We start from the raw sequence: 270,962 nt of genomic DNA, 5'->3' as shown, positions 1-270,962 counted from the left end.
ATCCCACACTCTGTAGTAAAAAGTTATAAAAATCCCCCAAAAAAATTCCCATCATGTCCACAAGGCCAACAAGGAGAGGCAGACGCTCACAGGCCACTAAAAGAGGGCAAGCAGCCTCTGTGTCCACAATTAAAAGCAGTGGTTCACAGACATGCATCCTCTGCATGTGGGGCATGCTTATCCTTTTTTTTCACTGCTGGCCATGTTATTGAGCCACAACATGGAGAAGAGTTGGTGGAGTGGATAACTCCTAATCCTCTGTCACCCAGGCTCATACTAGTTTGCCTTCCCCCACAGCTGATAAAGCATCTTATTCTGCAGGCTCCTTGTCCACAGCTACTCCTTCTGTAGTCCCACCATCATGCATGGAGGAGTCACCTAAATGATTTGATCATAGTATAAAAAAATTCTGCTGGAGGATGCGCAGCAATTTGAATGTTCCGATGTTGGTTCCCAAGTTAAGAAAGGGAGTAACGTGAACCTAGAGAGAGGTGATGCCAATGACAGACAAGAAACTAGCAGTCATGTTCCCCAGCTGCAGCATACTGCCAAGTTTGCTCCAGTGCTGAGGAGGGAGGTCACTGACTGTACTTGGGTGCCTGAGAGAACAGAGGAGGAAAGTGAGGAGGATGATGCACAACTCCAAAGAGGCAGGATGTCTTCCAGGGGCCGGCCTAAAGGTAGCCACCCTATTGCGTCACACCGCAGACCTCCACAGGTGCAGGGTGCTGCTGACTTCCCACTGCCTTCCAAAAGTTCACTGGTGTGGGTTTTTTCCAACACATGTGCAGCAGACCACATTTTTGCTGTTTGTAATCTCCATCTGAAGCAGATTAAGCATGGCCAGAACACCAGCTGCTTGACAAGACATATGACGACCTGCCATGCAGTCCGTTGGCAGCAGCCTCTGAAAGACCTACATCATAAAAAATGCAGAATTCTCTTTGCTGCTCATCTTGGATCTCTATCCCTACTAGACATCAAGTCTTCACAAAAACCTCCACTGAGAGGAATAATGGTATAGAAATGGGCGCCACAAGTACTTGCACCCAATCTGCTAGCAGTACACCACCTGTTGATTTCACCAGGCCAATTTTGCTACCCCGGTTGCTGAACCGTAAAAAAATACTCTCCTAGCCATCCACATGCTCAGCTTCTAAATGCTAGCTTTGACAAATTGCTAGCACTACTGCCGTCTTTTCATCGGGTAGACTCCCCCCTTTCATGAGTTTGTGGAATGTGCTGTACCACAGTGGTAGGTTCCAAAAAGAAGTTTATTTTCACATAAGGCCATTCCAGCTCTGTACCATCATGTGGAAGGGACTGTTTGGCCTTGTTGGACAGGGTTCACATTACTGCTGACTCGTGGTCCAGCAGGCATGGTCAGGGATGTTGCATTTCCTTCACGGCGCATTTTGGCAACTCTGCTGGCACCTGGATGCAGGTCAGGGCAGGGTTCAGTGCTGGTGCTTGTTCCATCCCCATGCCTGGTGGTTCTGCCGCATATGTCTGATCTACCCCCTCCTCTTTTTCTGCCTCTATGGCATCTTCTGCTGAATTGTCCTCTGAGCCATCAGTCAGTGTTCAATAAGCATTAAAGGTGCTACCCAAGCAGGCTAAAAGATGCCATGTGGTGCTTCAGTTGGCCTGTTTAGGGGACAGGAGCCACATCGGGGCAGAGATTCTGTCAGCTCTGCAGGGGTAGGCTCAGAGGTGGTTGATGCCACAGCAGCTTGAGCCAGGAATGGCTGTATGTGACAATGGCACCAACCGTCCCTCCGCCCTCTGACAGGAACACTTGACACATGTTCCATGCTTGGCTCATATCCTGAATTTGGTGGTGCAGCATTTCTTGAACAGGTACCCAGGCTTACAAGATCTTCTGAGGCAGGCCAGAAAAGTCTGTGGCCATTTCTGGCGGTCATACATGCCTACCAGGTGGAACTCAACATTGGCAATGTTGCAGCGGCTGCACATGCAACAGGGCCATCAATGAGTATTTGTGTGAGTATGGCACAAGGAGCTTGGCTTATTTTCGCTATGCCAGTGGCTGTTGATAAAGGATGCATGCACTGTTCTGTCACCATTTAAGGAGGCCACAAGGATGGTGAGCCGCGAATGCATGCATTATTGACACTATCACTCTTGTCTTCCTGCAAGAGCACATGCTTCATGGAATCATGGACAGGGCACTTGAGGCAGAAAAGCGGGAGGAAAAGGAGGACTTCCTTTTCTCCCAAGGCCCCTTTTATGCACATACCATTCCTGCGGGGGGCCGCCAAACACACAGGAGGAAGAGGATTGAGTCAGCATGGATGTAGAGGATAACATACAGCTGTCTTCAAGGGATGGATTTCAGTCCCCAGAAGATGTACGAGACTGGCAAGAGGTAGTTCGTTACAATGTCATCCTTAGTGACCCAGAGGACTCGGAATCTCATGCCTCCTCAAACTTATGCTGCATGGGCTCCCTGATTCTGCAAAGCTTGCGAAAGGATCCGAGGATTTGTGGTGTCAATGAGAGTGATCGTTACTGGCTGGCAACCCTTCTTGGTTCACGTTACAAAGGTAAAGTTGTCAAGCTCATCCTGCCTTTGTAGAGGGGGCCGAGGAAGAAAAATCTTCAGGACGCCTTGAAGAAAAATTTGTGTAACACCTTTCCAGACACTGAGAGGTTACCATTTCCTGGAAATGTGTTTCTGAGGCTTTGTTCCGTCAGAAGAAGAGCAGTAGAGAAGACGACCAGCTAAACAATTCTTTAGTCCTAAACGCCCAGGGCTGTTCATTTTAAGCAACCATAGGCAGTGTCTGCATCATACGGTGCAGGATTATCCATGGACAAGAGCAGACTTGGAGAACTTTCCAACTGAGCATCCACTGAGTTGCTGGGTCTTGAGGATGGACCACTGGCCAGAACTTTCTCAATATGCAATCAAGCTACTGGCTTGTCCTGCATCAAGCCTGCTTTCTGAATGGACAATCAGTGCTGCTGGAGGTTTTGTGACAGATAAAAGAGTGTGTCTGTCCACAGACTTCGCGGACCAGCTGACATTTATTAAAATGAATCAGTCCCGGATAAACAGCAGCTACCAAGCACCTGATGCTGATATAACTGATTGAATTTGCTAGGGATCTGGGATCCCTTGAAGACTGCCTATGCTGCCTATCTTATTCCTGGATCTTGATTATGCTAGCTTTCAACAAATTTTACAGTTACGGTGTTAAGGCACCACCAACACTCAAGGCCCAATTTTCTGCACCTGTTTGCATGTCATTTCATTTTTTTTCGAATTTTTAACAGCAGGGCCTATTCCTTTGCCCATCAAGAATAACTGTGAGGGGTTACAGTGTTCAGGCACCACCAACACCTAAGGCCCAATTTTTTTGCCCCTGTTTGAGAGGTCCATGTAATTTAAATTTTTATTCCATTTTTTTCACATTTTTAACAGCAGGGCACATTCCGGCACCCAGCAAGAGTAACTGTGAGGGTTTACAGTGTTCAGGCACCACCAACACCCAAGGCTCAATTTTTCTGCACCTGTTTGACAGGTACACGTAATTATTATTATTTTTTTTAATTTTTAACAGCAGGGCCCATTCCTGCACCTAACAAAAATAACTGTGAGGGTTTACAGTGTTCAGACACCACTAACACCCAAGGCATAATTTTTCTGCACCTGTTTTTCTTTACCTGAGTACCTAACTGCAGCCCATCAGTGTACCTAAGTACCTATCTGTAGCCCATCAGAGTACCTGTGTACCTATCTGTAGCCCATCAGAGTACCTGAGTACTCAACGTCAACATCAAATGCCAGTGTGGCAGAGAAGAAAAAGAAAATCATTAAATTCATGTAAGTTCTGTTAACATTTTTTTTTTTTTTTTTTAGTATGCTGCGGGAGGTGCTGCACCTCTCGCAGCATACTGCTCAGATCTGTGAATCAAGGTTCTCTGTCACAACTTTAGCATTTGAGCCCAAATTGATTTTCTTTTGACTTCTGGTTTCCTTTGTTCTGGGGATCATTGTGTGCGTCCAGCTCTCCTGTAGGCCCCTTCCTCAGCTCCTGGGATGAACATTTTGAACAGCCACCAGTTCTCATGTTCACATGGTCTAGACTTATTTGACATACATTGGTGCACTCACCCCTGATAATGTGGTGGGAACCTACGAAATGTGCGTCAAGCTAATTTTGATGTACCATTTCCCTTTTAGATGGTTTTATTTTCATCCACTCCCAAGCTACGCGCCATGTGGCTTTTCAAGCGATTATTTACTATGGACTATTGTCTGATACCTCAATATGTCATCTTCAAGTTGCTATGATTGTTATTATGAATATCTGGTCAATAATATGTGATTATTATGCCTATTTACCATGTATGTACTCATATTGTCATGTCATGTTTTTTTAAGGATTAAAACATGTCTTGTTACATTGTCTCCTCTTTTAGCCATGCTACATCTACCTCATTTAAAGTCCCATGCTCAGAAGCAAGGATGAGCCAGAAGCTAGGGTTCGTAATGGAGAATTAACATTCGTGACATGCCAAATTATGAAATCTAGAAATGCAGCGCACATTCTCTTCATCTTTAATGGGATAATAATGAAGCTGTTTTGCTGGTGATACTGATGGAGTTCTGCCAAATGTATTTACAAGGGCTTTATTTTTCTAGTGATATCAAGAATAATATTATTATGATTGTTTTGCTTTTTGTTTTTTTTGTTTTTGAGCAAGTTCACATGTCGTTTTTAAGATCAAAGATACAACTATGTTGGTGTCCCTTGTCAATTTTACATTGTATTTTTTTAAATGTAACTGCCTACTCCCAAACTGCCATTTGAAGTAAAACACATAGCCAAGTATTATTCTACACAATTTTTTTATTGTGTATTAAAAAAGAAAACAAATAATATTATCTGCCAATAGAACTTAACCAAAAAGTGCATTCTATGCATCCAAAAATATAGAAAATATACCAAATCAAATCATTATTCAACCAAAAAATAAAATAAAAGCCTCATGTATGTGTCCTGCTTCTTAATATAGGGGGTCAACAATGTCAAGAGTTGGTGAAAGCAGGGGTCCGTCATCTGGAGATAATTCCAAAAACCATTTGGATTATTCTCCTGGAGCTTCCGCAGCAAAGGCATAACTGGTCACAATTAATAAGGCAACCAATTTTTGGTCCAAGAAATCCTCCTCCTCCTGTTCCTGGATTGGATTTGGGTCAAAGCAATAACTCCAAGGCCAATAATAATTAACCCGTTATCCCCTTTGATTCCGCAACATGGCTGGTTGACGAACGGCCTTTCAGAAACAAACTGAAAAGCGCAAACTGAAAAGCGCAAAATGAAAACCTCGAAATGAAAAGCGCAAATCAACACTCACCAAACTTCTACTTACACTAAATTAGCAGAAGGAGCCCAAAGGGTGGCGCATGACAATTTATGTTACTCTTTGTAGTCTTAAGGTACGTCACTACGTTCATTTTTGTTGGCTGACAATTCCTTGCCGTTTGTATGCAAGACAAGTTCCTGGCCAATGTCCTTCAGACAAAAGTCTGACGTTTTGTCTGCGGAAAATGCAATCGCGTGTATGGGGCTTTCGTTTATTGCAATGCTGTTATAGCAGAAATTCAAAGTTTTTTGTTTTTAGTTATGGATAGCGTGGAGAGGGAGTGTTGTTGGTGCCCCCGTTATGGAGATTCACCTTTTCTATTTGTCCTGTTTACCGTTATCATTGAAACTTGAAAGTAAAAGAAAATCCCACATTTTGGGTTGTCCCTAGAAGAGTAATAGAGGGAAAATCTTGCAATGAGGACACAAGTTCTGGTGATGTGGGGGGCCCCAAGGAATTTCCTTAATTTGCAGGGATTTTCTCTCACTTCCTGTTCATCTATGGGACAGGAAGTGAAGTGAAATCTCCACAATCGGACACAGAAGGCAAAAAAAATCTGACAGGTGTTATAACTCTCCCATGCTCTATCTGGAATAAAAAAAAAGTTTGCCTATAGTTCTACTTTAAAGTGGTTGTAAACTCTCCCCCACAACTTTGTCCCATGTAAATCAGCATAAAAAACCTTAATGAACACTGCTGGTAGATATCTCCTTACTTGCTTAGTATTGTTGTAATCCTTTTTGTTCTTTAGAATGATGTCACTGAGCATGCCCATATCTTCCCTGATTTACAGCACACTCTGTGTGCTTGTCTATCTATTATCAGGACTTCCTACAGCACAACACTGAAATCCCACAAGACTGCATAATCACTCAGAGCTTCCTACTACACCCTGTGTGACCATATGACCTCACATGCAGTGTAAACCTGGGCATCGGACTGCATTACTATGGTCTTATCAGGTGAAGCTGATAAGACTGACATAGGCAAACACTAGATAATCGACACAAGTAAATACTATGAGATAAAATAAGTCAGCTATGAGTAGGGAAGCAGGGTTGCCATAGAAACATTGGATTGAGAAGGAGGTTTGGTTAACAGTACAGGAAGTAATGTAATACTTAAGATGGCACTGCCTTACCCCTGGAAACAAGTTTTTTAAAGTTTCTTCGCAACACCATTTATTTTTTCTAAAACTGTTTTTCTTTTATTACATATATTTACATATACAATGTATTAAGTGTATTTTAGTTGAGCAAAGTATTTTAACCACTTAACCACTGATAAACAGCCAATGTAATTGGCTGTTTACCACGTGATCGGCTGTCAAAATCCCAATTGATCACTGGAGACAAGATTCTCTGCGACGAGCTCTGTGCGCACCTCCGGAGGCACGCAGAGCGGGGATCGGGGAAGGCATGTGTGCCTTGGACACAGAGCTTCACCGATCAGGGTAAACAGACAATTTCATTGGCTGTTTACCACGTGACCGGCTGTGTTCAATCACAGTCGGTCACAAATGTAAACAAAGCAGCAGTTACTATCTGATTCCTGCTCTCTCCTCACACACCGATCTTGTGAGGAGAGAGCAGGGATCAGTAAGTGAGATTAGTGTCTTGTACTTTTTTACTGTGTATAACACAGCCCCCCCCCCAATAAAGAGCACCTGTCACACAGCCCAGCCAATCAGCCCATCTGTCAATCAACCCATCTATCAATCAGCCCATCTGTCACAGGCCCACCACCATCGGTACCAACACACAGGCTACCAGTATCGCCATCAGTACCACCACCAGTACCGCCAATAGTACCGCCATCAGACCCGCCATCTATACTGCCACACAGGCTGCTACTAGTGCCGCCATTGGTACCACCACCACCCTTCCCGGGGAGCTCCCATCATCCGATTCTGGTTCAGAATACGAGTCAGTGGTGGATAGTGGATTAGAGTCCGAGTCCGTGGAGGAAACTATCCCTCCCAAAAGAATGAGATCAGGACCAAGGTCAGGGGATCTGCCCACCACCAGCAGTGCCAGACCCCAGGAAGAGGAGCCCAGTACAAGTACTGGAAAAACACGCCCAACACGAAGAATACAGCCCCAGTCCTATCTTCCTGATGCCCTGGCAAACCCCTTATGGTTGCCTGCTAACTCAGGATCCGCTATCATCCCCCTTTAACCACACAGCCAGGTGTGCAGCACGACACTAAAATTTTTCTCAATTTGATTATTTTTCTTTATTTTTTCCACAAGATTTTCTGTAGAATATAGTGGATCAAACGAATCTGTACACATCCCAAATTATTGCTGCGAACCCCTATTCTTCCTGCGCCCGCATGTTCCAGTGGCAACGTGTCACACTGGATGAATTTAAATTGTTTTTGGGCCTTACTTTCAATATGGGGATTACAAAAAAGAACAAAGTCCTTGCATATTGGTCCACCAACCCCTTCCAACACATGCCCATATATTCCGCTGTCATGTCCAGGACAAGATACGAAATGATTATGCATTTTCTCCACTTCAATGACAATTCACAGTGCCCTCCCCGAGATCATCCCAACCATGACAAATTGTACAAGATACGCCCCCTAATCAATTCCTTTTCCCAGCAATTTAGAGAAGTTTTCATCCCAGACCAAAAAATTTGTGTGGATGAGTCCCTCATACATTTCACTGGCCGACTGCACTTCAAGCAGTATATACCAAACAAGAGCGCCAGGTATGGGCTGAAATTAAATAAGTTATGTGATCGAGCCAATGGATATGTCTTCACATTCCGGATCCACGAAGGCAAAGACACCGAGCTCCAGCCCGGTGATTGTCCCACATATATTGGAACCAGTGGGAAAATTGTCTGGGAACTGGCATACCCCCTGTTTGAAAAAGGATACCATTTATAAGTCGACAACTATTATACCAGCCTGCCCCTTTTTCGTCATCTTTACAGTACCCCGGCCTACGGTACCTTAAAAAAAAAAAAGTTGGGGATTCCTACAAAATTTGTTGACAAAAAAATTGCAAAATGGAGAATCGGCATTCATGAGGAACGAGGAGATGTTGGCCATGAAGTGGAGGGACAAGAAAGATGTCCACATCCTCTCTACCATCCACAATGACACTGTGATGGAGATCCAAAGAAGACGTGGCCCCATTGTAAAGCCCGAATGTGTCTACGACTACAATATGTATATGGGGGGGGGGGGGTTTAAACGATCAGATGCTACAGCCCTATTTATCAACCAGAAAGTCCCGTTATTAAAGTTAAAAGTTAAAAGTTGCGTTTTCCATCTGTTGGCCCTTTTTAATTTGTCTGTTACCAAAAAGCAACTCAAAATCACCTATCTCAAGTATATTGAAGATATCGTCACTGCCCTCATTTACCAACAAGGTCCGCCCCAGGAAGCATTCGCTCTGATAGTATGAGTCGACTTCACGAGCAACACTTTCCCTATTGCCTTCTCCCCCACAGAATTTGGAAGAAGATGTCAAAAGAAATGCTGTGTATGCAGCAGAGGAGGAGTAAGAAGAGATAACAGCTATTATTGTCCCCAATGCCCCACCCCCAACCTGGCCTGTGCATCGGAGATTGCTTCAAAAATTATCATCCATCCATCCAATATTATTTCCCCTTATTATTAACAGACTGACATTTCCCCATTTGCCTGCTACCCTGTTACTACCTTCCATGTTAATTAACTGACCCTGGCCTGTTTACCGACAATGTCTTTGCTTGCCGTTTTAAACCACGTTTCTGATTTCCACGTGAAAAAACCTCAGCCTGTTTACCGACGATGCCTCTGCCTGCCGCTTTAAGGCTGGGTTCACACTGAAGCGATGCGGGAACGCCACGAATCCGCGGCGGGTTCCCGCATTGCATGCCTCCCGCCGGCAGTTCACACTGCCCTATGCGGACTGCTGGGAGTGTCAGTGAAACCTTAATGACACCCCCAGATCAGTTCGCATATCGCAGTGCGATCTGAAAACTCGGACAGGAATCGGATCGCATGGTGTGAACACCCATGCGATCCGATTCTGCTGCGGACCAAAAAAAGGGTCCTGTGCGAGTTTGGAGCGGGTGCGATGCAAATTCAGCCATACTATCTGTATGGCTGAACTCGCATCGCACAGAGATCGGATGTGATTTGCACTGCAGTGGGGTGCGAATCACATCCGGGTCTCCCAGCCGCAGCGGTGTGAACCCAGCCTAAACCACGTTTCTGACTTCCACATGCACTGACCTTGGCCTGTTAATTGACTATGTTTTTGCCTGCCACATGGACTGATCTTTTGGCCATCTACTTTAGTGCACAGGGGTCTCACATATGTGACATATGTGACATATGTGACGGGCTTCAGAATAGCTTCAGAATAGCGTTCTGAGTAGAGAAAATAGGATTTTTTGTACTCACCATAAAATTTTCTCTGTAGTTCACCGACTGACACAGCTCCTGTCTTAGACCAGGTTGTTAAGTCACCTTCAGGAGAGGACTAGGCATAACATGTTAACATGTAATAATAAAACTAGAACTTTCTAGTTCTTTCTAGTTCTGCCCAAGTGGCGATCCCTTAGGTGGCAACCCCACAGCCTGCATTGCAACTTCAGTACGTCAACAAGCATTATAACGTAGAGAAAAATAGGAGGGGCGGGTGCTGTGTTAGTCGGTGAACTACAGAGAAAAGGATTTTACGGGGAGTACAAAAAATCCTATTTTCTCTTACGTTCACCGACTGACACAGCTCCTCTCTTAGACCATTGGGACGTCCCCAAGCAATGCCAAAACTAGGGGTGGGAAAACAGCATAAAACTTCACCCACAATGGCATGTGGGAACTAGTTTAAACTTTACCTACCAAAACCACAGTGTGTGGGAATAACCAAAACTTTTTTACCCACAAAAAAACAGGGTGCTCCTCAACTTTTACCAAAAAAAACAGGAAAAAAATTTTAAGTGCAATTGCAATTATAAAGCCACCTGCTAAGCTTTGCGGCCAAAACAGGCATCAGCCGATGCACTGACATCTACATTGTAGAATTTCGTAAAAGTCTGAACAGATGACCAAGTCGCCGCTTTACACACTTGAGCGCCAGACGCTTGATGTCGGAAGGCCCAAGACGTTCCAATTGCCCTTGTGGAGTGGGCTGTGACCAGAAAGGGGGGCACCTGCCCCTTCAAGGCATAGGCCTGTAATACAATCTGTCTGATCCACCTGGAAATGGTGGCCGACGAGACCGCCATGCCTTTTTTCAGACCAGCCACTGAAACAAACAGTCTGACTTCCGAAAGGGAGCCGTAGCAAATACACCCTCAGAGCCCGAACCACGTCCAAGACATGAAGGGCCACCTCCTTAGGATGTGTCGGCTTAGGACACAGAGATGGTAACACAATGTTTTCATTGATGTGGAACGCCGAAACCACCTTCGGCAGAAAAGAAGGTTGCAGACGCAACACCATCTTATCCTTGTGGATAACCAGATAAGGCGACTTGCAAGACAATGCCGCCAGTTACGGAACCCTCCTGGCCGAAGTAATGGCCACTAGAAAGACCACTTTCTGGGAAAGAGTCAACAGAGGGATCTCTCTGATATTTTCAAATGGCGGTTTTTGAAGCACCGATAACACCAGGTTCAGATCCCACGGGGGTAACGGTGGACGCACCGGAGGAACTACATGTCGGACCCCTTGAACAAAAGTGCTCACTGGAGAGTGAGACACCAGGGGTCACTGAAAAAAGACAGCCAAAGCTGATATTTGTCCTTTAATGGTGCTTAAAGACAATTTCTGGTCTACTCCTTGCTGAAGAAACAGCAGGATCCTGGATATAGAAAAGGAGCGCGGACGCCATCCTTTCTCCTCACACATGGAGATGTAGGCCTTCCAGGTACAATGATATATCTTCTGGGAAGAAGATTTCCGTGCTCTCAGCATAGTTGGGATCACTGAGTCTGAAAAACCCCAGTTCCTCAACACCTGGCTCTCAATAGCCATGCCATTAAAACCAGCGATGGTAAAGCAGGATGGAGGATCGGACCTTGAGACAGAAGGTCTTCTCATAACAGCAGTCGCCAGGGAGCGTCTGCCACCATGCGAACTAGGTCAGTGTACCAGGGACACTGGGGCCAATCTGGGGCAATCAGTATTATTGGAATCCCCTCGGCCTCCACTCTGTGGAGCAGACGTGGTAACAGTTGCAACGGAGGAAAGGCATAGATCAGCTGGTACTGATCCCACGGAGCCACCAGCACGTCTGACGCGTCTGCCCAAGGATCTCTTGTCTTGGACACGAATCTCGGCACCTTCCGATTGAGACAGGAGGCCAGAAGATCCACGTCTGGTGTGCCCCATCGCAGACAGAGTAGCCTGAACACCTCCGGATGCAACGCCCATTCTCCTGGGTCCGGCATCTGGCGACTTAGATAGTCCGCCTGCCAGTTCTCCACTCCCAGGATGTAAATGGCCGACAGGGCCGGTACATATCGCTCTGCCCACTGAAGGATGTGAGCGACCTCCCGTGCGACGGTCAAGCTTCTTGTTTCTCCTTGGTGATTGACGTATACCACCGCTGTGGCATTGTCTGACTGCATTCTGATCGGACGCCCTCGAAGTCTTATTGACAATGTGGAAAGGCATAGCCTAATCACTCTCAGCTCAAGCAGATTGATCGGCAACTTGGATTCCTCCACCAACCAGAGGCGCTGGGTTGACTGAACTCCCATCACTCCACCCAAGCCGGTTAGGCTGGCGTCTGTTGTGATCACTGTCCATTTCAGAGGTAGAAACGACTTCCCTGACCGATGTGCCAGGGACCTCAACCACCAGAGCAGGGAATCCCTGACTAACTGGCTCACCTGAATCTGCCGATCTAGGGGACAATGGAGATTTGCCCCATTTTGTCAAAATCTCCTTCTGCAGGACTCAGTGTGAAACTGGGCGTATGGTACTTCCTCGAAGGAGGCCACCATGAGTCCCAGGACTCGCATGCAGAAGTGCAGCGACGACCACCTGCGGTTGATAAGCAGTTTTACCGCGGCTCTGAGAGTCTGCAGCTTGTCTGAAGGGAGAAACACTCTCGCTTCCATGAATTCCAGCAGTAACCCTAGGTACTCCAAGCACTGAGTCGGTACAATCACTGACTTTTTCAACAGCCACCCAAATTCCTGCAGGGTCTGCATGGTGATCATCACATTCTCCTCTAACTCTGAGGCGGAAGATGTTCTCAGGAGGAGATCGTCTAGGTAACCCACGATCGCGATCCCGCGTTGCCACAGCAATGCCAAAACAGGAGCCAATACCTTGGTAAAGATTCGGGGGGCTGAAGCCAAACCAAAAGGGAGAGCCACAAACTGGTAGAAACAGCTGATGCCGAAGGCATATGGGCATGTGCAGGTACACATCCTGGATGTCCAAAGACGCCAGAGAGTCCCCTTGATGGAGTGCAGCAACTACTGAGAGAACTGATTCCATTCTGAACCTCTGTACTTTTACAAAGTAATTGAGGGCTTTTACATCCAAGATTGGATGTACCCCTTCCTTTTTGCGGACTACAAACAGGCTTGAGTAGAACCCCTGGAAACGTTCCGATTCCGGGAACAGGTACTATTGCCCCACGACTCAGCAGGACCCTTACCGCCCCCAATAGGGCCTCCCAGCGAGCCAGGAGTACGGGTATGCTGGAGGGGAAGAATCTGTTTTGAGGCCAAGAGAGAAACTCTATCTTGAAGCCTGAGCAACTCAGATCGCAGACCCAATGGTCGGACAGCCGAGAGGCCCATCGGGCTGCAAACTCCCAAAGGCAAGCCCCACCCATGTTGCGGGGGGGGGGGGCAAACATTCATGCGGTAGCACTTTTGCTTGCAGGCTTGTTAGGCTTGCGGTTCCAGGGCCACTTTGGTCCTTCAGAGGTCATCCTGTCATGCTGAGGACACTTCGCCGAAGCCCCGGGCAGACTAAAAAGCCGTTTCTGAGCGGAAAATGAGGGCCCTTGCCTACGGCGTGGCTCCTTAGCCTTCCTGGCCTGTGGGAGTAGTGTACTCTGGCATTTTTTATAATGTCATCCAATGAGGCTCCAAAGAGCCGGTCGCCAAGGAAGGGAAGATCCGTCAGGGCTTTCTTAGATGCCTGGGCAGCAGACCAGCATATTAGCCAAATCAGGCGCCTCAGCACCACTGCTGACACTGAAGCCCTGGACAACAAGCGGAGAGTGTCCAGGGCCACGTCACAAATGTACTTAAGGCCTTGCACTAATTGGTCTGCTAGTTCTAGTGCTAGCGTCTGCAACACAAGTGCAGATGTCAGTACTGGTCGCATAGTTGACCCCACAACCGTAAACAAGGAACAAGCCACTGCCTCGGCCTTCCTGTCCATGGGGTCCTTAAAGGCAGGAGTCCCCTCTACCAGGTTCGTGATTACTTTGCTTAACCTGGATACTGGGGGGTCCACGACTGGAGGAGCCGACCACTTTTTGAGAAGGCTCTCCTCAAAGGGGTAACACACCGCCATGTATTTGGGGACCGTTTGCGGTCGACCACATTCTTATTATATTAACTGATCAAAATAAGTCAGATATGGGAACCTTAGATACGGGACCTTAGGTGAACGGGCTGGCTTACCGGACTCAAAAGGGACCGCTACATCAGCAGAGGGATCTTCTGGCTCCTGAATTTTCAGGGTATCACGCACAGCTGTGATAAGTGTGCCAATGAGCATTTTGTCGCGCACGGACCCGGACTGGGACTCTTCCTCACTGTCCGATCGGTCCTGGTCAGCATCATCTGAAGCAACAGAGCAGGGGTCACCAGCCTCAGCAGGGCCCGAGTCTGCGTCAGAGCTCTCCCCGGGGGGGCAGGGGCCGTTTTTTACCACCTTTGCGCACATGCACCGCCTCCATCTTGGCAATGAACAAATTAAGGATCGCTGTCAAAGCATCCAGGGACACTGCACTGTCTGCAGGCGAACCGGTTGCAATTGCCTGGATTTCGGGGGAAGAAACACCAGTTTCTGAAGCCATGCTGTCAGCTCCCAGGTGCATAGGAGACCACACCGTGCTGTGCATAGCTGCTGTGAATTAGCGCTGAAACTGCCCAAAAATGTGTTCAGGCTTCAAGAAAATGGCCGCCGAGAGTCCAGTATAAAGGACATAATCACAGAGAAATTGGCCACAGAGCAAGCTGCTCCTTGGTCACACCAAAAATGTCCGCCGAGCACTGTATAACATGAGGGACAGTGAAAAACAAGCAGAGAAATGGCGGTGAAACAGAGCTGCAGCGATCAACAGACACAGCCTCCAGACACCTTCAGGGAGAGACCTACACACATCCAGGGCACAGCCAGCCAGCGCAGCCCCCCCCCCAGGTGAGAGCCCCCCAGAGAGCCCCTGTCTATGGCACACACACTGCTCAGCAGCCATGCAGCATCCTCCACAGGGAAGGGGGAGGGAAGATAGGGACAGGGAGAGAAGAGAGGGAGGTGAGGGACCCCCGAATCTACCTCACAGGGAATGCCCAGCTGCTCAGCCCCACCAAGGCAGGGAGAGCTGTACTTACCAGTCCTGCAGAGCTGGGAGACATTCCATCACAGACCCACTCTCTGATCAGTACAGGGTGGCTGCTGGCCTGGCACATTGTGACGCAGACATCAGTAGCTCGGTCATATGTGTGCCCCAGAGCAATTGCGCTCACCGACCGCCTCTGGAGCTGAGGCATGTCGTGGCCGATGCATCGTAGAGCTCTGGTCTGCACATGCTCGCTGGCCAGGCTGGGGAAACTACAAGGATAAGAGTATCCAGCCTGTCACCCAGCTGGCTGTTGATAGCAGTTCACAGGACCTTTAATCTTGCGCAAAAAGCAAAGCTTCTGCAGAAAAAAACATGGACCGATGGGCCTGCAGGGTTCCTAGGTCCTTCTCCTTCACTAGGCAGAAAAAAACTGAAGCTGCAATGCAGGCTGTGGGGTTGTTACCTAAGGGACCGCCCCTTGGGCGGAACTAGAAAGTTCTAGAGAACGGAACGAAAGTAACACAGCACCAAAGGATTAGAGAGTGCTGTTCACCCCTGATTGCGAGAAAGAAGAAATGGATATCCCCTATTGTGGGGTTTTTAAGGCAGCAATATGTCTATAATATAGTAAAAAACATGTATATGCTAGTAGGGATTAAGCTACTAAAAATGCAAAATATGGGGCGAATTTCTTTTTTCATAATATTTATTGAATAAAAAAGAGGATTAAATAACTGACATGATAGTCAAGAATTGAACTCCACTTGACAATAAAAGCATATTATGGATGCACACAAATAGACAAATTAAATTATGTCACATAAACACTGTACACCTGTATATACAATGAGGAGATTACCTGACGCGTTTCGACCCTCACAGGGGTCTTCTTCAGAGAATTTGTCTATTGTGGAAGAAAAAGACAACTATAAATAGATATATATAAAGAAGGAAGTTGTTCATCATAGTATATTAAGAACAACTTGCTGTAAGCAATATATACATCTATCATTATAGTGTTGTATAATTACCAATTAATGTGCATCACACGCCATAAAACTATAGTCCACAGTGGGGATCCTCATTGGAGAACATACGTAGCCCAAGATACTCCTCTCCCACCCTGCATAGATGCACCGGAGATCACAGAATTGGCCCTTGTCGCTGTAACCCAACCAGAGGAGGGAAGAGAGGGAAACGGAATACAAGGGTGTGTCTTACGAGAGATCACATGTATAAATCCACCTCCAGTGTAACACACGGAGGGGGATACGGGCATCGACAGCCAAAGGCTGGATGGGATGCACCTGCAGTGGGACAGGACGTAAAACAAACCAATTAGGCATTATCAGCTCCAAAAGTACTGGAGAGGGTCCCTTGCTAATAATAGGTAAGGGGACATAGAGAGACATGCCAGGGGAGTGTATGATGAGACTAAAGCTGATAGATAGTACATAAATAGGAAATGGACAGTGTGCTCAGTAGTCTATAAATCCACCACTATTTTGGTGAATGATGTAAAGGAAAAGGTGAAAAGCCATAAGTGGTGCCACTTAGTGAAAAAAAGTGATGTAATTTGATATGTCTTCTCCCTTCTTGCCTCTAGATTGACCTTTGTTGCTGTTGGTTTTATAGGGCGGATCCCTGTGGTATGGCTTCCCGGCCGGCCGGGCGAGGGCATGGGTCCGAGTGCGCGTGGCCCCCTCCACTAGGCTCCCAGGGTTTAAACGGGTAGGTACCACCCTCCTCCCTGGGATACGTCGCCCCGGCCGGCGGCATTCCAGAACAGCTCCAGACGCGGCATGCTAGTGCGCAAGTGCGGGTCTCGCGTGTGCGCGTGGCGTGCTGACGTCACGCTTGTGCGACGGAACTGTTGCCTTTCCGTCATTTCCGGATATGGCACTTCCGGAACACCAGGGAAGTCACATGCGGTCAGCCATTTGTGGCGACCATGCGGGCCAATTCGGCAGGCGGCGGACTGGGCGGGGCCCACCTGTGACGATTGAAACAGGACACAGCTGGGGTAGGTTGCCATACACTATATATATTTGGCTTTGTAGGAGGGTAATCCATCCCTCCCCATCTAGGAGACTATCACTCGCTGACACTTTATTGCATATTTGGGTAAGTTATCGCTTTGACCCTATAAGGCACTTTGGTCTCTTTGAGCAATATGATCACTATTGCTTTTATTTGTATTTTCACTCACAGACTAAGGTCCCTTGTACCTTATTGAGTCATATAAGGACGTGGGGCGAGTATACTCTGGACCTCTCAGGTTAGCACCAGATAGCCCCACCCCGGTTTGCACTATAGTCATCTTGGGCTATATTCAAAGAATTCTCCACTAGATGACACACATCTAGGTAAACATATATATATATTCCTTTTTTCCTATATGTCACATATATGTCATCCACATATGGATGTTCCCCTCCTTTCTATCACTTTTCTTCACTAAGTGGCACCACTTATGGCTTTTCACCTTTTCCTTTACATCATTTACCAAAATAGTGGTGGATTTATAGACTACTGAGCACACTGTCCATTTCCTATTTATGTACTATCTATCAGCTTTAGTCTCATCATACACTCCCCTGGCATGTCTCTCTATGTCCCCTTACCTATTATTAGCAAGGGACCCTCTCCAGTACTTTTGGAGCTGATAATGCCTAATTGGTTTGTTTTACGTCCTGTCCCACTGCAGGTGCGTCCCATCCAGCCTTTGGCTGTCGACGCTCGTATCCCCCTCCGTGTGTTACACTGGAGGTGGATTTATACATGTGATCTCTCGTAAGTCACACCCTTGGATTCCGTTTCCCTCTCTTCCCTCCTCTGGTTGGGTTACAGCAACAAGGGCCAATTCTGTGATCTCCGGTGCATCTATGCAGGGCGGGAGAGGAGTATCTTGGGCTACGTATGTTCTCCAATGAGGATCCCCACTGTGGACTATAGTTTTATGGCGTGTGATGCACATTAATTGGTAATTATACAACACTATAATGATAGATGTATATATTGCTTACAGCAAGTTGTTCTTAATATACTATGATGAACAACTTCCTTCTTTATATATATCTATTTATAGTTGTCTTTTTCTTCCACAATAGACAAATTCTCTGAAGAAGAACCCTGTGAGGGTCGAAATGCGTCAGTGTCATCTCCTCATTGTATATACAGGTGTACAGTGTTTATGTGACATAATTTAATTTGTCTATTTGTGTGCATCCATAATATGCTTTTATTGTCAAGTGGAGTTCAATTCTTGACTATCATGTCAGTTATTTAATCCTCTTTTTTATTCAATAAATATTATGAAAAAAGAAATTCGCCCCATATTTTGCGTTTTTAGTAGCTTAATCCCTACTAGCATATACATGTTTTTTACTATATTATAGACATATTGCTGCCTTAAAAACCCCACCATAGGGGATATCCATTTCTTCTTTCTAGAAAGTTCTAGTTTTATTATTACATGTTAACATGTTATGCCTAGTCCTCTCCTGAAGGTGGTGTAACAACCAATGGTCTAAGAGAGGAGCTGTGTCAGTCGGTCAACGTAAGAGAAAAACAGTTTTTCATTTTCCGTGCTCCCCAAACAGGGTCTGGTTGCCCGGAGGCTTCAAAGCGATTTAGGTGGGAGAAGCCTCTACCCCTGTCCCCCTGGCCCTAAGTGTCAGGAACGGTGTTATTGCTGGGATCGCCTGCTGGTGTCACTGTTGCTTTTGCCATCAAAGGTTGCAGTTCTGGTGGTCACCAGCGGGTGTCTCCCAGCAAACAGACATTCTAATAATCCAGCTGCACCTGAAGTGGTATGGTTTGGAAGTATATAAGCCCGCCCTTCACTGAGGCTCATTGCTTCAGAATTCTGTCATGGGAGGGATGCCTAACACAGGCATCCAGCACAGAATAAACAGATCAATGGGCTGCACTGAGGAATGAGGCTCGAAAGGTAAGTGAAAATATAAATATTTATTAAGGAAAAAGGCACACGTGCAAACCAAACAAACACAGCAAACCATAAACAAGCAAGAACACAAATAATACACAGCAAACCATAAACAAGCAAGAACACAAATAATACACAGCAAACCCCAAAACCCTAAACTAACTAACTAACTATATACATGGAAAGGGAACACATATATAACAAGGCAGGGATGAGAGACAAGGGGAACAGGAGGCCAGGTGGAGGAAGCGGAAGGGGAGCCAAGGCAGGGATCAGGGGACAAGTCACAGGTATAGGGAACAGAGTCCAGGACAGGAAGCAAATCAGGAACAGGTCTCAGGCAACAGGTCAGGCAGGGACAAGGCTAGCAGGAAGGATTCTGAAGCAATGAGCCTCAGTGAAGGGCGGGCTTATATACTTCCAAACCATACCACTTCAGGTGCAGCTGGATTATTAGAATGTCTGTTTGCTGGGAGACACCCGCTGGTGACCACCAGAACTGCAACCTTTGATGGCAAAAGCAACAGTGACACCAGCAGGCGATCCCAGCAACAACACCGTTCCTGACACTAAGCTTGATGGTCCTTCCTGCTGCCCGGACCAATACTTTGGCTGTGGTGACCATATTGCTGCCTGTATTGACCCATGACATTATGGACCATGTTTCTTCCTGCATGTTTCTTCCTGGCTGTGCTGACCATATATCTGCCTGCTGCCTCTACTGACTTTGAACAGTATTTCTGCCAGGACACCTCTACCTGCTACCTTGACCTGTGCTTTGGCTGTACTTTGGCTGTGCTCTGGCTGTGCTTACAGTATCTCTGCCTGTACGAACTATGGATAGTATTCCTGCCTGCTGCCTGGATGATTGCTTTTGCTGTCGCTGACCTCATTTCTGCCTGCTGCCTGGACCAATGCTCTACTCTGTGGACCACTGCACTTCTAAAACCACAGGTAATCTTTTGTTATTTGGTATGTACCTGCTATGTGTTAGAAATATGAAGGTCCTTCAAAAATTTGATTGTTAGTCAGAAAATCATATGTGTAATTAATGCTGCTAGAATGCCTGGAGGTGCTACTTGGATGTTGTGCTTCTGTATGTGGCCAGGCTGTGTAAAAGTCTCAAACATGTGGTATTGCCATACTCAGGAGGAGTAGCAGAATGTATTTTGGGGTGTCATTTTTGCTATGCACATGCTATGTGTTTGAAATATCTTATAAATGGACAACTTTGTGTAAAAAAAATGCATTTTCATTTTTTTTCCACATGTTCCAAAAACCTTCTGGAAAAAAATGAACCATTCAAAAGACTCATTATGCCTCATAGATTATACATTGGGGTGTGTGCTTTCCAAAATGGTGTCATTTTGTGGATAATTCCATTGTCCTAGTGCTCCAGGGCCTTCAAAATTGTAATAGGTGGTTGAGAAAGGATATGTGCAATTTATGCTTGTAGAACGCCTCAAAGTGCTACTTCAATGTTGGGTCTTTGTATGTGGCCAGGCTGTGTAAAAGTCTCACACACATGGTATTACCATACTCAGGAGAAGTCGAGGAATGCATTTTGGGGTGTAATTTTTTCTATGTACATGCTATGTGTTAGAAATATCTTATAAATGGACAACTTTGTGTAAAAAAAAGCATTTTTTTTCCACATTTTTCAAAACCTTCTGGAAAAAAATTAACCATTCAAAAGACTCATTATGCCTCACAGATTATACGCTGGGGTGTGTGCTTTCCAAAATGGGGACATTTTGTGGACAATTCCATTGTCCTGGGGCTCCAGGGCCTTCAAATTATAATAGGTGGTTGAGAAAGGATATGTGCAATTTATGCTTGTAGAATGCCTCAAAGTGCAGTGTTGGGCCTTTGTATGTGGCCAGGCTGTGTAAAAGTCTCACACATGTGGTATCACCATACTCAGGAGTAGAGGAATGCATTTTGGGGTGTCATTTTTGCTATGTACATGCTATGTGTTAGAAATATCTTATAAATGCACAACTTTGTGTAAAAAAAAAATCATTTTCATTTTTTTCCACATTTTCCAAAACCTTCTGGAAAAAAATGATCCGTTCAAAAGACTCTTTATGCCTCATAGATACATGAAGGACATGTCCAATTTATGCTTGTAGAACACCTGAAAGAGCTACTTCAATGTTGGGTCTTTGTATGTGGCCCGGCTGTGTAAAAGTGTCACACATGTGGTATCGTCATACTCAGGAGGAATAGAGGAATGTATTTTGGGGTGTAGTTGCAATTATGCATATGCTGTGTGAGAGAAATAACCTGTTAATATGACCAGTTTGTGTAAAAAAAATAAAATAAATACGTCATTTTCCCAAGAATTGTGGGAAAAAAGTTACAACTTGAAAAAACTCACCATGCCCCTTAGTAAATACCTTGGACTGTCTACTTTCCAAAAAGAGGTAATTTGGGGGGTATTTGTACTTTCCTGGCTTGTTAGTGTCTCAAGAAATGAGATAGGCCTTCAGTACATCAGATGTGATCAGATGTAATCAATTTTCAGTGATTGGCACAATAGTTTGTAGACTCTATAACTTTCACAAAAAACAAATAATATACACTAATCTGGGTTATTTTTACCAAAGATATGTAGCAGTATACATTTGGGCACAAATTTATGAAGAAAAATTACTTATTTGCAAGTAACTCGAACACTGGCTGATCGCCTGTTCGGCGAAGCCAGAACTCTGTGGATGTTCGCGCCAAATTTGTATGGCGCTCATGGCCCACAATGCACTGCACCATTGCAGTGCATTGCTGGCTCATGATTGGCCAAGCATGCACTGTGACCCCGCATGTTTGGCCAATCACAGCGCCGGCAGCGAGGAGAGCCATGATGGTCCCCAGGCAGGATGCCTGTGGCCAATTATAGCTCAGGCTGTGTAGTACACGCCCCACACTATATAAGGCCGCCAGCGCGGCGGCCTTGTGTAGTGTTCCGGCATCTGCAGGAGTTAGTGGGTGTTGTCTGTGTGCCTTCAGCGCAGTGTACACCTGTATCTACCCTTTATTGCTGTTGTCTAATTGAGCCATCTGCCATCTGCAGGAGTTAGTGGGTGTTGTCTGTGTGCCTTCAGAGCAGTATACACCTGTATCTGCCCTTTATTGTTGTTGTCTAATTGAGCCATCTGCCATCTGCAGGAGTTAGTGGGTGTTGTCTGTGTGCCTTCAGCGCAGTATACACCTGTATCTACCCTTTATTTCTATTGTCTAATTGAGCCATCTGCCATCTGAAGGAGTTAGTAGGTGTTGTCTGTGTGCCTTCAGCGCAGTATACATCTGTATCTACCTATATTGCTCTTCTCTAATTGAGCCATCTGCAGGAGTTAGTTGGTGTTGTGTGCCTCCAGCGCAGTATACACCTCTATCTACCTATATTGCTCTTCTCTAATTGAGCCATCTGCCATCTGCAGGAGTTAGTGGGTGTTGTGTGCCTCCAGCACAGCACAATATACACCTGTATCTACCCTTTATTGCTGGTGTTCTATAATAAAGGCATCTGCAGGAGTTAGTTGGTGTTGTGTGCCTCCAGCACAGCACAGTATACACCGGTACCTACCCTTTAATTTCTGGTGTTCTATAATAAAGGCATCTGCAGGAGTTAGTGGGTGTTGTGTGCCTCCAGCACAGCACAATATACACCTCTATCTACCCTTTATTGCTGGTGTTCTATAATAAAGGCATCTGCAGGAGTTAGTTGGTGTTGTGTGCCACCAGCAAAGCACAGTATACACCTGCATCTACCCTTTTTTGCTGGTGTTCTATAATAAAGGTATCTGCAGGAGTTAGTGGGTGTTGTGTGCCTCCAGCACAGCACAGTATACACCGGTATCTACCCTTTAATTGCTGGTGTTCTATAATAAAGGCATCTGCAGGAGTTAGTTGGTGTTGTGTGCCTCCAGCACAGCACAATATACACCTGTATCTACCCTTTATTGCTGGTGTTCTATAATAAAGGCATCTGCAGGAGTTAGTTGGTGTTGTGTGCCTCCAGCACAGCACAGTATACACCGGTACCTACCCTTTAATTTCTGGTGTTCTATAATAAAGGCATCTGCAGGAGTTAGTGGGTGTTGTATGCCTCCAGCACAGCACAATATACACCTCTATCTACCCTTTATTTCTGGTGTTCTATAATAAAGGCATCTGCAGGAGTTAGTTGGTGTTGTGTGCCACCAGCAAAGCACAGTATACACCTGTATCTACCCTTTATTGCTGGTGTTCTATAATAAAGGCATCTGCAGGAGTTAGTGGGTGTTGTGTGCCTCCAGCACAGCACAGTATACACCGGTATCTACCCTTTAATTGCTGGTGTTCTATAATAAAGGCATCTGCAGGAATTAGTGGATGTTGTGTGCCTCCAGCACAGCACAATATACACCTGTATCTACCCTTTATTGCTGGTGTTCTATAATAAAGGCATCTGCAGGAGTTAGTTGGTGTTGTGTGCCTCCAGCCCAGTATACACCTGTATCTACTCTTTATTGCTGGTGTTCTATCATACAGGCATCTACAGGAGTTAGTGGGTGTTGTGTGCCTCCAGCACATTATGCACTACCCAATTGCTGGTTTTCCCATCTCCCTGCAGGCCATTACCATGTCTGAAAGGCCAACAAGGAGAGGCAGACAGGCACGAGCCAATAAAAGAGGACAAGCAGGCTCTGTGTCTAGAGACAACAGTGCTGGTCGTGGATGCGGTGCATCGTCATCAGCACGTGGCCATGGGACACGCTTGTCCTTATTTTTGGCAGCTGGACGTGTTGAGCCGCATCATGCCGAAGACTTGGTGGAGTGGATGACCAAGCCCTCTTCATCCTCTCTCACCCAGGCTCAGGGTACTAGCAAAGCAGCTGCCAACGCATCCTCTTCCCTTGTCTCAATGTCATCATCAGTGACTCCTTCCCTAGACCCACCACGTCCTCCTGAGGAGTCCCCCGAACTCTTTGAGCAGAGTGTTGGGTACATGCTCCAGGAGGATGCCCAGTGTTTTGTAGGCTCTGATGATGATACTCAGCTAGAGAAAGGGAGTAGCGTGAGCGCAGAGAGAGGGGATGCTCAAGAAGGACAGCAATCTAGCAGTCATGTTCCACAAGCTGCAGAATACTGCCAGGTTTGCTCCAGTGATGAAGAGGTAGGGGATGATGAGGACACTGACTCCACGTGGGTGCCTGGTAGGAGAGGCAGGATGCCCTCCGGGGGCCAACTTAGGGGCAACACACTGACTGAATCACACCGCAGAGCTCCGCCTGTGCAGGGCGCTGCCTCTGCGCATTATTCTAAAAGTTCTTTGGTGTGGGCCTTTTTTGAGACGAGTGCATCAGATCGCACCGCTGCTATTTGCAACATATGTCTCAAGCGTATCTTGCGTGGCCAAAACATCAGCCACTTAGGCACCACATGCTTGACCAGACATATGTTGACCTGCCATGCAGCTCGTTGGCAAGCTTACCTCAAAGACCCACACCAAAGAACAAAGCAGACCTTTCCTTGCTCCTCATCAGCTGGGATCTCCAACCCCACTAGACCTTCAGCCCTCTCTAAAACCTGCGCTGAGAGGAATGAAGGTGTAGAATTAGGTGTGTCATAGCCAAGTGCTTGCGGGCACTCTGCTAGCAGTACACCCACGTCCGATTGTAGCAGGCAAATTTCCCTGCCCCAGCTGCTGGACCGTAGAAAGAAGTTCACTCCCAGCCATCCACATGCCCAGCGGTTGAATGCTAGCTTGGCTAAATTGCTAGCACTTCAACTGCTGCCTTTTCAGTTGGTAGACTCGGCCCCCTTCCGTGAGTTTGTGCAATGTGCGGTTCCTCAGTGGCAGGTCCCCAAACGCCACTTTTTCTCACGGAAGGCGATTCCGGCTTTCTACCGGCATGTGGAAGGCAAAGTCCTTGCCTCGCTGGACAGGGCGGTCAGTGGTAAGGTGCATATTACCGCTCACTCATGGTCCAGCAGGCATGGACAGGGACGTTACCTGTCTTTCACGGCCCATTGGGTCACTCTTCTGGCAGCTGGGAAGGATGCAGGACAAGGTGCAGTAGTGTTGGAGGTTGTTCTGCCACCACGCCTCCAAAATGCTACTACTGGTTGTGACACACCTCTCTCCTCCACCCCCTCCTCTTCTTCTTCCTCCATGGCCTCTTCCAGTGCTCTTTCCTCGAAACCAGTGGTGCTCCGTAGGCGTTCAAGGGGCTAAGCAAGTACGCAGGCAAAACGATGCCATGCCGTGCTTGCGCTGGTTTGTTTGGGGGACAGGAGCCACACTGGGGCAGATATTTTGTCAGCTCTGCAGGGGCAGGCTGAGAGGTGGTTGACGCCACGCCAGCTTAAGCCAGGATTGGTGGTTTGCAACAATGGCACCAACCTCCTCTCCACCCTCCGACAGGGACAACTGACCCATGTGCTCTGTGTGGCTCACATCCTTAACCTGGTGGTGCAGCAGTTCTTGGGCAGGTACCCAGGCCTACAGGATGTCCTGAAGCAGGCCAGGAAAGTCTGTATGCATTTCCGCCGATCATTTAATGCCTGTGCTCGGCTGGCTGAGCTGCAAAAGGAGTTGAACCTGCCCAAGAACCCCCTTATATATGACATGCCCACTAGGTGGAACTCAACGTTGGCCATGCTGCAGCAGCTGATCATGCAGCAGAGGGCCATCAATGAGTACCTGTGTGACTACGGCACCAGGACAGTGTCAGGGGAGCTCGGTTTTTTCTCACCACACCAGTGGGGCATGATCAGGGATGCATGCACTGTCCTGTCACCGTTTGAGGAGGCCACAAGGATGGTGAGCAGTGACAGTGCATGCATCAGCGACACTGTACCTCTTGTCCACCTGTTGGAGCATACGCTGCGTGGAATAATGGACAGGGCACTTGAGGCAGAACAGAGGCAGGAAGAGGAGGACTTCCTTGCCTCTCAAGGCCCCCTTTATCCAGACAGTGTTCAGCAGGAACCCATCCCACCCATCACATAGGAAGAGGAGGAGGATGATTGTGTCAGCATGGAGGTGGAGCCTGGCACTCAGCAGCAGCAGTCTTGTAGGGATGATTTACAGTCCCAAGAAACACGTGGACTTGTACGTGGCTGGGAGGAGGTAGCTGCGGATCATGTTGTCCTTAGTGACCCAGAGGATTCTGGACCGAATGCCTCAGCTAACCTATGCTGCATGGCCTCCCTGATCCTGAAAAGCCTGCAGAAGGATCCTCGTATTCTTCGGATCAAGGAGAGGGACCATTACTGGCTGGCCACTCTCCTTGATCCACGGTACAAGGGTAAGGTTTCCGACCTTATCTTGCCATCGCAGAGGGAGCAGAGGATGAGACATCTCCAGGAAGCCTTGCCAAAAGGTCTGTGCAACACGTTCCCAGAGACTGGGAGGTTCAAACTCCTGGTCCTGGACAACTTGCTGCTGAGGCATCGGTCAGCGGTGGAGAAGGCACCGTCTGACCGATGCGTTCAGACAATTTTTTAGTTTGCAGCCCCAAGGTATGATCGGTTCCAGCAACCATCGCCGGTGTCTGATTTACATTGTGCAGGAATACCTAGGGGCAAGGTCAGACTTGGATACCTTTCCCACCGAAAATCCCAATTTTTCAGTCCCTGTTTAACAGGGGCATGTAATTACAATTTTTGATGCAATGCTTTGTAGCAGGGCTCATTCCTACACTCCAGCTAGAGTATATGGGAGAGGTTGCAGTGTCGTGGCACCAGCACCAGTGCCTAAAGCCCAATTTTTCAGTCCCTGTTTAACAGGGGCGCGTATTTACAATTTTTGATGCAATGCTTTGCAGCAGGGCTCATTCCTGCACTCCAAATAGAGTATATGGGAGAGGTTGCAGTGTCGTGGCACCAGCACCAGTGCCTAAGGCCCAATTTTTCAGCCCCTGTTTAACAGGGGCGTGTAATTACAATTTTTGATGCAATGCTTTGCAGCAGGGCTCATTCCTGCACTCCAACTAGAGTGTATGGTAGAAGTTGCAGTGTATAGGCCCAATTTTTCAGCCCCTGTTTAACAGGGGCATGTAATACAATTTTTGATGCAATGCTTTGCAGCAGGGCTCATTCCTGCACTCCAACTAGAGTATCTGGGAGAGGTTGCAGTGTTGTGGCACCAGCAAGCAGTGCCTAAGGCCCAATTTGTCAGCCCCTGTTTAACAGGGTCATGTAATTACAATTCTTGATATAATATTTCACAGCAGGGCCAGTTCCTGTGCCCACCAAGAGTAACTGTGAGGACTTATAGCGTTGTGGCACCAGCAAGGGCATATAATTACAATCCTTGATATAATTGTTCACAGCAGGGTGCTCCAGCACCTACCAAGAGTCACTTTGAGGGCTTACAGTGTTGAGGCAAAACCAACACCTTGCAGAGCATATAGGGCAGGCCCCTACTTTCAAACATCCAACTTACAAATGTCTCCTACTTGCAAACGGAAGGATACAACAGGATGTGAGATGAAAAAAGACGGACGGCAAAAAAAATTATACAGGGGTGATAACCCTTCCCTATGTTTTCCAAAAAGCTTTAAAATAGATTTTTTGACTGGAGCTACACTTTTAAAAATGTACCAGTTCAAAATTACAAACAGATTCTACTTAACACAACAAACCTACACAGTGCCTGTCTTGTTTGCACCGCCTGTATACTCTTGTTCTGAGTATATAGGGCCTGGGGGCCCCACGCCTTTCCTTTTTTTAATATGGGTACGGGGTTCCGCTTAATATCCGTACAAGAACCAAAGGGGCTGGTAATGGGCAGGGAGGGCTACCTATGCCATTTTTCTCAATGATTTTCATCCATATTGCCGGAACCAGATATTACATTAAAACCGCAAGCAGTTTTAAATGACTTTTTTTCAGTTAAATGTCATTTTGTGCAGGGACTGTTCTAAACACGGGAAACACGTGGCACTTCACAGGCATACTATAGACACCCCCCAGGCACAATATTTAAAGGAATATTTCACTTTTTTTCACTTTAATCATCATTAAAATCCGTGCTCCCAAAAAAACGGCCGTGTTTAAAAAAAAATTTGCCGTTGACCCATGTCCCCTGGGGCAGAAGCCAGGTCCCCAAACCCTTTTTAGGACAATATCTTGCATATTAGCCATTAAAATTAGCACTTTTTATTTCAAATGGTCGAGTCCCATAGACTTCAATGTTCTAAAGTTCGCACAAATTTTCGGTCCGTTCGAAAGTTCTGGTGCAACCCGATCCGGGGAGTGTTCGGCTCATCCCTACATTCAAAGTGTTAGAGGGCTGAAAGCGTAAAATTGGTCTGGGTGGGAAGTATAAGTGCCTAGTATTGAAGTGGTTAAACATCTTTTAGTTTAATATTTATTTGCATTTGAGTTGCTGTTCTAACGCATGAACTTTGCGTGATATTTACTATAGATGGACTTGTACATGTGTATGTGAAATATTGGTGTAGGTGCTGAAAAGAAACTGATAGATGTACAGTACATAGCTGCATGAAAATATTTTTGTTCAAATGAAATATAATTTTATAATGTTATATGTAATAAAATATATATTTTTTGAAAAGATGAATGGTGTAACTTTCCAGTGTCCTTAAATATCCGAACATAATGAATAATAAGAGCTGTTTAGATACCGTATTTTACTACTTTGCCATGAGTAGCTAATGAGTAGCTTCTTTATTAAGTATTCTTTATTCAGATTTTTTACATCATTTACAAAAAAGAAAAACAATTCTTACAGCTTCATACAAACATTCTGAGGGCGGACATTTTCTTGTGACATTTCAATTACCTCCTTAATTACCTGTTCCCTTTACTTGAGCCTATCAGGCCCCCCCATCCCCCCTTATTCCTTATCCTATAGTATATTTTAAGAAATATGAAGTTCTCTAATTAAGGGTTTCCTACTTTATTCCTGTTGTGTACCTTATTTAGGATAGCCCATCTTTTCCATCCACGGTTTCCACATTTTTTATAATTCCTTATAGTTCCTTCTTTGTATATATACTACTTTTCCCCTCCAGACTGTTTCCATAACTGTATTAATCCATTCTTTTACTGTAGGGGATTTTCTTGCTTGCCACCCCTGTGCTATCATCTTTCTGGCCTGAAATAGGCATCTCATCACTGGTTTTATATTTCTTGATGTACCACTAATTCCCTCTCCCAGTCCTAAAATACAGTGCCTTGTGAAAGTATTCGGCCCCCTTGAACTTTTCAACCTTTTGCCACATTTCAGGCTTCAAACATAAAGATATACAATTTTTTGTGAAGAATCACCAACAAGTGGGACACAATTGTGAAGTGGAACAAAATCTATTGGATTTTTGAAACTTTTTTAACTAATAAAAAAATGAAAAGTGGGGGGGGCAAAATTATTCGGCCCCCTTGCGTTAATATTTTGTAGAGCCACCTTTTGCTGCGATTACAGATGCAAGTCACTTGGGGTATGTCTCTATCAGTTTTGCACATCGAGAGACTGAAATTCTTGCCCCTTCTTCCTTACAAAACAGCTCGAGCTCAGTGAGGTGGCTCTACAAAGTATTAACGCAAGGGGGCCGAATAATTTTGCACGCCCCACTTTTCATTTTTTTATTAGTTAAAAAAGTTTCAAAAATCCAATAGATTTTGTTCCACTTCACAATTGTGTCCCACTTGTTGGTGATTCTTCACAAAAAATTTAAATTTTATATCTTTATGTTTGAAGCCTGAAATGTGGCAAAAGGTTGAAAAGTTCAAGGGGACCAAATACTTTCGCAAGGCACTGTACATAATCTGGGGTCCATTTCCAACTTATCTTCATAAATTACATTTATAGTATCAAGTACCCCTGTCCAGTAACAAAATTATTTTGGGCACCTCCATACCGTATGTATTAAATCTCCTATATCCTGACATCTGGGGCAGTTGGCGTCCACTCTCCATCCAAACTGAAAGAGTCTCTTAGGAGTAAAATATGCTCTATGTATTAGCATTAAGGCTGACATCTTTTGTGCCAGGGATACCGATACCAAGTGCCCCCTCTCTAAAACCTTCTTCCATTGCTTTTTCCCCTACTTCCCATTTCCCCCTACTCTTAAGACTTTCCACACCTTCCATATTTCCACTATGTATATACGGATATAGTTCTGATATAAATCTTTTTTTCTGGTTCACTTTAAATATTTTTTGTAGAATGGTGCTGTTATTCCATTCCGGACCTTGTATAGCAAACTGTGCATTCAGGGCATGTCTAATTTGTAAGTATTTATAGAATGACTGGCTAGGGATTTCATATTCTACTCTCAGAGCTGCAAACGATTTTAATGTACTTCCCTCATAAATGTGGATCACTTTGTCTATTCCCTTTATTTCCCACACCTTAATTTTTCCCATGGGGGCCAACTCTTGGAGGTTATGATTATTCCACAGTGGGGTGAATTTTGTCATGCCGTTATGGCCGCTCAGCAGCTTCACAGATTTATAAACCTTTATAACTGATTTTACTGTGCTAATGTTTTCTTTACTCGAACCAACAACTTAAAACCCAGAAATTATGTAAATGGAGCATAAAATGTTGTAATAAATTACTAAATGCCTGATCCACAAAGCCGTGTTCAACATTAAACATGCAGTCAGACTAAGAAAAGTATAGGAATAATTAATTTATCTTACCATGTTTGCCAGTCTGGTGTGAATACAAGATTTTGGTAAACCATTCCTTTTCAAGAATTAGACAGGAGATCAAATGGTGTTACATGAGCTATGTTACTGGTAACTTTTTTGGCTATGATGAACAATAGGGTATGATAGAATAAAAGGTCATTTAATAATGGCTTTTCTGTTTCCACAGCGTCTTGCCAAAGTGCTGGTGATTGTCTTGGCTACCAGGCTGGGAGCTGCCTTCACTCCTCAAGTCCAGGCTGCCTGACAGAAATTCAACAACATTTTGGTGGCCACTCTGAGCCATAGATATTATGAAATCCACATTTCAAAACACAGAGACTTAAAGTGGGGTGCCCCTTAAAAAAATAAAAAATAAAAGTCAGCAGCTACAAATGCTGCAGCTGCTGACTTTTAATAATCGGACACTTACCTGTACCAGGGTCCAGTGATGCTCTGCTCCTCCCCCTCTCCGCTCGGCGGCGCCGGCATTCTTACTGTAAAGCCACGGCCGGGCACCCACTGCGCATGTGCGAGTGGCGCCGCGCGCCATGATACGCTGCGCAGTCATCTGGGACCTGTCACGTGTCCATGATGACTAAAATATAATAATGCAACAGGCATTTAGAGGTGAGTTAAAAACAAAAAAAATTCAAATTTTTTTTTGGAATTTTACTCATATTTTTTTTTGGGGGGGAAACACCACTTTAACATCATTATTGGCAGCAAATACTTCTGTGATTTGTTCATTTTCAGTAACGCTTTCAATTCATAAATCAAATGTTTTTTCTTTATATATTATTAATATTTTATTATCAACACATACCGTATCTACCAGAAGTCTGTGGAAATCATGGGTTATAAAAAAAAGTATACCATTTAATACAACACATCCCAAAAATATCTATAAGCTTGCTGAAGTTGTTATACATACAGGAATAGGCCAAAACACCTCCTAAACACTACACACTCTGGTAATATGAATTACGTTTCACAGACATGAACTTTGAACTAAACAATTTGTGTAACAAAGACAAAAAAATGCAAATCATTATGAATGTAGAAAAATATATTTATTATATTGCTACCTAGTACGTGATCCTTCCTATACTTTCAGGTCTGAGGCGCACATGCGTACCGCCATAGAGTTGCTCCCACTGAGATTATAGGGAGCTGATCTGTGGGTACCGTGGACTCGATGTCTGCAGGCATCCACTGATCATTAGGCAGAGAACCAGAACTGGATTAATATATAGATATAGAGGTGTGACGTGTGTACTCTCTGTATATACTATATATCCACTGTCCTATATATCTCCATATACTATATCCCCGTATATACCCAGATATAGAGGAGTGATGTGTATACTCTCTGTATATACTATATATCCACTGTCCCATATATCTCTATATACTATATCCACTGTATATACCCAGATATAGAGGTGTGATGTGTGTACTCTCTGTATATACTATATATCCACTGTTCTATATATCTCAATATACTATATCCCCCATACAAACCCAGATATAGAGGTGTGACATGTGATCTCTCTGTGAGGTTCTACAAAGTATTGACTCGGGGGGGGGGGGGGGTCGCTATACAAATGCCCCCGACACTTTTCACATATTTATTTGTATCATTTCCTTCCACTTCACAATTGTGTGCCAGTTTGTGTTGGTCTATCACATAAAATCCCAATAAAATACATTTACCTTTTTTGGTTGTAGGATGAAAAAATTTGGCAAATTTCAGGGGGTGTGAATACTTTTTCCAGGCACTGTAACCCCCCCCCCCCCTTGTTTCTTTAGAATGTGTGCCTTATTTCCCCCCAGACAATGGTATTATAGTGACATGAATTGCTGTCTTGCAAGGCCCTGAAATGAAAAACATTCCTCTGGTTTGGGCTGCTATGTGGGGTCTCTGTTGGTAATATTCCCCCTCACTTCCTGTCCTGGAGACAACATATATACTACAAGGACACAGACAGAAATAAAAATCTGGCTAGGGTTCCAGACTTCCCCTTCTCTACTTAAGAAAAGTATATTTCTTGCTGTTGGAGGGTTCCCCTCACTTCCTGTCTGGTAGAATGTTGTCAGCAGGACAGGAAGTGAGGGAAAATCTCACCTCCAATTGCCTGTGTTGGTACAGCCGCATCTGGTACCTAGGAGGGTTCCTCAGGCTTTTGGTTGAGTCTTCTTCTAGGAAAAAGCCAATTGTCTTGTTTGTCCAATTACATTGGCAGTTTGTTATTCAGAAGCCACTGAGAATCTTTCAAGAAATTGATGACGTAGTGGATTCTGGTGATGGCTTGAATTGAAGATTCTCTTCTTCATATTCAACAGCAAATCATCCTCTAATCCCTCCTTCTCATCACCTAGTTTAAATTTTCTTCCAACATTTTGGCCATCTTCAATCCCAAAAAAGCTGCACCCCTCCCATTTCAGTACAATCCGCCACTACTATAAAGATGGTAAGAGCTGGAAAAGTCAGCCCAGTTCACCATGAAGCCAAACCCCTCTTCCCTGCACCAGTTCCTCAGCCACTTGTTAAGTACCCTAAGCTCCTGTTGCCTCTCTGGTGTGGCTCCAGGTACTGACAGTATTTCTGAAAATATTGCCTTGGGGGACCTTTTCTTTAATATAGCCCCTAAGTCCCTGAAATCATTTTGTAGGGTGCTCCATCTTTCTTTGTCATTGGTACCGATATATACCATGACAGCTGGATCCTCTCCAGCACATCTAACAATCTGTCCATGCAATCTGCAATGTTCTGAACCCAAGTACCCGGTAAACAACATACTGTTTGGTGATAAGGGTCTTTGTGACAGATTGCCCTCTGTATCTTTCCAATAACTGAATCCCCTACTACTAGTATGTGCCTATCCTTTCTCGTAACCTTGCCCCCATCTTTGTCACATGCTGGTGGAGTCTCAGTGTGAATATCACATTCTGGTGGAGTCTCTGTGTGAACATCACATGCTGGTGAATTCCTTACCTAAATGTCACATTCTGGAGGAGTCTCATTGTGAACATCACATTCTGGAGGAGTCTCATTATGATGTCACATTCTGGAGGACACTCATTGTAATCTTGAAATTCTAGAGTAGTCTCATTGTGACCATCACATTCTGGAGGGGTCTCATTATGAACATCACATTCTGGAGGGGACTCATTGTGAACATCACATGCTGGAGTAGTCTCATTGTGAACGCCACATTCTGGAGAAGACTCATTGTGAATGTCACATTCTGGCAGATTCTCAGTAGTAACGGCCCAATCTGCCGGAGTCTTAGTGGGAAAGTTACATTCTGCCCAAGTCTCAACAGAACAGAATCGTTGCATGCTGGAGGAGTCTCGATGTGAATGACATGTGGTTGTTGTAACATTTTTTCCAACTTTTTGGTTATTTTCTTTCCCAACAGAGCTGCATCCTGCTCATATAAGTGCAGTCTATCCCTGCTGTAGAGCAAGTAACCAATTGAAAAGTCAGTCCAGGTCTCCATTAAGCCAAACCCCTCCTTCCTGCACAAGTTCTTCAGCCACTTGCTAAGCTCCCTAAGCTCTTGCTGCCTTCTTGGTGGGGCTCGAGGTACAGGCAGCATTTCTGTAAATGCTGCCTTGGAGGTCCTTTTCTTCAATATAGCCCCTAAGTCCCTGAAATCATTTTGTAGGGAGCTCCATTTTCTTCTAATGTTGTCGTTGGTTCCAATATGTAACATGACAGCTGGGTCCTCCCCAGGAAAATCCAACAATCCATCCATCCAATCTGCAATGTCCCTAACTCGTGCGACCTGGAAACAATATACCGTTCGTCGATTATGGTCATTCTGACAGATTTCCCTCTCTGTCCCTCGAATAACATAATGCCCTACCACCAGGATCTGCCTATCCTTTTCTTTAAGCTTTCCCTCATTTTCATGGGAGTAGATATTGCATGGCTGCCCTGGTATTTTGGTGGATTCTCAACATGAACGTCATATTGTGAAAAAGGGGGACAATTCAGTGCACATGTACAATATACACATAAAGTAGCTAATGTAACCAGTGTGATGCTTGAAAAAGCTGAAAAGTGAAACATATCCAGCAACAAGCATCACGCTGGTTACAGTAGCTACTTTATGTGTATATAGTACCTGTGCACCAAATTGTTTTTATGAAATGAGAACATCATTAATTATCCCCCCATTTATTTTAAAACTTTGGACTCCAATAAATATGTTTTATAACAAAATATATTTTTGTGTGTTTTGGCACCATTAAAGAAGATCCTGTTCATTTAAAGCCTGTTTTAGGCCTGTTATGTGTAAGAAATAGCTGGCTGATCCTACCAGTTTCTGCCCTCCCCCCTCTGCGCTGACTCCCATATATCAGGGCTGCCAAGTCCTGACACCGGAATCCTGACAGAGGTTTCTTACCACGTGATCATCGTGTGAACCAGGAAGTGCCAATCAGAGCCCAGCTCTGTACCTGTCAGTACATCATCAGTGCTGGCTATCAATGCCATCTGTTAGTGTCTATCAGTGCCATCTGTCAGTGCCCATCAGCAGCACCTGTTAGTGCCAATCCATGCTGCCTGTCAGTGCCCATCAGTGCCACTTGTAGGTGCCCATCAGTGCCACCTTTTAATTCCCATCAGTGCCGCCTATCAGTGCCGCCCATCAGTGCTGCATATCAGTGCTGCATATCAGGGCCCATCAATTCTACATATTAGTGTCCCCTCATCAGTGCCACCTTATCAGTGCGAACTCATCAGTGCTGCCTCATCAGTGCTGCTTCATCAGCGCCCGTCAGGGAAGGAGAAAACTATTTTATGACAGAACCTAAGAAAATAAAAACCCCAGAGGTGATCAAATACCACCAAAAGAAAGCTCTATTTGTGGGAACAAAATGATACAAATGTAGCTTGGGTACAGTGTTGTATGATCGCGCATTTGTCATTCAAAGTGCGACAGCACTGAAAATTTTCTTGGGCAGAAAGGGAGGGAAGTGCCTGGTATTGAAGTGGTTAATCTTCAACTGCAATAATGCTGCACATGTGATCCGTTATGACACCAGCCATTCAATGATTTGACAGTTTGGTTGAGACCACAACCAATGTGACAGTTAGCATTTGTATCTATCATTATCCATAATACTTTTCAATCTCGGTGTCTGTATCCAGGTGATGTCCATTGGCTTTACAGCCAGAACCAAAACATCCAACAATGGCTCTGAAACAGCCATGCACGAACACCTGGGTCATCTTAATTTTAGGGTGCTTTTTGGTTGGGCTATATGCAGGCTGGTCACTAATACCTCCTACCATAGCTGCCCTTCCTTTGCTGGGTTTCTCTTTGGTGCTTTTCAGAGAAAGAAGCTGATTACATTTAAATCGGTTCATTATTAAGAATAAAGAAACACGCTTTAACCACTTAAGCCCCAGACCAATTGTCAGCCTAAGGACCAGAGGTCTTTTTACAATTTCGCACTGCACTGCTTTAACTGGTAATTGCGCGGTCATGCAATGTTGTACCCAAACAAAATTTGCATCCTTTTCTTCCCACAAATAGAGCTTTCTTTTGATGGTATTTGATTGCCTCTGCAATTTTTATTTTTTACGATATAAAAGGAACTTTTTGTTATAAGAAAAATCGAATAAACTCAATTTTAGTCATACATTTAGGCCAAAATGTATTCAGCCACATGTCTTTAGTAAAAAAAATGTCAATAAGCGTATATTTATTGGTTTGCGCAAAAGTTATAGCATCTACAAACTAGAGTACAATTTCTGGAATTTACACAGCTTTTAACTTATGACTGCATCTCATTTCTTGAGGTGCTAAAATGGCAGGGCAGTACAAACCCCCCCCCAAATGACCCCATTTTGGAAAGTAGACACCCCAAGGAAATTGCTGAGGGGCATGTTGAACCCATTGAATATTTTTTTTTGTCCCAAGTGATTGAATAATGACAAAAAAATTAAAAAGTTTACAAAAAGTTGTCACTAAATGATATATTGCTCACACATGCCATAGTTATATGTGGAATTGCACCCCAAAATATATTCTGCTGCTTCTCCTGAATACGGGGATACCACATATGGGGGACTTTTTGAGAGTCTAGCCGCATACGGCACCCCGAAAACCAATCACTGCCTTCAGGATTTCTAAGGGTGCAAATTTTTGATTTCACTCCTCACTACCTATTACAGTTTCGAAGGCCATAAAATGCCAAAATAGCACAACCCCCCCCCCCCCAAATGACCCCATTTTGGAAAGTAGACACCCCAAGCTATTTACTGAGAGGCATGTTGAGTCCATGGAATATTTTATATTTTGCCACAAGTTGCGGGAATATTACAAACTTTTTTTTTTGCACAAAGTTGTCACTAAATGATATATTGCTCACACATGCTATGGGCATAAGTGAAATTACACCCCAAAATAAATTCTGCTGCTTCTCCTGAGTACGGGGATACCACATGTGAGGGACTTTTTGGGAGCCTAGCCGCGTACGGGACCCCGAAAACCAAGCACTGCCTTCAGGATTTAAATATAAAACGCTACAAAAAAACTGTTAGCGATCGCAGGGATCAGGCCTGACTCTGCGAACGCTGCAGTTATGTGTTTAGTGTTTTGTAAGTGACAGTGATCGATCAATACTGCACTTGGGTGGACTGGGCAGAGGGGCAGGTGCTAGCAGGTATCTGGGCTGATCCCGCTAACAATGCGTTTTTTGGAACCCTAAACTGCTGGGGATGCTAGTATAGATCTGATCAGATCAGATATTGATCTGTTCAGATTCTATACCACTACGGGAGGTGTATGCTTTGCACGTGGGTGTTAGCGGTACTGGCACTAACCTAGTGCAGATCCTATCTGACCTTAAAACCTAATTGATATCACCCGCCGGGTGATCAGGGGGTTAAACCTTTATTGGGTAATAAATGGTGGGTGCCCTGATGCTATAAAAAGCCAACTAACTAACCAGCGTCACCCGTAACACTTATACGGTGATCACTGGTGAAAGGGTTAACTAGGGGCAATCAGGGGGTTAAAACCTTTATTAGGTAGTATATGGGGGTCCCTGACGCTATATAAAAACCTGACGGGGAACCTAAATAACTAAATAACTAACTGGCTATCAAGTGTCACCAGTGACACTTATACGGTGATCACTGGGGAAAGGGTTAACTCTAGGGGCAATCAGGGGGTTATAATCTTTATTAGGTAGTATATGGGGGTACCTAACACTATAAAAACCTGGCGGTGAACCTAAAAAATATCTAGCTACTTAGCGGCACCAGTGACACTAATGCAGTGATCAGAAAAACGATTGCTTAGTGACACTGGCAAAAGGGGGTGAAAGGGTTACCTGGGGGCAATCAGGGGGGTAAAACCTTTATTAGGTAGTATATGGGGGTCCCTGACGCTATATAAAAACCTGACGGGGAACATAAATAACTAGATAACTAACCAGCGTCACCAGTGACACTTATACGGTGATCACTGGTGAAAGGGTTAACTCTAGGGGCAATCAGGGGGTTAAAACCTTTATTGGGTAGTATATGGGGGTACCTAATGCTATAAAAACCTGGTGGTGAACCTAAAAAATAACGAGCTACTTAGCGGCACCAGTGACACTAATGCAGTGATCAGAAAAACGATTGCTTAGTGACACTGGCAAAAGCGGGTGAAAGGGTTAACTCTAGGGGCAATCAGGGGTTAAACCCTTTATTAGGTAGTATAAGGGGGTCCCTGACACTATATAAAAACCTGACAGGGAACCTAAATAACTAACTGGCTAACCAGCGTCACCAGTGACACTTATACGTGATCGCTGGTGAAAGGGTTAACTCTAGGGGCAATCAGGGGTTAAAACCTTTATTAGGTAGTATAAGGGGGTCCCTGACGCTATATAAAAACCTGACAGGGAACCTAAATAACTAACTGGCTAACCAGCGTCACCAGTGACACTTATACGTGATCACTGGTGAAAGGGTTAACTCTAGGGGCAATCAGGGGGTGAAAACCTTTATTAGGTTATATATGGGGGTACCTAACGCTATAAAAACCTGGCGGTGAACCTAAAAAATAACTAGCTACCTAGCGGCACCAGTGACACTAATGCAGCGATCAGAAAAATGATCGCTTAGTGACACTGGCAAAAGGGGGTGAAAGGGTTAACTCTAGGGACAATGGGGGGGGGGGTAGGGGGCTACCCTGGACCTAACACTAACTGCCCTGACAGTTTTTACAGTTACAACTGACACTAAATGCAGTGATCAGTAAATAAATGATCACTGCAATCAGTGACACTGTGACTGGGGGGGGGAGTCGGGGGATAATTGGGGGGTGATAGTATGCCTATGTGTACCTACATGTCAGAGCAGTGTTGGTGCACTTACTATGTCTTCTCTCCTCGCAGTCCAGTCAAAAAGACCGCCCCGAGGAGAGTGACATCACTTCCTCTTGCCTGTGTTTACACTACACAGGCAGGGGAAGCTTCTCATTCGCCAGGAGCGATTGAGAGGGGATGGCCAGAAACCAACGACCATCCCCTCATCCCGGATCACTCCTGAAACTAAACGGACCGCTGCAGCCAGTGGGAGGGGGTCCGATCGGACCCCCCACCCGCTGGAAGGCAGGCACGTACAGGTACGTGCTTGTGCCTGTCCGTGCCATTTTTTACATGCGGCGGTCCTTAAGTGGTTAAATATATGGCAATGAAATTTAATCAAATGAAATCAAATCCAATAAAATTACAAGAAAAATCTCAGGAGAGATAAAAACCACGTCTTCACTGGTCAGTAATCTCTCAGCTTCTGCTGCCTGCCTTCCCTGCACCTATTTATATTGGCTCACCCGATGACATCACAGGCAGTCATTGGCTCAGCCAATGACATGACAGTGCATAATCATGCAACCTTTTTTTTTTTAACCTCATGATGACAAAGGCTCTTTTCACACGGATGATCCGTTCAGGTCCGCCTATCAGTTTTTTAGGCGGACCTGAACGGACACTCCATAGAGGTCTATGGAGGGGCGGAGGTCAGCGGGGTGACATGTCCGCTGACATCCGACCAGCTCCAATCCAAAAAAGTGTGATGGAGGAAACATCTATTTTTTGCATCCATCTGCGGATCGGATTGGGTGACGACGGACTCTACGGTCCGCTGTCATCCGATCCCCCATAGGGGAGAGTGGCACTCTGACAGGTCTGTCCCTGCACAGAGTGCAGAGACAGACCTGTCATCTGCCTGCTCAGCAGGGATCCCTAAAAAAAAAAACTGAAAATTTTTCTTAAAGGAGCCACGTCCCTATTCATGAGCTTTGTGAATTCAGCCTGTAGGATCAGTATACGGATCTAATAGGGATGCGGCTCCTGGAAGAACATGTTTTTCTTGAAGTGGCGGTTATTGTGAATGAGATTTAACCTTTACAGTCCCATGGCTGAAATAAGATGTGTGTTCCTGTGATAACATTGTGAATGGAGCCTTAATACTCCCCGCACAACAAATCTTTTCATTTCTTTTATTTTATCATTATTACACACCAATTATTTTTCCATTTTTAACCCTTTCACTGCCAAATCATAGTTTCCCCCATTTTAACCCTTTAACTCGCAAGTCAAATGTTTTTCCTTTCATTTATGAAACCATTTTCCCTCCCTCCTTTTGTTTTTATCCCTTTCACTGCCAAACTATTTTTATTTTTCATTTTCAACCCTCTTTATAAACTTTTTTTGCAAAACAAAGATTCTTTTTTACTTTTTTTAACCCTTTCAACGCCAAACCAAATCCTTTTCTTTTTTAACCTCCCCTCCCCATTTTTAACCCTTTCACCACCAAAAACAATAAGTTTTTCACATTTCTTGCCCATATGTTAAAATATAACTAAAGGAAAACCTGTTTATTGTTAGTGTTAGTGTTGGATGGAGTGGAGAGGGATTAGAATCCCTGTCAGGTTTTTATTTCTGTCTGTGCCCCCTTTAGGGAAATTCATTCTCTCTATTTATCGTTAATAACAAACGTGAAAGAAAATCGCTAATTTTGGGTGGTCACCAGAACAGGAATTAGAGGAGAAATCTTCCAATGGGGACACTAGCTCTGGTGACACCCAGGGTGAAGGGAAATCACCCCCCCCCCCCCATGGGGACACACCCTCTTACTCTATTGTAAATATAGATATAAATGTTTGTCTTCATTTGTATTTTATCTTTTATGTGGTATGGGGGGGGATGTTGGAGACTCAGTATAAAAGAGGGTGCAGCACATTACACATGGGGCTATGGGGGGGGGGGGGGGATGAGTGCTCAGATAGTCGTTTGAACCCTTTCACTGTTGGAGATTTTTGCTGATTTCTGCTCTCCCAGCATTCCATAGTTTGTGAAATGATGAAGGCCCGAGTCACACCTCTGACCTCTGACACACCTGGATGGCAAACACCCAACAAGCATAGCTCCCCCTTTATTGATTTCAGTGCATTGCCCTTTGCCCCACAAGCGTGACAAAGTAGCTCATGGTGCCTTCCATTTTGTTTTATTTCTCACGCATTTTGCCACATTTTTTGTATTGGGGTCTCACGTTTGGGGGGACATTTACAATAAATTACACTACAAGCGTGAGGCACATATTTTTGCATATTCAGGGATTGCGTGGAAATGTGCATTTCTGTGCGCATAACTGGAATGTGCAGATGTGACTGGAGACTGATATGGTGGAAATTTGTCCCCGCGGCATGCCGTGGTCCACCATATTTCCATTTTGTATCGGTGACTACCATACAAAAACTTTTTTTTAGAAGCGGGCAGACCTGTAAAGTGCGCATGTTTTCTTTGGATGGAAATGTTGGAGGAAACTTCTTTCTCTCCTTTACTGTATGAATAGCTGTGAATGTGAGCAGACAGGGAATGTCTATGGCTCTGATCAATGAATATTGGACCTTCCTAAGATGAGTCCTCGCAAACCACAAACCTTCCCAAAGCTGCAAAATACGGAAGGAAAATGGCTGAGATTGGGAGAGAGGGGCATGTTTTCTTAGAGGGGGCTCCCCACAAATTCTGTGTTATGTGGAGTATCACTGTTGCTATGGAGATAAAGGGTCTCAGAAGGCTGTACAAGCCCAGACCACTACTAACAAACCTGTCCAGGGGGATTGGAAGGAAACCTGCAGGTATCGGCAATGGATGAGAGGAGTCTGCAGAGCCAATCCAGCCAATCCAACAGGTAGGTCATGTGATAATAATCAGTCAGTACAGGAGACATTGCAAATGTGCGCTGTCATCTATTTCCATCCTGTATATTGTACAGTCACACCAGTCCCTGCCCCCAAGGAGCTTACAATCTAAGCTCCCTAAGCTTGCTAACTCACATTCATACACATACTGGGGCCAATGTACATCCCAGCATGTCTTTGTAGTGTGGGAGGAAACCCACACAGGCACAGGGAGAACATGCAAACTCCAGGCAGATGGCGCTGTGGTTGGGAATTGACGACCCCGGTGCTGCCAGGCAGAAGAGCTAACCACTTAATTCCTCTAACTTGCGGTGGGACGGCAGCTTCTTGTTGTATATTCTTGTACAATGTAACAGCTCCTCTGCTGCACTGCATGTGGATTAAGCTGGACACATAGGAACATCTTAGCCCTTGTACACACGGTCGGAGAATCTGCCGGAATGAGTCTTATCGGACCGTGTCGTCAGATAATCCGACTGTGTGTGGTATGCATCGGACTGATTCCGTCCGAATCTCCGTCCGACCCAATTTTCCAACATGTTGGAAATATTTCCCGACCAACTGGGCCGGACAGACCTAATCCGATCATGTGTAGAGCATTTTGATTGGACCAAGTGCCACGCATGCTCAGATCAAATTCCTACATCAAAGCTATTGGCTACTAGCCTGAATGTAGTCCCATCATAACGAAATTACGTCATCACGTTCTGAAAGATCAGATTTTTCGCCAACTTGGCCCGACCGTGTGTATGCAACAGTTTCGGACACAATCGGTCGGACTAAATCCGACGGGCAAAATCCGACGGATTTGGTTGGCAAAATCTCCGACCGTGTGCACGTGGGCTAAGTCTACCAAAGATAAGCAGTTACTCATGCTGATGGAGCTGGTGCCGGTCTGGGCACTGGAATGTGGAAGCATATAGATTGTGGGAGGAACTTCTAAAGGGGATTTATTAAAAAAAGCGCCTTGTATGATGGTCTTGTCATTTCCTTTTTGGGTGATTGGTGGAAATCTATTGAGGGGAGAATATATCTATTGGATGAGGAAACACTGATTTGGTGGTTTTTGGTGATAGAATAACGTGTGATTGGCTGAGAGGTCCTCAGGGTACTGGGGGGAGGGACATTAGCCCCACCACTGGTGGGGAGAACTTTTTGTATTGAATTTTAAGGATAAAAGCACGGGGGGTGGGATGACGTTTGATAAATACAATAACCCGGAATGTTGTAGATGAACATTTTCAAGGACTGTTTTTTTTTGGGGGGGGGGGGTTTCACGTTTTTCACAAATCTAGATATTGATTTCATGACGTAAGGCATGGTGTTGTATCCCGTGTTTTATCTTTATGTGTCTTTTACAAATGTGGATATTTAGGATTTATTGTATGGTGGTGAATGATATGGAAATGACACAACTAGATATTGTTGGTAATATAGATCAGCAGTTATTAATGAGGAGGATCAGCGACATTTTCTTTTACTTTTTTATTCATATATTTATGCCGTCTATTTTACAACTTTGCTATGACAACAGTGTCGTTTACCTTTCTAGCTGATATCTCATGCATAGGGCCCTAGGTTCTCTAGAACAAGTATACATACATGTTATATATATTTATATATCATCTAGGGGGACTAGAGGAGTACATATATATATATATATATATATATATATATATATATATATATATATATATATATATATGATATCAGTATATGAGGTGATATGAGAGAGGTGGCGATATCACACAGTGTATATATATATATATATATATATATATATATATATATATATATATATATATATTACAGTAAAGAACCCTTTACGTAGTTTAAGGTTAAACCTCCTTTCTTCTAATTTTAAAGAGTGCCCACGAGTCTTGTTAAACTCCCTTCCGTGAAAAAGTTTTATCCCCATTGTGGGGTCACCAGCACAGTATTTGCATATTGAAATTATATCCCCTCTCAAGCATCTGTGCTCCAGAGAGAATAAGATCAGTGCTTGCAACCTTAACTCATAACTAATATCCTCCAGATCCTTTATTAGCTTTGTTGTCCTTATTTGTACTCCATTCCAGTACATCCTTCCTGAGGATTGGTGCCCAGAACTGGACAGCATACTCTAGGTGCGGCCGGACCAGAGTCTTGTAGAGCGGGAGATTTATTGTTTTATCTCTGGAATTAATCCCCTTTTTAATACATGCCAATATTATGTTTGCTTTGTTAGCAGCAGCTTGGCATTGCATGCCATTGCTGAGCCTATCGTCTACTAGGTCCCCCAGGTCCTTTTCCATCCTAGATTCCCCCAGAGGTTCTCCCCCCAGTGTATAGATTGCATTCATATTTTTGCCACCCAAATGCATTATTTTAAATTTTTCTACATTGAACCTCATTTGCCATGTAGTTGCCCACCCCATTAATTTGTTCAGATTTTTTTTCAAGGTTTCCACATCCTGCGGAGAAGTTATTGCCCTGCTTAGATTAGTATCATCCACAAATACAGAGATTGAACTGTTTACCCCAGGTCGTTTATGAACAAATTAAACAGGATTGGTTCCAGCACAAAACCTGGGGGACCCCACTACCCACCCCGGACCATTCCGAGTACTCCCCATTTATCATCACCCTCTGAACTCGCCCTTGTAGCCAGTTTTCAATCCATGTACTCACCCTATGGTCCATGCCAATGGACCTTATTTTGTACAGTAAACTTTTACGGGGAACTATGTGAAATGCTTTTGAAAAATCCAGACACACCACATAAACACTGCAGTTTTTGTAACTGAAGCCCCCCGATTCCCTTGTGAAGACAGGAGAAGAATAAATTCAATACCTTTGCCATCTCCCCATCCTTTGTAACCAGATGTCCTTCCTCATTCTTTATGGGGCCACTGTGTTCTGTCCTCCCTTTTTTACTGTTTACATACTTAAAGAATTTCTTGGGATTTTTTTTTGCTCTCCTCCGCTATGTGTCTTTCATGTTCTATCTTAGCCGTCCTTATTCCACCCTTATACTTCTTGTTGCATTCTTTATAAAGCTTGAATGCTGATGATGATCCCTCAACCTTGTATTTTTTGAAGGCCTTCTTCTTTGCTTTTATATGCATTTTTACATTTGAGTTAAGCCATCCAGGACATTTGTTCATTTTTAAATGTATTACCCAATGGGATGCATTGGCTAATGCCCTTATTTAATATGCTCTTAAAGCAAATCCATCTCTCCTCCATGTTCTTTGTTCCTAAGATTTTATCCCAATTTATGTCTTCTAGCAAGGTTTGTAATTTAGGGAAGTTGGCTCTTTTGCAATTCAGTGTCTTTGTATTCTCATTATATTTCCTATTTGTGTGATTTATACTGAAGCCAATTGACCTATAATAGGAGATCTGTCTCCCTTCCTCCCTCAGGTTAGGAGGCCTAAGCATGCTCCCAGTATTATTTTCCACTTAGCTTCATCCATTTGGAGGTCTACCTATAAGGATTCCACCTCCTTCCTTGCTCCCTTAGTGATGTCTTCTCTCACATTCACTTGTACATAATTTTTGATATATAGGCATACCTCTCCCCCTTTTTTACCCTCTCTATCCTTGCGATAAAGGGTATACCCTTGAATGGTTGCCAGCCAATCATGAGAGCTGTTGAACCAGGTCTCTGAAATCCCCACAAAATCCAAATCCTCCTCGTACAACAGTATCTCTAGTTCACCCATCTTGTCCACCAGGCTCCTGGCATTGGTGAACATGCCACGTAGTTTAGACAGGTCGCATATTATCCTCTTATTGGGTGTTCCGAGATTGCAACTAGGGCTACTATACTTACCTTGGGTTTATGTGCTTTGGTCAACCTACCACTAATGCCAGCAATACTACCCTCTGGAATATGTTCGGTGCTGACTATCTCTACCTCTGGACCCTCCCCCCATTGCCTAGTTTAAAAACCCCTCTAACTTTTTTGCCATCTTCATTCCCAGCTGATCTGCTCCCTCCTCATTTAGGTGCAGTCCATCCCTTCTATAATTCTGGTTATCGACTGAGAAGTCGGCACAGTCCTCCAGGAACCCCAATCTCTCTTTACTATACCAGCTCTTCAGCCACTTGTTTACTTCCCTAATCTCCCTCTCCCTTTCTGGTGTGGCTCAATGTACCGGTAGTATTCCTGAGAATACTACTTTGGAGGTCCTTTTCCTCAATTTAGCTCCCAAGTCCCTAAAATAGTTTTTTAGGACACTCCATCTGCCTCTGACTTTGTCATTGGTGCCAACGGCACCATGACAGCTGGGTTTCCCCCAGCCCCTCCCAGTAATCTGTCCACCAGATCCGTGATGTGCTGAACCCGAGCGCCTGGTAGACAACATACAGTTCAGCGCTTTAGGTCTTTGTTACAGATTGGCCTCTCTATCCTTCTAAGAATTGAGTCCCCTACCACCAGAATCTGTCTTTCCTTTCCCTTCGCTTCCCCTCCATTCTCACTGGAGGAGTTATTTCCCTGGCAGCTAGGAGAGTCCCTCAGCTCCAGCAGTGCTGGTCCCTGACTGGTTTCACCAATGTCACTTAATGAAGCGTACTTCTTGGGATGCTCCAGCCCTGGATTGGCCTCCCTGGCACTTCCCCCTCTACCCTTCTTGACTGTCACCCATCTACTCATTCCTAGTGCCTGCACCTCTTTGTCTTTACTCGTCTTTGTGCTGGCTCCTGCCTGCACCCGTCAGGTACATTCCTGGCTCTCCTTTAGTATGGAGGGACTTCTTAGTGCTGACAGTTGCTTCCCCAGATTCAGAACCTGGGCTTCCAGGGAAACAATGTGCTTACATTTTGCCGCAAGATGTACGAGTCCACATACAGAACTTTAGTGGCTAAACCTAAAAGGAAACAGAAATTCGTCCCAACCCACACAGTCCTGACACTACCCAACCCTGTCTCCACACCTGCCACATTGGTTCAGCCTATGAAAATTGGACCTTCTGCTACTGTTCTGCCTGTCACTATCCCACCTGACGGTACTGTTTCTCTGCCCACAATCCAGTTTGGCTCTATGGACTCTTTGCCAGCTAATCAAATTGACCTCACTGTTTCTGTAACTGATACCCTGACTGGTTGTCTCGTTTCTGATGTCCTGCCTGATGGTTCCATTTCTGCTGCCCAGCTTGATGTGCCTCTGCCTGCTGCCCAGCTTAATGTGCCTCTGCCCCCTGTCCAGCTTAATCTGTCTCTGCCCGCTGTCCAGCTTAATGTGCCTCTGCTTACAGCCCAGCTTGATGTAACTCTGCCCGCTGCCCAGCTTGATGTAACTCTGCCCGCTGCCCAGCTTGATGTAACTCTGCCCACTGCTCAGCTTGATGTGCCTCTTCCCGCTGCCCAACGTGGTGACCCGGTGCTTGCCGCCCAGCCTGGTGACCCAGTGCTTGCTGCCCAGCCTGGTGACCCGGTGCTTGCTGCCCAGCCTGATGATCTAGTGCTTGCTGCCAAGGCTGATGACCCGGTGCTTGCTGCCCAGCCTGATAACCCGGTGTCCACTACCCAGCCTGCTGATCAGGTGCCCACTACCCAGCCTGCTGATCTAGTGCCCGTTACCCAGCCTGCTGATCCGGTGCCCACTACCCAGCCTGCTGATCCGGTGCCCACTACCCAGCCTGCTGATCCGGTGCCCACTACCCAGCCTGCTGATCCGGTGCCCGCTACCCAGCCTGCTGATCCGGTGCCTGCTACCCAGCCTGCTGATCTGGTGCCCATTACCCAGCCTGCTGATCCGGTGCGCGCTACCCAGCCTGCTGGTCCCGTGCTCGCTGCCCAGCCTGCTGGTCCGGTGCCATTTATCCAGCCTGCTGGTCCGGTGCCATTTATCCAGCCTGCTGGTCCGGTGCCCGTTATCCAGCCTGCTGGTCCGGTGCCATTTATCCAGCCTGCTGGTCCGGTGCCCACTACCCAGCCTGGTGATCTGGTGCCTGTTACCAAGCCAGTTGATGCGGTGCCTGCTAAATTGGTTCCTGATGTCCAGCATGCTCAATTGTGAAGCCAAAGCCGGGCACCCACATTTAGAATGCTGGTGCCTCGAACAGGAGGGGGAGAAGAGCGGGGCTTCAAACGCCCACATCACTGGACCATGGGACAGGTGAGTTTCTGATTATTAAAAGTCAGCACCTACAATTTTTGTAGCTGCTGACTTTTAAATGGGAGTAACTCCGCTTTAACTGTGAAGAGTGGCCAAATAATTATTGCTCTTACTCCGGTGTGCACTGCAATACTGTATGTGTAGTGAAAATTTTATGTTTGCATGTAAGCTACACTGAAAGGTTTGCTTACATATGTATGTGGGGGCTAATCCACATTTTTTTTTAGGGGGGGGGGGATTTAATGCTTTAGTGTGCCTTTAATGTTTTACCCCTTTTTATTGAATTTAACTTTATTGCTTTCACAATAAAAAAAAAAAAAAAAAAAAAACTGTTAACCACCCCCCATAACATATGTCAGTGGCAATAAGAGGTTTAAAACATTGGCCACTATAAATAATTTTTCCAACCACTGACACCAGTTCTAGATCTACAGGTTTGTATTTAGGTTTCCCTGACATGTTTGCTATCACACCAGCTCTATAACTGATTTTTGCACTTGCTGAACAGCAGTCTAAAGAAGCCTGGTTTCGACCATTGAACTCAATATTTCATTTTCCGAAGAAGCATTTCTCATTATGTTGTGTTTTCTTTTATTATACCACAGGATTCAGGGTTGGGGACTTTGTCCTCACACTTATACTTTCAGCACCAGCATGCCAACCCCCCGAAAAATGTTTGGAGCCACCTTTTTTTCATAGTAACATAAACCATACAAGTTCTCATAATAGATACAATCTTAGGATACAAAACTACTGTGTCTTACAGATGTTTGTGACATGAATATATTCTACTATATTCTATGCACAAAAAGGAGGAATTTAGTTTCAAGCTACTGTATACTGCCTCTCTCCTATGCTCTCTAACCCAAGAAACAGCTACGTGACAACTGTGCTTTTTTTTCTTTTTTTCTAGAGAAGACTGTGATAACAGCAAGAAAAAAAATGCTGCATCATGTCTTCTACACCCTTTTCCCTCTATACTTTCTAAATATTCTGATTACTGCAAACGCATTTACAGCTCCACATAAAGTAAAATAAAATAACCTGATAGTGAAAAACAGCTTTTTGATTGTCACCAAAACAATACTATCTTTCAATTAACCACTTAAGCCCCGGACCATTTGGCTGCCAAAAGACCAGAGCACTTTTTGAGATTCGGCACTGCGTCGCTTTAAATGACAATTGAGTGGTTGTGCAACGTGGTCTACCAAACAAAATTTACATCCTTTTTTTCCCACAAATAGAGCTTTCTTTTGGTGGTATTTGATCACCTCTGAGCTTTTTATTTTTTGCGCTATAAACAAAAGAAAGAGACAATTGTGAAAAACGCATTATTTTTTACTTTTTGCTATAATAAATATCCCCAAAAAATATATAAAAAAACGTTTTTTTTTCCCTCAGTTTAGGCCGATACATATTGTTCTACATATTTTAGGTAAAAAATTGCAATAAGCGATTATTGATTGGTTTGCACAAAAGTTATAGCATCTACAATATAGGTCACAATTTTGGGACCATTCATATTTATACAGCGATCAGTTCAATTAAAAATGCATTGATTACTGGGTAAATGTAACTGGCAGTGAAGGGGTTAACCACTAGGTGGCGCTGTAGAGGTTAAGTGTGTCCTAGGGAGTAATTCTAACTGTGGGGGGGCTATGTGTGACACGACACTGATCACCACTTCCAATTACAGGGAGCTGTGATCAGTGTCCTGTCACTAGGCAGAACAGGGAAATGCTTGTTTACATTATCATTTCCCCATTCTTCCTCTACGTGAGACGATCGCGGGTATCCCCACGGACATCGAGTCCGCGGGACCCATGATCACACTCACAAAGGTTGCAGTGGGTGCGCGTGCCCGCAAACCGCTTCTTAAAGGGTAACATACAGGTACGTTAATCTACCTGTAAGTGCCCTTCTGCCGGCGTATATCAGCGTGAGCCAGTCAGCAAGCGGTTAAGAAGCCAGTCCTATCAATGGTAAAATTAATAAAACCAAAAAAGTGTGCAAAACCAGGTGAAAACCACTCTGTGATTGAATATACCTGCACAACTGCTCTGTGTACATCAATAAAAATATATACAGTATTTTTTAATCACTGATTACACCAATATAAAGTACAATCAAAAGTTAACTCATACAGTTCATAAAGATTATGTCTAATATAAAGTCCACATCCAGTGTCCACAAATAGCCCTAAGAGCTGCTAACACATGGTATGAGATTGGTATGTTAAAATTAGGCATTCGGTGCTTTCAACTTTTCCCAATCACCATAAATGCCAACTTTTTACTGGAATTATACAGTATGATCTCTGCATAAAGGAAGCCAGTCCTAGTTACAACTGGTAAAGGTGAGATTTCCCATCGCTTTGGGTAGATTTGCACTTATTTGTGTGGAAGAGGAGGAGAGGGATAGCTGTTCCTCTTGCACTGCCTTTTAAAGCTAAATTATGATTATTATGCATTCAAAATATCAACATATATTTTAAAAAAGTATGTAAAAAAAAACTATTACCTGTAAACTATTGTTGGATGTTTGGGAATTTTTTTTTTAAGAATTTACAACAGAAAATGATTTAGGCTTATCAGATATGAAGAGCCGGGTGGAGTTAACATGACACAGCAGAAACCATACTGGGTGTAACTTGGCAAACTTGACTATAAATCAGGGTTAAAATTGTGAAAGAGCAGAAGAGTTAAACTTCTCATTTGAATCCTCAGCAACAGCTAAACCTCACCACCAAAATGGTTCACTGGACAGCCAATGAGAGAGCTGCTATCACCTCAACATGGGAAAAAGTCCACATTGAGAATGATGGCGCTGAAGCCCTGACCAGGTAAGCAAAATGTTTATCTTTTACTTTACTTTTACTTACTAATAAAACTGATGTAACATTAGGCTGTGATTATAAAATGTAGATATAGCTGTAAAATTTCTTTCATAAATTTTGCACCTATTAGGCCTCTTGCACACAGGACATTTTGCAAATTCTCCTAGAAACCTTTCCTCCTGGCAGCAGAATTTCATCAGAAAAAAATGCCTGACGTTTATGTGTGCTTACAGGCGTCAAGAGCTTGGGTGTTAATTAATTTAATTGTCCAGATAATCATTTATTTTGGCCACTGAAATACATTAACGCTCAAGCACTAAACACGCCTAGTGTTAGCGTGCTTTTTGACATCTTTACATGTGTTTACAAGCGTCAAGCATTTTTTCTGCCAAAATTCTGCTGCTCCTGGACGCATGGCAGTGGGGATTTTTCTCTGCCTCTAAATGCCTATGCCACTAAACGCACTAAATGTATGGACACTCATGGGGGGGGGGGGATTTACTAAAACTGGAGAATACAAAATCTGGCGCAGATGTGCATGGTAGCCAATCAGCTTCTAACTTCAACTTGTTCAATTAGGCTTTGACAATAAAACCAGGAAGCTGATTGGTTTCTATGCACAGTTGCACCACATTTTACACTCTCCAGTTTTAGTAAATCAACCCCTATAGGTTAAAAGTCAGGGAAATTTAGAGTTGGGGGGGGGAAGGGGAAGCCGAATGCCCCTAGAAGCAGCTAGCTGCCATCACCTCATCATGAGCAAAAGTCAGCATTGAGAATGATGGCGCTGAAGCCCTTACCAGGTAAGTAACATTAAGAATCAGTCTTTCGATTGCTGTAAAAAAAAAAAAAAATTAACTATACTCTTTAAACACAGCTGTAACATTTCTTCCATACATTTTGCATACACAAAGCTCCGATCTTTGTAACATATTGATGAACATGCCACTAATAAACCGATCATTTACCTACCATTTAGGCTATTTCTCGTGTACCCCTGGACCCAGAGGTATTTCAGCAGCTTTGGAAACTTGTCCAGTGTTGACGCCATCTTTAGTAATGCCAAAGTCCGCGCTCATGGCAAGAAGGTGCTCGGAGCTGTTGGCAACGCTATTCAGCATCTGGATGATGTGAAAGGAACTCTGGCTAATCTCAGCAAAGAGCATGCTGCTGACCTCCATGTGGATCCTGAGAACTTCAAGGTATGTTTATTGCAATGTTGTTATAGCAGAAATTACAGGTTTAATATTTTTCCTATTAAAAATACCTCAATTTAGGAGTAGAGACATTTATAGATCCAAAGTATAGAGTATCCACAGTCAAACAAACCAAATGATTTACTATATTCTGATCATTTTAAGCATACTGGAAAGTCACAAGACCGTTTTTTTCCCCTAAAACTGTTTAGTTGAGTAAAACATTAAAAAAAATGTCTTTATACACATCTTTAACTTTAATATTTATTTGCATGGGTGTTACATGTTCCAGCACATTTATTTCTATATCATTTCAACATACAGGATATATGTCTATGTAATGGTGATATTTACTATAGATTATTTTGTGTATGTGTATGTGAATTATTGGTATTGGTGCTGGAAAGAAACTCAAAGATGTAAATACGTGCATGAAAATGTTTTTACTCAAATGAAATATAATTTTATAATGTTATATGAAATAAAATAATTTTGTTTAGAAAAGATAAATGAGGTGACTTTCCAGTGTCCTTAAATATCCCAAAACAATTATCAAGAAGTAGCAAATTCATTTTTTTTTTACTTTAACCAACACATTAAAACCCAGAAATTATGTAAATAACTGTATAAAAATTGTAAAAAATTACTAAGTGTCTGACCAACAAAGTGGTGTTTATTATTAAACATGCAGTCAGACTAAGAAAAGTATAGGAATAATACATTTATCTTACTATGTTTCCCATTCTGTCATGAATAATAGATAATTGATTTTGGTAAACTGTTCCTTTTCAAGAGATCTGCACAAATGGTGTTAAGTAGGTTATGTTATTGGTAACTTATGGACTATGTTGAAAAATAGGGTATAATAGAATTACTAGAAGAACTTTAGTAATGGCTTTTTCTGTTTCCACAGCGTCTTACCCAAGTGCTGTTGATTGTCTTGGCAACCAGGCTGGGAGTTGCCTTCACCCCTCAAGTCGCGGCTGCCTGGCAGAAATTCAGCAACGTTTTGGTGGCCGCTCTGAGCCATGGATACCATTAAATCCTCAAAATACAGAGACTTAACGTCATTATTGCCAGCAAATGCTTCTGTGATTTGTTAATTTTCAATAAAACTTTAAATTGATAAATCAAATGTTTTTTTTCTTTATATAATATTAATATTTTATTATCAGCACATGCCATATCTTTTACCAAGAGTCTGTGGTAATCATTGGTTATAAAAAAACAAATAATTCATATTTATCATTAATATAATACAATATTTTAAAAATCCTGTGGAAAAGCTGTGGGATAACCTAAAGTACAACACATACAAAAAATATCTATAAGTTGAAATTGTTATACATAGAGGGTTAGGCCAAAACGCCCTCTAAGCACTACGCTGCTAGTATGTATTATGTTTCACAAACATGAACTTTGACTTTTTAAACTGTTTGTGTAACAAAGACAAAAATAAATAAATAATGGAAATCATTATGAGTGTGTAAAAATACATTTATTATAATGCTTTAGGCTTCATATACACTAGACTACACTGGCAGGTCCTAAACTTGAGTTTAGGAGTTGTCACATAGACTTTTAGAAAAGTTTAGGAGCTGCCGCCTTTACGTAAGCTTCAACCTCCCTCTCCTGAATGCGAAAAAATTGCATTCAGGATAGGAACATTTTGACCACCGGCCGATTTTGCCACTGTCGTGGTAAATGTGGGCCCGTGCACATGAAGCCTTAAAGTGCTACTCAAGCCTAAACATTTGATGCCTTAATGCGTTCTCTTTATGTAAGGGAAAAAATGTTCCAGTACCTTTATCGCCCCCTCACCCCCCATATACTTACCTGTGTCATTACTCATTCCAGCACTGTGCCCATCTGTAGCTCCCAACTCTCACAGGTTTTGTAGAGGCAGCGGGAGCTATTGTCTCCTGCTGCTGTCAGCCAAATACTGTGACAAGTGGGCATGAGGCAGCACTGTGCTGTCTGTGTCTACTGACATGGGCAACGCAGCTCAGGATCGAGGCCACAGGTGTGCCACCATAGAGGGTGGCTTCCTATGATGGGAAGTGGAGAAGAAGAGGAGCCAGGAGTGCTGTGGGGGACCCCAAAAGAGGAGGATCTGGGGCACTTTGAGCAATTTTTTTTTTGCACAGAGCAGCTTGGTATACCATGTTTGTTATTTTAAAAAGAAAAACAATTTAGACTTAACAAACACTTTAATGATCACATTATATTTCGGGAGATATCAGTATAGGGTATTCCTAAGGATACACACTCTTTTTGCACTATTATATCAGTAGTTAATCATGTAATATATAGTGTGTTTTTGTGGGGATATGATATAATATATTGCATGTATTCCTAAGCATATGATATGATCTACTATCTGTGTTAGAGAGAGTTTTTTTTTTATTTATATAATATACTGGTTAGTTAGAATATCATGTCATATGATTTAAATATAAGGCTTTCTTCATTCATGTGTGATACATTGGGGTGCTTTATTGCAAGCATGTTAACTAATGGTATTTTGCTTATTAAACCGAATGCTGTTAATATAGCTTATTATTATTTAGTGGTCTGCCGGCCAGAGGTATAACTACAGATCACGGGGCCGCATTGCAAAACTTTGATTGTAGTAGATGTCCTAAATGCAATAAGTCTATACTACTAAGACAGTAAGACAAAATAAATAAAGCAGAGGGGTCTGTGACTAGCAATCCTGATGACTCCTGTGCTTGACGATATCTGGTGTTCTAGATAGCAGACGTCACATTTTAACTCGCCTCAACGGCCTTCCTAATGGTCTCCCACTCCTTTGCTCCTTAGCAGCCTAAAGTCCTATTTGAGGGGAAAGTCTGTTACTTTTATTCAAACCAGAACTTACACACAGTGGTCTATTTGCTAGAAGAATAGAGAATATTTACTCAGCTTGTTAATGACAGTTAAGCTGCATTTACTTCAATTATCCAATCATGCCCCACACAAAATCATATTTTATAAAATCCCTGCCAGTAAGTGGGGAATCAAATTCACTCAAGCATCACTCAATTCACTAAGCTAAGTAATAATTCAGTTTATTTGGTAAACTATATTTATTATTTTACTTAATCAACCTTGTGGATGTGCAGTGAATCAGTAAACCACCATTATTGGTTGAACTAGATGGACTCGTCTTTTTTATTTAGACTAAATATGTAACTTTGTAACCATTATGATGCAACACAATGAATTAAAGCCCATCTCTGGGCAATTAAAAAATGATCCCTTGCATTGGGGCTGTGCAAGGGTTAATAGTTTGTTTTGTCTAAGAGGGAGAAGCAATGGGTTACATACCTGATCCTCTGCTCCCCAGCAGATGGCTCTCCCCCACGTTCTGGTGGTGAACTGTCCCTCAGTCCAATGCAGAGCTATAGACCTTGCTTTGGTCCTGATGATGTCAGAACTCTAAACCTCTGAACTGTAGGTGAGAAGAAGATGCGGGACGAGTCTAGCAACAGGGAGGAGTGGAGAATCAGGTAAGTAAATCATTTTGTTTTGTTCCCCTAGACCAAAATGAACAATTAACCCTTGCAGTGCAGGCACAGCCCCACTGCACAGTAAAATTTATAGTTGCCTGGAGGTTTTTACCATACCATTAAGGTAAAAAATGCCTCACTACCTATTCTCCCACCCCCATCCCCTAAACACATACCTGGCTCCCTCCACCTATCCAGCGATGTCCTGGTTACAGCACCACTCCTCCACTTTCAGCTCTCACGGGAGACACAGACAGCCTATGGATCTTGCTGTTGTCGGTTAAACTCCTATGAGGAGGGTGGGGGTGTGACTAACCGACACTGTGTGTGTCTATGGCTCAGGAATGCACCCGCACTGCACTTGCTGAGGGGGTACCCTGAAAAAGAAGGAGTGGACAGGGCTGGCAGGGAAGTTAAAAAGAGGATGTAAGGGACTACTATGTGCAATGCCATTTATAGTACATAAAACATGAATAGTTAAACCCGCAAGTGTTTTTTTTACCACTACTATTCCTTTATATTGGCTTTGGAAATATACAGATGCAGCAAATAGATTTAGAAATTTAGAAATGAGATGGATGATTTGGCTCTGAGAAATACTTTTTGAAAGATAAATAGTGCATTTAACAGAGCCTTGAAAAAGTATTCACACCCCTTGAAATTTTCTACATTTTGTCATGTTACAACCATAAGCGTGAATTAGTTTTATTAGGATTTTATGTGATAAACCAAAACAATGTGGCACATAATTGTGAAGTGGAAGGAAAATGATAAATGGTTTTTAAAATGTTTTACAAATAAATATCTAAAAAGTGTGGCGTGCATTTGTATTCATCCCCCTTTACTTTGATGCCCCTAACTAAAATCTAATGAAACCTAATGCCTTCAGAAGTCACATAAGTAGTAAATAGATTCCGTCTGTGTGTAATTTATTCTCAGTAAAAATACAGCTGTTCTGTGAAGTCTTCAGAGGTTTGTTAGAGAACCTTAGTGAACAAAAAGCATCTTGAAGGCCAGGGAACACACCAAACAGGTCAGGAATAAAGTTGTGGAGAAGTTTAAAGCAGAGTTAGGTTATAAAAAAAATCCCAACTTTGAACATCTTACGGTGCACTGTTCAATCCATCATTGGAAAATGAAAAGAGTATGGCCTAACTGCAAACCTACCAAGACATGTCCATCCACCTAAACTGACAGGTCAGGCAAGGAGAGCATTAATCAAAAAAGCAAGAGGCCCATGGTAACCCTGGAGGAGCTGCAGAGAACCACAGCTCAGGGGGAAGGATCTGTCCACAGGACAACTATTAGTCGTGTACTCCACAAATCTGGCCTTTATGGAGTGGCAAGAAGAAAGCCATTGATGAAAAAAAAGCCATAAGAAGTCCCATTTTCAGTTTATCAAGAAGCCATGTGGGGAACACAGCAAACAGTTTAATGTTTATCATATAGGATCATATAGGGACAATTATATGGTGTATGCAATTGCACTTCTTATATATATATTTATTTATTTATTTTTAATTTTTTTTATTATTTCATGTTTGCAATTTTGTTGTCACATTGGTATGCATTAACCACTTAAGCCCCGGACCAATTTGCAGCCAAAGGACTCTTTTTGCGATTCGGCACTGCATCGATTTAACTGAAAATTGCGTGGTCGTGCGATGTGGCTCCCAAAAAAAATTGCCGTCCTTTTTTTATCACAAATAGAGCTGTCTTTTGGTGGTATTTGATCACCTCTGCGGTTTTTATTTTTTGCGCTATAAACAAAAATAGAGCGTCAATTTTGAAAAAAATTCAATATTTTTTACTTTTTGCTGTATAAAATATCCCCAAAAAATATATAATTTTTTTTTTCCTCAGTTTAGGCCAATACGTCTTCTTCTACCTATTTTTGGTAAAAAAAAATCACAATTAGCGATTATTGATTGGTTTGCGCAAAAGTTATAGTGTTTACAAAATAGGGGATAGTTTTATAGCATTTTTATTTATATATATATTTTTACTAGTAATGGCGGCGATCAGCGATTTTTATTCTGACTGCGACATTATGGCGGACACATCGGACATTTTTGACACATTTTTGGGACCATTGTCATTTATACAGCAATCAGTGCTATTTAAATGCACTGATTCCTGTGTAAATGACACTGGCAGTGAAGGAGTTAACCACTAGGGGGCAGTGTAGGGGTTATGTATGACGTTATGTGTTTTTTTTATTGTAGGGGGGCGTGGCCTGGCATGTGACATGTCACTGATCGTCTTTCCCTATATCAGGGAACAGACGATCGGTGACAGCCACAGTACGAAGCACGGGGAGAGGTTTGTTTACACAGCCCTGGTCCCGCGGCCATGGTCACAGAGCTCAGGACCGGGCCAGGTACGTGCTTGTGCCCAGCCGTGCCATTCTGCTGACGTACATCGGTGTGAGGCGGTCCTTAAGTGGTTAAGCATTTTCGTTTTTTATTTTAATTTGTGCTATATGTATATGGTGGCACCACATAATGGTTAGGTTTATATATTTTATTCAATTTATTGAGTGTGGTTCTGCCACTATTTGCACTTTTTTTCCAGTTGTGTGTTTACATTTGTGTGCGCATTATTTGCTTGTCACAGATTGCATCTGCACTTTATACCAGCTGTGTGTTTATTATTTATGCACTTTATTACTCACCTGTGCATCTATAATTATAGATCAAGGCACAGATTATTAGGTATAGGACCTATCTAGTGCAGCATATGTTATTTTTATTTTATTATGCACGTATGTATGAGACGTGTTTAACGTTTGCAGCTTGATGGTGGCATATAGTTAGGAGGGAGCTTTTTAAGGCTTGCAGGATTCGTTTTTTTTTTTAGTTCAGTACACAGTGTTGGGTTGTGTGGAATATTAAACATACATAGTGTAGAGAACAGATGTTGTACACAGAATATGCAGACAGATCATAGTGAGTAGGGATGGGCCCAGGTGTTCCTTTTTCTGTGTCAGCATTGGTTTACTTTTATAATTTTATTTTTTTGGCGCAGCAGCACTAAGAATATTTAGGACATAATTGCTATCCCCCAGCCTTCTGTGTCGCAGGTGTTCTGCCCCATACACACGGTCAGACAACATAATCCATCAGATTTTTTTCAACGGATGTTGGCTCAAACTTGTCTTGCATACACACGGTCGCATAAAGTTGTCGTAATTTCCGATCGTCAAGAACGCAATGACGTACAACACATACAACGGGCCTGTAAAACGGTATTTCAGCACCACGTGCGGCACCCTTTGGGCTCCTTCTGCTGATCTCATGTTTATTGCGTGTTAGTAAAAGTTTGGTTAGAGACGATGGGCGCTTTTCAGACTTCAGATCATTACTACTCTTCAGTTTGTGCTTGTCAGTTTATATCTGCTTTTCAGCGCGTTTAGTCAGTTCGCATTTGTTTATCAGTGCGTGCCATTTATAGTACTGTATTTGATATTCAGTGCGTTCTTGTCCGCGCGTTGCTGATTTTCAGTTCGTTCTTTCAGGCCTTGCTGTTTTGAAGCCATGTTGCATGTATGTATTCGTCATAGAGTTTGTGCTGTGCAGGGGGCGTGGTGTTGGGCTTTTAGCCTTGACACAAGTCCAATCCATGAACAGGGTGAGGAGGAGTTCATGGAGCAAGAATTGGTTGCTCCAGCGTGACCAATTCTTGCACATGCCTTTGCTTCGTGAGATCCGGGAGAATAATCCTGATGATTTCAGGAATTATCTCAGGATGATGGACCCTGTTTTTCACCGTCTGTTGACGTTGCTGTCCCCTTCAGGCAGGATACCTGCATGCAGCAAGCCATCACTCTGGAGCAGAGGCTCGTTGCCACGTTGGGGTACTTGGTGACTGGGAGAAGCCTACAGGACCTCAAGCTCTCCATAGGCATCTCCCCCCAGGCTCTGGGGTTCATTATTCCAGAGACCTGTTCTTCAATTATTCAGGTCCTGCAGAAGGACTATATTAAGATAAGTTTTATCCTTTAACATCACATTCTATGTATTTAACATTTGCTAATGTCTTGGATTTCTTTCATCATTCCCTAATTACCATTGTCCCCTTTGTCCTCATGTATGCTGGAAGCTTTTAAAGTTCCTTTTTTGTCCTTCATGCATATTTGCCTTCACTAACCTCCCCAGGATGCTCTCCTGGGCCCATATACACCTATAGCCTAGTCACTTAGCAATGTATTTTGTCAGCTCCATAGTAGTGCTTTACCCTAAACACCCCCTAAAATGTGTATAAATGTTATGTGTGTCCTTAAATTCATGCAGAGTGCCAGAGGCTTTTTTTTTTTTTGGTGGCCAAAACTCATTTGGAACCCTCCCTCCCCCCAGCCGCTAAGTCAGCTGATACCAATCCTCTATCTGCTGACTTTGGCAACCCATACACACTATACCTACCTCTTCTGTGGTCAGATTTATGGATGAATTGATGAATTCACCAAAGCATGTAGTGCAAGGGCCTGCCTATATACTTTCAAATGGTACTGTTTGAAGTTTGTTTCTCATATTATTATCTTGATAGGTAATAGCAGAATGTAAAAATGTGCTTCCATTTGTTCAGTGTGTATTTTTTTTATTATGACACTTCTTACCTGTTCAGTGGGCTGCCAATAGTGTAAGTAAGGAGGGGCTGGCCAAAGTAACACACATTATTTATGCATTCAGCTCTCAATGAATTGGAGAGGGTTACCTGTCCAAAACATCCCCCCCCCCCATATTTTTGTAATGGCCCATCAGATGGGGTGAGGAATCTGATAAGTGGACCTTATACTTTTGGCTTTAAATACTAATTTCAATAAATTTATGTTATGTTTATGTAAACTTATGTTGGCCAAAAATGTTTGTGTCTAATCTGCTTGCAATGTTTATGTGCAAAATTACAATTTTTTTTTTCTTGTTTGACTCCACAGTTTCCTTCAACGCCACAGGAATGGCAGACCGTGGCCTCCCACTTTGCCACCCATTGGGGCTTTCCCAATTGTGGAGGTGGGAAACACGTCCACATCGTTACACCCCCCAACTCGGGGTCCTACTATTAAAATTAAAAGGGGTATAATAGTATAGTGATATTGACGGTGGTGTCAGCTACCTACGAGTTCCTCTATGTGGACGTGGGGAAAAATGACTGGATGTCGGATGGTGGAGTGATCACCCAGATGGGGTTCTACTGGCGTCTCCAGAAGGGCAGGTTGGGCTTGCCACCTCCAGAGGAGAATGTGGAAGGACTCCCCTTCATCTTCATCGCGGATGAAGCGTTTGCGCTGGGGGACAATCTTATGCGGCCATTCTCTATAAGCACCCTCATCCTGGACCAGAGGGTTTTTAATTACTGGCTGGCCAGAGCCAGAAGAGTGGTGGAGAACACTTTCGGGATAATAGCTAGTCGGTTCCGCCTATTTTTGACTCCAATCTACACGGCGGAATATAAACTGAACCATATAGTGCTTTCCTGCTGCATTCTGCACAATTTTCTCAGAAAAAACTCACCAAACTATGTGGCCTCAGTTGGTCCTGAGGCCGACTTTCTAGAACTTTCCAACCTGACTTGGTTGGAAGTTGGCCGTCCTGGCTTGCCCCCTCAAAGTGCCCGAGAGGTCACTTTACTTTTGCTAAAATTAATATAACTAGACATTTTTTATAAAACAGGCATGTTTTAAAGCATAGTGCCTCTGGCACTCTTTTTATAAAACAGGCATGTTTTAAAGCATAATAAAAGCATAATAAAACTCAGGAATTTACAAAGTTCAACTTTGAAAAGTGAAGACAATATCTGACATGAGTATGTCCAAACTGCGTTGATATTGCCTTCAGCAGATGGGATGAAGTCATCCCTGTAAAAGACAAATTTGGAAGATGCACATGAATTGTGATTCAAACGGGGAATTTTCCTCCTGATCCCATGCCTAGTGTCAACATGTGCTATCTCCCATCATGGGGGACCAATGTACGTGTTTTGGGGGGGCAACCTCTTCATCTCAGTCACTTTAGTAGCGAGGAAGGGGTTGCACCCACAAAATGCGTACATTGATCTCCCATAATGGGAGATAGCACATGTTGACACACTGTGTGCATCTTCCAAATTTGGCTTTTGAAAAAATTTAAAACGATGCAGGCTAGTTTTGTGTGTTTTAGATTCTTTCTAAAACATCAATAATGTTCTTAATTTTTTGTTGAACATCATTGATGTTTTTCTTGAGATTTTCTAAATTGCGATTGCACCCCATTATCTCCCCGATGAGAATCTGGGCACTTTCACTGGTAAAATGACATTCTTCTTCCACAACATCCACATCACCTAAAAATAAACAAAAAAACACACCATGTATTATAAAAATGCAGGCATACATCTATTACCTGAAGCTGTGGTCTCAGATTCTCACCTGTTGTGGTCCTCTCCTTCCTCCTCCTCCTCTGCTTCTGGTGTTGGTATTTCCCATTATTTGGGAGGTGTGGGGTCCCTGGTGTCCTGAGTCTTCTCTCCCCTATGAGAATGTAAAAAAGGAATACTTAGCACACCGATATTTGAGGACATTGAAACATTGCTTGGAAGTATTGTACAATTGTCTTTTTTGGCAGAGTTCAAAGCTGAAAACATTAATTTTTACACTTTCTAAAGCTGGAATACTTACCTGTTTTGTGCAAGTTTCACAAATGGAGACACCCCTACAGTATCCATTGGAGCACATGTGTGGGACACCCTACTAAAAAAGGGTGTTCTGGTGTCCCACACTAGTGCTCCTGAGTCCAGATGTGTAAACAGCTGCTGATTGTCCTCTCCTTTACACTGAATCAAGTTTGCATTTCATTCTAGTTACAATCCCATCTAGACAACAAACTTCTTTGACTATAAATAGGCCTGAACAAATGTAGTTTTTTCAATACTCTTTATTACAATTTTTTTTTCCTTACATATTAATTTACATGATTACATGTTATATCCTTATACAATTCTTCATATGATTCCAATTACATTTCCATTTTCTCCTCTCAATCATTCCATTCTCTCTCATACACCTATAGTCACTTTATACTACATTTTCAGGTATCCTGCATCCATTTTTGAACATGATCTATTCCACTTTGCCCATATGTTCTCATATCTCTGCACGTTTCCCCTTTGTTCATACATTATTCTTTCATAGGGTGAATCCTGATTTACTGCTCTCACCCATTGAGTTACTGTCGGTGGGTGTGGTTGAATTCATTTATCTATTATTTGTTTTCTTGCCAGGAATAATACCTCCTGCAAGAATATCCTATTGTGTCTGCTACCTCTCTCTTCCCTTAATACCCCCAGCAAGCGTGGCCATAATGGGTTTATTTAAAACTTTCCCTATTTTTCTGATCACCCGTTGGCAGTATCTTCCTATTTTACCACAATACCACATTACATGAAGTAAGTCTGCCCACCCACATCTAGTGTATTTTGGTTCAGGCATCCTCCCCATTTTATACAGCCTATTTGGAGCTAAATACGTCTGATGTATTATGTTTAGCTGAATTATCCTATAATTCATTGCTGTGTATACTTTCAGGTGAGAGGTGCAGACTTCATCCCATTTCTGAACGCTTATGTTTGGGATAGCTACCTGCCATTTATCCCATATTGTCAATGGTTCACCACCTATTTTTCTCTGTAGCAAATGTGAGTAGAGCTTATATGTTAATCCCTTTGGTCCCTGTGATCTCAAAATACCTATAAGGGGGCAGGTAAATATTTTTAATTCCTTTATTCTAAACTGTACCACCTGTCTAAGCTAAAGATATCTGTAAAACTGTTTACTCGGTAAGTTATATTGTTTACACAGGTTTTCATACGCTAATATTATATTTTTATCATACAGCTAACCGATAGTTGTTATCTTATTCTGTTTCCAGAATTTACTATCCTCAAATGTTTCCAAATGCTCAAATATTGGGTTATTCCACAAAGCAGTTTCTAATGGGATATCAGTAAAACCTGTCAGTTTTTTTGCTTCCTTCCAAACTGCCCTAGCCACCTTTAGAAGAGAAATTTTTGCTCCCACCCTTCTCAAATCCTTTATTTCTAGTCCTACCAAGAGGTCATCTACTTGCATCTTACTTAATAAATATTCCTCTATCCTTGTTTTTTTTTCCTGTCCTACCCAGGACATTAAATGCTTCAATTGCCCTGCCACATAATATAAATATAAATCCGGCAGAGCCAACCCTGCTTCTGGTTTAGGTCTTTGTAACTTATTAAGTTATAATTTGCATCTACCATATGCCCAGATAAACCTAGTCCTCTGTGAATTAAATTTTTTAAACATCTGTTTTGGTATTTTTACCGGGGAGTGTGCAAACACATATAGACACTTGGGCAGTACAATAGATTTAATCAGTTGAATTCTTCCTGCCATTGATATTGGTAATTTTATCCATATTCCCAATTTTCTCTTAACGTATTCTACCAAAGAGAGTATATTAGCTTTCATGTCTTCCTCAGGTTCCAAAGTAATATTTATTCCTAAATATTTAAACACTTCAACTATTTTTAATTGGGTCTGGGCTCTCCTTTCATTACCTGTACCTAGCAGCATCAGTGCGGATTTCTGCCAATTTATTTTAAGTCCTGAAAATATTCCATATATTTCTATTATTTTCATCGCTTCCATCAGGGAGGCATGCGCATCTCCCATATATAATATAATGGTGTCCGCATATAAACCTATATGTTCAGTTTTTTTCCCCACTTTAATCCCTTTGTACTTTTTTGATTGCCTAAATATATTTGCCAGTGCTTCAATTGCCAAGGCAAATAGTTGAGGTGACATTGGGCAACCCTGTCTTGTTCCCCTGTGTAATTTTATTGTGGGAGATAGTATTCCATTTATTAACAGATTTGAGCATGAATGTTTATAAATTATTCTTACCCATTTTCTAAATTCTTCCCCAAATCCATTTTGTTTCAGCACTGTCTGTAGGAACTCCCATTCTATGGAATCCAATGCCTTGGCCGTATCCAGCGATGCCAAGGCACTTTTTTCTGGAATAAACTCTCTCATCTAAATAAACTGTGGTCTTCTAATATTAATTGAAGTGGATTTGCCTGGCATGAATCCAGTTTGATCCTCCGCTACAATGGATAAGATTACTTTGTTAAGCCTTTTGGCAAGTATTTTTGCCAGTACTTTGTAGTCTATATTTAATAATGAAATTGGTCTATATGACACACAGTCAGTTCTATCTTTATCTGGTTTTGATATTAAAATAACTGTTGCCTCATACAAGGAAGGGGGCATTTCTCCCTGTAGAAATGTCTCTCTATACATTTTGGTCATAGCTGGTGCCATAATCTCCACATATCGCTGGTACATTTCCAGCGGTATACCATCTGGTCATGGAGATTTACCCTTTCCCATAGAGAAGATAGCCTCTCGTAATTCATCTTCCTCTATATCTCTCTCCATCCCCTCTTTTTGCTCCTCTGTTAATTTAAGGAAGTCTAGATCCTCCAGATATTCCTCTATCTCTTCTTCTGTGCAAGTCAATGTTGATGTGTACATATTGACGTAATATTTTTGAAAACTCTAAGTATCTCCTCTAATGTGTTTACAATCTCCCCTTTCTCATTTCTCACTTCTGAAATCGCCAAGGATGGGGTCTGTTGTTTTATCAAAAAGCTCAATATCTTATTAGATTGATGTCCTTGCAAAATGTTTTTTGTCTTTGCTGGAATTTCTTGTGTTTAGTATTAACTATTAATTGGTTCTTGTACTGGCGTGCTAATCCTGCCCATCTTATCTGATTTATATTTGAAGGATCAGTTATGAAGTTTCTGCCTGTGCACACAACTGTTCCAATTCCTCTTCTTCCTGTTTATTAGTATGTTTTATATATGATATTGTCGATCTTGTTACCCCTCTTAGGTATGACTTAAATGGGTCCCAAAGCACACCCTCCATTTTCCTATCTCCATGTGCTTCTAGAAACATTTCCAGCTGCTCCAGTATTCTATTGTTTGATCCAATCTAGGTTAACCATTGAGCTTGAATCCTATAACCCGGACGTCTTCCTTTCGGGCCTATTTTTAAATCAAAGGTCAATCCAGAGTAGTCAGACACTCCTCTAGGCATATAAGTAACAGATTGCACCATTGGTAGTATCTTCTCATTCCCCATCACCATGTCTATTCTAGACATGCACCCTCTCCCTGGTGCATGCCATGAATAAGACCGAACCTCTGGGTTTCTAATCCTCCATAGATCAACCCACCCAGCTTAATTTATACATTTTTCCAGTACCTTTGACCCTACTATTCCTTTTTTAACATTTCTCCCAATCCTATCCATCTTTGGATTTAAACACATATTAAAATTTCCCATACATACAACATGTGCCTCTGGATATTCTGACATAAATAACATTGCTTCCTTCAATACTCCCATTGTAGCAGGTGGAGGGTTATATATCCCCATAATTACAAATGGCAGTGAATGCATCAGGGTAATGACATATCTCTCATCTGGGTCTCTCTTTACCCTGATGCATTCCCACGTCACTGCCTGGTGCACCATAAGGGAGACCCCTCTTGAATATGTTGTATGGCATGAATGACTCGACCATTGTATCCAGGGCTTTTTTAAATAATCCAGTCTTCCGTTAGTCAAATGTGTTTCTTGCACTTTACTAATTTCTGTAAAAACCTGTGTTCGTTTTAATTGCCTCTCACATTCCATTAAAAAAAAAGTGTACTGATTACTCATATTTATTGTTTTTTTGTTTTAACCCTCTTTTCATCAGGAATCCTAAGTCTCATTCTTTCCCTTGTGGCCATTCTCCTTACTATATATCCCTCCCTCCTTCCCCATCCACTCATCCTTTCAGCTTCATTCATCCACACAAAATTTTTTAGGGCATTACTGACATATTGCATTTGGCCCTTATATAGGTAATTTGTTTCGATTTCAGCCTTTCTGCTCCTTACCCCCCCCCCCCTATTTTGTTAAGGAGACTGGAAGAACGGGAGGAAAAAGAAGAAGAAGAACGAAAAAAAAAAAATCTCCTTTCTCTCCCTTCCTTTTTTTTTCTTCCTTTCTCTATATTTCCTCTCTCCTCCCCCCTCCTCACATCACACAAAAAAAAAAAAAAAGAACTCTGTTTCTGTATATCTCTATGTATCTGGTAATTAATTAACTCACCCCCTATCCCCCTATCCTCCCCCCCCCAATCTCTTCCCTTCAATCTTGTGTTTAATTATGTAAATTTTTTGTATTTATCTTTAGTGTCTATCTCTCCTATTTTCCCTTCCCCCTATTCGCTTCTCGTGTAGTCTCAATCTCTTCTATAGTCAACTACTTCGTGCATTTCCTGTGCTCTAAAATTGACACCCTGCTGATGTTCTAAAAATAGGATTTTTTTGTACTCACCGTAAAATCCTTTTCTCTGTAATTCACTGACCGACACAGCTCCTCTCTTAGCCATTGGGTTGTTACGCTCACCTTTAGGAGAATACTAGGCATTACTTATGTAACACACAGAACTTTCCAGTTCCGCCCAGGGGGCGGTCCCTTAGGTAAAAACCCTCCAGCCTGCCATGCAGTCATCAGTACGCCAACAAGCCATATAACGTAAAGAGAAAAAGGAGGGGCAGCTGTGTCAGTCGGTGAATTATAGAGAAAAGGATTTTACGGTGAGTACAAAAAATCCTATTTTTTCTTATATTCACCAAACGACACAGTTCCTCTCTTAGCCATTGGGATGTCCCCAAGCAGTGCCAAACGAGGGGTGGGAAAAATAGCATAAAACTTCATCCACCATGGCAAGTGGTAACTAGTGAAACTTTACCCACTAAACCAGGGTACCCTCAACAGGAGTGACTACCCACAACCGCACCAAAAACTGCGGACTGTAATGCAACAGTGCATTAACTTAACGGTACTGTAAATACTGTATACGGGAAAGGGGTGGAAAGGAAGGAGAGAGAAATGCAGCAGGGGATTTTTCTACGGTACAGCTTATAGAAAAAACAAAAAATATATAAAAATTCGTAGAATTTTATTTCAAAATATATTAAAACATTTTCATAAATAACAGATACACTGATTGTACAGGAAATACATAGCTATTGGGTATAGGGGATCCTGAGAGTGTTTGTTGGTAAAATAATCGCACTTCTTCCCAACATGTTTCGCAATGTGCTTCTTCAGGGGAATGTGCAACTAACAATAACACAAAGAAAAAAGTTTATAATGATATACATTTAAAATATACATTTAGAAAAACACAGTATAATGCGTAAATGAATACAATACAAGAAATTTATGATACATAATTATCTCAATATGCTTGGTCCAAAAGGGGCAATGCTTACCCAAGTTAATAGATCTAAACAGCGCAACACAGGAGCCGATCAAAGGTGGAATAAGTAGTGGAAGCTATGGAATAGGATCAAATAGAAACCCCCCAAGCCCAATGGAGGGCACAGATGGAGGTAAGCAGGCGCTACAGAGGTAAAAACAAAATTAAAAATGAAATTTAAGATTGAAAAATTATAATATGATGAATAATGTTCAATCATGCTGGAATACTATTCGATAAAATCCCCTCAATTATATGAGGGAGTTGGGGCAAAAGGCCTCCATGCCGAATTATTAATTGTATTATAACGTGAAATAATTAATTAACAAAATAATTCATTTAGACAGATTTTAAATATAAATTATCAGTTAGAGTAAATATTGTGAGTATATGGCTGATATACTAAAAAGTGAATAGATAAATTATTTCATTTTATTTTACCTGCAAGAATGATAGAAGATTGAATGATTTATCCATATAATGATATTGATGCAATAAATGTGCAACGAATCACCATAAACAAATTAGCCAGTTCATTACACTGCTCTTTGTAAGCTAATGAGTGCAGCGCTTTGCTGCCCCTCAATGCTTGCTGAACCTAGAAGCAAGTAAAGGGGAAATAAATACAAGTATAGGAATAGAGACTGGATATAAATTACTACTAAATTGAAAATAAATGTATCGGTGCATACCAGAGCGCAGAGATCCAATGTCACAACGATGCCTGTATCGTGCCTGCAGTGTGAATGTACATAGACAGCGCCGCTTTTTAAATCCTCCATCCATCGAGCCGGCATCTGACGTCACTGGCTCGATGCGGACAACCAGAGGGGAAGGTAATGCGCACGCGCGAAGCCCGTCGTGCCGACGTCCAAACTGCAATCCCCATAATTCCACAGTGCTGACACAGAAGGTCAGCATAGATGGATGGCTGTGGAGATAGGGCTGCGGTGGCTCTCCGCCCTCAAAGGGGGCGGGAAAAGGAGGGCCATCACAGGAGCGGATTGGAGGACGATCCTCAAGGCTTCTATCCCGTCCGGGGACGCACGCTCACACCCACCCCAAATCAGGCGCCCCTCACATACTTAGTGCCGAGGGGAAACAAAAGACCCACTCCCGCACCACTAAAAGATTCGGCTTCGGAGTGCGATGCGGGGAAAAAAGCAAAACACCTGAGTGTGGATGGGAATCATAGAGAGCAACAGAGATCCCTAAATATGCAAGCAAAGAAAAAAGGGGAGAGGGAAAGGGAAAATTTTCTCTCTCTCCTCCCAAAGCCGAGCTCCATGGGGGCCCACAGCGGAGGCAAGAAAGTCCATAAAACAAACAAGGAACTTAAACTATAAAAAAGATCTGTAACTTATATTTTTATTGAACCCCGGATATTGTGTAGCTTTCAAAGTAAAGATCCACTTGGCTTCAGTTTGTAGAAGAAGCTTGTCCACTGAGCCACCTCGTGAATTTAAAGGTATATGGGCCAGGGCTGTAAAGCGGATCCAGTTAGGGTTAAATGCATGATGGATGCCAATATGCCTACTAATGGCTGTAATTATTTTTTTGTTAAGTATTGGTTTTATATGATCTTTTATACGAATAGAAAATAATCTCTTTGTTTTACCGACGTAAAATCCTCCACAGCGGCATTGAGCTAGGTATACAATGCCTGGAGTAGAACATGTAACATGGAATTTTGGAACAAACCAACTGCCATTTGGCAGTTTGATTTTTCGAGAATTGTTAATATAGGGACACATGTCGCATTGGCCACACGAATAAGTGCCTGGTCGTTTAGATGTAATTCCCCCTAAACTATCCTGAAAATGGCTTCTAACTAAACAGTCCTTAAGTGACTGAGGTCTCTTATATGTGATTGATGGTAAGTCATTTATATACTGGTTAACAATGGGGTCAGCTTTTAAGAGCGGCCAGAACTTCTGAATTATAGCTCGAAATGAATGGTGTTGATTAGAGTATCTTGTGACAATACGTACTTTATGATCTGTATTTTTTACTTTGTTAGAAAAAAGAAGGGAGGTCCTGTCTTTGCTTTTTACTCTATTATAGGACTTTTACAAAGATGCATGACTGTATCCACGTGCTCTAAGCCGTCTATATAAATCATTGGCTGCAACCTTGAAGTCCAGGCCAGTGCTACAGTTCTGTTTAGCTCTTAAATACTGACTGTAGGGAATGCTTTTGAGAAGAGGTTTCGGATGAAAACTTGTCGCGTGCAAAACCGTGTTGCCAGCGGTGGGCTTTCTGTATAAAGCAGAGTGCAGATGTCCAGTAGCGTCAATTTTGACTGTCAGGTCCAAAAATTCTATGGACTCTTGGCTATAATTTAATGTAAACTTTAGGTTAAATGAATTTACTGAAAGTAAATTGAAAAAAAGCAACAAATCAGATTCTGACCCTGACCAGAAAAACAAAATATCATCGATATACCTGTACCAGGCTGTAATATTGTCTAGAAATGGGACAAGGTCTTCACGTGCGAAAGTATCTTTTTCCCACCCCCCCAGGTACAGGTTGGCATACGATGGGGCACATTTGGTCCCCATCGCAACCCCCTGCACCTGGAGGTAGTGGGATTGATTGAATTGAAACACATTGTGCTTTAAAATGAAATCTAATAGTTCCATGACAAATTCGTTATAGGCAAAAAAGTTTGAGCCTCTCTCTTTCAAATAAGAGCGTATTACTTGTAAACCTTTATGGTGTGGTATGGCATTGTATAAACACTCCACATCAATGGAAACCAGCCAAGATTGTACAGGTAAAAAAGTACCCTCAAGTATCTTTAAAAGATTGATAGTGTCCTTCACATAAGAGAAAAGGGAAGTAACGTGCGGAATAAGATGTTTATCAACAAGATTGCTCGCGTTTTCTGTTAGACTGTCACAACTGGAAATAATAGGACGTCCTGGAGGGTCAGTTAGTGACTTGTGCACCTTGGGGAGGGCATAAAAAGTAGCAATTTTTGGATCTTTTATGTTTAGGAAATCCCATGTGCCTTTATCTATGGTACCAGATTTGTATGCATTAAAGATGATTGAGCGATATTGTGTATCAAAATGAGAAATTAAAGAGATGGATATTGGCCGATACCAATCGGAGTTTAGAAGGATCTTTTGACACATGGTGAGATATTGTGAGGTGCTCATAATTACAATATTTCCGCCTTTATCAGCAGGTTTGATAACTATATTTGAGTTCGCTTTAAGTTGTTTTAATGCCTTCAACTGATCCTGCGTTAAATTATGTTTATTAGTAGGTGAAAAATGAGTCTGTTCAATTGCCTGACACACCTGTTGTGTAAAAGCCCAAATATTGGGATTTGTGTTGAGGAGTGGAAAATTCTTAGATTTTGGTTTAAAGGTTTCTAAAGGGGGGAAGGAAACTGACTGCACCGACATCCCAATGGGGGAAACAACCCCCTCTTCGTCGGGGAGTCCTTGACCCTCCTCCCATAGATCCATCAAATTCAAAAGCATTCCCTACAGTCAGTATTTAAGAGCTAAACGGAACTGTAGCACTGGCCTGGACTTCAAGGTTGCAGCCAATGATTTATATAGATGGCTTAGAGCACGTGGATACAGTCATGCATCTTTGAAAAAGTCCTATAATAGAGTAAAAAGCAAAGACAGGACCTCCCTTCTTTTTTCTAACAAAGTAAAAAATACAGATCATAAAGTACGTATTGTCACAAGATACTCTAATCAACACCATTCATTTCGAGCTATAATTCAGAAGTTCTGGCCGCTCTTAAAAGCTGACCCCATTGTTAACCAGTATATAAATGACTTACCATCAATCACATATAAGAGACCTCAGTCACTTAAGGACTGTTTAGTTAGAAGCCATTTTCAGGATAGCTTAGGGGGAATTACATCTAAACGACCAGGCACTTATTCGTGTGGCCAATGCGACATGTGTCCCTATATTAACAATTCTCGAAAAATCAAACTGCCAAATGGAAGTTGGTTTGTTCCAAAATTCCATGTTACATGTTCTACTCCAGGCATTGTATACCTAGCTCAATGCCGCTGTGGAGGATTTTACGTCGGTAAAACAAAGAGATTATTTTCTATTCGTATAAAAGATCATATAAAACCAATACTTAACAAAAAAATAATTACAGCCATTAGTAGGCATATTGGCATCCATCATGCATTTAACCCTAACTGGATCCGCTTTACAGCCCTGGCCCATATACCTTTAAATTCACGAGGTGGCTCAGTGGACAAGCTTCTTCTACAAACTGAAGCCAAGTGGATCTTTACTTTGAAAGCTACACAATATCCGGGGTTCAATGAAAATATAAGTTACAGATCTTTTTTATAGTTTAAGTTCCTTGTTTGTTTTATGGACTTTCTTGCCTCCGTTGTGGGCCCCCATGGAGCTCGACTTTGGGAGGAGAGAGAGAAATTTTTCCCTTTCCCTCTCCCCTTTTTTCTTTCCCACCCCCCCCCCCCTTTTTTTTTTCTTTTTTTTTTCTGTTCTGTTTTGTTTGTTCAATTATGTCATATCTAAAATGTTTTTTGCCTAAAGACACTGTTTATTTAATCAATTTTATTTCATATGCACATTTAAGTTTTTGGTTTTGCTGTCTCATATTGCTTGGCCCAATGATGGGATTCTTGGCTTGCATATTTAGGGATCTCTGTTGCTCTCTATGATTCCCATCCACACTCAGGTGTTTTGCTTTTTTCCCCGCATCGCACTCCGAAGCCGAATCTTTTAGTGGTGCAGGAGTGGGTCTTTTGTTTCCCCTCGGCACTAAGTATGTGAGGGCATATGGACACCCAGGGCGCCCCTGGGTTAGTTCACCCAAGGGGTGCCCGATTTGGGGTGGGTGTGAGCGTGCGTCCCCGGACGGGATAGAAGCCTTGAGGATCGTCCTCCAATCCGCTCCTGTGATGGCCCTCCTTTTCCCGCCCCCTTTGAGGGCGGAGAGCCACCGCAGTCCTATCTCCACAGCCATCCATCTATGCTGACCTTCTGTGTCAGCACTGTGGAATTATGGGGATTGCAGTTTGGACGTCGGCACGACGGGCTTCGCGCGTGCGCATTACCTTCCCCTCTGGTTGTCCGCATCGAGCCGGTGACGTCAGACGCCGGCTCGATGGATGGAGGATTTAAAAAGCGGCGCTGTCTATGTACATTCACACTGCAGGCACGATACAGGCATCGTTGTGACACTGGATCTCTGCGCTCTGGTATGCACCGATACATTTATATTCAATTTAGTAGTAATTTATATCCAGTCTCTATTCCTATACTTGTATTTATTTCCCCTTTACTTGCTTCTAGGTTCAGCAAGCATTGAGGGGCAGTAAAGCGCTGCACTCATTAGCTTACAAAGAGCAGTGTAATGAACTGGCTAATTTGTTCATGGTGATTCGTTGCACATTTATTGCATCAATATCATTATATGGATAAATCATTCAATCTTCTATCATTCTTGCAGGTAAAATAAAATGAAATAATTTATCTATTCACTTTTTAGTATATCAGCCATATACTCACAATATTTACTCTAACTGATAATTTATATTTAAAATCTGTCTAAATGAATTATTTTGTTAATTAATTATTTCACGTTATAATACAATTAATAATTTTGTCTTCGGCATGGAGGCCTTTTGCCCCAACTCCCTCATATAATTGAGGGGATTTTATCGAATAGTATTCCAGCATAATTGAACATTATTCATCATATTATAATTTTTCAATCTTAAATTTCATTTTTAATTTTGTTTTTACCTCTGTAGCGCCTGCTTACCTCCATCTGTGCCCTCCATTGGGCTTGGGGGGTTTCTATTTGATCCTATTCCATAGCTTCCACTACTTATTCCACCTTTGATCGGCTCCTGTGTTGCGCTGTTTAGATCTATTAACTTGGGTAAGCATTGCCCCTTTTGGACCAAGCATATTGAGATAATTATGTATCATAAATTTCTTGTATTGTATTCATTTACGCATTATACTGTGTTTTTCTAAATGTATATTTTAAATGTATATCATTATAAACTTTTTTCTTTGTGTTATTGTTAGTTGCACATTCCCCTGAAGAAGCACATTGCGAAACATGTTGGGAAGAAGTGCGATTATTTTACCAACAAACACTCTCAGGATCCCCTATACCCAATAGCTATGTATTTCCTGTACAATCAGTGTATCTGTTATTTATGAATTTTTTTTTATATATTTTGAAATAAAATTCTACGAATTTTTATATATTTTTTGTTTTTTCTATAAGCTGTACCGTAGAAAAATCCCCTGCTGCATTTCTCTCTCCTTCCTTTCCCCCCCTTTCCTGTATACAGTATTTTCAGAATTATTAGGGGATGAGGTACCTATAATATGAATGTGTCTCTGGGATAGTGTGGACCAACCAATTTCTATTTTAACGGTACTGTGTTTTTTATTGAAAAAACAGGGGAAAAAAAAGAAAAAATATTGCATACTCAATTGTAACTATACGGCCGCCTGCAAAACTTTGTGGCCAAAACAGGCATCAGCCGATGCACTGATGTCTACCTTGTAGAACTTGGTAAACATGTGGACACTTAACCAGGTCACCGCCTTACACACTTGAGCGACAGACGCCTGGTATTGGAAGGCCCAAGACGTTACGATTACCCTTGTGGAGTGGGCAGTGACCGGAAAGGGGGGCACCTGCCCCTTCAAGGCGTAGGCTTGTACTACAATCTGTCTGATCCACCTAGAAATGGTGGCCAACGAGACCGCCATGCCCTTCTTTGGACCAGCCACCGTAACAACCAGCGAGTCTGACTTCCGACGGTAATACAATGTCCTCATTAATATGAAAAGCCAAGACCACTTTTGGTAGAAAAGACGGTTGGGGCCGCAACACCACCTTATCCTTGTGGATAACCAGATAGGGCGACTTGCAAGACAAGGTTCCGAAACCCTCCTGGCAGATGTGATGGCCACTAGAAAGACCACCTTCTGGGAAAGAGTCAACAAGGAAATCTCCCTGATATTTTCAAATGGCGGTTTTTGAAGCGCCGATAACAAGAGGTTCAAATCCCATGAGGGTAACGGTGGGCGCACCGGAGGGACTACATGTCGTACCCCCTGAACGAAGGTACTCACTAATGAGTGAGAAGCCAGGGGTTGCTGAAAAAAGACAGCCAAGGCTGAAATTTGCCCCTTAATGGTACTTAATGCCAATTTCTGGTCTACGCCTTGCTGAAGAAACAGCAGGATCCTGGATGTAGAAAAGGAGCGTGGACACCATCCTTTCTCCTCACACATGGAGATGTAGGCCTTCCAGGTACGATGGTATATCTTCTTGGAAGAAGATTTTTGTGCTCTCAACATAGTTGGGATCGCCGAGTCCAACAGACCCCGTTTCCTCAACACCTGGCTCTCAATAGCCATGCTGTTAAAGCCAGCAATGGTAAAGCAGGGTGGAGAATTGGACCTTGAGACAGAAGGTCTTCTCTCAACGGCAGTCGCCAGAGAGCGTCTGCCACCAGACACATCAGGTCTGTGTACCAAGGACGCTGAGGCCAATCTGGAGCAACCAGCATTACTGGGATCCCCTCGGCTTCCACCCTGCGAAGCAGGCGTAGTAACAGTTTCAGTGGAGGAAAGGCGTAGATCAGCTGGTACTGATCCCACAGAGCCACCAGCGCGTCTGACGCGTCTGCCCGCGGATCTCTTGTCCTGGACACGAATCTTGGCACCTTCCGATTGAGACGGGAGCCCAGAAGATCCACGTCTGGTGTGCCTCACCTCAGGCGCAGTAACCTGAATATCCCCGGATGCAACGCCCATTCTCCTGGGTCCAGCATTTGGCGACACAGATAGTCCGCCTGCCAGTTCTCCACTCCCGGGATGTAAATGGCCGTCAGGGCCGGTAGGTGTCGCTCTGCCCACCGAAGTATGTGAGTGACCTCCCATGCCATGGCTGAGCTTCTTGTTTTCCCTTGGTGATTGACGTATGCCACAGCTGTGGCGTTGTCTGACTGTATCCTGATAGGACGCCCCTGAATTCTCATCGACCATGTGGAGAGGCATAGCCTGATCACACTCAATTCAAGCAGATTGATCGTCAACTCGGATTCTTCCATCGACCAGAGGCCCTGAGCCGACTGAACCTCCATCACTCCACCCCAGCTGGATAGGCTGGCATCCGTTGTGATCACTGTCCACTTCAGAGGCAGGAACGATTTCCCAGACTGAATCACCAAGGACCTTAGCCACCAGATCAGTGAGTCTCTGACTGACTGGCTCACCTGGATCTATCGATCTAGGGACAACTGAAATTTGTCCCATTTTGTCAAAATCTCCTTCTGCAGGACTCTGGTATGGAACTGGGCATAAGGTACTGCCTTGAAGGAGGCTACCATAAGACCCAGGACTCGCATGCAAAAGTGGAGCGACGACCACTTGCGGTTCATAAGCAGTTTTACCGCGGATCTGAGAGTCTGAACTTTGACTGAAGGGAGAAAAACTCTCGCTTCCATGGAGTCCAGCAGCCTAGGTACTCCAGATGCTGGGTCGGTACAATCACCGACTTCTTTAGGTTCAACAGCCACCCAAATTCTTGCAGGGTCTGCATGGTGATCGCCACATCCTCCTCTAACTCTGAGGTGGAGGATGCCCTCAGGAGGAGATCGTCTAGGTATCCCACGATCTTGATCCCACGTTGCCGCAGCAATGTTAAAACTGGAGCCAATACCTTGGTAAAGACTCGGGGGGCTGATGCCAGACCAAAGGGAAGAGCCACAAACTGGTAGTGGGCTTCCCAGACTGAAAACCGCAGAAACTTTTGATGCCGAAGGCATATGGGTATGTGCAGGTACACATCCTGCATGTCCAGAGACGCCAGGGAGTCCCCTTGATGGAGTGCAGTGACTACGGAGCGAACTGATTCCATTCTGAACCTCTGTACTTTTACAAGGTGATTGAGGGCTTTTAGGTCCAAGATTGGACGTACTCCTTCCTTCTTGGGAACTGCAAACAGATTTGAGTAGAATCCCTGGAAACGTTCCAATTCCGGAACCGGTACAACCACCCCACGACTCAACAGGTCCCTTACTGCCCCCAAGAGGGCCTCCTGGCGAGCCAAGGATACGGGTATGCTGGAGGGGAAGAATCTGTTTGGCGGCCAAGAGAGAAACTCTATCTTGTAGCCTGAGGAAATCAGATCGCAGACCCACTGGTCGGACAATCGAGAGGACCACCGGGCTGCAAACTCCCAGGCGACCCCCCCCCCCCCCCCGAGACATGGGAGGGGGCAAACCTTTATGCGGTAGCCCTTCCATTCGCAGGCTTGTTAGGCTTGCGGTTTCAGGGACATTTTTGTCCATCCGCGGTCGGGCTGGGGACGTTTTGCCGAAGCTCTGGGCAGACAAAAAAGCCATTTGTGAGCAGAAAAAGAGGGCCCTTGCCTACGGCGTGCCTCCTTAGCCTTCCTGGCCTGTAGGAGTAAGGTACTCTTACCACCGGTGGCATTTTTAATAATGTCATCCAAAGAGGCTCCAAAGAGCCAGTCGCCAAGGAAGGGAAGATCCGTCAGGGCTTTTTTGGATGCCTGGTCAGCAGACCAGTATTCTAGCCAAATCAGGTGCCTCAGCTGACACTGAAGCCCTGGATAACAGAGGGAGAGTACCCAGGGACGCGTCACAGATGTACTTAAGGCCTTGCACTAGTTGGTCTGCTAGTTCCACGCAGACAGGAGAAGCCTGTTGCTCTCCCAATTCGCAGTGCAAAAGTTTTGCCCACTTATGCCTCATACACACGATCAAACAATCCGGTGGAAAAGTCCGGCGGACTCCAGTCCGCCAGACAATCCGCCCGTGTGTAGGCTCCGGCGGACTTTTTTTACCAAAAAGTCCGGCGGACTAAGAAAGTATTTTTGCACTTCAATCTGTCCGCCGGACTCGCATTTCAGCGGACAGTACGGCCGTGTGTGTGCCAGTCTGCCGTACTTTTGAAAGGAACGGACTTATCCCATCTGTGGGCGGGGGGCTTATCGGAATCCGTGAGCCCCCTTTAATAAGGGGGCTCCTGGATACTGGCCCCCCACCCTATGTGAATGAGTATGGGGTACAATGTACCCCTACCCATTCACCTGTGAAAAAAAGTAAAAAAAAAAACACAACACACAAGGGTTAAAATAGTTTATTGCACAGCTCCGGGGGTCTTCTTCCGTCTTTGGGGGTCCTCTCGCCGGACTCCTCCGCTATCTTCTGCTCTTTTGCTAGCTCTTTCACCCGGCTTTCTTCTTTGCCGCCGCCCTCTTCTTCCGACTTCGGGGGTCTTGTCCCCCTCTTCGGTTCTTCTTGCCGGGCCACCGCGCCTTCTTCTAGCTCTTTTACAAGCAGTGGCCCGGTCTTCTTTCGCCGCTGCCGCTGTTGTCTTCTGTTTTTCTGTTCTTCTCTTCTGGAGATGTTGCCTCGTCGCTGTCTCCAGTCACAATGACAGGGACGCGGCGTGCGGCGACTTATATAGGGACATCCCTGGATGATGTCCCCGCCCATTATGATGTCACAGTCCCAGCATCCTCTGGGACTGTGACATCATAATGGGCGGGGACATCATCCGGTTAAAGGGGGCTCACGGATTCTGATAAACCCCCCATCCGCAACGGCCAGGGTTGTCGAGAAGAAGCCCTTGTCCTCATCAACATGGGGACAAGGTGCTTTGGGGTGGGGGGGGCAGCGCGGCCTGGTATGGCTCAGGAGGGGGGGCGCTCCCTCATCCCCACCCCCTTTGCTGGCCGGCCGGGAAACGTGCTCGGATAAGGGTCTGATATGTACCTAGGGGGGTCTGATATGTACCTAGGGGATTTCTCGGCGTAGGGATTCCCCTTTAAGTCCATACCAGGTGTCCACAGCGAAAGACGGCTACCTGGAGACGCGCTCAAAATGAGCGGACTTTCCTCCGCGTGTGTGGGCGAGTTCGTTCATTTCAAAAGTACGGCAGATAGTCCGGCGGACTTAGTATGCCGTATTAGTCTGCCACAAAAGTACCGCGTGTGGGCAGGTAGCTCATTCGGAAAGTCCGGCGGAAAGTCCACCAGACTAAGTCCGCCGGATAGTCTGCTACGTGTGTACGCAGCATTAGTCAGTGTCAGCGACACAAGTGCAGATGCCAGTACTGGTCGCACGGCTGACCCCACAACTGTAAACAAGGAACGAGCCTCTGCCTCGGCCTTCCTGGCCGTGGGATTCTTGAATGCAGGAGTCCCCTCAACCGGGATTGTGGTTACTTTATTTAACCTGGATACTGGGGGGTCCACTACCGGAGGAGCTGACCATTTTTTGAGAAGGCTCTCCTCAAAAGGGTAAAGCACCGCCATGTATTTGGGGACCGAAAAGGTCCGTTGCGGGCGACCCCATTCTTTGTAAATTAACTTGTCAAAATAAGTCAGATACAGGAACACCTTAGGTGAATGTGCTGGCTTGCGGGACCCAAAAGGGACTGGTAGATCAGCAGAGGGATCTGCTGGCTCCTGAATTTTAAGAGTATCACGCACAGCTGTGATAAGTGCTCCAACAAGCACTTTGTTGTGCACGGACCTGGACGGGGACTCATCCTCACTGTCCAAACAATCCTGGTCAGCATCATCTGACAAGACAGAGCAGGAGTCACCAGCCTCAGCAGGACCCAAGTCTGTGTCAGAGCTCTCCCCAGAGGACGGGGGCAGGGGTCGCTTTATTGCACCTTTCTTCCCACACACCGCCTCCATCTTGGCAATGAACGAATTGAGGACCGCTGTCAGGGTGTCCATGGGCACTGTGCAGTCTGCAGGTGACCCGGTTGCAATTGCCTGGATTTCGGGGGAAGAAACACCAGTTTCTGAAGCCATACTGGCCCTATCCTGTCTGCTACCCTAAGGGGACTTAGGAAAGTGACAGTCTCACCCTCCTTACTGCCGCTGGCTGAGGAGCTCTTCCCCGCTGGACTCATCACCCTGAGGAGTTCTGCGCTATCCAGCAAGTAGTGCCTGCAGTCCCTGTGGGCTCCCAGGTGCAGAGGAAACAATGCTGTGTCGTGGCAGCAGCTACAAATAGCACCAAAACCGCTCTGAAGTGTGCTCAGGCTTTAATAAAATGGTCGCCCAGTATCCAGAACAAAGTCATAAAACACAGGGAAAATGGCTGTGAGAGCACAGGAGCACATGCTGCCGTTAGAACACTGAAAAAAACGTGTTCAGGCTTCATGAAAATGTCCGCCAGTGTCCTGAATAGGAGATCACTAGGAAAATGGCCACTGAAGCACAGGATAGCATGCTGCCCTTGCCCATACCTAAAATGGACGCTGAAGCAGCTCCATGAGGTACAGGGAGAAAACAATGGCAGTGAACACAGCGCTGTACAGGACATCAGCAAAACCTCACAGACACCTTCCAGGGGCATGAAGAACAGGACCCAGGACACCGCTAGCTAGTGCAGCCCCCCCCCCCCCCAGGTGAGAGTCCCTCACAGCAGCCATATGCAGCATCCCCCCAGAGAGGGGGGGAGGAAAGATAGGGACAGGGGAGAAAAGAGAGGGAGGTGAGGGACCCCCGAATCGACCTCCCAGGGATTGCCCAGCTGCTCAGCCCTGCCGAGGCAGGGAGAGCTGTACTTACCAGTCCTGAAGAGCTGGGGGACATTCCATCACAGACCCACTCACTGATCAGTACAGGGTGGTTGCTGGCTCGGCATACTGTGATGCAGACATCAGTAGCCCGGTCATATGTATGTCCCGGAGCATAAAAGCTCACCGACCACCTCTGGAGCTGAGGTCGAGCGCATAGCTGCAGCCTGCACACGCTCGAATGGCCGGACTGGGGAGACTACAAGGATAAAGATATCCAGCATGTCACCCAGCCGGCTGTTGATAGTAGATCACAGGATCATTCATCTTGCACAAAAAGTCATGCTTCTGCATAAAAAAGCATGGACCGATGGGCCAGCAGGGTTCCTAAGTCCTTCTGCTTCACTAGGCAAAATAAAACTAATGACTGCATGGCAGGGTGGAGGGTTGTTGCCCAAGGGACCTCCCCCTGGGCGGAACTAAGCCCTTGTACACACGGTTGGAGATTCCGTCGGAATGTGTCCGATCGGAGCGTTTTGTCAGATATTCCGACTGTGTGTGGTCTGCATCAGACTATTTCCGTCGGAATATCCGTCAGACCAACTTTTCCAACTTGCCGGAAATATTTTCCTACAAAATGCTCCGATCGGACATACTCCGATCATGTGTAGAGAATTCCGATCAGACAAAGTGCCACGCATGCTCAGATCAAATTCCTACACCAAAGCTATTGGCTACTAGCGTGAACATCGTCGTTATGAAATAACGTCATCAAGCCGGATTTTCCGACAACTTTGTCCGACCGTGTGTATACAACAGTTTCGGACAAAAATCCAACGGATTTGGTTGTCGGAATCTCCGACCGTGTGTACAAGGGCTAAGAGTTCTGAGTGTTGTATTACAGCTTTGTCGGTCGGTGAATATAAGAGAAACCAATATTTGGTAATGCGCTCCTAAATAGTAAGTGCTAGCAAAGTCACACTGTTATGGGTATCAGATATAAATAAATAAACTGAACTGATAAAGTTATAAAAGTCCATAAGATTAAATAAAGTGCAAAAAATGCAGATGATGGGGCAATACACAAACCATGTAAATTAATAAATATGTAAACTGAACTGATTAATAGAAGTTCATATAGTGAATAAAGTGCAGCAAGTGCAAATAATGGAATAGTAAACAATTCCTAAAGATGACATAAAGTGCAAGTGTGAAAATAGAGTCCAATTAACATCTTAGGAAATGGTGAGAATTGACTGTGTGGTATTGAAGTAAATACTTCAATGCTGTTTGATTTGTTTTATCATGTAAGCATATTTTTATTGTGTGTGGAGATGGTCATAAATAAAAACAGTGTTATGCTATGATAATCCCCCTTCTTTTCTTTGCATGGCCGCTGTGGTGAGCAATCCTTAGCTATAACCGTGGTCAGGGCTGGACTGGGACAGAAATTTGGCCCTGGACTTCACCCAGACTGGCCCACTTACATTTTAAGTGTCCCATCAGCAGCCCCCTTACATCAGAGTGGCCCATCAGCAGCCCCCTTACAACAGAGTGTCCCATCAGCAGCCCCCTTACATCAGAGTGGCCCACTGAGCCATCGGCCCACCGGGAAACTCCCGGTAGTCCCAATGGCCAGTACATGCCTGACCGTGGTTTATGCAAGAACAGGATTTCAGCTTGCAATATAAAGCAGATTCCAGGTTGATCCACGATAGGACTGCTGTGTTTGGAAGGATTCCAGTCCACATTAGCGACATATGCAGCTCATTTTTGGGGATTATAAGGCTCATTGTTAACCCCTTTGGGGTAAGTGCATTACTAAAGGAGATCACTTCGAGCACAAGGTTTCTTCTTGTGGTGATGGTGTATAGTCTGTGAAGCAATCCTACTTTCTGAGGGATCACGGAGCACTGCATTTTCTTTATGGACTCCTTATTGGGACTTTATTATACATAAATGTGTGGTTCATGTATGGTATATTTGGTACTTTTGCACTTTAAACATCTGTGGTCAGATGTGTTTTAAGCACTGTTAATGCCAGGGTATTTTATATATAATTTATCTTTTGTAAATTGCAGCTTTAAAGATGAATACCGACACCACTATACTTATCTGCTGTGCTGACAGTCTTCCTTTGTCCACATCAATCTAGCAGCATAATACCACCAATAGCCAGCAATCATTGGGATGTGCTACGTACAGAGTTCAGGAGTGTGCTATATATACAGAGCACAAGAGTTCAGGGGTGCACTGTGTACACAGTGCTAGGTTTAGGGGTGCGCTATACACAGTGTACAACCCCAACCCTGCTATCTGGCCCGGCTCTACTATCTACCTTTGTAGGCAGCTCTATCTCCAAAGAGAGATTGTTCTCTCTCTCTTTGGAGAATTAGCCCTGATGCACCACACTGTAAATGCGTGCAGGTGTCTGTTAAATCTGGGAGCAACTAATAGCAAAGTTGTCCCTTGTGAACACAGAAGACTTCTGTGTTTACAAGTGACAGTGGGGAGCGAGAGCCAGAGGTGGCAGAATGGAGTTCCTCCATGTTCCAGCTGCAAAACTGGGTGTGAGGGCCTCTGGACAAGACCTGGCGACCGAATTCAGCCCATGGACCTTGTGTTTGGCATATGTGCTCTAGGACAGGTGTCTCCAACCCCCGCACCGCAGACCGGTACCGGTCCATGCCCTGTTTGCAGCCGGTCGTGAAGGCTGCACTGAAAGACATGTGGCGGGAAAGCAGACAGTTTACATTATCGTCATTTCCTGAACCACCTATCCCACCCTCTGACTGTAACAAGATGAAATGTAGTATAGTAACGGTGCCAGTTTACCCGCTCTTGAATGCGGGATGTCCCAGATGCTGAACCTGGGGAGAGCCTGCAAGAAGAGGGATACATGTATCGACAACTTCAACTCACAGACTGATGCCCCTCTCTTGACCGAGCAACACTGTTGACCCCCAAACGACAAGTACCGACAAGGCTGTCAAGTTATTTATCCACTAGTTTAAATGTTTTTGTATCCCTGGTGGCCCTGTCCACCCTGTGGCACTAAAGATCCCATTTGGGGTGCCACTGGGGAGGACGGGACTACCTTACTGTGAATTAATGCTCACTACTTCTTAAAGATAGCTGTGATATTCGTTCTATGTTGAAAGTTTGTAAACACGTTTAACTCTTCAATTGAAATCTCATGTACTTGTAAACGTCGCTGTACGACGTACAACGTTAATTGTACAATGTATTCTATTGCTAAACAATAAAATATTTTGAAAGAAGAGGGATACATGTAAGTGTATTTTCTTTCAAAGCAGAAAACCTTTACAAATTGGCCTTAAAAAAGTGACAAGCTGCATCTGGTGTTTGTGCTGACAGGCTACAGTGGAAAGCTGCATCAAGTGGCAGGATAGTGATGAGGATAGTGATGAGCAGCGAACCCACAATGGCATGTGGAAAACATTATAAAACTTCACCCACAAAACACAGATTGTGGGAACAGCAGAGAACTTTTACCCACAAAAAAACAGAATGCTCCTCAAACTGGGAGTCACTACCTTACAAACTGCCTCAAAAACTTGTGGTAACAAATGCAACAGTGCATTTACTTAAAAGTAACTGTGTTTTTTACCAAAAAAAAAAATAGGATTGTACTCACTGTAAAATCCCTTTCTCTGTAGTTCACCGACTGACACAGCTCCTTTCGGAGACCATCGGGTTGTTACAACACCTTCAGGAGAGGACTAGGCAGAACATGTTAACATGTCATAACAACACTAGAACTTTCTAGTTCCGCCCAAGGGGCGGTCCCTTTGGAAACAACCCCCCAGCCTGCCTCCTGCAGCATCAGTACGTCAACAAGCAGTATAACGTAAAAAATAGGAGGGGAGGGTGCTGTGTCAGAACTACAAAGAAAAGGATTTCACAGTGAGTACAAAAAATCCTATTTTCTCTTATGTTCACCGACTGACATAGCCCCTTTCTTAGACCATCGGAACATCCCAAAGCAGTGCCAAAAGGAAGGGTGGGAAACAGCATAAAACTTCACCCACAATGGCATGTGGGAACCAGTATAAAACTTCACCCACAAAAAAACAGAGTGTGGGAACAACAGAGAACTTTTTTCCCACCAAAAAAAAGTGCTCTTCAATCTGGGAGTCACTTCCTCACAAACCGCCTCAAAACTTGCGGTAACAAATGCAACAGTGCATTTACTAGAAGGTACTGTGTTTTTACCATAAACCCCGAAATTTTTTTTGTGCAATTGCAAATTACACGGCCACCTGCAAAACTTTGCGTCCAAAACAGGCATCAGCCGATGCACCGACATATACCTTATAGAATTTTGTAAAGGTGTGAACAGACAACCAAGTCGCGGCTTTATACACTTGAGCGACAGACGCTTGATGTCGGAAGGCCCAAGACATTCCAATTGCCTTGGTGGAGTGGGCTGTGACCGGAAAAGGGGGCACCTGTCCCTTCAAGGCGTAGAAGATTTGCGCGCTCTCAACATATTTGGAATCACCGAGTCCGAAAGGCCCCGGTTCCTCAACACCTGGCTCTTAATAGCCATGCCGTTAAAACCAGTGATGGCAAAGCAGGCTGGAGAATTGGACCTTGAGACAGAAGGTCTTCTCATAACGGCAGTCGTCAGGGGGCATCTGCCACCAGGCGCACTAGGTCTGCATACCAGGGATGCTGGGGGCAATCTGGGGCAATCAGAATTACTGGAATCCCCTAGGCCCCACTCTGCAGAGCAGACGTGGTAACAGTTTCAGTGGAGGAAAGGCATAGATCAGCTAGTACTGATCCCACTGAACCACCAGCGCGTCTGACGTGTCTGCCCAAGGATCTCTTGCCCTGGATACGAATCTCGACACCTTCCGATTGAGACGGGAGGCCAGAAGATCCACATCTGGTGTGCCCCATCGCCGGCACAGTAGCCTGAACACCTCTGGATGCTATGCCCATTCTCCTGGGTCCAGCATCTGGCAACTTAGATAGTCTGCCTGCCAGTTCTCCACTCCCGGGATGTAAATGGTCAATAGGGCCGGTACATGCGCTCTGCCCATGAAGGATGTGAGCGACCTCCGGTGCGGCGGCCGAGCTTCTTGTTCCACCTTGGTGATTGACATATGCCACCGCCATGGCGTTGTCTGACTGGATCCTGATCGGACGCCCTCGAAGTCTTATCGACCATGTGGAGAGGCATAGCCTGATCATTCGCAGCTCCAGCACATTGATCGGCAACTTGGATTCCAGAGGTCCTGGGTTGACTGAACTTCCATTACTCCACCCCAGCCAGTTAGGCTGGCATCCATTATGATCACTATCCAATGTAGTGGTAGGAACAACTTCCCGGACAGAAGTGCCGGGGACCTCTGCTGCCAGAGCAAGGAGTCCCTGACTCACCTGAATCTGCTGATCCAGGGATAATGGAGATTTGTCCCATTTCATCAAGATCTCCTTCTGCAAGACTTTGGTGTGAAACTGGGCATACAGTACTGCCTCGAAGGAGGCCACCATGAGCCTCAGGACTCGCATGCAGAAGCGTAGCGACGACTACCTGCGGTTCATCGGCAATTTTACTGTGGTTCTGAGAGTTTGCAGCTTGTCTAAAGGGAGAAAAACTCTCACTTCCATGGAGTCCAGCAATAAGCCTAGGTACTCCAAGTGCTGAGTCGGTACGATCACCAACTTTTTTAGGTTCAACAGCCACCCAAATTCCTGCAGGGTCTGCATGGTGATCGTCACATCCTCCTCTAATTCTGAGGCGGAAGATGCTCTCAGGAGGAGATCATCTAGGTAACCTACGATCGCGATCCCGCGTTGTCGCAGCAACGCCAAAACAGGAGCCAATACCTTGGTAAAGTCTCGGGGGGCTGATGCCAAGCCAAAGGGGAGAGCCACATACTGGTAGTGGGCTTCCCCAACTGCAAATCGCAGACATTTCTGGAGCCGAAAGCATATGGGTATGTGCAGGTACGCATCCTGGATGTCCAGACAGAGTCCCCTAGATGGAGTGCAGCGACTACTGAGCAAACTGATTCCATTCTGAACCTCTGTACTTTTACAAAGTAATTGAGGGCTTTTAGGTCTAAGTTTGGACATACCCCTTCCTTTTTGGGGACTACAAACAGATTGGAGTGGAACCCCTGGAATCTTTCCGGCTCCAGAACAGGTACAATCACCCCGCAGCTCATCAGGTCCCTTACTGCCCCCAAGAGGGCCTCCAGGCGAGCCGCGAGTACGGAAATGCTGGAGGGGAATAATCTGTTTGGCGACCAAGAGAGGAACTCTATCTTGTAGCCGGAAGAAATCAGATCACAGACCCATTGGTCGGATAGCCGAGAGGCCCACCGGGCTGCAAACTCCCGAAGGCTACCCCCCACCCGTGTTGCGGACCTTCACGTGGTAGCACTTTTGCTTGCAGGCTTGCGGTTCCCGGGATGTTTTTGCCCTTCAGAGGTCGTTCTGTCAGGCTGGGGACATTTAGCCGAAGCCCCGGGCAGACGAAAAACCCGCTTGTGAGCGGAAAATGAGGGCCCTTGCCTACGGTGTGGCTCCTTGGCCTTCCTGGCCTGTGGGAGTAGAGTACTCTTACCACCTGTGGCATTTTTAATAATGTCATCCAACGAGGCTCCAAAGAGCCGCTCGCCAAGGAAGGGTAAATCGGTCAGGGCTTTTTTAGATGCCTGGCCAGCAGACCAGCATTTTAGCCAAATCAGGCACCAAAGCCCTGGATAACAGAGGGAGGGCATCCAGGGCCGCGTCACAAATGTACTTAAGGCCTTGCACTAACTGGTCTGCTAGTTCCACGCAGAGAGGAGAAGCCTGTTGTTCCCCCAATTCGCGGTGCAAAAATATTGCCCAATCAGTAAGGGTCTGTGACACAAGTGCGGATGCCAGTAATGGTTGCATTGCTGACCCCACAACCATAAACAAGGAACGGACCACTGCCTCGGCCTTCCTGTCCACAGAGTCCTTCAAGGCAGGAGTCCCCTCTACCGGAATCGTGGTTACTTTGTTTAAGAAGGCTCTCCTCAAAGGGATAACGCACTGCCATGTATTTGGGGACCGAAAATGTCCGTTGCGGTCAACCCCATTCCTTGTATATGAACTTATCTAAATAAATCAGATACGGAAACACCTTAGGTTTTCTGGCTGGCTTACGGGACCCAAAAAGGACCACTACATCAGCAGAGGGATCTGCTATCTCCTGAATTTTTTGCCGCTGAGCGTCCAGTATAAAGGACATAAACACAGGGAAAATGGCCGCTGGACTACAGTAAAATGGAGTCAGACCATGCTGCTCCCTGGTTACACCAAAAATGGCTGTTGCAATGAGGGACAGTGAAAACAGGCAGAGGAAATGGCGGCAAACAGCGCTACAGCGATCAGCAGACACAGCCTCCAGACACCCAGGGGAGAGACCTACAGACATCCAGGGCACAGCTACTCAGCACAGTCCCCACCCCCACCCCAGGTGAGAGCCCCTCGGGGAGCCCCTGTCTATGGCACACACACCGCTCAGCAGCCCATGCAGAATCCCTGACAGGGAAGGGGGGGAAGGAAGATAGGGAGAGGGAGAGAAGAGAGGGAGGTGAGGAACCCCTGAATCCACCTCCCGGGGAATGCCCAGCTGCTCAGCCCCACCGAGGCAGGGAGAGCTGTACTTACCAGTCCTGACGAGCTGGGGAGCATTCCAGCACAGACCCATTTTCCGATCAGTACGGGGTGGCTGCTGGTCCAGCACACTGTGACGCAGACATCAGTAGCCCGGGCATACCGTATGTGTGCCCCGGGGCATTACGACCACTGGCCACCCTTGGAGCTGGGGGGCATGTCGTGGCCGACCCAGTGCAGAGCTCTGGTCTGCACACGCTCGCTGGCCAGGCAGGGGTGACCACAAGGATAAGGGTATCCAGCCTGTCACCCAGCCGGGTGATCACAGGATCTTAATCTTGTGCAAAAGGCAGAAAAAATCCACGGACCGATGGGCCCGCAGGGTTCCTGGGTCCTTCTCCTTCACTAGGTAGAAAAAAACTGAGGCTGCAGGAAGCAGGCTGGGGGGTTGTTACCTAAGGGACCGCCCATTGGGTGGAACTAGAAAGTGCTGGTTTTGTTATAACATGTTAACATGTTCTGCCTAGTCCTCTCCTGAAGGTGGCGTGACAACCCGATGGTCTAAGAAAGGAGCTGTGTCAGTCGGTGAATGTAAGAGAAAATGTTTTTTTAAAAACAATTATTTTTTTTAGGAGCAGTGATTTTAACTATGCCTAAAGTGCAAAAAGAAAAAGGAAAATTCCTTTAAATATAGTGCCTGGGGGTCCCCTTAGTCTGCCTGTAAAGTGGCACCTCTGTAGCATATATAGAACATGCTGCAGCAAAAATTCAATTTCTAAATAAAAAAATACGAACCAAATCACATTTGAACTGACGGTTGCAATTGCCGGGACCCAGGTATTGCAAAAAAAAATAAAAAATGAATAGAAGAGCGGTGCCCCCCAATCGATACCAGGCCCTTTGGGTCTAGTATGAATTTTAAGGGTAACCCCACACCAAAAATATTTAAAAAAATGGCATGGGGTTCACCCCAACTCTGTACCAGAACCAGTCAAAGTCTTTTAAGACAAAACGTGTAGGGTTCTTATGCTTGCCTAGCCACATTTTTACTGCGCATTTTTAGATATTTGTTCAATTGAACCTTTTTATCCATTTGTATCCACTTTTAAAATATTGGACTACTTTATGAATTTCAAGATTACTGGATTTACACTATGTGGAAGTTGTTTTTTTTTCTCTCTCTCTTATATTTTAAAATTACCACCATAATTTGGAGAGTGCGGTGCCTTCGATTCACCCATCTGATCAATAGGGAAGTTTGGTTACCCTGCCTTCCGAACTGGAATCATGTTTGCTGTGGCCTTGTGGTGAGCTGAATCCGTGAATGCAGTTGATCAACAAGGAAGAAGATTCAACACTTCTTGCCTGGAACCTATCCAGACTTACCTTATTCCGGTCTATGCCTGATTGATCCAGCCCTGCCGGCGAGTGGTTGCACCATTTAGGGTAAGAATACCCTATCCCCCCCCCCCCCCCTCACCCCCAGAAGGTGGAGGCTCTATCCCGGGTGTTATCACAATTGATGAATGTGCGCACATTATATAGAGGATAAGAGGAAAGATTGGCTGGTCCTGTACCTTCTGGTCTGCAGACTACAGCACCTTAAAACCATGGATGCCATTATTTGCTTTTATTAATACAAGATTTATATATGTTATTGCTATCACATATTTGGGATAGCATTCTATGGTGTTTTCACTCCACAGTATGTGACTCACTTATCATACTTTATATATGCCAGTGTGGTTCTGTAATCGCTGTGATTTTCTTTCATGCATTTGGTGCAACTTATCCTAGTCGCATCAGGATTTTATATCACTATCTTCAGTGATATACTTTTCATTACAATCTGTAATCCTAGCATATAGTTATGGGACATGCATTCACTTTAATTATTTCAACACATTATTTGTTGTGAACGTCTTCACTCGGAAATACGATGACCCTAACTACCAAGGCCTGAGGTGTGCCTTGGCCTGGTCAGTATGCCTAAAAGAGGGCATACCCTGAATGAATATGAAATGATGAAAGTATGGGGGAACGGGTGGGTGGGATGGAGGAGGAGGGATTTAAAGCCCTCAGACTCCTCCTACAAATTCAGGCTAGCCTGCAGCCAGCCTTCCAACTTGTAGTCAGAGTCTTCACTTGGAAATACGATGACCCTAACTACCAAGGCCTGAGGTGTGCCTTGGCCTGGCTGGTCAGTATGCCAAAAAGTAGACATGTGCAAAAGGAAAAAATTTGTTTAGTTTTGTTTCGTTAATTAATTCATTTCGTTTAGTTATATTCGTTAAATTCGTTTTCGGATTTTGTTTAGTTTTCTACTGAATTCGAAAAATTGGTTGCATTCGAAAATATTTCAACCAAATTCGAAAATATTTCTACCGAATTCGAAATGATTTCAACATGATTCAAAATTATTTCAACCGCATTCGAAACTATTTCAACCGGATTTGAAAATATTTTTCGACCCGACTTTAGGGCCATGTATCTCGGGGTCACTTGGTGCTAGAAACCCCAATTTGGAGATGGTGTAGTGCTAATTCTATTGTGTTTGCATACCAAATTTGGTGTTTCTAGCTATAAGTGACCCCGAGATATGTGGCCCCAAATTCGGGTCGCAAAATGTAATTCTCTGCTGCAGAAAAGTGCTTGACATTTTGTGACCTGACTTTGGGGCCACGTATCTCGGGGTCACTTGGTGCTAGAAACCCCAAATTTGGATATGTTGTAGTGCTAGTTCTATTGTGTTTGCATGCCAAATTAGCTATAAGTGACCCCGAGATATGTGGCCCCAAATTCGAGTCGCAAAATGTAATTCTCTGCTGCAGAAAAGTACTTGGCATATTGCCCATATCTGGGGTCACTTGGTGGCAGGTGACGTGGCAAGTGGACAATCCACAACTTGGTCACGTGGCACTCGTGGCAGGTGTCGTGGCAAGTGGACAATAAACAACTTGTGCAGGTGATTTGGCAAGTGGACAATACACAAATTGTGGCAGGTGACGTGGCAAGTGGACAAATACAATACACAACTTGTGGCAAGTGGACAATGACATACAGCATATGCACTTGCCTTGCGATCGACATCTGTGACTTCTTCAATCAGGCATGCTGACAACTTCATTGATACCATAAATATAAATGAAATAAGATGTGTGTGTTTTTTTTTTTGCACTGGTACACTGCAAGTATGAAAAGTTGATGTGACAGATATATATAATTAAGTATAAGTAACTAACCATCTTCCAAAATTTCTAATTCAAATAGAAAAGATTAGAACAGAATAGAAAAAAAAATATAATTTAATAGAATAAAATAGAAAAAATATACAATCATCTTCTGAAATTCAAATTTGAATAGAATAAATTTGAATTTCGAATAGTATGAATTCAATTTTTTTTTATTAATTCATTTTAAATTTGGATAGAAAAACTATAGAACAAAACAGAATATATTATATTTTATTCTGTTCTATTGTTTTTCTAGTCTATTCTATTAAAATCAAAATCATTATATACTAAATTCGAATTTTGGAAGATATATATATATATATATTTCCGACATTTGAATTTCGTATAGAATGAATTCGAATTTGAATAGAAAAGATTAGAATAGAAATAGAGAATAGACTAGAACAATAGAACATTGATACTATCTATTTCATTTTAAAAATTTTTGCAGATTACCATTTGTTTTAATAAGATCTTCTGCAGACTATTAGCATCTATTTCATTTTTTTGCAGATCTCCTGCAGACTATTAGTATCTATTTAGTTTTTCACCAGATCTCCTGCAGACTATTCGCATCTATATCATTTTTTTTGCAGATCTCCTGCAGACTATTAGTATCTATTTTGTTTTCTCACCAGATCTCCTGCAGACTATTAGCATCTATTTCTTTTTTAGCAGATCTCCTGTAGACTATTAACACCCATTTCACTTCTTTTTTGCAGATCTCCTGTAGACTGTTAGAATCAATTTCATTTTTCTTTTTTTGCAGATTACTATTTATTTCCATCAGATCTCCTGCAGTATATTAACATCTATTTCATTTTTTTGCAGATCTCCTGCAGACCAAAGAGAACATCCCCGACTTCCCTCCCTTGACGGTTAGAGAGGATGAGCTGCAAAAAAATGGACAGACTGACAAGAGTGTGTAGGTCCTGAAAAGCTGGTCACCTGATAGATACTTCATGGAATTGGCAGATGAGGCCAAATTGCCAATGCAATAAGCAGCGAAAGCCAGAGACATGAACCTATGAAACCTTCCCGCCCTTGTAAGAAGCCCTCGGAATAAACTAGATAAGTACCATTGGCCGAATCGACTACCCGAGACCAAGCTTGCCCCCAGTTTTAGATGCCACTGTAAAGAAATTGCAACATCACCTGCAGCCGTACTGAGAAGAGCAGGAGCCACAACTAATACCACTGCGCAAGCCGAGCGGGCTAAGATCCCCTCCATCTTGTCTAACAATTGTCGTATAAACGTGAGAGCGCATCAAGTACCGCATGGGTACTGGGTTGAAGAATCCTGCAAAGAAACATGCTGGGTAGTAGTAAAGGTGTAATGGTGAACGTGCACGTATGGTATATGGGCGAGAAGATTGTGGGACGACAATCAATTAAGAACGAAACCTCAGCCCGTATGGGTTCGTAGACGTGACATACCCTGGATGTGAGCCCTAGCTTAACAGAAAAGATACGACAGGAATGCTACGAACAACATGCAACAACTGAACAACAGAGACAGGTAGCAAAACAAACCCTCAGAACGTGGTGGGTAGACATACAAGTGTAATGAAAAGAGTGTGCATCGTATGACGTATGATATACGGGTGAGAAGATTGTGGGACGACAACCAATTGAAACAAAACCTCATCTCGTATGGGTCCAAAAGCGTGACAGACCCTGGATTGAGCCTTAGCTAGCAGAAATGCTACGAACGAAATGCTAAGACAGAAAATCAGACACATGCAACAAACAAACCCTCAGAGCTAGTGTACCCACAGACCGTGGTGGGTAAACGTACGAGTGTAATGAAATGAGCGTGCAACGTATGACGTATTGTGGGACAATCAATTGGAACGAAACCTCAGCTCGTATGGATCCATAGACATGACAGATCCTAGATGTTAGCCCTAGCCAACAGAAATGCTACGACAGGGAAATGCTACCAAAGAAAAGCCACGAAATGGAAATTGCTATGACAGGAAAAACTATGACAGAAAGCTACGAACAAAACAACTTTTTTTTTTTGCTGCTTATGACAGGAACAAGCTAAGACAGAGAAAATGCTTACGGCAGAGAAAACGCTACGAATTAAATGCTGCAACAGGAAAATACTACGAATGAAAGCTGCGACAGGAAAATGCAAAGACTGAAATGCTGACGACAGGAAAAGCTACGAATCAAATGCTGCGACAGGACAATGCTGCAAAAGAACCGCTACGACAGGAAAACTCCGCTAATGAAATTCTGTCACTGTAAAACGCTGCGACAGAACCACAGACGACGCTTGCCAAGAACTGCTTTGAGTGGTCTGCTATGGTGGAAAACGCCATGATCGAACCACTATGACTGACCCGCTGTGACTGGAACCTGCTGTAACAGCACTGGTTATGACTGGCCATGCAGTAACAGGAACACTGAGACTGAACGCCTGACAGCGCCTGCTGCCAGCACATGAACAACAGTACCCGTTAGGAACGTTGAGACTGGACACGTTATGACCAAGATGCTGAAGATTGACCGACCCCCGCTAGACTGGAACATCATGACTGAACATGTGTGACTGCACCCGCTATGACAGTGACACACTATGCCAGCTATGACTGAACACATGAAAGCACGTGCTGATTATTAAGGAGCAGCGCCATCTGTTACCCAGAATCCCCGGTATACAGGGATCAAGCTGGCGGTGGGCGTCTGTGCTATGACCTCAGCAGGATCAGCCCGCTCTCACGTTCTGCCAACGCAACATGTTTCAGGCACTAGGGGAATGGTGGGCAAGTATGGAAAAGGAACCCCCCCCCCCAGATAGATCCAGGGGACAGTAGCTGCTTACTAGTCTTAGAAGGGAAGGGCCCCGGGGCCATTTGCTGCTCTGTCATGACCTGGCCGGTCAATGAGCAGAAACAAGCATGCAGAGCAGTATTGCAGTGTCCTGACCCCTGACAGGGTACGCTTGGCTCTGATCAGCAGATGGCCAACTGAGAAGTAAGGAGCACCATGACAGCCGTGGAGCGTGCACCATCATGAACCCTCCCCCTGACCACAGCAAACACTGGGAGAAGTGGATGGACGGACGATACACCCCCCCCCCCCCTCTACTGCTGGCGTGACTAGGGAGAATGGATGCCCCGACTCACCCCCCTGTGATTTCATGCACACCATCAGAACAAACAAGCGAGTGCTTACAGAGCGGCATACAGAAATGACAGGCTTACTGAAATAAATGTTGCTGGAACCACACGGCCCCCAAGGACACAGTATGGAGTGTAAGGGATGACAGGAGATGAGGAGTAACTGTCATCTTCACTGCCTGTTTAACTCCTGAAGACCCAACACTGAAGTGTGTACATTACACATGGGGGGGGGGGGTGATTGGCCACACAGTAACCGTCCAGGACAGCCCCCCCAAGCCAAAGTTCCCCTGCGATCAGACTGACCCCCCCAGCTCAGGCCGGCCCCTGAGAGGGACAGGTGGCATCCGATGCGGGCCCTCCGTTAATGCCACCCGCCCGCACCTACCGGAAACGCGACCAGTGGAACCAAAGAGAGTATTGCAGACGACCACGCTGCAGCTGTTGCTGCTGCTAGTCAAAAAAAACGGAAGTGACAAAAGAGCCCTGAACCCAGAAGTAACGTGACGGCAACCCTAAAATGAGCCGACGAAGGCTCTGATGGAGGAGGAGGGATTTAAAGACCTCAGACTCCTCCTACAAATTCAGGCTAGCTTGCGGCCAGCCTTCCAACTTGTTGTTCACCTTTAGGGTTATATTAAATGTTTTCAAGTTGAACAGAAAATTTATCTTATTTCTTATATTCCCAAATTTATGTGATTTTGAATTCGCATAGCAAATACATACCATCTTGTGCGATTCTTTAATCGCATCGCCTATATAAAAGGTTTTATATATTTTATTATATACCGTATTTATCAGCGTATAACAGACTTTTTTTCCCCTTAAAATCAGAGGAAAATAGGTGGTGCATGTTATACACTGATCCCCACTGTCTGTGAGGGGGGGGAAAAAGACTGAGCTGAGTGCTCAGCTCCGCTCGCAGTCATGCCGCTCCACCTCCCTGCTGTCTCTTAGGGAATGAGGAGCGGGCGCTGCCGAAAAAGACCAAGTCGAGTGTACTGTGTACTCAGAGTCCTGCCATTAAACCTGTGTTATATCCATCATAGGAGCCGGGCTATGGGGCGGGACTGCGAGAAGATCTGAAAGGAGCTGAGTACATACGAGTACACAGGCTCTGTCTATCTCGGCGGCGGCAAATTTAAACGGTTACATGCCGCAAATGGCACTGGGCAAGGCTGCAAATGACACTGATCATTCTGCAATGATGGACAAGGCTGCATTGATGGCCATTTAAATATAAATTTTTTTTCCTTTAAACTTCCCTCCTAAAAGTATTTTTCCTTAAAATTCCCTCCTAAACTTGGGGTGTGCGTTATACGCCGATAAATATGCGGTATACACTTTGCCTAAGTGATATGTAATTGCAATCTTCAGATTTATATCTGGGACGTTTTCCGGTATGTAATACATACCACCAGCGCTACACATTTATCTCACATATTTTACAATAAGTCTTATTGTTTTGTTTGTTGCTATTTTTTTTATAGGGGGTGGGACCCCACAAGGTGTGGTGCTGGTTTTGTTGGTTGATGTCCTTTAGATTTAGATTGGGCCTGCCCAATTGCATGCAAATTGAAACTCTTAAGGTATGACATAATATATGGCTTTGGTAAATTTAAAGGAAACAAGCTAAAGAAAATTGTATAGTGTGTATCCAGCGTAACTTTTTGGATTCACTCGGATGAAAGCAATCATATGGCAGTTTCACATTATTGCAGTGCTGATAAAGCTTTTTCTATTGTAGCAGACAAAGCTCATTGTAGGATGAGATTATATCTCTCTCCCGAATTTATTCTATTCGTGGGGAGTAATCATCTTTTTTTTCTTCCTAGTTATTGCTTATGCAGCAAAGATCACCGTAGAAGCAATAGTTTCAGCAGCCACAAATGGTTAACTATTCATGAATAGTCCACTTTTGGTTGCGCTCTGTGTGATTGGCTACAGCTAATAAAATGGTAGAGGTATCATGCAATTTCTGTGGGTCAATCACAACAGTAAGGAAGCTAGTCACAAATGGAAAGCCATGCACGACAGATTGTTTACATTGTTATGTGGTCATTGAGCATACAGGAGGGGTACACTGAGCAGACACAATGACATAAATGCAAATGATTGTATCTGCATACGCCACCCCGCTTAGTATATTTACTTTGGCAGGTTAGCATATGGTTACCAGACGATTGACAAGTCCAAGTAGGTGTACTCTACTGCCAACATTCAACTAGAACCCAGGAGAATATGATTTGTGATGAATATTCTTACGGCATTGTGTATAACAGATTTTATTGTTATATTGGTCATACAAATGAGTTGTGCTGACTAGACTACCCTTCAAAACCATGTTAGTCATAGGCTTTCCACATGCAAGCTTTAAGTGCAAGTTCACCTCTTCTCAAAAAACAAAAAGTGAACGCACTACACCCTCTGGTCCCTGCTGAAGTAGAAGACTGGCTTTCAAATCCTAGTACCACTGCACTGGCTGCAGGGGCAGTGAAAAAAGCATCCAGAGGAAAATGCAACAAGTGTGTAGTGGGTTTACATTTTATTTCATTTCATTTTTGTGAAAAGGTGAACTTGCACAAGAGCAGTGTACTGTAAAAAGCTAATTTTACAAAAGCATTAGCAAAGTTTCTGCCAGTTGTTGAGCATCTCTCTTGAAGCCTTAAAAAAACAAACAAAAAAAACAAACAAACACCCTTCAGCTGTGGTTTGGTACTATCATAAGAATACAGTCTGCAACCTCAAACTAGCTTCTAACTGGATAAACAAGTTTCAAATAGACTGAGACATGTGTAAATTGACATCACTCACATTAGAATTCATAAAAAAAAAAAAAATAAAAAAAAAGAGAACCAAAGAATTCAGAATAGACTGAAGCAAGTGTATTGTGTTTACATTTCCCGCTGAACTGTCCTTTTTGGGATACAGTTGTCCAAAAACTCAGGATACCTTAACAGTACTGCACGCAGACTGCTTCCAAGCCTTGACGATATTTTAAAGGAATTTGTTGCCCCCCCCCCCCCAACTTATTGCTGCAAATTATCTATACAGACAATAGCAGTGCCTGCAGCAACAGCATCGGTTTTTACTACTTACACTCTGGACATAAAATTTAAAAATTGCTTGAGCTGGGCGGATGCAATCACTATTCAGCAGTCACAGCTGTCTAAATATATTATAGAGGTTCAGTCCATCCTCATGGTCAGCATATGGAAAAGTGTCTTTACAGTAAAATTTTGAAACTAGCTTTCCTCGGTAGCTAGTTCTAGCCATCCCAGTAGTTTTTTTAAATTGAGATTTTTTTGTTTTATACGAGAAAAAAAAAAAAAGGGGGGGGGGTGGATGTGTTCCTAAATGAGCAGCATGGAATAGGCCATTACCATTTACTACCAGAGATTGGTTATCCACGGTTCTGTACATGGATGTCGAACTCTGTACTTGCATTTTTCAACCCAGCTACATAAGGCTGCTGTACTGTACATAATCCTTTAAAAGCTGAAACTCATGTGTACAGGGTCAATAGTAAATAAATGCACAACGAAAAAAAAAAAAAAAAAAACATCTGTGTAGAAGCTCTGGTCTTTCACTCAAGATACTTTCATGATGCATAAAGCAAGCCACATTAGCATTACTGCTGTAGTGGTGAACCTTACATTTGTAAACCTTTAGCTTGTATGATTTAACTTTGATTCAATTCAAAAACACCATTCAATTCTCTACCATACAAACATTCTTTGAAGCATCTACCGATCCTTAAAGTATATAAAAGGCCAAAACTTTTTTTCTATTATGGATGCAGTAGGATGTGTGATGACACAGGGGTGGCACCTGTCAAGTTTATTTTTTTGCCATCCCATTGGGATGACTGTGGCTCATTTTCAGTCCCAAAGACATATCAATAGGTGGGGGGAAAAAACCCAAATAGACAGCTGTCACTGCAACAAGCATAAGACCCATTCCTGTCCCGGTGACAACTCAAAACAGACAGCAATTAAAAAAAAAAAAAAATAACTGACAGGTGTTCTAAGCTTCACCATTCTATTAAAAATCATTTTGGCTTTAGATACACTAGGTTTATGATTTTTTTTTTTTACACACACGTATAAATGTATAGCAGAAATCTTTGTGAATCACCACACTAGATAACATAGGAAACATACAACATGTTACCTCCATTAACACTGCCCACGTGTATTTTTATTTTGCGTGGATTTAGCCTGAAAAATACTTGGACAAACTTGTTCAACATACCTTAAAATGTACATTATTAAAGGTAAGAAGGAGCTGATCTACTACAGCAAGCACATTCCTATTGACAAAACATTTCAACAGATAATACATGAGCTTGAAATCACATGAAACTACATTAACAGTTTTTCGTATGTAACTTCCCCATCCATGTCCCCTAAAAAACACAACAAACAAAATTAGTACACTAAACAAATGATTTAATTGTATACCAACTACTTTCAACTGAGGGCAAGCAGAATATAATTAATAACATTGCTATTTTCAAACAATAAAAAAATTGGATTTATCAAATGTGAGCTTTCAGTAAGAAAAAAAGCTTTATTGTCATTTATAGAACATTGCTCGACTGATTAAAAATACAACACAAAGTATGTTATTTGATGCAGTGCAGGTTCCCCAGATGCAAAGTCAAACCTCAAGACTTTGTTATCGTTGCTGTGTGATCCCTGCTGATCTACAAAGAAAAAAAAGATGCATGCAGTTACATTTACAGAGCAACTATTGTTCAAACATATTGCTAAATAGCTATACATAATAAATGCGCCAGTAAACCCAAATTACAACTTAAAAAATTATATAAAGAGTCATTAACAGGTGGTGAATTTCTTTGGCTCACCTACTACTTCAGTACAAAGAACTATTGATCTCGGCAAACAAGCATTTTCCAACATCACTGTCAAGGCAAAGTGTGCAGTTGGACGGGATAAAAAAACAGAGCTCCACCATCTGGCTGGAGAAAAGACTGTCCCATTTGGACCTCAATTAATTCCCATTTTGGAGACACACTGTATCCCATTTTGGAGACACACTGTATCCCATTTTGGAGACACACTGTATCCCATTTTGGAGACACACTGTATCCCATTTTGGAGACACACTGTATCCCATTTTGGAGACACACTGTATCCCATTTTGGAGACACACTGTATCCCATTTTGGAGACACACTGTATCCCATTTTGGAGACACACTGTATCCCATTTTGGAGACACACTGTATCCCATTTTGGAGACACACTGTATCCCATTTTGGAGACACACTGTATCCCATTTTGGAGACACACTGTATCCCATTTTGGAGACACACTGTATCCCATTTTGGAGACACACTGTATCCCATTTTGGAGACACACTGTATCCCATTTTGGAGACACACTGTATCCCATTTTGGAGACACACTGTATCCCATTTTGGAGACACACTGTATCCCATTTTGGAGACACTGCTGGCAGCACAGTCAATACCAAAGGCTGCTGTTCAAGCATCAACATTTCCCAAGACTGTACCAACCCTTTGTGTCATTACACTGCAAGAAGAAGATGCTGACACTGGATAAGTGAGCATATACAGTGCAATGAAAAAGTACTCATATCCCTTGACATTTTTCACATCGTCATGTTACAACCAAAAACGTAAATGTATTTTATTAGGATTTTGTGTGCTAGACCAAAACTAAGTGGCACATAATTGTGAAGAGGAGAGCAAATAGTAAATGGTGTTCACATTTTTTTACAAATAAATATGTGAAAAAGTAGGAGGTGTACCAAAACATAAAATCGGCCAAAAAATGTTTCCCCCCCCCCCATTTGGCCGAAAGACAAAAAGGTGGCAATAATGGCACCAAAGAGGGGGTGGTTCAATCTGGGTGCTGCACATTGCAGGGGTGTCCTCCCCTCCCCCCTCACACAAAGTGGTGATTGCCCGCTGTGTCACGAGCTGAATTGTTCAACAGCCACTGTAAAAGTACACTGATCCAAATGCAAGGAGATTGAATCATTGTGTCGTGCATCATAGGATGCGGGGCAATTCAAATCCAGCTCCGTGACACAGGAGGAGACCGCCGCTCTCATCTGGACACTGGTGAGGCTGGATCTGATGGGCTGCATTGATCTATTGTATCATGTCTGCTAGAGGTGCACCGAATGGAAATGTTATTACTATTAGTAAGTGATTGCAGACATGATACAAGAGATGGTTAGAGACTGCATTTTTCTTGAGCGTTTCTTCCAATAAAAGGTGCCAATAATGGGCAACATTAAAATCATATTAATTTTAATGGATATTAATTTTAAAAAAATTCAAACAATACAAGTCTATTTACAAAACATTAAATGTTTTTTAAAAGCGGTAATTTTTGGTTTAGTGCATCCTAAATTTTCAGTACTAAAATTTCCATTCAGTGCAGTCAAAACTTTGTAGAAACACTGCAATTACAGCTGCAAGTCTTTCTGGGTATGCCTTTATCAGCTTTGCACATCTAGGGTGAAAATTTTGCCCATTCTTTGCAAAATAGCTCAAGCTCTGTAAGATTGGATGGAGCGCCTCTGAATAGCAATTTTCAAGTCTTGCCACAGATTCTCAATTGGATTTAGGTCTGGACTTTGATGGGGCTATTCTAAGGCCCCATACACACCATTAGATTTTCTGCAGATTTAACAAAACCATGTAATGCAAGGGCCTGCCCGATTGCATACAAATTGAAACTCTTAAGGTTTGACCTCATATTATATGGGTTTAGTAAATCTGAAGACAAAAATCTGCAGAAAATCTAATAGTGTGTATGGGGTCTAACACATGAATATGCTTTGACCTAAACCATTCTATTGCATCTCTGGCTGTATGTTTAGGGTCACTGTCCTGCTGGAAGGTGAATCTTCGCACCAGGCCCAAGTCTTTTGCAGACTAACTAATCTAAGATTGCCCTGTATTTGGCTCCATCCATCTTCCCATCAACTCTGACCAGCTTCCCTGTCCCTGCTGAAGAAAAGTGTGTTTAGGGTGATCTGTAGTATTAGTTTTCCGCCACACAGAGTTTTGCTTTTAGGCCAAAAAGTAAAATTTTGGTCTCATCTGATCAGACTTCTGATAGCCATTGCTGAAAGAAAGCTTTCTTGTTGCCACTCTTCCATAAAGGCCAGATTTGTGCAGTGCTCGACTAATAATTGTCCTGTGGACAGATTCTCCCACCTGAGCTGTGGATCTCTGCAGTTGCTCCAGAGTTATGGGCCTCTTGGCTGCTTTGCTGATTAATGCTCTCCTTTCCCGGCCTGTCAGTTTAGTTGGACAGCCAGGTCTAGGTAGGTTTGCAGTTGCACCATACTCTCTCCATTTTTGGATGATGGGTTGAACAGTGCTCTGCGAGATGTTCAAAGCTTGGGTAATTTTTAATTTTTTTTATAACCTAATCCTGCTTTAAACTTCAACACAACTTTATCCCTGATCCATCTAGTGTGTGCCTTGGCCTTCATGATGCCGTTTGTTCACCAAGGTTCTCCAACAAACCTGAGGGCTTATGTACTTATGCTGATTAAATTACATACAGGTGGACATTACTAATTAATCAACTTCTGAAGGCAATTGGTTCCATTAGATTTTATAGTTAGGGGTATGAGAGCAAAGGGGGCTGAACTCAAATGTACGCCACACTTCAGATATTTGTAAAACATTTAAAAAAAAACATTTTTCAAGGGGTATGAATATTTTTTTCAAGGCACTGTATATTGTCAGTCTCTCTAAAGAAAAAGAGGATGAAGGCATTGTGAGAAGAGATTGCACACATACATTCAGATAGAATATAAAAGCACACAGGAGAGTTTGACAAAACCGTAAAAAGAAATGAAATAGAATGTTTACAATTACAACTGCAAAACAGTGTAGATGAACATCATCAGTACAGGGCACTGCACTCAAAACTTTAATCTACCGATTACAGTCAGGAAGGGTTAATATGTGTAACTGAAGAAGAGGTTTTTTGGGGATTTTTTGTTTTCTTTTTAAAAATTAAAACCTGCAATGAGAAGAGTAAGCTGCCATTACTGTTCTCCCCAAAAATGCTAGTTGCCCATCATATGGCTACTTTAATTTATGCACATATACTATACAGTCCTGTGATAGTTGCCCCCTTCCTGATTTTTTTTGCAGATTCATCACACGTAAAATGATTCAGATTGTTGCACCTGTGCACTCTGCTGGTTTTTGTTAATCAGCAGGCACCTGTGCAACACTCATCCCTGAGAGTTGCTCCAGAGACTTCTCATAGAAGCACTTGCATATTTGTTGCACAGGTGATATCATTTTTCGCACACGTGTATGCTGTTGGTTTTTGATGAACAGTCACTAGTCCAAAACCCATCTGTAAGACCCCTTTCACACCACACTGCCCATAGCCTGGGCGGCAAAACGCTGCTATTTTTAGTGGCGCTTTACCGCAAAATTTCCATCGCATTTTGGCCGCTCGCGGGGCACTTTTAACCCCCGCTAGCGCCCGAGAAAGGGTTAAAACCGCCGGCAATAGCGGCGTTTTGCCGGCGGTATTACAGCGCTGCCCCATTGATTTCAATGGGGAGCAGCGGTGGGAGGAGCGGTAAACACACCGCACCAAAGAAGCTGCTGGCAGGACTTTTCCGACGTCCTGCCAGCGTACTGCTGCAGTGTGAAAGCCCTCGGGGCTTTCACACTACAAACAATAGTGCAGCTTTTTTAGGGCGGATTGCAGGCGCTATTTCTAACGCTATAGCGCCTGCAAAACGCCCTGGTGTGAGAGGGGTCTTAGGGTTGCTCTAGGGAATTTCACAAATTTATTTTTCTATAAGCGCTGCATTTTATTCTTTAATATTAAAAATTGTTTGATGACCTGAACCATTTAAGTGTGATAAATATGCAGAGAAAAAAAAGAATATATATATATTTTGACTACTTGCCCTTCCCAAGGTTCTCGCTGGAAATGACTCAATACTTTCTCTGAAGTACAAAATTCAGGTAAGTAAACCCTAAAAATTTGTTTGGACTATATTTTTGGTATTTTAACCACCTCAGCTCCAGAAGGTTTTACCTACTTCATGAACAGGACATTTTTGCTATTCAGCACTGCACTACTTTATTTGGCAATTGTGTGGCAATGCCATACATACTTTACTTTCTGCTATAAAACATATCCAATCAAAATTTTTTTCTCTCCATTAAAAATGTCTTTATAAATGTAGGCTGAAATATATTCTGCTACATTTGGTAAAAGAAAAAAAACAAAAAACAAAAAAAAAAACCCCTTCATGTTTCTTCATCTTTCCATCTACTAAATCCTCTGCCCTTGTTGTTTTAACTCTGGATAGTAAAACTTTTTTCTGCCAGTAAATGCCTTATACAGCCCACTTCCTGTTTGTCTAGTAAAAAGGCCTAGGCTTATGACATCATGCACAGCTCTCTCTCACTGAGTTTGCCAGGAAGGGGGGGGGGGGGGAGCACAAGTCATAAGAGGGCCATTGAGAGCCACAGAGCTGGAGGTGTGCCCCTGTGTAAACCCCGTTAGTGAATGGGCAGTAGCTTCAGGTACCCAGTTAAAATGGATGCAGCCAGACTTGGTGGAGGGAGATTTCTGCAGCATATTTGGCAAGCACAGAACCACAGTATATATAAAATATGCAAAGTGGTTGAGGGAAGCTTCAGAATGGCAAAGATGTTTTTATTACAAATTATGTGAGCAGACTGCCGTTCCTCTGTAATTTGTTTGTGCAAAAGTTCTAGCATCTACAAACTATGGTATAAATAGTGGATTTTTTTTTTTTTTTTTTTACTATTAAGGGGCGTAGGCAGTGATCAGCAACTTGTAGCGGGACTATGATAGTGCAGTGACACTGCCATCAGCAGTGACATGAATACATTGATCGGTGCTAATAATATACACCATCACTGTACTAATGACACTGGCTGGAAAGGAGGAATCAAATTTTTAACCGTATTGCTAACAAGTGTAAAGTGTGCTGCCTTTACTGAGCAAAGTAAGTGTTTTATCTTCTTGCAGAGAGGAAATAAATTAAAAAATAAAGCCACATCGCTGTACTGAGTGGAAAGCCCTGTGTTTACCAACACAGAGCTCTCGTCTGTCATTCGCTCAGTGGGCCCCACTGATATATGCTACTGAACAAGGCTGATAGCACAGCTGGGGTGGGCAGTATAAGTGTGTGGGCCTGAACTGGTTAAGGATGTGTGTGTGGTGGGGGGGGGGGGGGGGGGTCAGTGTCCATGTACTGCCTCCTGTGCCTAGTATAAAATTATTATTGATGTATCCAGATGAGGAAACTTAACTTTTAATCATAATTTGTAAAACATCTCCCAGGTTATAATCAAAGCACATTAGGTTTATGTGTTGTTCATTACCTCTGCAATCCTCTTGCAGTAGCTATTTTTTTGCTCTCTCCTTATCCTTATCTCTAGAACTGCCATGGTAACCTTTGTTACGACTTCCTGATCGACTACGATGTCGCCTGTGTCTGTCCCTTGATCTTGATCTTCGTTTGTCACGAGAAGTGGATCGTGATCTTCGTCGTCGCCGATCCCGTGAACGCGATCTGAGAGAGAAAGAAACACATTACGTTTCAGAGCAAAGTATATGAAATGTAAAACGTCCTATACTACTAATTAAAATGCTTGTAGCTGCCTTGCATTATTCACAATGTGAACTACTGTATTTGGGCACCCTAATCTGCAATATTAACTTTCTGCTCTGAGAACACTTGTGGTAGCTAGGTTGTGCTTTGACAGACATCTAAAGCTCTGACACAGACCGATTTACTAAAACTGGAGAGTGCAAAATATGGTGCAGCTGTGCATGGTAGCCAATCAGCTTTTTTTACAATCATAGCGGCAGTTCAGCAGCTTGATCATTCTTACAGGCAGTTGGAGGGGACATCCCCCTTGAGAATGAATTGGCCGCGGCCAGAAGTGGAGCAGAGAGATTTCTAGTGACCAGTCATCTCTACGACCTTCGGAAGCATGGGTGTGATGTTATGACATCATGCCTGGGCTGGAATTAAATATTGCTGGGGACGTGGCTGGAAAGGCCTAGAAAGTTTATCCTTATCTCAGTCTTTACAGCCTGAAGGAGAGATCTGGGGTCTCTAGACTCCATAAAGGAGGACCTTGTCACGCATGATTCCTATTACAAAGGATTGTTCCATTCATTGTAATAGGAATAGAAGTGATATATATATATATATATATATAAAAAAAAAAAAATTAATTTAAGAGAAAGTGTATAAAAATAAAGGTAAAATAAACAAAAACAAAAAATGAAAGCGCCCCTGTCCCCGGGTGCTCGCACACAGAAGCGAACACATACGCAAATTGCACACATATATATAGTGTTCAAAGCAAGAGCAACAATTTTAGCCTAAGACAGCCTCTAACTCTAAACTGGTTACCTGTAAAAATAAAAAATGTAAAGCAGTGATCAGATCTTTAAATACCAAAGTTTGGCACCATTCCACAAGTGTGTGCCATTTTAAAGTGCAACATGTTACGTATATATTTATGCGGCGCAACATCTTTCACATTATACAAAAAAAGTTGGGCTAACAGTTTGTATTTATGAAACTCTTGCTTCATAGGAGAATCCTAAACGAACAGTGTTGTAAAACACTGTGGCCTTAATTTTTAAGGTAAACAATACTTGGATTATTAAATCAAAACCAAATTTCTTTTTTTTTTGCAAGAAAAAGGAGGCTTAAAAACACAAAAACAATACATTAGATGTATAAAGGATAACTGACATTACATTAAGTTTATAAAAGTTGAATAGTGTATTGTTCACAGCAAATCACCCATTTCAAATGACAGACACAGCATACTAAGGCCGGGTTCACACTGCTGCGGGGGGAGATCCGGATGCGGTTCGCACCGCAAATCACATCCGATCTCCGTAGCGATGCGAGTTCAGCCATACAGATAGTATGGCTGAATTCGCATCGCTCCCGCAGCAAACTCGCACGGGACCCTTTTTTTGGTCCGCAACAGAATCGGATCGCATGGGGGTTCACACCATGCGATCTGATTCCTGTGCAAGTTGGCAGATCGCACTGCGATATGCGGACGGATCTGGGGGTGTCATTAACATATCATTGACACTCCCAGCCGTCCGCATAGGGCAGTGTGAACTGCCGGCGGGAGGTGTGCGATGCGGGAAAAGGCCGCGGATTCGCGGCGTTCCCGCATCGCTGTGGTGTGAACCCGGCCTAAATGACAAATTCAGCTTTGCCTTAAAGAACAAGAGTTCTCAAGCGCAGCAAATCAGACAAAGTACAGTGCATCCGGAAAGAATTCACATCGCTTTACATTTTTACCAAATTTTGTGTTACAGCCTTATTCCAAAATGGAATTCAATATTTTCCTTTAAAATTCTACAAACAATGCCCCATAATGACAACTTGAAAGAAGTTTGTTTGAAATCTTTGAAAATGTAACAAAAAAATAAAATCCCATGTACATAAGTATTCACAGCCTTTACCATGACACTCAAAATGGAGCTCAGGTGCATTCCGTTTTCACTGATCAGCCTTGAGTTGTTGCTACAACTTGATTGGAGTCCACCTGTGGTAAACTCAATTGATTGAAAATGATTTGGAAAGCCACAGACCTGTCTATAGAAAGTTCCAAGTCAGAGCACAAACCAAGCCACGTAGTCCAAGGAATTGTCTGTAGACCTCCAAGACAGGATTTTATCGAGGCATAGAGCTGGGGAAGGGTACAGAAAAATTCCTGCAGCATTGAGGATTCCAATGAGTACAATGGCTGCCACCCATAAATAAATTTGGAACCGCCAGTCAGGAGAGATGGGTCTAAAGTCAGGGAAGTGACCAAAAACCAGACAGACACTCTGACAGAGCTCCAGCATTTCTCTGTGGCGAGGATAACCTTCCAGAAGAACAACAATCTCTGCAGCACTCCACCAATCAGGCCTGTATGGTAGAGTGGTCAGGCACTCCTGGTGTTTGACAAAAGGCAGCAGAAGGACTCTGACCATGAGAAACAAATCTCTCAGGTCTGATTGAACAAAGATTGAACTCTTTGGCCAGAATTGCAAGTGTGTCTGCAGGTAACCAGACCCTACTCATCACCTGGCCAATACCAGCCCTACAGGGAAGCATGGTGGTGGTAGCATCATGCTGCGGGGATGTTTTCCAGCAGCAGGGACTGGGAGACTAGTCAGGATCGAGGAAAAGATGAATGCAGCAATATACAGAGACATCCTTGAAGAAAACCTGTGCCTGAGCACTCTGGACCTCAAACTGGGATGAAGGCTCCTCTTCCAACAGGACAATGACCCTAAACATACAGCCAAGATAAGAAGTGGCTACGGAGCAGCTCTGAATGTTCTTGAGTGGCCCAGCCAAAGCCAAGACTTGAACCAGATTGAACATCTCTAGAGGGATCTGAAAATGGCCATGCACCAACACTCCATCCAACCTGATGGAGCTTGAGAGGTCTTGCAAAGAATGGGAGAAACTGCCCACAAATTGGTGCGCCAACGTTGTAGCATCATATTCCAAAAGACTTGAGGCTGCAATTGGTGCCAAAGGTGCTTCAACAAAGTATTGAGCAAAGGCTGTTAATACTTATGTACATGTGAATTTTTTTTCGTTTTTAATTTAATAAATTTGCAAAGATTTCAAACAAACTTCTTTCACATTGTCATTATGGAGTATTGTTTGTAGAATTTTAAGGAAATAAGGCTGTAACATAAAATGTGGAAAAAGTGAAGCATTGTGAATACTTTCCAGATGCACTGTATGAGCAGAACAAGATGGATTCCGATTGTTTACTAGGTGTTACAGTGAGGGCGAAAAAAAAAAAAAAAAAAAGTATTTGATCCCCTGTTTTTGCATGTTTGCTCACTGAAAAAGAAATGGTCAGTCTATGGTAGGTTTATTTTAACAGAGAACAAAAATATTTCAAAAAAGTTACACATTTTTTAAATCAATCATATTCCAATTTCTCCACCATGGCCAAGACCAAAGAGCGGTTCATCGATGTCAGGGACAAGATTGTAGACCTACACAAGGCTGGAATAGGCTATAAGACCATTGCCAAGCAGCTTGGCGAGATAGTTGGTGCGATTATTCGCAAATGGTAGAAACACAAAATAACCATCAATCTCACTTGGTCTGGGGCTCCATGCAATATCTCACCTTGTGAAGTTTCAATGATCATGAGAACTGTGAGTAATTAGCCCAGAAATACACAGGAGGATCTTGTCAATGATCTAAAGACAGCTGGGACCATAGTCGCCAAGAAAACAATTGGTAAAGCTACGCCATAAAGGACTGAAATCCTGTAGCACCCGCAAGGCCCCCTGCTCAAGAAAGCACATGTGCAGGCCCATCTGAAGCTTGCCAACAGACATGTGAATGATTCAGAGGAGAACTGGGTGAAAGCGTAGTGGTCTGATGCGACCAAAATCAAGCTCTTTGGCATCAACTCAACTCGCCGTGTTTGGAGGAGGAATGCTGCCTATGACCCCAAGAATATCTGCAAATATGGAAACTATGCTGGGGGGGGGGGGGGGGGGGGGGGGATGGTCTTCTGCTAAGGGGACAGGACAACTTCACTGCATCAAAAAGGGATGATGGACAGGGCCATGCACCGTCAAATCTTGGGTGAGAACCTCCTTCTCTCAGCCATGGCATTGAAAATGGGTCGTAGATGGGTATTCCAGCATGACAATGACCCAAAACACACACACCCAAGGCAACAAAGGACTGGCTTAAGAAGCACATTAAGGTCCTGGAGTGCCCTAGCCAGTCTCCAGACCTTAATCCCATAGAATATTAGTGGAGGGAGCTGAAGGTTTGAGTTACCAAACATCAGCCGTAAAACTTTAATGATTTGGAGAGGATCTGCAAACAGGAGTGGGACAAAATCCTTCTTGAGATGTGTGCAAACCTGGTGGTCAACTACAAGAAATGTCTGGCCTCTGATTGCTGACAAGGGTTTTGCCACCAAGTACAAAGTCGTGTTTTGTAAAGGGGTCAAATACTTATTTCACTTTTTAAAGTGCAAATCAATTTATAACTTTAAAATCTAATTATTTTTATAAATTTTATACACAAACTGTATAAACATGCAACCCATGTACGTATTAAAATACATGAACAAAAAGGGGAGGAGGGGAAACAAAAAAAAACAAAAAACACCCCCCCCCCCCCACGTTGTCTTGCCCCATTGCTCAAATTTATCTACTCCCATCTCGCCATCCATCCAACTTCATCAGACCACCTTTTCCATACATCTTCAAAATTCCCTAGACAGCCTCTATGTCAGGGGTCTCAAATTGACGGCACTCCAGCTGTGGCGAAACTACAAGTCCCATGATGCATTGCAAGGCTAAGAGTTACAAACATGACCCCCACAAGCCGAGGCATGATGGAACTAGTAGTTTTGCAACAGCTAGAGGGCTGGCGGTTTTAGACCCCTGCTCTATTCAGAAAGATATATTTTTCCTTAATTAAGGTCCCTTATTTGAGTACTTTCAGACTAAGGCATTGCCGGTAAAGCGCCGCTATTTTAGCGGATCTTTTCGGCCACTAGTGGGGAGCTTTCAACCACTATCCACAACTACTTAGAATTTATCGAATATCATAATTCTGATAGAAGACCTTTTTCTGTCTGTCTAACCCAACAAAGCTATTACCACTGATTTATTAAATGTCAGTTCATGGGAATGGCCCTGGGCTTTTAAGGCATCTCCAAGCTGTAAAAACAGAAAAAAATCTGTGGTTTGGGATATTAGATTAGTTTCTTCATTCAATAAAGGTTTTATCACATCTTCCTGAAATAACTATACCATATACAGTCGCTTAAACCTCCATATCTCAAACCCTTCCAGTTTTATCAGTTCCCCATAACTAGCCCTTAATTTCTGTAATATTTTTCATTTCCTGACATACTTTGTCCAACAAATAACACGTTATGAATCTTTTAGTCGTACAATTGATTTCTAGCCTCCAGTAAAGAAATCGAGTATTTGTCACATACTGATAGCAATGGTCTCCAAACTGTGGACCAGATGTGGCCCCTTGGGGCATTCTCACCCCCCACTGTCAGCAACAGTGGTATAAATCCTGCCACTTTCACAGACAATGGGACACTATGCTTCCCATTGATATTAGTGATGGGACACTATTCCTCCCACTGATACCAATGATGGGGCACCATTACTGACACCAATGATAGGACACTATTCCTCACATTAAATACCAACGGGGCACTATTTCTCCCCCTAATGCCTCAATGATGGAGCATTGTTTTCTCCTACTGACGCCAAGACATTTTCTTCTGCCACTGGCCACAGTCCTGCCCCCCCCTAAAGTTTGAAGGGCAGTAAACTAGCCCTTAGGTGGTTTGGAGACCCCTGCTGCATTGGATTAGAATTTGACACGACTGTCCATCCACAAAAGTGTTGTAGCTATAAAGTAGGCTAACTATAGGCTAAAAAGTACATTTTTAGGATGGGGAATCGTCAACCCCCCGGCTTCTTTAGTTATTAGTGTAGTTGGTTTTATACAGGGTTGTTTTTTCCTCCAAATAAGTTCTCTAAAAAGAGCAATTGTGGGGTCCAGGTCATCTTAAGATTGGCTCTGCCAATCACGGTCAGTCGGAGCTTACACCAGCTCCGACATTTATCCCTAAAGTTTACTAATAAAGGTTTCAGATTCAAAATGTTATCTCTACCCACTCGATGAAACCCAGTTATTTCTGCTGATTGTCTAATGGCAAGGGAGGGAGGCCCCACCACTATAGCAAACAATAGTGGAGATGGGGACAGCCCTGCAATGTCCCTCTAGACAGAGTAAATGGGCTAGAAATTGTATTAATTCTTATCCTTGCTTTTAGGTCCCTGTATAACATTTACCCATTTTAGAAACCCATGTCCCATACTAAAAGCCTCCAATACAGCCCATAGATATTCCCACTCCACCATATCAAAGGCTTTTTTGGGCATCTAGGCAGAGTATTGCTCTAGATCCCATAATGTCCATGGGTAGTTGCATATTGAAAAAAAAAGTCTGCAAGTGTTTGTTGATGCGGCTTTCGGAATAAAACCTGTTTGATGACCCCCGAATTAGGGTGTTAATATATCTTGATAACCTATCTACAAGGGCCCTAACCAATATCTTGACATCTGAGGTAAGGAGAGAGATAGGGCAATAAGATTCAGGTAACATTGGGTCCTTACCCCATTTTGGAATCACCAAAATAGTTTCCTGCATGGACACTGGAAGTTTTTGTATTCTGAAAGCATCATTTAATACTTCCATCAATTCTGGTAACAAACTTTTACCAATTTTTTTTTTTTCCCCATCTGTAGTCTGTCCAACCCTGGTGCTTTATTATGGGTCTGTGCAACTGCTTGCCTTAGCTCTTCCAGGGATATGGGACCATCAAGAAATGATCTGCCGATTTAAGTATTGGAAGATCCAATTTATCCAAAAATTGTTTAACTTGATTCATTGACTGACACTCAGAGTGAGGTATAAAAGTTAACAAATATGTTGACTACTACTTGTATCGTGCTTCACCACCCTTCCCGCATCTTTCACTGCTGCGATAGCTCAAGCACAATAGGGATCACAGCCAACATACATCCCACATGTTCCCCCATCTCATGTTTTGATTTTGAAAACATCTGCCATTTTCTGCTTTAGTTAAAGATAATATTTTATAAAGTTGCTGGGCCTCCTGCCATGCTAAATGCCTTTCTTCTGTAGGGTCCATGATAAAATCCTGCTGTCCGATTCACCATTTGCATTACTTCATCCTCTCGCCATCTTGATAAGCTGTTAATTTTACAGTTTTCTTTATCATTATTCCACGTAAATAAGCCTTGATAGTATCCCGGCTACTAAAAGATTAAGTCTTTATTCTACCAGTTGTGATTCTATCAAATCTTCCTCCGACATCAATGACAGCCAGTGTGGGTTAATTTTCCATGGTGGGGAAGAGAACTGTCCCTCAATCTCCATGGATACACCTTACCTTACCTTACCTTCCCCTCCCCTCCCTCTTACTGTAGTTCACTTAATCCATATTGACTGATAGTATTTTTACAACAATAGAATAGATCTTCTGTATCTCATTTAAGGACCAGCAAGACCAATTTATACCTGAACAGTGAGGAACAGGACAAGGAACATATTTTCTTCGTTTTTGACTCTGTTTGAATTGACTGTATAACTTACAGAAACTACAAACCCCATTAAAGTCTCCATTTGGTTGTAATTTTGGCTTAACGCTTCTATTAAAAACAAAATTACAGAATCGTTTTGAACCAACCTCTTTCCTCCTCTCTCTTCCTTTTCCCGCTCCTCTCGTCTCTTCAAACGTTCCTGGTTCCGTTTCTCCTGCTTGCTTGCCACAGCTTTCTAAATTTGGGAAAAAAATATATTTATTTAATAGCGTTCAATTCTATAAAATGATAGTTTATAAATGGTTGTAAACTATGATAAATCTGAATTTATGCTGCTTTCTAGGTTTGGTTATGCAACAAATACCAAATTATCACTATAGCATATATGTACTGAGATAAATATGAAAGGCAGACTCCATGAAATGCAAGTATTTTAGATGTCAAAGCACCCAGACCAAGCAAGCAGCCACGGAAATCAGATCTGACTTGCATACTTGATCCTGGCATTTGAGGAAATATTTACAAAAAGAAATAGCATGACAGCTATATAACTGAACAGTTTAGTTACGACAGCCTAGATATTTCTCTGCACAAAAGTGTTACCAAGAAGGGCAAGTAACAAGTATACACATTTAGCAGAATTAAACCCTCCTTATCCTTACCAGCCAAGGAAGCTGCCATCTTAGCCTCTGATCTGCAACTGCCATGATGCTGCCCAGGTGATCAGTTATGACACCAGCTATTTAATGATTTGACAGTCATTTTTTTTATTTTATTTTTTTAGACAGATCAAGCTTTAATTTGGTGGTATTTAATCACCCCTGAGTTTGTAATTTTTTACTATACAAATGAAAAAAATAAGACCAACATATATTCTGCTACATTTCTTTGTTAAAATAACCTAAAGCAGTATATAATTTAGTTTGTGTGAAAGTTATAGAATCCTTAAACCATGGTACATATATTTGGAAACTGATCAACCCTGATGTACTGATTGCCCATCTAATTTCTTGAAGTCCTAAAATGGCAGGGACACTGACTGGCACGACAGCGCTTAGAGATGCTTTAATTGGTGACAACCGTGACAATTATTTTTTCCACACACTAAATACATAGAGTATATACAAACACACACCTTTTTTACACCGATTGCTTGTTACAGTGACGATTGCTGTAACAGCAATCCTTTTAATTATAATGAATGGCTTCCACTTATGACAGCTTGCTTACTAAAGTGACTGCTGTAATAGACTACAGCTATCAGATGGTACAGGGCCACTGTGAATGGCCATCACAGTAGTAAACAAGCTGCCGTGAATTAAAGCCATTTGCAACAGTTGTATTTACATGTTATAGTATATATGTTATCGTATATGTTATGTGACTGGTCACAGCGATTAGAGAAAACCTGGGCCACTCCGTGTGATATGATAGGGGCGTACGAGCAGGAAGACACCCCAGGATGCCCTCCCAGAACTGGAAAGCAGCTGTCCTGCCCTATTACAATATTATAGATGGGAAGTGGCTAGGTAACAAGACGAAAGTGGACACATGGGGCGATTCGCAACTTCGGCTCTAAAACTGGTAAAGATTTAAATAAACGTGCCATGGTTTGAGAATAACTTAGTTTGAGAGTGTTATGCAAGACAGGCAACATTTTTTTGAATACATTTTGACTTGATATACAAGCGATGTCTTGATATACAAGTAGTGTCATGTCACAACCGAGTATAAGAGAAGAGCAGCGCCTCCAAGTGTAGCAATATGGTTACATTTAATGAAGGTACAACATTTACCAAAATTCACTTTGCTATACAAGTGCTTTGGATTACAAGCATGTTTGTGGAACTAATTATGCTCTCAATCCAAAATAGATTAAACAGACTTGGGAAGAAACGGAAATTGATCCTTAACCACTTCAGCCCCGCAAGATTTTCCCCTTTAATGACCAGGCCATTTTTTGCAATATGGCACTGCTTCACTGACAATTCAGGTCGTGGGACGCTGTACCCAAACAAAATTGACATCTTTTTTCCCCACAGAGCTCTCTTTTCGTAATTGATCACCTCTGCAGTTTTTTTTTTTCCCAATGGCACAGAAAACAAAGTGACAATTTTTGAAATTATATATATATATTTTTTTTTTTTATTAAAAAGGTAAACCTTTTTTCACCTTAATGCATTAAGGTGAAAAAACATCTGGCAGTGCCAGCCCCCCCAGCTTTACTTAACTGACCCCTCGAAAGTCCCGCGCTCGCCTCCGACATCCTCTTCGTCGCTCAGCCTGGCTGTTGATTGGCTGGATTGAAAGCAGCGCAGCCACTGGGCTCACGCTGCTGTCAATCACATCCAATGACACAGCGCACGGGGGTGGGGCCAAGTGATACCGTGAGCAGCTATAGCCGCCAGCTGTATCACAGGAGCGCTCCCGCAAGTGCTTCTCACCATGCGAGGGAGCTCGCATGAATGTGAGAAGTAGTTGCGGGGGGGGGGGGGGGGGGGGGGGGGGGAGTGCAGAGACAGCCGCCCAGGGACCCCAGAAGACCAGGTTCGGGGGCCACTCTGCAAAACAAGCTGCACAGTGGAGGCAAGTATAACATGTTTGTTATTAAAAAAAAAAAAAAATTCTCTTTACAACCCCTTTAATAATAATAATTTACTGGGAACAGAAAAAACGATACGATACAATAGCCTGAGCAAAAATTAGCTACAGGCCTCAATGAAAGCATATGGAGTATGGAAATTTCCCTAGGGGGTTTTGAGTTGCAGCAAACCAGTCCAAAATATTAAATCAAAAAAGTTTTACAACAATTTATATGTACATAAACAGCTATTTTTTGCAGACGCTATAACTTTTGCACAAATATATACTCTTATTGCGTTTTTTTTTTTTTAACAAAAATTATGTAGCATACATATTGGCCTAAACTGATGAAGTTTTTTTTTTTTAATGAATAGCGATTTATGCCTTCCAGCAATGGATTTTAGAGCTCCTCTTGATGGACAGCTGTGTTTGTACATATTCGTTTTTGCAATAAACTTTGATTTAATATTTTGGACTGGTTTGCTGCAACTTAAAAATTCCATACTCCCTATATTTACTTTTTGCTATAATATTAAAAATAAAAAATCTTCATCCGTTTAGGCCAATATGTATTCATTTTTTTTTTTTTTTTACAAAAATTATGTAGAAGAATACATATTGGCCTAAACGGATGAAGATTTTTTTTTTGTGTGGATATTATAGCAAAAATTAAATGTATGGAATATGGAAATTTCCCTAGGGGGTTTTGATTTGCAGCAGTCCAGTCCAAAATATTAAAAAAGTTTATTACAAAAATGAATATGTACAAACACGGCTGTCCAAACAGGAGCTCTAAAATCCATTGCTGACGGCATAAACCGCTATTCATAAAAAAAATAATAAATAAATCAGTTTAGGCCAATAAGTATTCAAAATTTTTATTTTTACAAATATTAAACACAATAAGTGTATATAGATTTGTTTGTGCAAAAGTTATAGCGTCTACAAAAAAGGGGATAGATTTATGGATTTTACTATTAATGGCAGCGTTCTGCCATTTTTAGCTGTACTGCGACATTGCGGCAGACACTCACATTTTCGGGACCATTGACATTCATACAGCGATCAGTGCTCTAAAAATGCAGATTACTGTGTAAATGTCACTGACAGGGAAGGGGTTAACGGTGTTCCCTTGTGTGTGTTTAACTGTAGGAGGATGGGACAGACTAGAGCAGACAGATCGCTGTTCCTAATTACTACTACGGTTTCTCCTCTCCTGTCAGAATGGGGATTTCTGTATTTACATAGAAAAAAAGAAAACCTTCAAAAAATGGAGTCTCTATAAAGTCGGTATTGCTAGCGGCTCTTGGTACCTTAGCTCAGGGGTGTCAAAACTATTTCATTATGAGCAGCATCAGCATTATGGTTGCCCTCAAAAGGGCTGGTTGTATCTAACACTATAAAAATTTAACCAGGGCTTTTTCCTCAGAGAATAAGTGCAGAAACTCACCCAACCCATGGAGACGTACGAAGCGCTGCAGAATATTCCGTCACCCCAGTCTTCCAATGCTTGCCAAAAGTACATAAACTAGTTGGGCTGATTTTGGTTTGGTAGAGTAAATGGTCCTTTGTCAAAAAGGGTATGATTTTTTAAGTTGCATACCAGAATACCTCTCGGCCCAAAATATGCACTTGCCAACTGCAATACGTACAGTGCCTTGCAAAAGTATTCACCCCCTTGGCTTTTTTTTTTACCAATTTTGTTACATTACAGCCTTTAGGTTCAATGTTTTCTTAATCTGAATTATATGTGATGGTGAAGTAAAATTTGAAGTAAAACTGGAGTTAGTACTTACCGGTAACTCCTTTTCCGGTGGTCTTCCAGGACAGCCCTTGAGAGATGGAGCTCCTCCCATCGACACCGGAAACACATTGCCACAGTTCAAAAGGCGGTCCCTCAGGTCCCTGGTCAGTCATTCACCAAGAACCGAAGGATGGAACTGAAAAACATATAAACCATAACAGGTAATAACATTAGTACATCACTATAATCAAATAAAGGGTGGGATCGTGCTGTCCTGGAAGACCACCGGAAAAGGAGTTACCGGTAAGTACTAACTCCAGTTTTCCCAAGTGTTCTTCCAGGACAGCCCTTGAGAGGATCCCCAAGTACTTACCAGATTAGGGGGGGACCACGGCCTGGAGGACTTTCCTCCCAAAGGCCTGATCCTGACTAGACATTAAGTCCAGTCGGTAATGCCTTGTAAAGGTGGAAAAGCTTGACCATGTGGCTGCTTTACATACCTGCTCCGGGGTGGCACCAGCTCTTTCTGCCCAGGATGCAGACAACGCTCTTGTGGAGTGAGCTTTAACACCCTCAGGAGGATCTCTATTCAAGGCCTTATACCCCTCTGCTATAGCTAGCCTAATCCATCTAGCTATGGTTACTTTTGAAGCTTTCTGTCCCCTACGCTGTCCGGAAAAAAGGACAAAAAGGGAGTCTGAGATTCTGAATGGATTTGTTATTTTAAGATATTCTAGAATACACCTCCTCACATCTAATAAATGAAAACGTTCCTCTTTCTCATTTGCTGCATTTTGACAAAATGAAGGGAGGACAATATCTTGGGACCTATGGAAGCTAGATGCTACCTTTGGTAAGAACCCAGGGTCTGTCTTTAGAATGACTCTGTCTTCTAGGATCTGTAGGAATGGTTCCCTGATGGAAAGTGCTTGGATTTCACTGACCCTACGGGCTGAAGTGATTGCCACCAGGAGAACTGTCTTAAAGGTAATAAGCCTTAGGGAGGCCTCTGAGATAGGCTCAAAGGGTGACCCCAAGAAAGCCTTTAGCACAACTGCTAAATCCCAGGATGGGACTTTTGTGATTCTGACTGGCTTGCGTCTAGCGACTGCCTTACAGAATCTAGCGACAAAAGGATTTTCCTGTAAGCGTTCATCTAGGTATACACTTAAGGCAGCTATCTGTACTTTAATAGTACTTAGGGTTAAACTCTTGTTTACACCTTCCTGTAAAAACTGTAGAATATTAGCCGTATTTATGTCCCGGCTATTCAGCCAGCTATTGAATTTTTTCCAGACTTTTTTGTAAATAGCTCTCGTGACTGGTTTGCGACTCTGTAGTAAGGTCGCAATTACCTCGTCTGACAGGCCCTTACTCCTTAAGATTTCCTCCTCAGTAACCACGCTGACAGCTTCAGTGTGGCGACCTGCGGATGGTAAAGAGGTCCCTGCGACAGGAGGTCCTGTCTGTAGGGAAGTCTTAGAGGCGGACAGTCTGTCAATTGTAGCAACGTTGTGAACCACGGTCTCCTGGGCCAAAAAGGTGCTACTAGAATCAAACAGGTTTTCTCCTTGAGGAATCTTGCTAGGACCCTCGGAATGAGATGAAGAGGGGGAAATGCATACGCCAGACTGAAAGTCCATGGAGTTTGCAAGGCATCTACCGCCAGGGGTTGATCTCCTGGGTTTAGCGAGAAAAAATTGGGAACCTTTGCATTTTTCTTGCTCGCAAAAAGGTCTACCTCTGGTTCTCCCCAGTGAGCTGTTATGAGATTGAATGCCTCTGGGTGTAAGGACCATTCTTGGTTCGAAATCTTTTGTCGACTCAAGAAGTCCGCCTTGTTGTTCAGCTCCCCTTTCAGGTGAACTGCAGAAATGGATTCCAGATTGGCTTCTGCCCACTGGAGAATGCGTCTGGCTACCACCATCAAACGAGGACTTCTGGTTCCTCCTTGTTTGTTTATGTATGCTACAGCCGTCGTATTGTCTGAACGGACTTGTAGATGGTGACCCTGTATTGCGGGGTGGAAAGCTAGAACAGCTCTCAGGATTGCTGTTAGTTCTTTCCAATTGGAAGAGAAACATTTCTCCTCCGGGGTCCACTTGTCCTGGACCCAGCTTGAGCCTAGGTGGGCTCCCCAGCCCCAACTGCTCGCATCCGTTGTTAGTGTTGAAGTGATAGGAAGGACCCAATGAACCCCTTTGTTTAGGTTCTCCCTGTCCTTCCACCACCAGAGGGAGCGTTTTACCCTTGAGGGGATCGATACCTCCTCCTCCAGATCTCTGCCTTTTAATTGTTCTAACAGAAAACCCTGAAGTTCTCTTTGATGGAACCTGGCCCATTGTACGGCTGGAATGGCTGCCGTCATAAGACCTAAGACCGACATTACTTCCCTCACCGTACACTTGGGGCTGCATTGAAGAAAAGATATTCTCTGCCACAGATTCAAAATCTTTTCTTCCGGCAGTATAATTTTCTGATCTACAGACTTGATCCAGTACCCCAGATACAGGATCTCCTGTGTTGGGGTTGTCTTGGATTTCTCCTGACTGACAATCCACCCTAATCGACTCAGACTGAGTTGAGTCAATTCTAGGTCCTGAGAAAGACGACTCTCTGAGTGGGCTGTTAGGAGCAGATCGTCTAGGTAGGGGATAATTGAGACTGATTGAAGCCTCAGAGGAACTAAAGCCTCTCCGAGAACCTTGGTAAAGATTCTCGGAGAGGATGATAGACCGAAGGGAAGTGCTCTGCACTGAAAGTGGTAAACCTTTGTGTCTATCTGCACTGCCATTCGAAGAAATTTCTGGCATTCCTCCCTTATTGGAATGTGCAGATAAGCATCCCTTAGGTCCAGGGTTGCCATAAATGTCTCTTTCTGCAGGAGATTCTTTATGGAATAAATGGACTCCATCCGAAATCTCTTGTAACGGATGGAGCGATTCAGTGGACGGAGGTTCATAATTAGTCTGAATCTCCCTGACGGTTTTCTTACCACAAAGATGTGCGAGTAAAAACCGTCCCCTTGTTCCTGAATAGGGACTGGTGTCAATACTTCTTGATCTACCATTTCCCCTATTAGTAAAGGTAAGGCCCTGGCCTTTTCTGAGTGACTTGGAAGCTTTGTCACCAGAAACTTGGAAGGAGGGTTGCTGTGAAATTCCAGCGCATGACCCCTTTTTATTATATTTAAGACAAACTCGTTCGAGGTTGTCTCTTCCCATTGAGGAAGAAATTTGCTTAATCTTCCTCCCACAGGAACCCTGACGTCACTGGGGTTTGGGATCCTGATTGGGGCGGCTAAACAGTATGCCCCCTTTTCCTTTCCCTTTATGTCCCGACCAATGCTTTTTGGGGGTTGAACTCTTCTCTGATTTAGAGGGTTCCTTAAAGGGACGAAAAAATTTTCTTTGAAAATTTTTCTTTTTTGCGGGAAAGGTTTTCTTTTTGTCCGCCGTCCTTTCTAAGGCGGAGTCTAATTCAGGCCCGAAGACTAAGTCTCCTGTAAAAGGGACGCTGCACAGGCGGGTTTTAGACGCCGTGTCTCCCCCCCAGGTTTTCATCCATACTGACCTCCTTGCTGCCACTGAAAGTGCTGCAGATTTAGCTGTAAATTTAACGGAGTCCGTGGAGGCGTCAGAGATGAAACTGGTGGCCTTAAAAAGCATAGGGAAGGATTTCAAAAGCTCCCCCCTAGGAGTGCCTGCCTTTAAGTGTTCTTGTAGTTGCGATAACCAGAACTCCAGGTTTCTAGCTACACAGGAAGTGGCTAGAGCTGGTTTTAAGCCTGCCATAGAGGCATCCCAGGCCCTCTTTAAGACAATGTCTGTTCTCCTGTCCATGGGATCTTTCAGGTGGCCCATATCCTCAAAGGCCAGATCAGCCTGCTTTGAGATTTTGGACAGAGGGGCGTCTAGTTTTGGATTTTTATTCCAGACCGCCTCTGGGCTCTCATCAAAAGGGAACCTTCTCTTAAGGGACTTAGGAAAGAAAACCTTCTTGTCTGGTTCAGACCACTCCTTAAGGACAAGGTCAGAAAGCACCTTATGTATAGGGAAAACCCTTGCTTTCTTTTTCCCCAGAGCCTCATACATTTGATCATGTCTGGATAACTGAGTTTCTTCCTCCTCAATTTCCAGCGTATCATAGATAGCCCCCATTAGCTCATCTACTTCCTCGAGAGATAATCTATATTTTGAGGCTTTAGATGCTGCTTGATCCTCTTCCTGACCCGAGTCAGTGTCAGAGGATTCGGGACTAATCAACGTGGGGCTAGGCTCCCTGACCATACGGGGCTCCCCTGAGCTGGGTGTTGTAAGGCATGGTGAGGATGAGATTATAGTTGTTTTACTCGTGGAGGCAGCTGCAGCTGATCCCACGTCAGTGATTAACTCCCGGAGGGACTTAAAGGTCGACGCCATTTCCTCTTTAAAGGAGCCCAAAAACTTTGCTAAAGGGGAATCTGCCTCAGATTTAAGCAAGCTTGCAATGCATTGCTTGCATAGGGCTTTGTTAGAGCCCGAGGACAACCTATTCCCACAATTAGGGCACTTTTTGCGGCCTGTCTTGTCTTCCCTTGGCATCTCTTTAGCCTGAAAATAAGAAGACAAAAGGATTTCTTAGCGTCAGCACCATGTCCCTCTTAGAATCACCACTAACAAACAACCTCACTGTGAGTAAACCGCCACCGTGGGGTACTACAGGGCCCAGCCTACAAACACCACCACTCCACCAGAGTAATAGCATGCCCAGCAGCCTACCTGGGTTTGGCTGGTGCCTGTCTCCGCCGGAGTATCCTGGGGAATAGCCTCCATGGTCCCCCTCTGACGCTCCGAATCCCGCCGCTAATCCGGTATAGCTGGACGCTGGTCGGGCTTCACAGGCACAGCGCTGGCTCTCCCTCTCCTCCTTGTACCCTTAGAGACCCGGAACCGGAAGTCTCGGCACGCAGTGATGACGCGGTTCCGCCGGAAGTGAACGCTCGGCGTCTCCGACCCCCTGCAACGAGGAGGGAAGATGGAAGGTTCCACTCACCACTCCTGGGGGAAACCGGCGTCATTCTGCCCCTGGCCACCTCGGCACTGGAAGGAGGAGGGTAACGGGTCTGCTCCGGTTCAGCTGGACGGTACCCGAGCCAAAGAAAAAAGGTATGGACCCAAACTGCAGCCATAAACCAGGACCCGGTCCCTTAGGCTTGCAGATTCTCAGGCAGCCCCTGAGAGGGGCCTCCAGGTTCCTGGCAACATGTTCCTCCGACGGAGGAAACACAAATGACTGACCAGGGACCTGAGGGACCGCCTTTTGAACTGTGGCAATGTGTTTCCTGTGTCGATGGGAGGAGCTCCATCTCTCAAGGGCTGTCCTGGAAGAACACTTGGGAAAACTATTTTACAGAAATTAAAAAAAAAAAAGATAATTGGCATTTGCGTATGTATTCACCCCTTTGTTATGAAGCCCATAAAAAGCTCTGGTGCAACCAATTACCTTCAGAAGTCACATAATTAGTGAAATGATGTCCATCTGTGTGCAATCTAAGTGTCACATGATCTGTCATTAAATATACACACCTTTTTGAAACTCCCCAGAGGCTGCAACACCTAAGCAAGAGGCACCACTAACCAAACACTGCCATGAAGACCAAGAAACTCTCCAAACAAGTAAGGGACAATGTTGTTGAGAAGTACAAGTCAGGGTTAGGTTATAAAAAAATAAATCAAAATCTTTGATGATCCCTAGGAGCACATCAAATCTATCATAACCAAGTGGAAAGAACATGGCACAACAGCAAATCTGCCAAGAGACAGCCGCACACCAACACACATGGACTGGGCAAGGAGGGTAGGAAAGAATGAAAGAATGAATGAAAGAATGAATGAAATACTTGTATAGCGCACAATGCGAACTGAATCGCCTCTAGGTATTTAATCAGACAGGCAGCACAAGGACCTAAGGTGACCCTGGAGGAGCTGCAGAGTTCCACAGAAGAGACTGGAGTATCTTCTGTGGAACTACAATAAGCCGTACGCTCCATAGAGTTGGGCTTCATGGCAGAGTGGCCAGAAGAAAGGAATTAGTTTCAGCAAAACAAAATGTCACATTTTAAGTTTGAGAAAAGGCATGTGGAAAACTCCCAAAATGTCTGATGAGACTAAAATTTAAACCTTTTGGCCAGCAAAGAAAAAACACTATGTCTGGCGCAAACCCAACATATCACCCAAAGAACACCATCCACATGGTGGTGGCAGCATCAGGCTGTGGGGATGTTTTTCAGCAGCTGGGAAACTGGTCAGAGGGAAAGATGGATGGTGCTGAATAAAGGGATATTCTTGAGAAAAACCTGTACCACTCTGATTTCAGGCTAGGACGGAGGTTCACCTTCCAGCAGGACAATGACCCCAAACACACTGCTAAAGCAACACTTGATTGGTTTAACCACTTAAGCCTCAGACCATTTTGCAGGCCAAAGACCAGAGCACTTTTTGCGATTCGGCATGCTCAAATGGAGCTTAATTTTGGTGGTATTTGATTACCCCTGCGCTTTTTAGAGCGACAATTTTGAAAGAAAAAAAAAAAACACACACTTTTATTTACATTTTGCTATATATATATATATATATATATATATATATATATATATATATATCCCCCTCAGTTTAGGCTGATACTTATTCTACATATTTTTGTTAATCACAATAGGAGATTGATTGGTTTGCGCAAAAGTTATAGCATTTACAAAATAGGGGATAGTTTTATGGCATTTTTATTAATTTATTTATTTTTTAATAGTAATGGCTATCATCGTTTTTTATTGTGACTGCGACATTATGGCGGACACAGCGAACATTTTTGGGACCATTGTCATTTATACAGCAATCAGTGCTATACAAATGCACCAATTCCTGTGTAAATGACACTGGCAGTGAAGGGGTTAACTAGAGGTCGACCGATATATCGGCCGGCCGATATTTGCCATTTTTTAATCGGCATGGGCCAATTGTGCTGATAAAAAGGCCGATTAGAACTACAGCATGACTTCTGTAATAGAAGTCAATGCAAATTGCTCCAGTCACTTTCCTCCTCTCTGGAGCAGTCTGCCAAGAAAAGAGTAAAGAGATACAATGTTTACACTTCTTAATGAACTGAACTGTGTGTGTAGGAGTTCTCAGTTTAACCATTTAAAGACTAAATCTTTTCTGACACTTGTTGCTTACAAGTAAAAATCCTGTATTTTCTGCCAGAAAATCACTTGGAACCCCCAAAAATGATATATATTTTTTAGCAGAGATCCTAGGGAATAAAATACTGGTTGTTGCAATATTTTGTCACATGGCATTTGCGAAGAGGTCTTTCAAGCGCAATTGTTTTGGAAAAAAAAATACACTAATGATTTAAGAAAAATAAAAAAAATAAAAAAAACAGTAAAGTTAGTCCATTTTTTTTTGGTCCAAAAGTTTTAACTACCTGTTTTTATTTTTATAGTTTTTTTTAATCTAAATTATACATACAAGTAAACTGACTGGAGGTTTGTTGTGTTTAATATAATTTGGTAAAACGCTGCTAGTTTTAGCTGCGCTTTACCGTCATTTAAGGCTCCATGCACACTGAAGCTCAGATTGCTTGCAGAAAACGCTGGTTGAAAAACCTGCTTTTAACAAAGTTTTGTACTAGCGTTTATGAGCGTTTATTAGCATTAATGAGCGTTTTCACTAAAAATACACAGAGGACACTCCAAAAATCCCACAGTGCATTCCAAACTCCCACACTGCATTGAAAAAAATAGAATGCCGAACACTAATTAACGCGTTTATAAGCTTTATCGGAGTTTGCTTCTTTTTTTTTTGGCGGTGAAAAACGGCACTTTGAACGCGAATTTCTGGCGTTCAGAAAAAAGCGCATAAATTCCACTGCTCATTAAAGCTAAAAAAACGTCCATGTGTGCATGGACACATAGGCTAACAGAGTGGAGTTTATGGGCTTTAAAAAAAAAAAAAACACCCAAACGCCAATAAACTGCAGTTTATGAGCTCCAGTGTGCATGGAGCCTTAGCGGTGCTATTTGGCTGCTAGTGGGGAGCATATAACCAAGCTAGCGGCCGAGAAAGAGGTTAAATGTGCCGTGAAGCGCCGCTGCCAAATCGCACTGCATGCGCTTCGGCAGTGGTGCCCATGCATATCAATGGCCAGGAGTGGTGGAGGAGGGGTATACACCACTCCAAACGTGCTGCTTGCAGGACTTTTTGTAACATCCTGCCAGCGCATCGGCTCAGTGTGAACGCATTCGGGCTTTCACACAGACTGCAGGGGAGCCGTTTTGCAGGCACTTTACAGGTGCAATTTTTAGCCTGAAAAACGCCCCAGTGGGAAAGGTGTCTGTTAGATCTTGTGATTGAAGGGGGGTTCAGAAACAAAATCGGCCTAACATATCAGGGGAAAGCAAATAAATAATCGGCATCATGTATCGCCCATCGTCCACCGTGATTTCTAAATATCGGCATCGGCCAGAGACAAACCCATATTGGTCGACCTCTAGGGTTAACCGCTAGGTGACTGTGGAGGGGCATGGCTGTGTATGACACGTCAATGATCTCTGCTCCGATCACAGGGAGCAGAGATCAGTGACACTGTCACTAGGCAGAACAGGGAGATGCTTGTTTACATTAGCATCTCCCTGTGAGATGATCGCAGGGTATCCCTGTGGGACCTGCGATCGGACTCACCGAGGTCCCTACCGGCGCGCACGCGATGAAATGGCGGGGACGTACCGGTATGCCCATTAGCCTGTCCGTGCCATTCTGCCAACTTACATCAGCTTGCGCCGGTTGAAAAAGTGGATAAGGGGAAACATGTAAATATGTTGGTATGGCCTAGTCAAAGCCTAGACCTCAATCCAATAGAAAATATGTAGTCAGACTTAGATTGCTGTTCACAAGCGCAAACCTTCCAACTTGAAGGAGCTGGAGCAGTTTTGCAAGGAGGAATGGGCAAAAATCCCAGTAGTAAGATGTGGCAAACTCTCAGAGACTTATCCAAAGCGACTTACAGCTGTGATAGCCGCAAAAGGTGGCTGTACAAAGTATTGACTTTAGGGAGGTAAATAGTTATGCACATTGACTTTTTCAGTTAGTTATTTTTTATCCTATTTGTTGTTTGCTTCACAATATAAAATAGATTTAAAAAAATAAAAAAATCTTCAAAGTTGTGGGCATGTTCTGTAAATTAAACAATGCAAAGCCTCAAACAATCCATGTTCATTCCAGCTTGTGAGGCAAAACATGAAAAATGCCAAGGGGGGGGGGGGACTATTTTTGCAAGGCACTGTATATATAAGTTGCGATTTACAAGTGGTTTACCAGAGTTATAGCTGAAGTTATCAGCCATAACTCATGTAAAATAAAAAATTAAGCTGAAAGTGGGGACTGCCCGCTGGCGTTTCTCAGACCTACCATTTTTACTGACATGTTAAGAAACGATCCAACGGTGCAGCCGGCTGGTTACAGAGGTGAACAGAGACCAGGGGCCTTGGAGGACCAGAGTGACGTCACTTCCAGTCTAGTAAACAATTTTTATTTTTTAAAAGCAAAAAAGATCAAAACCATTTAGATTTTTCACTTTGGACCCTTTTGCTACAAGGCCCCGTGCTCCATTTTGTACTCAGGTGGCCAGAGCATTTTTCCTTTTTTATTTTTCAGAATTTGTGAAAGACCCCCAAACCATAAACCAAAAAAAATAAAAAATAAAAATAAAATAAAAAAGAGGTGCTACTGATTCTTGAGACCCTGTGGTATTTGCACAAATGTTTATCAAACCAATATATTTGCAAAAAATACACTAAAACCATTAGCAGATAAATACAGCAAATTTAAAAAAAATCCTACTAAACATAAAAAGTTTAACCTGTATTGAGTTAATAAAATATTTGTAACTTAAAATTGCGCCTTTTTGCAAAATGTTGAAAATTTAATAGACGCAAAAGTGTAAATATAAAAGCTTAACCTGTATGGGTTTAAGAAATCTCTGTAACTTTTACATTGCGTCTTTTTTGCAAAAATGGTTCAAAATCGAACATACGCAAAAATACAAATTTCTCTAAAAATATGAAGGTTTTAATTTTTCCCCTTTACTGTATTCAGAATTTGTGAAAGGGCCCCCCCCCAAACCATATATTTTCTGAAAGCATAGGACCAGTAGAATAAAAAGAGGTTGCTATTGATATTTAAGGCCCCATGATATTTGCGCAAATGTTTATTAAATAATATTTTCGCTAAAAATACACTAAAATCATTAATAGTAGATTCAAACATAGCAAAATGTACAAAATTCCTAGTAATTATAAAAGTTAAAACTGTAATGAGTAAACAATTTTTGTACATTTTAAGTTGCACCTTTTTGTGAAATGGTGAAAACTGAAGGTACGCAAAACCGTAAATAACATTTACTCTAACAATCCAGAGGTTACCATTTTTCACTTACAGCTTTCAGAATTTGAAAAGACCCCTCAAACTAGATATTTTCTAAAAGCACATGACCTGTAAAATAAAAAAGTGCTACTGATTTTTTGGGCCCCGCAACAATTGCACAAATATTCATCTTATCGCCATTTTCACAAAAAATACACTAAAATCTTTAATAGTGCACATAAACTCAACATAACTTACAAAATTCCTGCTAAATTAGTACCAGAGCATCTTTCATATGTGATATACTAAAGTCTATGCCCATGTTTACACGTACAGGGATGCACAGTTGTTCCATGCGTCCCTGTACAGGCAGTTCCATTTATGTAAATTAGGATGCAACAGCTGCACAGGCATAGCTGCTGTTCCCAATATGACATCCGTGTGGGTACCCGATCCCGAACGCAGACCGTGAGAGCTCAAGGACATGCATGCAGACCTACATGGATATAAAGTTGGGAGCAACAGCTCATGCATGTGCTACAGACCAAATTATATCAATGGGACTGCTTGCAGAGATGCATGGAACACCTGCGCATCACTGTAAAGGTACGCGGAGTATCCCCTTTCTCACAAGCACACCGATCAGGTCTGCCTGACCGTTCAGACCTGCCTAATTGGACCACCCATTGTTTTCTATGAAGAGACTGATGTAAACGGACATGTGTCCGTTTACACCCGCCTGCATCCGATCCAGTCCGCTAAAAACAGATGGGGATTCCATTCCCCGGCCATCTAGCAGATCGAAATCGGATGGCATTTGATGGAAATTAACGTTTCCATCCGACCACACCATAGAGCGGGGATTTGCAATTAGCGGACCTCCAGCTGTTGCAGAACTACAAATCCCATGAGGCATAGCGAGACTGACAGCCACAAGCATGAAACCCAGAAGCAGAGGCATGATGGGACTTGCAGTTTTGCAACAGCTGGAGGTCCGCTAATTGCAGATCCCTGCCATAGAGAATAGCGAGCTGTGTCCGTGTCCACTCTGCATCAGCAGAGCGAACACAGACCTATCATCTTCCTGCTCAGCAGGGATCAACAGACAGATCCCCCAGTCACATTAGGGGTTAATAACTGTTCAGCAGGTTGTAATCAGCTGAGCAGAGTTATAGAATTGTTTTGTTCAGCAGAGTCTGCTGAACAATTCTGATATAAACTTATGGTCTTTGAGGTGACCATAAGCTTATAGGAGAGGGAGAAATGAGGTCCGTACGGCGCACGGACTTTGTCACCTGCAGGCACTTAGATCCGTATGGCATACGGACCTGGCAGTGAAAGGGTTAAAAAAGGTAAACAAGAGATTTGGGTTTTCCGACACCAGATCCCTCCATAAAGAGGACACGTCATCCCTTATTTCTATTACAAGGGAGGTTTACAATGGAATAGGGAAGACCAAGCCTTTTCTGGCACTTTGTTTAAATCAGAATTAGGGATGTAGGTAACCTTGACTTTTTGGTCATAGACCTCAGTTAAAGTCCCATAGCCTCTCTTATTTATACATTGATACTAGGGATGGAGGCATGCACACAGATGGTCCACTCTGGCACACTTAGCTTTGTGCCAGATAGGTTTCCTTTGTATGTTTTACAATCCTACATTACTGTGGGTTGAAACATAGGATAGGTTTTTCCTTCTATGTTATATATATTGTTTTTTCGCGATTATAGACATTCCTTAATTATCATTTACACATTCCTGCTAGGTGCAGTTTTCCTTGGGAGGATGGCCGTCATTGCTTTGGTGGGGTTGCGGTCCTTTTGGAAATATGGGAGCTGCGATGCGCACCTTGGATCCGCCCCCTCCCTCTGTCTATTGGCCCGGGCTGATACCACACTACGCATCGACGTCACGCACCGGGCACCTGACATGACATTGACTAGGTCAAGGTCATGGCGCTGTGTACATCCATCAATGTCTGTATGGCAGGGGATTTTGGCGCTAAACGGCGGGCGAATTTCCACGCGGCAGTTGCCGCGCCCCCCCCTTCCACCAGCCCAAGTGACGTTGGCGGCACATTGGCTGGAGTGGAGTACGAGACTCCTCATCATGGGAACAGAATTTGCTTTTTTTTGGCATGTCCCAGTATTCATGAACACTCCACTCTTGACAACACTTTTCTAGTTTTGAAAAGTGCGGAAGGGGTATAATCTATATTCGATTTTTATTGCTGTCAATGTTTTTATTGCACAGATTTCATCTTTTTATTGCAGTAACAGCAAAGCAAGAAATTGAGAACACAGGTGATTGGAAATTGGAACAAGAAACCCCAAAAAGGAATATAACCTCAGGAGATTCTAGATGACCGCCACCCACTCCCACCCCCCCAAAAGTTTTTCCATTACATTGTGTATAGCCCAACTTTCTACCGTTACACTTTTCAGATTTATTCGAGTAGATACTTACTCTCATTTGATCAAGTTTTTCTCTAATCAGTATAAATCCTAGGTGAAGCTTTCCACCAAAGTGATCTGCAAGTCGACGATCGTTGTCATGCAGTCCAAGGTATGCAGAACACACTTCACAAACACGAAGCTTCTGCTGCTGGAAGCTGGAAGCAGGCATTGAATTGCGATATTCATCCTGCATATGTAAAACAGAGAGAAGTTAAGGCTGACAAGGTTACCATACATAAAAACACAGAGCTTACTCTTGTAAAATCCAGCAGTTTACATAAACAGAGAAAGATCGTATAGGTGTTTACACAAAAAAGACCCAACATGGAGGATTACTTATTATCTGAATATCCTTTTAGCTTTAATGATGCCATTATTGAGCCTATATTTTAGGAGAAGGCTATAATGAGGTTAATTTTTCTGAATCTCTCTCTCATATCTATATCTCTATATCCAAGTCCTGCATCTATAAGATAACATCCACTCCTCGTTTTACTTTCTTGGGGGGATACACCGTCTCCAATCTTCGTGTCCAACTATTTGGACACTACATCTATGTACAATGACTATATATGCGCAATAAAATATATATATATATAAAATGTATTGTTTAATCTTTATAAAAGGTTTATACTCAATGGTATCTTTTCCCCCTCCCCCATGTTTCTAATTTAAGGTTCTCTGGTTACAAGTCAATAAATGTGGTTCTGAGAAAGCCATTTTGTGAAACACGTCAACCATCTATGTTTTATTTTTTGTTTTGTTTTTTTACATATATTGTAACTAGAACTGTTGAATTTCAACAGAACATTTTTCATGATTTTAAAACGTTTTTGTAAAAAAATAGAATATATACAATAAATCTATTAGAAAGTAATTTTGTACGAATTCCTCTATGGTACTGCAGCAATCCGTCACGTTGGGTCTTTTTTTTGTAAACTTTATTTAGGATGAGGTATCCCCATAGTGTTTTTGTTCATATAATCTAGATGGTACAGGTGATTTGAAATCAAATCTAGTAGCATCAGTATTGCAACTGGACAACCAATATGCCTTCCTGTCAGATGGAGACTGCACGGGTAACACTAGAAAAATGTAGGCTGCAATTGCTGGTCTCCCTCCAGAAAACGACTGTGCTTTAAAATAAAAATCATTAGAGAAATAGTTGCTTTTTCAGTTAACCGATTGTACCTTCTTGGCTTTAATACTGTGAGGTACTGACCGTGAAAATGTATGCACACAAAAGAAAAATCTGACAAAGGTCTCCTCATTATCAAGCTACTTTTTAAATCTGGGCTCATGTGCATGCTTGCTCCCAAGCAGCATCTATGGAGCCGTGTTATAGACACATGTGCACAGCTCGGCCTCGCCCACCTCCTCCTGATCCCTCAGGAATGCATTAAAAGTACCCAGCCTTTGGAACCACTTTAACAAAGGGTGTTTTGGTCCATTTTGACCCACCTTATCCTGAGTGGACTACAGCAGGAACAAAAAAACTGTTAGCTGCTTGGAAGATGCCGTTTTATTTACAGACCTCCAAGTACCCTTTTCACAGGGGTGTCATCACTTTAGTTATGTTTTTGTGAAGAAAACAAATGGATTCACATTACAGCCCAGTCACATGGGCGTTCGGTCTGGATAATTATGTCAGTTTTTTCAGACAGATCCAGACTGGACCACATTGTATGGGTAGGCGGATGTAAACCGATGATCATCCGTTATCTGCCTATATCAGTAGTCATTGAGATCCATAAGGGCGCACCCTTTCCTATTTAGAACTATGTCCATTTACAGGCAAATTTTTGTTCTTTTGTAACCTATGATGTGTTTCTTCAACCACTCAAAAATGAGATCAAGAAAAACAGATGATCTGTTTACATCTGCCCATCCATAGACATACACATTGTGGTTCAGTGTGGATCTGTCTGAAAAACCCGACAGAATGATCCACACTGACGCCCATGTGAATGGGCCCCAATACAAAGCCAACTTTCCATGTGCAACAACTGTCAAAATGATGTGCTCAGGCATCCTTTTATTTAATGCATACTGTATGCCAGAACCAGTTAGGGAACAATGGTCATATGGAATTCAAACTTGGTGCAGACACCCAAGATTGCAATACTGTATTTTACGACCCAAGACAACCCTTTACACTAGGGATGCACAGAAATTTCGGCCACCAAAACAGATCGGCCGAAAATGGCTCTTTCAGCAAAAAATATAAAGAGAATTTTCGCCGTTACTGGTGCCGAAAATGAGGCGGGGCCTACTGGGCTTGGCCCCGCCCCTGGTGCTGCCCATCACAGGGGTGTCATTCTGAAGCTCCCACCTTTACTCTCTCCTCCTCCTCCCCTCCCTCCCTCCCCACCCATGCTGCAGGTAGCCCATGGGGTCTTAGTGGGAAGTCCCCCTCTCCCCAGCTGTGGCTGCATATGGCTCCTCAGCCGACGTGTATATCGGCTGTGCAGGAGCTTGGGCACGTTGTTTACTATGAAAGTGAAAGCAAGGGAGAGATGTCTAGCAGTGTGTGCTGTGCTCTCTGCCTCCCTCTACAGTGCAGTACCCAGCATGGAGATTAAGGTACAGAGCTGCAGCTGGCAAATTTTAAAAAGGCTGTCTCACACATACATACATACATACACATATATATATATACACACACACACATATACACATACATATAATTTTTTTTTTGTATGCGTGCACGTGTATATGTTATATGTGTGTGCATGTGTGTTTTATGTGTGTATGTTTATATAGGAGTGTGTGTGCTTGTGTGTGTGCTTGTGTGTGCTTGTGTGTGTGCTTGTGTGTGTGCTTGTGTGTGTGCTTGTGTGTGTGCTTGTGTGTGTGCTTGTGTGTGTGCTTGTGTGTGTGCTTGTGTGTGTGCTTGTGCTTGTGTGTGTGTGCGTTTATATGCACTGGTGAGGCACAGGCAGGCTACATGACGGGCACAGCGAGGCTGCATTGATCTCCTGTAGCATGTCCCCAGTCTCTGACCATCTCCTGTATAAAAATATTTTTTAAAAACAGTCAATTTCAGTATCGGTGCTGTTTCGGTATCAGTTTTCGGGATCAAAGAAGATTTTTGGTATCGGTTTCGGCACCAAAAAACCCATTCGGTGCATCCCTACTTTACACTCAACAAAAAGGCCAAAAAGTTGGTCTCGTCTTCTCGTCTGTTACTTCGGTCACATGTAAAAAGATTTGAGAGAATACCAGAAGAAAAAGTACTGAGCAGGTCAAGCAGTGAAGAATTACATTTTCAAAAACATACAATATGAAAGTTTCAGATATTATAGAGCACAGAAGGAAATACATTTGTTAATGGCTAAAGTATTAAAGTGTATTAAAATGCAAGAGATGATAGAAAAGCATTACAAGCAAAGAATAAAATATATGCTATGATATGTGTCATCGAGCCGTCAGTAACAACTCATTTAAGTTGCAAGGTGGGGCCACCATGGATTGGACTTTTCCTCCCTGCATGTCCCACAGATGCTCAATTGGAGAACTGGAGAATTTGAAGACCAAGTCAAAACCTTGAACTTTGTGTTCCTCAAACCATTCTTGAACCATTTTTGCAGTATAACGAGTGTATTATCCTGCTGAAAGAGAGGCTACTGCCATCAGGGAATACCGTTTCCATGAAGGGCTGTACTTAGCATAAATATTTAGGTAGGTGGTACGTGCCAAGTAATATGTACATGAATGACGGGACCAAGGTTTCCCAGCAAAAACATTCAACGCATCACACGGCCACCACCGGCTTGCCTTTTTCCCCCCATACTGCAGCCTATTCCCATCTCTTTTCCAAGAGGACACACCCAGCCATCCACATGCTGTAAAAGATAAAATAAAAAGGGGGGAATCAGACCAGACCACCTTCTTCCATTGTTCCGTGGTCCACTTCTGATACTCACTTCCTATTGTAGGTACTTCTATCTGTGGACACGGGTCAGCATGGGCACCCTGGCTGATCTGTAGCTATGCAGCCCTATACACAAAATGGTAATGCCCATTTTTTTCTGCTTTCAAAACATCAACTTCAGAGACATGTTTACTCGATGCCCAATATATTCCACTAACTTTCTGATGCCATTGCAGCAAGATAATCATCGTTATTCACCTCAACATGTACAATATATATATACATACATACATACATACATACATACATACATAGCTATGATTAAGCGCCATTGAGGCGTGAAACGCGTTAACTATTCATGCCGTTTGCCGTGTTCTGATGATGCAACTGTATTTTTGGATTTTACTCAATTCAATAAGAAGCCTTTTTTGAAGTGTGGCCATCCAGCCATTCCCTTTTCCTACTTCAGTACTGCTTGGACCTTGAAAGGGATGCACCCCAAAGCTTGTCCCGAAAAATAGGTTAGTGCAAATAAAAAATAAGTCACAGACAGTACTCAATTTTCTCCGTCACAACTGCAGGAATACAGCTACATAAAATGATAAAAATGACAGTGAGCTGAGCTACTGAAGGATAAGGGAGGGGGGGGGACGGGGACGGGGGGGGGGGGGGGGGAAGGAGGCATGAAAACAAAAAGCCTGCTGGGCTTTCACCTTAAACTCCTTTTCGTAATACTGTATGTAGCAGGCTTATTTTATGAAGTATACCATGGAGTCATTACTCATCTAACTTGCTGAAGCTCTGATCTTAGCAGCTAGAATAGGAAACACCAGCCAGAAGACACTAGCTAGCCAACGAAAGCACTTTGGTTTCAGTTAGTGGGGGAAAAAAATAAAAATAAAAAAAAGAAGCTCAAGGCAGAATATGAAACGTATACTATTGGCAACTGTTTTTTTCTGGAGTTTGCCAAGAGAAGCTAATGAAAACTGATCTTATTTCAACCAAGCCAACTATGAAGCTATGTATACATTTATAGTGGGGGGTTAAGATTATATAGCACAATCACCAACCTCAGCCTCTCTTTTCCTAGCCTTAACTCTTTCCATTTCCAACAGAATTCTTTGGGAGTCTTCAACATTCCCTTCAGCTCCCAGCTGTTCAGCTTTGGCCAACAGTTTTCCAATCTCTTCATTCAATTCATGAACTTTTTCTGCCTGGAAAGAAAAATACAAAAACATTAAAATAGTTGAGTGACCAATACAACCTCCAAGTTTTTTTTCCCCGTTAATTACTGGCAAGTAAAAACAGAAATTACGCTAAATGCAGTATCACAATAGACAATTGTGGAGCTTTATTTACATATCGCATATCTCCTTATTGCCAAACAAATTTAGAGTAAGTAGGCTGCTATTCGTGCACAGCAAGACTAAGTTCAGACATGTTTTGAAATGTAATCCTCAGTGGGCCACTTTGCTCTCTCTATACTTGTGCCATGGTAGTACAGCTGTAAAAACAGTCACCACCATACACCTACAGCAACTGAAAGAACTAAAAAGAGTAAGCACTAAGCAGTTGTTGGACTGAAAGACTTTAGCTCATCAATGTCCAAGATCACCAGAGTAATATACTGTATACCGTTTTATCCATGGTTTGGCTTCACTTCTAATGGCTCATCCATCGCCAGTTTATTCAGGCTATTGAGCGCCATCTACTTATCTGTTTTTGTTGAATCCTCCAAATGTGAATTGCCAGCTGCACTAGCCCTGGGATTATCACATTTCTTTCCCCCCTTCCCACACAGGAAATTTGAACCACAGCTCTTAGCCCTTGGGGCACATGATCTTGGAGAAGATCCTTGGCCTGCTGTCACCAGGGAGGGGGGGGGGGGGGGGGGGGGGGGAGAGCTGCAGATGTTGGAACACCCTGAAAACTGTTGGAATGTGTAGTCTTTTAAAGCTGTGATACACCTAGGAGACATGTAGAGGTTAATGCCCAACTACAGGATCATTCTAAGTTTGCATTTGCAGATGCACTTTCAAGACTATTAAAATTCTGCCAAATTGAAAATCTGAATGGCTTAGTTTTCCTGTAATTTTGGATTTTCAAATCCCACCGACGTTATCACACCCCTATGAAAATTGCATAGGTCTGTGTGCCAGGGGGGCTTTTCATCTTCCAGCATCACAACTATGTGGGGAAACAGCACTACATTTACCATGAGTCTGAGGTCTGCCCCTGCAGGGAGCCAAAGGAATTACATCATCGCTTGATATAACACAGGGGTAGGCAATGTGGGGCCCTCCAGCTGTTACAGAACTACAAGTTCCATCATGCCTCGGGGAGTAATTTTAACTGCCAGCCTTGCATTGCCTCATGGGAAATGTAGTTCAACAACAGCTGGGGGGCCTTGCTATAACAGGACGACAGCAGAGGGGTTACCAGCCCAGTAGCAGAGAGGGCATTGAGGCCACCTGTCCTGTTCCGGTGAATAAGGTCTGCAGATGTGGAGTACAAAAATGGATATCTCATGATCATTATGCCCATTAAAGCCCTCAACATCTGTTCAAAGTGACAAAAAAACTATATAGATATTAAAACATTTCTACCCAGAGTTCAGCTTTAAATAGAGAAGTGAGAAGCATAGCAAAATGGTGGTGTACGAAAGATGGTAAAGCTTCCAAGTAAAGCCGAACATAACAGACATCCTGGCAAGAAAGTAAAGCCAAGTATACATGGAGTTTAGTCCGTTCAACCAGCAAAAGTAATGTGGATGCAGGATCTCTCCCCCGCTGCTCTATTATATTCGGACAGCAGGGACGGAAACCACTTCAGACTATTTGACCAAGGGGGTATACAACAAAAAGACCCTCAGCACAGGCTTAGGAGCTTTATAAAAATCTGTCTTAACCTAGTGGGAATAAAAGGCTTTGGAGACACGTGGAAGTGAAATACAATGCCACACATCTGTGAGGTAAAGATGCCCAGGGAGCAGTTAAAAGCTCAGCATCATTCTACCAAGATCCTTCTTTAAAGCCATCATTCAGATTCTGTATGCATGTTAGTAATTTCCTGACCATGGGACTAGAGGATAGTGCCTGCTCTCTCCTTAGCAGGGTGACTAGTCCCCTCACTGCCCCGTGTAGCCTCATCTGGGCTAAAGCGGACATCATGTTAACATGCAAGGGAACAGTGGGTGGTATTGAGATGCTATCATGCCAGACTTGACACACGCCCACCTTTGTCATGTACTTTGATTTTTTACCAAGCCCCATGTCATTACAGCGGAAGCTTCGATTCGTTTAGTAGGTGCTGCAATGCACTGTACAGAAAATCTGTTTAGAAACCTGGGAGGAGGCATTACATAGAATGTGTTTTTAGGTACACTGAAGATAGTGGCCAATGCATAATATCCTCCTGGGTGCCCAGGTACCAATAATGCAATGGCCTGCATATGGTTTGTTTTATTACCTTTCTGCTGCTGCTCACATGTCCGGCATATTGCTTTATATTGGCAGTGCTCTTTTATGACCTGGGGCTTTGAACACATCCCTAGCACTGCCAACAGACCAATGTAAACACCAGCAGGAAATGCATTTCCTGGATACATTTTAAGTGATAGGTACACATTAAAGAGGCTCAGAGCTGAAAGGGGTTTTAAATGTGGAAGGGGTGTAAAGGTATAAGTAGATGGAATTGTGCAGAAGTGTGGAGAGATGGAAAAGCTGAAAGGGAGAACTAAAGTGTATGGGGGGGGGGGGGGGGGGGGGGGAGTGGATGGGGTTGCATTTATAGAGGATGGGTTAGGGACAAAGTGTGTACCTGTACTGCAAAAGGGGGTCATTTTGCAAACAAGTTTCTATATATATGTTTTTCAATTTAAATCTGTTTACTTTGCGCTGATGTGTTAGAAGACATATACTATTGTCTCTTTGCTGCCCAACTCGCTCTTCCCTGCTGTGTCGGTATTAGGGTGGTGACAAAACCTACAGTGCTGCCCATGTAACACCTACACACAAAATAAACATCCCTGTACTATCATTTTTGGTTTCTGCATAAAAAAAAAAAAAGAAAAAAAGATTGTAGTTGGAATGAAGGTAACAGGTCAGACTGATAGTTTTGTTAATCCTGGAGAACAGCTTTAAAAAGAACCCCAACCTGAGAGTCCACCATTACAAATTCAATAGATACAAAAAAAATTTAAAAAAAGGGGGGGGGGGGGGGGGAATAGAAGCTGTCAGCTTCCTCCACCACTTCTTGGGGTAAAAACAGGATAACATACATACACTGCACCCTTACAGGCAAAAAAGGTTGGTCACAGCAAATATTGATCTTATTTACTTTTTTCCTGTCCTAGAATAGAATTACTAAGAACTATTCATAGTATTCTTTAAAGCATTCCTGCTTTACCAGATTATGTTTTTCAAGTGCTTAAAAGTTTTCTGCAACACTTTCTTTAGGCTGCTTTCACACTGAAGCACTTTACAGGCGCTAAAGCACTAAAAACAGCCCACACATAGCACCTGCAAAGCGCCTCTCCTCCCACTCCAGTGTGAAAGTCCGAGTGCTTTGACACTGGATCGGTGCACTTGCAGGACGGTAAAAGTTCTGCAAGCAGCATCTCTACAGCGATGTAAGAGCAGTGTATATACCGCTCCTGAAGCGCCCCTGCCCATTAAAATCAATGGGCAGCGGCGCCGAACCGCCACTGCAGCGGCGCTTTGCGGGAGGTTTCAACCCTTTTCCGCCTGATAGCAGCCAAATAGCGCCGCTAAAATGCTGCTTTACCGCAGACACCCCCAAAGCCCCGGTGTGAAAGCAGCCTAAGGGTGAGTTAAAGAAAAAAAAGAAAAAAAATCTGTAGAAAGGGTTTGAAAATCTGTAGAACTTCCTGATGTCCAATTCAAATAAATAGTTTGCAGGCAAGAAAAAACAAAACCGAAAAACAACTTCTGCAGATACTACAAAGTAACATCCAGCAGCAAACAGCTGTGGAAATAGTCATGACTTTTTTTTTTTACACAACAAAGCAAACCATCCCCAAACCAGTTACACAAGGACTCTAAAGTGTTGCAACTTTGGTGAAAATGCTCCAAGTAGTATTATTATTATACAGAATTTATATAGAGCCAACAGTTTGTGCAGCACTTTACAACATGAGGGCAGCCAGTGTTACAATAGAATTCAATACAGGAGGAAAGAGGGCCCTGCTCCTTGGAGTTTACAATCTAGGGAGGGAGAGTCAAGTGAAAAAAAAAAAGGGTAATAACTGTGGGGGATGAGCTGATGGAGAAAATTAAAATATAGTTCGGTGTGAGTAGGACAGGTTGCTCTGAAGAGGAGGTTTTTTTTTTTTTTTTTTTTTTTAGGGACAGTCTAAAAGCTAATAGAGTATGAGATAATCAGATTGGGGTAAGGCGTTACATAGGATTAGAGAGGTTCTGGAAAAGTCCTGGAGGAGAGCATGGGAGGAGGGGATGAGGGACCTAGGGAGCTGGAGGTCTTGGGAGGAATGAAGAAGTTTGGTATTTTGAGACTAGGCCGGTGATGTAGCTGGGGGCTACGTTGTGAATGGCTTTGCAAGTAGTAGTTAGTATTTTGAATTGAATTAATTGGGTGAGTAGTAGCCAGTGGAGGGATTGACAGAGGAGTAGCAGATACAGAGTGATTGGTAAGGTGAATGAGTTTGGCAGCAGCATTCATGATGGATTGAAGGGGAAATCGACTATAGTGTCTATTATACTGTACAGTATATAGTGCCTATTATACTGTAGAGGTAAGCCAATGAGACGTGAGTGGCAGCAGTTGAGGCGAGAGATGACCAAGGGGTGAAGAGCTTTGTTGTGTCATTGGTTAGAAGGGGGTGTATTTTGGAGATGTTGCAGAGGTTGAGGAGTAAAGATTTGGACAGCGATGGGATGTGACCACACCTAGGACCTTGGCATGCAGGGATGGGCTAGCAGTTGTGCCATAGATTTTGACAGAGATCAGGGGGAAGGGGCACTATGGGGAGGAAAATGTGATGCTCTCCAACTCCTCTTCACAGGATGCCTTGCAGTTTGTGAAAAGAATACATGACAATTAAATGGCTGAGGTGTAGAGCAAGCAACTTGCTATGACAACTGTATTAAAGCTTTGACTAAGTTTGGTGCTCACAGTAAAATGCTGTATTCACAATTGCAGGTTCGACTAAATGCAGCAGCAGTCAGGCAAGGGACAATGAGTGGAGATATTTTAGTTTAAGTGGAACTTGCGCTACAGGAAAAAGTAAGCTTATCTAATTTGCACCACTTCTCGCATGGAGGGTCTTCGGTATGCATCACAGAACTTTACTCTACTGAATGAAAATCTGTAAAAAGTTGGTTCTATTACCAGAAATCATAGGTGTGTAGACAGTTCAAACTTTACCCATAACAACTTGATTTAAAAAAAAAAAATTCTTTAGCAAGGAACATGCATTACACAATTATTCTACCAAAATGTTAGTGCCTTATACATTTCCTTCAGCATTGCTCCATTTTTTTCTTGTTGGAGACCACCATTTTGCTAAAGCCCAGATCCCCTGAACAGCAGAAAATCATAAAAGCAGAACTAAACCCATTGATTTAACGGTTCTAAAAAATGTTACATTTCTGAAAAGTCAGGCAGGAATGCTGTCACATTTGCTTGTGTTCTCAATCAAACTGTCAAACCATCATATGGCTGGTATCAGAATTGATCACATGTGCACAACCACGGTAGCTACAGATCAAACAAAAGCAGCTTCTGTGGTTGTAAATAGGGTTTAATTCTGCTTTAAGGCTGTCAACAGATCCGCCTCTTCAAATCTGGCAGTGCCTAAAAAAATGGAGAAAAATTGAGCATGTGCAGAGCAGGGTGAGACAATGTATCCAGTATAGACACTTATTTTTAATGTTTTACATTGCTATACCTGCAAAAGTGGCCAGCCTGAAGTGATCTAGCAGGACTTCGTTTTCTGACTAAAGTTCTGATTTAAGAATTCATTGGCTGCATTTTTTGTCCCTGTGTCATGGCTTAGTAGCCAATGAAACCAGCACCTTAACTGGCATTTTATTAATGCTACCAGCGTCATTCACAATAAAATTGGATCACCACTGCCATCTTATCACAAGAATAAATGTGCTCTGCACACCAGAGTAGCTGATCTAAATACCTTTACAGCAACTTCTGCACTTATTTCTTCCTGTGTTTCAGCAAGTCGTTTCTTCGCAAGTTCAGTTCTCCTGTCACACTCCGCAATAAATGACTCCAAATGATCCATAGCCTAAAAAAGAACAAAAACCTCTTCATAAGTGTTCTTTGCACCTAAACTGCTCACCTAATGTAATCGTTACAATTTCAGAAAAACAACCACCCATGCTATGGCATAACTTAATATTAATGGCTACAGATAGCTCTCCACAGTCATGCACAAATTTGTCTTCCTATGGTTTACAAAATCAGTTATGATGATGCAATGGTGTGGACAAGCATATACACAGCATGGCTTCCACTGAAACCTAACGATCTGAAAAGCAGGATGGGCATAGACATATTTTAAGCTGCATCTCAGCAGCTCTCAGGTTTAGAAAGGGAGACATTTTGGTCAGATTTTAAATTCTAAAGCAACTTAACATAAAAAAATAATTAAAATTAAATTTGGTTTACACTGAAGTTATTAATACAAAACATCCAAAAAGATTAAAGCATTTTAGCCGATTTCAACTATATGGGTAACATTTTGTAGCCAGCAGAAAACAAACAAACATTCACTTGAGGCAAATCCATATTTTTTTTTATGCTATGGCACTTTTTACTGCTCAATGTACTAGGATTCATGCTCACTAATCACCTGGGTTTAGGGTTACCGTTCTCTTCCCGGCAGTCAATGGCACATTTTCATACTATGATCTTCAGACTGCGTAGTTTGTCTTAGTAGAAAACTTTTACCCCTACCATCTCTAGAATTAGTGACAGTCAAAATTCCAGATAGTGACTGCAATCCTCTGATAGATAAAACAGTAATAGCTGTAAGGGAAGTGTACTTACATACAGGCTGCTTTTACTCACATAATAGTGCACATGTATACTGGCCATATGAATGTCCTTTTGCATTTGCAGCATCTGTTAACTGTTCACTAATGACACAGAAGTCATAAAATAATCAGTATAAAGTATTGTGTATTAAACTGACACTGCAATATATAGTCATTAAAATAGTGGGCATTATTACAAAAGTAAAACTACATTTTTCAAAAGAATTACATTCCAAATGTAAAATTATGATAGATCATTCACCAAAAACCACAAGTACTCCAGCATAATGCTGACTGACATCAGCTTTTTCTGCAAATCACAAGTTTGGTGAAGCTGCGGTGGTCAGCAAGCAGAAGCAGTTATGTGTAAATGTTACATGTGCAGGTTATTTATTACCTTTCACAGAGAACACAGAGCTACCCCTGAAAACACATCAATCTAGTCTTTCCCTCAGGAGGTTGGAGTCTTTACGTTTAGGCATCAGCCAGGACCAACATGTACTTCCAGAAGGAAGATGGTGGCCCAGTGATGACACCACATGTCTCACACATCAGGCCCCTAATGCTTCCTCACCTGGTGAGCTGCAAAAAAAGTTACAATGTTACAACTGGTGTGTGTGTGTGTGTGTGCACACCTAGGTTCATACGGATTCCTGTGCGTTTCCTGCATCACAATCGCACTGTTCATGCAAACCGCTACAGGTGTCAATGTTAAGTTAACGGAACCCCAAAAACTGTTTGCAAACGCAGCGCAATTGGCAGAATCAGATCACACGATTCCAGTGCGGCAAAAAAGGTGCATGCACCTTCTGCGTGCGGGTCAGTTTGAGCCATTAAAAATGAATGGGCTCAAATAGCACTGCAAAGAATCGCATGTTATTTGAACAGGATTGCGGCACGGTTCCTCCTGTCCAAATGACATGTGGGTTCGCAGCATCGTACCAGTATGAACCTAGGCTAAGAGATTTATAACTGCTTCCTGTTGCCTACCATAAAACCACTCACTTTTCTAAAGCTAAGCACAATCACTTAGCTCTGCTATATCACGAAAAAAGTGTTAATGTCAGCCAAACCTTTAAAAAAAAAAAAAAAAAGGAGAAGCATGGGCCGCCCCACCCCCCATTTATACTTACGTAGGTGCATCTGTCCTCTGGCATCCCTGCACTGAGAACCGAGCGACTGAACACAGCCGATGGCTCAAATCTCACAGATCACCAAGCGGAGAGCTGCTGACTGTCAATCAGCCGCTCTATCTGCTCCTTAACGTTCACTGGAGCATCGAGTGGCCATCTCAGGCTCTCGGAGGCTCGCTGAGGGGCTGAGACAGCATCAGTCCGGGCATCTGGCGCATCCAGACTTTGTTGTGATGACGTGGTGCTTGGACTGATCCTGGTGACGTTAGCAGAGTGGATCTCTGATGAAAACGGTTCACAGGAGTGCAAAACAAAAAATTGCACTCCTGTGACCCAGAGGAGATGCCAAAACGATCTCAGGCCAGACCTCCCTTTTAAATATGCATTTAAAGCAGAGTGCCACTCAAAAGTGAAAGCTCTGCTTGTTTGCTTCCTCCCACCCTCTGGTGCCACACTTGGAACCTTTCGGGGGGAGGTGAACAGGTACCGGGTTTTGACAAGCACCTGTCCCCAATTCTGGGTGACCTGGCTGCAGCGAGATGTACGGAGGTCCCCCGGAAGTTCAGCCTTCCACATTCTTCCTCCCCCGCACCAGTAAGAAAGCACAGCGTGCTTCATGCATTTGCAGTAGGGAACAGACCGCAAAGCCAAAAGGCTTCACTGCCAGTTTCCCTTACCACAAATGGCGGCCTCAGCTCCTTTGAGACAATCGCAAAATCGCATGAGGTGCTGACATCCCTGGACACGCAAGTGTTCTGATATAAAAAAAAATCAGAAGCTACAGTATTTGTAGCTGTAGACTTTTTTTTTTTTTAAAGTGGGGGACAAAATCTAAAACAGGACTGTAACGAGAGCAAAAGAATGCCGTCATAGGTTCTAGCCTTCCCCATCTCTGTACAAATGTACTGATTTGTCCACGTTGGAGTTTTCCCCCTTACTTATCTTGACAATGTCGTCACCAGGACAAGTAATGAAAGGCAATCTCCGTAAAAGTCATGGAAAGCAGTAAAACTTGATTAATGTTCTTTTCCCAGTTTTTCTAAAAAAAATTGTTTTTGGTTGGAGATACAAGTTTGGGGAACACTTGTAACTGTTACCCTGCCCCCCCCCCCCCCCCCCAACCAATCTGAACTCTTTTCAGATTAATTCACGTCTAGTAACTGGAGAGATTCTACAAGAGTTTCTGCTGCAACCATGCCATTTTTCCCCAATTTGACTTATTCAGTATTGATTCAAAGTAAAGAAGTAAAAGCAGTAACATGTCCACCAGAAAAATACAATTAGGCCTTGTGCACACGGACATAATAAATTACTGATGTTTATGCTGAGGATCTTGTTGGCGTGTAAACGTGCGTATGTGTATGCATGCGTAAAGTTCTTCATCCTCCTCTTCTAGTTGCCAGTGTTGCAATAAACATGTATACATGCCATATACACACACAAATGCGCATAAATTACTGAAATCAAACTTAATTTTATTTTACGGTTCTGTGTTCACTGCATTACTACTGATCTTTACACAGCTGGATGCACTTTGCCAACAATGATTGGTCTTCAGATCAGGCCTTTTTTTCCCCCTCGTGTGCAAGAGGCCTTAAGTAAAAATGCGAGACCCAAGGCATGGGAATACCCCAGAATAATGTGCTCTGGTCACTAATAGCCAATACAATTGAAAACATTGAGAAACTGGATTTTTTTTGTTTATTCAAAAGAAATCATATATATATATATATATATATATAGCACCTTTATTACATTTTTTTCTCAACTAGTAAATGATTTGGGTTTTATCTGCCTTAAGTCGCCTCTGCCCCCACCCCCTTAAAATAAATATGGCACATTTACTTGTTCACTGGCTAGTAAGCAGCAAAGACTTGCCACTTAGATGCACATGCAAGTCATCAATATTCATCTACATCCAGTACACATTTGTTTGCAATAGCACTATATGGGGCCCACATCTTGTTACAGGTATATCAGACAGCTACAGGTGTCTGATTAGCTATTGTGTGTAAGCTTATAGAACACAATGACTTAAAGATCACATCATGAACAAAAAAATGAAATAGAAAAAGGGGGGGGGGGGGGGGTACACAAACTTATACTTTGACATTTTTTGGTCAGTTCTGAGAGATTGGCAGCTAGAATTTGGAACCAAGCAGATCCATGGCAACTGCATAGCAAATTGGGATAGCCAATAAAGAATACTGTCTTTCACATGCAAAGAACAACAGGGAACTTATGTTTTAGATTTTTATTGTATATGCGAGTGTGACCAGAGCAATGAATCTTAAAATCTTAATGTTTTCAAAGGATCATTTAACATTCATTTCTCTGTATTTCTAATATGCTCACACAGACACATTAAAACGCATGCCAGGTTTCCCACTCATTATTGCAGCACAGTGATGGTGCTTTACTGTTCATCGCTCTATGACACTCTGTATGCTCAGACTGAAATACTCTCCACATGGCCTTAAATAATTTTATGATAGCTAGCCAAAGGTTGGGGACTCTACAAATAAATTCCAAAAATCAGGAAATTTTGAACAATTTTGGTGGAAAACAATACAATTTCATAGAAAAAAAAAACAATAAAAGAAAAAATATACTGAGATAAGTGTAGAAAAATGGGGTTGATTTACTAATTGAGTAGAGGTTGTTGACATAACAAAATGAATGTTCACCTGAAGTACACAATCATGGAAGAGTGACGCCTTGAATTTTGTTGGTATACTGGTTGATTGAGTAAAAGCAGCTATGCCTTAATTACTAAGCTTGGTGAATATTCACTTTGCAATGTGAGCACTGTATTCCTTTAGTAAATAAGCCCCACACTATCCAGTGAAAGATAAGGTATTGGTGCAATAAGATAAAAAATAAAAAAGGAAAAAAACTCACATCAAGCTCAAAAAACAGATCTTTCTCCTTGCTTGCAATCTCATAGTCCGCGCGCAGTGCCAAATCGTGAATCTTGGTGCACTCACCCAAATCCATCCTCTGTTTTAAAAAAAAAAAAATATATATATATTTTACACACACAAATACATTAGAAACATTTAAGGCAAGCCAAAAAAAAAAAAAAAAAAAAATTTTTATAAACACATCTCATAGGTTTCATCTAAAAGAAAGATTACAGCGCCAGGGTTATGTACATACAGAGTAGAGCTGCACAATTCTGGATAAAATGAGAATCATGATTTTTTTGCTTAGAATAAAGATCACGATTCTCTGCATAACATCTTTCACATTACTGTATACAAAAAAATATTGGGCTAACTTTACTGTTTATTTTTCTTAATTCATTCACGTGTATTTTTTCCCAAAAAATTATGTTTAAAAGACTGCTGCGCAAATAGAATGTGACAAAAAATGATATATACACACAAACACATAGTAGGCCTGGTCTTTAAGTGGTTAAACTGCTCATTTGCAGAGCAAAGTTGATCTCTGATCTAAAAGAACCAAAATGATAGAAAGTTTTTTTTTATCTCAGCACTGAACAATGTTGTGAAACTGCAGACTGCCTTTTTTGCCATCTCTGAGCAGAGAACGTCTCTGCACTTGTTACATGAATTGTGGAAATGCTGGATTAAGATTGTGAGAGGGAGGAGTCGAATCGTGATTTAACGATTACTCGTGCAGCTCTAATGCAGAGCAGAATCTATCTTGGAATCCACTGAGGGACGCAGGTAGACTAAACCTACGGGCAAAAAAATAAATAAATAAAAATTTGCATTTGCACGAGTATCAGTACCTGTTCAAATGCACCGATACCTGAAACTGATGCTTTTAGGCTTTGTTCTTAACCAATGATTTATTCAGCTGTCAGTGGGAGTCCCCTGTGGACAGCTGAAGTGTTAAAGGCGGCAATTAGAGATGTAAAAAAAATTAATAAATTTTTTTTAAAAAAAGCAGACGGCCAATGCTTAACATTGCTCAGCTGCTGAAACACCAAGACAAAAAAAAGAACGTCAATCTGCAGATGAAGTCCATTTAAAGCAACCGGTCAGGGGTAAAAAATATATATATGTAATTGTGTGTTTATTAAAAAAGTTTTAACCCCTTATTAACCCTTAATTTACTCCAATTAGCCATGCACCCCAGCCCAATAGGCTGGCCTTGTATGAATTTTCCAGAACACAGGAAGGAGGACTTTCCGCAACGCTACGGCTGAATTTCTGAGCTTCCAAGCCAGGGACAATTAACCTGTCAAAAGACAGGACTCATAAGGACAACATTTTTTTATTGTAGGGGTCTGGTGGAAAACCAGGCAAATGGAACAGCCACAAAGGGGGGGGGCTACCTCCAGACTCAACTTTCATGCAGAAGCTGACAACTTCTAGACAAAAATAAATAATAATAAAAAAAAAAAAAAAAAAAAAAAAAAAAAAAAAAAAGGTCTGGGATCAGAGAGCTGGAAACATCTTGGGGGGGGGGGGGGGGGGATGGCTAATTGGGGCGATGTAGCAATTCTGGCCTGAGCTAGCCCCATAAATAATAAAAACATATACTATATATAATATATATATACACACACATACACACATACACATACACACACACACACACTCATTGTGACTATATTCTTTGTACATTTTGGAGTGGTTTCCAAAAATATTTAAACCATTGATACAAAATTCTGAGCTGTGTCTAGAACTAGACAAACACTCCAGGAGAAGAGTCAGTTTCAGTGTGGATTTCCAGGATCCGTCCCAACAGTCAAAGCTACAAGGTCTGACAGAACTTGTGCCAACTGTCCCTCAGACAGCAGGCCATCTAAGTATCCCAGAATGGGGATGCCTCAAAAACACAGCAAGGCCAGCAATCTACAGAAGACAGGCAGAAAGTTAGAGCCTCAAACTAAAAATGCAGGAGCAGAGGCCAAGATTTCATGTTGCAGATGTCGGCTGTATCAGCGGGGACTCTGCAAGTAGCAGGTTGCGAGCTAGGGCACCCAGTGCAGAGAATTGTGCCCCCGGTGTCTAGAATGCCAGTTTAGGGTATAAGCTTGACTCTTGAGTACCTACAAAAGCAAACCAACATTAACAGGTCTGTCGAAGGCTAGAGCTGACTGCAGTCACAGTAGGCAGGCAATAGAAATGGTTCGAAGACTGCAGAGCAACACGCATCACTCTAGAGCAGTGATGGCAAACCTTGGCACCCCAGATGTTTTGGAACTACATTTCCCATGATGCTCATGCACTATGCAGTGTAGTCAAGCATCATGGGAAATGTAGTTCCAAAACTGGGGTGCCAAGGTTCATCATAAATGCTCTAGAGGAGGATGGCACTCAGTTCTCCAGCATTACCCTTCTTTTGGCAAGCCTAGCTGTCTGAAAAAAGAGGTAACTCCCAGTGCTCAGCCTACTCAAAGTAAGTCTACAGAGACAGGAAATGCACTGCACTCAGGCAATGCCAACAGCTCTGGACCTGGAGGGCACTTTGCAACTAACTTGCTTTCAGATGAGGGGTCAAAAAAAGCATCTGTACATGGAAACTAGTACTCAAGAGGGTCACTTTCGGGCCAGCCTCACAAAGTCCAGTCGGGCCTGGTTACAGCATTCCAAAAACCACGGTGAGGATAGGAGACTCAGGAAAGGTGGTAGAGAAGAATCTTGAGTGAAGAAAAAAAAAAAAAAAAAAAAAAAAAAAAAAGATTCTAGCAAAAAATAGGTTCTCTTTTCTTTACCTTTCCTTGGAGAAGTCTGTATCTCCTAGGAAACCAGCAATAAAAAAAAAAAAAAAAAAAATTACCTTTAGTGTCACTTTAAAGTGATACTAAAATCAGATCATCCCCTGTTATGTTTTTACATACTTCACCGCAATTTTCAGAAACTGGTAGACAAAAATATTTTGAAAAACAAAAAACTCAAGATACATAACCAATCTCTCAAAATTGAATACAGTTAATTTAAAACTTGTTAATTACCGTTCCTGCAAGAATGTCATGAGGACAACAATCCAGAAGATGACTTTTGCAGACACGATCGTCTGTAAATTTTACACGCTGACGAGTCTCATCACCTACAAAACATTAGAAAGCTTTTCATTAGAACAATTGTACCAGGAATATATTCAGAACAGTGAAAGTATAGTAATGGCAAGGACATAGAAAGCACATATTACAGACATTTGCACATTAATGTATACCCTTACAATGAACTTCTCTAATGTTTGTTAAGTAGACAACTGAAATTGTTAAAGATAGATAGGTTAAGAGCACCCAAGGGGGAATAAATAAAAATAAACATCAGCTAAAAAACTCCAATATAAGAACTACAAAAAGGAAGGGCTTATGTATGATTAGGGCTGTACATTGCCAAGATCAGTGTATATCTGTGGTAGGTACGGCTGACAGTAAGCCTGTACAACTCCATGACCAGCTGACCCCGTTACATAGTAGGTGAGGTTTGGGAAAAAAAAAAAGACAAACTATGTGCGATTATATGTCAGTATTACATGGTATAGCCCTGTATGTTGTGGTCCCTCAGGTGCTTATCTAATAGTTTTTTTTTTGTTTTTTTTTAATTATCGACGCTTCCCACTGAAACCACCACCACCTGCGGAAGGGAATTCCACTCCTTGCTGCTCTTACAGTAAAGAGCCCTCTGTAGTTTAAGATTAAACCTCTTTTCTTCTAATTTTAATGAGTGGCAACGAGTCTTGTTAACCACTTTCAGACCGGACCATTTTGCTGGTAAATGACCAGAGGTCTTTTTACAATTTGGCACTGCGCTGCTTTAACTGGTAATTGCGCGGTCATGCAATGTTGTACCCAAACGAAATTTGCGTCCTTTTCTTCCCACAAATAGAGCTTTCTTTTAAAGGTATTTGACTGACTCTGCGATTTTTATTTTTTGCGATATAAATGTAAAAAGACCGCAAATTTTGAAAAAAAATGATATTTTCTACTTTTTGTTATTAGAAAAATCCAATAAACTCAATTTTAGTCATACATTTAGGCCAAAATGTATTCAGCCACATGTCTTTGGTAAAAAAAAAAAAGTCAATAATTGTATATTTATTGGTTTGCGCAAAAGTTGTCACATCTACAAACTAAGGTACGTTTTCTGGAATTTACGCAGCTTTTAGTTTATGACTGCCTATCTCATTTCTTGAGGTGCTAAAATGGCAGGGCAGTACAAAACCCCCCCAAATGACCCCATTTTGGAAAGTAGACCCCCTAAGGAAATTGATAAGTGGCATGTTGAGCCCATTGAATATTTTATTTTTTTGCCTCAAGCGATTGAATAATGACAAAAAATTTTTTTTTTTTTTTTTTTTTTTTTTTACACAAAGTTGTCACTAAATTATATATTGCTCACACATGCTATGGGCGTATGTGAAATGACACCCCAAAATAAATTCTGCTGCTTCTCCTGAGTACGGGGATACCACATATGTGGGACTTTTTGGGAGCCTAGCCGCGTACGGGGCCCCGAAAGCCAAGAACCGCCTTCAGGTTTTCTAAGGGCGTAAATATTTGACTTCACTCCTCACTACCTATTACAGTTTTGAAGGCCATAAAATGCCAAGATGGCACAAAACCCCCACAAATGACCCCATTTTAGAAAGTAGACACCCCAAGTTATTTGCTGAGAGGCATGTTGAGTCCATGGAATATTTTATATTTTGCCACAAGTTGCGGGAAAAAAAAAAAAAAAAATTTTCATTTTTTTTTTCACAAAGTTGTCACTAAATGATATATTGCTCACGCATGCCATGGGCATATGTGAAATGACACCCCAAAATAAATTCTGCTGCTTCTCCTGAGTACGGGGATACCACATATGTGGGACTTTTTGGGAGCCTAGCCGCGTACGGGGCCCCGAAAACCAAGCACCGCCTTCAGGCTTTCTAAGGGCGTTAGTTTTGAAGGCCATAAAATGCCAAGATGGCACAAACCCCCCCCAAATGACCCCATTTTGGAAAGTAGACACCCCTAAATTTAGGGGTACACTAGTGAGACTAGGTAATAAATGGCGGGTGCCCTGAAACTATAAACAAATAACTAACCAACCAGCGTCACCTGTAACAGTTATATGGTGATCACTGGTGAAAGGGTTAACTAGGGGGCAATCAGGGGGCTTTATGCGGTAGTATATGGGGGTCCCTGGCGCTATAAAAAGCTGCGGCGAACCTAAATACCTACCTGCCTAACTAGCGTCACCTGTGACACTAATACAGCGATCAGAAAAACGATCGCTTATTAGGCTGGGTTCACACTGGAGCGATGCGGGAACGCCACGAATCCGCGGCGGGTTCCTGCATCGCATGCCTCCCGGCAGCAGTTCACACTGCCCTATGCGAACTGCTGGGAGTGTCAGTGAAATGTTAATGACACCCCCAGATCAGTTCGCATATCGCAGTGCGATCTGCAAACTCGGATCGCATGGTGTGAACACCCATGCGATCCGATTCTGCTGCGGACCAAAAAAAGGGTCCCGTGCGAATTTGCGGCGCGAATTCAGCCATACTATCTGTATGGCTGAACTCGAATCGCACAGAGATCGGATGTGATTTGCACTGCGGTGCGAATCACATTCGTTCTCATAAACCGCTGCAATGTGAACCCAGCCTTAGTGACACTGGCGACGGGGGGTGATCACGGGGTTTAACCTTTATTGGGGGGGTTAGGGGGGGCACATTAGAACTAAAGGGGGCTAACCCTAACTGCCCTAACAGTTATTACAGTCACAAATGACACCAATGCAAAAAAAAAAAAAAAATGCAATTGGTGTCACTGTGACTGGGGGGGGGCAGGGGTAATTGGGGGGGGGGGGGGGTGATCGGGGGGTAAAGGGGGGGTGTGAGTGTGCCTGGCATGTTCTACTGTACGTGTGGTGTGTTGGTGCAACTCACCGATCCTCTCTCCTCGGTGCCGGCACGAAAAATACCGACACGGAGGAGAGATTACATCACTTCCTCTCCTGTGAGGAGAGGAAGTGATGTCGTGGAGCATTTCTATTCGTCGGGAGCGATCGCGAGGGGGTGGCCATGAATGAATGGCTGCCCCCTCATCCCGGATCGCTCCCGAACGAATGCCGACCGCCGCAGGCACCGGGGGGGGGCCCCGATCGGGCCCCCCCCCCCGCGGGAAGGCAGGGACTTGCATATACGCCCATATGCCTGCCCGTGCCATTCTGCCGACGTATATCGTCGTGCGGCGGTCGGCAAGTGGTTAAACTCTCTTCTGGAAAAAAGTTTTATTCCCATTGTGGGGTCACCAATATAGTATTTATAAATTGAAATCATATCCCCTCTGAAACGTCTTTTCCAGAAAGAATAAGTTCAGTGCTCGCAACCTCTCTCCAGAAGGAATATCCTCCAGACCCTTTATTAGCTTGGTTGCCCTTCTTTGTACTTGCTCCATTTTCCATACATCCTTCATAACTACTGGTGTCCAGAACTGGATAGCATACTGTAAGGTGCAGCCAGACCAGAGTCTTGTAGAGCGGAACAATTTTCGTTTCATCTTTGGAGTTGATCCCCTTTTTAATGCATGCCAATATTCTGTTTGCTTTGTTAGCAATGCCAAGCTGCTACTATCATCTACTAGGACCCCCAAGTCCTTTTCCTATCCCCCAGGAGGTTCTCCCCCCAGTGTTGAGATTGCATTCATATTTTTTTCCAGCCAAATGCATTATTTAAAAATTTTCTACATTAAACCTCATTTGCCATGTAGTTGCCAATCCCATTCATTTGTTCAGATCTTTTTGAAAGGTTTCCACATCCTGAAGTTAGAAAAGAGAAGTTACTGCCCTGCTTAGCTTGGCATTGTCCGCAAATACAGAGATTGAACCATTTACCCCATCCTCCTGGTCGTTTATGAACAAAATAAATAGGATTAGTCCCAGCTCAGAACCCTGGGGGACCCCCATTACCCACCCCTGACCATTCTAAGTACTCCCCATTTATCACTACCCTCTGAACTCGGCCTTGTAGCCAGTTTTCAATCCATGTACTCGCCCTATGGTCCATACCAATGGACCTTATTTTGTACAGTAAACGTTTATGGGGGACTGTGTCAAATGCTTTTGCAAAATCCAGATATACCACATCTACGGGCCTTCCTTTATCTAGATGGAAACTCACCTCCTCATGGAAGGTTAATAGATTGGTTTTGCAAAAATGATTCTTCATGAATCCATGCTGATTACTGCTAATGATATAGTTCTCATTACTAAAATATTGTATATAGTCCCTTATCCCCTCCAAGAGCTTGCATAGTATTGCTGTTAGGCTAACTGGTCTAATTCCCAAGGATGTATTCTGGGCCCTTTTTAAATATTGGTGCTACATTGGCTTTTCTCCAATCAGCTGGTACCATTCCAGCCAGTAAAAATTAGGAATAGTCTGGCAGTTACTTGACTGAGTTCCCCAAGCCATCTCGCCACTGTCAATTAATGTTAATGTTAAGTTTCCCCAAGTCTAATTTTAAATTTGGTCCTCTGTTTAACCATAGAAGTGCTTCCTGTGATTTGTCACGAGGATAAACACTGCAGTTTTGGTTACTGAAGCCCCCCCGATTCCCTTATGAAGACTGAGGAGAAGAATAAACTCAATACCTTCATCATCTCCCCATCCTTTGTAACCAGATGTCCTTCCTCCTCAAGGGGCCAATATGGTCTGTCGTCCTCTTTTACTGTTTACACACCTAAAGAATTTCTTGGGATTTTTTTTTGCTCTCCTCTGCCATGCGTCTTTCGTGTTCTATCTTAATCGCCCTAATTGCACCCTTATATTTCTAATTGTAAGGGTGCAATTATTTACATGCAATTGTATATGGAATGATTACCTGCATTCAGGGACATCTGTGCTCGCGTACACACTTTAGCTTTGGTTATTTTAGGGATGGAAAGTCACCTAGACTTCACGCCATCTTACAACGGGGTCACCAAACTGCGGCCATTTCCTAGTCTTTATATGGCCCTTGGGGCACTATGCCTGCCAATAACATGAGGCAATATTCCTCCAACCGACAACACTTTCTTCCGATATCAAAGATGGGGCACTATTACTCCCACCAACAACGATGATGGCGGCACTTATCCTGACCGCCCACAGACCCTGAAGCCTTGTTTATTCTCAGTGATGCTGTACCCGGGACATTTTCTACACTCAATGGCCACAATCCAGCCCCCCCTAAAGTCTGAAAAGTTTGGAGACCCAGTCTTACCATATCAAATGAAAAGGGGCCTTATAAAACATTTACAGCCATATTGCAATATGAAACAGCAAGGTGTGACTTAAGTTGGCTATACTCTAGTAGATTGCTCAAGCTTACTTCAAATCAAATTCTACAAGTGTATAGCCAGCTCTAGTTTTCAGCCACCTTGGCAAAGCTTTCTTGGTCACCGTTAGACGGTACCATTTGGAAGTGTAAGACTCGCCCTACAATGATCAGAATAAGCAATCTGTCACCCAGAAGCAGGATACAAGCAAACCCAGTTAAATGTTGCACACATAAGGGGAATGAAGAAATATCTTCAGTAACGATAACCCATTATATAGCTATATTTTTTTTTTCAGCATCTGCTATACAACTGAATGACTATACTGGGGGGGAGTACACTCACTTCTAAAACAGAAAATCCATTTTTTTTCGATTCAGCGTTTTATAATAAAGAACGATTGGCTTCCAGAGTCATGTCTGTCTTTATATGAATGCTGAGGTGCAGGGGATTGCAGAAGACTAGTACAGACATTTACGGATTTTTTTTATGAACACTTAACTGGATACCCCAGCAGTCTTATATCTGCCTACATTTGTACTTTTTCTTGAGACAGATCATAGTTGATTTTGAGTTTTGTTTTTAGACGACTATTTGACTTCAGTTTTTTATCAACTCAGGACTTGACAAAATAGATTCTTCCTGCTAGATACACAATATTTCCTGTTCCACTTGCTGACACAGAACTACGAAAGTACAACAGAGCTTTTTACATTCTTGAAGAATAACTAAACCCAATAACACATGATATTGCAGCGTACTAGTGCTAGGTGGTGGCTGCATTGTTTTGTTTTTTATGGCCAACATTTTCAGCTAGTACATATTTGCAGCATCTTTAGATCACTTCCTGAAAGCTGAACTGAGCATAACACATCTAACCGCTTCTGTCTCTACATAATGGAGATGAAAAGGTCCGGCTGGGGTGGCAACCACTGCTCTCTCCATAGATAGTGGACTCACTCAAATGTAGCCACACACAGGCAGAAGAAATGGATAAAAGTTGGAAAAATAAACATAATGTGCAATATATTAAACCTAAAATTTCGATTTAGGCGAGTTAACACATTTAACTTGTAATAAAAGCACGGTACTGGGTTCCTAAATGCTGCTGGCTTATGAAGTGTTGTGCTGCACACTGTAGATATGGCCTATTGTGTGAGAGCTCAGGTAAGGTTTCCTTCTCAATCCTTCAGACAGATAACATTTCAGACACTGCACAGTGGACCAAATGCAGCTCTCCACTTGTGTCAATTAAACCTTCCCGCATGTCTCCTACGAGGGCTTTGCATAAACACACTATGTGCAGCTCTACCAGTTTTCTTGGTCTTTTGCATTTCTTGAAAACAGACTACAGATCTTAAAAAGCAGCCAGGAAATCTTAAGATATGTTTTCTCACCAGTCTCTGCTTCGTATTACCTCAAATATTTTTAAAGATGATCCAGCTCAACATACCACACTCCCAGCAAAGTCCAATGTGGCTGAGGGACAAAGTTACACTGGAATTAAAAATGATAAATTCACCTTTGGTATAGGTGTCAATACCTACAAATCAGGCAAAGGGATTTTAAATCTTCCTTACAACTTAACGAGGAATTGAAGGTTAAAAACTAAATTGTTAATAGGCTCTTTGTTGCAGGAGAGACAAGCAACATCTCTTTTTCAAATACACTTGCATGCCAATTCATAATCCTCTACAAAATGAACACAGAGCCACACGTGTGGGAGTGATGTCATTCCTCACTGGCCAATCAAGACGGCCAAAGCCCAGTCTCTTCTGACCAAAAGAACTTTTTCCCATGTGGCCTCAGAATCTTCAAGGTGCATTTAAGGTGGTCAGATAAGACCAATATTGACTTAACCTAAAGGCCCATTGCTCTTGCACATGATACTGTGTGCATGAGGCGTAAATTGCTGACCAAAAATGCTGATTTTTAAAAAAAAAAAACATTTTATCACTGAAGAATACAATGAAGGAACATGCCAGTACTGAGGAGGTAAAATGTGGAACTTGGCAATGGGACTCTAAATCAGGGCTCGACAAACCCCGGGCGCCAGGTCGCATTTGCGTCCTGGGGCAACACAGCTGGGGCATCCTGTCTCCGTGTGGACCCCGAACTCCGCCGTGCGCTTGCATGAGGCCGTGCCGGCCAGTAATTGAGGCCACGGCTTTGCGGCCTTCTAAAGTCTTTCCGTAGTCTGGCTCCATCTTGTGGTGGATGTTGAAATTACAAACCATCCAATAATGCTAATCCTAATGGAGCTTCAAAGCGCTGCCTGTTTTTCACTGCCCGCCCATTTCCTTCCCAAAGTGAAGAGAAGGAAGTGATTGTGGGCGTCATCTGGCGCCTTTTGCCCAACGATGAGTATGGTGGCTAGTAAATAGCTTCATATATATATTATATTAAAAAAAAAAAAAAAATTCATAATAGCATTTATTTTAATTAAGGAAAAAAAATTATTATTTGTAATCCTACCTGCTTGGCCCCTTTCACAAGGGCTGCCTGATCAGGTTCACCTGTCAGTTTTTCAGGCGGACCTGATCGAACCCTTAGCGGGGATATGGCAGTAAATAAGCGGGAATATGGCGGAAATAAAAGAAGTCACATTCTTTTGTTAACCACTTCGTGCCCGCGCTATAGACGAAAGGTCTACAGCGCGGACACCAATTGCCGGGAGGGCATCCCTGGACATCCTCCTGTTTACTTCCCCTCCGCACGCCGCCATGGGTGCGCATCAGGGAAGTTCTGTGTTGGCCGTGTCCCTTGGATACAGCCAATCACAGATCATGCTAAATGGCCAATCACAGCGGCCATTTAGCACTCGAGCGGTGTGTCCAATGGGAGGTGATCTCATATGTAGGGGCTATCTTCCCCTCACTCGTCTCCATGTCAGGCCAGGGACAGATCCAGATCGCCATCACGGACCTGGCTCCTAACTTTTTTAGCTGGCTCCTAGATTCCAAGAAAATCTGTCAACCCCTGCTCTATATATATCACATACAGAACATACACAGAGGTAAAGAATGGCGGTTCATAAGTGGATAACCTATCATTTTTGCACAGTTCATGAAACTGGTAACACACCTATTTCCCACACGTTATGTTAATATGTGCCCCTCAGAATGTTGAGAGGTCCGATCATAGAACACAGCAAACAACTTTTGCAGTGTATAAAGTTCTCTCAATCTGGTGTTCTGTGGAACATTAGGATTCCTCCAAAAGGTGATAAGGATTCCTTGAGCACTGACATCATTGATCTACCTGTAAGAGAGAAGTGTCCTACCCACTGGCCACCAACGTAAAGACCATTCACTGCCACTGGCCACCGATGTAAAGACCATGGGGGTTTATTTACTAAAGGCAAATACACTTTGCACTACAAGTGCAGTCGCTGTCGATCTGAGGGGGACATACAAGGAATATAAAAAACAGCATTTGTGCTTGTATATGATTGGATGATATAAATCAGCAGAGCTTCCCCTCAGATCTACAGGGACTGCACTTGTAGTGCGCAGTGGATTTGCCATTAGTAAGTCAACCCCATGTACTGCCAACGACGTAAAGACAAATTTATTGCCACTGACTACCGAAGTAAAAACTATTCATTGCCACTGGCCACCAATTGAAGGGTGGTGACAATGACCACCAACAGCAAATAATTTTATTATATAGGGCACCCCTTGGTGTCAAACACACCATGTCTGTCACACTCTTTATGCCTTCATGATAGCTCCCCCACCACCATGTACACTAATGCACTGTGAGCTGTAGGTAACAGAGGTTCCCCGAGATCTGGAAGTTATTTTAAGGGATCCTTCCATCCTTTTCAATGTTTTGAACATGATCTAAACCAGAACATCCTCAGTGTACAAAGTGTAAACCTAAATGACGGGAACCAAACACTTCCCACTACTGAGCAACATTTCCAGCCACAACAAAGCGTGCCCCCCAACTTCAATTGGCATTACACCAGAATGCAGACCAGTGGTTCTTAACAGTCTAAAGTATACATATTGGTAAAAACGAAAAAATAGACCAAATCTATTTAATACAACAGCAATATTAAAGGTGAAAATTAACCCAAAAATGTAATATTTTGCGGTTTACAGATCATTAGCTGTGGTAGCTGCATTCGTTTAAGATTTTCACCATTTCTCCTTTATTTTCACCTAGCGAGTTTTTTCAAACCTTAAATGTGAACTCCAAGCACAAATTATTTGATTTAAAGGGGTTGTAAAAGGTACAAGTTTTTTCACCTTAATGCATTCTATGCATTAAGGTGAAAATCCATCTGATAGTGCCGGCCCCCCCACCCCCCCTTTTTTTTTTACTTAGCTGACCCCTCGAAAATCCCGCGCTCGCCCCCGACGTCCTCTTTGCCGCTCACCCTGGCCTTTGATTGGCTAGATTGGATGGATTGAAAGCAGCACAGCCATTGGCTTGCGCTGCTGTCAACCACATCCAATGACGCAGTGCACCGAGGGCGGGGCTGAGTGATAGAGCTGGCGGCCGTAGCCACTCACTGTATCACGGGAGCGTGCCCGCAAGCACTCCACATCATGCAAGGCAGCTTGCATGAAGTTGTGGAGTCCTTGCGGGAGGGAGCCGAGAGCCGCCGAGGGACCACTCTGTGCAAAACAAGCTGCACAGTGGAGGTAAGTATAGCATGTTTGTTATTTAAAAATAAAAAATTTCCTTTAGTGACCCTTTAAATATATTCCTTAACCACGAAGGCTTACCACTTTGTGTGCACCAGATGTCTTTTTAAATCATTGTAAAAGTAGTCACATCACCACTATATACTTTGCCTAGCGCAGAAGTGTGGAAGGGACCCAGAAAGCCCCACCCACCAAAGGAGGGGGCGGATACAAGACTGGTCTTCATTACAGGAAGCTGCTGCACAGTGGCAAAGTTTAAAGAGGAAGTAAACCCTGATGAGTTTACTTCCTCTTTTTTTCCCTGCAAAGGTAAAGCATAATGGACTACTATGCATCGCATAGTAGCCCATTATGTGTCACTTACCTGACACAGGAGCCAGCGAAGTCGCTGCTGTCCCCTGTAGTCCGCCGCATCCATCTTGTTGGTGGGGTCTCGCAGCTCCGCCGCTGTCATTCGGCGAAGCCGCGATGACGTCACTCCCGCGCATGCGCACGGGAGTCGACAAATGCGGCAGCTCCATTTTTGGAACTGCCACGTTCAATGCGCCTGCGCGCCGCTGTCTACAGCGCATGCGCCGTAGACAGCGGTGCCCGTTTTCGGGCAAATAGCTCCTAAACCATATAGGTTTAGGAGGTATTGCTTGGACCTACAGGTAAGCCTTAATCTAGGCTTACCTGTAGGTCAAAGTGGTTTGTAAGGGTTTACAACCACTTTAAAGCTGAATGACTGCACAGATCTGGTAGAAATACACCAAGATTTCAGAAAGAAGACGTGTTCTTGTATTTAGAGTTGATTATCCTGGAGTTCAGCTTTGCAGAAAGTAAACTTCCTTCGCAGACATTTACCTAGAATACGGCTTACCTATATATAGTGTAAATATCTCCCAAGTGCGTACTGTTTAGGAGATATTTACATTATATGCTGCCAGTGACATCCCTGGCGCATGGGCTCTGAAGGAACAGCCACGGGTGCCCTGTGAACAGCATGCGCGGGAGTGACGCCATCACGGGTCCGGCCATTCACAGTGCTGGAACCAGCGAACCCGGAAGAAATTCCATGGAAAATGTCAGCCGCCTCAGCGGTGAGCGGGCTTTGTTCTAAGGTAAGCATTTCATAATGAAATGCATGAATGTGATGCACACTAGCTCCTTATGCCTTTGTCTTTTTCTCAAAGTTTACAACCTCTTTAACCACTTCAATACAGGGCACTTTCGCCCCCTTCCTTCCCAGCCCAATTTTCAGCTTTCATCGCTCTAGCGCTTTCAGTGACAATTGCGCGGTCATGCTACACTGTACCCAAATGAAATTTTTATCATTTTGTTCGCACAAATAGAGCTTTATTTTGGTGGTATTTATTCACGACTCAGTTTTTTATTTTTTGCGATATAAGCGCAAAAAAGCGGAAATTTGGAAAAAAAACAATATTTTCTTTTTTCTATTTTAAAAGAAATCCAATAAAATCAAATTTTGTCATAAATTTAAGCCAAAATGTATTCTGCTACATGTTTTTGGTAAAAAAAATTCCGTTTAGTGTATAATAATTGGTTTGTGTGATCACGGACATATGTACGCAAATGATCATGTACATATGTGTGCAGGTGATCACGTACATATGTGTGCAGATAATCATTGGGACATGTGATTTTAGTGGGACATATGTGGGGGACATGTTTTTATTATTAGGGACATGTGTTTTTATTTTTTGGGGACATGTATGTTTTGGGGACATGTGTGTTATGGGGACATATGTGGGGACTGTGTTTACACTGTGTGGTGTGTTTACACTAGACTGAAGATCAGTGAGTAAAAAGCTGTAAAAAACAGCTCATACTCACTGATCATCAGCCGGCTGCAGCGATCTGCTCTCCTCTCCTCAGCGATGACTTCTGTGTGAGGAGAGGAGGAGCCGATTGCCTAGCAACCGGCTGTTTGTTTACATCACATGACGGCCGTGATTGGACACGGCCGTCATGTGATCAGGAGGGCCAATCACAGAGCCCTCCTGCCGATCTGAGATGCGCCGTGTCCCGGTGACACGGGCGCATCGGGATCGCGCCGCTGCGCGGGCATGCGCGAGCGCGATCCCGCTCCTCCTGATGGACGTTCCTGAACGTCCTATCAGGAGTAGACGGCTCCCACCCGGCCGTATATGTGCATTGGCAGGGTGGGAAGTGGTTAAAGTGGTTGTAATCCCTTACAGACCACTTTGACCTATGGGTAAGCCTAGATTAAGGCTCACCTGTAGGTCCAAGAAATATCTCCTAAACCTATACAGTTTAGGAGACATTTACAAAAAGTCAGGAGCCGTAGAAAGCAGCGCGCAGGCACACTGAACACGCCGCAAATAATGGCGATATGCCGCTCGTGGCAGCTCGCATGCGCGGGAGACAAGTCATTGCGGCTCTGGCGAATCACAGCACCGGAGCAGAGAGACCCGGAAGTCACTCCGGGATACATGGCAGCGGTGAAGATGAAGAACGACCACTTTGGTCGCTTCGCTCTCATGTAAGGTATTCATAATGAGCTAGTATGCTATGCATACTAGCTCATTATGCCTTTACCTTGCAGGTTGCATTTTTTATTAAAAAAGCATCAGTGCCTTTACTTCCTCTTTAAACGAGTATTAAACCCAAAAGGAAGAAAACACACTGCAGCTTACCAATTCTTAGATGAGAGGGATGCATTCGTTTTCTTTTTAGGCCCTCTTCTATTTTTATCTGGTAATCCAGTCAGCAAGTCTGTTTTTCACAGCACACATTCTCCGGCAGAACGTATTAGTTTACAGCATAGGAGCACAAACAGTGACCCTCCAGCTGTTTGCAGAACTACAAGTTCCATGAGCCATTGCAAACCACTGACAGTTACAACCATGACTCCCAAAGGCAGAGGCACGATGGGACTTGTAGTTCAGTAACAGGTTGAGCACCTATTGTATGAAGGGGTTTATCATCCTGTAAAGTGGAACTTCACTTCCCTAATCAACAAAAAAAATGTTTTAACCTTACACTGCTAGCAATAAAAGATCGGAAAGTACATCATACTTGTTTTAGACTTTTTTTGTAAATTTCTTTTGTTATTTCCTGGTTTCTTGCCTAGCCAAACGTCATACATCCCAGGAGTGTTTTCAGCTAAGCACATTCATGCATGCCTGAGCTAAGGGCAGATGGATTCCAGAAAGTAAATCTGCCCTTACTCAGGATGGCCAGAAATGTTTTTTTTTTTGGGGGGGGGGGGGGGGGGCGCATGTGGATGGAGGGGGATTTTACGTTGAATATTAAAAACAAATGAAATAGTTTTAGGTTTGTGGGGCTCAGGTGAAGTTTCCCTTTAACACTGGCAGGGGTGATTATAACGATCCACTTTTATTCACGGAGAAACGTTATCCCAAACAAAAAACTTTTTTTGCTGTAACCAATTATAAAAAGTGTGAGATCTGGAGTTTGGCTTCAATCTGTTATGGTATATGTACATCTAATACAGTAAACACTACCCCACCCTCACACAATTCTGCTGTGCCTCCTATGCTCATCCCTCCAGAGTCACCTCTCACTAATACTGGGGGTGTATTACTGGTCAGATCATCAGGTGAAAATAAAATAGGAAGAAAGCCAAAACAAAGAAGACCAATGCAGCCAGCACATCTAATACTGTAATTTGTCATAGGCTTGAGCCCAGCCATTGAGCACTGACAGGGGTGCTTACACTGGTCAGCTCTGTATATGGAAGGCCTCCAGGCCGCCATATTGAATGTGATAGAAAATGACAACACCGAGTTGTAAAAAGTTACAATATGGCTCCTTGAGCAATGCCATATGCTGGATGTTTTCCCCACAAAATGGAGCGGCCCTATACCGTGTTGTCCGGTGTGAGATCTCATCGGTCGCCTATGGAGGATGTGATCAGAGCGCCCCCCTGCGGCCTCCATCCCCGGGGCACAGCGTATCCCCCCTCAGCCCCGGACAGGCCGCTCGTCATACCACCATGGCCTCCATGCGCCCCTCCAGGCCTGCCTAATCCCGCCACCTTCCCCTCCTCACTCACCATCACGGGCCGTTCCCATCAGCTGGTCCAGCAAAGCTCTCATCTGGGCCTGAGCCGACATTATGATCCGCAGCTTGCCCGGGGCACCTCGCAGCGCCCTCACCGACCACTATTCTCCCGGCAGCCCGCTCAGCAAAGCGACGCTAAAGGATTGTGGGAGGACGGAAAGAGCGGAAGTAGTGCTTCTAGCCCGTGCAGGGTCCCGGGCGGCGAGGCGGATGGGGGCGGGGCTGCGTCCTGGTTCACTACAATGTGTCACACAGTCATTGTTCCAATAGAGTGCAATGGCGGGGTCATACTGCCCAATACTGCAGTCTGTGAGACTACCACTGCCGGGCTCATACAGTGCGGCCCTCCTCACACCTTCTAATATCGCTGACACATTTACACTCTCACTTCTATTTTACGGCGGATAGCGCTTCGGGAGAAATCTGGGGGCGCTGTGCACTCTGGGATATGTAGTACGGCAGAGGCGCCATGGTAGGTTGGGTAGCTGCGCCTTTTCGTCATCTGGTAAGCTCCGCCTCCTGGTGGATCTGGTTTCTCCTCCACTGGAGTTTAAGTTGTCACTTTGTGGCCGCAGAGAGTGTGGGGGAGAGGCGATCGTGTGTGCGGACGGCGGCCCTGGAGGACCTGATCAGGTACGGCTGATGACGTTCTCCGAGGTCACCATACACTCTTCTAGTTTATGGACGACATCCTTCTCCCCAGTGCAGTGTGTAGATTTCTATATACAGAGTGCGATCGCATAGACCCAGTATGGATCAGGAGAGGCTATGGGAATTCTAGGGAGGTCTCTTCCATAGATTGTTCTGGGTGACATGATCGGGGAGGTTGGCTGACACTGCAGATGGGGTGGGGATGGTAAATCTAGGTGAACGAGGTCATGGTGGCGTGTATACAGGAGACTGGCCGATCACTGCCAGGACGTGGGATGGGGATCGCCATGGGGCTCCTCATGATGACTGTTATGAAATGTTACAGGAAGCCTAGTGTGATTGTCTACACAAAATAGGAAGATCTCCAATTCTACAGAATTGTTCCAGCACAAGGATTTCTCTTCAGTGTACCCTAGTTAGTCCCATAGTGGCCTCGTGCCCCATCCCCTCATCCTCACATTCTACCAGGACGTCCCCTCACATTCTACCGGGACGTCCCCTCACATTCTACCGGGACGTCCCCTCACATTCTACCGGGACGTCCCCTCACATTCTACCGGGACGTCCCCTCACATTCTACCTGGACGTCCCCTCACATTCTACCTGGACGTCCCCTCACATTCTACCTGGACGTCCCCTCACATTCTACCTGGACGTCCCCTCATCCTCACATTCTACCGGGACGTCCCCTCATCCTCACATTCTACCGGGACGTCCCCTCACATTCTACCGGGACGTCCCCTCACATTCTACCTGGACGTCCCCTCACATTCTACCTGGACGTCCCCTCACATTCTACCTGGACGTCCCCTCACATTCTACCTGGACGTCCCCTCATCCTCACATTCTACCGGGACGTCCCCTCATCCTCACATTCTACCGGGACGTCCCCTCACATTCTACCTGGACGTCCCCTCATCCTCACATTCTACCTGGACGTCCCCTCATCCTCACATTCTACCGGGACGTCCCCTCACATTCTACCTGGACGTCCCCTCATCCTCACATTCTACCTGGACATCCCCTCATCCTTACATTCTACCGGGACGTCCCCTCACATTCTGCCTGGACGTCCCCTCATCCTCACATTCTACCGGGACGTCCCCTCACATTCTACCTGGACGGCCCCACATTCTCACATTCTACCTGGACGTCCCCTCATCCTCACATTCTACCGGGACGTCCCCTCGTCCTCACATTCTACCGGGACGTCCCCTCGCCCTCACATTCTACCGGGACGTCCCCTCGCCCTCACATTCTACCGGGACGTCCCCTCGCCCTCACATTCTACCGGGACGTCCCCTCGCCCTCACATTCTACCGGGACGTCCCCTCGCCCTCACATTCTACCGGGACGTCCCCTCGCCCTCACATTCTACCGGGACGTCCCCTCGCCCTCACATTCTACCGGGACGTCCCCTCGCCCTCACATTCTACCGGGACGTCCCCTCGCCCTCACATTCTACCGGGACGTCCCCTCGCCCTCACATTCTACCGGGACGTTCCCCTCGCCCTCACATTCTACCGGGACGTCCCCTCGCGCTCACATTCTACCGGGACGTCCCCTCGCGCTCACATTCTACCGGGACGTCCCCTCGCGCTCACATTCTACCGGGACGTCCCCTCATCCTCACATTCTACTTGGATGTCCCCTCAAGGTGTGTCTCCTTGTGTAACTTTATTGTGGAAAATACCTTCTTTACAGCACAGCTGGGCGCTCACGTGACCCACCAGAGATCTTCTCTTCTCCCCCCCCGGCTGTGCTCGGAGCGGGCCTGACATCAGTGGGGAAGAAGAGCTCCGGCACCCAGCGGTGTTTTAAAGGTATTTTCCACAATAAAGTTCCACAAGGAGACACACTGTACATTATATAATCTCTTTACAGAATGGATTACGTGATTTTACAAGGACTTTAAGGTTTATTTTTGGGATTACAGAATTTCATAATGCTGACTGGGAGAGGGGAGAGAAGACAGGACACAGGAACATTTTATTACATACCGAAAATATATAAGACATCCCATATTTTCGGGGAAACACGGTACAGAATCACATTGTACCTGATATCTCCATGTCCTCTTATCCATTATATACATTGTATCTGATATCTCCGTGCCCCCTCACCCCATATACATTGTATCTGAATATCTCAGTGTCCCCTCATCCTATATACATTGTACCTGATATCTCCTTGTCCTCTTATTATATATACATTGTACCTGATGTCTGTGTGTCCCCTCATCCTCTATACATTGTACCTGATATCTCCATGTCCCCACATCCTCTATACATTGTACCAGATATTTCAGTGTACCCTCATCCTATATACACTGTACCTGGATATCTCTGTGTCCCCTCACCCTATATACATTGTACCTGATATCTCTGTGTCCCCTCACCCTATATACACTGTACCTGATATCTCTGTGTCCCCTCACCCTATATACACTGTACCTGATATCTCAGTGTCCTCTCATCCTATATACATTGTATCTGATATCTCAGTGTCCCCTCACCCCATATACATTGTACCTGGATATCTCTGTGTCCCCTCACCCTATATACATTGTACCTGATATCTCTGTGTCCCCTCACCCTATATACAATGTACCTGATATCTCAGTGTCCTCTCATCCTATATACATTGTACCTGATATCTCAGTGTCCTCTCATCCTATATACATTGTACCCGATATCTCAGTGTCCCCTCATCCTATATACATTGTACCTGATATCTCAGTGTCCTCTCATCCTATATACATTGTACCTGATATCTCAGTGTCCTCTCATCCTATATACATTGTACCCGATATCTCAGTGTCCCCTCATCCTATATACATTGTACCTGATATCTCAGTGTCCTCTCATCCTATATACATTGTACCTGATATCTCAGTGTCCTCTCATCCTATATACATTGTACCTGATATCTCAGTGTCCTCTCATCCTATATACATTGTACCTGATATCTCAGTGTCCTCTCATCCTATATACATTGTACCTGATATCTCGGTGTCCCCTCACCCCATATACATTGTACCTGATATCTCAGTGTCCCCTCACCCTATATACACTGTATCTGGATATCTCAGTGTCCCCTCATCTCCTATATACATTGTACCTGATATCTCCGTATCCCCTCACCCTATATACATTGTACCTGGATATCTCAGTGTCCCCTCATCCTAAAAAATGTTGACAACACGTCTAAAAAAAAAGTTGGGACAATACAATACTGGCAAAGTAAAGCCTAGTGCACACTAGTAGTTTTTCTTTTCGTTCCACCCAGCGGGCTGAATCAAAATACTGACAGCTCAGGAGGAGCCGTTGTACTAACTATCTGCCGTAGTACAGCGATCTCCCCAACAGCATTGTGTTCTGACAGGGGGGCAACACACACACACCCCCCCAACACTCTGGCCAGCGCTCTCGGCTATTGGGTGGTAGTAACAAGGAGGGGCTGGAACAACGTTTTGCAAGAAGAAGATGATAAAGAGGTCCTCCAATCTGTGAAAAGCTGCGTCTAAAAAATGTTGAACTTTTTCAGAATAATGTAAATAATTTGTAAAATTGCAAATATTTTAAATGTATAATTATCTACAGTACATACAGTTGTGCTCATAAAGTTTGCCTACCCTGGCAGAAATTATGACATTTTGGCATTGATATAAAAAATCATCTTGCAAAAGAACTGTCTTTTATTTAAAGTGGTATTAAAGGTTTGGCTTTAAAAAAAAAAAATCATACTTAACCTGCTTTGTGCGGTGGTTTTGCACAGAACAGCCCCTATCTCCCTCTTCTTGGGTCCCCCGCCAGCACTCCTGGCACCTCCCCCTTGACCAGTGTCCCCCGATAGAAAGCTGATTGCTATGGGGGCACTGGCGCATGCTCACTCCTGAGCCCTGCTCTATGCATCTATATGACACATAGGTGGAGATTTACTCAAACTGATGCACACAGAATCTGGTGCAACTGTGCATAGTAACCAATCAGCTTCTAACTTCAGCTTGTTCTATTAAGCTTTAGCCATAAAACTTGGAAGCCGATTTCTGTGCAAGGCTGCACCAGATTTTGCGCTCTCCAGTGCAAAGTACTTAGTAAATAACCTCCATAGAGATGCGGCTCGGCCCCGCCCTGTCCCCTGCTTTCTCCTCATTGGCTGTGATTGACAGCAGTGGGAGCCAATGACTCCCGCTTCTGTTTCAGTCAGTGAAAAAAGGGAGTCCCAGACAGACAGACGATGCTCTCATGCTCATCGCTGGATCGAGAGGGGGCTCAGGTGAGCATTAGGGGGGCTGTGGGGGGAGCAGAACACGGAAGGTTTTTTCATGCATGAAGTTAAAAAGCCTTCAGGCTTAACAACCACTTTAAGGTTAGTGCTCATATGAAGCCATTTATCATCACATTAACAGAAATCACCCAAATGGCCCTGATCAAAAGTTTTCACACCCCTAAATGTTTGGCCTTGGTACAGATGCATGTGGTGACACGCAAATGGTAATTAAAGGTTAATTTCCCACATCTGTGGCTTTTTAAATTGCTATTAGTGTCTACCGTATATACTCGAGTATAGGCCGACCCGAATATAAGCCGAGGCCCCCAATTTACCCCCAAAAAAACTGGCAAACTTATTGACTCGTGTATAAGCCGAGGGTGAGACATGCCTGTCCATCCCTGTGTGTGTGTCCGTCCATCCCTGTGTGTCCGTCCATCCCTGTGTGTCCGTCCATCCATCCCTGTGTGTGTGTGTGTGTCCATCCATCCCTGTGTGTGTGTGTCTCCATCCATCCATCCATCCATCCCTGTGTGTGTGTGTCTCCATCCATCCATCCATCCATCCCTGTGTGTGTGTGTCTCCATCCATCCATCCATCCATCCCTGTGTGTGTGTGTATCCATCCCTGTGTGTGTGTGTGTCTCCATCCATCCATCCATCCGTGTGTGTGTGTGTGTGTGTCCAGCCTACCTGTGTCCCGAGCCTTTGTCCCGTGTCGTGCCTTGCCTTCGTCCCGTCCCGTCCCGTCCTGTCCTGTCCCGTGCCGTGCCGTGCCTTGCCTTGCCTCCGTCCCGTGCCCTCTTCGTCGGCGGCCATTGTAAAATTCAAAAGCCGCGCCTCCTCCTTCGCCTGTGATAGGCGGAACACTGAATTTCCCAGCAGCCTGTGTTCCGCCTATCACGGACGTCGTATCATCCTCGTCCGTAGTACGAGGATGAGAAGATGCCCGTGATAGGCGGAACACAGGCTGCTGGGAAATTCAGTGTTCCGCCTATCACAGGCGAAGGCGGAGCCGGAGGCGCGGCTTTTGAATCAGAATGGCCGCTGTCTGTCTGCTCGACACGCTGATCGAGCGGGCAGACAGCGATGACTCGAGTATAAGCCGAGGGGGGCACTTTCAGCCTCAAAAAAGAGGCTGAAAATCTCGGCTTATACTCGAGTATATACGGTATATATAAATATTCAATTGGGGTTATTTACTAAAACTGTAGAGTGCAAAAAGCTGGTTCAAATCTGCAGAGAAACCAATCAGCTTCCAGATTTTATTGTCAAAGCTGAAGTTAGAAGCTGATTGGCTTCCATGCACAGCTGCTCTGGATCCTGAGTGCTCCAATTTTAGTAAATCTCCCCCAATCATTTTGTTAGCTCTCATGTGGATGCACTGAGCAGGCTAGATACTGAGCCATGGGGAGCAGAAAAGAACTGTCAAAAGACCTGCGGTAATGGAAGGCTTAAATATGACAGTCAGTACTGTTCAATCACCTATTAAGAAGTGGATAATTTGGGGATCTCTTGATACCGAGCCAAGGTCAGGTAGACCAAGACAAATTGCAGCCACAACTGCCAGAATTGTTCAGGATACAAAAAAAAAATAGCAACAAAGGATTTTGTACAAAGTATTAAATACATTTCAGTTAGCGTGTTCAATACTTTTTCCCTGTGTCAATCCATTTTATTATACATAACTTCATTTCTAAACTTATTTGTTTTGGCTTCTTTGCATGTATGAATTGCATGGGTTGTTGCCGACATGTGGTGGAAATGTCAAGTCAATAGCACTAAATTTACAGAAAAAAATGGTCACGTGTTTAATATTTATTTTACCTGCTGTATATATTTAATTACATTTTTTTAATAGGAACAGAACAGATATAAAGTAGGTGTTATTGCAGTTTTGGCTTTAAAATGTATTATTTTTTTTCCAAGCAGCGAAGTTTACACAGAAAATCCTTATATGTTCTTTTGTGTACTGCCTATGTCTGTATTCAAATCCCTCGTTTTCTACATGGTAATATTAAGGATTGCTAATTTATTCCTTTTCTCTTTTGTAGATTTTTGTGTCTTGTTTTGCCACCATGTACAATAAAGATCTGGATGCCGAAGACAACCCGCTAAAAAATAATGATGCAAAATCTCTGGAAAACAACGATGCAAGCGGAGAAAATGATTTACATATTAAAAAGAAGAGTAAAATGATACGCTTTTCTCGATTACGCACAGCCGCCTTTTTCGGGGCGTTATTTCTTTGTCTTACAGTAGTGTTTGCTTTTTCATTTATCATTCCTTGCCCGGTGAGACCCTTTTCCCGGAGAACATGGAGTGTACAATACGAAAATGCAGGTAAGTTTATATAATATGGTTATTGTTATATTGCCAGGTACATGATGCAAGTGAACTCCTGACTTTTGTTCACCATAATTACACTTACCAGTTAGGCCCCTTTCACACCGAGGCGGTTTTCAGTCGCTACAGCGCTAAAAATAGCGCCTGTGTAGCACCTGAAAAAACCCACCCCTTTCACTCCAGTGTGAAAGCCAGAGGGCTTTCACACTGGAGCGGTGTGCTGGCAGGACGGTGAAAAAAAGTCCTGCTAGCCACATCTTTGGAGCGGTGAAGGAGCGGTGTATTTACTGTTCCTAAACCGCTCCTACCCATTGAAATCAGTGGGGCAGCGCGGCTATACCGCCGGCAAAACGGCACTTTGCGGACGGTTTTAACCCTTTTTCGGCCGCTAGCGGGGGTTAAAAGCACCCGATAGCGGCCGCATACTGCCACTAAAACGACGGTAAAACGCTGCTAAAAATAGCGGCGCTTTACCGTCAACGCCCGCACCGACCCCAGTGTGAAAGAGGCCTGATAGTATTTCTGAGAATCTTCCAGGACAGCTGCTTGAGAGAGGATTGGCTCCGCCTTCAACAGGAAACACAAACCAGAATGAGATTAAAAAGCCCCTCCCACCCCTTCCACAGTTGTTTTGTTTTTCTGAACACTTCACCATGTTTATTTCGTTTCACCATGGCTACACAAACTGGTAATGGTATTTCCTAGAATCTGTCCATATTCCCACCCAAATGTTTTTGGTTTAAAGTGATGGTGTTTGAAATTGTTAATTTTTTTCCTAAAATTCTCCTTGTTTACATTGGTTGGAGGTTCTTTATTTACAACAAATGAGAATGAGGAGGTGGGAGGGGCTTTTGTACTCTCTTTTTGGTTTGTGTTTCCTGTTGAAGGCGGAGCCAATCCCCTCTCAAGAAGATGTCCTGGAAGATTTTTAGAAATACTGTTACTGGTAAGTGTAATTCTGTTTTTTTCTTTTAGTGATGAAACCCCTGCCAGTTTTTGTATTGCTGTTTGTGCCCCATATGGGTTCACCCTATCCATTTTCCTATTGACGCTGCTGAGACAGTGATGTGACATCCAAAATGTCACAGTTGTCACCACAAAAGAAATGAAGGGGACATTTTTCAATGGAGACACTGGTTCCAATGACAACTAAGGGTGGGTTTTCCCTCACTTGGGAAATATTTCATAATGCTTTGACTTGCCTCTGGTACAAGACATAAAAAGCAAACCTCCACAATGGGACACAGCAAAAATAAACCAGTTGACAGAGGCTATAGCCATTCTTAGCTTGGACCACATGATCCAAAGTATAAACATGACTTATTAGCAGAAAAAAAGACATCTTGTCCCATTAAAAATCCATTCAGGGGTTTCTGAGCTAAGTTGTTTGAAAGCCAGCCCCTTCCACCCTCCTAGCAGATCAACATTGTTTTGTCTCCACAACCAGAGTCCAAAACTGAAGTCTATTCAGAGGAATAGAGAGAGTGGAAACTGTCAAATAAGGGCTTTCATTAACAAAAACACAAATTGACAACAGCACAAGCCAGGTACTACACTAGGCTGACTTGGACTAGTATAGTACTTGACAAAATCTGATAAATATAGCATAGTGCAACCAAAAACTCAAAAATCAAGTCCAAATATTTGACAAGATTCCACCAATAATGAGAGGAAAAATCATTAAAAAAGTATAAATTGTGTTACAACATGATTAAAAAACATACACAAGGGGTGTTGTTTGTATGTTTTTTTAATCATGTTGTAATACAATTTAAAAAACATTTTTTTAATGATTTTTCCTCTCATCATGTGTCCACAAAGTCCACCAATTTTTGAGTTTTTCAATCCTTTTATATTTATTACTTATTGAGAGTCACAAGTGGATATACTCTAAGTGGTGTGGGCAGCAGTCACTTATTTTTATTATATAATTTTTATTTTCACAATCGCATTGTTTATTGCGCTGACCTATAGATTTTTTTTTTCACTATTGTAGTATAGTACTTGGCTTGTGTTACTGTCAGCTTGAGTTTTTGTAAACTAAAGTGGCCTTCCCAAGTTGCAATCGTTTACGATGCAAGCTGACAGCTTCCACTCTCTCTATTCCCTGAGTATCAGGCTGCAGCTCCAGAGACGTTGTGTAAACTAAAGAGCAGAGATGAGGACTCAGCAACTGTTAAAAGGAGAGGGGGCAAGGCTCAGGGCTGGTTGTAACCCCCCCCCCTCCCCCAAACTTTAAAAAGTACCTTCTATTGGTCTAAGCCCTTGTACACACGGTTGGACATTCCGATGGACAATGTCCGATAGAACCGTGTTGTCGGATAATCCGACAGTGTGTGGGCTCCATCGGACTGTTACTCAGACGGACCAAGTTTTCCAGCTGGGTTATAAAATTTTCCGACAACATGATCCGATCGGACTTTGTCCGATCATGTGTAGAGAATTCCGATCGGACAAAGTGCCACGCATGCTCAGATCAAATTCCTAGACCAAAGATATTGGCTACTACCCTGAACGTAGTCCCGTCCTAAGGAAATAACATCATCATGTTAAGTACGATTGGATTTTCTGACAACTTTGTCCGACTGTGTGTATGCAACAGTTTCAGGCAAAATCCGTCGGACAAAATCCAACGGATTTGGTTGCCGGAATGTCCGACCATGTGTACAAGGGCTAAGTCTTCTTATTTTGTTTCTCTAATGCCCCATACATACGGTTGGACTTTCCAACGGAAAATGTGCGATCAGATCTTGTTGTCGGAAAATCCGATCGTGTGTGGGCTCCATCAGACTTTTTCCGTCAGAATTTCAGACACTCAAAGTTTGAGAGCTGGATCTAAAATTTTCCGACAACAAAATCCGATCATTTAAATTCCGATTGTGTGTAGACAATTCCGACGGACAAAGCGGCTCGCATGCTCAGAATGAATTACGAGACAAAAGCTATTGGCTACTGGCCTCTTTATAGTCCCAATGTACGTGTTCTACATCACCGCGTTCTAAACGATCGGATTTTCCAACAACTTTGTGAGACCATGTGTATGCAAGACAAGTTTGGGCCAAAATCCGTTGGAAAAAATCAGATGGATTTTGTCATTTTGTCGTTGGAATGTCCAACCGTGTGTACAGGGCATTTGCCTCCTCATTTTGTTCTTGCTGCTGTTATCTGACTTCCTCTCAGGGGGTGGCTATGTTTTTTCTCCGTGGTCCTACTGCATGTAGAGATGTAACAATCTTCCCCTGCATGCTCCTGATAGGGACTATGGGTTATGGACTATGGTATGCACAGTGTTCATAGAGCAGTACAAGTGACTATAACTAGTGTGCACTACTTGTTCCAAACAAACACAAGGGAGAGGGAAAAATAAATGTTTGGAAGCTTATGAAGACATTAAAAGAAGACAAAAAACACAGTAAATGAAGCTTCTATTGGGTGTGATGCTCTATTGATTATGCTAATCAGATAGACCCTCAAGGCTTGTGGCTCAGAGAAACACCAACTCCTAGCCCAGTGATGGGGAACCCTTTTACCCCAGATGTTTTGGAACTACATTACCCATGCCACTTCATGCACTCTGCAGTGTGGTTGAGCATCATGGCAAATGTAGTTTCAAAACATCTGGGGTGCCAGGGTTCGCCATCACTGTCCAAGTCTATAGCAGCCTTTTAAGAAATTCTGCATTTTGAGCCCTGGCTTCCTTTATCATCATGTGACCATCCAGGAAACTTTATATCCACAATAGTGCATAGTGTACAACTGCGTGTCAGTCAGAACAATTCCTCGCACTTCCCTCTGTGACTCTCCAACTCGTAGAAACGAAAGCATTTTCTCATCGATCACATGCTGCTTGGCCAGGCTATAGACACAGCACTTTCCCCTTGTGATTGTGTAGATAAAGCTTGTATCCTTCAACTGAAAAAAACACAGTAAGGCCTCATGCACACTTTTCTTGTACACCTGGTTTATCCTAACAATAAACGCACCTAAGCTGCATTTTTTCAAAACAGTTAAGTGAGTTTAGCAGAATTTAACAGAGTTTGGGCATGAATTTATTTTGTTGGCCAGAATTTTAATTTATTTTGGCCAAACAACTATAATATTAATATTATTTATATCACTACAAAACAAATGCCTTTTAAAATACGTTTGACATAACTATATCAGTATCACCAGCAAAGCAGCTTCATTATTATCCCATTAAAGAAGATATGTGTTATACCTGAAGGGTTCCACATGTACTGCCACTTTAAGGCTGGCTCCACCCAGGAGTGATGCCAAGGGTCAAGGGGTATGGTAGCCATCTTGGACACATGTAAGAGCCTAATAAGATGTACTGTCCTGAGATGCATGTTGCAGTGTAAACTGAGTACTGGAAATAAACTTCCATTGTTCCAGACCAGAGTCTTGTGTCTCTCACAACACAGAGGATATAACAGTGGCGACGAGGATGGGATTTACAAAGTGTCTATCAGTCTGAGAGAGAGACAAAGACATTGTGGATTGTTACCTGGATAAAAGCAATCACAGATCCCAGCAGGAAAATGTCATTGATCGGGACATTAAGTGAATTTGATGGAGAACAGACATCCTGGAGTTCCTGGGTGGAGAGACTGGAACAGTATTTCAGTGCAAATGCCATCCCAGGTGAAAGGCAAGTAGCAGTATTTGTGACAGTGGTCGGTGCTCAGACATATGACACTCTCAGGGATCTCCTTTTTCCTGTAAAACCAGCAACTAAGACATTGGCAGAGCTCCTGACACTGTTAGAGGGTCACTTCCAGCCTAAACCACTAGAGATTGCAGAAAGATTTCATTTTTATCAGAGGCAGCAGCAGCCAGGTGAAGAAATTAAAGCTTATGTGCTTGCCCTTCGCAGACTAGCCTCTACCTGTTCTTTTGGGGAGTACCTACCTACTGCACTGAGAGATAAGTTTGTCATGGGACTGAATTGTGACTCTAGCCAAAAGAGACTGTTAACAGAGAAAGACCTTACCCTTGCAAAGGCAATTGAGATAGCTTCAATGATGGAAATGGCTGTGAAAGATACAGAGGAATTGAACCCCCAGGGCAGAAGAGAAGAGGTGAAACAAGAAGTTTTCAGAACAGCAGTCAAGCCCACAGTTGCAAACTGGAAATACAGACCTCCACCAAGCCGGGGGTTAGCTTGCTACCATTGTGGGAATACAGACCATGATCACAAAGTCTGCAGGTTTAAGGATCAGACCTGTCATAATTGTGGTAAAACAGGACATCTGAAACGAGTTTGCCGGAGCAAGAAGGTGCGAGATAAACAACCTCTGAACCCCAAGACAAAGACCTATATGGTGGGAAGATATACATCACCATCTGAGTCAGAGGATGAGGAAGTGCTCCACAGTTTAGACATACATCATATGCATTCAGCACCCTCTGCAATGACTGTAGAGGTAACCATTGAGGGAAAGAAACTAAAGATGGATGTAGACACAGGAGCAGCAGTTTCAGTTATCACTCAGAAACAATGGAGACAACTTCAGACCCGAAGAACTGTCCGCCCAACGCCAATCAAACTGCAGACATACTCAAAGCAGATACTCCACCCACTGGGTTATGCAAAAGTGCAGGTATTGTACAAGGGTCAGACAAAGAGACTGCCATTATATATACTAGAGAATGGGGGACCCCCTCTCTTTGGGAGAGACTGGATTGCTCACTTTGGTATGCCAGACATCGCCATAAATCCCTGTAACACTGTGACAATTCCATTAGGAGATAATGAGGGATGGGTGGTGTCCCTGAAGCAGCGGTTCCCAAAGATCTTTGATGACCAGTTGGGGAAAATAAAGCATGACTGTGTGAGACTCAAGCTGAAACCCAACGCCCAGCCTAAGTTCTTCAAAGCTCGCACAGTACCTTTCGCACTCCGAGCAGGAGTGGAAGCAGAACTAAGTCGGCTGGAGGAACAAGGTGTCATCTCAAAGGTAGAGCACAGCGAGTGGGCATCACCTGTTGTACCAGTGAAGAAAGCGAATGGGGACTTGCGCATTTGTGGCGATTTCCGCATGGCACTGAACTCCCAACTGGAAATAGACCAGTACCCTCTACCCAGAGTAGATGACATTTTTGCCTCTCTTGCAGGGGGTCAAAAGTTCACCAAGCTTGATCTCAAACAAGCATATTTACAGTTTGAGGTCCATCCTTCTTCCCGCAAGTTTCTGACCATCAACACCCACAAGGGACTGTATGAGTACAATCGGATGGTGTTTGGTGTAGCCTCTGCCCCAGCCATTTGGCAACGGAAGATGGATGAGATTTTGGCGGACATTCCTTTCACTCAGTGTCTGTTAGATGACATGCTCATCACGGGACGGACGGACCAGGAACACAAGCAAAACGTGGAGCTTGTGTTGGAAAGACTCCAAGAGCAGGGTCTGAAAGTGAACTTAGCAAAATGCCAATTCATGGTGCCGAAATTTGAGTTTTGTGGCCACCTTGTGGATGCAGACGGTATACACACCACAGAAGCCAAGGTTGATGCCTTAGTCAAAGCTCCTGCCCCAACCAATGTCCAGCAGCTGCGATCATACCTTGGCTTGCTGAATTATTACCACAAATTTCTGCCAGATCTGGCACACACCTTGTTTCCGTTGAACAAGCTTTTGGAGAAACACTCCAGATGGGACTGGTCGGCTGCATGCCAACGCGCTTTTGAAGTCTCTAAGCGGAAGCTGTTGGCGTCACGCATGCTTGTTCACTATGACCTCCAGAAGCCTCTGACCTTGGCTTGTGATGCCTCACCCTATGGTCTGGGGGCTGTACTGTCTCACATCTTACCAGATGGGTCAGAAAAACCAGTGGCATTTGCCTCCAGGTCTTTGACAAAAGCAGAAAGCAATTACTCACACATTGACAAAGAGGCTCTTGCGCTGATATGGGCAATTAAGAAGTTTCATCTTTACCTGTATGGTAGGGAATTCACCATACTGACAGACCATAAACCACTCCTTCAGATCTTTAGCCCTGACAAAGGCATCTCTCAGACTACTGCGGCCCGCCTCCAACGCTATGCCCTGTTCTTGGGAGCGTACAGTTATAAAATCCAGTATCGCGGTCATGATGCCAATGCTAATGCGGACGCAATGTCCCGACTGACAGGGAGGTCAATGGACTCCTCTCCACCGGTCAAGAGTTGTCGTTACACCAGCCTGTCCTTCTTGTCTTCTGGGGAGATAGCAGCCCATACAGCCAAGGATACCTTTCTGAAAACAATACTCTCCTGGGTACGGTCCGGTTGGCCTGCAACCGTCACACAGGATTATGAACCTTATTTCCGTAGGCGTATGGAATTAACTGTGGCTGGTAACTGTGTTTTATGGGGAGACCGAGTGATCATTCCACAGACCCTCCGGAGACACATTCTGGACTTGCTACATACTGGTCATCCCGGGGGCACACGTATGAAACAAAAGGCCCGAGGCTATGTGTGGTGGCCAAACTTAGACTCTGATATCACAACATATGTGAATGCTTGTGCTGGATGTGCACAAACTGCAAGAGACCCTCCTCGAGGGTGCGTCCAGCCCTGGACTTGGCCCACGGTTCCTTGGTTTCGACTACACTTGGACTTTGCAGGTCCGATCAGAGGACACACCTTCTTGATCATAGTGGACGCCCATTCAAAGTGGCCTGAGGTCATTCCTGTTACTCAGCCAACAACTAAGGCAACAGTTTCCATACTGTTACATCTCGCTGCTACATTTGGATACCCTAGAGAAATCGTCACAGACAACGGTGCACAATTCACCAGTCAGGAGTTTCAGCGTTTCTTGACTGCCCACAACATCAAACACAAGTTGACCGCACCTTACCACCCAGCTACAAATGGTCAAGCAGAGCGCTTTGTGCAGACTTTTAAACGCTATTTCAAAGCTACAGTGGCTACAAGTAAACAGCAGTCCCTGTCACCCCAGCAGCTGGACTCCTTCCTTTCTGCTTACAGAAACACACCACATGCAACCACCGGGAAAACTCCAGCAGAACTCCTTCTGGGTCGGCAGCCATGGACTGTTTTGGACATGCTCCGCCCACAAACAGTCCAGGAACATGTACTGCAGTCCCAAGACAAGATGGTCAAACACCATGAGATCCCCCGATTCACAGCCCAACAAAAGGTATGGGCCCGATCTTATGGGGCTTCCAACACCCGTTGGCTTCCTGCTGTCATTGCAGAGACTTTGGGACCCAAGATGTATAGGGTCTGCCTGGAAGATGGTTCTATTTGCAGAAGGCATGCGGACCAACTGCGCCCTTGTTTTCAACTGCATGAATCCCTGACGCCGGCTGAACCACCAGTGTTGCAAGGAACTGCTCCCAGCGGATCAGGATGCATGGGAACTGATGATTGGGGGGACTCTGATCTTTTGAACTCAGCTCCAACAGAGCCCTCCAGCCCTGGTCTGGAGGTTGGTTCACCCACTGAGCTGGGGGAACCCTTCTTGGCACCGCCAGTGCCCATTCCAGTCGACCCTGTTTCCTCCGATCCCGAGTCGATGGGTGCCCGCCCTCAACGACACTGTCGCCCTCCTGACCGGTTTCAGCTTCAAGACCGGTTACGAGACTTTCGACGGGGCCGCCGAAAGTGATCCAATGACATTGTATCTCCGCAACTGTCCCTGGAATCTTGCTCTCACATTTGGATGCAGGAAAAGTCCTGTGCATCTCCTGTGTTTGGAGGACTGTTATTGGACAGTTATTAGTTAATGTTTTGTGCCTTTTCTCGTTTTTTTTTGTTTGTTTTTTTGTTTTTTAGGGATGGATGGAAGGTGTTATACCTGAAGGGTTCCACATGTACTGCCACTTTAAGGCTGGCTCCACCCAGGAGTGATGCCAAGGGTCAAGCGGTATGGTAGCCATCTTGGACACATGTAAGAGCCTAATAAGATGTACTGTCCTGAGATGCATGTTGCAGTGTAAACTGAGTACTGGAAATAAACTTCCATAGTTCCAGACCAGAGTCTTGTGTCTCTCACAACACAGAGGATATAACAATATGAATGTGCGCTGCATTTCGACATTTCATCAATTGCCGCGTCACGAATGTTAATTCTAGATTACGAACGGTAGTTTACAAGACCGAACTCTTCCCGGTCGTTCCTTGATTTCAATCATGCGTGTTTGTACTTTCGACTTTTGTGTACTGACCATCTGAAAATCAGATGTTGAGTTCACATCCAACAAAAATTTTATAGACTGCACACCCAGCTTTTGTTTGACGAAAAAGTGCAATCGGCTGTCGAAAGCACCGTACTAACGTTCCAAAAATCCACAGAGAGCTCATCTTACGAATTTTCCCTTCTGATTTTTGAATCATGTGTACGGGCCTTTACAATAACTTTAGAGCACAAATTAATTATATATACTTCTCTAAACTACTAGTTCCCACTATCCGTTTAGTGGAGATAAAGAGAGTAAAGTCTCTTTTTTTCTATAAAAATAGCAAACATGTTATACTTACCTGCTCTGTTGCAGTGGAATTGCACAGAGTAGCCCAGACCCTCCTCTTCTCAGGTCCCTCTTATGTGATCCTTCCTCCCTCTGAGTTCCCCCACAGCCAAGCAGTTTACTATGGGGGCACTCAAGCCGAGCTGCAGCTCCGTGTGTCAATTCACACATGGAGCTGTGGTTTGACCTGCCCCCTCTCTCTTCTGATTGGCTAGCTGACTTTGACTGACAGCAGCGGGCACCAATGGCACCGCTGCTGTGTCTCAGCCAATCAGGAGGGAGAGTCCCGGAGGGCCCAAGACACTCGTGGACATTGCTGGACAGAGACAGGGCTCCAGTAATTATTATGGGATGCTGGGGAGAGCTGCTGCACACAGAAGGCTTTTTATCTTAAAGTGGTTGTAAACCCTTACAAACCACTTTGACCTACAGGTAAGCCTAGATTAAGGCTTACCTGTAGGTCCAAGAAATATCTCCTAAACCTATACGGTTTAGGAGATATTTGCCCGTAGACAGCGGCACGTAGACGCACTGAGCGCGGCATTTCCAACAACTGAGCTGCCGCGCGTGTTAGCTCCTGTGCGCATGCGCGGGAGTGATGTCATCGCGGCTCCGCCGAATGACAGCGGCGGAGCTGCGAGACCCCACCGAAAAGATGAATGCGCCGGACTACAGGGGACAGCGGTGACATCGCTGGCTCCTGTGTCAGGTAAGCATCAAAAAAAGGCATCCCCCTGAATGGGTGGGATTTTAAATGACCATCAACTCCGGAGACAAATGGACACAATAATATACAATTTTTATTCATAAATTACACAATGTACATAATATTACCAGGAAGTACAAATGGGCTAAACAATGTCCTCCTGGTGTATTAATAAACAAACATATATACAGAACAAAATATAATTAAAACAATGCTTGTCCTATATCACCCACACCCGACGCGTTTCCAGTTGCTGATAATTCAGAACCTTCATCAGGGGTGAACAAACTTGATGATATAGCAATCTATAATATAAAACAATTCAATTAAAAGCATATAAGCTATTTTTACCAGGCTGGGAAAAAGAAAAAAAACAAAACAAAAATAAATAAATAAATAAAAACAAAAGGAAGAAGAGGGGGATTCCCAACTCCCATATCCTCCCCCCCCCCCCCCCCAGCCATTTGAATAGAAAGCCCTGATTTAAATAACGTGCAGCATAAAGCAGCCTATAGAGCCAAAAGTAAATAGATATAAATAGAATCATGTAGTCTCATACTCACGGATTCTATGGCAAGGGGGGTTTTTGTTTCTATGTGAGACATTAATTGGAACAAACAATGGCTATCTGGATGTTTCAAGTCCACCTTCATGTGTGTGTCAAGCTGAATTAGCATGTATATGACTTGCACCCAGGGTTGCCTTGTCCCATTCCCAGGAAATAAGCCCAAAAGGAAGACTAGAAGGCTGTAGTCCAACCACAAATTACCTATAAAGCAGATAAGGTAATTCGTATTGTACCAAAATGCATAGATTTACCTCCTTGCATAAACTTAGCTAAAGGGAGTACTTACAAACGGCAAAGCAGTCCTCTATGTGCAGCGTATGGATGGCACTGAAATTTCCAACAGCTGACCAGATTAAATATGGAGTGGTGATCCTCTAATTGGTTGGTGTTTCACTTGCTAAATAGGGAGGGTGTGTGCAATTCTAATGAACCATCCCCCTGTGTGTATAGTGAAGCGATTGTCAGGTTTCACACTCTTACCTAGCTCAGCCAATCAGGGAGAATGTGGGCGTAGAGCCTCACATGGCGGTAGGCCTCCCCAACGAACAGCATGTATGAGAAAAGTGCGTTCTTGCGGCGCGTGCTCCGAGCATAAGCTGGAACGCAAGAGGAATTCCCGGAAACAACAACATCACTAACAAGGCGCCAGTGAGAGTTACCCACACACCCAGCGGAAGTGATGGCGTGTATAAGAAAAGTGCATCATTACGACGCATGCTCCCATCATAGGCTGAAACGCACGTAGTCTTTCCGGAACTGACGTCCCTCCCAGAGCGCCGGTGGAAATTGCCTGCGCACCCAACGGAAGTGGCGTCATATGATGTGTTGTTCTACCTGAAGATGGAACGCGGCGACGGCCAGTATTGGAACGCAGGCCATCAACGGAGGCCACACTAAGATGGCACAAAGGGAAAGACACAGAGTAATTTCCCAAACAAAAACCAAAAAAACACAACAGGTGTAAATGTAAAAAACACCAAAGAAAAATGTGTACCCAATCAAGATTGGTGTGTGTTCCTGTTAAACATGTGTAAACATGGGGCTAATGCCCGTCACTGGACATTGGATAACATGCTAAATCGCACAAAAAGTAAAATGACATACCACAAGTCCAAAGGGGGGGGGGGGAAACTGAAGGGGAGGAAGTAGAAAGGAGGGGGGGAGGGTAGAAAGGGGGGAATGAAAAAAAAAAAAAAAAAAAAATCAACATTTCCCTCAATCACATCAGTTGTCATTTACAGCCCCTAAATGGTCACACACATTAATCAAAAATGTTTTCTATTATTTATTATTTTCACCCTTTATTTTAAACATTTTTTGATTGCCCTATTGAATTACATGCCCTCCAGACCATCCCATGTCCCAGAAGTAAACCCCTCCAAAAATGGTCGGAAACTAACACATTCGTTGAGGCCCGGTGGGCTAGTGGCACAGAGATCCACTATCCATCTAGTTTCTCTCTGTAACAGAGTTTTATCCCAGTCACTCCCTCTGGGGTTGGGATGAACCCGGTCTAGTACCGTAAACTTGATCTTTGGGGGGCTGCCGCAATGTGCGTCACGTGCATGACGACCCAGTGTTAAGTCTGGGTTGCACGTGCGTACACTGAGTGCATGTCTGCCCATTCTTTTGCACAGCGGTTGTTTTGTCTTGCCCACATAGAAGGATCCACAATTACAAGTTAAGATGTAAACTACCCAGTAAGTCCGACAGTTTGCAAAATGTGAAGGTTTGAGGATCCTTCCATTGGGCAGCACCACTTTCTGCTCTGTATTTATGAACTGACACTGGGGGCAGCCCCCACATTTAAAAGTACCGTGTCTCTTACACGGTCATCCCTAAATTCCCCCGTGTATTCACTTTTCACTAGACGATCCCTCAAGAATTTTGAACGCCTGTAAGTGATTGAAGGGTTTTTAGGAATAAATTGTCTGATCATGTCAGGTAAGTGACACATAATGGGCTACTATGCGATGCATAGTAGTCCATTATGCTTTACCTTTGCAGGGAATGAAAGAGGAAGTAAACCCATCAGGGTTTACTTCCTCTTTAATGACTAGAATGCATTGGGATAAAAAAATTTGTGACTTTACAACCACTTCAAGTTCGCTGTTCGCCTTACCGCAAAGATCACAAGGTGTGTCTGTATTTAAAGTGTTACTAAACCTAAAAACATTTTTACCTTAATGCATTGTTTGCATTAAGTTAAAAAAAAGTTTAAATTGTGCCCCCCTCCCTCTAAAAATTTAAACTTTTGCAGCAGTTACATGCTAGGAGTGGTGAGCTGCAATGTATTGCATATCTGTACTTGGGTTTAGATATCCTTAAAAAAAAAAAAAAATTGGATTAATTTTGAAACAGTAAGCCTGGGTTCACACTGCTGCGGGGGGAGATCCGGATGTGATTCGCACCGCAAATCACATCCGATCTCCGTAGCGATGCGAGTTCAGCCATACAGATAGTATGGCTGAATTCGCATCGCTCCCGCAGCAAACTCGCACGGGACCCTTTTTTTGGTCCGCAACAGAATCGGATCGCATGGGGGTTCACACCATGCGATCCGATTCCTGTGCGAGTCGGCAGATCGCACTGCGATATGCGGACGGATCTGGGGGTGTCATTAACATATCATTGACACTCCCAGCCGTCCGCATAGGGCAGTGTGAACTGCCGGCGGGAGGTGTGCGATGCGGGAAAACGCCGTGGATTTGCGGCGTTCCCGCATCGCAGCGGTGTGAACCCGGCCTAATATAGAAAAATGTACGTATGTTTTAACACAGTATGGTGTTCTCTCTCTTTCTTTTTTTGTTTTTGTTTGTTTTGATGCAGTTGGCTACACGTTCCTTGATACTGAAGATGTGAATGAGGATAGTGTGCAGGATGTTCTTTTTCTTTTTAAAACTGATAATTCCAGCAACATGAATATATCCTGCGCAGATGGAGGTATATATTTTACATCTTGCTTGTTTGCATGTGCAAGTTTTTGTTAACCTCTTATGTAAAATATTGCAAAACCACTGAAAGGAGAAAAGACATTGTGGAATACCTACACAAATATGGGGCGCAGGCATGACCCATTATGTATCAGCAATAGTTCAAATGCAAAAGAAAAGCAGTATTCACAGCATTGCCCTTCAGTTTTTTTGCCCATTAATGGTTAGTTAGAGAGTGTTTTTGAAATGTTTCTACTAGATTATAAAAGTATCCCATATCATATTACATTGTGTACACATGTTGCAAAATAAAATGATTATAGCCTAACTTCATCTTTTGGATAAAAAAATAAAAACCATTACAAAGCATCTTTAAGATTCAAAAATGAAGTTCTGGTTGCAATACTTGTGTCCTCTTCAGCACTTTCCCTCGCAGGCCCACCACTCTACAGCCCAGCATATTCCTCTTCTGGAATGAGTGATGCCCATCTTCATCCAACCCATTTATTTTCTGTAGGGCCGAAACAACTAATCGATTAATCGACAACTAAACGATTATGAAATGAATCAATTACTATTTTCATAATTGATTAATCAGCCACTAACATAATGGGGTTAAAAAAATCAAAAAATCTAAATAAAAATTAGCCCTTTATAGTACAAAAAGAGCAAATCGATACTGTAAATATTAGTTTCACAGTAAAAAAATGAACCTCTTACAGTTGTGATTATCTGCTTTTTTTTTTTGTACTAGAAAAGGGTTAATTTTAGTTTTTTAACACCATTATATTACTAAACGTCTTAGGCCTGGTTCACATCTATGTTTTTTGGTGCTTTTTGCAGAAATGCATTTACATGGTTTCCTATGCATTTTTGCAGCAATTTGTGTTTTTTAATCTGCCCAACAACATATTGGCAAAAAAAATAAAAAATACAAAAACACAAATCGCAGCGAAAATCAAAACGCACAGCAAAAGCAAACTGCATAGGTGTGTACCGAGCCTTATGCTGCCTGTACATGGATCAATTTTCAGACAAGCATATTCATACGGAAAATCTTTGTACATTTGCTGAATAAAACAATGTTTGAAATTTTCACTTGCTTTTAACATTCTGTTTTTTAAAATGAATGTCATTTTTGAACGAAAACTAAATACACTGTCTGAAAATTCCTTTCACCAAGTTATCTATTTTTTCTAAATTTTCCCGTCACTGTGGTTGAAACCGAACATCGATTTGATCCCACTAACGATTCGAAAATCGAACGAACACTCTTAAAATGACATATATTTTTTTTAACTGCCAGCATATAATATATTACAGTTCTATCTGAAAATCGGCAAAACAGTCTTTAACTTTTTTTTTTTTTTCTTTAAATAAAAAAATTTGATCTCCGAGTCTGATGATATTTATCAGATTTACCCTTTAATAGTATATACAGTACATCCCCTCTAATAGTATATGCAGTGTATATCTCCTCCTAATAATATACAGTATATCTCTTCTGTCTGTTATTCTCAGAGTATTACTGCCCTGTCTTACTCCAATGCATACCCTCCTCATTTTTTGCCTAACCTGCTTAAACATCCTCCTGTCCATTTTTCAGCAACAAGACTTACCTATACTGTCATTCTTTTATAGCTGTTGGAAGATATATCTACCCCTTAAACCGCTGCTCATCTGGCTTCAGTTACCTGCCAATAAAATTTGTCATACTTCCCAACCCCAAAATACTTAAAGTGTCATTAAACCCATATTTCCAGCTACACATGGATCATTTCCAAATTCAGTCTAATCAAGCATATGCAGCATACATGAAAATAATTGCCTCAAATACCAATTTGTTTCTTCCGTATACCATGGTCACCTGACATGGTACTCACTTCCCACTGTGATCTTGTCAAGGTGTAAGCACAAATTCTCTGATGAAGCAAACATATGTACGTCACATCATTCAATATGAGGAAGCTGCCCCTTGAGCTAACGAAAAGAGTTATGTGGGGCAGTGCAAAAGGCAGGATAAACTAGGTATTTATAAATCTGGAAAACATGAACGTCAAAGCTTCTGCAACAAAGTGCAGAATTGTCTTTTAGAGAAAAATGCAGAGAACATTTTTGGTTTTAATGACACTTTAATTCTAATCCTAAACTGACTTTCTGCTCCCCCACTAACCTATTTATAGTATTCCCACAGATGCATACCTTCCAGAATTGTCTGAAAGTATCTATCTTCATCCTACACTTAGGGCCAAAGTAATTTAGAAATTCTTAAATAGTTGGGTTATACTGCCACTGGCAGGTGGTTGGGATACTGGTAAACAAAAAAAAAAATATTATGCCAGCCCTGTTTAACCCTACCTCTAACCATCATGCCTCCATTTTTTGCTAGTGCCCAATGAGGGTGGACAACTTTTCTTCAGTTCTGCTTATAAAAGTCTAACTATAGTTTGTTAGCTTTTTTATTTTTTCACTTTATTTTTTTCCTTTTGAGCAAGATACTTAATACACTATGAATATTTTTTCTTTTCTGCAATGACTTCAACCAAGACTTCAAAAACTCAGTTTGAGCTAGTCTTTGCGCAGCAACTATCCAGATCAGTGTATACTCAGCAGCAGTTTTGAAGGCTGTACCCAGAATCCACTGGACTAAAGATTGCTGGGCTAGCCTGGAATGTGACCTTTTTGCAGTAGGCGCTGCATTGTGGTGTTTTCCAGACCTGTGTACTGTGTTAGCTGCCATTTTCTGTATCCTAAGTTATTGCACACCCTCTAGTGTGACCTACTCTCTGAGGACTAACTTAGCAAGGGAGGCTGGTTAGGCTGAAGAATTGATACCTTGTTGGCACTGTTGGACTCCATTTTAAAAGTCCTGCCTCTGCCATTATACTATAGTAACGGTTAAGGCTGTAGGGAACTGACCCTGACATCCCTTGAATGTGCATGCTCCAGCCTCTTTGGACTATGAAGTACGCAAGGCATTTCTTCATATTAGGCCTAGCTTTTTTCCACTATGTGGTGCAGCATGTCTTTTCAAAGCACCCCATTGTGCACCTTCACTGATTTGTTTGAGTTCCCCATCCTGTGGAATCTCAACTTTCTACTCTATCCTATTCTATTCTTAGGGATGTTATCCCTCTGAAACTTGCACTTCTCCCTACAGAGTCATTTTTGGTTGTGTCAGATCTAATTACTGCTCCTGCACCAGTGCTTGAATGAGACTGAGTTACTGTGGGATACCAGTCTCTTCTGCTATGAAGGCTCCCCCCTGCCTGGTAGCTGTCATGTTTACTAAGCCATCCAGCTTAGCAAACGGCACCAGATCCATGCCAAGGGGATGGGACCGACATATGCATTCTGGAAAGTTATGTCATCGTAGCCTGGCTATTCAACAGGCCGAACAGACAGAACCCAAAAAAGGAGACCGAGTGAAGATGGAAGTGCCTGAGCACTGACATCACAGCGCTGGAGGACTTTCTTTTGACAGGTACAGTAAGTCTGTCATAATGTGCTAGCACATTATGGCTTAAACCGCCTGGGGTTGCTTTATTTTTTTTATTTTTAAATATGGTGGGGGATACTGATGGGCATTATTTCAATACAAGTATTGTAGCTATGCTGAATTAATAAGATGTTTACAACCTTTCTCAAATTCAATTATGTATTTTCTCTTTACAGGTTTTAATTCTCCATGCTTCTTTTTATCTGCCTTGTCCGGTACAAATGGGAGCACTTTGTGGGTCATCCCTGTTAGTGATGATGACAATATTCAGTTAGTGCAGTGTGGAATCCATAACCTTGGTGGCGCAGGACATTCTGGTTGTCTATTAATTGGAAATTCAGAAGTCATATTAGCAGCTGATTCAAAATCGGGTAAGTCAATTTTTAGTGTATAAATATCTCTCTTATTAGACTGAAGGATATGGACTTTGTATCTGATGGCTGATTTATACTTGCAGTTTCCATATATAAATGTTATAATGAAGCCTACATAAAGCATACTTTGTTTTCTGGCCCTTGGGTATATGAAGCTGAACTCCAGCCTTACCTTCAGTAGTGCACAGTTTACAGGCTCCTCTCCTGTACTAGCATTGCCCACACTGTGAGCTTCTCGCAGTGTACATTAGAAGCTGCAGCAAAGAGATGGCACTTACCTAATTTCTTGGTTGGAAGAAGTGCTGCATCATCTAGACTTTTTTTTTATTTTTATTTTTTATTTTTTGACACCTCAGCCTTACTGTCTCTGGTCTGCCCATTTCGTTATTTGGATATCCATTCTTTCAGTCATGGATGCTCAGGATCAAATGTAGGAATTTCCTAGGGCAGCTTGCAAGCAAACGCATCCTATCAAGTAGAGCTGCACGATTAATTGTTAAAAGATCGCAATCTCGATTGAATCCCCCTCACAATCTAAACTCGACGTTTCCTCGATACTATGTGACAAGTGCAGAGCCACTCAGAGCTGTAGAAAAAAACAACAACAATGTTTAATGTTTATCAAACTTTCCTCATTGCTGGAAGATAGAGAAGAGATACAATGTACAGTATCTCTCAGTTCTTTTTGATCACAGGAATTAACTTCTCTGTCTAAACAAGGTCAGTTTAACCACTTAAAGACCAAACCCTTTTCTGCCACTTGTTTACAAGCTAAAATCAGTATTTTCTGCTAGAAAATTACTTCAACATTAAACATTACATATATATATATTTTTTTTAGCAGAGACCCTAGAGAATAAAATGGCGCTTATTGCAATATTTTATGTCACACTGTATTTGTGCAGCAGTCTTTCAGACACATTTTGGGGGAAAATAATCTTCAATTAATTCTAAAAAAAAAAAGCAGTAAAGTTAGCCCAATTTTTTGTATACCGTGAAAGATGATGTTACGCAGCGGGAATCATGATCTTTATTCTAAGGAAAAACATTGTGATTCTCATTTTATTTTATTTTTTTAAATTCTTTTTATTAAGTACAACAATATCACAATAGCCTGACATCAGGCCTCTCAGAAGACATAGTATACAGTATAACTCGAAAGCTGTACATGAACATGTTCTCAGCAAGATTCACTGCAGAAATACAATAGATACAATTCTTTACATTTAAAACATATTTTATTATTATTATACAGGATTTATATTGCGTCAACAGTTTGTGCAGCACTTTACAACATGAGGGCAGACAGTACAGTTACAATACAATTCAATACAGGAGGAATTAGAGGGCCCTGCTTGTTAAGAGCTTACAATCTAGAAGGGAGGGTCAAGTGAAACAAAAAGGGTAACAACTGTAGGGGTAACTGTATATAAAAAGGTAATAACTGTATATAACTGTATATAAAACATATACTAGCTCAACATATACTAAACATATACTAGCTCATCAATTAGTATTCAATAGTAAATAGACCCAAAGCACCCCTCTGTATAAGTGCAATATACACTTTCCTGAGAGTTATGCCACATTAGTTTAATCAGACACTGTGGATGAATTGTTTATCCAACCATCCCATACTTTGTCATACTTGATAGGTATTCTGCCGCTAGTGTACGTGACTTTATACAAGGGGAAGGTTTTGTTATTAAGTGCCTTCCATCCCGGAATATATGGAGAGTGGACTTTTTCCAGGACAGTACGATTAGTTACCTAGTATAATAAAACAATAAAGTTAGAAGAGTACGTATCACCCTCTTGGGAGCTAGGGCATCAACAAGTCTTAGAAGACACACCTCAACAGTTGGACGTACACAAAGTAGTAGCCTACACATTCAGTGACCCCCTGCCAGAAGTGATTCTCATTTTATCAAGGAATGCCTACTCCTCCAGACTGATATCCATTCATCAAGTTCATATTTTGTTATTTACATAACTCCTCCCAAGCAAACCACTGCTTTCATTAGGGATGAGGGCCCTCGAGAGCAGTATTGAGGCAGGGCGCTGCTAGAGAATAAACAGTATAGGAGGGAGAAAATCAATATGGCAGTGTTCTCAACCCCATATAGTTTAGCGTTCCCAAACATTAGGAAGATTGTTGAGAGATTTATCCCTAGTCTGTACAAAGGTACATTTGCCAAGGTACTATCAAAAGGTATCAAGTCAGTGTCAAGACTGGTCCTGACATTGGGACAGTATTTGCCACCAAGCTTGTTTTCACCCCCCAGTGACAGATAATGCAGATTGGTTGCGGTTTAAAAAGAACTTTATATGTGGGGAGACTGGATGTCCGTGCTGTCCCAGAATCGTAAGGCAGAGCAAGTTTAGGTCCACCATAAGTGGTAAAGAATTGTAACACTAAAGATTTGATGTACATTATTACTTGTTCTTGATGTGCGATACAATACAATACATAGGTTGTGCCACGAGAAGACTGCGAGATCATCTCCGTGACCATATACAGTAAGTACATCCCTTAAATTTTTGTAAATATTTTATTATATTTTTTCATGTGACAACACTGAAGAAATTACACTTTGCTACAATGTAAAGTAGTGAGTGTAAAGCTTGTATAACAGTGTAAATTTGCTGTCCCCTCAAAATAACTCAACACACAGCCATTAATGTCTAAACCGCTGGCAACAAAAGTGAAAAAAAAAGTTAAAATGTCCAAATTGGGCCCAAAGTGTCAATATTTTGTGAGGCCACCATTATTTTCCAGCACTGCCTTAACCCTTTTGGGCATGGAGTTCACCAGAGCTTCAGGGGTTGCCATGACGACATCACGGAGCTGGTGGATGTTGGAGAACTTGCTTTTCCATCTTCCATTTGAGGATTCCCCACAGATGCTCAATAGGGTTTAGGTCTGGAGACATGCTTGGCCAGTCCATCACCTTTACCCTCAGCTTCTTTAACAAGGCAGTGGTCATCTTGGAGGAGTGTTTGGGGTCGTTAACATGTTGAAATACTGCCCTGCGGCTCAGTCTCTGAAGGGAGGGGATCATGCTCGGCTTCAGTATATCACAGTACATGTTGGAATTCATGGTTCCCTCGATGAACTGTAGCTCCCCAGTGTCGGCAACACTCGTACACCCCCAGACCATGACACTCCCACCACCATGCTTGACTGTAGGGAAGACACACTTGTCTTTGTACTCCTAAACTGGTTGCTGCCACACGTTTGGCACCATCTGAACCAAATAAGTTTATCTTGGTCTCATCAGACCACAGGACATGGTTCCAGTAATCCATGTCCTTAGTCTACTTGTCTTCAGCAAACTGTGGGCTTTCTTGCACATAATCTTTAGAAGAGACTTTCTTCTGGGACAACAGGCATACAGATGGGTTTGATGCAGTGTGTAGAGTATAGTCTGAGAACTGACAGGCTGACCCCCCACCCCCGTCAACCTCTGCAGCAATGCTGGCAGCACTCATATGTCTATTTCCCAACCTCTGGATATGGCAATGAGCACATGCACACAACTTCTTTGGTCGACCATGGCAAAGGCCTGTTCTGAGCGGGACCTGTCCTGTTAAACCACTGTATGCTCTTGGCCACCATGCTGCAGCTCAGTTTCAGGGTCTTGGCAATCTTCTTATAGCCTAGGCCATCTTTATGTAGAACAACAATTCTTTTTTTCAGATCTCAGAGTTCTTTGCGATGAGGTGCCATGTTGAACTTCCAGTGACCAGTATGAGAGAGTGAGAGCCATAACACCAGATTTAACACACCTGCTCCCCATTCACACCTGAGACCCTGTAACACTAACGAGTGATGACACCTGGGAGGGAAAATGGTTAATTGGGCCCAATTTGGACATTTTCACTTAGGGGTGTACTCGCTTTTTTTGCCAGTGGTTTAGACATTTAATGGCTGTGTGTTGAGTTATTTTGAGGGGACAGCAAATTTACACTGTTATACAAGCTGTACACTCGCTACTTTACATTGTAGCAAAGTGTCATTTCTTCAGTGTTGTCACATGAAAAGATATAATAAAATAATGAGGGTGTACTCACATTTGTGAGATACTATATATGACTAATAAAAAAAAAAAACATGATATGAGTAATGCTTGTCATTTTAATGAGTGTCACGGGGGCGATACAACAGCGATATGTATTCAAGGTATTGAAAAGGTGACTTGTCCAAAGAGAGGTATCGACACTTTGGTTTGCAAACGCAAAGTATACTAGATTTTTCATGAAACAATGCGAATTCCTGAGGAACTAAATTTTGAATGGCACTTGACATATTTTTACCAATCGATCAGCAGATAATCCGTTCGTCAGTGTGCTAGTCCGGCGTACTAAGAATGACGCATGCTCTGAAGCAGGTACGAGAAGGAAGCTATTGGCTATTGACACAATTAACCCCTTGATCACCCCCTAGTGTTAACCCCTTTCCTGCCAATGACATTTATACAGTAATCAGTAGCTATTTATAGCACTGATCGCTGTATAGATGTCAGTGGTCCCAAAATGGTGTCAAAAGTGTCTTGTCTATCCACCGTACTATCACAGTCCTGATAAAAATCACTGATCGCTGCCATTACTAGTAATAAAAAATAAAAATGCCATAAATCTATCCTGTTTTGTAGACACTATAACTTTTGCGCAAACCAATTGATATACGCTTTTTTTTTTTTTTTTTTTTTTTTAACAAAAATATGTGGAAGAATACATATTGGCCTAAACTGAGGAAGACATTTTTTTTATATATATATTTTTGGGGGATATTTATTATAGCAAAAAGTAAAAAAAATATAGTTTTTTTTTTTTTCAAAATAGTCCGTCTTTTTTTGTTTATAGCACAAAAAAATAAAAACCGCAGTGGTGATCAAATACCACCAAAAGAAAGCTCTATTTGTAGGGGAAAAAAAGAATGTCCGTTTTGTTTGGGTACAACGCCACGCAGCCGTGCAATTTGTCATTTAAAGCGACACAGCGCCATATCGCAAAAAAAGGGTCGGTCAAGAAGGGGGTAAATTCTTCCAGGGCTGAAGTGGTTAATGTGAAGAACTCAACACCAAGTTCACCATATGGACCCCTTATGTATTTATACATGTTGATCATATCCCCCCTTAATCTCCTCTTCTCAAGAGAGAATAAATTCAGTTCCTCTAATCTCTCCTCATAGCTGAGCTCCTCCATGCCTTTATCAGTTTGGTTGCCCTTTTCTGCCCTTTCTCCAGTTCCCTGATATCCTTTTTGAGAACTGGTGCCCAAAACTGAACTGCATATTCCAGGTGAGGTCTTACTAATGATTTGAACAGGGGCAAAATGATATCTCTCGCTCTCTCTCTGGAGTCCATACCTCTCTTAATACAAGAAAGGACTTTGCTTGCTTTGGAAACCTCAGCTTGGCATTGCATGTGGTTATTGAGCTTATGATCTACCAAAACCCCCAGATCCTTCTCCACTATGGATTCCCCCAGTTGTACTCCCCCTAGCATGTATGATGCATGCATATTCTTAGCCCCCAAGTGCATAACTTTACATTTCTCAACATTAAACCTCATTTACCACTTAGCTTCCCAGTTAAAGCATTGAGGTTGGCTTGTAAATTGGAGACATCCTGTAAGGACGTTATTCCACTGCATATCTTGGTGTCATCTGCAAAGACAGAAACAATTACTTTTAATCCCAGACCCAATATCATTTATAAAGATATTAAAAAGTAAGGGTCCCAGCGCTGACTCTTGGGGTACACCACTGATAACCTTAGACCATTCAGAGTAAGAATCATTAATCGCTACTCTCTGAATTCTGTCTTTTAGCCACTTTTCTATCCATTTACAAACTGATCTTTCCAAGCCTGTAGACTTTACCTTACATATGAGCCATGTGTGGGGAGTCAAACGCTTTTGTAAGATCCAAGTATACCATGTCCACCGCCACCCCTCTGTCCAATTTTTTTTTTTGCCTCCTCAAAAAAAGAAATTAACGGGCTGCCCTAGGTGTTTTACTGAAAAAACAAGCCAAAAAAACTCTAGGTGTGAATGGGGCTTGAAAGTGAAATTGGCGCATGTACACAAGAACAATCATTATCCTTTAACATCTGTGTGTGTCTAAAGGCATAGCAAACCGCACAGAAAATGCATGCTTTGCCATGCGTTTCAGAAATCCTGCAAATGTGCATCGTGTTTGTGTTGTCCTTACATGTTAAAGGCTCTTCAAGTGCAGCAGATGCACCAAAAACTGCGGTAATGCACCAAGTTTAGGAGCTTCTCTGTGGTGATTGTGAATGAGCTGCCCGATGCTTGATGAGTAAAAAAAAATGCTCCAAAACCCCCCGAAAAAAACACATGCTGGAATGTGAGTATTTTTGGTACGTGGAAATGTGAACAAGGCCTCTTTCCGTCCACTCCCTCCTATGTACTTGTTTAAAGATGGCCATACACTATGCAATATGATTGTACAATCTCTGTAAAATTTCCTTTTAGATTTACCAGAACTATGGAATAGGATGGCCCATCTGACCAAACCATTCAATTTGTGTCAAATCAGACAGAACCTTGTACTACGTAGCTGATGGGAGATATTAAGGAGATTGAACAATCAGATTGTATAGGAAGTGGTGGAACGTAGAATTATAATGAGGGAGGTGTGGCCCAGAGTGGTGAAAACACCCTATCGCACTCTATTCTGTGATGCAACAAGGAAGTGAAGGCTTCTGGGAGATGACCTTCAGGAAGTGAAAGCTGAGAAACGATCTACAGGAAGTGATAGTCTCAAAATTATTTAAAATTATTTAAAAAATCCAAATAAACTGACAAAATTTTAAACCTCCTGCGGATAAGGTTAGTGGGAGAAAAGGGCATTAAGATGGTTGAGCCAAAAATGGCATATGAAAACGCTTCTATTTATTATGAAAAGTGAAATTCTGCCTGTAAAGGCGAACTTATCCTTTAAATTAATAGCACTTCACAATTTTCAAATGAAAGTTGTTGTAAACTTGAATGTTGTACTTCTACCTATAGGTAAGCCTATAATAAGTCTTACCTATAGGTACTGTAAATATCTCCTAAACGTGTGCCGTTTAGGAGATATTTACTATAAAAGCAGCCAATGACTTCATCAGCGCATGCGCTCTGAAAGAACGGCCACCCGGGCCGCGCCTTCAGAATCCTGTGCCGTGCATGGGAGTGATGTCATCACGGTTCTGACCAGTCACACAGCCAGAGTCCGCGGACCCGGAAGGAATACGGGTAAAGATGGAAGCGGCCTCTAGTGATGTATTGTCATGCTTCATTTTCATGTAAGTTTCACATAATGTGCTAGTATGCAATGCGCATATATATATATATATATGAAAGCACATTATGCCTTTACCTTGCAGGTCTGAAAAAAGCACCCAGTAGATTACAACCGCTTTAAGTTTTTGCTGGAGACATCAGAGTTCTCAAGTATGCAATCCTTGCTATATTTACATAACCTTAACAAATTCTGATAACCTCATTATATTGCAGGAAATATTTTATGGAGGAAACCAACTGGATTTGCATTGAACTCAGTGGTTATAAAGCCTTCACTGAAAATCCCAGATATGGATGAGGATGGTATAGAAGACCTGATGATTTTTTTAACAATCGAACAGGAGGTAAGATGAATTCCATAGTGTAAACCTTAAAGCTGGACTCTGGGATAAGAAAATATTGTCTATATACAAGAGTCATGTGTATTCTTCCATGAGCCTTGGTGTGCTTTGTGTATTTCTTCCAGATCTGTACAGTAATCCAGTGGGAAACTTTACCTTTCTGCAGCAGCTTCCTGTAATAAAGACCAGTTACTGCTGTTCTCTCTTTGTGACTGGTCCTGTTGTCATCCCCACCTGCGGCGAGTGGAGCCTGCTGGGTCCCTCCCATAGCTCTGCTTTCTGCACCGGAATGTACAACACATTGATGTCACTGCTACTTTTGGGGTTGCAATGGCATATGGAGCTCACAAAGTGGATTTATTTCCTCTGTAGTTATTGAGGAATGTATTGAAATGGGAGTTTCTGTGCCGGAGTTCAGCTTTTAGTCATTTAGTTCATGCTTGTATTCTTGAATGCCTGTGTGTTTTCTTCAGTTATCTGTAAATGTTAAAAAGTAGAAAGTATGTAATATACACCCCCCCCCCCCCCGAAAGCAGAGGCTAAACCGTGCCTGCGTGTTATACGCCAATATTTAAAAAATGTTACCAATGGGGGAGATTGGACAGTCCACCTCATTGGGAGGGTGTTGGGCCGGCCGCCCCACCTCTCCTGTCCCTGGGGCAGTGCTGCTATACTTAAGAAAATAACACAGCCCCTCCCACACACCGCGCCCCCCCCAAGCCATGCCTCTTATACCACAAGCAACGCTACTTGTTCTGGCCGCTCTCCTCCTCCCGCTCCACCTCCTCCTCGATTGTTGCTTTTGATTGAAGGAGGAGGCTTCTGTGTGCCTCAATTGATGCTCGCTCTCTCGTGGACCCGGTCATGTGATTCTCCTCTGCTGTTTCATTGATGATCACGTGACCGCCCTCCTCCTACTCCGCCTTCTCTACGATTGTAGCTTTTGATTGGAGGAGGAGAGCAGTCATATGAACATCAATGACCAGGTCCACGAGAGAGCGGCATCAATTGAGGCACACAGAAGCCCCCATCCACAATGAGCGTGACACAGGAGGAGCAGCATACGAGAAAGGGCTGTCAGCAACACCTTCTCAACCCCTAAAGGTATGCTGGCAGCTCTGTCCCAGGAGGATTTATAATGCCAGGAGTCCTTGTACTGTGCAGGGTAAGGAGTCTGTGGGCTGTGCAGGGGGCTGTAGAAAGTTTTTTTTCCCTGAAACTTCCCTCTTAAAATCGGGGTGCGTGTTATACGTCGATGCGTGTTATACACCGATAAATACAGTATATATAAGAAAAGAAAACAGATTCTTTATTGGCTTGTATAGTTTTGTTTTTTTACAGCACATTGAAATTTACAACCAAAAATGTAAATGTGTTTTTATTTGATAGACCAACACAAAGTGGCACATAATTGTGAAGTGGAAGGAAAATGATAAATGGCTTTCAACATTTATTACAAACATATATGTGAAAAGTGTGACATACATTAGAATTCAACCCCCCTCAGTCAATACTTTGTAGAACCACCTTTTGCTGCAATTACAGCTGCAAGTCTTTTTGGGGAGGTCTCTACCAGCTTTGCACAGCTAGAGAGTGACGTTTTTGCCCATTCTTCTTTGCAAAATAGCTCAAGCTCTGTCAGATTGGATGGAAAGCGTCTGTGAACTGCAATTTTCAAGTCTTGCCACTGATCCTCAATTGGACTTAGATCTGGACTTGGACTGGGCCATTCTATCGCATCACTATGCTTTGATCTAAACCATTCCATTGTAGCTCTGGCTGTATGTTTAGAGTTGTTGTCCTGCTGAAAGGTGAACCTCTGCCCCAGTCTCAAGTCTTTTGCAGACTCTAACAGGTTTTCTTCTAACATTGCCCTGTATTTGGCTCCATCCATCTTCCCATCAACTCTGACCAGCTTCCCTGTCCCTGCTGAAGAAAAGCATCCACACATTATGATACTGTCATCACCATGTTTCACAATGGGGATGGTATGTTCAGGGTGATGTGCAGTGTGAGTTTTCTGCCACACATGGAGTTTTGCTTTTAGACCAAAAAGTTCACTTTTGGTCTCATCTGACCAGAGCACCTTCTTCCACTTGTTTACTGTGTCCACCCAACTTGTGTGCTGTGCGACTCTTCCATAAAGGCCAGATCTGTGGAGTGCAGGACTAATAGTTGTCCTGTGGACAGATTCTTCCACCTGAGCTGTGAATGTTTGCAGTTCCTCCAGAGTTACCACGGGCCTCTTGGCTGCTTCTCTGATGAATGGGCTCCTTGCCTGGCCTGTCAGTTTCGTTGGACGGCCATGTCTTGGTAGGTTTGCATTTGTGCCATACTCTATCCATTTTCTGATGCTGGATTGAACAGTGTTACATGAGATTTTTTAAAGCTTGGGATATTTTTTTTATAACCTAACCCTTCTTTAAACTTCTCCACAACTTTGTCCCTGACCTGTCTGGTTTGTTCTTTTGGCCTTCGTTTACTAAGGTTCTCTAACAAACCTCTGCAGGCTTCTCAGAACAGCTGTATTCATACTGAGATTTAAATACATATTGGTGGACTCTATTTACTAATTATGCGACTTCTGAAGGCAATTGGTTCCATTTGATTTTTGTATAGGGGTTTCAGAATAAAGGGGGCTGAATAGAAATGCATGCCACACTTTTCACATATTTATTTGTAAAAAAAATGTTGAAAACCATTTATCATTTTCCTTCCACTTCACAATTGTGTGCCACTTTCCACTTTGTGTTGATCTATCACATTAAATCCCAATAAAATACATTTATGTTTTTGATTGTAACATGACATAATGTGGAAAATTTTCAAGGGGTGTGAATACTTTTTGCAAGGTATTGTATCATACCAAATACTGTTTATGTTAAAATGCATGTGTTGGAGCTTGTTTACCTTCCTTATCTATGGTTTTGTTTTTTTGGAGAGGCACTTTTCGTGGTTTGCTTTCTCTTTATCGTGTTCAAAAACCCTGTTTTTTACAGATATGAATAACTCTGAGTGAGAACTGAATGACATATCATAGTGAAGCTATTACGCAAAAAGTTGGGTCTGGGAAAGCACGCCTTTCCATGTTGGACCAGTATTTCCATTTTTTACACAATTTTTTTAAATGCACACTATGGGCTTGAAAATGTATTCTAGACTGCAAAGATTATGGAAACAGGAAAAGCAATCATGGTATAAGAAAAGTATAACGTACCAAGATAGCAGTATTTAGCATAGAAACAAAGAATAATATTTATTATAAAAAAATATAAAAACTGTTATGTAGAAACCTACATAAAACATATTTGGGATTATAACCCCTGGCAGATTTTTTTTTTTTTTTTGCCATCTGTGACCCATTGGGGAGATTTACCTTTGCTTCCTGCATGTTTAGGAAATATTAATTTTACCTACAGGTAAGCCATATTATGGAATCCCTTGGTGCCCCCAGGTCATCAAAACTTGTGTCCCCATAGGAAGGTTTCCCCTCTATTACTTTTCTGGGAACAATCCAAAATTTGGGATTTTCTTTTCCTTTCAATGATAATGGTGAACAGGACAAATAACGAAGTGCATCTCCCTAATGGGGGCACAGGCATTAATAATATCCTAATAGGTGCTCTAAAACATCCCCACTCTGCCCAAAACTTTAGTTGTATTTTAAAGTTGAACTCCAGCCTTACCTTCAGTCTCGCACAGTTGTACAGGCTCATCTCCTGTACTAAAATTGCCTACTCCTGATTTTACTGCACACTGTGAGCTTTGTTCAGAAGGTGCAGCAAGCCAGAGCCCATCTCATTTACTGTTTGGGGGACATTTTGCCCTTCTGCCCTGGCCTTATTGTACCTGACCTGCCCCTTTTGATTATTTGGATTTCAGCTTTTTCAGTCTTGGAGCCTCGGGGTCACATGTACTGTAGGCATTACCTAGGACAGTTTGTTTGCAATTGTAGCCTACCTAGGAGCACCTACTTCACCAGATTTACATTCACCCATAAAAGCATTTTAATATTTGCTTAATTCCTCCCAAGATCCAGCCCACTGCTTCCATCAGAGCTGAAGGCTCTAGAGAGAAGTATTGAGGCAGGGTGCTGTGACGTTTTCAGGAAGCTTTATACAGCACCCTGCCAGCCCCTCTCCTCAGCCATGACCTGCCTTGAAGTAATGTCCTCCCCCATGGGATGTCCTCTGTCCCCCCCACACCCCTCCCCCCCACTGTAGTGTCACCTGCCTCCCCAATGCGTTTCTTTTGTCCCATCACACACGCGCACACACACACACACAATGCAGTGTACTCTGTCCCCTTCACTCCCCCTCCCCCCCAACTGTAGTGTCCTCTGTTCCCCCCCCCCCGCACCAATGTTATGTCCTCTGTCCCCTACACACACCCCTTCCCCTACTGTAGTGTCCTCTGTCTCCTTTACACCAGTGTGTAGGTAGCACTCTCCTACCTATAGCAGAGCGGAGTGCAGAAAGTATGACAGTACTGGATAGAGGGTGGGGGTAGCAGCGGGAGCTGCCTGAGTTAACTTTTTACATTTACAAGCTGGTGATTGGTTGCTAGGACTGCCCAGCTGATTAATGTGAAAAGTTAATTCCAGCAGCTCCTGCCCCTGCCCTCTATCCATTACTGTGACTCTTGCAGTGAAGAGGAGAGCAGCGGAGGCCGGGGGAAGGACTGTATTGCCTATCGACCCGTTGGCTGCCTGCGGTCGATAAGTGATGACCTCCGCTATAACGGCACCGCTACCCCTGCTTGGATATGAACCCTTATACCAGCCCTATTTTTCTGTAATTTACAATGCCCTATTCAGTCTTTCCCTTATCTGACAATGATGAGGTTACTCCACAATATAAAAGCAGAGCTAAGTTTGAATATACTTTAGGATGTGGCTGAATTTCCTCTCTTCCTGCACATCAAACCTCTGGATGGCTGTTATCACATACAAACCAGAACCCACGCCTCTGGTCTCTGGACTACTTGTCTGAGCTGGTTCTTTAATCAGATATGTGTATTGACCATTTGCCAGTATTTATTTCATACCCAGCAATTATTGTTCATCTTTTATTACCTGTTGAAAATAGCTAACCTTTTATTTAGTGAAAGCAATGCCAACAGTGATGAAGAAATAATGATGCTCCACCTTAGACGGTACATTAGGAATGGCAGAAAGCAGAAACAAGAGCAGTGTTGAGCAGTTGATGTTGCATACATAGAAAAAGTGGTGACTGCAGTAGTGACTAGGACATTTTGTGCAACTGGTGGTAGATGTATATATACAGTATCTCACAAAAGTGAGTACACCCCTCACATTTTTGTAAATATTTTGACTTTTCATGTGACAACACTGAAGAAATGACACTTTGCTACAATGTAAAGTAGTGAGTGTATAGCAGTGCAAATTTGCTGTCCCCTGAAAATAATTCAACACAAAGCCATTAATGTCTAAACCGCTGGCAACAAAGGTGAGTACACCCCTAAGTTAAAATGTCCAAATTGGGCCCAATTTGCCATTTTTCCTCCCCGGTGTCATGTGGCTCGTTAGTGTTAAATTTGGTGTTCTCGCTCTCACTCTCTCATACTGGTGACTGGAAAAACTCTCTGAGGATCTGAAAAAAAGAATTGTTGCTCTACATAAAGATGGTCAAGGCCAGTGATGGCGAACCTTGGCACCCGAGATGTTTTGGAACTACATTTTCCATGATGCTCATGCACTCTGCAGTGTAGTTGAGCATCATGGGAAATGTAGTTCCAAAACATCTGGGGTGCCAAGGTTAGCCATCACTGGTCTAGGCTGTAAGAAGATTGCAAAAATCCTGAAACTTAGCTGCAGCACGGTGGCCAAAACCATACAGCAGTTTAACATTGTTGTATAGATTAGTTTTTGTTTTTTCTGTCAATAACAAACATGTTATACTTACCTCCACTGTGCAGTTTGTTTTGCAGAGTGGACCCGATCCTGCTGTTCTGGGGTCCCACGGCAGCTGTCTCGGCTCCTCCCCGTTAAAGGTAATCCCCTCTGGGAAGCTCTTTCCTGAGGGGGTTAGCTTGCAGGCGCGCTCCCATGTCATACACTTGGCGTCCATAGGATGCATTAAGGTGAAAAAACACGAACCTTTACAACCCCTTTAACAGGACAGGTTGCACTCGGAACAGGCCTCGCAAATGTCAACCAAAGAGGTTGAGTGCACGTGCTCAGCGTCATATCCAGAGGTTGTCTTTGGGATATAGACTATGAGTCCTGCCAGCATTGCTGCAGAGGTTGAAGGGGTGGGGGTCAGCCTGTCAGTGCTCAGACCATACGCAACACACTTCATCAAATTGGTCTACATGGCTGTCTTCCCAAAAGAAAGCCTCTTCTAAAGATAAGGCACAAGAACGCCCGCAAACCGTTTGCTGAAGACAAGCAGACGAAGGACATGGATTACTGGAACCATGTCCTGTGGTCTGATGAGACCAAGATAAACTTATTTGGTTCAGATAGTGTCAAGCATGTGTGGCAGCAACCAGGTGAGGAGTACAAAGGCAAGTGTGTCTTGCCTACAGTCAAGCATGGTGGTGGGAGTGTCATGGTCTGGGGCTGCATGAGTGCTGCCGGCACTTGGGAACTACAGTTCATTGAGGGAACCATGAATGCCAACATGTACTGTGACATACTGAAGCAGGGCATGATCCCCTCCCTTCGGAAACTGGGCCGCAGGGCAATATTCCAACATGATAATGACCCCAGACACACCGCCGAGACGACCACTGCCTTGCTAAAGATGCTGAAGGTAAAGGTGATGGACTGGCCAAGCATGTCTCCAGACCTAAACTTTATTGAGCATCTGTGGGGCATCCTCAAACGGAAGGTGGAGGAGTGCAAGGTCTCTAACATACATCAGCTCCATGATGTTGTCATGGAGGAGTGGAAGAGGACAGAGTTGCAGTGGCTGTGAAGCTCTGGTGAACTTCATGCCCAAGGCCAGAGGCTTAAGGCAGTGCTGGAAAATAATTATGGCCCCACAAAATATGGACACTTTGGGCCCAATTTGTACATTTTCACTTAGGAGTGTACTCACTTTTGTTGCCAGCGGTTTGGACATTGATGGCTGTGTGAGTTATTTTGAGAGGAAAGCACTGTTAGTGTTACTGTTACACTGTTATAGAAGCTGTACACTCACTACAGATATAATTAAATATTTACAGAAATGTGAGGGTTGTACTCACTTTTATGAGATACTGTATATAGAAAGTGGTGACATGCACATTGTGCATCTAAACAGTAGATGGGTCAAATGTCATAGGAAGTACACTAATTATGTAGTCTGGCAATGAAGGGCCAAAAAGGCACCGCAGCCCATGTTATGAAAATTTTTGGACTTTTAAGGTGCCAAAAGACCACAACTTATCACAAAAGATAAAATACTATCCAAATTTTATTTCGTAAGAAGTTAAAAGGTAATAAAAATATATCATATGACATGCAATTTTTGTAACAATGCAGCCACTTCTGCTCTACATGTTTCACCCAGAAGAGCTTCCTCATGATTCCTAAGAGGGCTGCATGTTGTTGATACTATAGATAAAGAGAAAAACAAGTTTTTCTTTGAAGGCAAAAAAATTAGTCAGGCGCCAAAGTTTCTGTCGTTTCCAATGCAAAATGCTACTAAATGTGGCAAAATGCGGTACCGTCGTTTTGCCGTGGTTTCGTTTAAAGTATAATTGGAATTTCACCTATATGTTGTTAGATTTCAACCAGTTGACCCCACCATTGAGCTTCACCCCTGACTTGATCAAACACAATTGCATGAAACTTGGGGTTAGGATTAGTGTTTCCTATTAGGGTTAGGGGGTTATGGTTAGGATTTTCCCCCTGAAGAACAAGTTTAGGGTTATTCCCTCTCAAACACTATGGTCGCCCTCTGACTCTATCCTACGCTCTTTAACCCACATCTTCAATCTCTCCCTCACCTCTGGCATCTTCTCCAATGCTCTAAAACATGCACTGGACCCAACCAATCTTAACAACCTACGCCCTATCTCCTTGCTCCCCTTTTTCCTCTAAACTGTTTGAACGCCTGATTTACAACCAACTGAGTGACCACCTCATTAAGAATAACCTTCTTGATCCCCTTCAATCTGGATTTCGCCCTCAACACTCCACAGAAACTGCTCTTTTAAAACTCACAAATGACTTGCTAACTGCAAAAACCAATGGACACTAGTCTGTACTCCTACTTCTGGATCTTTCAGCTGCCTTTGACACAGTTGACCACCCCCTCCTCAAAAAACTTTACTCCCTTGGTCTCTGTGACTGTGTTCTTCAGTGGCTCTCATCCTACCTATCCCAACGCACCTTCGGTGTCACTTACAATTCTACTTCCTCCACTTCTCTTCCCTTCTCCGTCGGGGTTCCCCAAGGTTCTGTTCTTGGACCTCTTTTATTTTCAATCTACACCTCTGCCCTGGGTCAGCTGATAGCCTCTCATGGCTTTCAATATCATTTCTGCGCTGCCAAGACACACAAATCTATCTCTCCACCCCTCAACTCACGCCATCAGTCTCCTCACGCATCACTAACTTGCTAGCAGACATATCTGTATGAATGTCACAACACTTCCTCAAACTCAGCTTGTCCAAAACCGAGCTTATAATATTTTCTCCCCCATGTACCTCTTCCCCTGACTTCTCTGTCAAGAGCAATGGCACAACCATCCACCCATCCTCACATGCCAAGGTGTTATCCTGGACTCTGAACTCTCCTTTCAGCCCCATATCCAATCACTTTCCAAAGCTTGCTGCCTCAACCTCTGCAACATCTCCAAGCAACGTCCCTTTCTAACCAATGAAACCACAAAGCTCCTGATTCACTCCCTGGTTATCTCTCGCCTTGATTGCTGCAACTCCCTCCTCATTGGCTTACCTTTAAATAGACAATCCCCCCCTTCATTCCATCATGAATGCTGCTGCCAGACTCATCCACCTTACAAACTGCTCAGTGTCTGCTACCCCTCTCTGCCAATCCCTCCATTGGCTGCCACTTGCCCAACAGATTCAATTCAAAATACTAACATTAAGTTACAAAGCCATCCACAACTCTGCCCCCAGCTACATCACTAGCCTAGTTTCAAAATACCAACCTAATCGCCCTCTTCGTTCCTCCCAAGACCTCCTGCTCTCTAGCACCCTCATCACCACCTCCTATATCCGCCTCCAGGACTTCTCCCGAGCCTCGCCCATCCTCTGGAATTCGCTACCCCAATCTGTTAGACTGTCTCAAAATGTATCCACTTTTAGGCGATCCCTGAAAACTTTCCACTTCACAGAAGCCTATTCTGCCTCCATCTAACAACTGCACTATTTTCTCCTTTAGCTCATCCCCCACAGCTATTACCCTTTTGTATAACTTGACCCTCCCTCCTAGATTGTAAGCTCTAACGAGCAGGGCCCTCTGATTCCCCCCTGTATTGAATTGTATTGTAATTGTACTGTCTGCCCTAATGTTGTAAAGCGCTGCATAAACTGTTGGTGCTATATAAATCCTGTATAATAATAATAATAATGGTAAGATTTAGGGCTTCTGGTTAGGGTTTCCCATTAGGGTTAGGGGGTTAGGGTTAGGGTTTTCCCCTTGAAGAAAAAGTTTAGGGTTATGGTAAGTGTTAGGGTTTCACATTAGGGTTAGGATTTTTGGTTGGGGTTAGGGTTTCCCATTAGGGTTGGGGGTTAGGATTTTCACCTTGAAGAACAAGTTTAGGGTTATGGTAAGTGTTATGGTTTCCCATTAGGGTTAGGGTTAGGGCTTTCCCCTTGAAAAACTAGTTTAGGGTTATGGTAAGTGTTATGGTTTCCTATTAGGGTTGGGGGGTTAGGGTTTTCCCCTTGAAAAACTAGTTTAGGATTACGGTAAGTGTTATGGTTTCCCGTTAGGGGTTCCCATTAGGGTTAGGGGGTTATGGTTAGGGTTTCCCCTTGAAGAACAAGTTTAGAGTTATGGTAAGTGTTATGGTTTCCGGTTAGGGTTTCCCATTAGGGTTAGGCTTAGGAGGTTAGGGTTTACCCTTGAAGAACAAGTTAGGATTAGGGTTTCCGGATAGGGTTTCCAGTTAGGGTTAGGGGGTTAGGGTTTCCCATTAGGATTAGGGGGTTATGGTTAGGGTTTTCCCCTTGAAGAACAAATTAGGGTTAGGGTTTCCCATTAGGGTGTTATGGTTAGGGTTTTGTCCTTGAAGAACAAGTTTAGGGTTATGGTAAGTGTTAGGGTTACCCATTAGGGGGTTATGGTTAGGGTTTTTTCCTTGAAGAGCAAGTTAGGGTTTCCCATTAGGGTTAGGGGGTTATGGTTAGGGTTTTCCCCTTGAAGAACAAGTTAGGGTTTCTGGTTAGGGTTTCCGGTCAGGGTTAGGGGTTAGGGTTATGGTTTCCCAAGGGGGTTATGGTTAGGGTTTTCCCCTTGAACAAGTTAGGGTTAGGGTTTCCGGTCAGGGTTAGGGTTTCCCATTAGGGTTAGGGGGTTATGGTTAGGGTTTTCCCTTTTGAAGAACAAGTTAGGTTTAGGGGTTCTGGTCAGGGTTAGGGTTGAGGGGTATATGGTTAGGGTTGTTATGGTTAGGGTTTTCCCCTTGAAGAACAAGTTAGGTTTAGGGTTTCCGGTTAGGGTTAATTAAAAATATTTTAAAAATTGCAATTAAAATTTTCTTAAAAAAGACAAAATAAATTAATAAAAAAAAAAAAAAATGAAATTACACATCCAGCTTTTAAAAAAAATAAAATTAAACAAAAAATTCTAATAATCATTTGCAATTTAAAAATTAAATATATTTAAAAAATTGCAATAAAATTTTTCATAAATAAAAAAATGAAATTACATATACAGCTTATAAAAAAATAAATAAACAAAATATACTAATCCATTGCAGTTTAAAAATTAAATATATTAAAAAATTTGCATTTTTTTTCCTCACATATGCTCATTATGGAATCTTTAGTAAAAGCACTGAAATTGAGGTAGATACAAGTACACTGCTGCTCTCCCAGCTGCTGCTACTCACTCTGGTCTCACAGAATGGCTAAAATAGTTAAACAATACTGTTTTTTGGGCTTTGGGAGGGTCCTATGATATCTTAAATGAACGCTCCTAGATGAAAACGCAGCATGCAAACGCAGCAAAACAGGCATTTTTAAACGCCGGGTTTGAAGCTGCCAAAAAATTTGTTCAGAGGAGGTTGCCTCAGCATCCCATGTACGTTAAGCCTAAAAACCATGCTTGCAAGTTGCTTGTAGACATGGGCAGTGTAAGCAGTAAATTGCAAATGTTAGCATTTATGAAGTTATGGAATTTCAATCAAAGTAGAGGACAAAGCCCTTTCTGAGAAATGACATTTTCTGCAATACCTCTTTTTTGAAATACTGATTTGAGAAATTTACAGCTGGACAGCGTGGGAGGAACTGGTCTTACAAGCTTGCACAGTGGGGATGCCTCTAGGTTCACATTCAGCTTACTGCATAACCTTTTGTTAAAGAATCAAATGCTTTCTACATTCCACACGTCCCTGCTTGTAGAACACTATATTTATATATGGAGACAGTCTTCCTACGTCTTCTTTTATTTTCCATGTTGTTTTGATATTCACATCTATTATTGGATATTTTTATCATGGGCATTATTTGGATATGATTTTTGATTATTCACATTTATGAATTATTTTTTTTTTTTACATTTAATATACCATGTTTATCGGCATATAAGACGCACTTTTTTCCCCTTAAAATCAGGGGAAAATCACGGGTGCGTGTTATACGCCGATTCCCCACCAATTGTCAGCTTTTCTGCCGTTCTCGGCTATTTTCAGCTGTTCTCGGCGGCTTTCGGAAAGCCGTCGGCCGAGTGCAGCCGAAAATAGCCGAAAGCCACCGAGAACGGCTGAGAGCTACCGAGCACCACCGAGATACACAGGACATCCGCTCTGTATCTCGGCAGCACCATTTTTAAAACGACAAGCCTGCAAAAGACACTGACAAGGCTGCAATGCAAGCCTGCAAATGACACTGACAAGGCTGCATTGATGGGCATTTAAATGTAAGTTTTTTTCCATAAACTTCCCTCCTAAAAGTTTTTTCCTTAAAAATTCCCTCCTAAACTTGGGGTGCGTGTTATACGCCAGTGCATGTTATACACCGATAAATACGGTATATACAGTCAGGTCCAAAAATAATGGGACATTGACACAATTCTATTCTTTTTGGCTCTATACACCACCACAATGGGTTTGAAATAAAACAAACAAGATTTGCATTAACGGCAGACTTTCAGCTTTAATTTGAGGGTATTTACATCCAAATCAGGTGAACGGTGTAGGAATTACATATATAGTTTATATATGTGCCACACCTAATATTTTTGCTATGTTGTGATGGGTTTGTTTTGTTTTTTCAGCCTAATGATGGCTTGCTTCACTGATAGTGACAGCTCTTTGGATTTCATATTGAGAGTTGACAGCAACAGATTCCAAATGCAAATAGCACACTTGAAATTAACTCTGGACCTTTTATCTGCTCCTTGTAAATGGGATAATGAGGGAATAACACACACTTGGCCATGGAACAGCTGAGCAGCCAATTGTCCCATTACTTTTGGCCCCTTAAAAAGTGGGAATCAAATATACAAACTGTTCTAATTCCTACACCGTTCACCTGATTTGGATGTAAATACCCTCAAATTGAGGCTGGGTTCACACTGGAGCGATCCGGGAACGCCGCGAATCCGTGGCGTTTTCACGCATCCCATGCGTCCCGCCGGCAGTTCACACTGCCCTATGCGGACTGCTGGGAGTGTCAGTGAAATGTTAATGACACCCCCAGATCAGTTCGCATATCGCAGTGCGATCTGCAAACTCGGACAGGAATCGGATCGCATGGTGTGAACATCCATGCGATCCAATTCTGCTGCGGACCAAAAAAAGGGTCCCGTGCGAGTTTGCGGCGGGTGCGATGCGAATTCAGCCATACTATCTGTATGGCTGAACTCGCATCGCACAGAGATCGGATGTGATTTGCACTGCAGTGCGGTGCGAATCACATCCGGTTCTCGCTGCCGCATCGGTGTGAACCCAGCCTAAAGCTGAATGTCTGTCGTTAAAACACATCTTGTTTGTTTCATTTCAAATCCATTGTTGGTGTATAGAGCCAAAAAGATTAGAATTGTGTCGATTTCCCAATATTTATGGACCTGATGGTAGCTGGTTTGATAATTAAAGAACAGCGCAATGTCAAATAAACATGTTTGATGTTCAAAAGTGTTCTATTGGCCAAGGGCATCCTTTCCAAGTCCCATTTTTTCACTACCCTAGACTCAGACTAAATGTACCCGCTGAGTCAAATACACAGGCTGCCTTTGCTGCCATCCTGCTGAAAGTGCCAAGAAAAGCCACCTTATGCAGTATTTGTTACATAGAAGAGAGCAGAACTATGGCACATACTGTATAGACATGCACAATGTTTTGTAGGTAGGAGGAATGTGGTCAAGAGGATGCCCAGGACCAGAATGCTGCATGTCAGTAGAGAAGGCACCAAAGACTGTCATGAGGGGAAGTGAACTCCAGTAAAAAAGAAAAGAAACTGTGTCTGTATTGTTTGTATATGTGTGTGTATACAACCTACTGGTAGTATATAAACTACTGTGCAAAAGTTTTAGACAGGTGTGAAAAAAATGCTGTAAATCAAGAATGCTTTTAGAAATCAAATTAATAGTAAATTTTTATCGAATTAAAAGTAAATGAACAGAAGAGGGATCTAAATCAAATCAATATTTGGTGTGACTACCCTTTGCCTTCAAAATAGCATCAATTCTTCTAGGTACACTTGCACACAGTTTTTGAGGGAACTAGGCAAGTAGGTTGTTTTGAACATCTTTTAGAACTAACCACAGATCTTCTGTGGATGTAGGCTGCCTCAAATCCTTCTGTCTCTTCATGTAATCCCAGACAAACACGATGATGGAATCAGGGCTCTATGGGGGCCAAACCAAAGATAGTTCTTCATGACATTGGCTGTATGTTTGGGGTCGTTATTCTGCTGCAGAATAAATTTGGGGCCAATCACATGCCTCCCTGATGGTATGGCATGTTAAAGAAGGACCTGCCTGGATTTATCAGCATTGAAGACACCATTGATCCTGACCAAATCTCCATCTCTATTTGGAGAAATGCAGCCCCAAACTTGCAAGGAACCTCCACCATGCTTCACTGTTGCCTACAGAAAATCGTTATTGTATCGCTCTTCAGCCCTTCTTGCCACAACCAAAGATTTCAAATTTTGACTTATCAGTCCAGATCACCTGCTGCCATTTTTATGCACCCCAGTTCCTATGCTTTTGTGCATAGTTAGTCACTTAGCCTTGTTTCCATGTTTGAGGTATGTTTTTTTTGGCCGCAATTCTTCCATGAAGAAGTCTGCTCGCCAGACTTTTCCAGACAGTAGGTGGGTATACCTGAATCCCACTGGTTTCTCTCCAGTTCTGTGCTGATGACACTGGTGGATGTCTTCCGATGTTGAAGGGAAGCAAGCATGTTGTGTCTTTCATCTGCTGCACTAAGTTTCCTTGGTTGACCACTGCATCTACGGTCCTCGGCATTGCCCGTTTCTTTGTGCTGCTTCAAAAGAGCCTGAACAACACATCTTGAAATCTTTGTCTGGGAGAGACCTTGCTAATGCAGTATAACTACCTTGTGTCTTGTTGCTGTGCTCAGTCTTGCCATGCTTTATATAAATCAACCAGTGTGGCCCGTTTGTTATTATCAGTACCCTGTAAACATTATTGGCAGCCACTATAATAAAACTGATACAGTGTAATACAATTGTGACTACTGTCATCAGTAACCTATAAACATCAATGGTGACCAGTAAAATTCATACAGTGTAATGAAATTGTGACTATAAACATAAATGGAGTCCATAAAATGTCCAAAAAGAGAAAAGAGATGACTGGTGTAAACGGTCAAATTTTCCGTCCCACAAGCCGTGATGGAAATAGAAAGACTCCTAGGATAGCCAAAGTGAAACCATCCACTCTCATGCAAGGAATACCAGAGTGCTTGTGACCCCCTAATAAGTGTGCTCAGTCAACGCTCATTACATTAGAAAAGCTGGCATCATGGAAGAGGACAATCTTCATTTAAAACCCAGAAGCATGTCCAGTGGTTAAAAATAAACTCCTTTAGTAGTTAACAGAGAGTCCACAGTAATCCAACTCCACCAAAGTGTCAGGATAAGCAGTAGTGTATAGGAAATAAAAAAAAATATTCCACATAGGATAATACTCTTCATCTGGTAAATGCTACTTGCCGTGCTGGTATTCAGGTCTTCATGCTTCAATACCTGATTTGTCAAATGAACTAATTATATCAAGTGCAAATTGGTGCAGGTTTGAAGGGTAGTCACACCAAATTTTGATTTAGAGTTGTATTCTTTTCTTCTTTTGTAAATTGATAAAAACAAACAATAAAAATATATATTTTTGAAAGAATTCTTACCTTACAGCATTACTTCACACCTGCCTAAAACTTTTACACTGTATTGTAAGCACCATATCAAACCAAGCAATTATGCCGCTGGTAATTGGTGCAGGATTGTACTATACAATGTTGCTACTCCCTTTCTGCCCAATTCAGCTCTTTCACTGCTCCCTCAGTAGCAGTAAAATGTGTGCCTTGTTTCAGGCAGCGTGGGACTGAGCCAAGTTGTTACTTTGTTCATCACCTCACTGTTGTATTGTTACTGAAATGTGAAGTGCGGAATAGAAAGGTCCCATTGGTTTATGAAAATTATGATTTTTATTTTGTTCTTGCTTTAAAGGGCTGCTTAGCTATCATATCCCTGAACAGAACACCTCTATTCTCTTCTCCATAGGATAAGGGGAGCAATAATAATGCCACATAGGGAGAGAGCTAGAAGCTTAAAGTGGTTGTAAAAGCAACCAGGTTCCTGCAACCCCTTTCCAAAACACTTAATAGAGTCCTGTCTGAACCCAGTGATATTCCTGGCTGTATCCCTGTTCTCCTCTTGGCCTCTTCTCACAGGACATACAGACAGCAGTGGGAGCAATTGGCTCCTGCAACTGTCAGTCAAATCCTGTGAGAAGGAAGTGGGGGCTGTGGCTGAGCTGCACTTTGTGTGTCCATAGACGCACACAGCCCGGCTCCAGAGCATGCCCGCATAGGTTCCTCCATAGCACATGACTTGCTATGAGGGCACATGAGAAAAGGGGACCCCAGAAGTGTTTCAGGATGACATTACTATTCATTAAACAGAAGAATAAAGTGGGTGTGGGGGTTAGTGCTGGCTGAAACTCTCCCAAACCCCTATAAATTGGGCTTCAGACTGGGGTAGAACTATAGCCAGAATAAACAGAAAACAAAGATTGGCTTTACAGTCTCTGTGCAGTACCATTGCACAGAGCAGGTAAGTGTACCATCTTTTTTTTATTTTACTTTAACTACTTGCCGCCTGCCATATAGCAAAATGATGGCAAAGTGGTTGTGTTATCCTGACCAGACGTCATATGACGTGATCAAGATAACAACAAGCCGCTGCGCACATCGATCGTTGTTGTGGCGTGTCACTCTAACACTCTGATCAAGGTAAAGAGTCTCTGACAGAGACTCTTTAGCACGTGATCAGCCGCGTCCAATCATGTTAATCTGTCACGACCTGTTAATCGGCTTTACCTCACTCAAGTCTGACAGACGCAAGTAGAGGAGTGCCGATCGGCTGCTCTCCTGACAGGGTATGTGCTGATTATCAGCACAGCACCCCCTCGGGTTGCCCACCCAGGACCACCAGGGATGGCCACCACTGATGACCACCAGGTACGGTATCCCTGGTGGCAATGTGTGCCCACACATGATGCCAATCAGTGCCCACCAGCAATACCTGCCAGTGCCTCCTAATCAGTGATGCCCATCAGTGCCATTCATCAGTGCCCACCTATCAGTGTCCCCTATCAGTGCCACCTATCAGTGCCCATTTGTGCTGCCTACCAGTGCCCATCATTGTCGCATATCAGTGCCTATCACCAGTGCCACCTCATCAGTGCTCATAAGTGCCGCCTCATGAGTGCCCATCAGTGAAGGAGAAAACGTACCGTATATACTCGAGTATAGGCCGACCCGAATATAAGCCGAGGCCCCCAATTTACCCCCCAAAAAACTGGCAAACTTATTGACTCGTGTATAAGCCGAGGGTGAGACATGCCTGTCCATCCCTGTGTGTGTGTCCGTCCATCCCTGTGTGTCCGTCCATCCCTGTGTGTCCGTCCATCCCTGTGTGTCCGTCCATCCCTGTGTGTCCGTCCATCCATCCCTGTGTGTGTGTGTGTCCATCCATCCATCCATCCCTGTGTGTGTGTGTCTCCATCCATCCATCCATCCATCCCTGTGTGTGTGTGTCTCCATCCATCCATCCATCCATCCCTGTGTGTGTGTGTCTCCATCCATCCATCCATCCATCCCTGTGTGTGTGTGTGTGTGTGTGTGTGTGTGTGTGTGTGTGTGTGTGTCCAGCCTACCTTTGTCCCGAGCCTCCGTCCCGTGCCTTGCCTCCTTGCCTCCGTCCCGTGCCGTGCCTTGCCTCCTTGCATCCGTCCCGTGTCGTGCCTTGCCTTGCCCCCGTCCCGTCCCGTCCCGTGCCGTGCCGTGCCGTGCCTTGCCTTGCCTCCGTCCCGTGCCCTCTTCGTCGGCGGCCATTGTAAAGTTCAAAAGCTGCGCCGCCGCCTTCGCCTGTGATAGGCGGAACACTGAATTTCCCAGCAGCCTGTGTTCCGCCTATCACAGACGTCGTATCATCCTCGTCCGTAGTACGAGGATGATACGATGTCCGTGATAGGCGGAACACAGGCTGCTGGGAAATTCAGTGTTCCGCCTATCACAGGCGAAGGCGGAGCCGGAGGCGCGGCTTTTGAATAGAATGGCCGCTGTCTGTCTGCTCGACACGCTGATCGAGCGGGCAGACAGCGATGACTCGAGTATAAGCCGAGGGGGGCACTTTCAGCCTCAAAAAAGAGGCTGAAAATCTCGGCTTATACTCGAGTATATACGGTACTTATTTACAAAATTGTATAACAAACAGAAGAAAAAAGAAAAACTTTTTTTTTTTTTTTCAAAATTTTCTGTCTTTTTTATTTGTTTAGCAAAGGATAAAAACCACAGAGGTGATCAAATACCACCATAAGAAAGCTCTATTTGTGGGAACAAAATTATAAAAATGTTTGGGTACAGTGTAGCATGACCGCGCAATTGTCATTTAAACAGCGAAAGCGCTGAAAGCTGAAGATTGGCTTGGGCAGGAAGGGGGGAAGTGCCCTGTATTGAAGTGGTTAAAAAATATTCCTTTATGCCATGACTGATGGCATAATATTCCTCTATGCCTTATGACGGCACAGCCCCAGCATGCCCCGGGACTGTGCCGTCATAAGGGGCGGTCACCCGGTGACCCCGCCCCATATAAGTTGTAGCGCACCGTGCACACAGCATTGCAGCAGGAGAGAGTGTCGTGTCAATATCGGAAGAAGACAGGAGGGAAGAAGAAGATGGAAAACACCGAGCCACCACTAGCAAAAGAGCAGAAGATCGTGGAGGAGCCCGGGAGAAGAATCGGCGAGTGGGAGAAGAGGCCGGAGAGCAGAAGAACCAGAGACCGGGAGAGAAGGCCGGAGATAGGAGTCGGAAGAGACCCTGGAAGATGGAAGAGACCCCCGGAGCTACCTAATAAAAAACTACTTTAAAAACCTGTCTAGTGTGTTTGTTTAATGACACTTTTTTCCCCCAGGTGAATGGGTAGGGGTACGATGTACCCCATACTTATTCACATAGGGTGGGGAGCCGAGCTGCGTGCTCGGATAAAGGTCTGGTATGGACCTTGGGGGAACATTCTCGCGGGCAGGTGCTGTAGCTGCCCATGCGTTGTATTTGGTTAGTCGGACCAGCATACAAATGGGTTTCCCGCCAGGAACGGCGTCCGGTGGAGTTCCACGGGAAGATTTAAAACATGTTCTATTTCTAAAGGCCATCAGATATTTGGACAGCAAAGGACCGATGAAGCCCACACAGGATCAAATTGCTGTCAAAAAGTCCGGTCGTGTGTACGTGCCATTAGAATCACTTTAAAGAGGAAGTAAACCCTGATGAGTTTACTTCCTCTTTGATTCCCTGCAAAGGTAAAGCATAATGGACTACTATGCATCGCATAGTAGTCCATTATGTGTCACTTACCTGACACAGGAGCCAGCGATGTCACCGCTGTCCCCTGTAGTCCGGAGCATCCATCTTCTTGGTGGGTCTCGCTGCTCCGCTGCTGTCATTCGACGAAGCCGCGATGACGTCACTCCCACGCATGCGCACAGGAGCCGCCACTGTTGACAGCGGCACGCTCAGTGCGTCTGCGCGCCGCTGACAGCGGTGCCTGTATTTTGGCAAATATCTCCTAAACCGTATAGGTTTAGGAGATATTTCTTGGACCTACAGGTAAGCCTTAATCTAGGCTTACCTGTAGGTCAAAGTGGTTTGTAAGGGTTTACAACCACTTTAAGTGTTTGTTACATTTCTCCCTGCATTACAAAATGTTGGGCTATGAAGACACATATGGCATACAATACTTCTCTACTAAGTGTCTCCCTGACTCTATCACTTACAGTTGTGCTCATAAGTTAACATACTCTGGCAGAATTCATGATTTCTTGGCCACTTTTCAGAGAATACGAACGATAACACAAAAACATTTCTGTCACTCATGGTTAGTGTTTGGCTGAAGCCATTTATTATCAATCAATTGTTTTTACTCTTTTTAAATCATAATGGCAACAGAAACTACCCAAATGACCCTGATCAAAAGATTACATACCCTAGTGATTTTGGCCTGATAACATGCACACAAGTTGACACAAAGGGGTTTGAATGGCTATTTAAGGTAACCATCCTCACCTGTGATCTGCGTGCTTGCAATTAGTGTGTTTGTATAAAAGGTCTGGACTCCTGACAGACCCTTGCATTTTTCATTCAGTGCTGCACTGACGTTTCTGGATTCTGAGTCATGGGGAGAGCAAAAGAATTGTCTACGGGAAAAGGTAGTTGAACTGTATAAAACAGAAAAGGGATATAAAAATATATCCAAGCAACTGAGAATGACAATTGGCAGTGTTCAAACTCTAATCAAGAAGTGGGAAAGGAGGGGTTCTGTTGAAACCAAACCACGGTCAGGTAGACCAACTACAATTTCAGCCTAAACTGCCAGGAAAATTGTTCGGGATGCAAAGAAAAACCCACAAATAACGTCAGGTGAAATACAGGACTCTCTGAAAACATGTGGTGTAGCTGTTTCAAGATGCACAATAAGGAGGCACTTGAAGAAAAATGGGCTGCATGGTCGAGTTGCCAGAAGAAAGCCATTACTATGGAAATACCACAAAGTATCCCGCTTACATTACGCCAGACAGCACAGAGACAAGCCTCAAACCTGGCACAAAGTCATTTGGAGTGATGAGACCAAAGTTGAGTTTTTTGGCCACAACCACAAACGGTACATTTGGAGAGGAGTCAACAAGGCCTATGATAAAAGGTACACTATTCCTACTGTGGAACACAGAGGTGGATCGCTGATGTTTTGGGGATGTGTGAGCTATAAAGGCACAGCAAATTTGGTCAAAATTGATGGCAAGATGAATACAGTATGTTATCAAAAAATATGGGAGGAACGTTTGCATTCATCAGACCGGAAGCTGCGCATGGGATGTACTTGGACATTCCAACATGACAATGATCCAAAACACAAGGCCAAGTCGACCTGTCATTGTCTACAGCAGAATAAAAGTAAAATTTCTTGAGTGGCCATCTCAGTCTCCTGACCTCAATATCATTGAGCCACTCTGGGGAAATCTCAAACATGCAGTTCATGCAAGACAGCCCAATAATTTACAGAAACTAGAGGCTTTTTGCCAAGAGGAAGGGGCAGCTTTACCATCGGAGAATATAAAGATCTTCATCCACAAATACCACAAAAGACTTCAAGCTGTCATTGATGTTAAAGGGGAAACACACAGTATTAAGTATTGGGCTAAACTTTTGATCAGGGTCATCTGAGTAGTTTCTGTTGCCATTATGATTTCAAAATAGTAAACGCAGTTGATTGATAATAAATGGCTTCAGCCAAACACTAACCATAAGACCCCTTTCACACTGAGGCATTTTCCAGGTGATACAGCGCTAAAAATAGTGCCTGTAAAGCCCATGGAAAAAGCCTCAGCTGCAAACCCAGTGTGAAAGTACTCATGCTTTCACACTGGGGCGCTACGCTGGCAGGGCCTCACAAAAAGTCCTGCCAGCAGCTTCGTTACTTTACTGCCTGGGGCAGCTCAGTGTGAAAAGGGTCTGAATGAAATAAAAGTTTTTGTGTTATCATTCATATTCTCTGAAAAATGGGCAGGCAATCATAAATTCTGCCAGGGTATGTAAACTTATGAGCACAACTGTATAAAATAAATCATTTTAATTTTACTGCCATAAGTTTAGCGTATAAGACATGCATAATTGCAGCTACTGTTTCATGCAGAGGTGGGTAAATGGAGAAGCTTAGATGGTGTTGTGGGAGGGAGGGTTGCTGGAGAATGTAGGTACAATTGAACAACGGTCTGGGTTTAGCTGGAACAGAGGTGTTGGATACGGTGCACAGTAGCCTTGATCACTACAAAACAACATTATAATGTGTCATAGAAACATACTAGATGATAGCAGTCAAGGGAAAAAAGACATGTTTAATAAGTACAGTATGTGACCATTGAGCTTTTTGTTTTATTTTTATTTATGGCTTTCGATTGGGCATTTGTAAAAAAAATAAAGATTTGATTTTCCTGTAAATGCAATTCAAACTTCAGGGATGTTCTGTGTTTCCTTTTAGCTACATAGTGCCATGTTCTCTGGGAAAAGTGGTGACCGTATTGGCCAAACTTGGAAAATTAATGAAGAAAAACCAGTTGGTCATTATACCCATATTACAAAGTCAAAGGCAGAATATGTGTTATTCTACACAGGTAAGGCATGCTCATAAATACTTTACAAACTGTTTAATAAGATCACGTGGAGTCGTTCATTTTATCTTTCCCCATGAATTTTTTTTATTGAGAAAGTTCAACATACAACGTAATAATAAGCATGGTGGCCAAGGTTACAGCATGAGGTATAACCTTAGCATAGTGAAAAAAAAAAAAAAAAGCACTTTCACTCCTTTCATCAATGAGTCTCATTTTGCAATATTTAGGCTAGTGATGGAAATAGGTAGGTATAGTATGAAAACATATTGGGATTGGTTACCTTTGCAAATCCGAGAGAGACATGTCACCCCCGATTGTCATGTTTGCCTGAGTAGTCATGAAAGAAGGAAATAATGGAAAATCTGAGCAAGGAAGCATCCAAAATGCTCACTAAAATGATTTAACTCGAGAGCATCAAAATGTTTTCCGTATGAATTCTCTATGTATCACCTGGTGCAAGTTAATTTTGGTATTTAGCTGTGGATCTTGCAGTCAGCAAACCCAAGTCTTCGTGTAATGGGTAACTATCTTGAGTGATATATGTTGGTTTCTCCATATCTGCAGTTTTGTTAATGCAAGAGAACCGCAATCATAGGTGATTGTAGTTTCCTCCAGTGAACCGAGACACATTGTCTGGCCACGTTCACAATGTGCATCGCTAGGGATTTAAAATTTTTACCTTTGGACAAGCTGGTATGATGCAGCAAGCTTTGTGGGGTAAAGTCCGAGGAGCAACCAAGAATGGACAAGGTTATGTGATTAACCTCCCAGCAGAAAGGGTGCAAAGAGGTGCACCTCCACCAAATATGGATCAAGGTTCCCACATCTGCTTTGTAACACCAGCATTTATCAGTTGCTTCAGGGTAGAATTAATGTTTTGTGGATGGTGGTACCAACTAGCTCTTAATTTAAATCCGCTCTTTTGCACATTTACATGCTAGGAACTTTTGTGGATCATTATGTGGGTTAAGTCCTAATTTCCTTAGACAATAGACCACCAAAATCTCATTCACACTTGAGGCTTTCTGTATTCCAATATGAAGATGAGTTTTGGAATAAGTTAAGATAATTGAAAGAAATCGTCTTTTTTGAGGAGCACTTGACATGCATATTGATTCAAAGGGGCAAGGTTCCTGGCATTCAAAAAGTGCCTGACTTGGAAGTAAGCTTACAAAAGTACTGGATGAATAGGTTAGTGAGAAGGTCATGCTGTGCGATCCAAAAAGTGGCCCCTTTTAAAAAAAAAAAATGACCTGCCAACATGTTTGGTGTAGCCCAATATTCTTCCATAAATTTTCCACTTGGCCCAGGGGAATTCTGGATTGTACCAAGTGGCAAGAGTGGACCTTTCCCCAAAGAAATGGAAGAGGCATTGCTTGCGAGTTGGAAAACATGGAGCGCAAAACCTTTTTAGCAAATGGGTTTTCAGAGCTTGGAGAGATTAAGTCAATGGTAACTATAGGGCATTACCCATTGGGAACATCAAGAAAGATTGTTCCACTGATCTCCAATATTTCAACAATTGGGGCAGGGTCCAGTCCACAATTCTTGTTAAAGTGGTTGTAAACCCTTACAACCAACTTTGACCTACAGGTAAGCCTACATTAAGGCTTACCTGTAGGTCCAAGAAATATCTCCTAAACCTACAAGGTTTAGGAGATATTTGCCGAAAGACAGGCACCGCCGTAGACGGCGGCTTGCAGACGCACTGAGCGCGCCGCTGTCAACGGCGATATGCTGTGAGTGGTGGCTCCAGTGCGCATGCGGGGAAGTGACGTCATCGTGGTTTCGCCGAATGACAGCGGCGGAGCAGCGAGACCCACCGAGAAGATGGATGCTCCGGACTACAGGGGACAGCGGTGACTTCGCTGGCTCCTGTGTCAGGTAAGTGACACATAATGGACTACTAGGCGATGCATAGTAGTCCATTATGCTTTACCTTTGCAGGGAATCAAAGAGAAAGTAAACCCATCAGGGTTTACTTCCTCTTTAAATGACAGGCTCAGTAATATTTTCAAATATCCAGAAGGCCAGTGCCTTTCTTATAGTTAGGGAGAGTCGTAGGAGCAAAGCTTAATCTTTGAGTTTTCCCCTTCCATGTAGTCATCATGGTCTTCGGAGAAGAAGAAAAAAGCAGTGGGCAAGGAAATTGTTTGAAGTGTGTAAAGTAAACAAGATAGAACATTTATTTTCAAAATTGTGCCTCTCCTGAACCAGGAATAGCATGCTTTATCCCAGGCTTTAGGATCTTGTTGGATTTGGTAGTTTGCGACAATAGAAATCTGACAGGAATGATGGAAGTTGGATCCCTCTTGGTCACCCCTGCTCTGGGCAGAGTGTATGATTTGGAGTAGTTCACTTTCAAATTTGAAACAGACTAGTAGTGATCCATTTCTTGCAACAAATCAGGAAGTTATATTCGCAGGTCAGTCAAAGCAGAGTGTCTTCAGCAATGGCTGCTTATGTATACTCTCTGACCTTCCCCAAGACTCCCTGCACCACCAAATGTGTGGTGTGTAGACTCCTGAGGAAGGGTTCTAAGGTTATGACAAATTGTGTTGGACAGGGGTTGGTACCCCTGTCTCATTTCATTTTAGTCCAAAAAGGGGGCCATTTACTCTCACGTTAGCATGAGGGGAAGCGCACAAAGACAGTATAATTGAGCACAACTTGTCTTGTAAGCCTTATGCCCCGTACACACGATCGGACTATCCGCCGGACAATCCGCCCGTGTGTGGGCTCCGGCTGACTTTTTTTCCCAAAAGTCAAGCAGACTTAGAAGTTTTGACTCAAAATTGTCTGCCGGACTCTGCAGTCTGGTGGACAATCCGGCTGTCTGTGTGCTAGTCAGCCGGACTTTTGTTGCAATGAACAGACTTGCCCACACACGGAGAAAAGTCCGTTCATTTTGAACATGGCTCCAGGTAGATGGGACTAGCGACGGAAGTCAATGTCACCGCCTCCATCGGCGAGATTGACACCTCACGAGCCCCGTCACCTGGTATGGACTTAAAGGGGAAGCCCTACGCCGAAAAAAACGGCGTGCCCCCCCCCCCCCCCCCAAGTCCATATCAGACCCTTATACGAGCCCGCAGCCCGGCCGGTCAGGAAAGGGGGTGGGGACAAGCGAGGGAAGTGAGATCCATTTTGGTAGGGAGGGAAGCAACTTGTTGACTGGGATTTTGGTATACAGTTTAACATTTATAAATGAAATGGCCTATAGTTTTCCACGCGTGTCACATACTTACGGTAGTCTTTCATATTTTAATAAAAGGCCATTCCATCAAATCTGAGCACCATGCTATGCTACAACCAGGATCTAAAAAGCCATGTGCGGGGATCTTGTACTTCCTGAAGCCTCTGCTGGGAACCTTTTTCTTCCTTAAATTAAATAGCAGTCAGATATTAGAAGACATTACTGTCAATAAAAGGCCCTTCATAGCTCATGTATATACACATTTCTTTAGAACCAATGTCTGTGCCTTGTATTAAACAAACTGTAAAACCAACATCTATTGTAATTGTCAGAGTTAACATGCTAATGTGCCCTAAACCTAAAGATTTCTTCACAGTAATTCTAATCTAGTACACCTTGTTTTTGAGAAGTAAACCTTTTTATTATAGCTAGAATAATGTAAAATGACCTTTTGAGGGACTGAATATACCTTTTTTTATATCTTCCTGAGCTCCTAGGCACAGGTGCATTGCAACGTTTTACAAAGTGGAAGCACGCATGCTAATTGCGAGTGTTCTTCCTGGTAGAGTCTCCACATAATGAAAATTTGGAGGCGGTTTCAGAAAATAAAAGTTGCTTAAAGTGTAACTAAACTGCATCTGATCACCACAAACTAAAAACTCTATTTAATTCATTTTAATATTCAAGCAAACTCATCCATCCAGCCTTGTCTCCATGCTTTCTTGTGTTGAAATCACTTTGAAAAACAACCCTTAACGTTCATAACTGTGACCATCTTGAGTAAGGGTAGATGATTCATGTAGCATTTACAATGTACTTCCTGGAATCCATCTGACCTTAGCTTATGCATAATGGTATGCTTAGCTGAAAAAAAACCTCCTCCCCTTCTCCAGATGAAAGAAAAAAAAATGCCCATGAAGATTCCTGGGATGTATGACATCAGTTTGGCTTAAGCCAGAAAGCAGGAAGCAACTGAAAAAATATAATCTACCTTCCTATTTATTTAGGCCCCTTTCACACTGAGGCAGTTTGCAGGCACTACAGCGCTAAAAATAGCGCCTGAAAAAAAACGGCCCCTTTCACTTCAGTGTGAAAGCCGGAGGGCTTTCACACTGGAGCGGTGCGCTAGCAGGACGATGAAAAAAGTCCTGCTAGCAGCATCTTTGGAGCGGTGAAGGAGCGGTGTATTCACCACTCCTAAACCGCTCCTATCCATTGAAATCAGTGGGGCAGCACGGCAAAGAGTTTGCGAGCGGTTTTAACCCTTTTTCGGCCACTAGCGGGAGTTAAAACCGCCCGCTAGCGGCCGAATACCGCCGCTAAAACGACGGTAACGCAGCGATAAAAATATTGCTGCTTTACCGCTGATGCCGCTCCTGCCCCAGTGCGAAAGGGGCCTTACTAATCCTAGCAACATAAATATTTCATATTTAAGAATATTTTAAGCACTGCGTAAAATTGTGGTGTTTATATGTTCAAAATATATGGTATATTCTGTACATGTTTCTTTTCGTTATTACTATTTGGTCTGTATACAGAATACAGGTTAGTGCCTCAGAAACTACCAACATAGTTTCATAGTTAGTAAGGTTGAATAAAAACGCCAGTTCAACCTGAGTGAGTGTCTACAATTGTTCCTTTCCCTGTACATTGCTACACCCACATCAGTCCCTATCCTCAAGGAGCCCACAATCCAAGGTCCCCATTCATATACTAGGGCCCATTTTGGACAGACGCCAGAAGCCAATTACCCTACCTGCATGTCTTTGGATTGTGGGAGGAAATCGGAGTACCCGGAGGAAACCCATGCAGGCACAGGGAGAACATACAAACTCCAGGCAGGTAGTGTCGTGGTTGGGATTTGAACCAGCGACCTTCTTACTGCTAGGTGAGAATGCTAACCACTACACCACTGTGCCGCCCAAAACATATGTAGCTCAGCACAGTTGCAAGTAGTGGTCAATAATTGCATATTATCTTTGTACAGATTCTTTTACAAAAATTGACCAAAGCCATTAGTTTCCCTTTTAATTAGATTTTTGCTGATAAAAATCCTCACCATGTCAAGGAATTTAGCAAACCTAATTGCAGCTTTTTACTGCCTATTTTTGTAAAAATGCACATCTGCACACCAATTACTTTTTTTGTGTTTTAAGTAAAATCTATATGAGCAGTCCCACAGGGGGAATCGGTGGGGGGGGGGGGGGGGGGATGAAATTGCTGGTAAAGCAGTGTGCAGAGCCACAAGCAGGAAATGGTATTTCAGGAGAATACTATATATATATATACAGTGTACAGAATGCCCCCAATTGCTGCAAGAAACAATGTTGTATTAGAATTTTTTGTCAGAAAATAATAGTTGACTGCAAATTTAAATATAACTTTAGATTTTCATAATAATAAATTGGGAAGTAACAATAAAAAATATATATATATATATATATATGTTATAAGCAATGTTTCAGGGAAAGTTGAGTCTTTTAGAGCCCTTTCACATTACCATCATTTTAGTGGAGCTTTTCAGGGCACTGTCGGGGCGCTTTTAACCCCGCTAGCGACCGAAGAAAGGGTTAAATGCACCCGAAAAGCGCCACTGCCGAAGTGTTTTGCAGGCGCTTTGGCAATGGCGCCCATTCATTTCAGTGGACAGGGGCGGTGGAGGAGCGGTGTATACACCGCTCCAAAGATGGTACTTACAGGACTTTTTCCAACATCCTGCAAGCGCACCGCTCCAGTGTGAAAACATTCACGATTTCACACTGGGGCTGCAGGGGAGGCATTTTTCAGGCGCTTTACAGACACAATTTTTTAGCCCTTTAGCGCCTGAAAAACACCTCCAGTGTGAAAGGGCTCTAAAGGTAGATTCATTATATTTCCACCTGCATTAAAAATGTATACAACAAAGTAGAGCAGAGAAATAAAAAAAAAAAAGACATTCATCATGTCGATGTTAGTAAGTCAGCAGGGTTTTCATAACACCCTACTGCATGCCATGGTTTCAATGTATGTCTACAGTTTACTGTGGAATGTTCACACTTGGAGGTTGATTAAATAAAGGCAAGTATACTGTGAACTGCAAGTGCAGTTGCTCTAGATCTGGGGGGAAGCTCTGCTGATTCTAAAATCTAATGATGTACTAGCAAAAATGCTGTTTTTTATTGTTCTTGCATGTGATTGAGTATTCTTTGCAAAGTGAAGCTTTTACCTCATTTACTAAGCGCTGGAGAAAGTGCACTTGCAGTGCATAGTATACAGTATTTTACCTTTTAGTAAATCAACCCCATTGTCTTTTATTCTATAAAATTCATAGGGAAACATACAAATTGTGGACAGACACTCTATATTGGGCCTAATAGAAACCTAAAAGTCCTGTACTATTTGCTTAGTTGCTTATTCTCTGCCTCGGCTTAGAGTATCACCTTTGCTCCATAAAAATATGTAAACGCAGCGTGACTTTGAATTTATTTTATATGGAAGCCTCTGTATATCTATTGATATATTTATGCACTATAAATGTAACCTCTCGGGTCGTTATGTAAACTTTTCTCAATAAAATTCTCATCTTTCTGTGTCTGTTATTGTATCCATTCCTTTTTGAAAATCCCTTTAGGTGTTTAAATATGCAGAAAAGATTAACAACGTTTTCTTCATTTTCACAGATAACACTATTAAAGGATATTCTGTCAATGATCTATGCGCTTCAACAGCGGGCCAACCAAGTAAACGTTCAGACACCAAACATGATCCTGAATGGCAAGCACAGATGAAAGACTTTATACCCATCTTATCCGAGAGGTATTTTTTATGTGTTGTTTTGAAGGTCAGACAATAAAGCCATAGTCATGTTGTTTTATTATGATTGTGCAGAGTGAACCAAATATAATTTATATAGACAAGAATTTCTGACCTTGTGAAGTAAAAAAGCTATCTTCTACTAAATACTGTGAACAGAACATTTTGCACTAATATAGAAAGATAAGAGTTGATGGGAATTCCGCACATTGCTAGTAGATTGACTGTCGTAGAGTTTTGTTTGACAAACACTGTGTATTCTTTGTAATTACATATAAATTGTACTGGAGACTTACATAGCACTTGGCTTGTAAGGAATCCTTGTATACACACACACACACACACACACACACATCTAAAGTTCACAATCCAGGTACTTTTTATAGTCAAGTGCTAAATTGAGGCACCCTTGTTTCAATTACTTTTTATTTTTTGTTCGTCTTCCATGTTCACCCGCTCGTCTCTGAGTACAGCACTGCGGAGGAAGGCATGAATATCAAGCTGCTGAAATAACCGCAAGCATGAAAGGTTGTCTGCACTGCTAAACAGACTGACAGTCAGTTGCTATAAGAATGTAAATAAAAGAAATAACTTAGATAGAGGTTTCTTTTTAAAGTGTAAGGGTCCTTTCCACGGGGCGGATCAGTGCTGATCCGCCCCGTGGATATCCGCTTGCTCAGCGGGGATCGCCGGAGCGATCTCCGCTGAGCAGGAAGAGGACAGGTCGGTCTCTGCACACTGCGCAGGGACGGACCTGTCACAGCGCCGCTCTCCCCTATGGGAGATCGGGTGACGAGGGCCGCAGTGTCCGTCGTCATCCGATCCGATGACGGATGGAAAAATAGCTTTTTCCTCTGTCGCACTTTTTCGGATTGGAGCGGGTCAGATGTCAGCGGACTTGTCACTGCTGACATCCGACCCTCCATAGACCTCTATGGAGCATCCGTTCAGCTCCGCCTGAAAAACTGACAGGCGGACCTGAACGGATCGTCCGTGTGAAAGGGGCCTTAGTTAACCTTTACAGAAAAATCTGTAAGGTGAACTTACACAGCTGCTCCCTACTGAAACCACCGCCTGTGGAAGGGAATGCCACATCCTTGCCGCTCTTACAGTAAAGAACCCTCTCCACAGTTTAAGGTTAAACAGATTCTCTTCTAATTTTAGTGAATGGCCACGTGTCTTTTTAAATTCCCTTTCACGGAAAAGTTTTATCCCTATTGTGGGATCACCAGTACTGTATTTGTACATTGACATCATATGCCCTCTCAAGCGTCTCATCTCCAGAGAGAATAGGTTCAGTGCTCGCAGTCTTTTCCCGTAGCTGAGATAATCCAGTCCCTTAATTAGCATTGGTGCCCTTCTCTGGACTCTCTCAAGCATGTTAAAATGTTTTCTCTTGAGGTTATGTTTTTTAATCTTGGTGAACACTATAAATAAAGAAATAATGACTATGTTTGAAATGTCCTCATCTTGTGGAAGGAATGCTGGTTCATACACCTTTTCCTTCCAGTTTGAAGTGTTACATCTACCCCAAAGCCTACAGGATCTATCCTTCACACCTACAGGTACAAGATGATGAGGTTTTTTTTTCTTTTACCTCTGAACTTTGGGGCTTGAAGTTGAGGTTTAGTTTTTATTTAATTGAACAGCAGAATTGTTTCCAAAATCTCTGACTTATTTATTACTAGCTTTGTACTCTGTGATTTCAGTCACTTTCAGCTAGCCTTTGCTCTGAAAATGATGCAACCCATTACCTACAGTTTCTGTTGGAATTAATACAGTCACGTTGGTCGTTGGCAAGTTTCCTTGACCCATTTTGTAGATGGAAGTTAAAGGGGTTGTAAAGGCTCACGTTTTTTCACCTTAATGCATCCTATGTTTTACTTACCTGAACCCTCAAACTTCTCCCACGGGGACGCTCTCTCTCTCTTTCTCTGGCCGGGGTTCTCGGCTCTTGATTGGATAGATTGATAGCAGCGTAGCCATTGGCTCCCGCTGCTGTCAATCAAATCCAATGACACAGCCGCCGGAGGGCGGGCCGAGTCCTGCATTCGGCAACTATGGACGCCAAATGCTGGACTCTGGAGCGTGCCCTCAAGGTAACCCCCCATTGGAGCGCTTGGGGGTTATCTGATGTGGGGAGGAGCCACAGAGGCACCCCAGAAGACCCGGTTCGGGGCCACTCTGTGCAAAACGAGTTGCACAGTGGAGGCGGTAAGTATGATATGTTTGTTATTTAAAAAAATAAAATAAACAAACCTTTAGTGCCACTTTAATTGGCATGTGACCAGCATAAGTGTTTTGTTACCAATTAAGGACATTGACATTTGTGCAGGCACCTGTGTTAAATGTCATTGTTGGCTCTGGTAGTAACTTGACCTGATTTTTGTTAAAGCTGATCTCCAGACAAACTACTAAATGTGCAAATTAAATACAGTAAATACAAGGGAGCTGTTTACTCGCTAAAGGATTTGTTTTATGTACACTTAGCCATGCAGGTGACACTTATACCGAGTCCAGTTCAGGTACTTTCGCTAGTTGCATTCTTAACAAAATATTAATGTATATTTAGTTGCAGTAATTTGTGTACTTCATACAGTGCCTTGAAAAAGTATTCATACCTCTTGAAATTGTCCACATTTTGTCATGTTACAACCAAAAATGTAAATGTATTTTATTGGGATTTTATGTGATAGACCAACACAAAGTGGCACATAATTGTTAAGTGAAAGGAAAATGATAATTTGTCTTCCAAATTTTTATTATGGAATATCTGAAAAGCTTGGCGTGCATTGTATTCAGCCCCCTTTACTCTGATACCCTTAACTAAAATCTAGTGGAACCAATTGCCTTCAGAAGTCACCTAATTAATAAATAGAGTCCACTTGTGTGTAATTTAATCTCAGTATAAATACAGCTGTTCTGTGAAGCCCTCAGAGGTTTGTTAGAGAACCTTAATGAACAAACATCATCATGAAGGCCAAGGAACACACCAGAGGGGTCATGGATAAAGTTGTGGAGAAGTTTTAAGCAGGGTTAGGTTATAAAAAAAATATTGGAAGACACTGTTCAAGCCATCATCCCAAAATGGAAAAAGTATGGCCCAACTACAAACCGACCAAGACATGACTGTCCACCTAAACTGACAGGTCGGGCAAGGAGAGCAGAGTAGCAGTGAAGAGGCCCCTGGTAACTCCAGAGTATCTGCAGATATCCGCAGCTCAGGTAGGAGAATCTGTCCACGGGACAACTATTAGTCGCGCACTCCACAAATCTGGCCTTTATAGATGAGTGGCAAGAAGAAAGCATATGTTGAAAGAAATCCATAAGAAGTCCCATTTTCAGTTTGGGAGAAAGCCATGTGGGGGACACAGCAAACATGTGGAAGAAGGTGCTCTAATCAGATGAGACCAAAATTTAACTTTTTGGCCTAAAAGCAAAATTTTCTGTGGCGGGATACTAACAGTGTACATCACCCTGAACAAACCATCCCCATCGTGAAACATAGTGGTGGCAGCATCATGTTGTAGTGATTCTTTTCTTCAGCAGGGTGTCAGGGCTGAGCTCAGCCCTTCCTTCTCTGAGCTGGCTGCTCAGCTCTCAGTTAATTGCCATCTCCTAGCTCTCCACAATGACTCACCTATGCTGATTTCTGGCTTCCTGACTTTCTGGCTTGTCTGACTATCCGTTCCGGTTACCAAACTTTGGCCATGTTATGATTAGGTTTGTTCTATTTACTTTTATTATTAAACAAGTGTGATTTAACTGTACTTCTGTCTCGGTCTGATTCATGGTTTCTGACACAGGGACAGAGAAGCTGGTCAGAGTTGATGGGAAGATGCATGGTGCAAAATACAGGGCAATCTTAGAAGAAAACTTGTTAGAGTCTGCAAAAGACTTGAGACTGGGGCAGAGGTTCACCTTCCAGAAGGACAACGACCCTAAACATACAGGCAGAGCTACAATAAAATGTTTTAGACCAAAGCATAGTCATGTGATAGAATAGCCCAGTCAAAGTCTAGACCTAAATTTGATTGAGAATCTGTGGCAAGACTTGAAAATTGCTGTTCACAGACGCTCTCCATCCAATCTGACAGAGCTTGAGCTATTTTGCAAAGGAGACTGGGCAAAAATTTCACTCTCTAGATGTGCAAAGCTGGTAGAGACGTACCCAAAAAGACTTGCAGCTGTAACTGCAGGAAAAGGTGCTTCTACAAAGTAATGAATACAAATGCACACCAGGCTTTTCAGATAATTATTTGTAAATCATTTTGAAAACCATTTACCACTTTCATTCCACGTCACAGTTATGTGCCATTTTGTGTTGGTCTATCCCATAAATTCCCAATAAAATAAATTTACGTTTGTATGTGGTTCTGACATGACAAAAGTGGAAAATTTCAAGGGGTATGAATACTTTTCCGAGGCACGGCATGTGAGGGTTTACATCCACCCCAAGTTCAGGATATTACAAAAAGATAACCCTAGGAGAATAGATGAAAAGGTGCTCTAACATTTGCAAATGATACATAAGAATTTTTCTGTGTTTTTTTTTTTTGTACTGTATGAAAGTTATGTTAATGTTTATCCAATATGGCCTGAATGCATCTGCACGTTTTTTATGATTGCAGCTCAGGAAAAATTCTCTACTTGTTAAATGTTCCTGGGAGTTATTACAACAACATTTTGGTTGTGAATTCAGAAGTTTCAGAACTGCTGGATGGACAAAAGTTTCATTCTTTGTGGTCTGTGAACACAACGGATATTTTAAGGTAATAACTTGACTTTTACATTTTTATCTTGAAAAACTTGAATATCAAAATGAATATTGTGGGTAACATCAGCATGAGACAACAGATGGGACCTTTTACATTGTTTATCTTGTTTATCTTGGTGTTTTAACTCATCCCCTGTTCGAGTTTTATCAGATCATAGTGTTTCGCAAATTTTTTATATATATATATGTATATATATATATATATTTGCTTTAATATGTAGGTGAATTTGTATTGGCAACCCTGCTCTTTAGCATCTACTAAGATACAACAGCTATTTTGATGTTCTATCAAGAGATGCTTTTAGATCTTAAAGCGGTTCTCCACCCTAAAGGGGAAGTTCCGCTAATCTGATCCCTCCCCCCCTCTGGTCCCACAATCCGCACCTTTCAGGGGGGAGGGGGGTGCAGTTACCTGGATAATCCAGGTATCTGCACCCACTTCCGGGACAGACCGCCGCAGACCCCCGCAGATGCCCCCCCCCCCCCCCCCGTTGTGTTCTGGGAAACGCACAGTTCCCAGGACACAGTGGGGACCAGAAGAGACGCGCAGCGCGACTCACGCATGCGCAGTAGGGAACCGGGCAGTGAAGCCGCAGCGCTTCATTTCCCGATTCCCTGACAGAGGATGGCGGCGGGGGCAGCAGAGAGACGAGCGATCGCTCGTCATCTGCCATCGACATTGCTGGACCCTGGGACAGGCAAATGTCCATTTATTAAAAGTCAGCAGCTGCAATATTAGTAGCTGCTGGCTTTTAATATTTTTTTTTAGGTGCAGAACCGCTTTAATGTAGCTTTTAAAGGAGTATAATGACCTTTTGATTGTAAAATGTGAAATGGACACGATTCTATTGCCAGTTAGGCTTTAGTTAGACTTTCTGGTATGAGGGAGCATGTGACCATAACTGCTGGGGCCTGAGCAGTCAGTCACCAGGCCCAAACACCAGTGTTAATTTCGTAGACAAAAATATTTTCATCAGTTTTCATCGGCTGCATGTTTTCAGTGATGAAAACTAAATGAAAATAAAATTTGAATTAAGTCAATTATGTAAACTATGACAAAAATCAATTCCAATTTTCATTTAGTCCACTAAAATCTCCAGTACATTTTAGTCGACTAAAATCGAATGGGTTTAGTTAAAATGTAATGTATTATTTTTAGCATTGCTCTAGAATTTCCAAACTCGTTATATACTCATGGAGTAAAAATCGAATTAAAGTGTTGGTAAACCGCGGCTGTTTAGGCTTGTAAGGCAATTGCATAATGTGCCAGTATGCATCGCATTTTGAAATGCTTACCTTGGAACAAAGTCCTCCAGCACTGTGCTGTCACCGCTGAGAGGGCTGACATTTCCCCCCCGGCCTTTCTTCTGGGTTTGAGCACTCTGGCTATGTGATTGGCTGCGATGACGTCACTTTGGTTCCAGCACAAAGCTCTGAAGGTCCGGCAAGGAGAGCCGATGTGGGACCAGAAAAGAGGAGGATCCGGGCTGCTCTGTGCAAAACCACTATACCGTGCAGGTAAGTATAACATGTTTGTTTTAAAAAATAAAATAAAATAGACTTTAATATCAATTTAAGGATAGCTGCCCTGAAGGAGGATCTGTAAAAACCTTAACTGATGGACATTGTAAGAAGGATACATTGCCCAGCAATTAAGGTATATTGACTGCTATCAAGTGATCAAGGAACACCTTGATTAGATCCACTGCACTGAACAAGATCAACTGCTCTTAAGAACAGACTGTGACTGCTCTTACAGGGTCATAGATCTATTTGGTTGCTCTCACAGGTCAGTAGTTACCAAGTGTCTGTTCTGAAAGGAGCTTCTACTACTATCAAAATAGCTGTCCTATTTTTTGTTGGTGGGGGGGGGGGGGGGGGCATCCTGCACCCCAAGCCCTCTCTCCTTGAATTAAGTTCAGCAATAAAAGGTAAAATGACTGGCGCAAAACATATTTTTCATCCCACCATACACCAGTGACCAGACCCTGAAATCGAAATGTTAGCCCAGCCACACTGCTTGGTGGGGGTTATTGTCCATCAACTCAATAGGAGGGGCAATAATTTTTTTTTTATATATAAACAGGAAAACTTGGACACAGGGTATAGTGTGGTATGTGGTTGATAGATAGAAGAATGGATAGATAGATACTGTAAATCTAGCAAGTGGCAATCAATTACATCAATTATATAAACAAGCAATAAATCAATCAAACTTCACTTGACTTCATACGGTAATATGTGAAAAGTTTGGAATGCTTCTGGAGCTCAGACAGAGACCGATGCTGAACACCTCCTTAGATGCTGCCTGGAACATCATCAGAGAGATGTAAGAGCCACTTTTTGAGCATCAGAGTATTCACTTTTTCAAGCTTTCATAACCTATTTAAAACAGAAATGTAAATAAGGCTGTTTTGGTATTCATTGTTTTAATATTAAAATGTTAGACCATCCAAAAGGTATATTTTCTTAGTTGGTGGATGCTCAAGCTTTAAATCACCTAGATCCATATATCTCATGGGGAGATCATCCCCCTGTGTTCCATAGTCTGCATGTCTGGCATGAGCAAAATTGAGTGTGCCCCCTCTATGTGTTGGATATTTATTTTGTGTAATAATGTGGAGAATTCAACAAACACCACAAGAATGATGGGAACATCCAAAAAGCCAGAATCAGAGACAGTAGCTATGGCATGGAAACATTATAATGACATGTCGAACCAATTTGTAACCAAGCCAGAATACTCCACCTAGAACTAAAGCATAATGTTTAGGCAGAGTCAACTAAAAGTGCATCACATTTTAAATCCATATGTCTACATTTGGTAGATTAAATTACCTTAAAAAATATGTAAACCCAACATTTCATATTCCTTATATGTGGCTGCTGTACCATGTACTTGTATGAAAAAGAATCCTGTTCTCTTTGTGTCAAATCTCTTGTGTTCCTGCCAGTCCATCTGCTTTCCTTATGATAAAAAATACTTTCTCCCTGCAATTTAATGCTATAATGTGCTAGTATGCCTTGCATGCTTACCTTAAAACAAAGCCTTCCAGTGGAGCACTGTCACTGCTGACGGGGCTTCCATCTTCCCCCAGTCTTCCTTCCGGGTTTGCGGGCCCTGGCATTTAAATGGCCAAGCCATGATGACATCATTCCCTTGCATTCGCATGGAACCCATGGCTGTGGCTCAGCACTCTGAATGGACAGCATGCTGGCCCTCAGGTGTGCTGCACCGGTGACATCACTGGCTGCAGAAGTAGTGAATTTTTACCTAAATGGTGCACGTTTAGGAGATATTCCTTGTACCTATGGGTAAGCTTTATTATAAGCTTACCCATAGGTACATGGGGCATTTACGACCGCTTTTAAAAACTGACCACGCTAGGCATGAGAGAACATCATGGTCAGTTCTCTAGCTGTGACGAGAACTTATCCTGCTCTCCATCAATGATCAGACTTTTCCTGACACCCAACCACACACACACACAGACCAGTGTGAAGCTGTTTCTTCTATCCCAGCTTACTGAATTCCTTATGCAGCTGAGAACAGAGGTTATGTGATCACTCAGACGTGGGAAACAAAGATATTAAAAATCTTTTTATAGCTATACACAAATGTTTTTCCTTTCATTTCTATTTTAAACGGAATGGGTTGTTTTACACGGTGAGGGTTCACATATACTTTAATTGTATTAAAATACAATTTTTTGTTTCTTGTTGTAGTAAACCAGCACTGGGCTATTTCAAGAGAGATGCTTTGTCAATAATAATGGAAATTGGAATCGGACATAACAGAAAGAAGGTTTGTGTTTTGTTTTTGTTTTCTGTTTTATTTTTTTTTTATTTTTTTTTTGGGGGGGGGAGGGGGACAAAAAATATGTATCCACAGGTTTCAATAGCTGTGTCTCTACTGCCGCTTTGATGCATACATTTTTTAATAGCCATTAGAACCCAAGATTAAATATTTTTCTAACATCTAGTGAATATCAGCTAGTGTGATCATTTTGAACCCATATAATGCCAAGAAAATTATAGTTGGGCACACAGTCTTGCCTTTTTTTTTTTTTAGGTGGTATTGCAATTCTGTTAATGTTTATATTTGCTGTAAACACCTCTGATTTTATGTACTTTGGATTAAACAAATCAAAAATGTTTTATCAAAGTTTAGACACAATAATCTTCTTGGTTTTTCATTTCCCTGATACAATTATCAGGGATATGCAATTCGTGGACCTCCAGCTGTTGCAAAACTACAAGTCCCATCATGCCTCTGCCTCTGGGTGTCATGCTTGTGGCTGTCAGAGTCTTGCTTTGCCTCATGGAACTTGTAGTTCTGAAACAGCTGGAGGTCCGCTAATTGCATATCCCTGTTGTATATGGATATTTAGTCAACACAAGAAAGCAAAAAAAGCTCCAATGAAAAAGTAAAAATTATATAAAGTAGGATTTGGGATTTGTGAGCTGACAGAACATGTTAATAACAGAGATGGAAAAGCTGCTGTGCATCAAACATTATTCTTTAAACATACTGAATGTAAGAAAAGAGTACTTTTAACTTAAGTGGTATGTTCAGATAATTAGAAGTTATTCATTAAGGAATAACTGTACTATATTAAAGTTACTTAACCTTTTCAGCTACAACTTTATACCCATAATGGACTAGAGCTGTTTTTGCTAGGGGCTAGTTTATCTTTGTCAATACTTAAAGCTGAACTCCAACTTTCTTTTCACTAGAACTGAATGGGGTGATCATACCTCTGTACCTTGTTACTCTGTTGTCTGTAGATCCTCTGATATTCTGGGTTTAGTTGTGGCTTTGTCTCAAGTGACACTCTGTGTATCCTGATGATAGACCCTGTCCCTTCAATAGCCACTTCTTGCAGCAGCTAGAATCTGTGCACTCCACTTTGTAGTCTTTCAGACTCTGTAAATGTAACTTCCTTCTCAGCTCTGATGGTGGGTGGGATTGAATACATCCTGATTTGCATTCGGTCTTGCCCAGTCACTCCTACAGAAAGAGTCCAAACCTCTGCCTCACAGATCACAGCATTATTCAAGAAGGAAACCCCTTCATACACAGCCTGTTCTGAAAGCTAACTGCTGGGCAGGATTAAATGAATTACAATTAGAATTAATTCCTGCCCAGTTAAATATGCTGACCAGTGTGAACAGGGAGAACCTCACCCCCCAGATCCCACCCTCAGAGTCCTGCTCTCTGTGAAGTGATTAATTTACATAACCTCCCCATAGCCCTTCCTCTGTAGTCTTGCAGGAAGCCATTATTCTTTGGCATGCTGCAAGACAGGAATGACACAGGAGGAGGTATGACACACTTGCACCTTTCACCACCCACATGAAGGACCAGAAACACTCACAGTAACTCATCAAATCCCAGAAACTGTACAATTGACTCCCATAGCCTGCCCTGAAACTACATAGGCTCAAAGGATCATGGGAGATATAGTATAAAGGATTGGAAAAGGAAGGCAACAGGAAGTCATCACAGACACAGAATCCTGCTATATACAGCTAAAGGAGTTAAGTTACACACAAACTGACAGTGGGAGGTTTGATTCATTTACATGCACAATTATATTATATTTTTCAAAGCAAAGTAGCCTTTCCTTTGGTGGTCTTGTCTTGCATACTTTTTTTTAATTTTCTACGCAATCTGTAGACAATAAAAAACATAAAAAGCACATTTGTCTTTCCTGGCCATTTAAGGACACTGGAAGTCTTAAACCTTCGGGGTATTCTGCTGCCTACAGGTGGACACTAGCAAACTACTCCAACCTAGTATATAACCCCCACTACTACCAGCATGCCTCTGTTTTTTGTTAGTGTCCTAGGGATTATGGTTATGTTTCCTTCAGCTCTGTAAAGTCTAATCTTTGATTTTGATAGTGATTCTTATATCTTTACGCAAGACCCTTTTTTCACCTCTGCTGGAGGTTTCCGCTGTAATTGGCTTAAATTCTGCATGGTCATATCCAGCCTGGCTTTTGGACCGCACTGCATCTGGGCCTGGCTGGACTAGATGTTGCAGAGGAGCCTGGGAGTTACCATTGGGCACTGGATTCTGTTCTGGTTAAGTTAGCTGAGGATTGCTTTACAGTTCCAGATTCTCTAACATTCCCTCTGCACTTACTTGGTCTATCTCTGAGGGCTCAGTTAATGAATAGGTGGGTCGAGCCAAGCGTCGGGAGGTTACTGGGCACCACTGATTTCTGTTTGCCCACTGGCTTTGCCATGGAAGGGGTAGTGCTGTGGGACTAAAGCCCCATACACACTATCAGATTTTTTTCTGATTTTTGTCTTCAGATTTACCAAAACCATGTAGTGCAAAGGCCTGTCTGATTGCATATACATTGAAACTCCTAAGGTTTGACCTCATATTATATGGTTTTGGTAAATCTGAAGACAGAAATCAGCCGAAAATCTGATAGTGTGTATGGGGCTTTAGTGTGGATTTCCTCTGGATGAAGAGTCATGCAAGAGTGTCAAAAAAGCATCTTCCCACTGTTGCTCATAATATAACTGACCCTGCAGTCACTGACCCTCACCTACCTACTACCAGTTTTCCCATTTTAATGAGTTCTTGAGGCCTTGCTTCTTACCCTAAACCTGTACGATGCCTGACTTTGCTGTGAGCACAACTTTTCTGATTCTAAAAACAGTGGGGACCACTGTATCAGATGCCCACTAGCTCACTTTCTAATAATTGGTTGGAGACTGCTTTCATCATGCCTACTGATGGCACTCTTACTGTAGTCATGCTGTTCTCTGTGGTTAGTGTTTCTCATCCTTGGAATCCTCCTTGGCCCTCTTGGGTGTGGCTGGTTCTCTGCCATCTCAGCTGAGGTTTTTACTACAGTCATGCAAGATTTTATGATACAAATTACCCAGTTATTTTCCTGACTATGATCGCAGAGACCACCACTGTGCTTCCATGCCCTCTTCAGAAAATTCTGTATTTGATTTATCCCTGCCCTTAGGGGCTTCTGAGCCATTGGATGCAGAGGCTTTGTCTAATGCTGAGTTGCTCAAATCCTTGTCAGATGAGCTTAACACTTAGGTGTCACAGTCTTCTGCTGTTACGTCCAAGTTGAAGAAGACCGCTTTTGACTCATGCAGTGGCCAGCACCCTGAAGCTAGAGGATCAACATGCTGTCTCTTCCAGGGCTGTTTCCAGGCTTAGGTTATATATGGTCCCTTTTAAGAGCTTTCCCTTTGCACCAACTTTTCCGGCTGTTTCTATATGAATATTGGGAGCTCACTGACAAGTCATTTGGTCCTCCTGCTAAACATTTCCTAGCTGTCCCTTCAGGGTTGGACCAACCTGTTGGAGGCCTATTCGCTCCAAATTCAGTCATATAACCCTACGACAGTGACCTATATTAATTTTCAGGGAGGGACCAAAAGTCTCGCCATTCAAGAGTTAAATCTGAGCCTGTGCTGGGCAAAACTTCATGTTTCAGCCTGTCAGCAGTCTAAGTTCTAGGCCTATACAATTGGCAGACCTGGGAAAGTTATCACCTGAAGGTTTTTGTGGACTCTTGTCAGAGTTGGGGATGCTGGATGTGGACCTTCTGGCCTCCAGGTTCAATAAAAAACTGGACAGCTTTATATCTAAGTCTAGAGATCCACTGGTGGATCTGATCTATGCTTTTCCTCCCCTGAAACTTCTTCCTTGTCTGCTCTGCAGAAACTAGATGGAGAGCATACCGCTGAGCCTAATTATTCTGGATTGTCCCAGGCAATTGTGTTACGCCAACCTGGTAAGACTTCTAGCAGATACACCGTGGGTCCTGCTAGATCATCCAGATCTATTGTCCCAAGTACTGATTTGCCCTCCTGCTTCACAGTTGCTGGCTTTGATGGAATAGCTATTGAGTTCTAAGGGGGGGGTGCGCATCACAGACACTGTGATTCTTCTGATGCTCAAGGATGAGAAATCAACCTCCTGCAAAGTCCATCATTGGACATGGAAGGCATACTTCTCTTGGTGTGAGCCAAGGGTTTTCCACCTTCATGCATCTCTTCATGCAGTTGGGTCTTTATTAATGTTTGGCAGTTGGCACTATCACACTCTGCACTTTTGATTCTATTTTAGAGACTGTTAGGTCCACACTGTCTAAATAAGAGTGTTTGTGCAGGCTGTCTTCCATGTGAAACCTCCAGTCTGTTCACACTTGACTCATTGGAATATGAATCTGATCATCTTAGCACTTCAAAAGCTGCCCTTAGAACCCATTGGATGCCTTACTCTAACCCACATGGTTGCTTTCCTTGTAGTTATCACATCTGTGAGGCATGTGTCTAAACTGGCAGCCTTATCTCACAAAGAACCTTTTTTTGGTCTGGGGAACAAGGTAGTATTACAGCCCAGGATTTCCTTCTGGCATAAGGTAAGGTGCTTTTCACCTTAACCGAGAGGCATTTTTTCCCCATCTCTTTTCTGACTTCAGTTTAGGGTAATTTCCCTCCATTGTCTAGATATGGTTCAGGCTGTGTAAGTCTCTTAGCCAGTGCTTCGTTTAGAAAGACAGATCCCCTTTTTGTCTTCCCAGATGGGCCTAGGGAGGGCACCCCGGCATTAAGTTATACCATTTTCAGACTGTTTACACACTGTTCAGGCTTATGGCCTAAAGGATCGGGCTTCCCCCTTTCTAGTTTAAGTGGTTGTAAACCTTCACATACACCCAGTGAAGTGAATAGCCTCAGATGATACACAGAGATTAAACAAATCCTCCTATATATGTTTTACTTGTATATCTGCTGTCTTCAGCTTTCTGCACTCTTTGGAAAGTGCGGATCATGTTAGAAATCTTTCTTCCTCTTTCAGCAGTGGGTGGGGAGTCTGGGTTTACACTGCGTGAGAGCTGATTCGAGGAAAGGCACCCCCACACACACATAGGCAAAGGAATGAAGGAACATGCAGAACTGTATTGTGAATAGACCAGCTCCTTGTTAATCTCCCTCTAAGCTCCCTCCCAGATACAAATTTTCAGCTGCTGATGTCTCGTGTGTCGGAGAGCTTATCAGAAGTGACTCTGCTGATCACAGAAAACAAAGCACCAGAGAGAAACAGCACTTAGAGCTTTGGAGAGAGATAAGTAAACACTACAGATATATGTGCTTAGATCAAATTTCATGAATGAGGCTAACACCCACTTTAATGCTTGCTCCATTGGGGCAGTGAGCACCTTTAGGGTTTTTTGACAATGTTTGCCTAACATTCAAGACTCCCACCTGGTTCTCTGTTCATATGTTCTCTAAGTTCTACCAGCTGGACATTTCTGCCTAATCTGTTGCCAGTATCGGGCATAAGATCTTTCAGAAGGCTATTTGAGCTGCAGGCCAGTTTTTATTACATTGCCTGCTACCCTGTTTTCCCTAAAATAAGACCTAGCGTGATTGTCGGTGTTGGCTGCAATATAAGCCCTACCACCTAAATAAGCCCTACTCTGTTTCCTCAAAAATAAGCCCTACCCTGAAAAGAAGACCTACAAGGACTTTAATTAGGGCTTATTTGGGGGGTAGGGCTTTTATTGCAGCTATCACCGACAATCACACTAGGTCTTATTTTAGGGGAAACAGGGTAGCAATTGTTTGCTGTTGCCCATCCCTCAGTTGGACTATGTTTGGAGATCCCAAAGGATACCTGTGTGCCTCAATGAATGAGCAGGAAAATAGGTAATGTTGCCTTCAACAACAACATAAATGGAAGCCTGTCCTGTCCTGTATTGTACAATTAAGAAAAAAGGATTTTAGACTTGCCTGTAAAATCCTTTTCTGTAGAGTATAAGTGCTCAACCTTTGGCCCCCCAGCTGAAACGAAACTACAAGTCCTATGAGGCATTGCAAGGCTGACAGTGACAAGCATGACTCCCAAAAGCAGAGGCATGATGGGACTTGTAATTCTGCAAAAGCTGGAGCGCCACAGGTTGAGCACCCATGCTTTAGAGTATATTTCTAATAAAGGATTTTACAGGAAAGTAAAAAATTCTTATATTTGCAAGCTTGATTTGCTGAAATTATAGTGTCATAAATTGCATTACATTTAATTTAATGTAATGTATAGTGTCATAAATTACATTAAATTAAATGGGGCACATACTAGAAATGAAACCAATCATAGGTGTGTGCATGGAGCGTGCCATGTTCCCCCCCCCCCCCCCCCCCAAACCGATCACTCACACAGAAAACCGCTCAGCACAGAGCTTTCATTCACTGTCCAGTGCAGCTGAGGCTGCTGCGGAATCTCTGTCCTCAGTCCTCTGTCTAAAAAGTGAGATATCAGGGATCTTTTAGACCCCTGACATTTCACCAAAGTCCCTAACAGGGCCCATGAAAAATTGTAAAAACAAAATTAGAAAAAATTAAATCATGAAAAATAAAAAAATGCTGGCAGCGTCCACTGCCCAACTGACTCTGATCTCTGCCCTACAAACCACGTCCACTTCTCTACTGACAACGTCCTCTGCCCTACTGACCACCTTCTCTGCCCTACTGACATTGTCACTTGACACCATCCTCTGTCCTACAGACACCACCCATTATTTGATACACTTTCAAATGTTTGTTTATATTTATTTGTGGGAGTGTTCTGCACCACCTATGGAAACAATGAATAAATGATTTGCATATCTTGACTCTTCCGTAAACAATTAGTTTGGCCTCTCTCCCACCAGCTCCAGTAAAAGTAATTTTGCATATAACTTCAGCTTTCTTTATCTCTGGATCTACCGATCACTTCAACATGGGGTTTACACTGATTGTAGCCTTTACTTTTTATTTTTCCAGAATATACTTATCCTATATTGCCCACATTTGTGACAGATTTACTTAACCACTTCAATACAGGGCACTTTCGCCCCCTTCCTTCCCAGCCCAATTTTCAGCTTTCATCGCTCTAGCGCTTTCAGTGACAATTGCGCGGTCATGCTACACTGTACCCAAATGAAATTTTTATCATTTTGTTCGCACAAATAGAGCTTTATTTAGGTGTTATTTATTCACGACTCCGTTTTTTATTTTTTGCGATATAAGCGCAAAAAAAGCGGAAATTTGGAAAAAAAACAATATTTTCTTTTTTCTATTTTAAAAGAAATCCAATAAAATCAAATTTTGTCATAAATGTAAGCCAAAATGTATTCTGCTACATGTTTTTGGTAAAAAAAAATTCCGTTAAGTGTATAATAATTGGTTTGTGTGATCACGGACATATGTACGCAAATGATCATGTACATATGTGTGCAGGTGATCACATACATATGTGTGCAGATAATAATTGGGACATGTGATTTTAGTGGGACATATGTGGGGGGCATGTTTTTATTATTAGGGACATGTATGTTTTGGGGACATGTGTGTTTTTGGGACATGTGTGGGGACATTGTGTTTATACTGTGTTGTGTATTACACTAGACTGGTGATCAGTGAGTAAAAAGCTGTAAAAAACAGCTCATACTCACTGATCATCAGCCGTCTGCAGCGATCTGCTCTCCTCTCCTCAGCGATGACTTCTGTGTGAGGAGAGGAGGAGCCGATTGCCTAGCAACCGGCTGTTTGTTTACATCACATGACGGCCATGATTGGACACGGCCGTCATGTGATCAGGAGGGCCAATCACAGAGCCCTCCTGCCGATCTGAGATGCGCCGTGTCTGGGTGACACGAGCACATCGGGATCGCGCCGCTGCGTGGGCACGCGTACGTGCGATCCCGCTCCTTCTGAAGGACATTCCTGAACGTCCTATCAGAAGTAGACGGCTCCCACCTGGCCGTATATGTGCATTGGCCGGGTGGGAAGTGGTTAAAAGTGCAATTCCGTTTTTTATGGTACCTTGGCACTGTAAGCATGGTAGTGAAAAATATTCATAGAAATTATTATTATATTGTTTGTTTAGAATTCTTATTCTCAAAAATATTTTTTATAAGCCAGTGTAATAAAAAAATGGTCACATGGCTGTTAAAGTGGTTGTAAACCCTTACAAGAAATATCTCCTAAACCTATATGGCAGTGATATGCAATTAGCGGACCTCCAGCTGTTGCAAAGCTACAAGTCCCATCCTGCTCTGCCTCTGGGTGTCATGTTTGTGGCTGTTAGAGTCTTGCTATGCCTCATGGAACTTGTAGTTCTGCAACAGCTGGAGGTCCGCTAATAGCATATCCCTGCTATACGGTTTAGGAGATATTTACAAAAAGACAGCCATGTGCCGTAGACAGCGGCGCGCAGGCGCACTGGGCAGGCCGCAGACTACGGCGATATGCCGTTCGTGTCGGCTCCCATGCGCATGCGCGGGAGTGACGTCATCGCGGCTCTGGCGAATCATAGCGCCGGAGCAGCGAGACCCGGAAGTCACTCTCGGATACCTGGTAGCGGCGAAGATGAATACGGAGGACCGCTTCGGGGGCTTCGTTCTCAGGTAAGTTATTAATAATGAGCTAGTATGCTATGCATGCTAGCTCATTATTCCTTTGCCTTGCAGGTTGCATTTTTTTATTTTTTTTAAATGGCCTTTACTTCCTCTTTAATAAAGATGCATGTTTGTTAAAGCTTTTCTAATTGAGCCTTAATGTCTTTGTATGCATGAGCATGTCGTCTATTCAGAGCACAGTGTGCTGGTGATGTTACCGGCTGCTGCGAATGTGAATATCTCCCAAACTGTGCATGTTTGGGAGATTTTCCCTGCACCAACAGGTAAGTCTTATTATAGGCTTACTTGTAGGTACAAGTGAAAAAACAGACTTCACTACCACTTTATGCCTTCCTGCAAGCATATTGTGACAAGAGTGGTTGGGAATATTGTTTATAATGTGAATTATTTTGCTGGCTTGGCTTACAATATCAATTGCTCATAAATGTTTTTACATTTAGGTTTACAGGATAGTACATGGAACTTTTAGTTTGCTGTGTTAGGCCTCATGTGCACAGATGTCTCGAGCCTGCAAGTCCTCTAGCATAAAATTCCTGGCACTTTCCTGCACCACCTCGGATTGCTGTGTAAAGCTGCCAATACAAGTGAATGGCAGGACACAGAAGCGTTTCTGTAAATGTCAAACACTTCTGCGTTGGCGTTCACCCTTCCATGCCTGTATGACATTATTCCCCAAATGCAAAAGTGCCACATTTGGGGAAAATTGATTTATGCACGTGTGAAAGTAAATGCAGAAGCATGTGGCATTTACACAAGTTGGGCCGCGTACAGACATTCTCATGTATTGGTGGCTGTATGCAGCTCCCAAAGCACAGGAAAGCATTAGGGATTTAATGTTAAAGGACTTTGTAGCCTCTAGACGTCCGTGTGCATGAGGCCTTGATGACCTTCGAATGCCTATGATCTTGCAGATTTAACTTTTTTTTTGCTTTTGTTTTTTAATACTCTTTCTTTCAATTGTAAACTTTACATTTTTTGCAGGTTGTTATTATAGATAGCAAAAGTGGAACTTTGCAGTGGGAAATTGAAATGAATGTAGGAACTGCCAGGCAAAATCCCGGTATATTGAATACAGGAGACCACCGTTCCACTTTCCTTTTCTGGGGAGAATATTCAACAGATTATAATAACACTGTGAGTTTATATATATTTATATGTATCCTGCAAAAATGGAACCATTGTCTTCACTACAAAGGATATTCTAACAGCACGCATTTTCTTATATCAAGATCTTTATGCCTCTAAAACCCAGAACACAACAATAAAAACCTGCTTTTTCCTAGACACACTCACACTTCTGCGTCTAGCCCCAGAGGTTGAAGCCTTCTTGGAGTCTGACTTTACAGACAGAGGCCCCTATTCTTTACCTGTGGACACGGCTAGATGGTCTAAGACATTCTGTGGCACTACTTCCACAACTCCTGCTAACACAGGAGGAGGTTTGTAATAGGCATGCTCCCAATGTCTATGTTTAAAGTTATTACTGTGGATCCCCAAACCTAATTTTACAGGAATATCTCCTTGTTTAATTCAGATATCAAAAATCTAGATGCAATTCTAGGTCTTTCTTTAGCTAAAGTCATATTTTAAATAGTAGCCAGTGACCGTTCAGAGTCTATATCTAACAAATCCACACCAATAAACATACAGAGGCTGTTCCTTAAAGTGTTTGTAACCCGAAAAAAAAAAGAAAATGGATCCTGTTCCTTTAAAGCAGGGGTCTACAAACTTTGGCCCTTTCCAGTTATTCAGGAACTACAATTTCCTTCATGCCCAGTCATTGTTTGTGAATGTCAGAGTTTTGCAATGCCTCATGGGATGTGTAGTTCCGCAACAGCTGGAATGCCGTGGTTTGGAGATCTCTGCTTTAAGGACCAGTTCTCACCATAGAAACGCAGTCCAGATGTGTTCCTGATGCTTTTCTGCATTTGCGCTTTTGATGTGCTCTAGCGCATTTTTGATGCAGTCCAGTGCATTTAACCTTAAAAAAGGACATGTGTGTTCCAGTGCATTTTTGGTGCATTTAGTTGCGTTTTTTTGGTGCATTTCTTATACATTTTACAGGGGTCCAGTGCAGAAAAAGTGCAGCATGTTTCCTTTTTTTTTCTGCAATTGGAACTGCTAGCACTGGTGTGAACTATGCCATTGAAAACTATATTATCCACTTCCCATGTTTTTGCTGGAGACAAAAAATGCACTGGACTGCATGTGGTGTGAACTGGCCCTAAAGCATGTTATACAGCACAGTTCTGTGCTTGTGCTGTGTAATTTGGCCCTTTCAATCATCTGAAATACCTGGCTGATCCTGCCTGGTTCTGCCCCCTCCCTGTAAACTGACCACGGTTTATCATGGCTGCTGAGCCCTGATACCATGGTCAGTTTACGTGCCTCTGTCATCCGCTCTCTCCTCTGTCCCGGTGTCTACAGTGCATGCACACTTTGGAAAGGCAAATCGTCCTATTTCTAAAGGGGGTCATGCCGTTACAAACGGCTCCTGTGCATATGCTCAGGAGTGACATCACGTGACTCCGGCCAGTCACAGAGCCGAATTTTGTGGAAGAGGGGTGAAGATGGTCGCTCGCTGCTAGTGGGGACAGAGGTGACATCGCAGGCTTCGGTTTCAGGTAAGTGAGACATAATGGGCTACTTTGCAAAGCAGAGTAGCCCATTATGCTTTACCCTGTGCAGGGAAATATAGAGGAATTATAACCCATCAGGGTTTACTTCTTCTTTAAATAGACCATATATTAAATTATGAAGAGGTAGCTACCCCTCCAAATTACAGCTAAACATGTCAGCTCACTTGCTTGGCTATAGGGTAACAAATTAGTAAAGAGATGAAAATTTCCTGTTGGTTCTGTCTTACAGCCTAGACCTTTCAAGAGAGGGTTTCTGGATTCATCTTTCACATTTATTTTTGAGGCCCTGGGCCTTACCATTAAATCTTATGTCCCTATCTAATTTAAAGCGGAAGTAAACCCATCCATAAAACAGTTTCATTTCCGGGACGTGCCGGAAATGTAACACTCTAATTGCTTGTGGTCTCAACCAAACTGTCAAACCATCCAGTGGCTAGTGTCATAACTGATCACATATACAGCATCATGGTAGATTAAACAGAGGCAAATATGCCAGCTTCCTTGGCTGAAAATGTTAGGGGGGTTTACTTACACTTTAAGGTTTACCCAAACACTACTGACACACATCTCATGTGCATGGAGGGTGTTACCTAGGCCACAGATTATGCCATTTTCTTTCCTGAATCCAGGAATTTGCTTAAATCTTCCATCAAAACAGCCATTGTTAATGGGGACTGCCTCCCATGGGGAGCTGTCCCTGCTGGGAGAACACGATTATTGCTGCTGACAATAATTAAATGCAAGAAATCCGACCATGCTAGTTGTACCCAAGTCGATTGATGGATCGACTTTGGTACAATCAACCTGCACATAGTTGGATCGAATCTCAGCCAGTCCCTGCTGAACTGGCTGAGATTTCATCCATCTATGGCTGGCTTTAGGGTCTGTGCCAGCTTTAGTTTGTGCCAGAGCACCATATAATCCATGGGAATACTAAAGCAGTTGTGACTTTCAGTAATTTCCAATCACCTCAGAAGCATCTCTAAGTCATGTCAAATGCAAGTCATTACCTAAATTTGGGTATTTTATTGAATGTACTTATGATGAAGATCAAGGATTTTCATGAGGTAGAATATCTTGTTGATATTGCAGATGAGTTGAGAATAAGAAATCATTTGTCATGCCTGAATTGAAAATGTAACTACACTAAAGTTGGCCATACATTATACAATTTTCTTGTTCCCTTAAATGTACCTTCATCTTCTGTATGTAGTGCAGCAGCCTGCCTGATTGCATTCAAATTGAAAGTTTTTAGGTTTGACCTCATATGATATGGTTTTTGTAAATCTAAATTAGTGGAAGAGGACTCCACTGACAACCTGTGAAGCTCTGGACAATTTGGACATTTTCACTTAGGGGGTGTACTGACTTTTTTTGCCAGCGGTTTAGAAATGAATGGCTGTGTGTTGAGTTTTTTTTGAGGGGACAGAAAATTTACACTGTTATACAAGCTGTACGCTCACTACTTTACATTGTAGCAAAGTGTCATTTCTTCAGTGTTGTCACATGAAAAGATAGAATAAAATAATTACTAAAATGTGAGGGGTGTACTCACTTTTGTGAGATACTGTAAATAAAATCAAGAGGTGTGCTTGTGCTTCTGCTAAAGTGCCAATTGATATTCAGGCTGTGCTGTCTGAAGGGGTAAAACCATTCTTAAGAATTGGTAAGCTGCAATATAATAAATGTTTGCTTTTGGGTTTAATATTGCTTTCATTTTTTTTCCACATTAGGATATACAACGTGTTTAATATAATTCACTTTACAAGTAATTTGACCTATCATAGATTGTATAAAAGGCAACACACCACTTTCACTGTTGTAAGCATGCAGTCTAGTAGTTAGTAAAGAAGCTTTTACATTTGCAAAATACCTTGTTCTACTGTGATTTCATTTTATTTTATTTGAAATAACTGTGCATTTTTTACATGTTAAATCATTAATTGTCTAATACATATATTGCACAAATATTTAGAAATAACAAAAATAACATCTGCCTTTTTCGTTATAGATGGAGCCAAAAGAAAACCTGTACATGTTTCATTCATCACAGCCAAAAGTACTTATGCATCTAAACAGTCACACTGAAAATATTATCATATTTGGTGGTAAGTTTAAAACTTCCTTCTTTACAATACTCGAGTAATGGAGATGCTATGATTTGCTCAACAACAAGAGTATAAAAAATATCTGATATGGTGCAGAGCTCTCCTGCCTGAGAGCTCCAACACTTGGCTTTATATACAGTATTAGACATTGGCAATGTGAGAATAATAATTAGTACTGTACGTCTGCACGCAGAAGAAATGCACTGCATACTTCAAATGCAAACATTGTTAAAATGTGATTCAGAATACAGACACTTTATATAGAAAATATTTAGCAGTTTTGTAGATTCCGTCTTTAGGTAACCACTTAAGGACCAGGCCTCTTTTTCAGATTTGGTGTTTACATGCTTAAAACAGTTTTTTTTTTTTTGCTAGAAAATTACTTAGAACCTCCAAACATTTTATATTGTTTTTTTTCTAACACCCTAGAGAATAAAATGGCGGTCATTGAAATACGCAGCGGTCTTACAAGCGCACTTTTTTTGGAAAAAAAATCACTTTTTTGAATAAAAAAAATAAGACAACAGTAAAATTAGCCCAATTTTTTTTATATTGTGAAAGATAATGGTACACCGAGTAAATTGATACCCAACATATCACTCTTCAAAATTGCGCCCGCTCGTGGAATGGCGTCAAACTTTTAGCCTCAAAAATCTCCATAAGCGACATTTAAAAAATTCTATAGGTTGCAATTTTTGCGTTACAAAGGAGGTCTAGGGCTAGAATTATTGCTCTCGCTCTTACGATCGCGGCGATACCTCACATGTGTGGTTTGACCACCGTTTTCATATGCGGGCGCTACTCACGTATGCGCTCGCTTCTGTGTGCAAGCTTGTCGTGACGGTGTGTTTTTAAAAACCTTTTTTTTTATTATTTATTTTAATTGATTTTAGATATTTTTACACTGTTTTTAAAAAAAAATGGATCACTTTTATTCCTATTACAAGGAATGTAAACATCCCTTGTAATAGAAAAAAGCATGACAGGTCCTCTTAAATATGAGATCTGGGGTCAAAAAGTCCTCAGATCTCATATTTGGACTAAAATGCAAAAAATTCACTTTTTTGAATAAAAAAAATAAGACAACAGTAAAATTAGCCCAATTTTTTTTATATTGTGAAAGATAATGGTACACCGAGTAAATTGATACCCAACATATCACTCTTCAAAATTGCGCCCGCTCGTGGAATGGCGTCAAACTTTTAGCCTCAAAAATCTCCATAAGCGACATTTAAAAAATTCTATAGGTTGCAATTTTTGCGTTACAAAGGAGGTCTAGGGCTAGAATTATTGCTCTCGCTCTTACGATCGCGGCGATACCTCACATGTGTGGTTTGACCACCGTTTTCATATGCGGGCGCTACTCACGTATGCGCTCGCTTCTGTGTGCAAGCTTGTCGTGACGGTGTGTTTTTAAAAACCTTTTTTTTTTATTATTTATTTTAATTGATTTTAGATATTTTTACACTGTTTTTAAAAAAAAAAATGGATCACTTTTATTCCTATTACAAGTAATGTAAACATCCCTTGTAATAGAAAAAAGCATGACAGGTCCTCTTAAATATGAGATCTGGGGTCAAAAAGTCCTCAGATCTCATATTTGGACTAAAATGCAAAAAAAAAAAAAAAGGAAAAAGAAAAAAAAAATTACATTTAAAAAAAATATATACCTTTTAAGAGGTATGGGCGGAAGTGACGTTTTGACATCGCTTCCGACCTCCTATGGTATAGAGCCGAGTGGGAGTCATCTTAGCCTCACTCGTCTCCATACCCAGCTAGTGAAAGGACCCGATTGCCTCCGCCGCTACCGACGGCTCCGGTAAGTGGCGGAAGGTGCGGGAGGGCGGCGGGAGGGGGGGTGGCACCTCTCCCGCCGCCGATAGCGGTGATCTCGCGGCGAATCCGCCGCGGAGACCACCGTCATCATACAGCCGACCGGTGCCTGAAGAGATGGATATCTCGGTTGTGGCAGCAGCTGCTGCCGTTACCGAGATATCCCTCTTCAAAAATAGGACGTACATCGGCGTGCGCTGGTCGGTAAGTGGTTAAGAAACTACAATTTAAACACATTCCTGTTTTTAAAGTCTGATAATTTTACATAATTAAAATGTAGAAAAATAGAGAAGGAACACTCAGATCTGGCACAATATCAAACAAACACTTAGTATAAAGGTAGTATAATGCGCTAACCCCCGGTACGCCTATAACACTACCCAACTTTTTGAGACCTTTGTTTTTTGCTAGTGTCCTTGGATGATGGACCTCTTCTCCCTTATGAAGAAGTCTTTGTATGGTTAACTAGTTTATTTTATTTTGGATTCTTAAAACATCTCTTCACTGCCTTCTACTATAACATTAGAAGCAGTCCAATCCGGATTTGTGTAACCTTAGTAATACCTTGGAAACCATAACTGGACCCCACGCTGTAGAGATGCGCTGTAATGTTGCTTAGGGCACTGGATCTTGCTTGGTCACAAACCTTGGCACTGAGTGCAATGTGTGTAGTTAGCTGCAAAGTGACAAACTCCCAGACCTTGAAAACCTCTCCAGAGGTACGCTCACCTTTAACATGACAACCTAGACACATATAGGGACCAATGACATGGACATATAAGACAGGTTTTAAAAATATAATACTTAAAACGTATAATTGTATAGGTAGCCCTGATGAATGGGACCCTTTAAATCCTTAAATGTGTTGGTATATCCAAAGGACTTGCATTTAATAAACTTTTTTTCTGGGCCGTAGGATCTTTTAACACTTTCTTCTCCATTTATTTGAAGAAATTAGTCCAATGGCTCAGTTTATGGTTAAAGCAGTGGACTAAATGGACTAAAGCAGTGTTTCTCAACCTTTTTCAGTCAAAGCACCCTTTAAAGTTATAGACAATCTCAAGGCACCCTTTAAAATTATGGACAGCCTCAAGGCACCCCATTCTAAAATGTAAAAAAACATTGTAATAGTTTTACATAATGCAGCAACATCCACACGCAAGGCACCCAACGTTAAAGGTGATTTATACTTCCAAAGAAAATACACTTTTGCACACTGGTGCTGACTAGTATTCCTATGTTTCTCTTCTCCCTCAATTTTCTCCATCAGTCAGCTAATGTGACCCCAGTGCTGAGGAAAGACGGTCAAACAAGGATGCTGTGGAGGCAACATAAATCCTCCTTATTAAGGCTGGATTCACACCTATGCAGTTTTAGTGCTTTTTGAATTTTGCAGATTTGCACTAAAGAACGTGTTCCATAGGAAACCATGTTCTATGGACTGTAGTACAAATCTGAAAAATGCAAAAAGCACTAAAACTGCATAGGTGTGAATTCAGCCTAACTGATGACGTCATTGGTTGTTAGGATGCCAGTGTCTAGAAAGTCATAATGGTGCGTAATGAAAACCTTTGGCTTTGTGTAATTTAAAAGGCAGGCTTGATCAACCTGCTGGCTTGAATACAATGTTTGATCAATGTTTAGGCATTTTGCCAAAGCACCCTTGAAAAAACCTCCGGGCACCCTGGTTGGAAAAAAGCTTCACTAAAGGATTGCCTATACAATCTTCCAAACACCTAGTTTGAATACTTCCCTATGTCAGAATATAGCAACTTGCTCTGTTTCATGAGCAAGATATTGATCTTGGTTTTTGAACCAGCTTTACAGTCATTTGTATGACAGGTTCCTAGGCACCACTGTCCTAAACATTCATGGTTGCTTAAGGTAAAGATTGGGAAAAATGCAGCTTCTGTAAGGATTACTGATCTGGTGTGCTGTAAATAGGCATATTCTGCTATAACAGTTAACATGATAGCAGGAAAGGGTTAAAGTAGAGAGAAACCATTAATGAGAAGAGAGTAGGAGAGACTTATAGTAGGAATGGCTGTGCGCATTGGCAATGGCTGTGACCCATTATATTGTTTTTATTGTATTGTGCTAAGGCTGCATTCACACCTGAGCGTAGCGTTTTCAAGCAGAAAATCGCACGAATTTACCGCGTTTTTGCAGCGTTTTTTGCCGTGATTTTGTGCAGGGCAAAAGGTCACAATGTTAAAACAAGAAAAACGCCCAAATCTGTTCAATTCGAGTGACAAAAAAGGGTCCGGAACTTGTTTAAGCTTCAGGCGTTCGGCTTCAGGTGACATGGAGTGGGGATGTGAACCATCTCCATTGAGAATAATAGATTTTTTCCCCTCTAGCGTTTTGTAGCTTCAGGCTTCAAGCTACAAAACTCTCAGGTGTGAATGGGGTCTAAAGGCTAAGTTCACTATTTACAAATTAGATCAATGGATCATAGGTGCAGTGCCAGGCTCCTGCAGACTCTTTTCCCCAGCTCCCTGTCCATACCCTGGTACAAACTAACATTTTGACAGCTGGAGGAAGTGTCAGTGGACTACTAGTGCTGTGTTCACCACGCTTGTGTTTCATGGAGTAGTTTGCGGATGGGGCTTGTAGTATATTTATTCACAGATCTCTTCAGAGCTGCACACATTTCAAGTGTCAGGAGTTGCGGAAAGGGTTAGTTTTTTTTTAACACTTTTAAGATTTCATTTTGCTTTTTGTTACTGTTTATCAATGCAAAATTAAGCAAATCAAATTAATATATATATATATTTTTTTACTTTTGTCTCAAAAGTGGCTTTGTTTGAACGCAGCCGGCATGCCTGCTATGTTCTGATCACAGGACCTCAAATGATGGAAAACCCAGGCAATCTGACTGTATCTAAGAGGAGGTTAAAGGAAGATATCAGTAATGGAACAGTGATTGGACTTGGGACTGAAGAGGTCGATACTGAGGAGATAAAAAACTATTTCTCCAGGATGAGATATTCCAGCCACTAGTGGAAAAGAACGATTTCAGAAAAAAATAAACACTAAATGCCATGCTACTTACTTTGAGGATAACCACATTTATTTAAAAAAGGATGCAAGAACAGTTTTGTGAAAGAACAAAGCTGAATGCCCACAGAATTAAGAAAAAAAGATAAATTAATGTTTTAGGACACTCCAAGCTTTTTCAAGTATGGTTTTGCAAGCTGGAACATACCTGTAATTTTGTAAATAATCTAGTCATTTTATTTGCAGTGAGTACTCAATGCAGTGGTAGATACACTACAGAACATGTGCAGTTAGTAACCTGTAGGGTTTATTAGTGTGCGATACTCTACTTAGAAATCTGTGCTGGTTTATGTTGAGTATGTCTTGGAAATTGTCAAGTGGAAAAATATATAGGCTTGCAATTGCAGACAGTGCCTGGGCAGGGTCATCAGTACTCAGGGTCAAGATCCTAAACTGTGCCCTCCCCTTTCCTACGGTGGGTCAGGGGGCAGGGTCAGTAGCCATGCGCCACGTCAAAACATGTAATGTTCGGGGCACAGTGAAGCTAGCTGAAGAGTTTAGCAGCCATGCACATACTGTCCGGCAGTAAAACATGGGTCTGACGGAAGAAAGAAATGAATGTGCATCAGTGGTGTTACTGCGGTATCCGTGGGGAAAAAATGCAGATGCATTGTCAGTAGGAGAAGAAAATGCACCTGCAATGGTGTTGTCCATCTGAGGAGGATTACTTTGGCATCGGTGTCAGTGAGATAAGTGGAGGTTAGGGGCAATGGGAAGCTGGGGAAGGAGGAGGAACCTATGATGTGCATTTTTTAAATTAAATGTGCTATAAATTGCCATACTTTCAGCGCTGCAATAAAGAGAGCTGCGAAGGCTTCTGCTTCTTCAGGTCCTCCTCTCCATTTACAGAATGTGTCATATTTTATGAAAGACTCACAAAATACAGAGCATACTGTGAATGGACAGGGGGGGATAGAGGGGGCAGATGATTTGGCTTCTGTATAGAAGAGCTGCAGCTCTCCTTGGCACAGCAGCAAAAGTATACCGATAGATATACTATCTAGCATCAGTAAAACTCTAATGCCTCGTACACACAATCAGACTTTCCAACAACAAAACCGTGTAATATTGTTCCAAGGTTGTTGGCTCCAACTTGTCTTACATGCACACGGTCACACACCGTACGTAGTGACGTACAAGACATACGGCGAGCCGATAAAAATTAAGTCCAATAGTCATGCGCCACCCTTTGAGCTCCTTCTGCTAATGTTGTGTTTGGTGAGCATTGATTCCGAGCATGCGTGGACTTTTGTGCGATGGACTTGTGTACACACAATCGGAAAGTCCGACAACAAAAATTTGTTGGCGGAAAATTTGAGAACCTGACAGCCAACATTTGTTGGCGAAAAGTCCGACAACAAATGTTTGATGGAGCTTACACCTGGTCGGACTTTCCGCCAATAAGCTCACATGCAACATTTGTTGTTGGAAAATCCGATTGTGTATAATAATGCAACAGCACATAATGGGGCTTAGTGCCTAACTCCAGCTTTGCTATTACTTTAACAACTTCAATACAGGGCATTTTCACCCCTTCCTGCCCAAGCCAATTTTCAGTTTTCAGCTCTGTCACAATTTGAATGACAATTGCGCAGTCATGCAACACTGTACCAAAATGACATTTTTATATTTTTTTCCCCACAAATAGAGCTTTCTTTTGGTGGTATTTGATAATCTCTGCAGTTTTTATTTTTTGCGCTGTAAACAAAAGAAGAGCGACAAGTTTTGGAAAAAAACTATATTTTTTACTTTTTGCTATAATATCCTAATTTTTTTTATATTCTTCTTTTTGTATTCTTCTATATATTTTTGGTAAAAAATTGCAATAAGCGTATATTGATTGGTTTTCGCAAAAAGTTGTAATGTCTAAAAAAATAGGGGATAATTTTATGGCATTTTTATTATTTAGTTATTTTTTTTACTAGTAATGGTGGCGATCTGCGATTTTTATTGTGACTGCGACATTGCATCGGACATATCGGACACTTTTGACACCATTTTGGGAACATTCACATTTATACAACAATCAGTGCTATACAAATGCATTGATTACTGTATAAATGTCACTGGCAGGGAAGGGGTTAACACTAGGGGGCGATCAAGGAGTTAATTGTGTTATCTAGGGAGTGATTCTAACTGTAGGGGCAGTGGACTCACAAGGGGAGGAGACCGATCGGTGTTCCTCTGTACTGGGAACACACCATCGGTCTCCTCTCACCTGACAGGACGTGGATCTATGTGTTTACACACACAGATCCACGGTCCTGCTCCGTTAACGGCAATCGCAGATGCCCTGCAAACATCGCGGCCACCGGGTACGTGCATCAGCTCCCGAGTGACGCGGATGGGAAGTGGTTAAATAGTGGCTCAAACAAAAATTTAATTTTACCAATAAATGCAGCCACTGTCAGTGAAGCATAAACTATTCCTTTTACTATACATGCAGCCTCTGTCAGTGACGTATAAACTGTATGTAGCATCAGCCACATACAATATACAACGCTGCGGTCCGGCAACGATACAGGGATTTCCTGTCCTGTTCCCCGATGAATCAATTGCTGCTCAGCCATTTATAGGAAACCTTCTATTTCATCAATGAATACAAGACTTCCTCTGATAGAGATTGTGACATCATCCACCCACCCCTCTACCTCAGCCAATCAAAAGAAGCCTTGTGTTTATAGATATAATACAGGGCTTCCCAGCTTTAGACTACAAATAAAGATCCCTCTTTATTCCCAAATGCTTATCTGTTAATGTATGCTTAGCCCTTAGCTAACAATAGACATCAGATATATTTTTTTTGTTTATATACTGTATGCCAGAATGGATGACAGTTTTTCTTCAATAATATATATACTGCATGTATGATCCCGCCACCATTTTTATCTATGATCAGCTTAAAATGGTATTAAAGGTTGGTCATACTCGCTCTATGCAATAGTTTTGCACAGAGCAGCCCTGATCCTCTTCTCCTTGGGTCCCTTACCGGCGCTCCTGGCTTCCCCCCCCCCCCGTGACCAGTGCCCCCAAAAGCAAGCTGCTTGCTCTGGGGGCACTGGTGTGTGCTCGCTTCCTAGCCCTGGTCTATGTGTCTATAAGACACATAAAGCTGCGGCTCGGCCCCACCCCCTCTCTCTCCTCATTGGCACACCAGCTGTGATCGACAGCAGCGGGAGACAATGGCTCCCGCTGCTGTCTCAGCCAATGAGAAGAGGGAGTCCCAGGACATCGCTGGATCGAGAGGGGGCTCAGGTGAGTATGGGGGTGGGGGGGGGGGGGGGCAACACACAGAAGTTTATTAGAATGCATGAAGGTAAACAACCTTCAGGCTTTACAACCACTTTAAGCTTAAAGCATGCATCACCACATAGTGATAGAGATGGTCTGTTGGCCAATAGTATGGTTTTTGAACACTACTTCAGTGTACAAAGATGTTTGGCTTTATTTTTAATTGAAATTTAGGGTGGGTTCTATACACCTTGTCTGCTGAAGTCAGGTGTCTGTGCGGAGCACCTGTAGACTCTGCTCCTTTTGGCTTACTCAGACTGGAATGCATAGTAAATTTAGATTTAGTACAATATTCTGTTTAACTTTCACAGTTTCAGTAAAAACTGTTCCTGCATCAACTCTACTTGATAACTAAAGTATTGCACATTACTGCTGTGTAGTTTGATGACTCTAAAACATATATATATATATATATATATATATATATATATATATATATATATATATAATATGTGTGTGTGTGTGTGTGTGTATATATATATATATATGTATATATATATTTTGTTCGATACAGATAACTTGAAAAAAGACTTGAAAATCACCATACCAGTAACTTGGTATTTTAAGAAGGACCCCTCTAAACAAGAATACAAGTAATATGGTATGGGTGTGTGGGCAACTGCAATAGAAGGTAGCAGCAAAACATATTTGGAATTAATTGGCTATGCAGTTAATAAGGTAATGTTCCCTTTTTTAAAGGGACTCATGAAGCAAAATACATGCACATATATCTTCCGGTTGAAACTGTGATTTCTTGGCTTTCTTACCCAGGACAGTAAACTGCCTTGCACTGAAACACAGTAGCTTGTGGTTTATAAGTGGACAAATGGCTTCAGAGGCTTCTAAAGCACATACTTTCAGTCATGGCAGATTCCAGGTAATCTCAGTACCCCTTAGCTATTACATGAACCATAATAAGGAATGTAAGGACATCTCACTAAAGTGTATGTATACCTAAAAACAAGAATGTAGTATATTGCAACTTACCAGTCCCTAGATGTGGTGGCTGTATTGGTTTTATTAACATTTTTCTGGATTTTTTTTTGTCCTTTCACCTGGTGCTATGCTAATAACATACTTCCTGTCCTAGGGTGACAGCACTCACCTACTGCACAGGATCCAAGGAGGTGCAGTAACCTAGTCTGCTCTCCTAATTTTTAACCACAGACACTGCCTTCTCTCCTCATTTCCATTATATAGGGGGATGTGTTCTGTAATTCACAGATCTGGCTAAGAAAGCTGATAAGTGTTTTTAGAGACAATTTTCTGTATTTACAGAACATGCATTCATGCCAACAAAATAAAAATAATGCAAGTACCACATCCAAGGACCGGTAAGCTGCAACAACTTTTTTTTTTTGGGTGTTTAGATATCCGTGCATTTCTCACTTATTGGCCTGTACATTGCCCTTTAAAATGTCTTTGTGCTTCATGTAATTAAACAAAGCATAGCGATTTCCTGGGCTCCTCTTGGTAGCTTGGAAAGCCTACATGGTATATAAAATTTGACACATTTATTTTAGGATTGGACATGCTTTATGTGCATTGTGAAGCAGACCTCCTTTGGTTTCATTGACCCCAGTATGAGCAATGACATGTACTTTGCTCCATAATTTACATAAAGTCTAAATTTTCTAAGCCCTTTCCAACCAAGGGCATAGATAACTTTGATAATAAGCCCAGCTACTCCATGTACAAGGTAATGCTTAAATCCCCTGGATGGCAATTTTATGTCAAAACACTCAATCTCCATGTCTAGATTTGAAAGTAAAGAAAATTGATCAAAGTTGAATATATCTTTGTGTCTTACCAAAGGTACATATTTACTTTTGCAAACAATCTATTCGGGAGATAATTGATAGAGAGCTTAATCTCAAGATTGTTGTTTACATTGACTGAAGTGACCTTATTTGTAATATTTTATGTATTAAAGCCTAACTTTATGTTTTAAAATATAATGGGTGCAAATAAAGCTGACTTTTAACATTCAAGTTGCGGAGATGGACTACCTACTGTATAAACCTAGGGGAACTGAGCAAGAAATATATACTTTGCAAAGTAGACATACAGCAGTTTGGGTTACAGTTAATACATGCTAGGGGTGCTAGATATATTCTTTAGGAAGACCGACTGTAATTCTGCAAAATATATGAATTAATTTATGCTATTTCAAACATTTTGTTTGATGTCTAAATTGCCTCAGTTTTCAATCAGATATTCTATATGTAAAAAACTGAATGTACCTATTTTTGGATGTTTGATTACCTCTTAATTGAAACAGTTTGTTCATTTAAAGGTGTGTCCAGTACAGTGCTACAGATCTGTTGTTAATAATTATTATAATCTATGTATTATTAATTTAAAACAATCTTGAAACTCTTTATGTGCCTTTATGTTATTTTAAAGAACACAGCTAATAAAAAACAAGTAAATCCTGTAGGTTGCACTGGAAGTCCAGAATAAATCATTACTGTTGTAAATTTACAGTTGTGCGATATAAATGATAAATGAGTAAATATAGTTGATCTCAGAAGATCAATAATTCGGGAATGAGATGATCACAGGCCAACTAAGTTTCTAGTTTACTTTTTTCAGTGATATATACCTTTTTTTATTTTTTTTACATTTTTTTTATGCATTTTTTTTATATATATTTTTTTAAATAAAGTGGATTAAAAAACTCAAATTACAGCAAAACCCCACTACATGCTTTTCTGCAGCTTCTCCATTAAATTCTATTGAATCAAAATCAATTGCTTTTAAAAAAAAAAAGTCCCTGACCCTGTCCAAAAATACAGTCGCTGAAAAAAGCATAGATGTGAACGTGTCCAATAGGAAACCATGTTAAATTGACTTTACTGCATTTCTGCAAAAGGCATTAAAAAAACACATAGGTGTGAACCAAGCCTAAGAGACCCTGGATGTCTCCCCTGTGCTCCACTGAATATAATGCAATGCAGATCACATTGCCTTAAATTCTTTCCCAGCCAAACTGTCCAAGAGGCTGACCCAAAAGTAATGTCAAAGATGTTGCTTTCTGGGTCAGCAATAAGGAGGGGAGGAGAGCGGACATGTGTCCACTCGTCTCCCTCCCACTTTCCCGGCAGCACCCCCTATGCTGTTCCCATATCCGCAGATGGGCAAGTGGAGCCCAGGATACATGGCGGGGGCAATACAGAAAATAGTTATTTCTGAAATAGTCTTTCAGGTCAGCACCTGGAGAGAGAGTGCAGCTCTACCCAATTTCCAAGGAAACACTGCAGTCGTCACTATAAAGCCTGGACACTTCCACCATTGCCTCAGTTGTAGTGTTTCCTCTGCCATGGAGGAAGCGCTGCAGGGGACCATGGGTGTCCTGCACTCTCTCTAGGGCATACCTTTTCAATATCTTTTTAATCTTTCTGGCCAGCCCAACACCACCCCCCCCCCCCCAGGCCAGCAAGGTGTTGCTCTGGTGGTATGCTCTTCGAGCCCAGTGAGTGTAGGGGCCAGCGGAGGGTCCCATGCCAATAGACCAGAGGGTGCGGGCTGAGGGTGGGGCCTGTGCTATGCATAGTGTGCCATCCAGGCCTCCACTTGTTCCAGGTGGCAGGCGATGTCACTGCTGGAGGGGGCGTGACTTTAAGTGGTGCTCATTGGCTTCCAGTTCCCACCGCTGGAATGCAGGAGGGGGGCGGCCTCAACTGGTGTATTTTTGGTTCCTGCCGTGGCAAAAGGACCGCGAAAATTTGAAATAAAGCTGGTGGATGTCTGTTGAAGCCTTTAGGGTGGAGCTAGAGGAACCGGCAGCAGGAGCCACAAGCACCAGCCAGGCCCAGGTAGGAGAGGCAGTGGCCTCTGTCAGTTTTTCACCTGGGCTAGGTTTGTTTCCCTCCCTTGCTCCCCTAGTAGGGGGGAGGAGGGAAGCCTGCATTAAGCTCCTGAGGTGACTGCACTGGGAAGCTGAAGACAGTGATATTGTGGGGTGTTTTTTCTCTGTCTATTGATGTAGGGTCTGCTGGGGAGGAGGCCTGAGATATAGTTTTATTTATGTGGGTGGTTCTTTTGTGCTTGGTGTCTTTCAGGCAAAAGCCAAAGAAAAGACCAAGCACGTTTCCCCTTCTTCAAAAAGAGATGTCCCTCCTGTAAAGCCTCACTTGGGGACTCTTGGACCAAGCCAAGAGGAGACATCCTCAGCGGCTTCCTCTGCCCAACCTAGTGAGCTGCTTACTTCTTTCCCGGAAAGCTTTGGCAGACACGTTTCAGTCCTTCTGGTTTTATATTTATAAAGGTCTGGATGCACAGTCTAGGGGTAGTTCACCATCCGGCCCTCACCCGTCCGCTCATAGGGTGGATAGCAACCCGGAAGAGGAGGGAAGTGACCCCTCCAGGGTCAGAGGAAGGTGAAGAAAAGGAGGTATCTTCCTCCCACTACAGGCTGTCCCTGGAAGAGGTGGACCTATTGAAAACCATACATACCACCCTGAACATCAAGGAGGATAAAGCCTAAATATCCCTGCATAATAAAATGTATCAGGGTATGGGTGAGGTCAAGCCTTGGGGGTTTCCTGTGGACAAAGTCTTGTCAGAGGCTAAAAAAGGGGAATGAAAAGACCTGGAAAAGGGCCCCCTTTTTTTCGAAATCACTTTAAAGGAGATTCCCTTTTGATGAGGATAGTGCGCAGGTTTGGAACAAAAGACCTAAGCCTTCTCACAGATATCACAAAATACTGACTTAGCTTTCAAGGATATGGGGGTCTTGAAGGACTCTATGGATAAGAGAGCTGGTTCCCTGTTAACAAAAAAGGCCTGGGACTAGCTAGCCAATCCCAAACCTTCAATGGCGTCAAATTTGGAACACTGGTTAGAACAGTTAAAAGGGCCTATTGAGGCAGGGACCTCTTGCAAAGATTTGCTGGATACTTTGCCAGTCTTACAAAAGGCGGTGGGTTACACGGCAGGCGCCTCGGCAGAATTTGTGAGAATGTCAGCAAGATCTTCGGCACTAGATAATTCAGCACCAAGAGCATTATGGGTTAAAACGTGGTCAGGAGATTCAGCCTCTAGGTTCCCTTTGAGGGGAATCTGGCGTTTGGTCCCTATCTTGACACCGGTTTAGCGGCGGATAAAAAGAAGGCCTTTTCAGCCAAAAAGAAGGTTGCCCCGTGGGTTAAGAAGAATTTTGCAGGAACTTCTACAACGGAAGGTAATCGGGAAGAGGAAGGACCAGGGTTCTTTTCATACGTGTTCCTAGTCAAAAAACCATCAGGGATGTTTCGGTCAATCCTGAATTAAAAAGTCTCAAACAGGTTAATTTGGTACAAAAAAATGTGTATGGGCACGCTATTTTTTCAGTAAGTAAACTTCTTTCTGCAGGATGCTTCCTAGCATCCATAGACCTCAAGGATGCGTATTTACATGTCCCCATAGCACCAGCATCACAAAATTATCTGCGTTTAGCAATCAGGATGGGGGAGTGGTGTCGCATCTTCAGTTCAGGGCCCTCCCATTCGGTCCTCTCCTCTTCCCTGAGGATCTTCACGAAGATTATGGTGGAAGCTTTGGCACCGCTCAGGATGGGAGGAGTCTCAATCGTACCTTATCTGGACAATCTCCTTTTGTTTGCCAACTCAAAGGACCTGTTGTTCAGGGACCTAAAAACACACAGAGCCACTTAGAAAGTTTGGGCTGGCTTCTGAACAGAGAAAATTTGAACTTAATAATATAATAAGATAATCAAATTCCTGGGTCATACCATCAACTCTGTACAGGAAAAAAATCTTTCTCCCAAGGAAAAAATAATGAAAGTTCAGGACGCAGTGAAGAAGGTCCAGAAAAACATATCTATTACGGTTTGGGCAGCCATGTCTACGCTAGGCCTTCTCACAGCCTCAATCCCAGCTTCTCAGTGGGTCAACCTCCATTCAAGAGATCTCCAGCAGGCAATTCTGCAGAATTGGTCTTACGGGAGACATTCCAGAAATAAATCAGGATTCCCTCTCCAGTCAAGAGAAAATTATGATGGTGGAGAAGTCATTAGCATATAGGGGTGCAACCATTATGCTAATGATGGTTTGCACTTGAATGGAAGGGGGTCTGCTGTGCTGGGGGAGAGGTTTATGGGAAGGCTGGAGGAGTATTTAAACTGGGTTTGAGGGGGGAGGGTGAACCAGAATTACATTGGGCAGACAGGTCAGTTAGGGGTCAGACATTAATGGAGGGTGAAATGGGGATAGATGGGGGGTGGGATATGGCAGGTGACAAGAAATTTCCCATGTTGCAAACAGCCATTGAAAACTATAGTGCAATTTGTACTACTAAAAGTAATATGAAAAACACCAGAGCAAAATGTAATAATGCATTAAAGTGTTTGTACACCAATGCCAGAAGTCTGCCAAGCAAAATAGGTGAGTTGGAAGCTGTGGTGCATGAGGAGAGCTATGATGTAATCGGTATTGCTGAAACTTGGCTTCAATCCTCACATGACTGGGCTATTAATATTCCTGGCTATGCACTCTTTCGGAGAGACAGGGTAAAAAGGAAAGGTGGCGGGGTCTGTCTATGTGAGAAGTGATCTCAAAGCAAGTGTGAAAGAGGACCTGGTGGATGCAGAGTGTGATGAGTCTGAAGCATTATGGGTGGAACTGCATTTAGATGGGTGTAGTTCAAAGTTAATCGTTGGAGTTTGTTATAGACCACCCAATGTGAATGAGGAGATGGAGACTCAGCTCCTTGCACAGATGGAAAGGGCTGCAAGGGCTGGGACAGTGATAATAATGGCGGATTTTTAACTACCCAGAAATTGACTGGAGTAATGGCACTGCTGGGACAGTTAAAGGGCAAAAAATGATAAACCTATTACAGGACAATTTTATGGTCCAGTTTATTGAGGCCCCAACTAGGAATGAAGCTCTGTTGGACCTGGTAATCTCAAACCATGCAGAGCTTATTACTAATGTCCAGATAAAGGAACACCTGGGTAGCAGTGATCATAACATGATTTCCTTTGATGTTAGCGCTAAACAAGAAATACATACGGGTAAGATAAAAACACTTAACTTCAAGAGAGCAAATTTTCCAAGGATGAGGGCTACTCTCCAGGACTTAGACTGGGAGAGAATATTTGCTTCAATGGGCACAGAACAGAAATGGGAATTCTTCAAAAAGACTGTTTGGGACCTCACTGCAAAGTATATTCCCATGGGCAATAAGTTTAAAAGGCTAAAAACAAAACCTATGTGGCTCACGGCCAAAGTAAAAAAAAAAGCTATAAACTATAAGAGAAGAGCTTTTAAAAAATATAAAAATGAAGGATCACTAGTGTCATTTAAATGTTACAAAGAAATTAACAGAATATGTAAAAAGGAAATCAAGGATGCAAAAATTCAAAACGAACGACAGATTGCAAAAGATAGTAGGACAAACCCCAAAAAATTCTTCAAATATATTAATAGTAAAAAGGCCAAGTGTCACGATCGATCTACTGTTCCGATCGTACATAGGAAACTCACCCGCAGGTTTCCTTTGCGAGAAGCTCGTCGGTGTCCTCAGACGCAGGTTGGCGCGAACGAACGCACGCGAGTGCGTGTAGATCCTAACAGGCGCACGCGGGTGCGCGTTGACACGAGCGAGCGCACGCGGGTGCGCGACAAAGCGAACGGGCGTACGCGGGTACGCGGGGTCACGAACGGGAGCACGGTTACTCGCGGGGGCACGCAAACTCACCGTGCGACCGTTCTTGGCGCCCAACAGGCTATTTAAAGAATCAGCTCTTGTTCTCCCGTGCTGTCCTGTCTACAGCGTTCCCGTGACTTCTGCTACCTGCTCCTGGTTGTTCCTGATACTGAACCCAGCCTGTTTCTGACCTTGTTTGATTGCCGCCTGCCTCCGACCCTCTGCCTGCCTGACCACGCTCCTGCCTTCTGCTGTGTACCTCTGCTGCCCGCTAGTTACCGACCCGGCTCGTTCCTGACCACGCCTGCTGTACCCACCTGAACGCCAGTACCAGCTGCTCCTGCTGTTCCTGCCTGTCTGCCAGTACCAGCTGCTCCTGTTGTTCCTGCCCGCCTGCGAGTGCCGGCTGCACCTGCCGTTCCAGTCTGTTTACCTGTTCCTGCCGTGCCCGTTGTCTACTACCTCCGTCCCAGCCTGACCTCCTGCACCAGCTGGTGGTAGATCTCCGTTGCTGCAACCCGGCCTGGCACTTGTGCCCTCCGAACTCTTGAATCCCTGTCTCCACCTCCAGGGGCTCTCGAGCCGGAGGCTTACGAGGCGCCGCTCCCTGCATTCTGGGCTCTCCTACCAGGTAACGTGACAGTACAGGACAGCCATGTCCGAGCCCATGCAGGGAGCCTCCCCAATGGACGAGCTTTGCCGCCATCTAGCCGGCCTTACCCAGGCCGTGAAGAACTTGCAGGAAGGCTACGGTCGTCTGGAAGAACAGGTCCAGGCCCTATCTGCCTCATCACCAGCTGTCCCCGGACCTTCAGCTCCACCTTCAGTGGTAATGATGCCGCCTGAACCAAGGGTCCCCACTCCAGATCGTTTCTCCGGCAACCGAAACAAATTCAGGGCCTTTCGTAACTCCTGCGAGCTCTTCTTCGCCCTACAACCCCGGACTTTCTCTCTCGAGGCAACTAAAGTGGGGTTCGTCATTTCACTACTGACAGACGAGCCCCAGGCCTGGGCGCATCGTCTTCTGGAACGGAAGGATCCCTCTCTGGACACTTTAAATACTTTCTTCCAAGCGATGTCTCGGCTGTATGAGGACCCCCAGCTTGCTGCCACCGCAGAAGCAGCCCTGCATGCGCTCCAACAGGGTCGCAGGCCGGTGGAGGATTACGTGTCTGAGTTCAGACGCTGGAGCTCCGACACAGACTGGAATAACTCGGCCCTCCGCTACCAGTTTCGCATGGGCCTCTCTGAATCGTTAAAAGATGAACTGGCTCGCGTGGGTATCCCTGAAACCCTAGAAGTGCTCATTGACCTCTCTGTCCAGATTGATAGGCGCCTAAGAGAACGTCGCCTAGAGCGTTCCTCTTCTACCTCTCGCCCTGTCTGGATGTTACCACGGGTTCCAAGTTCCAACCCTCCGGTTCCCTCTGCTCCCGTTCCACCCTCTCCAGATTCTTCAGAGCCCATGCAGCTGGGACTACTTCGCCCATCTTTGACGCCTGAGGAGCGCCAACGTCGAAGAGCCGGCAATCTTTGTCTCTACTGTGGAGAACCGGGACATTATGTTCGCACTTGCCCTGCCAAATGGCGTAAGTGCCTCCTCGTTCCTCCTGCTTCCTCTCCTGCCTTGCTTAGTAACACCTCTCACCTGGCTGTGCCTCTTCTTTTGCAGCTCTCAGGAAGGACTATCAAAACCAACGCGATTATTGACTCTGGGGCTTGCAGCGGCTTTATGGACTTGTCCTTTGCCTTGAGAAACAACATCCCTCTTCGGCCTAGGGTAAAAGGACTTTCAATTTATTTGGCCGACGGTTCCACCCTTAAGTCCGGACCAGTGACCCAGGAGACGTCCCCTCTTTTTGCCATCATCGCCGGAACCCACCATGAGCTCCTGTGTCTGGACATCATCCAGTCTCCACTTTTTCCTGTTATTCTCGGCATGCCCTGGTTGAAGGCCCACAACCCTCTCATCAATTGGTCCACCGGAGGAATTGAGTTCCCGTCTGCCTACTGCCGTCAGCACTGTCTCCCAGTTGTAAACACTGACTTTTCTTCGCTGCTTTGCTTAGAAACGGACACCGAGATCCGACAGGCTGTGCCCAAGGTTTACCACAGTTTCTTGGATGTATTTAGCAAGAAGGGCGCTGAGATCCTACCCCCTCACAGGCCATATGACTGCCCTATCGAGTTGCTCCCGGGGGCAGAGATTCCCTTCGGAAGAATTTTCCCCTTATCCGAGACCGAACTGGGAACCCTGAAAACCTACCTGGACGATAACTTGGAGAAGGGTTTTATCCGACCGTCCACCTCCCCGGCAGGTGCAGGGATCTTCTTCGTTGAGAAAAAGGACCATTCCCTACGCCCATGTGTGGACTACCGGGCACTTAACAAGGTCACAATAAAAAGTCGCTATCCCCTACCGTTAGTGCCCGAACTGTTTCAGAGACTGGGGACGGCCGAAGTATTTTCTAAACTAGACCTTCGGGGTGCCTACAACCTTGTCCGCATTCGTAGAGGCGATGAATGGAAGACCGCCTTCCGTACTCGTTTCGGGCACTTTGAATATTTAGTTATGCCCTTCGGACTATGTAATGCTCCTGCTACATTCCAACATTTCGTAAATGATATCTTCAGAGATTACCTTGATTTGTTTGTGATAGTATATCTAGATGATATCTTAATCTTTTCTTCTTCCTTAGCCGAGCACCGGGAATATGTGAAGAGTGTCTTAGGCCGACTCCGTCTTCATGGTCTGTACGCCAAGCCCGAGAAGTGTGTCTTTGAACAACAAAGTATTCAATTCCTTGGTCTAATTATTTCGGTGAAAGGAATAGAGATGGACCCCCAGAAGATCTCAGCTATCCTAGACTGGCCCGCTCCCTCTGACAAGAAAGGGGTCCAACGATTCGTAGGATTTGCTAATTTCTACAGGAAATTCATCAAGGGATTTTCTTCCATCATTTCCCCCATCACCGAGCTGACCAAACAGGGTCAAAAGTTTCAATGGACTTCTAGGGCACAAGAGGCCTTCAAAACCCTAAAGGACTTGTTCGTATCAGCCTCAATCTTAAGACACCCTGACTCAACCCTGCCTTATATCCTGGAGGTGGATGCCTCGGAAATTGCGGTCGGGGCGGTGCTCTCCCAGAGGCAGGGGCCTAAGTCACTTCTGCATTCGGTCGCCTTCTTTTCCCGCAAGCTTTCGGAGGCAGAACTTAATTACGATGTCGGTGACCGTGAACTGCTGGCGATCAAGGCGGCACTCGAGGAATGGCGCTACCTTCTCGAGGGCGCTTCCCACCCGATCCTGGTCTATACGGATCATAAAAATCTAGAATATCTTAAGTCGGCCAAGAGACTGAAGCCAAGACAGGCCAGGTGGGCACTCTTCTTCTCTAGATTCGTGTTTCATATCACGTACCGTCCGGGATCAAAGAATGTTAAATCCGATGCCCTCTCTCGCATGTACAGTGAACCAGTGGAGCTCTCTACTCCTGATACTATCCTTTCCTCAGGGAACTTTCTCCTGCTTCAGGAGGATCTACTTTCCCAAATTAAGCAAGCTTCCAGCGATCCGGTCCTCCCACCTGACATTTCATTAACTTTCAGAGATGGTCTTCTTTGGCATCAGGACAGGATCTACGTTCCCCAAGAAGTACGTGTCGCAGTCCTCAGCTCCTGCCACGACCACCTGCTGGCCAGCCACTTTGGGGTGCTCAAAACCACAGACTTGCTTCAGCGCACTTTCTGGTGGCCACAGATGAAGAAGCACTGCAGGGAATATGTGGAGGCATGCACCACATGTATTCGGAATAAAGGTAGCAAATCAAAAGCTTGGGGGCTGCTGAGACCATTGCCCATTCCGGATAGACCTTGGAGGATGATATCCATGGACTTCATCGTGGAATTGTCTCCTTCCGAGGATTATTCCACAATCTTTGTGGTGGTGGATAGACTCACTAAAATGGCCCACTTTTTGCCTATGAAGGGGACCCCTTCGGCCGCAGAGACCGCTAGGACTTTTATTAGGGAAGTGGTGAGGCTTCACGGCATCCCTGCCAACATTACTTCAGATAGGGGGGTGCAGTTCACGTCCAGGTTTTGGAAAGCACTCTGTGGGGCCCTGAAAATTGAGCTTCGTCTTTCCTCGGCCTATCACCCTCAGACCAACGGCCAGACCGAGAGAACCAACCAAACGCTAGAGCAATATCTGCGTTGCTTTTCTTCCTTCTCCCAAGATGACTGGGCATCGCTTTTACCACTAGCAGAATTTGCTTATAACAACTCTATCCATTCTGCCACAAAACAGTCTCCGTTTTTTGCAAACTTTGGCTTCCACCCGCTTTTTCTATCCAGTAATCTCCCTGAATGTTCAGTACCGGCGGTACAGGAAGATCTCAATTTCTTCGAGACCAACAATAAACTCCTACAAGAGACTCTGGCTAAAACACAGGAACACAACAAGGAGGTCTTCGATAAGAAGAGAAGAGGGGAGCTCAATCTCAAGGTCGGGGACCAGGTCTGGCTGTCCACTCTAAACCTGAAATTGGCCTGCCCATCCAAGAAGCTGGGCCCGAAGTTTGTGGGTCCATTCCCTATTGTGAGGAAGCTGAATGACGTGGCTTTTGAATTGAAGCTCCCGGAGTCGTTTCGGATCCACCCGGTCTTTCACGCTTCGTTGCTTAAACCTACTGTTCCGGACCCCTTTGCCAATCGGAATGCCAACCCCCCGGTACCTGTGATGATTGATGGTGAATTGGAATACGAGGTCGAATCCATCCTGGACTGCAGGAGAAGACAGAATCGGACTCAGTTTCTGGTCAAATGGAAGGGGTATGGCCCTGAGGAAAACTCCTGGGAACCGGAATCTAACCTGCATGCGAAGAGGCTAATCCTTGCCTTCAAGAGGTCTCATCCGGATAAGATGGCACGGTTGGGCATCTGGAGGCTGCCCCTTGGGGGGGGCAATGTCACGATCGATCTACTGTTCCGATCGTACATAGGAAACTCACCCGCAGGTTTCCTTTGCGAGAAGCTCGTCGGTGTCCTCAGACGCAGGTTGGCACGAACGAACGCACGCGAGTGCGTGTAGATCCTAACAGGCGCACGCGGGTGCGCGTTGACACGAGCGAGCGCACGCGGGTGCGCGACAAAGCGAACGGGCGTACGCGGGTACGCGGGGTCACGAACGGGAGCACGGTTACTCGCGGGGGCACGCAAACTCACCGTGCGACCGTTCTTTGCGCCCAACAGGCTATTTAAAGAATCAGCTCTTGTTCTCCCGTGCTGTCCTGTCTACAGCGTTCCCGTGACTTCTGCTACCTGCTCCTGGTTGTTCCTGATACTGAACCCAGCCTGTTTCTGACCTTGTTTGATTGCCGCCTGCCTCCGACCCTCTGCCTGCCTGACCACGCTCCTGCCTTCTGCTGTGTACCTCTGCTGCCCGCTAGTTACCGACCCGGCTCGTTCCTGACCACGCCTGCTGTACCCACCTGAACGCCAGTACCAGCTGCTCCTGCTGTTCCTGCCTGTCTGCCAGTACCAGCTGCTCCTGTTGTTCCTGCCCGCCTGCCAGTGCCGGCTGCACCTGCCGTTCCAGTCTGTTTACCTGTTCCTGCCGTGCCCGTTGTCTACTACCTCCGTCCCAGCCTGACCTCCTGCACCAGCTGGTGGTGGATCTCCGTTGCTGCAACCCGGCCTGGCACTTGTGCCCTCCGAACTCTTGAATCCCTGTCTCCACCTCCAGGGGCTCTCGAGCCGGAGGCTTACGAGGCGCCACTCCCTGCATTCTGGGCTCTCCTACCAGGTAACGTGACACCAAGTCTGAGCATGTAGGCCCTTTACAAAATAATCTAGAGTTGGGGACTGGGGACAAAGAGAAGGCTAATTTATTAAACACTTTCTTCAGCTCTGTGTACACAAAAGAGCATGGGGGAGCGCATGTCCATAATGGGGGTGATAGTGACACAGCCCTAAATGATCCACAATGGCTCAAAAGTGATATGGTCCAGAAATATTTAGACAGAATAAAGGTGGATAAAGCACCTGGCCCTGATGGCATCCACTCACGGATCCTAAAAGAATTGAGCTCTGTAATTTCAGAGCCATTGTATCTAATTTTAAGGGACTCATTAATGACGGGAATAGTCCCACTGGATTGGCGCATGGCGAACGTGGTGCCTATATTTAAAAAGGGATCAAAGTCTTTACCAAGTAACTATAGACCTGTTAGCTTAACTTCTATAACTGGGAAGATACTGGAGCGTTTAATAAAAGACCACATCGACGAGTTCTTGCTGAACAAAAACACTTTAAGAAACAGACAGCATGGATTCATGAAAGACAAAAGTTGTCAGACAAATCTGATTTCTTTTTATGAGGAGTTAAGTAAAACCTTGGACAGAGGGGTGGCGGTGGACATGGTATACTTGGATTTTGCAAAAGCGTTCGATACAGTTCCGCACACACAGCTCATGTGTAAGGTAAAGTCTACAGGTTTGGAAATATCAGTTTGTAAATGGATAGAAAATTGTCTAAAAGACAGAACTCAGAGAGTAGTGGTTAATGATTCGTACTCTGAATGGTCTAAGGTTATCAGTGGTGTACCCCAAGGTTCAGTGCTGGGACCCTTACTTTTTAACATCTTTATAAATGATATTGGGTCTGGGATCAAAAGTAACATTTCTGTCTTTGCAGATGACACCAAGATATGCAGTGGAATAACGTCCTTACAGGATGTCTCCAATTTACAAGCCGACCTCAATACACTGTCTAATTGGGCGACTATGTGGCAGATGAGGTTTAATGTTGATAAATGTAAAGTTATGCACTTGGGGGCTAAGAATATGCATGAATCATACATGCTAGGGGGAGTACAACTGGGGGAATCCATAGTGGAGAAGGATCTGGGGGTTTTGGTAGACCATAAGCTCAATAACAACATGCAATGCCAAGCTGCTATTTCCAAAGCGAGCAAAGTCCTTTCTTGTATTAAGAGAGGTATGGACTCCAGAGAGAGAGATATAATTTTGCCCCTGTTCAAATCATTAGTAAGACCTCACCTGGAATATGCAGTTCAGTTTTGGGCACCAGTTCTCAAAAAGGATATCGGGGAACTGGAGAAAGTGCAGAGAAGGGCAACCAAACTGATAAGAGGCATGGAGGAGCTCAGCTATGAGGAGAGATTAGAGGAACTAAATGTATTCACTCTTGAGAAGAGGAGAATAAGGGGGGATATGATCAACATGTTCAAATATATTAGGGGTCCATATAGTGAACTTGGTGTTGAGTTGTTCTCTGTACGGTCAACCCAGAGGACACGGGGGCACTCTTTACGTCTAGAGGAAAAGAGATTTCATCTTCAAGTACGGAAAGGTTTCTTCACAGTTAGAGCTGTGAAAATGTGGAATAGACTCCCGCCAGAGGTGGTTCTGGCAAGCTCAGTAGATTTCTTTAAGAAAGGCCTGGATACTTTCCTGATGGTACATAATATAACTAGGTACTAACATAGGTAAAGTTGATCCAGGGAAAATCCGATCGCCTCTTGGGGGATCTAGAAGGAATTTTTTTTCCCCTGCTGTAGCAAATTGGAGCATGCTCTGCTGGGGTTTTTTTTTTTTCGCCTTCCTCTGGATCGATTGTGGGCATAAAATTGGGTATTTGGATTGTACGATTATTTTTTTATTTTATTTATTTGTTTTTAAGGTTGAACTGGATGGACTTGTGTCTTTTTTCAACCTGACTAACTATGTAACTATGTAACTATGTAAATCTAAACAGGGGTTTGTTCTGGATTTTTCTGGCAGCAAAAACATTAAAATGGATGCAAGCTCCTGGGGGTTGGGCACACATCTCGAGAGCCAGATGGCCCAGGAGAACGAGGAAACCAAGAGATCCTCAAACTGAAGAGAGCTGAGGGCCATTCTCCTGGGGCTGTGGTCCTTCAAAGATATAATCGGGAGCCAACACATTCAAATATTATCAGACAACGACACAGCGGTAGCCTACGTCCCAAGACAGGGAGGCACAAGAAGCAGGATTATTCTGACATGGGCAGAGTTACAGGGAGAGGCCACAAGCCTAATTCTAGTAGCCCCCTACTGGCCCAAGGAAGTTAGCAGTAGACCTCCATTGATTTCTACCCCTGCGAAGGGACCTGCTGAGTCAGGGCCCCTTCTTCACCCCAATGTAGGTCATCTCAGGCTGGCAGCCTAGATACTGAGGAGAAAATCCTGTAGAGAAAGGGTTTGTCTGATAAATGAATTTGTACTCTGCTAGATAACAGGAAAAAGGTCACAGGCCATTTATTTTAAAATGTGGAAATGGTTCAAATTTTGGTGCACTTCAAAAAATTGCTTTCCACAGGAGGTTTTTTCCATCCTTGAGTTCCTCTGTGATGGAATGGAGACGAGTCTGGCGGCCAGTACCTTAAAAGTTCAGGTACCTGTGTTGTCAGTATTTTTAGAGAGACAGATATCTCAGGACCCTTTGATCATTTGATTTTGTTTAACGCACTGGCCAGAGCTAGGCCAGTTCCGTTTAAGTTTTTTTCCAAGTGGAATTTGTTGGTGGTTTTATAGGGTCTAACTAAAAGGCTATAGAACCACCAGAGGAAGCTACGATTAACTAGTTGCTGACGGCCGACCGTCAAATGACGGCCAGGCGGCGCACCTATTGTGGCGGGAGGCCGTCATATGACGGCCTCCCGTTTAAACAGGGAATGCGTGCGATCGTGCGCGCGCATCCCTGTTTCTTCGGTGGCGGCGTGTCACGGAGACACCGCTCGCCACCGAAGGGGGTGAACAGCCATTCGTTATGGCTGTTTACCACGTGATCGGCCGTGATGAAGTCACGGCCGATCACAGATGGTAACACCCCGAACGTGCACGGCGCATGCGCGCGATCACGTCGGTGGCGGCGTGTTCCCCGGGAACACTGCTCGTCACCGACGCTGGTAAACAGCAATTGGCCGGCTGTTTACCCACGTGATCGGCTGTGATCC

The 270,962-nt window shown here is 43.2% G+C and overlaps 3 protein-coding genes across 3 annotated transcripts; 2 read left to right on the top strand and 1 right to left on the bottom strand.

Annotated features, from left to right (window-relative positions):
* Positions 1-50,490: 50,490 nt before the first annotated feature.
* On the top strand, positions 50,491-52,975 carry LOC143924459 (hemoglobin subunit beta-2-like). Its single transcript, XM_077448783.1, has 3 exons — positions 50,491-50,650; positions 51,624-51,846; positions 52,754-52,975. The coding sequence occupies exons 1-3, from the start codon at positions 50,559-50,561 to the stop codon at positions 52,880-52,882; spliced, it is 444 nt and encodes a 147-aa protein (XP_077304909.1). The 5' UTR covers positions 50,491-50,558; the 3' UTR covers positions 52,883-52,975.
* Positions 52,976-98,419: 45,444 nt separating this feature from the next.
* Positions 98,420-162,796, bottom strand: LUC7L (LUC7 like). The gene is made up of 9 exons (XM_077448782.1): positions 162,617-162,796; positions 148,612-148,706; positions 145,581-145,679; positions 140,685-140,795; positions 134,584-134,727; positions 129,650-129,826; positions 112,606-112,694; positions 104,656-104,846; positions 98,420-98,958 (listed from the first exon to the last, which is right to left on the bottom strand). Exons 1-8 carry the CDS (start codon positions 162,675-162,677, stop codon positions 104,678-104,680), a joined length of 945 nt encoding a protein of 314 aa, XP_077304908.1. The 5' UTR covers positions 162,678-162,796; the 3' UTR covers positions 98,420-98,958; positions 104,656-104,677.
* A 308-nt stretch (positions 162,797-163,104) lies between these two features.
* On the top strand, positions 163,105-256,792 carry FAM234A (family with sequence similarity 234 member A). The gene is made up of 12 exons (XM_077448781.1): positions 163,105-163,257; positions 169,601-169,889; positions 183,476-183,589; positions 187,255-187,449; positions 194,979-195,109; positions 217,034-217,166; positions 224,022-224,157; positions 228,786-228,926; positions 232,658-232,736; positions 242,359-242,511; positions 246,028-246,124; positions 250,755-256,792. Exons 2-12 carry the CDS (start codon positions 169,625-169,627, stop codon positions 250,958-250,960), a joined length of 1,650 nt encoding a protein of 549 aa, XP_077304907.1. The 5' UTR covers positions 163,105-163,257; positions 169,601-169,624; the 3' UTR covers positions 250,961-256,792.
* Positions 256,793-270,962: the final 14,170 nt, after the last annotated feature.

The sequence above is a fragment of the Lithobates pipiens genome, unplaced genomic scaffold (assembly GCF_037356315.1).
Source record: "Lithobates pipiens isolate NorthernLeopardFrog02 unplaced genomic scaffold, aLitPip1_a1.2 Scaffold_22, whole genome shotgun sequence".
Lineage (NCBI taxonomy): Eukaryota > Metazoa > Chordata > Amphibia > Anura > Ranidae > Lithobates > Lithobates pipiens.
This window is presented reverse-complemented; position numbering and strand designations above follow the sequence as displayed.

Excerpts from the sequence above, each read along its gene's own strand:
- LOC143924459 (XM_077448783.1), top strand. The coding sequence starts at position 50,559 with ATGGTTCACTGGACAGCCAATGAGAGAGCTGCTATCACCTCAACATGG. Across the intron at positions 50,651-51,623 it reads GGCGCTGAAGCCCTGACCAG|GCTATTTCTCGTGTACCCCT; the intron begins GTAAGCAAAATG and ends CCTACCATTTAG. Across the intron at positions 51,847-52,753 it reads TGGATCCTGAGAACTTCAAG|CGTCTTACCCAAGTGCTGTT; the intron begins GTATGTTTATTG and ends CTGTTTCCACAG.
- LUC7L (XM_077448782.1), bottom strand. The coding sequence starts at position 162,677 with ATGTCGGCTCAGGCCCAGATGAGAGCTTTGCTGGACCAGCTGATGGGA. Across the intron at positions 148,707-162,616 it reads GATGGGAACGGCCCGTGATG|GTGATGAGACTCGTCAGCGT; the intron begins GTGAGTGAGGAG and ends AATGTTTTGTAG. Across the intron at positions 140,796-145,580 it reads ATCTGTTTTTTGAGCTTGAT|GCTATGGATCATTTGGAGTC; the intron begins GTGAGTTTTTTT and ends GTTCTTTTTTAG.
- FAM234A (XM_077448781.1), top strand. The coding sequence starts at position 169,625 with ATGTACAATAAAGATCTGGATGCCGAAGACAACCCGCTAAAAAATAAT. Across the intron at positions 195,110-217,033 it reads TTTTAACAATCGAACAGGAG|CTACATAGTGCCATGTTCTC; the intron begins GTAAGATGAATT and ends GTTTCCTTTTAG. Across the intron at positions 224,158-228,785 it reads ATACCCATCTTATCCGAGAG|CTCAGGAAAAATTCTCTACT; the intron begins GTATTTTTTATG and ends TTATGATTGCAG.